The following is a 288,358-nucleotide window of genomic DNA, read 5'->3' as shown; positions in this document are numbered from 1 at the left end:
TTTTTAACTTTAACGTATACAGGATGTCCTAGAACTACCACGTCACAGTGACACCGGAGGTAGGTCAAAACATGAATTTTAACTGAAGGGGAAAATTCTCAAAATTTTTTTTCGGTAATAACTCGAAAACCGTGCAACTTTTACAGAGGTCATGTTAAGCTGGTTAGGTTCCTCTTGAGTTGACCTACCTCCGGTGTCACTGTGACATGGTAATTCTGGGACACCCTGTATATACAAGTAGGTACAAAATCCTCTATTTAAAAATATGGATTTAGCAGCTTTTACACTCTTAGCCCACGATAAAGCCAAATCCAGCTTGGAACTTTAGTGCCTAGCCAGTGATTACGCACATTGCTGAGATTTTGGGAACAACCCCCGATTAGAAAACGATAATAAAAAAGAATCCTAGTTAACAAGATGTTTTCAGAATGTATTTCGTACTAACCTGATAATCGTCGTCCGAACATGTTGGATATACTAGTGCTCAAACTCCGCCGTTTGGTCTCGCCGCGATGTAGAGGCTCATCGGCGCGAGGACTGCTGCTGTTGTTGGGCCCTGTACACAAACATTATTGGCGTTATTCATAAACGGCTGCTAACTTAATCAGTTCATGATCATCGTTTGTCCCTATCTGTCGTTATGCCATAGAGAGGGACAAACGATGATCATCAGCTGATTAACTTAGCGTGTATGTTTATACTTTGGAAGGCTAATCAGTTTTTCATAATATGTAAATAGGGTATTTGACTACTGGTCAAATCAGTTTCTTTTTTCGAACTGTCAAAACGATTTTGCTACTATGGAATTTATATGAAACACTAGCATGTGACGTCACAATCAATATATCTACTCTTTATAGTTTTATTCGGGTTTTAAAATACAAAATTGTGTCTAAAAATAAATGCTGTCTACGTTTCTCTATTAATATTCTGGTGCTTTATTTCATGCATGGTGTAAAATAATTTATTTTAAATACAGTGAAATACCCTATGGCCTATTGTCTTGTTTGTGTATTTCTATTATAACACTGATTTAAACTTTCACGATTGTTACACATTATTAAACAAATTAATTTTAATTATTTTTTTAAACAAGACCAAGTGCGGGTAGTTCGAAAATCTCGCGCGGTTAGAAGATGCTGATGTCAACTTAAGCCAGTCTTCTCCGAGACCACGGGGACAACGCCGTCCTCGAAACGTCGGAGGTAAATCTTAAAACTTAGATACGCGATTAAGTCCCGTTGCACAATTTAATTATATTTCTATTATATTCTGTACCTTCGTTGCTGGTCCTCCTGACTAGTAGCAGTTCTCTCTGCACGAGAAACACTCGCGCCTTGTCCACCAGTTCCGCGGTGTTGTCCAGCCCGCTGGTCAACTCGTCCAGCTCGTCCCGCAGCTTGCTTAGTATCTGAGACAAGGAAATAAAACTTGATGTGTATTGGCGCGGTCGGTAGGATCGTAATCACTTCAGCATTGAATAAAAGACGCTTTGCAGACTCGCTTGGGTATAAAACAACAATTTTACGTAGGATTAAGCTTACGGAGGGGTTCGAATCAACACAAAGAGGGAAAAAAGGCATTGAAACATGTAACAGTTAATCAAGGCCGAAAGGTTGTCTGGAAGAGATCGCTCTTTAGCGATAAGACCGCCTGTTGTCTGCCTCTACATTTAATCAATTGTTCTTTTCTTTTGTTATTTTTTACTGAGGTGTGCCAATAAAGAGTATTCTATCTATCTATCTATCAAGGCAGCGTCACAGTGGGTTTCTCTAGAGGCTCTGTGTACAGTCGCCATCAGATATATCGGAGCAGCCAAGGCGCTCATAAATATCTGAACCCGCCTGTATTGTCAAGGCGTTGAAGTGCGTGTTCAGATATTGTTGAGCAACTCTGCAGCTCCGATATATCTGATGGCTGATGGATTGTGGAACATTTCACAAGAAAATTCTTGCAAATGCAAAGCTTTGCAACCCGTCACAGGCAGCAGCTGAGCACAGACAGCAGGCTACAGTACCTGGTACAGGGAGGGCACGTTGGGCTGCGTGTGCGGCTGCGGCAGCAGCAGGCCGGGCAGCAGCGCGCAGGGCGCCGCGCACAGCTTCCCGAGCAGCCCCGTCACAGGCAGCAGCTGAGCACAGACAGCAGGCTACAGTACCTGGTACAGGGAGGGCACGTTGGGCTGCGTGTGCGGCTGCGGCAGCAGCAGGCCGGGCAGCAGCGCGCAGGGCGCCGCGCACAGCTTCCCGAGCAGCCCCGTCACAGGCAGCAGCTGAGCACAGACAGCAGGCTACAGTACCTGGTACAGGGAGGGCACGTTGGGCTGCGTGTGCGGCTGCGGCAGCAGCAGGCCGGGCAGCAGCGCGCAGGGCGCCGCGCACAGCTTCCCGAGCAGCCCCGTCACAGGCAGCAGCTGAGCACAGACAGCAGGCTACAGTACCTGGTACAGGGAGGGCACGTTGGGCTGCGTGTGCGGCTGCGGCAGCAGCAGGCCGGGCAGCAGCGCGCAGGGCGCCGCGCACAGCTTCCCGAGCAGCCCCGTCACAGGCAGCAGCTGAGCACAGACAGCAGGCTACAGTACCTGGTACAGGGAGGGCACGTTGGGCTGCGTGTGCGGCTGCGGCAGCAGCAGGCCGGGCAGCAGCGCGCAGGGCGCCGCGCACAGCTTCCCGAGCAGCCCCGTCACAGGCAGCAGCTGAGCACAGACAGCAGGCTACAGTACCTGGTACAGGGAGGGCACGTTGGGCTGCGTGTGCGGCTGCGGCAGCAGCAGGCCGGGCAGCAGCGCGCAGGGCGCCGCGCACAGCTTCCCGAGCAGCCCCGTCACAGGCAGCAGCTGAGCACAGACAGCAGGCTACAGTACCTGGTACAGGGAGGGCACGTTGGGCTGCGTGTGCGGCTGCGGCAGCAGCAGGCCGGGCAGCAGCGCGCAGGGCGCCGCGCACAGCTTCCCGAGCAGCCCCGTCACAGGCAGCAGCTGAGCACAGACAGCAGGCTACAGTACCTGGTACAGGGAGGGCACGTTGGGCTGCGTGTGCGGCTGCGGCAGCAGCAGGCCGGGCAGCAGCGCGCAGGGCGCCGCGCACAGCTTCCCGAGCAGCCCCGTCACAGGCAGCAGCTGAGCACAGACAGCAGGCTACAGTACCTGGTACAGGGAGGGCACGTTGGGCTGCGTGTGCGGCTGCGGCAGCAGCAGGCCGGGCAGCAGCGCGCAGGGCGCCGCGCACAGCTTCCCGAGCAGCCCCGTCACAGGCAGCAGCTGAGCACAGACAGCAGGCTACAGTACCTGGTACAGGGAGGGCACGTTGGGCTGCGTGTGCGGCTGCGGCAGCAGCAGGCCGGGCAGCAGCGCGCAGGGCGCCGCGCACAGCTTCCCGAGCAGCCCCGTCACAGGCAGCAGCTGAGCACAGACAGCAGGCTACAGTACCTGGTACAGGGAGGGCACGTTGGGCTGCGTGTGCGGCTGCGGCAGCAGCAGGCCGGGCAGCAGCGCGCAGGGCGCCGCGCACAGCTTCCCGAGCAGCCCCGTCACAGGCAGCAGCTGAGCACAGACAGCAGGCTACAGTACCTGGTACAGGGAGGGCACGTTGGGCTGCGTGTGCGGCTGCGGCAGCAGCAGGCCGGGCAGCAGCGCGCAGGGCGCCGCGCACAGCTTCCCGAGCAGCCCCGTCACAGGCAGCAGCTGAGCACAGACAGCAGGCTACAGTACCTGGTACAGGGAGGGCACGTTGGGCTGCGTGTGCGGCTGCGGCAGCAGCAGGCCGGGCAGCAGCGCGCAGGGCGCCGCGCACAGCTTCCCGAGCAGCCCCGTCACCAGGCAGTTGCTGAGCACGTCTGATTCTAGGAGGGCCGCGGCTTTCTTCAGGAGGCTGCTTAGGAGAGGGCCTGCAATAATCCATATAATTTATTGAGGTTGTTAAGGAACCCTAATCTCACGGACATTCGAGGGGAGTGCACCGCGCGGGAGGGGCAGCCGTATCTAATTTGCATATCACTCTTCGACGTTCGCTGTTGACGAGCGCACATATACTTACGCCCTTTTTAGAACTCAAAATCAGTGTCAAAATGGTGTAGTTAATAAGTTAATACTAAAAACTGCATGTACTGAAGAATTTTCATTTAAAATAATTGAAAAGGTCATCTACTGAGTATTCATTGAAGTTTTACGATCCAAAAAGTAATGGACGCCAAAGTCTACAGAGGTTGTTAAAATAAACCTAACCCAACTATAAAGATTTTACCTATTTAATTATGAATGTCGAAAAGAAATCCGTGACATGAAATATTAATATTCAGTTTTTGTTTATCATAAAAAAGTATGTTATTGATCAGGCGCGGCTCGCCTTAAGGAGCGCTTGTGCGGTGCACTCCCATAAATAATAAAAATGAAATTATGGTACCTATTTAATATATTACTATTTAAGATCTATCGTAAAAAACTCAATACCAATTAAATAATAACCTTTATTCATTATAAGTTTATAGACAGCTCACCACTACCGTCTACACGGCGTACTCCTATAATTTCATAGAAATCAAAGGTAACGCGCGAAGCGGAGCGCTTTGGATTGCGCTCCTATGGAAAAAGAGTTAGTACATTCGATCAATAGGAAATTCAATAAGAGCGAAAGAGAAGTTCCGTCACAGCTCCGCACGTGAAACAAAAGATTTTCTATGAGGGAAGAGGCAAAATCGGTGCGGCGCTCCTAGCCCGGTTGATCTGCGCGCGCATCCCGCGCGCCATGTTGATGTTGTTTCTAAACAGACCTTAGTCAATTTTAAAGTATGTGCGGGAATGCAATTTTGGCTTTTTTTTCATTCTAAATAATTAAACAAGAGTTTAAACAGTTAAAACACATAATTTTTTTGTTGTGAGGTGTTTGAAATTAATGAATTTAACGTGAGAATGTGAAAAAGTTTACAAAATCGACTCGAGTTAAATTATGGACAACCTTGAACTTTCGTACCAAGGTTAGTCAAAAACAAAAACTTATATATTTTTTAAATCAGATCAATATGCAAAAACACCGTGGTTGTGTTGTGTGAATGTGATAAAAGTAAATAGCTTATTTTGTTTTTCGTGTTACCTATATTATGTTTTGTGTCGGACTCGGGCGATGGCTGTGCGGTGAGTTTGTTTGGACCGAAACAGGTGTGTTAACAATTTAGCACATCTTTCCATAAAATTTAAATAAAAACATTATATCCATTTATAAAATGAACTGCACTTGGCGTCTATCGGTCGTCAAGATATTCGTAATACCGAAAATCTATGAAAGAGTTCAATGACCGGGTGGACGGAAACCGACATCTAGGTACTTTGCGACGGTTAATTGAATGTGTAGGTTTAGTTTTTGTTTTTTATTGTGAGTGAACACCCATAATACATAGCTACCAGCCGCCCCTGTTATTGATTTCAGGTTCAAAATCAAATAATAACCTATAACGGCTATAACTAAATCAAAATAATCCGTCCGATAGGGTCATAAAAGATCGCTACCTACTACTTTAAGATGTATAAACTAAGGTAATAAAAGGATTTTGGCGGAGGTATAGCTGAGCTGCTTTAACAATTAACATAGAAAATAGTGTTAACCGACAACCGTGGAATAATGTCAACAAACAACAAATTTGACAGGTACTCACCGATAAGTGACGCCGGACTGACTCTCCCGCCAGCCACCCAGTTCTTTATCACAGGCACTTCTTCATAATCCCTGTCCACCTTCAAGAAGCACATCCTAAACGAGTCTTCGACAAACTCCTCATTCTTATCACTATCACTACCCATCGATATTAGGCTGTCTCTGTCTTTCCCATCGCCGTTTACATCTTGCTGTTCCTCTTCATCCGCTTCGTTCAGCGATGTTAAACTGTGTGGTTCTTTTTCTGAGGTGTCGCTAGTTTTTAAAGTATCGTAGCCGCTGGTGCAGTTGGATATGAGGCTGTCTTGCTCTTTCGTGGGGATGGGCTCGTCTCTCGTCTCTTTCGTGTTGTTGTTCGGTTCCGGCTTGGGTAGGGTAATGGTGTCGTATTTGGAGCTCCAGTGAGCGCAAGCGAGCGCGCGAGAGACGATTTCGAATCGAGCGTCGCATAGGTACGCATGGTAGTTGCCGAATAGGGTGTCGTTTGGGTTCTGAAAGGAAATATTTAGTTTAATTTGATTGAACCTATTCTTGTGACCCTGTGTTTTATAAATAGTGAGTTTTGTCTTCCTTAATGATGCCTTACCCAATAGATAGGTACATCCCGCTATAAATTAGGATCGCGCGGTCTTGGTCGGTGTAGGTCAGAGTAAAGTATATGGTGTAGGTACTTGCCCTTTTGGAGGTATTTTTAGTGGCTAAACTTTTTTGTAAGCAACCCACATCGCGCTAAACAAAAAAATCTAAGGAACTTACCCCATAATTAACCTTGATATCTTGCACCAAACTGTTCATAGCGATCCCATCTTGGACTCCATTAACCCTCTCATCATCTCTCTTCAAATCCAACACTCTCCGACCGCTCATGGCCAGTTCATCCACCCACGCTCTTGTCCTACTCAAAGGCCTAAAGCAGCACTGTGGGCTGAGACTTAGGAAGGACATTGCGGCGTCTCTGTATGAGTCGGGGTCGGGCGGTGTTGGTCGGTGTGTGAGTAAGTGGTGGCCTTTCAGGAGGTACTTGTAGACTAGCTCGATCATCACGTCTTCGCAATTCAGGTCGATGAGGGTCTCCATTAGGGATAAAGAGACTAGGGAGAGCTGAAATAAGAGGTTTATTAATACTTGTGGCTGAGACGAAGAACAGGAAGTAAATTATAGTTCTTTGACATTTAAATGTACACTTTACGAAATGAAAACAAAAAAAAATACCCAAAACATCATGTGGATGGTACACATCAATCAAAGTCACCCTTTTCAAAAATCGTATTTTGTGGTCTTTAAGAGAATTTTATACATAGTTTCAACCAATGTACTGAGCATCAAAGGTAAGCATTGTGTATATGGATTATTAAACCAGGATTATGCACTCAAAATATGCCATCGTTAATACAGAACTTGAGCATCGGTACATCACATCAATAAGCTTAATTCCATCGTACTCGTAGGTAAACAGGAAATGCAGTACGGCTTTCAGCACTCCCCTTTGCATTGAGCATCTGAGCGCGAGCGTTAAGTACACTATCGCTGTTGCCTACTAAATTATGAGCATTTATACACTAACCTGAGTATTCCCGCCCAATCTCCTAAGCATCACATCAATCAGCTTCACCCCATCATACTCGTAAGTGAAGACAAAATGTAGAACCGCCCTCAACAACCCTCGTTGCGTTGAGCACCTGAGCACCAGCTCTAGGTACGCCATCGCCGCCGCTTGCTCGGGAGAGCCACTCTGCAACTTAAACATCTACAGGGCATCGGTTAACTAACCTGAGTATTCCCATCCAATCTTCTAAGCATCACATCGATCAGCTTCACTCCATCGTACTCGTAAGTGAAGAGAAAATGCAGTATTGCCCTCAGCAAGCCCCGTTGCGTTGAACACCTGAGCCCTAGCTCTAGGTACGCCATCGCCGCGGCTTGCTCGGGAGCGCTATTTGGCAACTTAAACTTCTACAGGCCATCGGTTAACTAACCTGAGTATTCCCGTCCAATCTTCTAAGCATCACATCGATCAGCTTCACTCCATCGTACTCGTAAGTGAAGAGAAAATGCAGTATTGCCCTCAGCAAGCCCCGTTGCGTTGAACACCTGAGCCCTAGCTCTAGGTACGCCATCGCCGCCGCTTGCTCAAGTTAAGCATCCGTTCACTAACCTGAGTATTTCCATCCAATCTTCTAAGCATCACATCAATCAGCTTCACTCCATCGTACTCGTAAGTGAAGAGAAAATGCAGTATTGCCCTCAGCAAGCCTCGTTGCGTTGAGCATCTGAGCACTAGTTCTAGGTACGCCATCGCCGCCGCCTGCTCGGGAGCGCCACTCTGCAACGGCCCGGGTTTCGTCTACGATCGTGGTATGTGTTAGTAGGGCTTGGATACTCGAGCATGTTGAGCGGTTGAGTGTTGGTACATGTTTTTTTAAAATAATTTTATTTTCGATAGTAATAAATTAAGGAGTGTGCTTTTGATACAAAGGTAAACGGCAAGGATTAATTTTAGAATAGCAGGCTTGGCTTGACCAAAGGAAATAATTAAAAGATAAGATTTTTTTTTTGATAAAATTCTATACCTACATTTTTATGCTGTTCTTAGTTGCAATCAAGTTGGGATTGACTCTTTTTAATGTCGCTAGAGCATGTTAAAAGAAAGTGGTTACATACATAATTAAGGTGTGTAAAGAATTCGTCGTTCATAAATACACTTTGCAAATGCAATGTGTACCACTTTTCATCAGCTAGCCTACGACCTGGGGCCCATTTCTCGAATGGTATTAGACTAATACTAGTTGTTCGCCCCGAACTGAGAACTCGCGGTTCGCCAAAAATATCAATTGAATGCAGTCGTCAAAGGATCGAAAACCGCGTATGATTTATTGCAAGGTCTGTGGAGCCCTTAACTGATACTGTATCTGTGGTAAGCCGAAATAATTCCTATCAAATGTCAAATACCTATATTATGTTTATTTTATTTTATTTTTATCTTGCTAATTATTTCAAAATGGTAAATTTAAAAACGATATTATACAAGTGTAAGCCGAGCACTTTCATTTGATACCAAACTCGACCATACTTTCTTGCAAATAAAATGACCAGAATAGCAAGACACCTCACAAACGGCTTTTTGGCCTTCTAAGCTCTTCTAGCTCAATAACCCCTTGATCGAGCCTGCTCATAATTTAATGACTAAAATATAATGCCCTCGACTACACGATTACCCAATTTTATTTAAATTAGAACAAATTTACTTAAGTTATTGTGTATCAAACTATCTTCTGACAGTTCAGCTTAAAAACATCGAAATGCCGGGACGTGCCGCTAGCCAGCCGCGTGTTCAAAGTTGAATGTAAGAACGCTTCGCTTCGCTCGCTCGTTCGATTATTAGTCCACGAACTGTCAAGTCGTATGGGCGGTATGGGTTACCATGACAACACACTAATAATATTAGACTAATACCGTTCGAGAAATGGCGCCTGAACATAAAACCCTTGACAAACCACACAAAAAGCAAGCAAAAACGTTCCTTACCACTCGAAGCGTAAGGTTTAGCGTACCGTCACTCAACCGCCTCGTCCGATGACCACACCGTGCTCCCGTGCGAGTAATGAAAGCCGACTCGTGATACCACAACCCAACTTAGAATATATCTTAGTACTTTTGTTTAGTAAACATTTTAACATTGACTAGATTTAGCCAGAGTATGACCCGCCAATCGTGACCATATAAAAGTATCTTAGGAGATACTAACAAAAATGCTCTTAACTAACCACATGTGAACCTTACCTTATGACTTTGAAGTAAGGCTTACAAATTGTCAGTTAACAGTGTGAACTATGGTGAAGTATATTCGGATAAAACTGAAATTTGCCTCTAATTTAATGTATTAAGGGTGATTTTCGGATTTACCCGACATTCTGAAGTATTCGGAATTACTCGAATAAGTACAACTTATATCGATCCCTTTCTGATAACATTTAGTACTTATTACTTTCTACTTCCATGTCTAGCGGGCCAGTCAGATACGCCAAACAGACGGATATCTTTAGGTAAGTAAAGAAAAACATTAACTGTAATTAATTACCTACACAAAAGAACTAAGATATACTTAGATTATTACAGATTAAAATGACAAAGGAAAACCCTAAAATATCGTGGCATTAAATGAGATCAGATTATAAGAGTTCATCATATTACATCAGGGCTCGGCCTGTCTGTCTGTCATCGTTTGTATAATGTCTAAGATCGTTCAAGAAATAGGCCCTAAGATGATCTCTAGAAATCATCTCAGTGGATGCCACGAAAACCAGTTGAAGATAGAAATACTTTTTTTTTAATCAACAACTGTGTGAACAGACACACATGATGATCAAACCAATGGCAACACTATTCAGCGAATGCTGATATAATCCACAAACTTCACCGCGTCATACTGAAAGAAAGACTGCATCGTTAGTACACTGTTAACATTGTGCATATACTGTATAGTTTGAGTGCAGTTTTACTGTTAAATATATTTATTGATTTTATAAATAGGTACATGAATTAATTATGTAATATATGGATTTAACAAACATCCCAAAAACACATCAATAAAAAATACAAATAAATAAATAAACATTTAAAATATCCTCGAATATAACGCTATCAAACCGCCTTTAATAAAGGAGCCAATTAATCAATGATAAATTTTCTTAATATAATATCAGAAATGTCCAAAAACCTCCTTCTCTAAAGACATGTACAAATAAAAAACATAATACATGGAATAAACATTTGCAAAAAAAAAGAACGATTGTTCATTTTCAAGACAATATCAATCTCATATACAAAACATTATGAACAATCATATTCCTTCTTTCTCTCCAGTCTCAGCAATTCCATTATTTTACTCGGTACCATAGACATAAAATACTAAGTAGTCAGTAGATCGAAAGATTGCACTCGTCGTTTTGACAACTGAAGTGCTCAGTGGCATTGTACGGCGCTATACGTTTAATGTTTACTGAAATATAAAACACTAGCTCTATACATCATCATCTAATTCATCTGTGAAAACTGCACGACAATATTTTGCACTTAAGTATTAATTTGTCCATTCTTGTTAATAAATAAGGCACAGAGAACAAAATAAGCGTACTGCTAAGACTCTATGTCCAATAGATCGTTTATAAAGCGATGAAAGTCACTCAACCCAAGCCCCTAGTAGTTGAGCTCACCTGGAGTAAGGCGGGCCCCATGACGGGCACGAGGAACCCTTGGTACAGCAGGTCGAGCAGCTGCTTCTTAATGGACGGATGCGCGACCTAAACAAAAAAAAAATACATAAAAAAAAACTTTAACACTGGATGTATTTATTAAAAAAAATATGACAAACTTATCACTTCATAGTATAAAACAAAGTCGCTTCCCGCTGTCTGTCCCTATGTATGCTTAGATCTTAACTACGCAACGGATTTCGATGCCGTTTTTGTTAATAGATAAGAGTGATTCAAGAGGAAGGTTTATGTATAATTTGTTAACCCGTGCGAAGCCGGGGCGGGTCTCTAGTTAGTAGTTTAAACTAATTTGGTTATATATTGGTGGTTGGTTGGTATTAGATCTCACAAAGGTGACCAAACGCGTTGGCACGTGTTTTTGAATGCAACCATATAATTATATGACCGAATGGTTTTATTCCTGTATCCATTCATCGACTCACTCAATCTCTTCTTTCACAACTGCCACGGTTAACATCGCTCTGTAATTAATTAAGTTTTTTTTTTGTGAAAATACAAAGTTTTCATTCAATAAAAGTGACTTTTAATCATCCACCAACAGCACGTGTATTCAAATACTTAAAACTAGGGCTAGAACAAGGTAAAATCGTTTAAAACGCCAATCTAATAACCCAATAATCTAATAATGGAAATGATCACATGACTTCTTCGGATCTGTCATCTCGATACATTTACTTTGCGACTGACAGGTTTTCGACGAACCTGCACCACAGCGTTGCAGAATTCCACCGAGTCGGTGAACAGCGTCAGCTTCTGGCCCTGGTTCACGTCGTCGGCCGTTAGTCGGTACGCGTTGTCGCCCACCGTCTGCGGGAGAAGTAAACCCTATCGCCCACGGAAGGGCTAAGATCTAATGTTGTCTGACCTGTGCTACAGCGTTGCAGAACAGCGTCAGCTTGTGGCCCTGGCTCACGTCGTCGGCTGTTAGTCGGTACACGTTGTCGCCCACCGTCCGCGGGAGAAGTAAACCCATCGCCCACGGAAGGGCTAAGATGTAATGTTGTCTGACCTGTGCTACAGCGTTGCAGAACTCCACCGAGTCGGTGAACAGCGTCAGCTTGTGGCCCTGGCTCACGTCGTCGGCCGTTAGTCGGTGCACGTTGTCGCCCACCGTCCGCGGAAGAAGTAAACCCTATCGCCCACGGAAGGGCTAGGATGTAATGTTGTCTGACCTGTGCTACAGCGTTGCAGAACTCAACCGAGTCGGTGAACAGCGTCAGCTTGTGGCCCTGGTTCACGTCGTCGGCCGTTAGTCGGTACACGTTGTCGCCCAAAGTCCGCGGGAGGAGCGAGTAAAGCCCGCTTAGGCCTGAGAACAATTCATAGTAAACTCATTTAACGCAAAAACAAACATCCTAAAAGTTATGGAAGTCGTGCCAGCAGGCGTTTTATGATCGCACTCGATGCGCCATCTTAATACGCCTGCTGCTGTAAATAGCTCGCGGATATATGAAAACTTTAGAACAAATTCAAAACTTATTGTTGAAAACTCAACTCTATCCTTATCGACATATAACAAAGGGTCATTGCAAACACAGTCCTACTCCCATATAAATAAGGTCGACTAACCTGTGGCCAGCACAGGACAAGTGTCTCCTTCCAGCATGCACCTCGCCAGCTGCGGGCACCGCGCAGACATGTTCGCGCACAGCAGCAGGGCGTCGCGCGCCGCTGAGCCCTTGGGGCCTTCGCGGTGGACGAACTTTAGGAGGAGGCGGGCTATTATGAACCTGCAAACATGTTTTTTTAATGGAGCTTACATATACATTTTTTATTTATTTCTTCATATTTAACTGTGTTTCGGTTGCATTGGCACCAATGATAAAAAAACCGGCCAAGTGCAAGTCGGGCGTTCCAAGGGTTCCGTAATACATTAAGTTCGACTCACGCTTGACTGCACATTTCTAATAGGTTTTCCTGTCATCTATAGGTGAAGAACTATTTTGTGTATTTTTCAAAATGTTAGACCCAGTAGTTTCGGAGATAAAGGGGGGAATGGTCGGACAGACAGACAGACGCACGAGTGATCCTTAAGGGTTCCGTTTTTTCCTTTTGAGGTACGGAACCCTAAAAATGTAAGATTGTGCACTATGCGGTCATTGATATGATGTCATCTCATTAAGCATAATGGACGTGTTGTGATAATTAATTATAAAGAAAACAGTAAACAAACATTGCATAGTCCAGTCCAGTTCAATATGTCATTGTTATACTACTCGCGGAAATTAAACTGTCATTATCTCTGACCTACAACTCGTGCTTTAGGTTATCAATACAATGTATAGCATTTTGTACTCTATTGTCGAGAATATAAGGTTTAAAACATAAGTAGGTTAAATTAGGAAAATAAACAGCTGTAGGTACATTATGATAGTTATATGGGTAAAGGCTATCGTATGCGCGTTCTTATAACTGAGAGTGAGCAGCTGAAGAAGTGCTCAGACTATCTTTTGTGACACAGTTACCTACTTTACATTTCAATCAAAGAGGCCAACCAGTAGAAAAAAGATTTATAGAAATTATTGAAATTAACACATTCAGTGCCGAAAGCCCGACTATCAGGTATTTTAAGATTTCGTTCCCAGGCCGGACGACCCGATAGTTGGGATCGTGATACTACAGCTTTATAAATATGACGAAATTTTTGTGGCCTGGCGCGGATGTCTTGTTTGGCTGGGTGGCTAAGGTTTTGAACAATGACATCTTATTGTTAGAAATTATGGTTTTTATTTATAGTTATATCATTAGAACAGTTTGAAAAAACGAATAAAACAATGGACATCTGATAATCTATTATTCTCCAGTAAAGTTTATATGAAGAACGGTATTTAAGTGGGACTTTCTGCACGCGATTACACCAGGCGGCCTAGCCAAGGTGACGATCGCTTGCGCTTCGCCATCGAATCGCTTTGTGTTTCTCTATCACTCTTCCATATTAGTGTGACAGTGACAGAGGCCGCGTAGACATGCCAATCGCTTACGGTCCGTAGCGATCGAAACGCAACTGTCACTGTCGCACTAATATTAAAGAGCGATAGAGAGACACAAAGCGTTTCGTTGTCGAAGCGACAGCGAATGTAACCTTGGCTAGGCCGGCAGTTGCATTTCGTTCGCTACGTAGCGATAGCGATTGTCATGTTGTCTACGGGGCCAGGTTTGTTTGTAAAGATTGTCGACAACAACAACAGATGCTCGGGACAGTAAGCTTTAGCAAGTTCGTCGCTTATGTTACAAGGCCCACCATACAATAATTTCCTATTTTTAATTTGAACCTTGTTGCATAGTAAATTGGGATGAATTCGTTTTTGAGAAATCAACGAGACAAAAGTAGGTAATGCTACTATATTTCGTTTATGAAGGGTTTAATTAGATTGAGATGAAGTTTAAATTGTAATGCACATTGGGCCTTACGAGGTTATAGGTGTCGTTCCGTGGGTAAAGGTAGCTTATGACGGTTGGCACTTTTGCTCTTATTAACGACGCTCCAGTACTAATGCCGTGCTACGTGACCTAAGCGCTAACCGCTATTAGGCACCTTTTCCCGTGGAACGCCACATATTAGGGTACCAGTTCTAAAAGTGTAGTTACAGGCAACTTACTCAGGCTTGGCTTCGGTTTGCGTGTGGTTAGTCAAGAAGAACAGGTCTATAAAATCGATGTTCTGCATCAGGGCGACGCTCAGGTGGTTCAAGACCATCACCAATTGAGCTGCAAACAAAGAAAATGCATTAAAATGGTTATTTTCGATAAGGTGCGAAAAAGAGGAAATTCGAAACGAGTGGCGATAAATTAAAACACGACCGAAGGGGGTTTTAAATAGACACGAGTTGCGAATTACCTATTCGCACGTGTATCGAACAACGTTTTACAGTACATATGGCACTTTAAAGTTTCGACATACGCACGAAAAGTGCTATATTACGCACTAGTGCGAAAAAGTAGCCCCATATGTACTGTAATGGGTATTTTCGGTGCACTTACCATATTAACTTAGTTATAAATAAAACGAACGGCTTCGCAGGGGTTAACAAATAATACACCTAAAACTTTCTCAAGAATAACTCAATTAATAGGTGAAAACCGCATGAAAATCCGTTCAGTAGATTTTGAGTTTATCGCGAACATACAGACGCGGCGGGGGACTTTGTTTTATAAGGTAATTAAATATGTAGTTAATAACATGAGTCATGATTATGTTTACGAATATTACGACTACGCAAAATAGATACCTAATTGTAAAAACTTTCATATACCTATGGAAGTGAAATCGTTCCTACATAAATTCAGTATTTTACGACTAATTTTTTATTAGTGATTAAACTGCTTAACTACCATGGCAGACTGAAGCTATTAACTATGCGTTTTTGATAGATACTTGTTTATTTTATTACTTCAGCGCCATTTTAAAATCAAACTAGATTATAAAAATCGAGTTAAGACCTCTTATTGTCTACCGTTCCTTAGTTTTATGTTGTTTTCATTTTATTTTCGATTCGAGCGTCGGCGTCTAGTAAACTCTATGGCTGCTGCTCGACGCAGCGTTGGCGCAACTGCGCAGGGAGACCATTTTCCATAGCGCTGACGCTGACTAGACACCGACGCTCACAAGACGCTAGTGTGGGGTCTCTCTAAATAAAATTGTTAATGTATTTGGCCTTACAGCACAAAATGATTCATACCAAAATTTTCTATAAGATATTAATAAAATATTTTCGTTACTCACTTTCCTGATCGAGCGGGATTAATTCGTTCCTCAACCCGCTGAACAGTTTCAGAAGAGGCCTAAGGAATGGCTCTGCTGCTAACACCTGCAAATGTAACAAAAAAAAACATTATACGTTTGCTCTAACGCTCTGGTTTCCTAGGATAGCGGTGCCGTCATATAGCGGCCGTCTTCCAACAAAATACTACTCCATCCACATATATTGTATGCGCTAAAGGATGGCTCCGCTCGCCGCTTGCGTCCGCGACCTTACGGACATTTGATCATACAAACTAAAATTGATAGTTTATATGGTCCAGCGTCTTCTATTATTTTTAATAGACCGCACGGCACACTTTATACTTAGAAGCGTAAAACTGTGTCAGTCAATTAACGTTGATCACGCTGCCGTATATGGTGAAATCTCTAGCTAGGCGGTTATTAATTGACTACTGCATTTGGATTATTTACCTATATTACCTATAATAAAATGTAAAGTACCTATTAGACCTTATTGTGTAAAGAAAGAAAATTGAGACAAAATGTATAGTATAGTCCTATCGGTTTCCTAACTTTTAGTTTTTATCAAATAGTTTTATTTTGCTTATTTTTTGCTTCATTATCTAAACGGCACTTTTTTCAGTTTACTTTTGTACTGTACCTATATCCAGACGCAAAAATGCATGGCCACTTTATGAATCATTATAATTCATAGTGTCCCTGCGATTTTACGGCCCGTTTGTACACGTGTTAATTATTTAATAAGGCAGACAAAGACATGTAGTACTGATTTAATATAATGAAGACGGTACATGTACCTGTGAGCTGTAATGAACGATGAGATTTCCAAACAGCTTCAGTTGCTCTGAACGCACGGCGTTCTTGTACCTAAAACAAAATATGTAGGGTTAAATTTAATAATTTTTGTCACTGTCAATACCAGGATCGGCAGCTATACAGGTTGGCTAAAAAAACTGGGATTATACTCAGCAACTTTTACAATAGGACCAACCCCGAAATCGCATATGTATGTAAGTACCTATTTGGAAAAGTATTCCCGGGTAGCAGATACTTTTGGTGCTGACTATACTTATCCTAAATAACACAATTAAACGAACACAAGTAAAAGTACTGCGGAAAATCTCATATCGTGGTTTAATTGTGAAGTAAACAATTTTTTATAGCGCGATAAAGGCATGCAAATGCACTAATTGAATTCTTGGCACATTCCGCAGAAACGGTCGATAAAATTTAATAACGTAGGCGCGACAAAGGGGTCTATTGATGCGATAAGATACTTGCAGTATTTAATTGGTATCAACAAACGATAGCGTTCCGTTCATATTACAGATAAAGGTCCTAATTTTTTTAATACTGTAATAATAGTTTTTATTAATACTGTAACATAGGTACCTATTAATTTTAATATTTAATGATAAATTATTATACTGACGATCTTTTTGCGAGTTCATGCAATTTAGAAACATTGTGACATTTGTTAAATATCGTGTAATTTTCGATAATAATAATAAGCTATCTATATTTATTTTTATTTTTATTTATTGTGAAAACCAACAGCGATACAGAGTTTTTTATTTCCTTATGATAATTTATACAATAGTATGGCCAATTACAGGTTTTCCTGTGTAACTTAAAATTGTATACAGAACATCGAACGGACTTATATCTAGAATATATGTTGGGAACATGATGTGATTGGTGAGATTTGGAATAAGAAGTAACAATGTTATATTTATTTTTATTTATTTTCATTTATTCACCATAAAGTAATATGTGCATTACATGGTAAGTCGTTACAGGCAATCGAATACTTAAAATAAGTACAATACATTGTATAATACAAATGATACAAATGATATATAATATTAATACATAGTTATATTGGATATTTATGTTTTAGAGGAGCCGTGTTGCTTACTTTTAATACTATTTATAATTTGTGTCTTAAAAGACCCTTTTGAAAATCTAAAGATGTCTATGTTAGCAAATACGGAGTTATATGGAGTTATAACGGCTATTACTTATAGGAAAACTAGAGACCCGTTGCGGCGTCGAAACGCCGCTAGTTATAGGAAAATGACAAATTAGGTACGTTTAAGTTAGACATAGACAATAAACATGTGATAGTAAATAAAATTAGTAAATATTCTGATTATTATAATTATAACTAATTAATTCTCATTCACACACTTAGTAGGCTATATAGTGTGAGAATATATATTTAATAGAGTATTTAAAGACTAGATAAGAACGGCTTATACGATAATGAATCAACGCCTGATTGCGGGTACGTGAGGCTGATCATATACTACGGACACCTAGGTCGATTAGCAATCAAAAACTTATTTTATGCATCCTCCCGTTGAAATCTGGTCTTTAAACCCTAATATTTTGAGTTAAAATTGGTATAAAATCAATTTCGTTTGAATTAATGAAGCATGTGAATTAATATTTCAGCAGATTGTGTTTTACAATTATAAACCTTAAGGCATACGGCCAGAGTTAATTTTTGCAAGCTAATGTCAGGATCAAATATCAATATCGAACAGACATATATTATGCATGTTATACACGCCGCCTTCGGTGGCGTGTGATTATCAGCTAGTTGCATATCAACATAGACTAGGAATCCTCTAGACGGAGTTTAGAGCAATTATTTCATGAAACCGATGCTGTCAAAAATACTCGAGTGCGGGGGACGAGGTGAGCGAGTCCCGTGCCGTGATTGGTCTGTTCAAAGACACGGGCGTCACACAAAGACACTTTTACTCGAAAATGGAGTAAAACTACCGTATATTTGTGGCAGAGGGGGTACCGCTACTATGCTCAGTCTAGAGGATGTCTTGTCTGTGCATATCAATTACCTACGTCGTAAGTAATAGTACCGGCTGTTTGTAAACAACAAAACATCACTTTGCGGTTTTTGTAACAGTGATTGATATGTGTGGCTCACATAATTATGAGCGTTTAGAGGAAGACAAATTCATATTAAAAATAAATTTGGTCTCTTATGTCTCCTTCAATGTACATATATTTTAAGCATTTTGATTATCTCCTTCAATGTATGTACATATATTTTAAACGTGTAGATTGCAGCGCATTTTACTTGCCTAATAAGATATAAATATATGCCTTAAACAGTTTTTTGACAAGTTTTCACTATGACAAAGTATCAAGGCCGTTTGATTACAGGTGGCATACCGCGAAACGCGAAAATCGAAATCTCGTTATCTGCCTCTCTATCGATGCAAGAGTGATGGAGAGGCAGAACTCGAACTTTCACGGTAGGTCCTGTGTTTATGCTAGTGACGCCCTCTACGCAGAGTTTTGCGTAATATTTCCTATTGTATAAAATCATTTTGGCGTACGCATTTCCGTGTCTTCACATTACCCGATCTTATTTAAAATTCTAACGTACCTACGCACAATCAGGAAAACGTGTCTTTCCGCAACATAGTCGCAAACAGGAAAACGGTAGCACTACACACATTAACATATCTGTAACGTTATATTGTGGTAATGATGGTCTGTCTTACATTTACCTACTTGTTTTGTTCGCTTCCACGCTGAATAGGGAATATTACGCAAAACACTGCGTAGGGGGCGCCACTAGCTCAATCTGAGACCCTACCGCGAAACGAGAACGAAATTTCGATATCTACCTCTTTATCACTCTTGCATATTCGAGCGAGCATGCCTCTATGGCAGAGAACGAAAGTTCGATTTTCGCCTTTTGTGAGCAAATATTCGAATCAAGTTGCATACCGGAAATCCTGAATATCGGAAGTACTCGGCATTCGGAATAGCCCTTAATTATATAATGAAGCAGTCCGTACTAAGAAACGTATTTATTTTAGAAACAAATGAATTTAAACACTATACTGGTAAGACAATTAGGAAATCATTCTTCTATTGTGAATTATATTATTCGTGCAAAACGTGTACTAATAACAGATACCTCTAAACAGATGAAAACACTATAACACGTACAGTCAGCAGCAGAAGTAGCTAAGCGGGTGTGAGTTATATAACATCTCACGCTCTTATTCTCTTGTCAATAAAGTTGTGAATCATTTGGAATTGGAACACACCGCAGCACGTTTAACAACTTCCGCTGCTGACTGTATGCTGGGCGTTATAAAGCTGCCGTTACCAGAGCTCAGATATTTCCGACGGATTCTATAATTAAACACCATTTAAGCTAACTTCAGTACGACGTAGTACTTGATTGGTAAATGCGAATTGAACTCTGAACCGACACCAATAAGTGCGAGCGAGATGTACAGCGAGTCGTGTCAAGTTCATAACAAATAAAGTTAAGATTTTTAGACTTCGAATAGGTGCCAGGTGTGTACGTGCACACGCATGAACATGACATGACTGTGATAATTATGTCATGTTATTGTTAGTGATGAGGCATTTTCAGATTAGGTAAAGGAACATCTTTCTTTATTAGACTTATATCGACCGGGATATGAACCGTGATTTGATTACCTTCGTGAAATATCGGGAGCTCGAAAACAATACAAAAGGTAATCACGGTTCATATCCCGGTCGATATAAGTCTAGTGAAACTAACCGTGAATCATTAAAAACTGTTATCTTTCTTTATACTATTTAGATTTAGGATGGGAGAGTTTTGCCTAACAAGTAACTTTTTAATACAAGAAAAAATACGTATCGTAAATGTGTTTACTAAGTTGCGTATAGTCAGCACCCCTAGCACATAATTGGCGCGACAGTATCTCGCGGCGAAATAGACTACGCGTCTTTTTCTAATTATGTCAATAAAAGAGGGACGGGTCGTCTATCTCCCCGCGAGATACTGTCGCGCCAATCATATGCTAGCCCGGCAGGCAGGAATCAAAAATATGAATATAGGAAAACAAATTGGATGGCAATATAAGCCTTGTCCCCCATGTCTGATGTCATTTTGGGACGATAACATGTATTCGTAACAACACAAGGAAGGTCAAATTCTTCGAAATGTATCTGACCTTATTTCGGAGCCCGGAAAATAATAGCTATGTCCTAATTTTAAGTCACTGGTTCGATAAGTAACGTGTCGTAAAAATAAATTGGGCGTTATGAGCCATGAGGTACCTCATAGTATAATACCTTAACTTATAGTAGAACTAAATTACGAACAATCATAAATATCATAATAAATGTTAAAGCGTGACTCATGATTGAGCGGATATACGTACGTATAGTCATGTAACGATGATATGAACTATGACTCTTATTAACATTACGGACTGGAACGTTGTTGATTACATTTCCAGGAATCGTCACTTGCAAAATAAAAGAAGACACTATTTGCGCTTGGCGTCAGTTAATATGTATCTTTTAGGACTTCGGAAACCTAACGTAAGCACACCGGTTTTTACACCCTACTTTTACGGACTTAAAAAAAAAGGTTTTAACTACAAACAAATTAGGTTGTTACGATGACCCTGTGTGTATACACTACACCTAAAATGCTACAGTTTGAAAGGGTGTCTCTCGGGCGTTTCTAGTACCAGCAGGGTTGCTAGTTGTTCTAGTGACAAGTACTTACATGCCAGTAGAATTGCCCCATTCGTACAGCTTGTCGAGAAGGTTCTCTGACAGCAAGTGTTCGAGGCACGCCCCTGATGTGGCCACGGTGTTGGTCTCTCGGGCCCGCGCTTCTAGTTCCAGCAGGGTTGCTAGTGGTTCTAGTGACAAGTACTTACATGCCAGTAGAATTGCCCCATTCGTACAGCTTGTCGAGAAGGTTCTCTGACAGCAAGTGTTCGAGGCACGCCCCCGACGTGGCCACGGTGTTGGTCTCTCGGGCCCGCGCTTCAAGCTCCAGCAGGGTTGATAGTTGTTCTAGGTGATTGGCGACGGCCAGCACGTCATCATGAAGTTGGCGTGGCTGTGGAAAAATTCGTGTTTAAATAAAAGTTTTGAAATACATATAATTCTGCAATAATATCGGATACGAGTAGACGCTTTAGAACTGGCTGTAGTCTGCTCTGATATCTAAGCCAAGGTTATCCTGGATATTATGACGTTTAGATTTGATTGACCTAACTGTTGCCAGTGCTTACAGGAGCTGTAGCAGGCGTGAGGCGCTTGTTAAAGCAATCCGAACCGTATTCACCTGTGATTTGAGTATGATCTCGTGCGCCTGTTGCCAGTGGTTGCAGAAGGATCTGTAGCAGGCCTGGGGCTTGAGTAATCGCCGGTCGAGAGTTGATGTCAAGGCAATCTGAACCGTATTCACCTGTGATTTGAGTATGATCTCGTGTGCCTGCTTCCAGTGCTAGCCGAAGGAGCTTAAGCAGGCCATCGGCTCGTAGTCGTGCCGCGGGTCGAGGCTGCGCGAGAGTTGTCAAAGCAATCTGAACCTTATTCACCTGTGATTTGAGTATGATCTCGTGTGCCTGCTGCCAGTGCTTGCAGAAGGAGCTGTAGCAGGCCTGTGGCTCGTAGTCGTGCCGCGGGTCGAGGCTGCGCGAGAGTTGTCAAAGCAATCTGAACCTTATTCACCTGTGATTTGAGTATGATCTCGTGTGCCTGCTGCCAGTGCTTGCAGAAGGAGCTGTAGCAGGCCTGCGGCTCGTAGTCGTGCCGCGGGTCGAGGCTGCGCGAGAGTTGTCAAAGCAATCTGAACCTTATTCACCTGTGATTTGAGTATGATCTCGTGTGCCTGCTGCCAGTGCTTGCAGAAGGAGCTGTAGCAGGCCTGCGGCTCGTAGTCGTGCCGCGGGTCGAGGCTGCGCGAGAGTTGTCAAAGCAATCTGAACCTTATTCACCTGTGATTTGAGTATGATCTCGTGTGCCTGCTGCCAGTGCTTGCAGAAGGAGCTGTAGCAGGCCTGCGGCTCGTAGTCGTGCCGCGGGTCGAGGCTGCGCGAGAGTTGTCAAAGCAATCTGAACCTTATTTACCTGTGATTTGAGTATGATCTCGTGTGCCTGCTGCCAGTGCTTGCAGAAGGAGCTGTAGCAGGCCTGCGGCTCGTAGTCGTGCCGCGGGTCGAGGCTGCGCGAGAGTTGCCGCGTGAACACCGGGGTCCGCAGCCAGCTCATTTTGGATCACGTCATTTGGGCTCCTGTCGGATAGTGTTGGGTCAAAGTAGTTACCTATTGTTAGTCTGTCTCTCAAACTGAGAGTTCCTTGGAGTTATTGGGAGCTTATAATTAGAATGACAAAGTTGAAACTTTGGCTACGGAATCCTAAGAAATGGTGCTGACATTACAGCTCAGAGGGTAAACTGGGCTTTATTGAGATAAGTTTGGTTTCCTTCTGTTTTTTTAGCAAAGGGCAAATAATAAGGAGACAACACATGTATTTTTCTACAGTGAACGAAACTAAGAAACTTAGGTAAAAACGTCATCAAATACTAGCCGAAAGCACCTAGCGTTCCCGATCCAATCAATCAACAACCAACCAATCTGACATCAACACATGATGTCATGAAAGTATGACTGTATTGAGATGTTTGTAACTCAAGAAAAATAAAATGGTGATATATTTTTACATCTATAATGTTTATTACATCTATCCTTTTTCAAGTCACTTCCCAAAGCTGGTGTATGTAACAAAAAATTGAATATCCATGGGCGGACTGAGCTTTTCATTTCATAAAATGTCCGAACATTGTTAACAGTATACTTGAAATGTAAAAAAATACTTTGTCTTAAATTGCCAAATATAATAGGTTTGATGTGGAAGTAATTGGTAAAATTGTCCTGCTATTATGTTGAATGCAAAATCCATTGACCAGTTTTCCTACAAAAAAGTTGCCGGCAAACATAGATGTAATAAATAAACTCTTATGTTTAATTCACATTATTTATTACCGTAATATATTGATATCCACAACTAGGGCTTGCAAATATTCGAAACTTTCAGATATTCGAATATTCGACTTTTTCTGGCGACGTATTCGAATATTCGAATAATGATTCGAATATTATAAAAAATAAGAAAAGGAACGGGAAATCGGTTTATTATCGTTTTATTCAAAAGCTTTTTTCACATATTGCTAAAACTAAGGATATTTGGCAGAAATCCACTTAATTGACTAGATTTTATCATCCGGTCAGACTGTACGAAAGGGGGGGCTGGGACTTAGAATTTTTTTTGACAAAGTGGTATCATTATGACACTATTTTTAAATGATTGTAATGTGTAGATCACGTCAAAATAAGCATCTTTTATTGGAAAAACTTTTCTCTAAAATAAAAAATGGCCGAGTTAGACGCGACCAAAGATTGATGTTTTTAAAGGGAGCTGGGACTTGTAAAATTTTATTATTATAAAAACGTCGGTTCTGGCGCTTCGCCGGCCGCTGCCGCGGCACGCTCGCTTCGCTCGCTCGGCTCGCGCGCTGTAAGGTTGCAGTTCTACCTAACACTCCTCCTCGCTTCGCTCGTCGTCGTGCCTACTCAGACCTGCCTTAAAAGCCTGGCCTGCCTTGAGCTCTATCTCCGCCATTTTCAGTTTTAGTAAAAAGTTTTCCAAGTAAAAGTTGCTTATTTCGATGTGTTCTATACATTAAAATCATTTAAAATATATGTCATAATGACACCACTCTCAATGAAAATTTTCCAAGTCCCAGCTCCCTTTAAAAACATCAATCTTTGGAGGCGTCTAACTCGGCCATTTTTTATTTTAGAGAAAAGTTTTTCCAATAAAAGATGCTTATTTTGACGTGATATACACATTACAATCATTTAAAAATAGTGTCATAATGACACCACTTTGTCAAAAAAAAAACTAAGTCCCAGCCCCCCCTTTGCTACAGTCCAACCGAATATACTAAAATGTTTTCAATTGCTAAATTTGTTACTCATGTGAAGTTTAATTGTTAATACAACTATGACTTTAAAACAACTTAGCATACAGTGCACATAATAAATTAAAGTAATTTGCTAAAGTATAATTCGGTACACAGCAGGAAGAAGTTAATAACTCGAGATATTTTATTGAAGAAATTTGAACGTAAAATTAAATTGCATAAGGTTCAAATTTCTTCCATTTTTTCCTGCGAGTTATCAACTTCTTCCCGCCGTGTACGGAATTAGTCAATTAAATATTTAAATTCTAACAACATTACAAATATGCTTATCAATGTAATTTGCACTGTACCCACTGGACAGGAAAAGCATATCACCAACAGCCTAATGAATTGCGAAATAAATTATAATTACACAGTCCACTTTCACTATCTGCCACAATAGAGGGGAAATCAGATCTGTGTGAACACAACAACAATGCCGCCACAAAACCATGTAGAAAAATCATATACACATTCCATAGCTTAAATACTATAACGTTTTGTAATTTAAATTCAAAGCCAATATTCTTAGATATTATACATTTAGAACTTTAAAAGAAAGTTAAAAAGTATTCTGTAGCTACGTCTTAAAAATACTTAAAAAAACATTAACGTTTTTCCTAACTAAAAACATGATGTGATGTTTTACAGAATTTCATGTTATATGTATAAGATTAAATATACATCAAGGGTAAGCATGACTACTTGTGAACCTTGACATTAAAATATAAAGTTGTCTTTACCTAAAACTTTAAACACTATGTTTTTAAATACATTATATGAACACTACGTAACCGCTGAGCGGGGACAGCGTAAATGACATAAATATACAAACCTTAGGGACGATTCTCGAGTCGAAAATAGATGCTGCAAGCCACAAAATAAACCACAATAACTACATGATACGCAATACGAAAATTATGTCACCCGCCACTACAAGGTGGCTCGTTTCGACCACTGTTTAACAACACTGATACGATAGCAAACACTATCCAATTTGTTTAACGTGGAGTTTCATTTAAAAATTTGCAAAACGATTAATATCTACAATTCGTAGAAAAGGGAATGCAGTGCAACAAAATACACATCAGCCCATGACAGCACTTCACAGATTAGATATTTTCGATACAGATGTTGCCATGTATAACGAGACTTGCCACTCGGGAAGTTAGGAATTACCTTGCTGAAATAAAATATTACACTATAATTATAATTATATTATAAGTACACATAAATAATGCATTAACAAAATTAAATACTAATGTAACAAATTTAGCACAAAATCCAAAGGAGAACTTTATTGTGTTTTGCAGTAGGATTGGCAGCGTCATAGTTTTAACATCATTTTCTAGATGGCGCTACCTACATCAATTGCTGTAATTTTAAATTTTCAAACAAAACTATGCGGCATGGACTGAAAAATGCTGTGTAGAGTCTGTTATTACAAATATCGTGTTCGTATAATTTTTTTAAGGCGTAATTCGTAAGCTTCGTAAGTAATGTTTAATTTAATAGAATTGTTGTAGTTACCTATCCTACCCGCATGCATATACCTACCTACCACTGGACTAATTATACCTAATGAATACTTAATTATAAGTTTACGTTTTTTTAGATAATGGATAAAAGTAAGGCAAAATCAAGGTCACCGGCTGCAAGGAGCCCCAGTCCTTACAGGAAAGCGGATCCCACGCCCTTAGAGCTGGACCGCTTCATACCGTGGATGTTCAAGAAATCTCAGTCGGAATACACGGTGGTCATTAAAAGAGTGCTGCAAGGTGAGTATGTTAATGCATGTTACTGAAACTTTTCTCTCAAGAGAATGGGACTCAATACTTTATACATAGGCGCAGCCCCCTCCTACCCTTCTTACGGTGATCGGTGCCAATCCTATTTTTTGCACCACCCTAGAACTCCATGTTAACTAGGTACATGATTAATATTATTTTGGATATATAAGTGCATCTATGAAACAAAATAAAAACCGCCCAAGTGCGAGTCGGACTCGCGTTCCAAGGGTTCCGTACAATAAGTCCGACTCACGCTTGACTGCACATTTCTTATTGGTTTTCCTGTCATCTATAGGTAAAGAACTATTATGTGTATTTTTTTCAAAATTTTAGATGATGTGTGTCTATTTTTAGAGTAGTTTCGGAGATAAAGGGACAGACAGAGAGACAGACGCACAAGAGATCCTATTAAGGGTTCCGTTTTTTTCCTGTTGAGGTGCGGAACCCTAAAATAAGTACTTAAGTACTTAACTAAAAAAAAACTCGTTGGATAAGGGTAGTCTACCAAAATAACCACTAGCAAGACCATATGGCGTGTTTACCATGGGTGCCTTCCCATTTGGTGACAGTGCGTCCTACAAGTAGTACACCTCTTCTTGCGTCAGCAACTTGCTTTTATAAAATTTACGGGGAAATAGCCCTACGGCCAGAACGGCCTCAGAGCCTATTGAAAAAATATGCACTATAATGTAGGTACATATTTAATTTTTCAGAGGAATTCCCTCGAGGTCGCAACAGCAGATTCATGAGTAGTTCACGCGTTTCTCGGGTATCAACCGTGTCTGTTCGGCGAACAGAATCTTATCCTACACTAGCAACAACGGTACCTACCAACACATGCCTTATTGATACAGAAAACGCCATTCAACTAACGATAGTTTACAGCCGAGCCGGCCATGCGGTAGAAATTGCTATTGACGGCTGTCCTTTTCCGATAAATCGAAAGCTAACTGATGTCATCTCACTCTCTCTTCCGTATCACACCCGGCTCAATAAATTGATCTGTAAAGGAAAAGGTCTAGATCACGGAGTCATTGTTGAAATCGTGAAAATGATGCAATTTTCAAATTTAACGGATATATGCCTTGATAATACCTTTGTGCCCCAAGGGACTTACTATGTTTTATTGGACCAAGCTTTGGCACTAAGATGCCTTTCTTTAAGTAAGTGCAAAATCAATGATATTGTGTGCAAGAAAATAGCTGAACGCCTGGAATATAATGGTCCCGCTTCTAGAAACCTTCGTATTCTCAACTTGTCTTGTAATTTAATTACCAATATAGGCGCTCAGGCGTTAGGACATTCACTGAGAACCAATCGTTATGTTATGCATTTGAATCTATGTGGCAATAGCATTACAAGTGTGGGTGCTGGATATCTTTTAGAGCCTTTATCAGAATTCCCTCTCTCTACGGATGAAATTAAGGAAAGGATTCGTAGGAGACGAGACTTTTATAGTAAGAAAACAGCGATACCAAAATTTCCAACAAGTACCTGTACAAATTTGAGCATTGAAAATGGGAAGAATAAAGACGAAAAATCTCCACAGAAAAATTCTTCATTTGATTCAAAGACATTTGTGAATTTAACTGATTCTGACAAAAAAGTAGTGTCGGAAGATTTTTCTGACCCTTCAAATCTCGTTTTTAAGAACGGTCGTAGTTTTTCCATTGGGAACTTAACTTTGTGTTCGTTGAACCTCGGATACAACTGTTTGGATTATACAATTTTGTCAAAGATTATCGATGTGTTAATATATCAAAAAGATCAAGACAGAACTCTAAGACGCACTGGTTTACTGAGGATTGTTATAGAGGGAAACAATTTGCCAGTTAGCTGCGAGGAGTACAGCAAGATAGAGATGTGTTTAGTTACACTTAATAATGAAGCTTGGTCTTTCAAAAAGAAACGAAGATCATCATCAAAAACGCGACGCGAGACAAGTTCTAGAAATGCCTCCTCTAGTGTAGTTCTACTCCCTTAATAATTTACTCTTCCGCCGCTATTTCAAATTCTCTTTGATTGTTTTTCTTACTTTAAGTACCTACTTCATTTTAATAAGTTTGTTATTTCAATACTTACTTTATTGTGTAACTAGCTCAATAATGTTTAACTGTAACTGATTCCCCGCGATACAGGCGTAGCCTATTGCGGATACCCCTGACATATTCTGCTAAGTATGTGTTTTATTGATAATAAAATTGATTATTATTCTTAATTCTTATTGTACCTATTTATGGAATTCTAGAAAAATAAAACATCAACTGACATACCTAGATATGAGTATGATTGACATGGTGACTTGGTTGTAATTTAACGGACTAAAACTGCTTTGATAAGAAAGAGAATGACAGCGAGTGAAGATAACTGCCTATAAGGGAGCGTGCATGAACTAAGTATAGGGGGCAGCATGGGATCCATCAGATTTTTGGCGCGAGTCGTAAATATGAAGTTTATGTTTCCGATGTCGCCAAATGATGTTCAAACCATCAAGAAAAGAGCGCTCCTATCTTAAAAACCGGCAAACGCACTTACAACCCCTCTGGTGTTGCGGGTGTCCTTGGCCGACGGTGATTGCTTACCAATCAAGCGAAGCGATCCGTCTGCTTGCTTGCCTTCTATTAAATTTAGAAGACATGACGTCATCTTCTACACACAATAATATATTATTTTCTTTGATGGATAGTTTCTGCGTCAAGCCAATAACGCGAAATAACGGGTACCATTTGTCTTTATCAAGATGCTTTATTGAGGCTGTCCTCAATGCATGCAAGCTTAGGCATAGTCTCCAAATTATACTAAGGTGCACATGCAAATAACCATATACGTCTGCGACTCTTCGCTTCTTAGTAAAATACATACAAGTGCTGCGAAGGTACTCCCTTTTGATTGTTACGTTATGTATGTACAATTATACCCTTAATTATTGCTCCAGTTTAAGGCAGCCTATTCTGACAAATGGATAACTACTGAACGCTACACAGAGCATGGTCCGCCATGCTCTTTGCCGGTTTTTATTTAACAGCAATTTAGGTAAATATTTAACTTCAACCAAAGGAGCCAAAACTCAATTTCGCTCAACTCAAGCTACCGAAGCTTAGATATATACCTACCTAATACCTACTACACTATTCAGGAAAGAGTCTATAGTCCAGGTGTAAAACTTATGTAACCACGACCGACAACAAGTATATAGGTACCTAACATTCTCAATGATTCGAAATGTATCTTGCAACCACATAATAGACGCCGCGAAGTGAATATTCTGGCTGAGTTAGGAAAACTAAGTAATAGAAATTTGCGGTGTTTAAATTTCGCAGGTAACCACATCACTGCCTTGTGAGCTTTTAAGCTACGGTTTGCTTAGAACGCCAACCGAGACGGCCGGTCACGACAGGTGACTGACACAATGTCCGCCGCGGGTGGTCGGCTTGACCATTTAAGCTGGTCATACACAATTACACACTACAGTATGCCTGCGCAGTTTTGCCAAATGCACAGTAGTCGTCGGCGGCGGACGACTGACACGTGGACGTCGCGTGTGGCGGGTGAACCGGACCCCGCACATACCTACCTACCTACATTTACGAACATAAGTAAGTATATAGGCACTTAGTACGGACATTAAAGGCTTCGTCACACAGGCGCGTTTTCCGGGCGGCGCGTGAGCGAGGCGTGAGCGTTTTATATTGTGAAAGCTGCGCGCCCCGCTTACGCGCCGCCCGGAAAGCGCGCATGTGTGACGAAGCTTTTAGGCATCTGGCAGTTGCTCGCCGCGGGCGGAGCGGCGTCTGGTTAAATCTGGGTTAAACAGACCGCAGCCTTAGTTTCAGTTTATAGAATTTCTCTGTACCTAACCTATATAATAACGCCTAAGAGCCTCAGCATAGTTTAAGGACCTGCCTATAACGGACTCGAACACGCATGAGATAAAACTGTACCCATTTAAATATTTGTTGTTATAAGATTCATATATGATGATAGATTTTAGGTATAAATATTGAATTTGTAAATCCAAATGCAATGATTTAATTGATCAGTGAGGTAAGATCTCACGGTTGATAAGGATGGTATAAGGATGGTACACCAATAAAAAAATCAACGGAAGAGAAATACTTAGGACTTGTTTTAGATAGTGGTCTTACATGGACACCCCACATAAATAAGATAAAATCAAAACTTTCATCACTGCGCGGTTGCCTATATAATATAATGAAATGCCTCCCTAAGCAAATTCGCCCTAACATATATAACTCGCTGGTTAAATCTCATTTGAACTACCTGATAGAAATATGGGGAAGTGCAAGCAAAACGGCTCTTAAACAATTGCAAATAACACAAAATAAACTAATAAAAACACTCTTTAACTATGATCGTTTGACTTCTACTTCCATAATCTATTCGGAAACTAAGATAATGAATATAAACCAGCTTTACTATAATAATACGTGCATACTAATAAGGAAAATAATAGATAAAAATATTCACTCTGAAATAACATTTAAAACTAAATCTGAACAAGGAAACAGGCCGTTACGTAATGCTAACGATCTCTGTATTAAATCAGCACGAACTAAAAGCGGTAAAAAGAATATAAGTTTCGAAGGGGCACAACTCTATAACAAACTGCCAAAATGTATTAAAGAATGCAAAAGCTTTAGTTTATACAAACGGAAATTGCATCAACACGTAATTTCTAATATCTAAGTCCGGCCCTGGGAGTTTGCGACTTGACAACAAGGAATGGGCGATAAGCTCATGCAGTCAACTGCATTTTTTTTAGGATTGTAAATTTTAACGCTTAGTTTATAAGGTTGAAATTAACACACCATAACATTTACACCAACGTGATTAGCAACAGTGGTCATCTAAATATTTTACTTTTACGTTACATCTAAGTTAACTTTTACGTTTTGCAAAATACCCACTTAAACATCATTATAGGAATGATTACCTTAGTTACTATTAGTTAATAGTTAATACATAGTTATAATATGTATTTAATATTAGTTTTTATTTTATAGATAAAATAGTGAGTACCTACTAATGTAAACTGCTCTTTTGATGCTCTTGTAATTTAAGATAAATACTTGTATTTTATGTAATTTTTCTCATTAAGCGAAATGTAAATTTCTTTGAGAAATAAAGTTCTTTAAACCTATATATAAGGTTTGAAAAAAACTGAAAAAAAAAAACATTAATTGCTCTTATAATATTTTATTGTATTTCTGATATGTAATTAGAACAAAATGATATCGGTACAAGATACATTATTTCATACTAAATAGATCTAGTAATAATTAGGTTATGTATGTGATTTTGCTGACCCCGGCGAGGTTTGTTCTAAGTTTGCTTGGTTTTTACTTATATTTAGACACATTTTCATAATTTCCTTTAAAAAAAATAGGTAGTTACCTATTCCGGGGTGTAAAAGCATTGTGATAAAAAAATCAATAAATGCTTAGAAAATTATACCTTATAGACACAAAATTTCAAGTCTGAACAATTTATACTCTTATTAAAAAGAGTGTTCATATTACTTTAAATGTCGGGTATATTTTATAAAGATTACCTAATGATTATCTTATATTTACGAACACTAGATTTGGTAACTTTAGTTAAGGCACCGAAGGTTGCACCGTTTGGTAACTATAATTTTATTTAATAAAAACAAAGAGTCAATAAGAAATATCTAGAAAGTTGTTAGTTTAGTACACAAAGAAAACTAAAAGAGGAAGAATTTTGGTGGAAAACAAACTTATATAATTATAATACTTATTATACCTATAGGTTCTTATACTAATCTTAAGCTAAAACATTAGGCAGCACCAACTTTATCGTTTGTCTAACTTAATGCCCTGACACATTTACCCAATACATGACATCAGAAAAATTATATATATCTAGGAGTAGGTAATAACTAAGTACCTAATACTATTAAGTACTAAGCGTAGTACTTAATAATAACACTTAGTCTTGATGTCCAAAGTAGCTAAAATATTCTTCCTACAAATCACTCTACGTAGGTGTGTGTCAATGACGTTAATCTTCAGAATACTGGCTGGCTACAAAAATACAACATTATGGCAACTACTACTTACGTAGTTTTCACAACGCGACTACAGTTAAAAGTAACTTAACAGCTCCAAGTCTTTCTATCTAGATAGGTACATTGTGTTACCAATAGATCGGGATGGCTCAATTTCTAGGTGGCAGGTACTCTCTGTTGGGTGGTTTTGGGTAGTTGTCGTTGGAGGGACTCTGTGGTCTGCCGGTGTTTCCACCGGTGGGGAAGCTCGGACCGGTAGGTGCCCCCGAGGGATACCCTTGGAAGGTTCCAGTAGAAGAGCCAGGGTAACCCGACGCAGTTTGCGATCCTGGGTAGGATGACGTGGGTCCCTGCGGACTGCTAGAGCCTGGGAAACCAGAAGATGGACCCGCGCTCCCGGGATAAGAGGACGAAGGACCTTGTGGTCCTGAACTACCAGGGTACGTCGGCGAAGGCCCTTGCGGGGTACCGGGAAAGGATGAGGAAGGCCTTTGGGGAGTGTTGCCAGGGTAGGATGGTGTGCCTTGAGGAGCGTTGCCGCCGGGATAAGAAGATGAAGGACCTTGAGGGGTATTGCTACCTGGATAAGATGACGAAGGACCTTGCTGAGCGTTGCCGCCAGGGTAAGAAGAGGAAGGACCTTGAGGACCAATGCTACCAGGGTAGGAAGCTGAGGGACCTTGCAGAGTGTAGTCTTGTTGAGCAGAACCGGGTCTTGGGGATTCTTGGTAGAGATTTGCGTTCAACTCGTATAGACCAGGGGCAGAGTTGCAGTCGAACTGATTCCACCAAACGCAGACGAAGACTTGCTGGGAGAAGATGGTTCCGTTGGGGCAGAGGAAATCATAGGTTCTGTTGTTGGCGCACACGTGGAAGACTTGGCAGCGGGCCTCGACATCGGCGTAGTACCCCGGATAAGCCTGAGCATCGCATCTGAAGGACGTCTGAGGGATCTCGGTAAGGATGGGGTAGTCCCTGTCTGGTTCGCCGGGGATAGCAGAGTAGTCTCCACCCTCATAGACGCCAGTGTCAGAGCCGAAACCGGTTCCAGAGGGTCCCGCGCCGGGCTGCCCCGGAACGTTCTGTGGCCCAGATGGGAAAGTAGGCTGAAATCCGGCTCCACCTTGCGGTCTGGACTGTCCAGGTTGTCCTGGTTGTTGGCTAGAGCCTGGAAAGCCTTGATTAGGGCCAGAAGGGTAGCTAGGAGATCCAGAAGGGAAGCCCGGGGTAGACCCGCCTGCAGTGCTGGGGTACTCGTCACGCTGAGGTCCGCTGGGGGAAGATGGTGCAGTCGGAGAGCTGGGGTAGCCGCCAGAGGTCCCACCGGTTCCAGGGAAACCGGGTCGGTTCGGCGTAGTGCCCGGTCCAAACGGTTGGTTCGGTTTGTTGTATTCGTAGCCGGTTTGGGCCAATGTAACAGCCAGTAACGCTGGAACAAGAAAAAATAGATTTAAGCACAATAGGTTCATTCAATTCACAGTCTAGGTTCAATAGGCCGGTAAAAAGACACGTTTTGTCGGGAGATAAAGCAAATCTTTCCATCTGGCAGGAGACAATGTAATACTTAATGTTATTTAAGAATGTATAGGGTCATGTACAAAGTCACGAGATGGTAATCTTAGAAAATTATACGCGTTAGATATACACATATATAAAAGACTGAATTGGGTATTACTGTGCATAATATATTTATGTACATTATATGATTGTTGAGATTGTATAAACACTTGAAGAATAAATAATTAACACTTGATGTTTTGCAGATAATCATCACATATAAGGTCGAAATATTCTACCTATAAAGGCTTCATTGCAATTATAAAAAAAAACCTACTTCGTTGTAGGTATTTGCAATGAATTGAAATGACTTGTATATTAATTATTTACCAAAGATCTATGTATTCATTAAATTTAGTGTACACATATAAAAATCACTACGTTTTGATAAAGCCCTTGAGCGCGTAAAACATATGTACTTCATTAAGAACACTACAACACTACATTATTATCTCAACATGTAGCTCATTAACATTTTTAAGCAAATCCTTGATCTAAAAATATTAATGTTAAACGGTTTGGTACCCAGTACCCGCACAATTAAAATTAAACTATTGCCATAATCTCCCACGAATTAGTCGTCGCCTTACAATGCATTTCGGGATCGCACGTTTTTGCCAATACCTTAACTTTAATATGGCCATTGTGCTTAATGTAACAATAAGATCGTCTGCATATTTGTCTAATATAGTTGTTTAATTGCTTCCGCTCGTATATTGGCTGTAATAGTATTTAAATGGCCCGTATCTTTTACCATTAAAGCATGAGTAAATTAAAATTATATGATAATACGTTATGTAGGTATTACGGTTAAGATCTTCAGGCCTCTCTTTGGATAATTATCAGTAAGATCATAATCACTCAGTTCTGTATTTTAATCTGACCAACATAGAGTTAATATTAAATTATTAGGTATCATCGAACTTTATTATGAAGTACAAATATTAAAAAGTTGACAATTGGGCAGATTGGGCTTATTACCTGAACTCACTGTTTTATTCTGATTAAGGGTCTTCAGTTACTATTTATTGTTTTACTAAGTACCTTAATTGTAATTTATTCATAATACATGAAGATCAGCCTTGAATAATCTCAAAATGTGTATTTTAGTGACTTTTCACGATCAACGATGGGTCTCATCTCATGTTCTTATAGGCTTAATCGTAATACCTATGTATGTTGATAGGTTTTTGGCAATCGTGATGCTGCACGGATAGGTTGAATTATAGATTTGATGCATGTCATTACTACGCCTTATAAAACAAAGTTACCAGCCGCATCTGTCTGTTTGTATGTTCGCGATAATCTCAAAAACGACTGAACAGTTTTCATGCGGTTTTCACCTATAGGTAGAGTGATTCTTGAGGAAGGTTTGTGTATAATTTGTAAACCCGTGCGAAGCCGGGGCGGGTCGCTAGTAAACACTAATTGTAGGTACTTAGGTACTTTTCGGAAAATAATCTTAGAGAATGAAATTAAGTATTTTAGGAATACAGAGGTACCTAACTAGGTACCTCCGTTAAATACGTCTCTGCCACCTATGTCTAACTCTAATCCAAGCGAGATTGTTTCTCAGACGCATGATTTTTACACCACACCACCGACCTCGACAAGCACGTGTACTTCACCAGCAGACAAACAATATTCAATCAAAACCGCCTTAGTATAAAATTCAAATTCCTTTGCCACCTAATCTTGGACAATAACACCGCAGTGTATCTAAATGTAGAGATTTTATGATAATCAACCATAAAGTATTAAACATAGAGTTGAATATCGCTTTGTTGCTAAGTGTTGTCTGGACAATAGAATGAAGGAGATGGCATCGCGTGAGACTGTTTCGCAAATGTCGGGAAATTGGCGAAGCTGCGGGGAACCAGCTCATCATTAATTGTACTAACGATACAGCCTGATAAGCCCCAAATTGCCGCATTCAATTATCAGTCCAATGCAATATCACTTAAGGACTATTGTCGAAAAAAAATAGTACTTTTGCCGTTTGATTCTTTATGAATTGGTATTTTGATGCACTTAATTATGAAACCTAATTGGAAATAATTAAAGTACTGCTAGTGTGTGACTTTAGTTATTAAGTTTTTGCCCTTGAATACTGTTATGCTAATTCAAAAAGTAACAATAAATTACGAAAAATAAAAGGCGCTATAGTTTTGATTCCCACCAATCCTCTGACCTAGATTTCGTAAAGAGGCGTTTATGAAAATTTGCATTTACCTAGTTGGAGCTGTCCAAATTAAGAAATGCCGATGGCGGGCACTTATTCGGGCATTTACCTACGTTACCAAATAGGTATAGGTACGTATCGTTTATCGTGATGCCCCTTTGAATCTTAAATTAGATCTAAGTTAGATAATTTCTAGGTTCATTCTTTATTGTAAGCAGGTAGATAACTAGCTAATTTACACGTCGTAGGTACCTATTCGTACACAGCCTATTTTGGCCAAAACAAAATTGGGTAAGTTCTTTATCTAGCAAATGACTCTATTAACTGATAGGATCAGACGATGGTAGTTTCGTGTGCGCAAATGAAACAGTTTTCAGTGAAGCAACACTCATTATGGTGCGTGTAAAGAACTTTATTCAGTGGAATTGCGTTCAAGTTGCGATTACTCTTGGCCTTTGTTTGAGGTGCGTGCAAAGTCATATTATTTTTGTCGCGCACTTTGTAATGCAGCGCCTACAACCTACAAGACCTACAACTATTAAATGAAAGTTATAATCAATTAATTAATAAAGTAAACTTAAACGTTTCTTTCAGTGCAACCCATTTTACTCACTTAATGAAAATACATTAAATCTGTAAATACAGATAGAATAAAAAATAATGATTTTCTTATATAAAATAATTCTCAGAATAATAATACCTACTATATTATAGGATATTAACTTATTTAATAATTTTACATGTTAATAAAATATTTCGATTTATATAATTTTAACTACCTATTAAGACATTGCATGATTAGTTTTTAGCAATGACCTGTATTTGACTTGCCAGATGCAGAGACAAGGGAAATTCTCTTTGCCAGATGTAACGTTCTTTTGTTACTTGGCCAAATAAAGAAACTTGAACTTGAAACTAATACTAACTATGGGAATTAGGTGAAGATACACTTACTCGTATTTACTTACATAATTACATAATAGGTATACGCGATATACCCGTACCGTAATTTGAATTCAGGAGCTTTGCAGTTAGGGTCACCTGCCGAATTGTAGTAACATGCAATATTAGACGCAGGCAGATAAACGGTGTTTAGTTTACAATTCGGATCGGCCTCACGTCACGTGACAGCAATTTGCGAGCTCGAAGCTGGGAGCGATCGTTGATTGCCTCGTTCCCAGCTTGGGAAACTTGACATTGGCGGTTGTGCAATGTCGCGATAATGGTAAATTACTACGGTTTATTCAAAACTGACCAAAAATAATAATAGAGTCCGTGCTGAGTGCGGTTAGAGGGGATTTTGGTAGTATGCGAAGCTGGGAGCGATCTGCTCTGCTAATGGCCGCGCTCTTTTATTTAACATTGGTAGTTGTGTAATATTACAATAATGAGAAAACACTACGCGAATTCATTCAAAACCGCTGAAGCCAGCTAAAGTCCGTCCATGAATGAATTGACACAGTTTGGCAACCTCACATTTCTATTCAAAAAAATATTACATCGTTATCATGATGTTTTTTGCAATTTTTATTTTTTATTAACTTTGATGTGTTTGATCATACACTCGCAGCACATTCATGCCGTAATTATTATAATATTTGAGACGAATGAGTCTTGAACGGTTTTGACATGCCCTTGGTGAGGAACAATTTGTCAAATTGACCTCCTCGCGTGTCTTACACAGATCTTCATTACCGCAAGCCACTAAGTGCGTTAGGTACTTATTACAATAATTCTCTAAGGGTCTCTTCCTTCATTGCAGGTATATAATAAAATAATCTGTAACTTGTCATTAAAATGTAAATTATCACGTCAGAAGTTTTATAGATATGAGATTTTGAATAAATAGCAGGTGAAAACTGCACTAATGAAAACAAAGGACGCCATGGGTATAAAGAACGACGAATTAGAATGTCTAAATCCTTCATAAAATCAGAAAACTATCAAGTGGCGATTAAATATTGCACTGTTCTTCAACAATATTTAATTGCTATAAAAATGTTTTGTTGTTCAAGTAAGTATATACTAGGTATTGTTTGCAATTCACGCCTCCGTTGTTTATATCATTTTGAACAATTAAACCACTAACCATGTACTCATTTTTGCGTAAGCGTATCATTAATTATTTTACTATCTCACCATTGTGAAAGGGTCATCATTGGTCGTTTTGCCATTGTTTTTCACTGTTATAGTCCACATAATTCGCACATCGGGTCGAGGTCAAAGCCAGACTGAACATCATTTTGAACACCCATACAACTCATACAACACGGGGATGAGTTGAGGAATATAATGATCGATATCGAGATAGTCAATTATCTAAAGGTACCAATGCAATATTAAGATCATTCGACGAACGTGCTAAGGTAGTGATTTTCACCGATTTCTTACAATCTTACCGGTGACGAAATATAACTTAAGCGTGAATCTTTAACAACTTGTATGGTTTCTATCTGGGAGATTTAAAGGTGGTTTTGGTTTGGCAAAGTGTAATGATTCTAGCTCAGGGCACAGGAGATATGTTATTTAGTTTCTTAACGCCTAGAATGCCGGTTTGTAAAATCATTAAAATTAATAAGATGACTTGAATCATTGGAGTAGATCTTGTGAAGGATGATACCTGTAATAGTAGTACGTTACCTACTTGTAACCTAATAACTATTCATTAGGTTTTAGATAATTTCGCAAGACTTGGCATCGTGACATCGAGAAATATTTGAAAGGTGTGTTAAAGGAAAACTCAGTTTATCTATTTTAGATAGTATGGGGAAACGTTACACGTTAAAAACAAACCAAAAACCGCCACCACGCAAAAACCGCGTATATAATGAAAGGCTTAAGTATATTCGGAATGAAATAAACATACACCATTTTAAATTATCACGCTGAAGGCGTTTCGTGCTGAATCGTCACGAAATAGTACAACGAAACTAGGAAGCTAGACTTCAAACACCGCAAGCTTAATTTTGCAGTTGGCACCTAACCAGACCTGATTTTCTACATCTCTATTCATCAGGATATAAAGATCAGTTTTAATTGGTAGCTGCGGTTGGGAGCAGCAGGGTTCGTTTGTAGTCGTACCTTGATAACGTGCGAAGATGTTCCGCCGCTACACTTTATGTCATTGTTGTGTAAGTTAGATTTTGTAAATGCTGTGCAACGGGAAATGCGATAGGGCTGGGAATATGTGTGATGAGTTTCACGTAATATACCTATGCGTTTTAATTAGGTATAACATGCCTCTATCTCTATGATTATCTACTATATAGGTATATCAGAGATACAATATTTCCTTTCAACCAATAGCTACAGTCCGGCAAAAAAGAGTAGAAATTAAGTGGCAATACTGTCGTGTTGTTCCTTTCAAATCAATCTAAGGAAAACGAACCGACACTACAGTTTTGCCACTTTTTAATTTCTACTCTTTTTTTGTCAGACTATAGGTACATACACCGCGCGTACAGTGTTCTTGGGATACACTACATAAAAAAGAAGGAATTAAAAACATAAATGTATAAAACCGTAACTTTGACTCCTATCCACAATGCGATAAGGTGGCGTTAATACAGACTTTCGAAAATTCTCAACCGTATATTTTATCTTTAAAAATTGGATTAAGTCGAAACATTAAGAATAATACTGCATGCATACGTTCCTTAAACACTTAATTAGGAACTGCAAGGTTCCATTACAATATCCAAACCACAAGTTGGCTGTACGCATGGGGACTGATCATGTGCAGTAGGTCAACTTTGACTCCTATCCACAATGCGATAAGGTGGCGTTAATACAGACTTTCGAAAATTCTCAACCGTATTTTTTATCTTTAAAAATTGGATTAAGTCGAAACATTAAGAATACTGCATGCATACGTTCCTTAAATACTTAATTAGGAACTGCAAGGTTCCATTACAATATCCAAACCACAAGTTGGCTGTACGCATGGGGACTGATCATGTGCAGTAGGTGCAGTACAAATTATGAAACTCGGCAATGCAGAAGTGCAGAACATCATGTTATTTGTTGCTGCTCAAATTGGTCACGAGGATGAAGCCTGCTTGTAAATTGTGCGGAATTGTACATAATTGGGTGATTAAATGTTTAGCTTTATGATTTAGTAGAATAACAACAAACATTATTAGCGAATATTGCAAACGGAACCGATACACACGGGAAAACCTAGCAGATCAATAGGATGGTAAGGTAAACCTAATGATCGATATGCTATTAATGCCTAATAGATAACACCTCTATTGACAATGACTTGGTTTAAAGATGACATATAGGTACTGGGATAGTGTCACGCACTCGGACGTCTGTCTTAGACCGGTGTACTTCCTAGACGGAGTTTAGAGCAATTATTTCATGAAACCGATGCTGCCAAAAATACGGGGGTGCGGGGGGACGAGGTGAGCGAATCCCGTGTCGTGATTGGTCCGTTCAAAGACACGGACCAATCACGACACGGGATTCTGACACTTTGACTCGAAGATGGAGTAAAACTAAACTACCGTATGTAGTGGCAGAGGGTGTAGCGTTACTATGCTCAGTCTAGAGGATGTCTTATCTGTGTTCCTGTCTCTGAAGGTTATAATGACGGAAATGTTGTTAATTATTTTAAATAATAATAGGTATCCCGCCATAATCTATGAATAAGATTTTATAATAAGGCGTTGCTAATTTTAATGAAGGGCTTACTTCCTTTACCAGTACTTAGACTATTGTACAATTCTACACAACCTGTGTAACTAAAAAGACCAATTGTTAAAAATAATTCAATTCAACATAATGTTGTACCTGATGAGGATAAACGCGCAAAGCTTAACCCAGATGTCACTGATGCTATCGTTTACAAAATACACAGAAGTAGGTATTATTTCCCATTGCTGATAATAATCGAATTCACGATCCAAAAGTCTAAATGTATTCTTAATGGTTCTATCCGTTCCTAAACTCCAAATTGGCCCTAATGACAAACTGGACATTGTTCGGTGACCTTTAAAACAATCAAGTTAAAACGAATTATTGGGACTGTTCTGACATTTTGAGATAACTGTCGTACCGTTTATGTTAAAAGTACTAAACTTGAAACCCAAAAGTACCTCATTAAGTATACTTTAAGTAGGTACCTAAATATTAACTAAATGTATTAAGGTACCTGCACCAAAGAAGGTTTAATTGCACTTGCAGTTTTGTCTATGGTACTAGCGAACATGGACTCAAAATTTGAACCCATTCCCTGTTATATAAAAATATAACATTTTAGACAAGCTTAAGAACCGGGTCTTCCTTGGCGCAAGTACCTTATTACGTGTAGGATTTTGCACTTAAGATTGCCAAATAAATAATTGTAATTTTAATTTGCTTACACAACTATCACACTTTAGCTTTATAGCTATCTGCTTGAATAAGATATAAAGAAAGGTAGTTATATGAACCAAAAGTTACACATAGGTCATATAATTTATGCTCTTCCGTAAACCTATATGGACTTCAATTAATCTACGACAGATGAGGTGGAAAACTTTGGATGTCGGAATCTTAATGGAAACTATGTCATGCGATACCCATATGTAACCGAAGTCGGGTTAAATTTGACATCACTCACTGATTAAATTCCTTTAGAGAAAATATATCATCAATCAGAAGGAAAAGTCTTTGGCATTTGTAAATTTTTAGCGGAAAAAAATTGTAAGGGCTCCGTTATATTAACATGATATGGCTTGGAAACAAAAATGGTACTTTGAATCGATTTCATTCAGAATCGCAAATTGCTGATGACAGAGGATAATGAACGTTTGAGAATCAGAATCCATAAAATTACCCCATTTATTGATTAGGTTTGTATGTTTTTATTTGAAAATTCTGGGATTGTGTTCTGCAGTTTGGTAGAAGAAAAAAATATGTATGTTAGGGTTTAGTTCATCTGAATAAACGATTTTTTTTTATTTTTTTTTTCAATGTTTATTTTGTGTTTGATGAATTGGGTGCTAGATTTTCAGAGGGACTGATTTAATTCATCGTTTTTCGCCTTCAGTCAATTAATTTTTCTGAAATCATACATCTTTCGTAATTTTCAGGAAGCGTTGCCAAGATGCGTTGCACGCTTACCAGAGATCGTTGCTTATTGAAGTCGCAAAACTATATTCATTAATCAGCTTCGGATTACCCATCGCACGCCGCTCGTATATAATCAGCAATGAGACGCAGCGGTCGCAACCGTTGCACTACGGGTTAATAATATTGACGTAGTGTTTTGTGGCTATAATTCCCATCGTGCGGAGAAGACTTAGGAAAACTAGTAGGTATGAGTGTGACCCTCCATTATATATATAGGTACACCTAGTAATTCCGGATCTCGAATTCATATTGGTTTACCTAAAACTACTACCTAATATCGGTATTATAACGGGTTACAAGTATGAGAAAAAGTATTTTTTCGTTGTGCCTATAAAATTACTCAGTTCTATTAGCCTAGATCGTATTTATTATGGGAGTCAGGCAAATCCTATTAAACATATAGCGCTTATCTAAAATAGAACATTAAAACGATACCTAATAAGATAAATTACACGCATGCATTGTTCAGCTTTAGTCAAACTAGAAGTGGCTAATTGATTTTAGTTACAGCATTGTTTCTCAATGATATAGTTAACATCACTGACCCCGATAATTTCGCGACATTATCGGGGTCAGTGATGTTAATTATATCATTAGCAGAATTTGACATAATTATAGAAGTAGGAATATTATGTATAATAATTTTGCGATATATTATACTAATGTACTTATATTACATAAATGCTTAGAGTAAATTAAATGTATTGATGTTTAAGATAAGTAAGATAACAGACGGCGCAACCGGCTTTAAGCACATAACTCCAATACCGTAATCTTCTAGTACGAATACTTAACCTAAAATGCTGCATTGTCGAAGCAATGAGCCGTTGATTATATGAAGAATGGTACATATACCTACTTATTTGTTTTAAACTTCTAGCGAGCATCTATAGATTCAAGATAATGTTTAGCGTTGTATTTTAAAGTGCGTAGCTGTAGCTATACGTAGGTAACGGAAGTTTACAAGTGCGTTTATGTTTATAATTTGTGATCTGATTTATGGGTGGAGTTACTAAGCGTGGATCATACATGGTGTCTCAAGGAATTATGCATTTATTGTAAAGATGAAACAAACTCGGTGAATTTTCCACAAATGCCTCTCCTACGACGAACTTCACAAAGTCTTATTCCCATACCACTGTTCATTCGTGAACAATTTGTGAACCTTATAGCAATTACATAAGATCTACCTACAAATGGTAAAATAAGAATGTTTTGTGAGTAGGTACACGTCTTCTAGTGATATAAGCCTTTTTGTGTTTAGGCGGCGGCATTGCGAGTTACAGGAGAATGTTGGTAATCGTAACGATGGTGATGTGCGGCCCGCAGGCTGTAGGCCAGATTCCATACGGTAGGCAAGATGTGTAATATAAAACTACTGTCTTTCTATATGTAGGTACCAATAGAATTGCCTTGCTGAAAAGAAGTTGTCTTTTGAGAAACCGCATAGAACGTTTGACGTCAACGTGTCAATTTAACTTATTCGAAACACAGTCTAGTTTTCATTTTTTTTTACAATAAATTTCAATCAATTTATTTCAGACATAAGCCGCACGCTACCGATCTACGCTACCTATTTTACGCATCCCGCTGTACTTATTGAAAGTTTAACTTCAACCTATTGTTTTCCTGTAACAAAAGTAAACGCTCAAGAACTTACTCGTAGGTACAGAAAAACCAACTCTGCCGCGTTTGCACACTTGCAAGACTTATATTGTATTAATTACTAGCGACCCGCCCCAGCTTCGCACGGGTTAACAAATTATACATAAACCTTCCCCTGGAATCACACTATCTATTTAAAAAAACCGCATCAAAATCCGTTGCGTAGTTTTAAAGATCTAAGCATACAGACAGACAGACAGACGGCGGGAAGCGACTTTGTTTTATACTATGTAGTGATTATGGGAAAGTGGGGATCCTCGTTAGAGGTATCATTCTTGGTCAGAAAATATACAATACATAGTGCAGGGCATAAGTTCTTTCCTGTATAACTTCAGAATATTTATTTAGTTCTGTTCTCCCATAATAATTAATCAAATTACGTGTAAAATTTTCACATTGTAATCAAGATAAATCGTCCCAGCAAATGGTTTTCTAACAAAAAGATGCATTTAATTAAAAAGTATTGCTTAGCACTTTATCGACGTGTCTCATAATTGGTTTGAGAAAGCGACAGTTCTGAGAATACACACCCACGGCATTAAACTGTCAAATTACTTCATTCGGACGGGATTATACGTCATGCATTGCATTACGAATCTATGTTGTTGCTTAGATATATTTAGATTTTTTATGTAACGTGTAACACAAGGTAGGCACTGAATACCTCCTTCACTGAGCTTTATGAAGACGATAGTGGACCGATTCTCCATACAAACTATTTTTTAATTTTTCTTAAAAGTTAGGAATGAAAAATCAATTCCATACTCTTATCAAGTGTTAATTGATCCTAACTCATGTAGGTAATAATAATATAATGTGTTTATATGTATTTTGTATTGTTTTTGTAAGTGTTTTTATATTTTACTTTTATATTCATATTATAAAAACCCTAGCCTAAGAAGGATGATGAATAAAGGATATAATAATAATTAAAAAATCGGAAAAAAACAAACGAAGGGGCATAGCTGTGGTTAATTAACATCAAATTGCGTAAAATTATTTCTATAATGTCCAAAGTGGAAAGTGGGGACCACGTTTGTATAGAGAAGCGGTCACGTGACGTCATCCCCTTTCCGTCTACATAATTTTATTTAAAACAATAATTGAATGTTTAGCTCTTCTTATTTCAAGGTGGAGAATGCAACAGTCACGTGTCATGCGTAAGTCACTGTGCTGTCGCACTTTGACCCTGTCATTACGGGTAATCTAGACAAGATTATTGACATGATTCGTGTGCTCACATAATTGATATTGCTTTCCCATCCTCGCATGTTCGGACCATAAGGAAATCAATTCATTTTATTTACTTTTCTCTAATAAAAGTTGGGCACAGGAACGATAGGAAATAATTTTAAATAAACCTTTCTTAGTAAGTATAGGTACTATTTATAACCAGTTAAAATTGTAACTTATTCAATTTTTTTATTGTGGTGTAGACTGTGGACATTAGGTTCACAACCATTTCGTTTAACCTAGGATATACCTAATTAACCTGCAAGTATAATCAGTTATGATTGTCTTATATTGCTAATTATGTCAAATATTGTGATTAACTAGTGAGCCAGCCAGCAGTATGTTATTAAGAAGAGTAATAAAATGATTACAAATCATACCTATAAAAAATGTCTCACGAGTAATAATGACATTGTAATGTATTGTAACATAGTATTGTAGTATAATGTCGCGATAACATTTGACAAAATGAAATAGTCATAAAAATTAGAGGCCACGCAGAAACATTACTAAGAGTTGCGCTTAGCTTTTATAACTATAAAATTGCGATTAAGTCGGTGAAACAAACAATAAGATAGATAGTATTTAATGTGCTTTTTAGGGTTCCGTACCCAAAGGGTAAAAAATGGGACCCTATTACTAAGACTTCGCTGTCCGTCCGTCCGTCCGTCCGTCCGTCCGTCCGTCCGTCCGTCTGTCACCAGGCTGTATCTCATGAACCGCGATAGCTAGACAGTTGACATTTTCAGAAATGATGTAGGTATCTCTGTTGCCGCTATAACAACAAATACTAAAAATAAAATAAATATTTAAGGGGGGCTCCCATACAACAAACACGATTTTTATGCTCTATTTTTTGTTGATGGTGCGGAACCCTCCGTGCGAGCGTCCGGTTTTATTATATCTAATGCGAAAGTAATAGGCGTGTCTAGGGTTACGGTTATTTTGATCAACGATCTGCGTCGACACTAATTAGTCTCATTAAGTAACATGATTAATTATGCAAAATATATTATGCAAATCTCTCTGTTAAAATTTTAGCCAGGATATGCTCATCTAGCACACAATCATACAATGCAAAAAGTAATATAATAACTATTATTTATGTTAAAAGTGGTAATAAACGCTGTCTATCTAAGTCGGTTAGATGATTCTGATTACTGGTGCAACATTTGACTTTTCGGGTACCTAATGCTAGTGTTTTTGGTGTTAGCTAGCAATAAGTATGTAATATATTATGTATTTTTAACAAGTTAGCTGAAAAATGGGTTAACATAAAGCTTGAGTATGTCATAGGAGTTGCTCTAAGTACCTACATTACTACATACTTGTAGGCCGCGATTAATCTGGTCAAGCGTGAAGCTTGATTGACATGATTGAAACTGATCTTGTAATTAATACCGCTATTTTAACAATACAGTTATTATAAGCAGTACGTTGATCAACTTTGATTATAAACTTACATTGAACGGTGGGACGAATTTGTAGTGGGACTTCATATCGATCCAGTAGTTTTGTGATTAATCACCTGGTATTTATGATTACAATCAACTAAGAGAATTGTCAACTAAGATTTCCTTGGTTCAGATTGATTAAGCAAACTACGTTAAAGAAAATTGTTAAACTTGGTCGTAAATTATTTAGGTTAACTTAGACAAATATCAAGTCTATTAGGTACCTACTCCCGGCCCGGTTCTTTATAAAATAAAACATTTTTTGGTCTGGATGATAGTCTTCCGAGCTCATGCATTAAATTTATAAAAAAATCGAATAATAATAAAATATAATTACTTGTACATTTTTCTTTTTGAAGTTACTTTATACTGCCTACTATTGTTTTATTGTTGATGCCTTTAAACAATAGAATTAGACTCGCAGAACACTTTCATTAGATACTTAAGTAGCTTGGTTTTTAAGAATCTGTCAATGTCAATTGTCAGATTTGTTAAAGATGGCATTGTGGTAAACTTTCGCAACGAGAGTTTAATAGTTTGATTATGCAGATTGGGGTTTGTTAGGTAAGAGTAATTAAGTAGGTAAGTACTTACCAATAAAAGTTGACAAACGTAGCATCATGTTGGTGCTGCTTCACAAAGCTTAAGCTATACCTGAAAGCAAATTCAGAAGGTAAGTAAAATACATTCAATATTGGTTCTAAATAATTGAAGGCATATCTTTTGTTTGCTACGGACTGCTGTGCTACGACAAGAGAAAAAAGTTAGTGTGTAATTGGGGCATTATCTATGAAAAGGGACCTTATTGTCGATGACGCTTACGCCGCACAGCGTCGCGCGGCACTGTATTTATATCGGAGCATCGTCAGTAATGGCGTAAGCGCCGTCGACAATAAGGTCCCTTTTGTATAGATAACGTCAGCACAATTGAGCTTATCACCCCGGGGATAGCGAAGAACACAATCGTTGATAGAAAACGCCAATCGATAGATTTTTTCTTTTTGTTTTGCGTTTATCGATATACGATTGTCAAGATGGCTATTAGGCCCTCAGGTAAACTTTTTCCACTTCACCATCCCAAGCCGAAAAATTCACCCAGTGTTGGGTCTACTTATACTATGCAGGTTATCTCACGATTTTGACATCTTACAATCGTACGAAAAGTAGTGTGAGTGTGCGGTAGCGACACTAGCGCCCTTTTAGGCTTATGAGAACTGTGTTGAAGTTAATTGAGTATTGACATTGTATGTTACCACTAGGACACGTTTGGAAAACAAGGCGATTGTGCACTATGAGACCATTCATTTTATTTCGGTATAACCCTAGGTAATTATAATCGTATACATTAGGCTCTGAGAATCAGTCCGTTCAGATCCTCTCATACACTTTATGTAACTATGTGAACTAGATTAGAGAAAGTCTGGGCAGATGGACGAACGGACAGGCGACGGGTGCTCCGGGCGGTCATGCGAGGACTTCAGTTTAGGGTACCTAGGTATCATTAATTATACCTAATTATATGTTTATAGCTGACACCGACTCTCTGTTAAAAATATGCACCTACTCGTAAAGTGATCATATAAGACACGGGAAAAGAAAGGATTTATTGAATTGCACGGCGGTCTTAGAATCGACAAATACAAATTATTAGGGCAGAAATTTACTAACTAGGCATGTGGATGCGATTAGATTAAAATGGACTTAAACATTGTACATTAAGTACTCTTTTTGATTAACGTTAAGTAACGAAATATGAAGTTTAGAATTTTATTGCCATCTTTAGTAATTTTGAGTAACTTTTAAATACCTACCTTTCTTAAACTGAAACTCATTCAATTCATATTAACCGCGTCCCGATTTGCTTCCAAATACAAGCCAGGTCTATACCGTTTAAATCAAAACGTCAATAAGCCACATAATTCACATAAAGCTCCCAGTCTGACAGTCTGCCGTATTCGAACTTCAAGATATTCACAAGAGACGACATTTACTAGATCCATTCTAGATAGGGCAAACCTTGGCTTATCGGTGATACTTGGTAATTCGGTGATGATGCGTTGTTATCTTACGCTGAGGTTACAATGCTGAAATGTAAGCAATTAAATCGCTGCCAACCCAATTGCAAGCATCAAAACTAACAGCTGCCAACAATTTTATAGCTCGCATTTCCTCATGGTGAGAACTGTGTAAGATTATAACGCAGTATCACCGAATTACCAAGTATCACCGATAAGCCAAGGTTTGCCCTACGTTATAGTTTAGATTTCAACTAATTCTCTTTTGCAGCTCAATTCGGGTAACCAATGTCACTTTTACGTTAGATAGATATCTATTAGATGTGAATTGGATCTCTAAGTCATATCTTGTGGAAATCGTTCAAGAGTATCTCCAGAATCGCGGAAATGTCAAATTTGACAGGTTAGATCCTAAAAATATCCTTATCGTATCTTGGTGATGTCTAAAAGATATCTTATAGATATTTATTTCAAAATCCGAATCGGGCCCATAGTCTTCTTCTTTTAAATGTCTTCATATGGTTCGTTCTCAAGAAAAGGGACTTTTAGTGTCGTAGGCACTTACGTTGCCAAGCGTCGAAGTAGTTCTAAAGTTTTTTTTTTTTCATAACGGTGTAAGCGCCTGCCGCAGCAAGGCCTATTCTGCCCGAGCACGAGACATGCTGGAAGATGGTATGATGGTAGCTGATCTTTGACACGATGAGCGTGCGGGACTAATCGCGAGCAGTCACTCAGTGTGTGGCACGAGTAATGAAACACGACTGCTATTTTCGTAACTTGAGTAATATCGATATGATGGCTGTACCTATACCTATGAATAATAGAAGTCAATAATTTTGGGCCGACTCTTGGAAAAGAAAGATCTATGGAATATCTCAAATAATTACTTATAAATACATAGTAAATGCAGGATGTCGATGGACAATGTTTAAAATGTTAAAATAAAATAATTAGATAAGTAGGTAAGCAATTATTGAGTTCTCGCTTTCAAACGATAACGCTTTAAAAAAAAGATAACCGCAAGGAAATCGCAAGCTAGACATCACATCTAGTATTTTATAATTTTACTATATATACGATTAGGACTTTCCTGATTTGCGAAATATAGATACCTATCAAGGTTGGTCATTTATTGAAGAATTTTAAAAACAAAATGACACAAACTCTTCTAGAGCCACCGCCATTCACCTACCTACTCGACATTAGGGGCACAAAAGTTAAATACTACTAGATTACCTATATGTAATTTGCAGTGATGTACCAACATTATGTTGTATTGAACACTAATCACCTTCCATACAGGCTGATCTAGGCCAAATATTCATGTAAACGATGCGTTTAAGCAGACAGTGCCGCGGGCATTTCCATATCAACAGGGGTCAGTAATGGATGCGTGACTGGGGTATCAGGCGTCATTACGACCTATCAGACTATTTGAAAGGAAATTACACATTAAGAGGGGGTGTAAAACCAGGATGTTATGGAGAAGGAAACAAAAGATACGGCGCGGCGACGGGAATAGGCTACATGACTAATTTTTTTTTATGGTATCAATCGATCGGGTTTGTTTTTAGGATCAAATGTCTATATAGGATGTCCACTAATGTCACTCAGGAATCGCTTAATAAACTAGACCGTCTTCTCAATAACTGCATTAGATTTATATTTGGTCTTCGTAAATACGATCATGTCTCCTTTTACCGCCGGCAGCTCAACTGGCTTTCCATCCGTCGTCGTAGGTCCTTCCGGATCCTTTGTGTCCGTTTCGATCCTGTTTGAGCCTTGTGCTCCAGGATATCTCAAAAGTAAATTCGTGTTCGACACTCCGCGCCCAGGATGTGAGCTGCGTACCTCCCGCATTCTCAAACTGGCCATACCTTCTCACCGTACTGGTTTCATGACTCATTCTTTCGCCGTCCAGGCTAGCCGTCTTTGGAATTCACTCCCTCTAAATATTAGACAAGCTACTAGTAAGTTTTCTTTCAAGCGGATGTTACGTAAGCATTTGCTAAAGCAAGAATTCGAATAATATCCATCATTATTATATTTATAGTATGTATTTTATAAATATGTGGTAGTTTATATATATTTTATTTATTTATGTAATTTATAAGTATAGTTTGCTTTTTTTTTAACTCACTCAATATATTTTCTCTCTCTGCACCAATTGAAGGTATCTCTGTTTGGCCCTATGGTTGACTGGTAGAGAATGCCATTTGGCATTAAGTCCGCCATTTGTACATTGTTGTATATATTTTGTGCAATAAAGTTTAAATAAATAAATAAATAGGACCCATTGCATTAAAGTAACACAAAAGTCAGAAATTGTAGTCAAAGGCCGATGGTCGCACTTCACTCGCGAAACGCCCTATACAAAACGGCCAAGGGCCGTGACGTCATCGCCCATCTTGTAGTATGGACAAAACAAGATAATTGCGTTTTTGTCGGTGAAATATTGCGTTTATGCATATAGTTGCTATACAATATTTTATTGCATGAAATGTAAGGAATCGAATGGTACCCTTACTTTTATCGTTTTTGCAATTTAAAAAAAACTTAAATTTTGAAACTTTCAGGTCCTGTATTTTTGTAATTTTTTAATATTTTATTTTAATATCCACATTATTGTGATAAATTGCTCGTTTGCTATCTATTTTACTAGATTTTGTTATAAAATTCAACATGTGTCATCATCCCTATTATGGCCGTCATGTTTTTTTGCCTTTTATATCTCAAATACTTATAAATACTTCTGTTTAAAATTTTGCTTGTCAAATCCCTCGGCTATATCACTAGCTATTTTTATATTAAAATTATATGACTATGGTATGGAGTGTAACGATATTAAATTAATTGCGCGCTGTTCAAAATCCCATACAAAAATAGACATAACGCAAACGCGAACGCTCGTCACGCTATCAAATAAAATTTACACTAGGGGTTCTGACCGTACGATACATATGTATAAGTCAAGTTCGTTCGTCAGGGCCATTCAATTTTCTTTTGTTTATAAAAACAAAGCAAGCACTTAAGCATTAGCATTATATACTTTGTATTTGCATGCTTTGTTCGTTCTTGGGTACCGTATAGGTATAGGTCTCGTTTTATGGCTTCTTGAAGTGAAACATTTAAAACATAAACCTACGAAATTTAAAAATAAATTTTATTTTACTAAAATCTGATTTTAAAAGAATATGAACTTTAGCTGACATACAAATTTCATAGAATTACGCATTTTTATTGGTCCTGGCTGTGGTAATAGGGTGGTTTTTCCTGTTTTACATGATGGAAATATTTTGTAACGGGATGTGTGTAAGTAGTGTGTATCAACCAAAATTTACCAATATAATACAAAAAATGTGATTCTTTCCAATTTCCAAAAAGCGATTGTGCTTTTTTAATTTAAAGAAAAATAGAAAATGAAAAGACACAGCTTAAACAAAAACGTAGTAAATTTATCTATTTTTCTTTCAATAAAAACATTGTTGTTTCTAAAATACATCTGCTTAATACATTTTATTTATTTATTTTACTTGTAAATTACAATTGCAACTAAAATTAGTGCAAACTAAAATTACCAGCAAAGAGTAGAAAAGAAAAGTTCAGTTTTGAATGATTCACGGTAAGTTTCACTAGAATTATATCGACCGGGATATGAACCGTGATTACCTTTTTGTACGGTTCATATCCCGTTCGATATAAGTCTAAGAAAAGTACAGTCACTATAAAGTTTGGGCAACCCGTGACGTTCCCAGGGAAGTGATATAATGAGGAGAATATATTACCGCGGCGTGTGACGAGCGTTACGGTCGTTTTAATTGAGTGGAGATTATTCGCGAGATATGTTGTGTCGTTGTAGATGAGGCTGCGGAGTGCATGTGGCGTCAATAATATCTGTATGTTGTACTAATTGAGCGTACTTTTTACCTAACATGCAATAATGGGAGCAAAAGCTGATAGTTTTTCAGTGTCGATGCCGGGAAAAACAAATGGTATAAAAAGGAAAACTTGCATAAAAACGTAAAAATCTCTAAAGCCTGGATGTAAACTAGACATAATTTTTATATATGAAGTTTTTTATTCTTGTAAATGGTTGAATTACATTTAAATTGATTACTTTATAAGTTTATCCTGTATGTGGTTGTTCGGTCAATCCATTTACAATTGATAAACATACCTACTTTATGAAAGTTTCTCAAATTTTGAATACTTTTTAAGTCTGAAAATTTCAGTACCTATGTGACAATAGAATAAACAATTGGTTACAGACTTAAATTTTCTATCCATGTGAGCTTCTGATGAGCTTATCATTGGGCTACTGGCTGAAGATTTTTGAAAGTTTTACGAACTACTTTGACAGCACATAAACTCGTCACTTCTTATTTATTGTTTAAAGTTTTCAGCCAGTAAACATTTAAGTAAATTCACTATAACTAAACAAAAGACACAACATTTTAAAATACTTCTACTCCTCTGAAACCTTCACCATCTTTCAGTTTTAGCATCTTTCAGCTTTAACGATTTAAGCGATTATTTAACTAAACAACCAAAATTTGAATAACACTAAAATCCACATAAACCACTCGAACCCCAAAAATCACTTGTAAAAATTCGGTAAACTCACCGTGTGCGTACGGGCTAGCGTCGCGTACTGTGCGGGACGGCGCCGGCGCACGCTTATATGCGCGTCGCCATGGCAACGCAGGGTGCGCGCACAGGGTCGCTAGAAGGCTCGAGGCCTTCCACGAGGGAGGGTTTTAGAAGCCTCTTTTTGCCTGATGAGTCAGGCCGTGTCGGCACGAGGCTTTCCACGGATGGAGGATTTTATAAGCCTTTATTTGAGTTCTTGGGGGTCTTTAGGGGTCCAAAGGGGTTCGAGAATGAAGTACGGATCTCTTGAAGGTTTGGACACGTGTGACACTACTGCATTAAAAGCATTAGCGCTATGATAACCGATTTACTAGTTATCAGGCGAAATACATGTTCTTGCCACCGATGAGGTATAAAACGTAGAAAATTTTTTTTTACGTTCGTACCATAGGCTTGTATTTTATAATAGAGATTTTCTCACTAACAGACCTTCATGAACTTTGAATTGCATAAGTGCAGAAAAACTCTTATTGTTGAGGACATAAACATGCATATCATATTTAATTACGAGATTTAAGAAGATTTAAGAAGTGGTTACGAGGTACAGTCGCTATCAAATATATCGGAGCAGCCAAGGTGCTCAAAAATATCTGAGCATGCACTTTAACGTTCTGAATTCCTGATAATAGAGGATTTGTTCAAATATTTGTGAACACCTTGACCGCACCGATATATCTGTTGGCGACCCTACCTATACACTGAAATCATAAAATAAATTGTAGGTAGGTACCCAATTGCCATCTAATTATGGAACGAAGCTATTAAAATATACCTACTAGGGTAAACGTACTGGTGCTCGACGCGGTCCCAGTACATGTCATCTTTAAAATTAAGTCATTGTCAATAGAGGTGACAGCAGGGCATCTATTGGGCATTATCATGTCCAGCACTAGTCCGTTTACCTTAATGTGTAAGCGGAAGAGGCTAATCCGACACTTCAGATTGCGACAATTGCGATAAAGCTTTTTTTACCTTAAACATTTCAAGTTTCTGAATCCCGTTGATGTCTTTTATAAGGATGAGTAATATTTTTTTTATTTATCATAAAAAAGGGCATAAAAAATAGATAAATCCCCTCTTATGTAGGTATATAGTTGTTCATTATTTTTAAGGCTATAAATGGTACGCTCGAAACGAGCAACTGTTGATACCTTTATATTGAACACCTTTATGTACCTACACAGTTTACAATAAATAAGCGCTAAAAAACTAAGTTTATGTATGTATGTTTAAACATTTTTTTGCGTTCTACCAGTAAATAAAAACTCAATCACCCACATTTAAGGGGGAGCGGCATTTACCACGATTGGAATGATCCATCTGTCTGATAAGTACATCTCGATCAACGCTGACACAATTCAACTCTTTCCTAGTTTTATAATTGATAATTTCACTTCCAAAGCTCGCATACCGCAGCCATCCGACTGTGGAATTATCGGACCGTGGACATCTGCAATCAGCCACATGAATGACATCTCGGGGCTTCGCCTGTCGATGATTATCTGTGGTACTATGGTTATTTGGCTATCTTCTGCCCGATTGGAGATGTGGGTCTGTTGTATTATCTAAAGTTAAATGATTCACATTGTGAGGCACTGATGTGACTTCAGAAAGTTTCTATAATTACGAAATTTCCACATGGAAAATTTAGGAAACTGCTCATATTTTTGTATGATAAGTAATCAAATTTTCCATTTCCGAAAGGAAACTTTTCTTTGTTTTCTGTGAAATTTTCCGGAAATTTCTTCCATCTTTTTCGTAACTTTCCACAACTTACACATCTGTATTGGAGTATACATCTTAGAGGTCATACTCATACCCAGATTATTAAATTATGTACAGTAAGGTCGGGGTACTTTAGCTCCCCAAGGTTACTTTGCACACCCATGAAAAACTATTTTATTGAAATGATAAATTCTTAAAAACCACATTATGGCATTAATCTGTTTGTGTGTCGTTTCTAAGAATTTATTGTTTCAATAAAGGGGTTTTCATGGGTGGGCAAAGTAACCTTGTAAGGACTAAAGTACCCCGACCTTACGGTATTGTCATTCATATGGTTAATAATTACGCTTGTATGCGTATTAGGAAAGATTTTATCGCACAGTTTAATATGTACTTTAAGTACTCGAAAAATATTGCAACAATACAATATCTGGAACTTACAAATCGGCATCTAATATAGCTTTTATGTATCATCCATTGATGGCTTCGGCTGTCATTCTGCCAATCACGCAAGCATCGAACGTGATTGTTTTAAATTCTGATACCTACACTATAGATGAAACCTCAGGCTGATGAGCAAACACGCCATTTGTCAAAGATTCAATAAAGGGTTATGTTGGGTCATGGTTTCAATCACTCCATCGAGTACCTCGGGCGGGTTGGTCGAATTAAAGTATTGGTAATTAGTAACTTAGGCTGGCGTGACTATAGGGTAAATATATTGACGAAAGTGACAACGAGTCACGTTTAAAAATATGCTTAAATTAAGTGACCCGTTTCGATCCATTATTCTCGATATCAACAGAGGCCCGAAATATTTTTGTACAGGTACTATTGTTGTATAATGTAAGTATACACACCCGAAAAATGTTATGGCCACTTTATGAATGAATTCATTCACTATTTGTCCATACAATTTTGCATATATATGATGAACACTGTCACCTGTATCACTTTGAAGTTTAAAATTAGGCTTGCTTGACCGGTGTATAGGCACAATTGGCACAAAACTACAATGAAGTGAAGGCATAATATCAGTTTATCAAAAAGATATCTAGATGTCGGCATTACCTAAATATTATTATTTTATTACGTTTCATTCATTTGGATGAGAACATACTCTAGAGTCTAGAGGCGAAACCCTGACTAAAATTCATGACTCGTAACCCTAAATCAAGACGAATTGAGGAATTTATATGAGAAACTATTTATTAGGTATTATTGTGAGAGTTGGGGCGCATAAACTCGATCACGGCGAGCGCATCACGTCGCCCGGTTAGGTAACCTAACCCGCATTTCTTAAGCACTACAATCAGAGCTGTGGCTGTGCCGACCTGCAACACTTCAAATTAAGCACTTTGATATGCGCGTAGAACATTTAACAATTACTCAATTTGTATACATTTGGAAAAAAATAGTACCTAGTTACCTACATTACATATTAGACTGGTAGTATTTTTTTTATTAATTACTTACACAGTTTGGTCGACATAGTGACCAGCGACTGCTTTTTTTTAATGACTGGTGTCGTGCCCGAAAGGGCCACGTCACCATCATTAGACTGGCAGTGTTCATGAAGAAAATCACCTTTTATGTTATGCTTAATCATCATCCGTCTTCCTGTCCTGATCTGCACTAGCTCTTGATTTAATAAATGGATATATGTAGTTTAATAGTTCGCTCCGTAGCGAACGAAACGCAACTGTCACTGTCGCACTAGTGGGGAAGAGTGGTAGAGAGAGATGACTTTGATACGCTACGGAGCGTTAACGATTGGCACGTTGGCTACGCGCCCAGGCTCCCATGAGCCGTAGCAAAAAACCCAGGACAAACGCGAGGAAGATGATGATGATAAATTATAGTTCAATCGAATATGTGGTCATTAAAGCACCATACGGTTAAACATTATAGAACAGTCAGTTTTGATCCAACTTAAAAATAATAATTAAAAAAGTCACGATGTTATTAAAATAACAGCAATAAGGAAAAAAAAATTGTCGGCATTTAATAGACCACGTAAGTAGGTACTGACACGAGTGATGAAGATACAGCCTACGGCAATTCAAGTTACATTATTAAGAGTAACGTTTATGGGAAATATACACAATTATGTACAATTTGTTCTAATCCGGAGGCTTCTTTGAAAAATGACGTTTATCGATCATTACTTCGTGTCCTTGAAATACGGAGCTTGGTTCTTATTCGTAGTATAAGCCGTCTACGAGTAGAATTGTGGAAAATGAAGATGAGATGATATGTATAGGAATTTTACAATGGCACCAACATTGAAATCTAGAATAAAATTGTCTGGCCAGAAACATCGACATCTGACAAGCCGAAATACATGACATGAAACGGCAATACTCTGTCGCCATGTTGGGGATGATGACTATTATAACTATTATAAGTACTACTTTATGGTAGGTAAACGTAACACACATAAGTTCGTACACAAGTAAGTGGTACACATAAGTTCGTACACTCTGCGAACAAAATTTCGTTCATACTCGTATCCAAATTTTTTATTGAACTTGTATCCTGATTAAGTCATGTCTCAGAATGCTCCTGGTACTTACTGGTTTTGAATGGCGAGGAGCGGGAATTTCGGGTTCCTGGACTTTTTTTTGTATCCAAGTCCAAGAGATGTCTTGCAGATGTCCAAAACACACATCTATCATACTTTGATGAGTGCTAAAAAAGTTGATTATTTACGTAATAGGGGCTTTAGAAGTTCCGCAACGGTGCACGGAAGGTCACGATCATACGCATCACACTGGTTACACGTTGGACAATTGACCTCCATTCTTGACACGAACTTACCAATTTAGAAGTAATTAAGGTATACTCGATAATTACACGTGTGATGTGACCAGTAGGTATACCTATAGGTTTGCAAGGTGATCATAATAGATTGCTGCTACCCTAAACACTATTTTACACAAGTCTTTTTTACAAAACCTTGAAAGCCTGATACATATCTGGTCGGCCAACTGAAGAAAAAATACCAGAAAGAGCTGTTACGTCAAAAAAATGCAGTACAAATTTTTATGCATATATGCCGTTAATACGATTAAGACGTTAATAAAAACGCGAATGTAATTAAGCAATAATTTTAATAATAAGAAACAAATTTGCACTGGAATAATTAATTTAAATATCATCCATTTAAAATCTTACTTTATTCCGAAGGAACAAAAAACACTTTTGAGTGACACAGAAACACTTAAGTAAGTGGATCTCCTAATTCTCCTAGCTTCCCAATTTATATTGGTCGGTAATTTTTTTAAAATAAGGCTGTATTCACGTTGGATGTCGGATGTAGTGTGCGAGTGGGAACGTATGGCTCGCCGATTGTAAGGAATTAAAATTTTTCGCAAGTCTTCATTTGGAAGCCCCCTGGGTTTCTCGAGTTGTTATAACCTCCGACGAAAAACAGGGGTTTTGGTGTAGGTGTTTGTGTGTAGCATCTTAACTCCCAAATTGATAAACCGATTTAAGTGCAGAATACATGATAGTTTCCAAAAAAATCATTGAATTGGATCTCACGCTCGGGCATCAAGGAATCATTAAATACATTTCGCAACAGTTTCGCACGAAAATAATCTCATCTAATTATCAGTGTAGGTACGTTAAAAAGGTCAAATTCCTAGAAAATCACTAAATTATCAATCTAAACTAAACCTTGCCATTGCTCTGATATCAATATGAATATTATTTATAGTACCTAATAACTTCGCAATTATATCATTAAAATCATTTAAACGTAACAACAATGCAATGTAATCTTAATATGGCAATTGAAATATGTAAAAGTGTAACATAAATTAAATGTTATCCGCCGGCTTATACAAAATGTAGTTAAAAGTTATTGAATTGAATTGAAAAACTTTATTACAGACATTATACATATCCATATTATTGGTGAGTACCAAAGAAGACAAAACAATAAAAATAAAAATGATGTTAGTATTTCTTAAGGCTAAAATAAAAAGAAAAAAGAAAAATAATTTAAATAAAATAATTTTAATAATTATATACCTATTTGTAGTTGACTTTTTATTTCGAATATTTGATGAAAATTATTAGAAAGTAAAAAAAATCTTATTTATTGCAACAGTTACGTAAGAATAAAGCAAAATGTAGTAAAGTCAGACCAAGATAACTCTGCAGCGATTGTGATAACATAGACTGTGACAGTTTTTCTAAAAAAGTATAGTTCGTATCCCCGTTATTTGAATAGAAAATATAGAAATGCGGGATTACAGAAAAAATCCTATTGTTGTTCATCGTTCAATACCCTAGCTGGTCCTAGGTGCATCTTCTATTATATAAGGGCTCATTTTGACGGGGCGAGAATTCGCATGCGAGTTTGATTACATTGCATCGTTTGATCGGTCGGCTGAATTGATGTAAACTTCATGGTCCGTAATGTAACTAAAATCGTATACGAGTAAATCAGCCCTAAATCGTTATAGTTTTCAACTATGTTCCATGAAATGTATAGTAAAGTATTTCTTAGAATTGACTATTATTATGCCTTTATTTATTAGCAGTTATACTTTGTATGGCAGTCGGCACAGTCCCGTACGGCGCGTCTCGCCCTCACGCGATGATCTCGTGACCCTCGTTAGGTACCGAGATTGTAATTTAATAAGGACAATATGTAATGCTAATGAGACCACATATTTGCAGATCCAGGTCCTTGCTTAATCAGTCTTCATATATTTCACTTCAGTGACGAAAGGAAACATTGTCACCTCCCACTACCTACTTACTTACTTAACTAACCTTAATATAAACCCCCCTTTTAGATTTACCCTTAGAATATGGCCATGTGATTTAGTCGTGATCGTCTAGTCTAGCGTTAGGACCCCTCGAAGTGAACCGCGGTACCCTAGGTTCTTTAATGAGTATCAGCTAAATTTTGGACTCTGATTTTATTTACAATTACCTGGACTTTAGGAAAAGTATATTACAATATTGGAAGCACATTTATTATGACGCTAACGAGTAACTTACTAGAATAATTTATTAAAATACAGAAATAGTACCAAAAGTTACCAGAATTTATTAGTGTAATGTAAATGGAGTTATATTTTACTTCAAATGATATTATTTAGGTAAATGCAGCATATATGATAATATCAATATAAAAGAAATATGTTTGGTAAAATGAGTTTAAAAATGGGGTTGGTAGAAGCCTGCTACAATCTATTAAGCCTCCGGGATAACATATGAGTAGCACTCCTGGGGTATGCCCATTTACACCCTAGCATTTCATATTATTATCTACCAGCTTCTATACGAAATATGCTACCCATACGCTCGATGCAGGATTGGGGGCTCCTAGTCCAATCAGCAAGATCAATTGGAACTCCTACCCTACTCTTTAGCCAGACGGGCTATGACCAACACTTCGGAACCTATGCGTGCCTAGATGACTATGAAGAGAAGTGTCAAAGTATCCATCAGTCATCAAAATTACTATTCTTTTTTATTTCAAAAACTAGGGATGCGAATCCCATTTCCATTCCCCAGAACTAAAATATAAACTGTATTTCTAGTTTTTTAGAAGTATGAACGAAGTACTAAGTTTATTTGTTAAAAATGTACTATATTTTATGAGACTGAAATATCAAGATGAGCATTATTTCACTCAAATCATCCTTTGGATTACTCTTGCCTGCCAAAGGTTCCCTAAAACAGCTAGTCGTCGATTTTCTATCTCCGAATAGACTGTGTTCCTAATCCCAACTTGATATTTAAGATTTTATTTTGTAAATACCTTAGAAACATGATTGTAATACTCAGTACCTCGTCTTTACACCAGAAAACCAGAATTTCATAAACAAAAATAGAGATAAGATTTTACATTAATTATTTTCCCCAAATAAATTAAAATATTGGAAGATTTAAGCAATTGAAACCCTATACCTATTTACGCACAATTTTAGTATAGCGAGACCGTAGTTGAAGTTCTTTAAAAGGAGAAATATATCAATTTTACAGACCAAGACTAAAATGAACCCTAAATTCCGAATAATTGTGTGTGAATTTACCCTAAACCTACCCTTAGTCCCTACTCTAGTATAACCAAAGCACAGTTCGTACTTACCATCGACCTGGTACTTTGGAATATACGCAAGTGTATCCCTACTAAGAAGCTGTAGGAGTTCGGCGAGCGATTCCGAGAATGCAACCTAACAACTCGTGGGCTTGTCTCCCCCCATGGCGGGTTGCACAGAGGCAGGGTGGCAACATGGGTAAGACAGGTCCCTATTATGTATATAAGTGGTATAAATAAATATATTTAATATACGAAGCCTCCAAATACTGTAGATTTCAAATGGGCCCAGATTACTCCGGATGATGCGCACGTGACATCCCCATTATTCATCTAACAGCTGGACATTGGAGAGCTAAGGAGGGAGACGTTTTTCACCTTCTATGTCGGTAAAGAGAAGGTGCCAAGATAACCCTCATCTTGGAGCAAAAAGACTCCTAGACAGCTCACATTTAACACCGCAAGGGGTGAGCTGCCCAGCCGGACAAATAGTCAGTCCAAACAATGATCTGGTTTTAAAATATATAGCAAAAGACCCCATAGTAAAACACTAAAATAACTAGGTTCAATTTTACGAACCAAACTACTCACAAACCAAACTAACTAAACACAGAAGTGAAATTCCCTTAAACACCGTTATCTAAGTTCAGTTTTATGACGATATTGTCCCCATAAAACCAAACACAGACCCGCTCTCCAAGCCCCTGTTATGCAACGATATTGTCCCTGCATAACGTGACGGCACTTAGAAAACACAGTGTAGAAAACTTCACTATAACAACACACAGTAGCAAAGAATCCCCGCAATAGCCTGAGTTCAGCTTTACGACGATATTGTCCCCGTAAAACCAAACACAGACACGCTTTCCAAGCCCCTGTTATGCAACGATATTGTCCCTGCATAACGTGGCGGCACTTAGAAAACACTGCGTAGGAAACTTCACTATATTTAAATCCCGTACACGGTAACAAAGAATCTCCACAAAAGTCTAAGATCAGCTTTACGACGATATTGTCCCCGTAAAACCAAACACAGACACCATTTCCACGTTTAAATTCACCAGGATAATTCCAAGCGAAAACAAACATAGTAACAGTAGTAGAGGAACTTTGCTCACCGAATATTAAACGCCCGAGAACCAGAGTCACTGCTAGTCCGATGGTTGAAGAATGAATGCCCCGCCGGCGGCGCGCACCGGCCTTTTATACCCTCTACTGGAGACTGGATACATATTGGATACAAGAGACTTATTGGAGACATAGTGGATACATAATGGATACTGGAGACATAATGGATACAGGGGACCTAATGGATACTGGGGACCTAATGGGGACATATTGGATACAAGAGACATATTGGGGACATATTGGATACATAATGGATACATAATGGATACTGGAGACATAATGGATACTGGAGACCTAATGGATACTGGGGACCTAATGGGTACATATTGGAGACAAGCGACTTATTGGAGACATATTGGATACATAATGGAGACTGGGGACCTAATGGATACTGGAGACATAATGGATACTGGAGACCTAATGGGGACATATTGGAGACAAGAGACTTATTGGAGACATATTGGATACATAATGGAGACAGGGGACCTAATGGGGACATATTGGATACAAGAGACATATTGGGGACATATTGGATACTGGAGACATAATGGAGACATATTGGAGACAAGAGACTTATTGGAGACATATTGGATACATAATGGAGACTGGGGACCTAATGGATACTGGAGACATAATGGATACTGGAGACCTAATGGGGACATATTGGAGACAAGAGACTTATTGGAGACATATTGGATACATAATGGAGACAGGGGACCTAATGGGGACATATTGGATACAAGAGACATATTGGGGACATATTGGATACTGGAGACATAATGGAGACATATTGGAGACAAGAGACATATTGGGGACATATTGAATACATAATGGATACAGGATACCTAGTGGATACATAGTGGATACTGGATACATAGTGGAGACATAGCGGATATATAGTGGTTACTGGATACCTAGTGGATACATAGTGGATACTGGATACATAGTAGCGACTGGGGACGAGAAACAAGCGATTTATGCTAACCAAAAGTACCAGGCTACCAGAACTGAGGAAGAGGTCATTTGCCCCGTACATATTAGCGTTATGCAACCTACGACCGGTGACTTATTAAGACAAACGTTTACCAAAAGTACCAGGCTACCATAACCGAGAAAGAGGTCATTTGCCTTGTGGCGGGTGCCGACGCTCGATTCAAGAAGAAAGATCCTAAGTCCTATTTTGTTTACTAAGCCATACGACCGTAATATTAAGGTTCACATTCGTAAAGTTCGATGCTACCAAGATCTATCCCTTTCACGCTTGCGTCTTAGAGAAAGACGGAGATATTCTCAATGATGTCTACGCACACATTCACAGGCAATAGTCGGGTAGTCAGTTTGAGTAGACTAAATTATAATAAAAGGGAACGCTTTATGGCCCCTCTACACGCACGAACCTGCAAGTATTATTTTACTTTGAGATACTTTTAGTTTCTTTCCGAAAAACACTCCTGTGTGGAAGTATTTTACGTTTATTAGTAGCAAACATACTCAATACGTAGCGGGAAGTTTAAAATCTTAGGAGTTTTGGACTGTTTGTATTAACTCTGTACTAGGAGTTCAGACTTCAATACGACCGAACGTCACGCTGTCAATGTCATTGTCAATGCCACAAGCTCACGCATTTAGGTTAGTTTCAACTTGAGATGATTACTTTACGCAATTTATTGATTTAAATAGCGAAAATTTTATAGTGGGTTATATATTTAATGAAACCACAAGTGGTAAAATATGAAAACGTGTGCTTCAAGTTGTAATTGTTACACTATTCATTGGAATCATGTATGAAATACGCGACTGAAGGGGATCTTAGTATTCAAGGTATTTCTTTCTAGTTTTTGTGTTTTGTAATGAACAAATTAGGTTAATACTAGGTATGTAATAGGCATACGACCAGTCACAACATTCTTCGTACAAACCTTTATTTCTAATGTACAACATTGGTGTAGATATGCGAGATACGGTGCGAACAGTGAACGCATATGCGAATGATATTAATTTATCATATTTGCTTTACCGTAATAGGATAATTAAAATTAGATTAATTAAGAAAGTTTAAATAGACCTTCGTAAAGCATTCATGTCGATTTGTTTTCGAATAAAAGTTATATCAATGTGGTATAATAGAGAAGTAGGAGTATGGCAGAGGTAGAGAAGCAACCTTTAAGTATATGTACCTACTCTGATAAGTACACATTAATAAGAAATAAAATATAAACTATAGTATAATATCGTTACAACTACAACGTTCAATATCTTAAAAAATCAGCAACTTGAAACTGTAGCTATTTGCCTCTCTATCGCTATTCCATATTCGTGCGATAGAGAGGCAGATAACGAAATAGGTATCTAATTTCGTTTTTTTTGCGGTAGGCTTTCTGTAAGTATCCGCCAGCAGCGTTTAGGTCTAAACTCTAAAGGTAATTTTTGTGCAACGCCTGGGTGCATGAGCTTTTGAGTGAAAACGTAGATTAAAAATATGAAAATTTAATTAGAGGCAAAATGGTACAAATGTGTCATGTCATGGAAGTATGGCATGGTGCGCGTTACACGGTGTACTACCTAAGATGTACGTCATTGCCACATTTTGTGCACAAGTACCTATACAGGTATAATTTTATTCCACGGGTTCATGTAGTATATCAAAAATTGCCAATCACTTTGCCAAAATTTTACTTTCGAATCCACAGAACTATCTCGTCTAATTACACCTTTGAGCAATATGGTCGTAAGTGATACTGCGGGTCAGAGGTCGGCCGTTATTTACAACCTTTTTAATACGGTCCGATTTGAGCTGCCACGATACACCTGTCATGACAGCATTAGGTGCTTTATGAGAGTTTGACTCAGTACCTAACAATTACGCCTACAGGCATGCATGATCTATGTTTATGTGTGAGTTTGGTTAAAGGTATAATTTATATGCGAATGTAATGTAATAAAAATCATTCCGTCAATAGTCATGCGGACATAATAAATTACTAGTCGAGTTCAAATCTATTTGTGACCCCGATACATTTAAAGTAAAGTTACGTGTATTTTTACTTCCAAAATGTTTGTATACACTTGAATAATTCTTTCATTGTAAGATAGGGAATTAATAATAATATTTTAATGCTGACATACCTACTTCAATTATAGTTAATTATTTTGTATCTATTTTTCTCTCCTTTTTTAATATCTTAAGAAATATGTTCCAAGTTTATAAAATAATAACTTTGGAAACTTTAATTATTATTTATTTACTTTTTGACATTTCTTACGTATTATTAAATTATACAACGGGACTTAATCGCGTATCTAAGTTTTAAGATTTACCTCCGACGTTTCGAGGACGGCGTTGTCCCCGTGGTCTCGGAGAAGACTGGCTTAAGTTGACATCAGCATCGTCTAACCGCGCGAGTTTTTCGAACTACCCGCACTTGGTCTTGTTTATCCGCTTGAACGTTTTGCGCACTAGGGATGTCACTCTGTCGACACACAACACTAACGATATTCGATTTATCGACTGTCGATATTCGTTTACGCTTACATTTACTAATGACTGGATTCCATGTGGATGAGATCTTGAAACCCTCGTCCCGATTGAAATTACTATGTTTTTTGATTTCAATGGCTTCCCGTACTTTCCTGCTGCAGAAATGACGATCCGTGGACAGGATTTTAGGGTTATGCAGCTCAATCCAGTGGTTTGGTGGTTGTCTCCAGACAACCGGCATTTTTGCCGTATGTAAAAGGGGTAACCGATAAAGTTGGCACGGTTTTGATGTTTGGTTTTTGTAATATTTTTTGTATGCATGTGCCTAGATTTAAGATTTCAATGTAATATTGTTACTGAATAAATGATGATGATGATGATGATGATGATGATGATAGGTACCTAGGTCCGTTGTAATGTTAAATACAAATGTCTGGGAGACCGAGCTTTCCTCGGGAAACATAAAAAACTCAAAAACCCGCGTTTTCCCAGAGATAAGACCTAGCTAGATCGACTTTTGGCCTCCGAAACCCCCCATATAAATACCTACATATAAATAAATAAATATACAAGAATTGCTCGTTTAAAGGTATACAAGAATTGCTCGTTTAAAGGTATGAGATAAGATAAGATAGACCTACGTGTATGTTTATAAACTATTAAATATCACACTTCAAACAACACTTAATGACGGTTGCTCAAACTATTTTGAACTTTGCGTGTACATTCAATTCGGCAGCTAATGTAACACCAACGAATGAAATAGATAATTGAAATACGCTCTCACGGCATCGCAAATAACTAGGTACCTAAGCTATCTAACAATCTCTATTACAAGTCGCCAAAAATAAAAATATTACACGTAACTGACCTAGGTATCTACTATTTTAAATGTCTTTAAGAAGCTAATGAGTTTGATTCTAAATTCTAACGGAATAAGTTTAAGAATTCACTGCAAATAATTTATTCTGTTGATTTTTGCGGTTCCGTAGGACTAACAGACCTCGAACATATGTATTGCCATTGCACATTGGAGCATACCTAATGTGCCTATTTGATAAGATAGATATTACATGGACAGTACTAATCACCACTATAAGGATTTTAGCACAGTAATTATTATAGGATTATGGTAAAAACCTTTTGGTTACATAGATCATTTTTCATAGCGCTTTGTAGGTAAGTGCTTCATCAGACCGCCAAATATACCTAAGAACTTTTCAATGAATAAATGATAAGTTAAGTCACAAGCGACCTTAATGTCTTATTGTCGATATTTTGTGCGTATCAGAGCTATAATAAGGCTGTCCTGGGCAGTTTGGGTCACTTTTTTCCACCACTCGATCCTCATCACATCCATATCTTACTCCACGGAAGAGCGACATATAAATTATACACAACCACAACAAGTACATAATTATATAGAAAAAATATTTATTTATTTTATTTATTTAAACTTTATTGCACAATACAAGAAAGTACAAATGGCGGACTTAATGCCATAAGGCATTCTCTACCAGTCAACCATTGGGCATAACAGAAACTTACAATTGGTGCGGAAGAGAAAATCAGTACAGAGATATAAAATATGTGTATACTGATGGCGATTGTAATTTAAAGGGTTACCAACATGGGTATGTTAGTAGTTAACCCTTTAAAATATTACAATCGCCAAACCACATATGATTTATCCGAGCCTACCATTGGCAACGTATAATTGTGATGCGCAAACGCAAATGATACTTTAATATGAGAGTTCCTACGTCTGTCCGTCCGTGTGTCATAGGTGAACTCAAATTTGTAGGTGATGTAATTTCGGTCTGACACGGCTCGGATCGTTTAGAAATAGTTCTATACTGTGCTAATTAGCGTTTAATACTCGTACGTATGCCTCGTTTTTTGTTCGATTGTAGCAATGATAATGTAATGAAAAACTTTGATTGCAATCCATCTTCGACTTGTCTATAATCATCTAAGTATAGGTGGCTACACAGGATATCATTATTAGGTAAAACTTAGAACAGAAAACTAAGTATATGTATACCCCGAAGAGTATAGTAAGGTAAACGCACTAGTGCTCGACATGCTAATAATGCGTAATAGATGAACCCTGCTGTCACCTCTATTGACAATGACTTAAGTTTAAAGATGACATGTACTGGGACCGCGAGTCGTAACGAGCACTAGTAGGTACGTTTACCTTATGTTTTTTGCTTTAGTTGCTTACTTACTTACTTTTTAATTTCCTATAATTTATCTTATCGTTTTCTTAGATATTTCGGATATTAGGACAAATATCCTAAATATTCTATTAAATAATAATCTAGCCAAAAAGTAGATACGGTGTCAATAAAAAGTAGGTATATCATTTTCTGTTATAGGCTGTAGGTACTAATTGAATATCAACAACTTTATTTAATTATCTTACTATTTTGTTGAAGTAAAAAATTAAAGTAAAAAAAAAGGATGGATGTCACATGTGATGGCCGTGATGGGCTCCTTTGCATCTGGAGGGGCGCGGGGCGAATTTTGTGAATAGTTTTTGTGTTAGTTGTTAGTTTAGGTAAGTATTTATTTTTTTGCGATTTTCTAAATTTTCAGTTAGTTATAAATTTAGTTTAGTGTTTGTATTGTTGTACCTCTGTATTCTTATTTTATCTATTAATTAAAAACCTCTTACATCTCTTCCCTCTTCTCTTATCTACCGCGATCTTGACTTCTGGCGGTAGCACATACGTTACGTACGAATTGATAGTTAGACACGCAACGTTAATCCCACATTACTTAAGTTCATTGCCCATTATGCAGCACAATGTGGCACACTAGCATTGACTATTGAGGGGATTGTGCGGCGGCGACAAAAAACCGATGCTACACTCGATATGCATCTATTGTTTAATTGTGGAGAAAATGACGGTAGGATTGACGGTAGGATAAGATCAGCGAATGGTAGTAAATATCACGAAGTGCCAAATAAATCTTTGTTTAAATAGTTGTGCATAACATATAAGCAGGCATTTAATAATTCAAAAAAATACAAAAAAAATCCAAATATATTTATTTCAGGAAATACAGAAGTATCAATAAAAGCAGTACAGTGATCCCTACACTAGGCACAGCCTGTATCGTGGGAATCTTAGAGAAATACCGCAAATAATTAATTATATGTACATTTCGGTAAAGTTTTGAGATTAAATACATTGATAATAAGATTATTTGTAAATATGTGTTGGTATTTAAGATAGGTAGATATTTTTAGTTAATTTAGTAGGTATTATTTCTGTTTTTATATTTTTATGTTTATCAATAAAGAATTTTATATCATAATCATAACATAGTATAAAACAAAGTCGCTTCCCGCTGTCTGTCTGTATGTATGCTTAGATCTTTAAAACTACGCAACGGATTTTGATGCGGTTTTTTTAAATAGATAGAGTGATTCAAGAGGAAGGTTTATGGCGGTTTATTAAGTATATAATAACATCAAATACCTCACTTAAAATGCACGAGGCCATGTACTTGGCGAGGAACAGAACCCTATGGAGGAACCTGGTCTTCAACAGGACATGATGTCACGATCACACCCGATATGATATTGAGGGACCGACTGAAGAAGAAGACCTAAGTTTTTTTTGTTATGTAATTAAATTGCGAGTGATATAAGTCGGCTTTGGAAAGTGCGCCATTATGTTGACACGTGCTTTAATTACATATAATTATGCATAGAAATTAATAACTGTTGAAACAATGAGTCACCGGCGTCATAGTCCTGTAAGCTGTGCTCATAGGTCAGTGCAAATGAGTCGTGCGCAAAATCTAGGCGTAATGAAGTCTAGGTGACGTGAACAATGCGTCATGTTATTACTTAAAATGGGGGTGTTTAAAATAACGGAATCATAATTTAAATCATAACTTGTATGTTCCACGTATATATGTAAATACAGACATGTAATAAACAGCAAACTACGGAACCCTAAATAATATATATTTTGACCTAACAGTTTTGCTTATCTACAAACAAAAATGTTAGTGAAAGTTTAAAACTAACAATATTAATTCATTATTTTCTAAGACTACTTACACGCTACAATTGATGGGTATATTCAGCGCAGGGTAACTTTTTTTACATAAATGTAACCCTTGTTGACCTGAAGGTAAAAGTTACGAGGTACTTATACATTCATACCGCACCAAGCTCATCATCGGTCATTGTAGTCACATTAGTTCCCATAAAAAGCGAAACTAATTTAATTTCACACTCAGACAGCCAGATGTACCTACGACGGCTTAATTATTAGGCATATATTTAACAAAAGAAACATTTAACTGCGAATAAACTTTCGTAAGTACATATCATGATGTTCCAATGGCCTTATTTTCGTGCGAGATAAAAAATACATCCGCTGATAGTAATTGGAAAAGACTTGTTTGAGTAGGTACAGGTTAAGTAATTTTAGGTCGAAAAATCGTAAATGCGTCGGTTTACTAATAAATCGTAAAATATTAGCAATTAATTGTTTATTTTATATAGTATCCCACATATTGCCTCGTGACAGAGCGCAGCGTGACATGAAATTCATTCCGCTCTTGCGTTGCGATTTATTCGTGATTATACAATATATAGGTACCTACGAAATGCTCAGTTGAAATTACGTATTTAGCTAAAATCGGGTATTTCTGAATACTTCTACTACCAGTTTATTTTTGACTGATATTTTAGACCCAAGCCATGATAATTTTTAGTTAAAATTCAGTGGCTACATTTAGCAATAATTGCAAAGATCAGTGTAGGCCTACTGACTTTTACTTCTCATTACATAAATACCGAAGGATATTTGAAGCTCCTAACTTAATTTCAAAGCTTAATTTAAAAGCTTACCGCAATCAAAACCTGTCAAGCATTAATAGGCCTACCGATACCGCTAGGCCTATGGAGCTTATCTATTTCACATTTAGCTTTCTATTCTCTGAGTAGACTCTCTGGTAAAGGTGTAAAGCTCCGTTTCGATAATATTATAAAAACTGGAACCATGACATGAAATAATTTGAAGTAGGTACTTAGAACTGTATCCGGTTTGAATCTTCGATGACATTTACTCGCGGACAATCAATTTTAGGTTCCATTACGGGAAGTTAGGTAAAAGTAAAAAGGAGTTTAATAAGTAGGTAAATATTTTATGACACCTTGAAATTCGTCTCCGGAAACTAGAATTGCTGGGAAAATGATTGAGTCATTTTAAATCAGATGGGATAGCTTAATACTTATATGTAGTTCATATCATATGAATTAAATATTTTACGATCAATAAATGCAATATTTATATTTCAGTGATTAATAAAATGATGTAGGTACTATTATTACTCAAGATTTTAACTTCTTTTTCTTATTTGTTAATGAAAACCATGTCAGCCACCAGCCGTACACGCACAATAGAAGGTTCTGTGCCTGGTGCCTTTACCCGATCCCGATACGAATAAGATAAGTAGTTACAGTTTTTTCAAAGTAAAGTATATTTCTCTTCGTTCTTTAATTAAGGACGGCAGTTTTTTAGCCATGCGTAACTCAAAAAAAGTAACCGATATCAAGACAATATTGCTCAAAATTATTTACGTAAGTGGTACCCTTTAATACTTAGTTGCTCTGACAAATTATATTAATCTCAAATATTCCTGATACTTTTTGATTTATATTTATTGAGATTAAGTGAATCTTTTCCGGAGCACTCGGCGCCAAGGAACCGGAGCGGCTCGTGAAAGGGCTGATCTTGACTTTTACTCACTATCTTTGTGTGAACCATAAATCTGCGACCTGCATCAAGGAAACAATGATTACTTTAACTAAACCCATGCAGACAATTTTAAGGTTTTTCTACGCAAAAGGTGTGATTGCCTTGTATAGGTATAAGTAGGTAATTATCTTAGGTGAGCATTCCAGAAGTGTCGGGTACAGGGCGCTATTTTTTTAACACATAAAGTTAGTAAGCCAATATTTGGCACGTTTGATAACTTAGCTTAAAATTTAAACCTGTGCAGGATTTACGTGAGTGAGGAAACCGAGCACGTAACCAAATGCGTCCTGTGGCTGTGGCAAGCATTGATATTAATCATATTCAGGGCATTAAATTAAGGGCCGCAATTTAAAATTAACTTTCATTAAAATTACCCGATCATCTACTAAAGAGTTACTTAACAAAAACCTTCAAAAGTGGATTAGACTAAGCGCAGGTAGGTCAGCGAGTTACTCCAATCTGGTAAATCAATTTCTTAGCTGCATGTGTATCAAAACTAAAGCTTGCAACACGCGGGACGCATAAACTTTTACCTAAATAATAACGGCGCATAATGCCCATATCATGCCTTGGTACAGTCGACGATAACAGCGCTTCATCGCCGTAGGAAGCGGATTACTCATACTCATACTCATTCTTTATTGGTAATAGGTGATTACATGTCAACTTACATAGCTAGTACAAATAACATAATAAAAACAAAAATTACAATGTATTCTAAATATTAAAGTTACCTAGGTACCTACATATTTTTTAAGCTTACCTAACACTTTCAGTGCCAAGCGCCCCATTTCTAATACAAACTGAACATACTCGTACTCTGCGTATGATCTTGGCAGTGAACGTGCGTAAGTAAATTCGAAAATCGAACTGTCGTTTTAGTTCTGGGATATACAGGGTGTTTCCTGTAACAGGAGCAATAAATTAAACTGTAGGCTGTACTCCTTAAACTGACCAACATTTGATCAGCAACTTTTGAAAATAACTCATGTTTTGATTTTTATTACACATTTAAGTTTATTCTAAGACGCAATGTATTGCAAATTTTGTTATGTTTAAAGCGTGACAATCAACGTCAAACACACTGATGTCAGCGTACATTGAAGGCAATATTTATTTTGTATGAAAAAGAGGAAGTGTAAAGGATTCATAATTTTTAAAAGTAGCTGAACAAATATTGGTCAGTTTGAGGAGTACAGCCTTTAGTTTAATTTATTGCTCCTGTTACAGGAAGCATCCTGTAGACGAGGTTTAAATCTGTGTGAAAATGTTTGATTTTGTCTGCACTGTTGTGCACTCGAGTGTCCGACACGGCGCGGAGATGCGCACGCATTACGGGGTGACTGCGATTGATACCGCGCGTCACTCATCGCCTGACACTGTTTGCGACATTATGCCCGAGCTCTACTCCGGGCCGGTAAGATTCCACTGCGCCCATCTTCGCGTATAGTTACAGAATAAATAATAGTACTAGGTACAGAAGACTCACTCTAACAAAACGCGTCTGTTACGATCAGGACAGATATGGCCGCTAGGTGGCGACAGCGCCACGCGCGGCTTATGGCTAGCCACCCAAATTGGTGTGAACCGGATGTACTTTTAGCTACCTGAAGCAAAGCGACGAAATCGCGGAGTGAGCCACGCCTGCGGGCTCAGCACGGTTCCATTTTTATCGACTATCACTATGCCCGTCACTTTCGCACTTACATACTTGTTAGAACGTGACAGGCATGGTGATAAACGATAAAAATGCGACCGTGCTACTAGGGCTGGTATAGTTAAGAGTGTCAGAGCTAGCACTAGTGCATCGCGTTCTAATCCCTATATGCGTGAATATATTTGTGTACCTAAATAAAAACCCGGAGTAAATATGTTAAATAGATTGCTAGTAATGGTTTGAAAGAATAAATACTTAGGTAGGTACCTGACGTGACCAGCCCTAGTAGCACGGTAGCATTTTTATCGTTTATCACCATGCCTGTCACGTTCTAACAAGTATGTAAGTGCGAAAGTGACGGGCATAGTGATAGTCGATAAAAATGGAACCGTGCTGAGCCCGCAGATTGGGATTGGACAGTTTATTCGGTGTTAATTTTGATAATTCAGCTTTTATCCACCGATATAAACACTTTTAGGAATCCCGGGCTCTGAGGGCCTACTGCGAACCACGTTCGACGTGTTGCCTCCCTGTCACACTTACGTACGAATGTACAAGTGCGACAGAGAGATAACACGTCAAACGTAGAGGTCGCAGTAGACCCTCTGGTTAATACTCTGTTAATAGTTATATTTAGGTGTTTTTCCCAGTAAAATCGGTTGGACCAAGCTCGTTCGGCGTAGTTTTCGTAAGCATTAGATAATACTCAAAATACGCTATAGTAGAGCTATTTTTGCGACTTGAATTATTAACATGTTTTTTTATCAATGTAAAAACACTGAAATGTTTGCGAAAAGCGTCATTTTCTGCACTCGCGCTATTAGCTCAACAAGTGCAGTGTATAATGGGATAAACACGTCCGATTTGCACACAGTGCGAGATAACCATTAGCACACATGAGACTCATTGCACGCATCCGCATAATCGCCGTGCGAACATCGGGATCTTCACACTTGTTGGTGCTTTATTGCATTAATAATACTTATACCTACTTTGGTGTCATTTTTCGAGTTTCGGGAAGGAATCAAATTGAAATTTGACATTATTCGACCTGGGTCCCTAGTGCAAGTTTTGGGAATGTAGGTACATGTGTATTTATGCGATATTATGGGTAAGTATTTCATAAATAAATGCCCTTTCTTCAAGTTGTATTTAACACTTTCAACGCCACGCCTATCGTGTGCACGAAGATGTAAGAAACTTCGTATGGCATATTACGCGTATATGAATTCAATTCTGGCGTATGGTATTGACCTTTGGGGGCTGGCAGTTGAGAGGGACAGAGTGTTAATTCTTGCTACAGAAAAGGGCTGTTAGAATGTTGGCTGGGGTGCCACCATTTACTCCCACTAAACAGTACTTCCGCGAATTAAAAATTCTAACGGTCCCCTCGTTATACATATATCCTTGAGGTGGCAAAGTACATGTATAAACACAAAAGTGAATATGTGATGCGTCGACCTGAACAAAGGAAAACTGATAGGGACATTAAGTCTGTCTTTGTCAGGCTTGCGAAAACATCCAACTCGTTGGGGGTTGTTGGCATTAAAATCTTTAATAGCCTGGCCGCGTAGCCAACGTGCCAATCGCTAACGCTCCGTAGCGATCGAAACGCAACTGTCACTGTTGCACTAATATGGAAGAGTGATAGAGAGACACAAAGCGTTTCGTTATCGAAGCGATAGCGATTGTCAGCTTGGCTAGGCCGGCTGAGCCGTGAGATTAAAGAGGCGGCTTCTTATGACCTGTTTGTGGAAAAGTTGAAAGCCTATTTGTTAGATAAGGCATTTTTTACGATTAGAGAATTTTACTGTAAATTTAATGTTAAATGATTTGCATAATATTGACGCTTGTGATTACTGGTTATCTTATATGATTGTTTATTGTCTTTAATTATTATTATTTTGAACCAGTTATATTTTTAATTTAGTGTTGTTTTATTTTGTATTTTTATTCTGGAAATGTGTCTACAATTTGGTGTTAGTTGTTTATTTTCAGTTTTTATTTTTATTTTATTGTTATTTTTGACATGTGTTGTTGTAACATTAAAGATTTTGAAATTGAAATGCTGAGGTTGTTCTGGGGCTGACGCTGTAGCCGTGCCCGTCTACAACTTGTGGACGTCTTTGACGGTCATAGGGTTTAATATTGGTTTAAATAATACCAAAAAGTAGGCAGAAACAGAACGCAGGAACTGTATACATTTATGCCGTCACAGTTCTTGGTGGACTGAGATTTTTGAAATAGGTACTTTTTAAGTTTGATTTTTAATGGCGTTATTCATAAACGCGTTACTGGCCCTGAATTAGCTATGAATCGTTTGTCTTTACTTATCTGTCATTTTGACTTGTGTATTTGTAAGAAAGGGATAAAACATAATTTAACTAAATCAGGCCCGTAAAGTTTTATGAATCCGGTAAGTCATTTTGTAGGAGAGGAAGTTTCCTTGTATGAGTTCATAAATTATGGTACCTAGTCCATTCCTCCCTTGTATTGGTCATATCATATTCATTGTATTTGAAAGGAATATACCTACCTACTTGGTCAATAATGATAAAGTAAAAGAAAAATCGGTAGATATAAAATTTTATTGTAGAGTCAATGTTAAACTCATCGTTAATAACAAGAAAATATACAATACAGGTATTAAGGCGAATAGGAAATAACATACGAATAGCGCTTAAATCCACAATTAAGATTTCTTTAGCAAGTTGCAACGCAATTGAAAAAGACATCATAGAAAGGAAAATAGTAATAAAAGTTACCATTCAGCCCCGTATTATTAATTTGACACGTTTTGATTACACATTTATTTCATTTTCCTTTCCATGACTGACGTAAAAGCAACAGTCACTTCATTATTTTGAAAAGTCAAAATACGAAAACATTCAATTCCAACATTCCGATACTTATATTTCTAAATACGGATGCATTACATTAAATAATAATATTACAATATCAACATTATTACATCTACAGTAATAGCTCTAAGTTATGGTAAGGCATCTTATTTAATGATAAATTCTTGATCATAATTTTATTAAAATGATTCACAATTCCAATCATTTAATTCATTCATTTAATTATCACCAATATCTAGACATTAATAAACCCTTTTGAAAACTAACGTGAATAACTATTATTAACATTCTAAGAAGTGTTTCCATCTAGTCTTGCCTTGCCAGAATATTGTCGTTGCAGAGTTCACTTCTACATTTCTAAATTTGTGTTTTCAGGGCATATTAATAAAAAAAAATGATTTCATATTAATTATTTTATACATAAAATATTTGCATAGCAAGAGCACCATCAATTATTACCGTGTAAAACCAAGCTCTCAAAGCCTAAAATTACTTAAGAGATTTTCTAAAATTTTTACAAAAAATAGCTCTTGAAAATGCTTTTTATGCGAATAAAAATGCGGTCTTATTGCCTAAAGGTGGGAATTTAGATACAATTTGGAAGAACATTATCTTTGCAACCCCATTTATGTTAGACAACTGGGTCCAATATTAAGGTATAGAATCAATAGCCTATGCAAGCTTTATAGTCATATTTCATAATTTTATTAACCGTCTAATATAATATTTATCATATATTCGATTGGTTGCAAATGAACTCAGAACATTCACGCGCTTAACAACTCTTTATATATCGTGAGCTAAAAATGATCAACTTTGACAGCAACAGTGTTGAGCGTGGTAGTCGCGGGGAGGTGTATCTGGTCCCAGTCGGTGCTGAGGTGCGCCTCGGTGTCGGTGGCCTTGATCGTGAGGCCTAGGGAGGGGACTGCGTTGGCGCAGTGCGGCAGCCGCAGCGTCACCGGCCGCAGGAACACCAGCCCTTGCGGACCGCACATCACTAGTGGGGAGAGCATCGCTTCACCTGTTCAGGAAAACACGTTAAAATGGTTGCGAACATCTTCAAGCTAATCAGGATAATAAAAGAAAGTTAAGAATGAAATAACATCAGTCACATCATTAAGATTCTTTGTCTTTTGACATTTGTTTTAGTTTTTATTTAACAAAAATTGGCAAGAATAGGCGACTGTTTAGGGTGTATTAAATATGATAGTTGTATAAGTGAATTAGATGTGGTAAAAATTCGAGCAGAAGATAATAAAATTGTTGAGTGCTAAAAGGTGGATAAGTTGTTTGGTAATTTGTCAATCGTATTAGATAACATTAAAGACAGTAATAATGTACACTGTAACACACAAACACAAATCGCAACACGTTTTAATGCATAATGTTAAGCATGCCAAGCGGTTAAGATGGACAATGGTCACGAACCAAGAACAAAACTGAAATCATAATAGGAATGAATAAAAAATAAGATAAATAAAAATGATATAGATAAAATGCAGTAGGTAAACAGTGAAAATAAGAATGAGATTTATGTGTTGATATATGGAGTTTTGGTCAAACATACAATCATACGGTTGGTTGAACGTAGCATAGGCGACGTCGTCTCTCCTCAATCTCTAAGTACGAGTGTATTGTGTGGTAGAAGCTGCACAAATAAATGATAATGATATATGACTCACCCGGTTAATAGATGTATGTAAAATGAATAATGATAAATGTACGTATGTTAAAAACAAATATAAAAACGATACAAGCAATACTTTATACAATAAATACTTGGTAATTGCTGTAAATATAGAAAGTGCTATGTATTTATGACTTTATTACATGAAATAAATTAACTACGTAATGATAATAAGTGTCAGAGATTAGAGTGTATTCTATACATAAAGGTCTATCTACAACCCACATGCCTCACAATGTCCATGCAATATACATATAAACATATTTATTGGTTTGTACATAGCTAGCTAAACAGTGGTACAGTCACAAATCAAATTTGTTGCTCCGCTATTTTCACAATCGTTAATGCCCAATTAGTAAGTGCTTTCTAGATTCTAGACTACAGGCGCGTGCTTCATTACAAAAAGCTTTACCGTTGTCCATATCGATTGGTGGCCCCCCCACGCGCTGGCTGAGCCTCGGGTCTGACACCGTAAAGTAGATCTTTTGCTTGATACCAGGAGCTATAGCTTTAGGCGGGATGATCAGGGAAACTCCCCATTGTCTATCTTCTAATACACCGCCTTCACTGTCAAATATTCCCCAAGTAGTATGCGGACCATCAGGTTCTACTTCCTCTTTACTCTCTGAGGCACTTTCTGACATAGACGCCTGAATCATAGTGTTCTGATTGTTAATAACGGTTGTTTCGTTCTGACTTGCAGACATATTTTCAGAATTTTCTTGGCTGCTCTCAGGACTTTTCTCTACTATCTTTTCGCAGAATTTTACGGTTCTGCTAGGTTTTGGAGGTTGATCCTCTAAATCTTGAGAGGTGTAAGGGGTACTTTGAGGCTTATTTTCAAAGTTCATACTGCATTCAGAAGCATAATGAGTTTCCATTGACGTTGTTGATTCATACGGTACGGGAGAGGTAGTAGCTTTTAAAGCACTCGATATGTGTTCTGTCTTTCCGTGCAAACGAGGTGAGTATAAAGGTTCGCCTTTGAGTACGGTGGATTCTATGTTCAGTGACTTTTCCTTTTCTGCGTCAGTTTTTGACTCTGTCAATCTGAGTTTTGAAAAATCTATTTCTTGGAATGTCTCCTTCTCAACGCTGCTTTCTGCTTCTGTCTTTGTTTGATAAATAGGTTCTCGACGGGATAAATGATTAGCATCACTGAGTTCATACGGGCTACTTCTAGCACTTCCTTCTTGGGCTTGTAATACTTCTTTAGTTTCCTGGTGAGATTCGTATATTACACTATCTTTTAGTTCTCTTTTGGAAACATACAAAGGTTCTCTCATTTTAGCTGCATCGCTTTCATTTGCTTCCTTCCTGGTTTGATAAATCATTTCCTTTTTAGCTTGATTTCTTTGTTTTATCATTTCCAGTTTTTCTTCTAGTCGAATACCATAAGTAGACTCTTTACTGGCTAACATAGCGGCTTTCTGAGATAAAATTTCTTGTCTTGACACATATGTGCACTCTGCTGAAGCTGGTCGAATATCTGGTTTAAACTCAAGGCTGTCACTCCTCGTACAATAATTAGATTCTGAGCTGCTAGATTTGATCTCGGATCGAGTTGCATATGGTGATTCTGCTTGCCCTGTTCTCGATAGCATTTCCGTTCTAGACGAATATGGTGGTTCGCTCATACACTTAGCCATTGGTGATATCCTTTCGGGATAATTTACCGGAGTTTGTAATCTTCTGTCAGGCCTCACACTGTAGGGATTCTCTGACCATGAGGTGCTTGCTGGAGGTTCGTACGTCCTTCTACCATACAAGGGCTCTTTAACAGTAAACGACCCATCCATTCTTTGCTTAAGCATTTCTTCCTTGGTATTATAAGGTGATTCTGAAAATCTCTGTCGCAACATGTCTTCTTTCGTAGAATATGGACTTTCAGAAGTCATTCTGTGCCTAAGCATGTGCTCTTTGCTAGAATAAGGAGATTCGCTGTATAAGGAATCTGATTGCTTAACGATATCATGCTTAGTAGCATATGGGTTATCGTTTATTATTTCACTCCTGGTGGCATAAGGGCTTTCCCTAATCGACTCAGATCTGGTACCATAAGGACTTTCTCTAACAGAATCTGTTCTTGTTCCGTATAAACTCTCTCTTACTGAATCTGTTCTTGTTCCATATGGGCTTTCTTTTACAATATCGGTCCTGGTGCCATAAGGACTCTCTCTCACACATTCAGATCGTGTTGCATAGGGATTCTCTCTAATGCATTCGGCTCTAGTAGCATACGGGTCCATAAGGGGCATGCCCATAGACTGTCGGTTTCCATACGGACTTTCAAAACTCTGATTAGTAACTTCAGATCTACTGGCATAGGGGTTTTCGCTTGAGGTATCATACAGAGAAGCATACGTTCTCCTTGGTTTAGGAATAGGATCGTAAACGAGATGTTCTTTGGTTTGGTAAACTGGTTCTGGAGGTAGCGGTTGCGTAGGGTGGAATGGTTCGTGTTTTGTTTGCTGCTGTCTTTGGTAGATGGGATCTATTTTGGTAATCATATTAAAGCTGGGCGACTGGCCGTAAATGCCTCGTCTATTATACTCTATAAGGGAGTTCTGTCTGCGTAACAGTGGGGTAACTTTCGGTTCCGTTTCTATCTCACACATTGAATTTTGTCGTCTTAGATTTTTTATGACGGGTTTGGCATCGTATTCTCTAACTGTGCAGATTACGCCATTTCTGTCGTCACAAAATGAGCTTTGTCGTTTTAGGATTGGTTTTAAAACTGGTTTTTCACATGAGGAAGAGTTGCTACGCTGCAACATTTGGTTTCTTATTTGCGTATTTCTCATATGCGTATTCAAGTCGCTAAGATCAGACTTCTCTCGTCTGAGCATCGGCATTTGATGCATCTGATGCCTAGGCTGCAAGTCTGTCTCGCATAATGACTTTTGCCGAGATACTTTTTGGGAATTTTTCGTTTTTGATCGGAATAGATCGAGCACAGCGTTTTTAATAAACGATGGCTTTTTAGACAATTTCTTTTTTGTTTTTGGTGAAAATGATTCGTCGCGCTCCACGCTCGAGTTCATGGCATCGGATGAACTGCGGAAACCCACAACCAAAAACCCACTTAGTTACGCTATGATAAGTAATCTGGACACTTCAGATACAAAACTAGTGTATTAAATAGAACTTATGAGATCAGATAAAAGCAGTAAAAATCTGAAATGTCCAAAGTTAATGGCAATTGTTTAAGAAGTGAATTTAGAGATTCCTTAAAAAGCATATTGAAATAAATGCCCCTTGAAGGAATGAAAAAGAAAAGAAATACAACGAACGATGATAGAATATAATTAATTTCAACAAGGGAAAGACAGCCAAATGAAAACCAAAGACGTCGATGTACAATGTAATGAGAAAAACGAAGCAAAGAGAAAGACAAATTAATTCAATATGCTTTATAATAGAATTTTCAAGTTGCACTAAAATGCAGACACGCACTGCCAATAATAGTTGTCATAACAAACAACTCTAAATACTCTAATATACAATGTTATTACAATTTACAGACTTACCCCAATATAGAGATATGTATATGTTACAAAATATGTATGTATTACGTATATTTATAACCACATACAAGACCGATACTAATACTGTGGCCCGACAAGACATTGTTAGTCGTTTGTGAAGCGATTGGTGTTTGCATGTTAGAGCAAATTGTACAGGGCTGATGTAAACGGGACCGAAAACGGCTAGAGATTCTCGAAGATATGACTTTTGGCACATGCAAATTAACAGAGAAATGTATTGAGGCATACTTTAATGTATTTATTTTAGAGTTTGAATGTATTTGTAAATTAGGGACTGATTGGTAGTGCAATTACAAGGTTATCGTTTGATTAGGTCTTACCTTATATTGTGCATGTGTTGAGGCTTCCTATATAATTCGAAGGCGGATCCGCGTTGTTCTCGACTGCCTGCTAAATCTGGAAAGAGATAAAAAGAGTTAGAATTTAGATAGTGACAAGAAAAAATATCAGTTATTAGCATTTAAGGCATTTGGTGTAATAACAAATAGGTTACCTATGAGATGGGGGTTGTGCGGCAGGTTGATGGCGCGGTGGTGGGACGGAGGCCCGGAGTACGGCGGGGACTGGGGAGGCATCTGACCGCCGTATGACATGTTTTGTTGATGCTGTAGACAAAAACAATTCGGTTACATGTGCGTATAATTAATATTTTACAAAGTTGACCTTTAAGAAGCTTTCGACACGGTTTAAAAACTGACAAGGGGTCGACTAAACTTTTAGAAATAGAAACGGCAGACTATAATACTTATTTGGATGTGAAATCTTCTATTTAAGAAATAAAATAGGATATTCGATATCGACAGCTGACAGCAGAATAATAAATCTAGCCAAAGCATTCCACAAGGCACCAAATTATGTCCGGTACTAGGTTTTTATGGTTATTTATGATTTCAGAGTAGCTATTGTCATGGAAGATATATATTGCAGTAGATGATTATTTGTAAGGACATACGTATAATAAAAATGCGTTTCCGTTACCCGCATCACGTAAGTGCACAATAGAGTCGGGTAAGGAGTTCCTCAGGGCAGTATTGTAGGTCCAACAGTGTTGAGCATTATAGTTACTTGTGGGTAGCTGTTGTGCTGCACGCGGTGGTGCGGCTGCGACAGCGAGTGCTGGTGCGAGTAGTGCGGGTAGGGCGCGGGCGCGGGCGCGCGGGGGCCGGGGCCGGGCGGCGGCGCTGCTGCCGGGTCCATGCTCTGTTGGAACGATTGATAAATGAGCGTTTTCCAAAAAAAGTGTACATGTCATTCATGTCTTCAAAATATTGACTTCTTGGGCTCATTTTACTCAGAATCATTTGTACATTCACGCCTCATACATGAAAAAATGTGTCCCAAAATTTTGTATGAAAAAATTTTTTTTCAGTGCGTCACGTTCATACAAATAAAAAAAATTCATACAAGAATGTGACGATCAGGAAAGGAAATTTTTGGACACATTTTTTTATGTATGAGGCGTGAATGTACAAATGATTCTGAGTAAAATGAGCCCAAGATGTCAATATTTTGAAGACATGAATGAAATGTACACTTTTTTTGGAAAACGCTCAAATGACAACTTTTTGTCATCCACCTAAGTAAAGACTTACTTAAAAGTTTCTTAGATGAATCTCGATTGGTTTTTATAGATTAAAAGTAAACACACCGAATGTGGGTGGATATTATTCGGTTGCTAGTATAAAATAAGTGTTCCATTGGTGGAGACCAAATACGCAAATTCAAAAATTATGAATTACCACTAAGATATTCATGGTTCGTTTTTATTTGACCAACGGTAGTCCCGTTTTGCACTTGATGTATGTTTATCGGGTGGCTACCTGATAAAAAACTCCATGCAATTGTTTATCTCGTTATGTTTTATATTTCAATAAGGTCTTTATTTTAACGATTTTTCTCATGCAAGTACTGCGTTTACGATAAGCAGGGCATATTTAGCCTCGGGCACAACTGCGTTTCATTCATCAGAATTTCGCTACAAAACCAGCACGAAACTATCCAACTGGATAGTTTCGTGCTGGTTTTGAAACGCTATTACCTTCAGAATAGACTTTGCAAGCCAAAAAGCTCTACCTATGTTATAATGCACCATTTATTTTTTAAAGTTTTCAAACCCAATCTTTAATGTTTAAAAATAAAGCTTAGCTGAACCATGTGTTTCAGGGATGTTACAGAGCTCCGTTTCCGTTTCCGTTAAGTCGGAACTTCCATTTGGTATTACACATCCGTTTCTGTTCCGGTTCCGTTACTTTTGAACCGGAAGTTATATCGGATGTCAATGCTTAGCGCGGCAGCGGGACATGAGCGGTGTACATCAAAAACAAACAGGTTTATACCAGTCATTCGCTCATAGCCCCGCTTGCCACGTGCTGCAGTAATTAGATGTTCTGGTTTATCCGTGTTTTCGAATTTAAAGTACCTACTCGTATGTGTTGTGTTGTGTAATGTATACCTACTGATAGTACTGACTCAGGCTCCGGTTCTGGTTCCGGTTCCGTTTTCGGTTCCGATTCCGATAAACTAAATTTAAAACATCTGGTTCCGCTTTCGGTTCCGATAAAACCACATCCGTTACATCCCTGATGTGTTGTATTGCGTTTTCAAAATGCGACGATTTCCGAGTATAAGAGTAAGTAACACGACACGACACGACGAGTAAGACGACTGGTCTGGCCTAGTGGGTAGTGACCCTGCCTGTTAAGCCGCGGTCCTGGGTTCAAATCCTAGTAAGGGCATTTATTTGTGTGATTAACACAGATATTTGTTCCCGAGTCTTGGGTGTTTTCTATGTATTTATGTATTTGTATATTATATATATCGTTGTCTGAGTACCCACAACACAAGCCTTCTTGAGCTTACCGTGGGACTTAGTCAATCTGTGTAAGAGTGTCCTATAATATTTATATTTATATTTAACATACCCCGTTCCTGGGGTGTCCCGGGTGCGGCTGGTCGGCGGGCGGGCGGTAGTGCTTGGGCTTGGGCGGCGGCACCGGCTTGTAGGGCGGCGCGCCGCGCGCGCTGTAGTCCGCCTGCGACGCAGAGTTCGTGCGGCTGCTGCGCTCAAACAGAACATACCTATTAACTATAATAGGTGACACTACACAGACACTAGTCTACAAATATACAGTGACCAGTACAATGTTGAAGCACCTCGAAAGTTTTTTATAGGGTCATAAATAAATAAATAAATATAAATATTATAGGACATTATTACACAAATTGACTAAGCCCCACGGTAAGCTCAAGAAAGCTTGTGTTGTGGGTACTCAGCCAACGATATATATACAAATACTTAAATACATAGAAAACAACCATGACTCAGGAACAAATATCTGTGCTCATCGCACAAATAAATGCCCTTACTGGGATTCGAACCCAGGACCGCGGCTTCACAGGCAGGGTCACTACCCACTAGGCCAGACCGGTCGTCAAATAGGTATCTATTGTAAAGATGAAGTGGAAAATCAAATATGTGAAGGACATTCATTTGACTAGAAACTAATAAGTATCTACAGTGATTTTTACGAACTACCGTAATCGTATGAGTTAAATGGTACAGTCAGCAGCAGAATTTGCTAAGCGGGCGAGGTGTTCAAAATTACCTTCACGCGCTCTTATTCTCTTAACAATAAAGTTAGTGTCAAGATCATTTTGTACACCTCGCCCGCTTAGCAACTATTGCTGCTGACTGTACCTAATATTATACCAAGGGTAAAATTGTTGCGTTATAAGATACTGACAGACGACATAAGACCATATAGGCCTTAAACTTAGAATAAATTTAAAAGTGGAAAAATTACTGTCTAGGATGAGACTTGAACTCACGGCCTCTGGATCGATACTCCAGCGCTCTGCCATCTGAGCCACCAAGACCTCATCCAAAGCCAGCAAATCTTTCCACCATATGGGTCAACCCCGAGCGACATCTACCGTAAGAGCGTTATACTTCTTAAGAGCCAACAGGAGTGGTCATTTCTCCATACAAACGTACTCGACTGTTTCCTCCGTGGGTTTTGAAGCTAAAGCAATGATTTTTTCAACACAGATTAATATTTTCAATATCAGTGTCGGACCGTTTTGCTTTTTTTTAATATATTTGTTTTTTAAGGCGCTAGAGCCCTTCAAAAATGGCCGAAATGGCCTAATTGACTATGCCGCAATGAGAGGCGTGGTATTCAAAACTGATATTAATTAGCCAAAAAAGCAAAACGGTCCGACACAGATAATTTCATAATCATTTAGATTTTCAAATTTGGTTACGATTGGTTAAGTGTTGGAGGAGGAAACAGTCGAGTACGAAACCTCGATTTTTGAGATTTTTCGCCTTGTCCTTATCGCACTAGTTTTAGGAGCCGCTTCCGTTAGCGAGACGGGTATATTTACCTAAAATATTTAAATCTCAGCTCCTGTTTCGTCTTAAACATATAGGCCTTGATATTTGGAACATTTATTGTTCAAAAGTTAGGTATACCTGTATTTGGCGTGGTCGTTGGTGGGCGCGTTGGGCAGCGAGGGTCCGCGCGCGTGCACGGGCGCGGCGTGCGTCGCGCCGTTCATGGCGGGCCGCTGCGGGCTGCGGAAGTTCTCCTGGGACCTGCTGCGATGGACAACACCCAATTATGATCCTTACTGTAAAGAGCTTAAGCATATTTCTAAGGCACGTGTCTGAAAATTAAACAGAAAATTACACACTGCGCGCTGCCAAAACTTACCTAGGTGGGCGTTTTCTAAAATAAATATCGAAAACCTGATTCTTTCAAATCTGGACATTCTTGGGCTCATTCTACTCCCAAAGATGTCCCAAAATGTCCATTACATTACGTCACGTTTTATTATGAGAAAATTTTTCACTTGTATGGACGTGACGTAGTGGAATGTACAATTTTCATACAAATTTTTGGGACAAGTTTTTTTATCATCAAGATTGAATATGCTAATAGTGATTCTGAGTTGAAAGAACCCAAAAACACTAGGATCTGTGAGAATCGGGTTTTCAATATTTTTTTTGAAAACGCCCAGGTACCAACTTCTTATGAAGGGAAGGATAACAGATGCAATATGATAAATACATAAAACTAAACACTAGAACACGCCCATAGTGCCCAATATAATATTTTGTAATGACAATTTTGATAGAGAATGGACAAATCAGATCTCATTTTTATTAGATATATAAATATGTTATACTGTGTGTAAATGCGCCACCTAACTAGTTAGGAGAATATAATAAATTATATACTACCTGTTTAACTTCTTCTGTTTAATTCGAATCATCATAACTAATCTTATCCTACCTACATTTGGTATTTTAATTTTGTTCTGAGCATTACTCTCTACTATTGGATTGTATCTTTAATCAAAGAGAATTAATTAGAAATAGATATGCTTTTCCCTTGTCTCTGCTTTAATGTAAAGTTTCAGTAAGTTACCTGTAATTGTCAGAGCTTCTGTACTCGAGCGAGTTGTGTTCGTGCGAGTTGGAGTTTCGCTGCGGACTCTGTGACGACATGGCGGTCGGGTTGGGAGGCGGCGGCGGCTCGAGTTTACTGAAACAATAATATTATTAAGTGAGCGTTTTCCAAAAAAAGTGTACATTTCATTCATGTCTTCAAAATATCGACTTCTTGGGCTCATTTTACTCAGAATCATTTGTACATTCACGCCTCATACATAAAAAAATGTGTCCAAAAATGTCCTTTCCCGATCGTCACATTCTTGTATGAAATTTTTTTTTATTTGTATGAACGTGACGCACTGGAAAAAAATTTTTTCATACAAAATTTTTGGACACATTTTTTTATGTATGAGGCGTGAATGTACAAATGATTCTGAGTAAAATGAGCCCAAGAAGTCAATATTTTGAAGACATGAATGACATGTACACTTTTTTTGGAAAACGCTCAAGTAATCGTTCTCTACTGATTACGATCATAAATACAGTCGCCATCAGATGCATCGGAGCGGCCGGGGTGCTCAAAAATATCTGAACGCGCACTCTAACGACCTGGCAATAGAGGCGTGTTTAGATATTTGTGAGCGCCTTGGCTGCTCCGATATATCTGATGGCGACTGTACCTGTAGGACTTACATACCTACTATCAATGAATTTGATGTATGTGTCACTTCGTATCTTTTCACGGTGACTATTAATTAATATCAAATTTAACACATTAACTGCCAGCGACTCGCTAGGGCAGTTCACTGTTCGTAGGCGCTTTTCGCTACATACGGTTTTTCCCGTGTTATCGGCTACGCTCGTAGCACGTGGCTCGCGCTGGCACTGAATGTGTCAATGCACTCACAGAATGCACGCGGCTTGAAGAACCGTAGCACAGTACACTAAGAACAGTAGTGAATATAAGGCCGCTCGGCAAGTTATTTACCTACTCATGCGTTGGCGCTTAGGGTTGTAACTTTTATTTTTAGTTAAATATTATTTGCGTGTTATGAGTAGCACTAGGTTTCTATTTATATAATATAATGAAATGTTCTATCAATTCATAAATGAGGTGTAAATTAAGGCCGGTAAGAGCTGGCAAATGCGAGCGTACTCGAATTCGCGCGATCTCAGTCGCGGTACGGCCCACAGTGCCGCCACCGTATGCCCCCGTATATTATGCGAATGTGTGCGTGGCAGCGCGTGCGTACACGACGCCCGGCGCGCACGCACACATTCAAGCCGGCAGCGGCACATTTCTATGAGGATTTACTACTGTTCTTGTACTGTGACCGTAGGGAGCTCCGTTTCTCTTGCACGTCCTTACTCTTTCTCTTCGCTTTCTCCGCTATAATTTCCTTAGACCTGCACGAACTGCACTAGTATGGAACAGGGATGTTGCGGATGCCGATTTTTTGACATCCGCGGATGCGGATGCGGATTTTTAAAGGCTCACATTCGCGGATGCGGTTACGGATGTCAAGATAGGTACATAAAAAACGTCAAACTTTACGTCAAATTACATTTTAGTAATTTTTATTTCAAAAAACCGGCCAAGTGCGAGTCGGACTCGCGTTCCGAGGGTTCCGTACATTAAGTCCCACTCACGCTTGACTGCTAATTTCTAATAGGTTTTTTTGGCTAATGACTAAATTACCTAGCAGTCTAGCACTTACGTCGATGCTAAGACGTTCCTGTACCGACCTGTTCCACATCCACATCCGCATTAAATCCGCATCGATTTTATGCGGATGCGGATGCAGATGCGGATGTTGAAAATAATGCGGAAGTTCCGCGGTTGCGGATGCGGATGCGGATATTCGCAACATCCCTGGTATGGAAGCTGTAAGGATTTGCAACGTGATAATTTGATAAAGAGTAAAGTTACTTCGGAGGCGGGGCGACTTTGAGGTCATCGGGGGCGTTGGGCGGGAGGCGGCAGGAGCCGAGCGCGGAGCCGTTGTTAGAGCCCCCGTAGTCGTACGATGACGTGCCATCGTACGAGGTCTGCTGTGGGAGTAACAAGCTCAATCAGTTGTGGGTCGAGTTAAATACCTAATGCTTGTACATAGTTTTAAGATGATAACAATTAGTCTCGTACACACACTTGTTTTGATATTTGGTGTTCACCATCAAAAACTGTAGGGGAGATGCGTGTATAATGATCCCTCAAAGTGAAATGATCCCCCCTCTTATCTGAGCAACTACTGATGCCATCTATCTAAATATGCATTAAACGTCTTCCCCGTGACCCCGCCAGTTGCCTCTTAAAGTGTTGCCTATTAAAAAATAATTAAAACATATATGTACGTCTAATCTACGGTAGCCTATTTTCCGAATTCCATTACTTTTAGCATGTTGCGTTTTATTCAAATTATGTTTCACTGTCGGATCTTAATGATGTTTATCTATACTTTAAGGATGTTTATATTCAATCAAGTTGAATTTGAAAGTTATATTTTTGTCGATATTTCAAATTTGGTGTTTGAGGTCAAATGATCCCTTTTCGTAGGCGTAAAATGATCCCTGGAATCATTTTACCCCCTAAGTAATTTACTATGAGCATTTCCTGTACAGCCCATAACATATTATGTCGCGAATTTATGTGCGCAAAGCCACTTACTTCCGAAAAAATGACCTTAGGAAGAAATTCTAAGGGCTCTTAATGCGATTAAATTATGGATTGCCTTTTAAAATACCAAGCAAAATCTGTGCCCCTAACGGCATTAAAAATAAGGCCAAAATAGAAAAAAAAATAGCACTCATCTTCTGAAAATAAAGAAACGCTGGAATCGACTGACTTAAATGATTAAGACGAAGAAATCTTGCTATTACAAAGGAATGATCTGTGATTATTTTAACTCTACCCTAGGGATCGTTTTATACATACCTATGTATAAAATGATCCTTTACTAAACCTTTAGAAAACATAACATAATTATTTAAATATATAAAAAACACGAGAAATAAGTATGCAGTTACGTAGTTAAGTAAATGGACTATTCATAAAGACCTAAATCTTGTGTTTTTGTCTCCAACTGTGAACACAGTAAAGTTTCTGTGTGTGTGTTAATAAAAAGTCAGTCAGTTTTGTATAGACGTGAACCTACCGGGTTCCCAGGATGCCTGTGCCGGTCGAGCGAGTTCTGCGTGGGCTGTATGATCATGCTCGTAGGCCGGGCTGTGTACGTGGCCGTGTCGTCGCCGTTCGCTTCCTTCGGTGGCCCGAACAGACGCTCTTGTGCGCTGGGGCGTGTGTTCTGTTTATCGTAGTGGCTTTATTAAATACCATTGTGTCAACCGAGAATTTGTAAGATAACGGTTAACATAGATTTTGTAAAGCATCCTTAATCTGGCTTAATGGAAAAATAATATGGGTAGATCTTAAGCTTATGCTTTAAACATTAAGTATGCTCCGAGCTCCGAAGCAGGAGTTAGACGCTACTGGATAAACGCTAAAATAAGAGATGACAAATAGGCTAGAGTATGTTCGAAAAGGGAAGAGTCGTGGAATGTATGGGGCTCAATACATTTCACGACTCTTCTCTTTCCGCACAAGCTCTATGAGTTGAGTTGTGACTTCCATGCGGCAGGTAACAAGGACTGATCTCGCCATTGCGAAGGAGGGTTGTTGGTCAAATATTCAATTTTCACCTCAGCAGCTCGAACAAGGGTACTTTACTACTTAAAAACAGTGAGCAAAATCGCATTTTGCTCACTGAGTGAGACAAAATGAGCAAAATCGAATTTTGCTCACTGTTCGAGCTGCTGAGGTGAAAATTTAATTGTTGGTATATCTTAAGAAAACATGAGTGAATAGAGGTAAGTGATGAAGAAGGAATACATTTTTCGGGTTCTCTAATATGTTCTCACTGCTGAGGTGAAAAATGTTGTGTACTACACGAGATCAAAGTTATTTACATCTCGTGCGCTTTGAGTCCCTTACTACGCTCAAGATTCTAAATTAGATTCACTCGCTACGCTCGTGAATCTATTATAGAATCTTTCGCTTGCACGGGACTCACTCGAAGAAATATCAAACTTTGATCTCTTGTTGTACAAATAACTATTTCACTTGTATATACCTAACTAACATTAGTAAGTAACCCGTCAAGTAATTAGTGTTACCTGCTGCGGGTGCCTGTTGAGGGGCGGGCGGCCCGGCGGCGGCGCGGGCAGTAGAACTCCTCCTGCTGGTCGGCCGGGCGTGCGCGGCGGCAGCTCTGGAACTGAACCGTTAACACACTACATGCAGACTTGTTACACACAGATTATACAGCTACGAATAGCGTTACACACAGTCCTTATTACACTTGCGATGTCATTTTGGAAAGTCTTTGTCAGACCTGCTAGCATGAGTTGCGTTCTCGCTCGCGACTCGATACATCTAGCGCGTCTTCAAGTATGGACTCACGCGCGAGAACGCATGCTAGACCGCCAGAGATATGCATGATTTGTGATGTCTCTTTGAGAAGTAAATTCAGCTAGCGACGCATAAAACTCATAGTAGGTATAGTTTAATTTCAGTTCATTCGTTTGTAAACAATATATAAAGGCAAAAGAAACGCGACTTAACAAATTTTGTACACAATTAGAAGGCAGATAATATACTACCCCATCAAATAATTATAGATTTTAATAACAAAACTTCCGTGAGACAAAGACATAATTATTAAATATCTGCGCCGGTCCGTCACCGTAAACGCAAGCTCCTGATGACACTTCTCGGTACAAAGTGAAACATGTCGAGCGTTTTTCGACTTAACATACATGAGTGACCCGTTTTTAATATATTTAATTATAGATTTTATTATGAGCTGAATTAGAACGTAGCATGGTACCTACATAGATACCTACAGTTACTTATTTTAAGACTTTGAATACTTTGATAATTTTGATATAGTGCTTACCGGTCCCATAAAGCGGGGAGTGCGGTGGTGAATGTGCCATAGGATTCATCTGGTACGGCGGAGCCTCTTGCGTCATGTTCTGCTGCCCGTTGTGGTGCGTCATGCCGTTGGTGGGCCCGTTGCCGTTCGTTGAGAACCCGTATTTGCTGTCGCCGTACCCGCCTTGCTGTTGCGTTGAGGAAGTGTTCAGTTGAAGTTAGACTACTGGTTTTTATAACGTTATACCATAGAGAAATATAGTAAGACAAGAGTGCTCACTCCATACATCAGTTAGACTATTAATTTCAGTGTCTACATCTAGCATCGAGTAGCGGAACTATCAGTACTGCTACTTGACAATAGATGTAGCAATACTGATAGTTCCGCTTTTCGATGCTAGATGCTAATAGTCTTTTTGGTACTAAAACTGATGTATGGAGTGACCAATCTATGTATTTCTTTCTCTATGGTTATACTTACCCAATAATTAAATATTAAAAGTATACCTATGACATTTAAATATCTAAGTAGTCCCGAGATGTTCGCGAGCAGATTGTGGTACTTACCTACTAGAAAATAACTGAGAATACACATTCATCTGTTAGCCCTTAAATGCATGATTTTTTCTTTTTGCCCGAAATTAATATATGTATCATATAATTCTTTGCTGGTTCTAGGAAAAATAGTAAAAAAAATATAACATCGATTTTCGCTGCGAAATCAGTGTTAGAAGTTGCATAGGCTAAATCATATTTATGTAAATATATAATTATTAGTAAGATATGTATATAGGAAAAATCTTACTGCCATCAGAAAGGTACACTATTTGTGATATTCCTATGATAAAGTTTTTAAATATAAAATAATTACAAACCCCGAAAAATCGGCCCTAAATCACACACTAAAAATCATCAACTTCCGGTTTTTCCAAGTTTTCCCACATTTCATCTTAAAACAAATATAATTTTTATAAGTTAAAATATTGCGTAAATTTAAGTAAAAATTCAGAAAATTGATTAGATTAACTATTGAAATATTATACAGGAACAAATAGAATTTGTCTAATTATGCATAAAATTTAATGTTTATGTTGTGTACGCTGCATCGTACACCATGCATTTAAGGGTTAGGTAATTCAAGTTAGAACTTGAGTTGAATGTATCTACGAGTATATGCTCTCAGTTCCCCTGCCCTGATTATTAACTACTTAAAAATCTGAAATTACGAAACTAGGGTACCTTTACAGTCAGCAGCAGAAGTTGCTAAGCGGGCCAGGTGTTCAAAATGATCTTGACGCGACTTTATTGTTAAGAGAATAAGAGCTTGTCAAGGTAATTTTGAACACTTCGCCCGCTTAGCAACTTCGGCTGCTGACTGTACTGTAAGTAAAGTACTGTCCTAATAAAATATTAAAAAAAAAACCTATGTGGATACGCATATTTACCTAAGTAACCCAATAGATTATCATGATAGTGTGATGATCTGATGATTTTATGTAACTTGTTGAAACAATACAACGTTAAAGAAGCAATGATATACGCACCGTATAAGGCGGCGGCACAGCATCAGCCATATGATTCAAATCGTCATCTCGGTCCATGTTGTCCTGCGTCGTGGCTATGGACGGGTCCGACGACGATTTAACCAGCCGCGGCGCCGGCGGCGGGCTTACTTCCAAGTCGCTCTCCGGACTCGACGCGTACGACAGCCGGTTCTCCGTACTCGACGACATTGAGAACAAGAAGTCGTCCGACAACGGCTCTGGCCTCTGTTTTGCCTCCGCCATTTTGTGAGTCGGCCATTTTGTTCGGGTCCGGGTGGGTATGGAATGGGGTGACAAGACAAATGAATGATTGCAATAAAACGTTACAACTATGTTTAGCGTCTGTGAATGATTAAATGGGGCACACTGGACAAATTAACATTCAAGTTAACTGGGGTGTCAATGACACGAGTACTCTGAACCATTGTGCAAATATTGTAAAAGTAACGGTTTATCATCGAATGTTCATTTGTTTTAAAAGTGGTGTTGAACACTGATAAATAATGACAATGTTCAACAAAAACATTAACACATTATGTCAACTCTTTGGCAGGTTTATGATAATCAATTAAAATAAAACAAATTAAATCTACAAAAAGCGTAACAATACCACATACACAAGAAGCGATACATAAAACAGTGCAAATTATTTACATGCAGCAAATATACATACAAAGGTAGATAAAAAGCGAAATAAACAAATCAAAGTATTGATTGAGTCATTTTGTGTTTAGCCTATTTTGGTAACTTTAAGTTCTAGTGATTTATTATATTAAAACCTACACATACCCTAAATGTAACTCAGAAATAGGTTTATTAAGCGTTGTTTCGTCCCTTTCTGCCTCGGACTGCTCACATTTCTGGTCAACAGCGTGTTCCTCTAGCTTTAAAGTGGGTAGTGACAAGTTTTTTATTTTATGAAGTGATCTCTCTGTGAATGTAGGAAGTGTTCGAGCCTCACTGAACCTCCCAGGGTCTACGGCAGGTTTAGAGTTGCATTTACAATTCGGAATTCGACATATTTGCCTTGACGGCTTATCAAAACTTTTTAAAACAGTATTTGGCAGTTCTTTTTGCAACTTGGCCTTCCAATCGGGAACTTCATTAGTATTTTCTACCTCATTCTTTTGAAAGAACACCGAGGCTGGCCTAAACTGCTCAGTCATGGGAACAACTGAGGATGGTCTCTGTATATTTGGAGTAGGAGATTTAGCAGAAGTTTCGAGGACGCTGAAAGGTCTAAATCCTTGCTGTGGATACATATTCTTTCCAAAATTTCTCGACATTTCAGGACTGATAAAATTTCTTGAATTTAAATTTCGACCGGAATAGTATTGTCTTTCTGGGTAACTGGCAAAAGTGTGTCTGTTTTTGTTTGTTAAGTAAGTGTTAGGCACGCTATAGTTGTTGTTAGGCATGCAAGGAGTTAATGTTTCAGCGTAATAGTAAGGCACTACGTGATTTCTGTTAGCGTCATACAGTTGATTGTGGCGTTTGGTTTTAGCGTTTAGATTAGGCATGTTCTGTGGTGATTGTATGGGGGTGTGGGGTGACCGGGACTGGGGGTAGTTGTTAATGGGGTAGGAGATGGGGTAAAAGGCGGGGTAAGGGGACGGTGGGATCGGGAAGTATATGTCCGACACCATTTCAACGTGCTACACCGCCGCAAAGACAGAAGAAATGAAATTGGTTAATACATTTAATGCCATTTCAAACCAATCCGCAATTAAAACTTTCCCTTTTTCTATGGGATCGCCAAAATTGGTTTGAAATAAGGCCTTTTATATGATCAAATAAACGACGTCCAGATAGATTTCAGTGATAGGTCCCCAAAACCTTTATTTTACATTTTGCTGTAAGTAGTAATTTATTTGATCACAATAAATATTAACATAGACAGATCTATACGAAGCACATAGTTTACCAAATGCACCTTTGCCTTTACCAAGCAACCATCTTGAAGCATGATGCGACATACTGTTGTAAATAGACAGACATACGAGTAAGACACCTTTCCAATACTAAACATAGAAATGTATTTCGATTAATGTAAATACATGTGTTCTAAAGTCTTCAAACAAGATAACAAGTTTTTATATAACTTACCAATGGCACAAAATAATAATACACACACAATGCTATCTCAATTAAAGACTTTAAGACCTACATATGTAAGACATATCAAGTACCAATTTCAGATTATTTTTATAGATATAGTCTTAAATTTAAACTTGTGGGCGCATCTGGTCACATAATAAATCCTCACCTTGGTCTCGGACACCCAGAGCTGCTGTTGCTGCGTCCGCTGTATGAGGTCAGTGAGCTTGTTGAACCACGTGGTCTGGTTGGCCTCGCTCAGCGTGATGGTGTGCGTGAACACGTGGCCCCACACGCGCTCCATGTGTTGGGACTGCTCGAGCAGCTTCTTTGAGGACTTGTGGGCTGATCTGGAGATTCACGTTAATGTGTCAGGCAAAAGAGAAAGCAAATTTAGAAAATGAACTTGACATACCCGACTTGTGGGCTGATCTGGAGATTCACGTTAATGTGTCAGGCAAAAGAGAAAGCAAATTTAGAAAATGAACTTGACATACCCGACTTGTGGGCTGATCTGGAGATTCACGTTAATGTGTCAGGCAAAAGAGAAAGCAAATTTAGAAAATGAACTTGACATACCCGACTTGTGGGCTGATCTGGAGATTCACGTTAATGTGTCAGGCAAAAGAGAACGCAAGTTTTGAAAATGAACTCGACATACCCAGTTTTTCAAGAATCTTTTTGTTAATAAATGAATTGGTGTTATTCAGAAGTGGGATGATTGTTATCGCTCTCGGAATAGAAAACAGTTTTCAAAAATGTATAGTCTATAGTCCTTACGAATATCAAAATAATCACATGACTTGGTCATTCGGCCGATAAGCTACAACTTTTTGTATCTATGGAATTATATCATTAGTCGAACAACCAAGTCACGTGGTGTCTTTGTTGTAAATTTTAAGAGAAAAATGGTGACTATAGTTCTTATAGACTATAGTTAAGATCACAGGTAGTTACTAATACATATATCTGGCGGCTAGCCTGATTGCAATGTACCTACCAAATATGCAACTCACGCAAGAAAGCTTCTCTAAACGCGTCCTAGTATAAAGAGCTGTGAAGTGTCAGGGGACAGTAAACTTTTCATAAAAGAACTTACTTTGGAAGGCCTGCTCTCAACTGCTTGATGATATGTTTGTTGTCAGCTTTCAGGAAGATGACGATAGGGTAGAACTGCGCGTAGTTCAGTCGGTCGACGGCGTTCGGCGTTATGTCCAGTAGCGCGTGCTTCCCTCGCTCCATGATGGATCGTATGCTGGATAGGCGGATGATGCCAGCTGACTTAGTTTTACTGTCTTCTAGGGTGCTGTCCATTTCTGTAAATAAATTGGTTGAAAGATGGTCATAGATACCCAACGGCTATGTTATATATTGCATGTTCCAAATATTTTTGATATAACCGAAGACATTTGATATTAGATCTGAGATAACGGTAATTACCAAATGCTTCCAGGCAAATCTATGGAACGACTATCCCAAGAGCTCACGAGCTTGAAATAAAGAGAAATCTAGCCCGTTAATGTTGAGCTTTATTTATGATCAAATTGATCCACACATAAAACGAGCCTATGGTGATCATCTTGGCATGTGAACCAACTACGAAATAACATTCGATTATGCCCATGAGCTGGAAACTTGGACCACAATCTTCTAAGGGAAATAGGTCCGGCTTCTTAGGATGAAGCCGTCCTATCCAACTAAGAGGTTTCTGTTCAAGGAGAACAGATTAATTAAAGGTAGAACTTACTAGGACACGCGAAATTGTCTGGCTCCTGCTGTAGTAATCGTTCTCGCGCCAAATCAGCGACACAGCCAAGAACGATGACGGGACGCACGAAGCCGGGCTGTTTTAGCGCCACTCGCTCGTATGCTGGGAACTTGCTGATGCTGTCCGACAGTACTACTTCGTCCCAATGCTCCTGTTGGCAAAAAACACAAGTTACTAAGACAAAAGCTTTCAGAGACTATAATGCAAGGTTCTGGATCTTTTGCCTGTTACGAGCTGTGTGATTATGTAGTTCATTTTAGGTCAAGAATAATTGACCTTGCTCCTCCCATGTCTGGAATACCGTCGCCGGCAGAAGTTTGCCTACGCCTTGGGTCTCGTATCGTTCTGGACCCAGCTATTACAACTAGCCCAAAAGTTACGTAATATGAACTGACCTTGCCCAGAATACCCAGTCCCTTTGTCCTCCAGTGTTTGACACGTCCCTACCTGACGAAGTTGTGCTTGCCTTCGTTGAGTAATATCTGCTTCTTTATGGTCGCATTAAACTACACCTTACCACCGTGTAGGTGATGTGTTTCTGGACCAGCTGACCTACGAAAACTACTGACCTTGCCCAGACCCTTTCTCCTCCGGTTTGTGAAACGTCCCCAGCTGAAGTTGTACTTGCCGTCGTTGAGTAATATCTGCTTCTTGGTCGCATTAAACTACACCTTCTAGAGAGATCCCCTTTTTCTGGACCAGCTGACCTACGTAAGCCACTGACCTTGCCCAGACTCTTGCTCCTCCGATGCGTGGAGCGCCGCCGCCTGAAGAAGTTGTGCTTGCCGTCGTTCCCCGACATCTCTTTCTTGGTGGCGTTGAACTGCGCCGTGGCCAGTTCCTCGGCACGAGCCTTGTTGGGGATCGTGCCCTTCTGGACTTCTTGGTTGTTGCGACCTGTTATGATGATGGATAATAATCTCATTATTGTATTTGTTACAGTATAAAAAAAATGCAGTACGAGGTCATCCCGGGCGGAATTTTTGGATCGGATCAGTTCAGCAAGTCTCCATTGCAGTTGAATTAGGACTTTTGGGCTGGCTCCTAACCTAAGTCTATGTTTCAGTTTCCTATCAATAGCATTGTTGTTTTTTTAGACACACCTAATGTTTATTTTTAGGTACACTTCGCAAATAGTATTAATAAGTTTAAATATCCACTTACCTATCCTGTAGACCTGCCACGCGCCGACAGTGCCGTTGTGCAGCGTGTCCACCACGTGGAACACGTCCCCACATCTAAAGGACATCTCCCCGTCCGTCGGCTCCGTGTAGTGGAAATGCGTCTTTATGTGGAACGAGTCACCAGCTGTCAATGAAATATAAATGTCATGAGGTATTTCTGCCCAAAAATTTTGATGGTGATGATAATTTTTAGGTTTTCATCAGTAGTTCCGCTTCATGAAATTTCGCTTTCCGAGAGAAAATGTACGATACCCGAAAAAAAGTTAAAGATTTTTTTTTAATATTTAAAGACGGTCGATTTCTCCAGGATAATTATACTCACTAACTCACCCTGTCCGGACACACAATGGGGCCGATTTTGTTGTAAGTTTACTCTTTCAAATATAAAAAGAATCATCCAAATCGACCGAGAAGTTTTGAGAAAATCGGGGAACATACATAGAAAAGAAGACAAAGTGAGAACCTCCTTCTTTGCAATATTGAAGTCTGTTAAAATGATGGTTAGTAGAATAGTATTCAGTAGTAGTATGGGTAGTGGAATAGTATTCAGTATCTTACGCATCTGTCCACCAGCAACAGCGCTGTATTCGCTCGGCGAGTGTTGCACGATGAGGTCTATTCTCTCCTGAAGACTAAGTAGGAAGAGAACTGCTTCTTCTCGCGTCACGCCTTTCATCTCCATGTCGTTCACCTGGAACAGTACGTTATAGTTATATTATGAGAGATAAGAGTAGAGTATCATGAGTATCATGACCCGAGAGCATTGATGCATTATTTCTCTCTTTCAGAGTGAAGTAGGTATAGAGGAGCTTAAGAAAAGAGTCTGAAGTCTAAGAAAAAGATGGGTGAGTTCAGCCATAGAGAAATATAGTAAGACAAGAGTGCTCACTCCATACATCAGTTCAGACTATTAATTTCAGTGTCTACATCTAGCATAGAGTAGCGGAACTATCAGTACTGCTACTTGACAATATATGTAGCACCGACCGGAAAGTCCTATCTCAACAGCATAAGACTTTCCGGTCGGTGCTACATCTATTGTCAAGTAGCAGTACTGATAGTTCCGCTACTCGATGCTAGATGCTAATAGTCTTTTTGGTACTAAAACTGATGCATGGAGTGAGCACTATGTATTTTTTTCTCTATGGTTTAGCTGAATCTAGATGTGTGATTAATGCTAGCTTTGCCCTGAAATACTTCCGAAAACGCTATAAAACCTATTTTGGTCTGATGACAGTAACCCAAACTCAGCTTTCATTCTCATAAAAATCAAAAGTAGGTACTTATGTACCTCGCTTATGCGAGGTTGAAAGTTGCATGGGAAGTAAAATGTTTACCTTGAGTATCTTGTCAGCAGGCTGCAGACCCTGCAGGGCGGCGGGGCTGGTGGGCTGCACGCCGGACACGAACACGCCGGAGCGGTTGCCGCCGCACAGCCGCAGCCCCACCGAGCCTTCCTTCTGGAAGCTGATGAGGCGGGGCTCGCTTCTGGAAAACAATAGGGATGTTGACATGAATCGCGAATATATAACATGTTATGTTTTTACCATAGCAGGGAATATTAGAACGCGGAAAATCATATTTTGCAAGTGTAAATATGCGTAATAAATTAATTAAAAATAATCAAAAGTATTTAAAATAATGCCCAGTATCACGTGACTGCAAACGCCAATCGGAGCGCGTGACGTAATCACAGTGGAATCACCAAAGACAAGTATAAAACCTGCCTAAGTGTCTACAGATTATCGTACCGAAACGCGATCTTGGTGCGGTGCGGCGCACGAATCGATAGTGTGTAAGGTGGTGCGTTAAGGACGCAGCTATAAGTTAGAGCGAGAAAGAAGGTCGCTGTCCGATGCGGTAGTGTGTTAAGGCTTTAAAAAAAATTGTCAGTTGCCATATAAAGAATTTAAAAAAATGTCTGACAGCAGTTTGTTTAAAACGCCGTTACGTCATCAAGGTCACGTGACAGTTTGGAGCGTTTAGGCGCGAAATTTAAACACGAAACTTATTATACATGTTTTTTTTATTCAAAATTAATGAATATATTTTTTTTATATTTTTTTCTGTAATTATTACGTGTCTATCTACAAAATAAAACCAGTTCCAAAAAAATGTCAACATCCCTATTGAATAGTTCCAAATTACAAATTATTTATTTGTTGTAAAATTATTTATTGTGAACCTTGTCGATTTTCATCAATGGTGTTGAGTGTTGAACCATTAGTGAGTATACAGAAGGCCGCGTTCAGTACGTATCAAACGAAAGAGAAAACCATTATTTTTTCGCCCTTTAAGTATCTTTCATTTTCGTTGTACACTACATAAGCTTACTCGATCGAATCGAGGATATGAATAATTCAATATGATTTCACGTAGGTGGCCAATTACTAAAATAAAAGTAAATGGAATGGAATACTCATAGGAATGGACAATTTATTGGAATTGCAAAAACATTTAGTCATGAAAGGTGTTTACTTACGGTGGTTTGTTTCGCTGGTTGGTCATCCCGTCTTCTTCGTACAGTTGCCGCCTGCTGCTATAATAGTCTGGAAATGAAAACGCATATTTTAGGTAATTTGTTAATACATAACCAGAGAAGTACCTAACACGTTTGCTAAATTTTGGTAGTTCCTAAATAAACGTGCACTAAAACTAAGTAAACTAAGTTTTTCCTTTGCCTACACTAAAAACTGCCACATACAAGTTTCCGGCGCAAGAATATGCTCAGCACAACTCTTGTACCAAACACATCCTAGAAACATAAACGTAGGTATACCGTCATTCCTCGGAAGTGGTGGTCTCGGCGGCTGCTCCACTTCGTGCGACATCGGGCCCCTCCGGCTGTCTCCAGCAGACCCGCCTCGCACTGGGGCCTCCACGTATAAATTCTGCCCACTGCTGGAGTATACTCATTACCTACACAATCCTTGCACACCGCCTAGTAAACGAACCGTCATTCCTCGGAGGCGGTGGTCTCGGCGGCTGCTCCACTTCGTGCGACATCGGGCCCCTCCGGCTGTCTCCAGCAGACCCGCCTCGCACTGGGGCCTCCACGTATAAATTCTGCCCACTGCTGGAGTATACTCATTACCTACACAATCCTTGCACACCGCCTAGTAAACGAACCGTCATTCCTCGGAGGCGGTGGTCTCGGCGGCTGCTCCACTTCGTGCGACATCGGGCCCCTCCGGCTGTCTCCAGCAGACCCGCCTCGCACTGGGGCCTCCACGTATAAATTCTGCCCACTGCTGGAGTATACTCATTACCTACACAATCCTTGCACACCGCCTAGTAAACGTACCGTCATTCCTCGGAGGCGGTGGTCTCGGCGGCTGCTCCACTTCGTGCGACATCGGGCCCCTCCGGCTGTCTCCAGCAGACCCGCCTCGCACTGGGGCCTCCACGTATAAATTCTGCCCACTGCTGGAGTATACTCATTACCTACACAATCCTTGCACACCGCCTAGTAAACGAACCGTCATTCCTCGGAGGCGGTGGTCTCGGCGGCTGCTCCACTTCGTGCGACATCGGGCCCCTCCGGCTGTCTCCGGCAGGCCCGCCCCGCACCGGCGCCGCCACGTACAGATTCTGTCCGCTGCTGGAGTAGGCTGACTGCATCGGCTCCGCGCCCGCGTACACGTTGTGGGATCCATCTGTAAAAGTGTACACAGTCTTCAGTACTGGAAAAATTACGACAGCACTCAATGCAACCATCGTTGCCTTAGCGCCGAAAAACGGGAGAGAGAATCAGACCCCATTTTAAAAGCTACAGGATTACAGTTTTAAAAGTTTAAATAATGATGGAAAGGCATATTATGTCGCCATTGGAAAAGCGCCAATTCATAGGATCAATCACATCATTGTAGTTAGTCGGTTTACACATAAGTTACTAAAGGGCCACTTGCACCATCCAGGGTTAGCCACTTATAACTCGGAGTCAAGTCAACCACCGGTTAACCTCGAGTTAGTGGCTAACCCTGAATGGCGCAATGGCCCTTACATGTATAAACCATGCAACAATTAGCTTTGTAAAATGGGGCAAAAAGGATGAGAAGAAGTTTAGGTTCCCATATTGGCAATCATGTCAAATTATAATACCAAAAAATCTGCAGCGTTAACTTCTATCTCATTAAATTTAAAGTATCTCACTAATTACCTACACCGTACACGTTTGACAACTCGAATACCAAAAGAGTTAGTAAGATCGGATGCGTCAATTTAATCAGCTGGTTATTCCAAGGTATTTGGCCTAATGAATCTTGTTTGTTGACTGAGCTGTGTGATCGACGTAATTAACGTTGTTTCGTTGTTAATTCTCGTTACGTGATGTCGGTAATTATTATGAAAGTAGATGATTTACTTAACTCTAGCGTTAAAGCAGAGCAACAAGTCTTACTTTTAGTTATTTCATATATGATATGACACATCTCAGCCGTTATTCACATAAATTACAGGTAAATATTAGAAACGCACATAGCTTTTCTAATACCTCTATCTTTAATTTTAAATTACCAAACACGGACATAACCAATTATAGATATTTGTGGAAAAGATCGAGCACTGACACTTATAACTTTAAACGGACTGCGACTTATACCGGATAGTCGGGTCAATAAAACATGTGATACTTAGATACTAAGAGGGATGACATACTTACATTATAGTTTTTAGAATAAGGTTCTAAAGACTCACCTAAACTATTGTAATTATTCTGATAATTCCCGTTAGTGACCGTCTCTTCCCGGATCAGTTCCCTCGTCACCACTAAATTAAGTCTGTCCTTGCAGGACTCTATCAGTTTCCTGGCTTCCTTGAGCGTTATGGCGTCAGTGATGGCTGTGTTGTTGATTCTGGTGACTACGTCTCCTTCGCAGAGGCCCTGGCCGGCTTGGTTTAGCTGCTCTCTGGCTCGGAGGGTCAGCTCTTTGACGTAGAGTTTGCAGCCGAGGACTATGCCGAAGTCTGTAAGGAAGATTAAAATGTATATTGCACATATATTTAAGATACGACACAACATCATTAAAATGACCAATAGCATATTACAAGAAAGGTTTCATCCTTTGTGACATGTCTATAAATCAATAACAGAATAACGAAAGAACGAAAGAAAATTTAGTAACGGGAGGAGATGCATTTGACTCGCAAAAGTAGCAGAGCGTGACGTGTACAAGCGCAATGTATTCTTTTTTCTATTTTACATACTTACACAATCGCCTATGGTCTGTCGTTATATTTTTTTTACATTTCAGACTATGCAGGCATTGACTTTAAATGGAGTGAGACCGACCTTCTTTCTTCCCGTTCCTAGTAAGCGCTAGCTTGATGTTGGTAGGCGCGGTGGGCGGCGGCGCGGGCGCCCGGCGCCGTACCACCAGCGATACGGCGGCGCCCGAGTCCCGCAGCACCGCCACCGCGCGGCCGTACTCCACGTTTTCTAGAGGGACTCCGTTCACGGACACTATACGGTCGTTGACTCTGAAAATAACGAATATCACAATGAGATCTTCCTGTAGTATAAAAAAAATTAGTATCGCACGCAAGCGTTACTGCTTGATAAAAAAAATTGTTCAAAACACTGTAGCCACAAATTTGACCGCCAAAGACGCTATGCAGCCCCGTATGGATGGCAAGATTTTTACGTTTGAAAATCTTAGCACTACCTGTGTGTATTTATTTTATTAAAGGGAACACTCATGTTGGCAGCCTTTTAATACTTAATAGTAGTCAAATCAAGGTCTGATAACAATTTAATTACCTACTTAAACTAGAATATCTGGGCGACCGAGCTTTGCTCGGTAAACATATAAAAACTCGAAAATGAGCGTTTTCCCAGAGATAAGACCTAGCTAGATCGATTTTTTGCCCCCGAAAACCCCCATATACCAAATTTCATCGAAATCGTTAGAGCCGTTTCCGAGATCACCGAAATATATATATAAATAAATAAATAAATAAACAAGAATTGCTCGTTTAAAGGTATTAGATATCTCTGCCGCACGAGGAAACCCATTTTTTACAAAGTTACATTTGCGTGTTATGTTGCTACAAAGACTTTATGTCAGCCATAAACCGCATGACATGATCTGGTTCTCACTGTATTAAATGACAAAGTACTTAATTGCCGTTAATTTTTGTTTAAATAGGCACGGTACCAACTTAAGTATCCATTTTTCTATACAGCTATAGTAGTACCTATGGCGACGTGGATACCACTTAAGTTGGGACTCTTACGGTACGTGTGTAAGTAATTGGTGACTTAAATATCTCGCGTAGCTCATTATTTGACCGTTACTTTTAAACGAGCTATGGTGCTACGTAACGTTTCAACTTTTTTACACCTTAGCAAATACGTGCATTACTATTGTAATTGAATTATTAACCGTAACATCAATGTGAGATGAAATAATTCCGGATTATCAAGTCAAAACGCTTAATCTCAATTCTATTGGAAAGCAGAGTTTGACTGCGTCCAGCCATGCGAGGATCATACATATGAAACTTGTTGAGCAGTTAACAGCAGGCGAAGTGACAGCTTCATTCGAGTGGAGAGAGGAATGAACCTATATTTTACCTGCTGTAGTTTAACCGGGGGGCCTATTTGACTTGGGAAAGTGATAGTAACATGGGAGACATATAATCTGGAATATTTATGAATTGTTTGCAACGTAAAACATATTAAAATGTTAGTAATGTTACTATTAGAATAACCTGTTTAAACAGTTACATACCTAACCATTCTTAATATCTATTACCCAGGAACTTACGCTACCGATGGCCATGATTACATAACCAGGACGCGTGACATTCCTCAGTTGTGCCAGTTCAATGTACCATGTACCGTATACCGCTAAATACACACGCAGAATGCACACACACAGATTTAAGTGCTAATTCGTATTTCCTCTTGATGATACAGGAATTGGGAGCATTAAACAACAATTAGATATTATAGTTACGTCCGTATCTCTATTGCATATAAGTACTTAATACGAGTGTCACTAATTTAAGTTAAATAGTAAGTTTGTAACGTTGAAGATACTTAGGGTCGGTTGCACCAAACCGTCTGTCACCGAATTCTATTGTATGGGAATTTGCATAGTCCTCTGCCGAGTGATGTTGATCAGTCCGTCAATTTTGGTTGGTTCAACCAGACCAGATATTTCGGTAATATATGTAGGTAAATAGAAGAAATATATTTTTCACCTCAGCAGCTCGAACAAGGGTACTTTGCTACTTAAAAACAGTGAGCAAAATCGCATTTTGCTCACTGAGTGAGACAAAACGAGCAAAATGCGATTTTGCTCACTCAGTGAGCAAAATGCGATTTTGCTCACTGTTTCTAAGTAGCAAAGTACCCTTGTTCGAGCTGCTGAGGTGAAAATTGAATTGTTGGTATATCTTAAGAAAACATGAGTGAATGGAGGTAAGTGATGAAGAAGGAATACATTTTTCGGGTTCTCTAATATGTTCTCACTGCTGAGGTGAAAAATGTTGTGTACTACACGAGATCAAAGTTATTTACATCTCGTGCGCTTTTGAGTCCCTTACTACACTCAAGATTCTAAATTAGATTCACGAGCGTAGCGAGTGAATCTATTATAGAATCTTTCGCTTGCACGGGACTCAAAATAAGCACTCGAAGAAATATCAAACTTTGATCTCTTGTTGTACAAATAACTATTGTTCAGACGTTCCAACATGGTTTGTGATAATCATTCGTATCCGATGGGTAACTCTGATCTCATTCGTCTTCCTTATTATTTTCCGAGACCTATTGCGAGTAGATATAGGTATCTATGTCTATGATGATGTCCGAGATGATGTCTTGACGATCAGTTAAAGCGCGATTCCTGCTCATGAAGTGGTAGATATCCCTGTCCCCTTGAGAATGCTGAATCCTGTATACCTATTTAACCCAAATGAACTCACTGTAGTTTCTCCTCCGCCGGTCCTCCGCGCAGTACATCAGACACGGCTATGGAGGGGTCCCCGCTCGCGAAGTGGGGGTTGTCCCTGCCCCCAGACACGGCTATGCCGAACCCGTAGCCGGGGACGCGGTTCAGCCGCACCCTGTGCGTCTCCCAACCGCTGTTGCGTTCTGCCGTCTGCGATAAAAGAGAAGAAGAGTTATTAATGATGATTTGTAACGTTTTCAACCAAAAGGCAACCACATTGTCGGTTGTCGATAAGGTTTATTTCAAATTGAAGCAATATCGAAAGAGCGCCTTATTGACAACCGACAATAAGTAGGGTCAGTTGTCGAACATTGAAACAATCGTACACAGTGAAACTTTGCGATATCTCGGAAACTAGGTGTTATCAGCTAGTGCCGTCTGTCAAGCAAGGGCAGGCTCAAGGACCCCCAGCACCTCCCCAATACGCTAGCGCGCCTCGGAGAAGGAGCACGTTGCTACGAGCGTTACTGTAAATTCGTGTGACAAAAGCAATATTTTTCATTTATGATTCGCAATTTTTTACCAAGATATAGAGTCTAGTTTGGCGTTATTTAATTTTTTGTTGTGTTCTATGTGTATTAAAGTTACTTTGGAGCTAAATATTTTTAAATTTCTTTCACTCTTTGATGCAGTTTTTTTTAATTGTTTCAAAAAACACTCCCTAGTCTCACAATGAAACATATTTATGTAGTAAACAATAAAACATGATTGTCACTGAACACCAGTATTAGTACACAATGAAACAAACTCATTATTTTTTTAATTAATTAAAGACTATGTGCGAAATTTGTGAAACTAAAATACCATGAAAATTGATAATAATTTGTCTATCATATGACAAAATATAAGATACTTAACTTTAGAAATGGCTGAGATAGGATAGTTTATATGTTGAATGTTTCATTGATGGCAAGGTTAAGGTCACATGTCTAACATTGAAACAGTCGTTTATAATTACTATGTTGCAAGAAAGTGTATGATATCAAGCATGGAGATGCTTAAAACCCTCCCGCGTCCACCTAGTTGGCAATCATACTCCGTGGACATAAAAGGCGCCTTTCTCGCAGCATGCCGTAAGTGCCGACCAGATTTTCGATTCACAATGAAACTTAGGTGTGCGTACAATGAAACAAGTCTTTCGCTTTTAGATATTTCAGCAATCTTATAACGATTCCATATTTTGGAAACCTTTTAAATAACAAATTTCAGCCTACCACTATTTTCTCCTTTCCTTTCTCATTAATTGATTGAAAGGATGTATGTATTAATGTAACTTATTTATTACAACGTTTCAATGTTTATTAAGGATGTTTCATGGTAGAATATATATATTACACCTGTTTCACTGTAAAAATTAGAGTGATTCATTGAAAACATGCACAAGTACACAATGAAACAAAACTCATTTTTCAAAAAAAGCTTTATAATACAGAAACTGTTAAAAACAAGTAGAAACCAAGAACGCCATATGATAGCCAAATAAATTGTTTATCTTCATACGAAATATCACACTCATAACTTTAAAAACACCAGAGATAGGAAGGCTTAAACTTTTAGTGTTTCATTGATCAACAACTAACCCTACCCTTTTGGTTGAGAATGGCATATTTTAGGAAAATGAATGTCGTGAACAGTGGGTAATCTAGCTTCGATGAGTAGGTACATTGCCTCTTCAATGCCGAGAAGAGCAAGCGCTTTTATAGGTCAGAAAAGTCAGCTAAGCAATGCAAAGCCACCCTACGACGATAGAAAGCGTAGTCCAGTATTTAGGTAAGTATTACGTACGTAGGTACTTTATCTCTACAACGAGCTAGTTCAAGAAGCAAAGACGGTGAGGTGAATACGCAATAATGTACACAAGTGCGTGCAAGCTCTTTTAGCTCTTCCCCATTCAAACGACCTCGCAAAATCGATACGAACCGTGATAAAATTGACGAGCACGTTTCACAATCGCTTTGTTTCCCGATGGACAATGCAAAACATTGGAACTCGATTATCCACAACCCATTCGCCGTACATTATGATGTTGAAACTTGAGACGACTTGCTTGGATATAATATTACGGCTAAGCATTAGAATTGATTGAACTGTAAACAAATGGAGAATAGATGATACTGACGCTGGTTTCCGTAATCTTATAGTTTGCGACACTTGATAAAGCGCCAGCTGTACAGAGAAGGTACAGTACAAATACTCTTTATAGCACACCTCAATACAGAAAACAATACAAAGAATACAGAAAATCAACAAGAGGTTACAACAGGCGGTCTTATCGCTAAAAAAGATCTCTTCCAGACAACTTTTAGGTAGCGGTTAGCGGCTTAGCGGTAGGTTGATTGAAATAAGGAATCTACTTAAAACCATTGAGGTATATAACAAGAGACGACATCTCGAACAAAATGTTTCTGCACCTCAGAGAAGTGCATGCATGCATGCGAAGCCGAAAATTGTTAATAAAGACGCCACGAGTATTTTTTGACTCAGTTAAACAACGTTGCATACAATACTTTTTCTACGACCAAACATTTACTTTAAAAACTAAATAATAGTAAATCAACAGTTATTCCATTGCTTACCGGTGAAATGTTATTCCATCTCTTTTATTATATTTTCTTGTGCTATTGTTGCAACTTTTTAGCACGCACGAAGGCATTTTTTAATTTTTTTTTTTTTAATTTTCTGTACATGTGTGGCATCTCATCAGTGGTCGGTGACGTACTAAAAGCAAAGATGTGCATGCAGTTCTCTGAAGTGCGGAAACATTTTGTTCGAGATGTCGTCTCTTGTATAGTATATACCTCAATGCTTAAAACAGAGTGTTTTAGGTGACGTATGATATAGGATGCAGTTGTATATATGTGCCTACACGTAGTATAATATGACGTAATTAAAAATAAAACTCGTACTCCTACTGTCTTTCCTTCCGCTGAAACTTTCTTTAAATTTTAAACGGTAAAGCAACTTTTGGTATTACCATCTGGAATAGGTACATGGTTAAAGTATTTCGGTACATTAAGGACCAACCTGTATAGTTAAACAATTCAAGACAGAGTCAAGGCACGAAGCAATTTAATGTGATAGTAAACAAATATTGCAAACGGATTAACTTTAAAGGCTGTTCTCACGGGGTCTCATGCAGGAGTGGCTCGACACTCCTTGCTTAAACTAAAAGATCTAGTAGATCTACGGCTAGATTTGGAATTTATTAGGCTTTTAACATAGACTTTAATGCTCCATGCAATGTTGTGAAAAGCATGGCCGTTAAATTTTGCGTACAACACGCACCTTGCGTAAGGTGGGTTAGCCGGTTTTGTGAAGGTATGTAGGATATTAATAGGTATGATATTAATAGCTGATATATATGTGACGTTATCTATGAAAAGGGACTTTATTGTTGATGGCGCTTACGCCATTATTAACGATGCGCCGATATGGGTAAATACAATGCCTCGCGACACTGCGGCGTAAGCGCCAATGACAACAAGGTCCCTTTTCATAGATAATGCTCCATAATATCTTCATCAAACAGAAGTGACCATGTGGCACTTAAGGCCAACGGCAACGCTCTTACCTGTTGTATTGATTGGGGATTGGGTAATATAAACACCGCACCTCACTAGTTTAGCTACTTACTTCTACTGCTGACTGTATCTGTACCTATGAGTACTTGTGTGGAAAATATAGAAATAACCAAAAATATTTATTTTTAAGTACCGTAAAAAGGGGTGAGTAGGTTTCGCGGGGAGAGGTGGGTTATGAATGGGGAGAGAAGGTTTGAGAGGGGGGTGAGAAGGTATTTTAAGGCTACTGCTACAAAAATAAAGTATTCCAATTTAAAATGGAGCTACAGTAATACGTATATAATAAAAAAAAAATCGATCCAACAATCTTCCAAAATCACCTTTGTATGAAAACCCCTCTCACCCCAAATACGAGGCACTACGGGGTGAGGTGGGTTTTCCTCTTTATCGTCAAAGTTATGAAATGGAACTACCCAAAATAAAATAAAAACTAAAATACAAACGTCCGGAACACTTATTATATACACCATTCAGTTTTCATATGTAAAAATAAAATGTTATCGAGGTTTGAATTTCAGTTTTGACCCTACTCACCCCATTTTACGGTATTTAAGAACAAAAGGCAGTGAAATAAAATCTTATGAAGATTGCATTAAAATGCATAACTTTTCCGCGATTCAGCATTACGGATATTTTTTTTAATTGCATAACACTATTCAACCTACAGTCTGATGCAATTCATACGAGATGACTTCGATAATATTTTATGCCATATTTGGCTTAAGAAATATTGTGGTAAAGTAACCGGTTGTCGCGGCATGTGGGTTACCGCCCACAGTCAGCCTTGACTTCTACTTCTCCTATCTTGGGTTAAAGTTTAAAAAAAAAACTACTTATTTTTCATTATTGCCAAAGGTTATTTCAATACGGTTTCCTCGCGTTGGTGAGGTGAAAATTTTTCGTGTCTTATTCGGTAGCAAAGTTTGCTTAACCCTCGCGCCTTGAAACTCTAGCAAACGCTCAAGATTCCACTATTCGTTGATCGTAACTAGGTACCTATGTAACTTTTTATTTTGGACATAGAAACTATGTTATGTGGTAGGGGGCAAGAGACATGTTGTGACCTTTGCAAAGGGACTAAAGAGCCAAACGGAGTGACGCATCGTTTAATGGTCAGATGGACACCATTACAGAGGCATCTTGTCTGGCGCACATGTCACGACTTGTCTCGTGTTTTACAAATTTGGAATTGCTAATTTAAATTCCAGAAACGGTAGAGCAGCTGAACATTCCACAGTATCACCTAATAGAAATTGATGATTGGATCTTAGTTAGGTAGGTAATGAGCTATTGATATTAAAAGGCCTACTTTAGTTTACCTATCTACGAGGGGCGTTCAAAATATTCTCGGTACCTATTGATATCTTACGACCTCTTCTAAAATTTCTTTCGTTACTGGCCGCTAAGGTTTATTCATTGACATTAAAAAAAAGTATAATTCGAACCGAGATAGTCTTTTGTTTTTCTGCAATTGCTGAACAAACATGAACATCATGTGCGAATTGACAATGTTAACTAAATTAGAACATCGATGCGTGATAAAATTCTTGACAAAACAGGGTAAAAATCAAAAAACCATAAAATAGGAAATGGATTGTGTTTACCGTGAGTCTGCTCCTTCTTTATCTACCATTCAAAAGTGGTCAAGCGAGTTTAAACGCGGAAGGGAGAGTATTGAAGATGACCCTAGACCTGGCCGGCCTGTAGTAGCTACTTCACAAGAAAATATTGATAAAGTGGAAAAACTTATATTGGAAGATGGTCGAGTGAAGGTAAAATCTATAGCACAAGTAACCAATCTCTCTATTGGTACCGTACATGATATTATACATGACCATCTTAATATGTCAAAAGTAAGTGCAAGATGGGTTCCGCGAATGCTGACTCGGCTTCAAAAAGACATGCGTGTAGCTTGTTGTTCCGATTTTATTGACCTGTGCGGTGAAAATCCTGATGAGGTGCTGCAAAGAATAGTTACTGGAGATGAAACCTGGGTTCATCATTATGACCCAGAGAGTAAACAAGAGTCCATGCAGTGGCACATTAAGGGTTCAGCTCATCCCAAGAAGTTCAAGGTCATCCCTTCAGCTGGCAAGGTCATGGCCACGATATTTTGGGATTGTGAAGGAGTATTACTAATCGATTATAAAGAAAAAGGTGTAAATATCACAGGACAGTACTACGCTAACATTCTACGTCAATTAAAGGATGTAATTAAAGAAAAGAGGCGAGGAAAGTTAACCAAAGGTATTCTGCTTCTGCATGACAACGCCCCCGTCCATACTGCTCATATTGCCAAGGCAGCTATTGTTGAATGTGGGTTTAAAACTGTTACTCACCCACCGTATAGTCCGGACTTAGCCCCCAGCGACTTCTTTTTGCTCCCCAATCTTAAAAAGGATCTGCGTGGAAATAAATTTTCTGACGATGAAGCATTGAAGGCGGCAGTGGAGGAGCATTTTTACACGAAAGATAAAAAATATTTTTACGAGGGATTAAAAAAAATAATTGATCGATCTTTTAAGTGTATGAACATAGGGGGGGAGTATATTGAAAAATAAAAATATCAAACTTTTCGTACTTGTTTGTTTTCATTCTCATACCGAGAATATTTTGAACACCCCTCGTACTTTAGGATTAAAGATAAGAAAATGCATAAAAAGAAACTAAATTTCTGGCTATTAAGTTGTTAGTCACAGGTTTGCCTATAGTAGGCGATAGAGAATAATGTTGTCCATCTCACTTACAAGTGGGATTTCACTTGCAATACCAGCATAATTTGGAATCAGATACCTACATAGGTTCAGTTATTGCATACGCCCACATGTTAACCATAACATTTGATAAATACAAACTGTATAATGTTTCATTCATCGTAACTCGTGTGACTAATCCAGCATCCCGCCTGCATGCACTTTATATCCTTTTAGATCAATAGCAACACATTCCTAAAAATACTATATAATTTCGTGAATTCGAATTAAAGTATGTCTTCCTCAAAACCTAATGCCTATTTATTAATTTTCTTTTAACTTTACTTGACATACTTCCTACCACACTGCACGTAATTTATGCTAGAATCTATGACACCATGCTATTTAGGAATAGCTTGTCTCATAAATACAGTAAGTAACCGAAAATTTCTAACTGTTGCGAAAACAAAACAAAAACGATTAGGCACGAGGCAAAACAATTAGACAAACAAGTCATTAGAAACCTACCTACTTAGGCATCGTATTTATATGCAAGTAGGTGTGAGTTCTAGCAGAAAATTAAGCCTCGACCACCCATTCACCTAGAAATCAAAATGCATGCCTAATACTAATGCGCCTAGAGACAGAGGGACATCTCCTGAGAATAAGTACATTTATCAGTTAATTTCTTGTAGGTACTTAAATAATATTTTGAGATTTAGGCCCAGTTGCACCAACCACATTTAGCAGAATGATCATCAATTTCTCCAGCAATGCCTTCCCTTACCTACAAAGTAGCAGCAAACGCTTTAACGGTGACAGACGGTTTGGTGTAACCGAACTTTAATCTCAAAGCACGGTTCTGGTACATGTACCTAAAGCTTTGGATTCCTCCGAAAGCGGTGCCGTCATATAGCGGCCGTCTCCATACTAAATAATACGGCTAAATATGGATGTCGTAGTATTTGTATGGAGACGGCCGCTATATGACGGCACCGCTATCGGAGGAAACCAAAGCTTAACTTAAGAGTTCTTGGTCCTACTCTACTAGTTACTCTTATTAGGGTTCCGTACCAAAAAGGTACAAAAGGAACCCTTATGGTGTTTTTACCTACCATCACTAAAGCTCGTACAGCAAAAATACGGGGCAACGGCAATATAATTGGCCCGATGATCAGCGCAGCTTCTCATTATTTATGGATAGCTGCCGATTATGATCCTGACTAAGTATACGAGCTAACAACGGTTAATGACCACTTTCTCCTGATATGTGGTTTCTTCTATAATTAAATTCATCAGTGTTACGAGTTATACGTTATGGCAGTGGCACATTATTATACAATCGGCCGGGTTATAAAAAACAACGTAAGATTAGAGTTCACGGTATAAAACGCCAATAAAATTTAACGAATCGATATCAAACTCTAAATCACGTTAGGTAAACCATCGTGAAAAATTAATAACCATTAAATTTTTCTAAAGATTTACATTTGATGTCATGTGTGTTTTTTCATGTTTTGTTTCTTTTTGTACAATAAAGTGTTCTACTACTACTACTACATTTTTTGTAGGCACGCGATAGATTTTACGAGGGCATAAAAGAACTCATTTCATCCTATACTTAATAGACAATTTAATCCCATCAAAAACATTACATGTAAAAAGATGCAAGTCTCGCAACGCAATTGTTCTATATACTACTTACAAAAAAGTTTTGAGATAGAAGTACCTACTCGTAATGTGAAACCAAGTCGGTTATTAAAAGTCAGTGCCAGGGGGTGTTAAAACCGTATCAATAAGATACCTTTAGTTTTTGATATTTTATAGGTATCACTGAAAATTCACAGTTATAGCTTTAGCCAGCACAAAATTACAGGACGTTGAAAATGGCCTGAATCGCTTCGAGAAAAGGATAGTAGGTACGGCTGTGCCTCTTTGTTTTGCTCGACTTGGCGGGGCACTGTTGCGGGATGCGCCCGGTAATTTGTGTGGTGGGTCGTGGTTGTAGCTCTATTCCTGAGAATCCTGAGGCAATAGGATATTTAAAAAAAGAAATAAATATTTTTATGCATAGCTATTATTGTATTAGGTATAACCTAATATTAAAGGTACCTACTGTGTGGATTAGTATTGTACCTACCATCATAGAGAAATATCTCTATGCTACCATGTAAGAAATTCCTTCAGATGTAGCGGCAGGCAGAAAACGAATCAAGTAAGATAATACCGCCTACATGTTTATATATTTGATTGTGACATGATTGTGACGAAAGTCGTCAACAAATTCCAGTACCTACATACCTACTTAACTTACTACAAAAAATTAAGTGGCAGACATGTAAAAAATACGGACCTGTAGTTTTTCAAATCCAAAGTTATCCAATTTCATCATGCAATCACCGGATCACGTTACATTCATATCAATCACTTATTCACGCGTTTGTTGTTACACTTTTATCTTACATTCTTACCAAATTCAAATGGCTAATTAGTAGTGGGTAGGTATTTTTAAATTAACTGTTTTTACACTCAAAAACCAATTCACGCAAACTTGTTAAAAATATTTTTTTAAACACTGAAATATGCAACGGTCAATTAAGTTTTACAAACGGCCAGTGTCTTGGTAAATTTTGTTTTGAATATTAGGCCTACTCAAACGCGTCGTTCGGTTTACTTTTAAATTATTATATTTTAATCGTATTCCAAAGGTTTTGTCGTAGGCGTCTGATGATGACGCGGGCCAACGCCGTATGAGATTACAGAACTGCCTTGTTTGAAATCAGAAGGCAGTAACGCGTTATATTGCCAAAGTTGAACGTCCACAGAGCTCTATGACTACTAAATAGTCTTCGGTTATTTTTCGAGTGGTCGGGTTAACATAAGTACCTACTAAACAAGAGCATTCGGTACGCGGTAATACATACTATGCAAATGTACTACTGTTTTGTTTACTCAGAACTTAGCGGTGCTAGGTGTCGTGAGGCGGACAGTATTGACTAAACATCTTGGGAAAGCAGGGGACAACCCTTGAGTATCGATTGGATAAGCCGTTATGATGTAGCAGGTTACCTACTTGTGCGTAGGGTTTCAAACTCACTGTACCTAGCTATAACTGTTACTGGCTTGAACGTAACTGAGAGTAAGCGGAGTATTTGCCGTGACCTGAATTATGTTATGCATCAAAATTACAAGATTTTCAAACTTTGTTAACTACTTAGGTACCCAATAACAATGTTATTAGTACTTACTAATAACATTGTTATTGGGTACGTGTTAACTTTAACACGTTACCTATTACCTACCTTACCTATAAATAGCACGGTCAAAACGCCTAGGTCTAGGTATAATAACTTAGGTATATGCAAGTGTACATTCCAGATGGCATTACGGCGCTCTGGATAGGTAAGTATCTAACCGCATCCGGTGCGTAAATCTGGGTATTTTTTTTTTTATAACAAATATATTCTGCAGAGTAGGTTAAATAAATCTGCAGAATAAATTGGCACCCTTAAAGTATAACTAGGTAATTAAGCCCTGACACAAAATTCCAGTAACTTCATAAAGCCGTCAGGTTCCTAGCAAACGGTATGCGGCCACATCATTATTCAGTCTGCAATATGACCACATGCAAACGTACAAAATTAGTTCAAGAACCATACAGAAGACCTTATCACCAAAGAATAAGGTATTAATTCGATTGCACGCATAGCTCATCATACGCACATCTAATTCGGTATCATTGAACCAGACAATGGTCATTCTATACTTTGTGCCAGAAATTCTATCTATTTCAGAGTGTAGTGAACAGTCCTTGTTGTAATGATGAAAAAGTTGTTATTTGTATAACTGTTTATTTTTAGGTGTATAATAAAATGGTATTCAAATAATCTCATTATGATGCCACACAGGCCTGTGACAGGTATTGAAGACTTTTCAGATACAGAATGTCATAAATAAAAACATCCTTTTTTTTCCCTCATAAAATGTGCTAATTTGAATCCTTTATCATAATCAGTTTATACTGAACAATTACTTATGTTATACATACATATTCAAATTGTCAATGGGGTTCTGTCTAGAGCTCCCGATACACGTGTTACACGCTGACACGGGTACCCGTGTTCTTAAGCCCGGCGGTACTAAGAACCCGAACTACACGAACCCGCCCGGATCCAGAAACGTTTACACGGTTACCCGCGGGTTCAACCGTTCATTTTCGTGTAGCAGAGATTCGTGCTATGAAGAGATACGGTGGAATATAAGAGAGATTAGGAAAGTTCGATTACTTTGCAGTTTAACGTGGTATTGATTGGTAATGCCAATAATAAAGTAGACTTTGTTTCAATAATTCATATGTTTTGTTTTACTCTAATTAAATTAAAATTAACAATAACTTAGGTACCGTTGAGTTGATTTATATAATTTTCTTCATTGATGTAGTTTTTTGATGATGAAAGTAAACCTATTCTTTATTGTATTGTCATCTATAGTCATGCTCATTATACATCAGCTGTTATAATTTGAGGATGGTAGGTACATATATGACACCCTGTTAGGGCACTCCATATTTGTTAAGTCTAGGTAGGTACATGCATTTTATACGTATAGCAATGAAATCTATATTTATAATTTAATATTTAACGACCTAAATGATTATCTAACTAAGGCAAAAGTAGATAGTTATGCTTACTGAAACTACCACGAACGGGGTACTAACAAAATGAGATTAAGTATTTTAAATTGCCATATCGTGTGAAAAACAAAATACATGAAATAGATAATAAACAAAGTGCAGAAGTTTCATTCAATAGAACGTGTTGTTTTTACAACGTGCGTTGGTGCTTTTGGTCTTATCTCTTTGTGATAAGCTAGACACATCTGCAAAAAAATACAACAACTAATCTTTCAGGTAGGATTATTCTATTGTTTTGTTGCCGCGCGGCTCTTAAAAGCATTTTACTAGTGACAGAGACAGCAAACAATGAATAATATCTATGCCTAAGATTTAAAAAGTATCTCATAGAACTTTAGTTAGACTCCAGTTCGCCTATTGGTCAGTTGGATACTAAAGTCTATCTACGTTAATCGTACCGTTTTGTTGTTTTATTAATAGTTTTTGTTTTGTTGTTCACTGTTAATTTTTGTTAAAAAAATGAGAAGAATTTGGGTGTGGAACTTTGCCAGATCCGGTGACAAAGCCTATTGCTCTTTGTGCAATGACCGGGCAAATAACGAGTTTTCGTGCCATGGTGGTTCAACAGGAGCCATAGGAAGACATTTGTTATCAATACATCAAAAATCACCCACCATGACGACCCCTGAGTAAGTACATTTCTTCCTACTTCGTATAGTGAAACCAAAAACTGCGTTAAAATGAATGCGATTTTTTTACATTTATAACAGTTATAATTTATTAGAATGTTTAGTATATTTAAATAAACAGTTCTGTAGTATATTTGTAATTAAGGTATTGAAACAATAAGGGTCAGAATGGGAATGAGGATGGGATTTAAAACTACCGTTCTTATTATTGTATCGTATATGATTTATACTTAATGAAGTTTTTATCAATCAATCAATAAATCAACTAATGAAATCTTCACATTTTACTTGTAGATACTTTCAGTTTAAAGTAATAAATCAAAATATACACCATAAACAGTCACTAGATATTACAAATAATTTTGTGATTAATGGGTCTTTTCTATATGGAAACAAGCACTTTACCATTTGTGACAATTTATAGAAAAACATTTTTTTATATCTTTGAAAATTACTGTTTAATTTAAAATAAGTTTTTGGCAAAAATTTCATTTTTGTTACACGCTTTTATCGCTGACTGTACTTTTCTTACGACAGACAACTAATACTCATCGAGACAATTCTAAAAACCCCTAACACAATTAGGTTGCGTTGTTTCATCACAGAGTTCCTATGGCCACCTCCTGTCTCCATCATCAGATCAGCTCGATGGTACCATAATATTGCATTGTCACCCGACTTACATGTGTATGCAAAGTGATGGGCAGGACATCAATTTAAAATGAGTTTGTATGAGTACCTCTTTTTCAAAAATGAGGTGTTACAATGTCTTACTTCAAATGAGGTGAGGTACTGGCATATTTGCATATTTTCAGCATCGGCATCGGCTATTTTCTCCGATAAGTTCAGAGCTTATCGGAGTTATCGGCAACAAAAACTAGTTAAACCGAATTTTTAGTCAAACACAACTTGTCAGTCAGTAAGAACCAGGAAAGTTATACTCATCCCATTCTTTTGGATGCTAGTACTAGAAAAGATAGAGTTATTGACAGTATGATATATATGATTCTCTCTATTTGGTATGAGACAGTCCTGGGCCAAACCATATAATATAATTATACTCCTATTATCCTTTACACATAAATATTTAATTTGAATGCAATTCTCGAGGTGAAGAAAAAGAAAGACAGATCAATTTAAGAACTAAGAATCAAACCAAGGACCTAGTGACCTACATCCTACATAGAAACTTTGATGCTTTTATGAAACTTGTTCTAATTTAGCTGTTTTATGGACTGTTCAATTCAATTTCAATCCTTGCTACTTGATATTATTTACAGTTTAATAATAATATATTTCAATAAGAATAGTAGCCTTAAAACTGCACGACTGTTTTTTAGCAAAGTAAGGAGAACAAATTCCATATTTTCTTCTAATTAGATATCATTATAGATAAAAATAACTAACTTACCACTTCAGATCATTTAACAGTAATGTGATAGTAAATAAAAGCACATTCGCGCAATATTTTTCACTACATTTTCGTATGCAAAAGACACCAAGGTAAGGTAGAGCCACGAGCCACAGGTATATTTAATCGTGTAAACAATGTCCCTGTTTAGATATTTCGGTATATATATATATATATATATATATATATATATATATATATATATATATATATATATATATATTAGCATTATCACTATAAGACAACATATTGGACTCATAAACTAAACGAAGATCTTGTTGCAAACTTGTTCCGTCACTGTCACTACTGTCAGTGTCAGCTGCCTATAAATTGCGTTTCATTTCGCACTATTTCTTGCGAATTCAGTCTTACTTCATGGTGATTGTTGAGATTGTCAAGAATGTCAAGTGAAGAAATAGAATAGAGTCTGTGCGGAAAGAGAAGAGTCGTTGAATGTATGGGGCTCAATACATTCCACGACTCTTCTCTTTCCGAACAGACTCTAACAGGAAATTTGCATTCCCTAAGCCCCCTCCAGACTATGCGCGTGAATCGCGGCGCGACTTCGCAGAGCGAACATATTGCGACGTTGAATTATGACTCCACACTCGCACACTTCACGGTGAATTCGCAGTTTGGTTCGCGCCAAGATGGCGGAAAAGCATCAGCTGATCGAGTTTAACTGTCATTTATCTTTATCTACGGCATCATACTTGCTGTGGCTATTTTTCCATTTTGTTTTGTTGTAAAACCGTAAATTATAGACGCTTTATATAATATAATTAATATTAATCTTGCAACTGATGAGCCAAAATAGTGAGTAATGTGGAGTCTTGCTAGTTCGCGCTTCGCGCCTCCTTTGACGCGGGCCGAAAAATTGACAAAAAATGGGGAACAATGCGCGAAGGCGTGAACAATCTGCGAAATCGACGCCACACTCGCGTTCGCGGCTTCGCACCGCGATTCGCGCACGAGTGTGGAGGGCCCTTATGAAACAGTCTATGAAAATTGACATTTATGTGTCCGCACCTGCTGATTCGATCGGAGAATTTCATCAGATTGGCGAAAAATTGTCTTGTCTGGATACCACTTATTTCAACGTTGTTTACGAAGAACGGTAACAAAAAGTAATACAAATTCAAATCATTACGTAAAATACATGTTTATTACACTTAGTAAATTATACTTACTATTTAATTACTACACTAACGTAAATTGTCACATTTTGTGTAAACTACCGACCGTATTCACCGTATTATATTGCAAAAATTTAAATAATATTTTGTTCAGTAATCCTTTACTGTTTCTAAGCATGCTTCGTAAATGCTCACGTCACATGCATGCTCAGTCAGAGGCGAACCACGTTCGACGTCTTGCCGCCCTGTCACACTTACGTACGAATTTACAAGTGCGACAGAGAAGCAACATGTCGAACTTCGTTCTGATGACTTAGATTTCCCGCGCCATTCGGCCATTTTGACAAGTGAGTTAGGATTAAAAAGGCGTAAGATGTATGAAAGCGTGCAGCACTTATTAGCACTTACGCTTGTTGTCTTTCGTGTTTAATTTTTAACGTATTTTCGGTAGTGAAGCGGTGATATTGAAGTGTCTGTCTCACTCCCTCTTTTGGTATTTCTAATTCATTGTTTCATTTTGAAATGATTTTTAATAGCCAGTTTAAACTCTCGCGCGAGCCACGAGACGAGCCGCGAGCCCACCGCTTACACTCTCGTCTCGTGGCGCGGCTCGCGGCTCGTCTCGTGGCTCGCGCGAGTTTAAACCGGCTAGAAGAATTTGAAGTGTTCATGTCAATGTCACAGTGACGAGGTGAATGGTACAAACTCAACGCATTTCTCGGTGGACCTTTTGCCATTGCAATAAGGTTTGTAGTTCGGCAGTTGACAGTGTGGACGGTTACTCGTTTCTTAATTTGAGTGTCAGTGAGCCGGCGAGCACCTAGCGGCTCGCGCCTCGCGCGAGAGTTGGTTGTAAGGGGCGTGTAAGCTATCCACTCACATGATTCCAGCAACTAGAGTTTCAAGATTGCGCACCTCTAAAATGATCGTCGCAACTCGAGTTGCAAAAGGAGTGTATGCGGTTTTTTATTTATTATCTGTGAAGGGCTGCACAGATACGGTATAAACAATTTTTAAAACACAGACTACCAACGTGACAATATTTAAAAAATGTTTCAACCATATAGACACAACCACAGTATTTCTTATCTATTTTACTTTGCAAGTTGTTCAGGAAGTGCGATGTGTAAAAAGTTGCTGCGTGTTTTAAAATGCCTCAAGTATTCAAATTTAGATATTTCTATTAGTAATGTATATTAAACTACTCCGCGTTTATTGGTCTATTAGTTTAAAACTATATTTTAGACCTACTTAATATTGATAACTAAATAATATCACTTCAAAACAATAGTTCTGTAGATTCTTGACGTGTTTCTTATTTGAATGCCCTACATTTCTAAGATTACTAAATATATCTTGAGCAACCAATAGACATTAACTAGTTCGATTATTAAGTTACATTAATAAACCATAGAATGTATTAAATCACTGTGTATTACACAGGATTAGCGATCAAAACATGTGACGGTAAATTGTAAGTACAAACCCGGCAACTGTGGTTGCTTAAAGCATTTCTGCATATCGTAAGGCATGTGGTGTACTAGACGCGTTGCATACGCGTTTTGGGATTTTTTTTACTACTTACTTATAATTTGTATTTACTAATATTTCTTTGCTATTTACATTGAATAAACTAAATAATTATACGATTAAATAAATAATTAATTAGGTATTACAATTTTAAAGTTCCTATTTCTGTTGAACATCTGCACCGCGCGCTGTTGTGTCTCCACCCTAAATGGGTAGCCATCTTTATTTTTGAGATGGAAGAAGTCAGTTTACCGGCTTATTTACGTTTGTAATCAGTATAATTTTATGTGTTAATAGTTATTATTGGTTTATTGTGCTTAATATGTTGTGAAGTGTGTGTTATGGTGAATGTATTAAACGTATTAGTGTAGTTATAAGTTAGTTCGGTTGTTGGTGATCGGCAATTATAAAAACACCAAAATTTAGTAGGTACGTAGATACTCTTTTGTTATTTTAAGTTATATAGATACTATCATCGTTATAATTGCATAAGTTATGCATTTTATTTCAAGATTATTAGTGTCTTAAACTGTTTTTTACTATATTTTAGTACTTCAGTGTCTAAATTAGCCACAAAAAAATCATGAACATAATATATAGTTTCACAGCAGATTGAGCAATTCGAAAGTTTCTTATCGGAATTTGAATTAGTTTTACTCGGCAATTTCATAGGTGAGCTATCAAGATGTTTAGTACCAATTAAAAGCTTATTAAGTCTTCTTTAAATTGAATACAAAAAAAAGATACGTTATCGATTTAGATTTTTAATTAAAAATAGTTTTCTACTATAACGCGGACATTATTTCATTGGGTCAACTTTGTGAATTTTTAATAATTATTTTTATTATAACAGCACAATGCTATAGTAGTAAAATAAATTCTTTGTTTCTTTATCATTAAAAAACCAAAAGAATCGTTGCAAATGCTTTAGCAGAAGTAAAGTTATCGATTTTTGAAAATATCATGACACTGTGCCGTCGTATCTGCGAAATGGCAGAGCAGTTCAGGGCACCTTTTGTTAAAATCGGAATCATGTGAGTGGCTATTAAGCCGGCCACACACACTAGGTTATAACCGATGGTTATGCCTGCACAGTTTACTTGTGCAGGCATAACTGAACGTGTGTATGACATGACTCCTCGCCTGCGCAAGCAAACTCCTTGCCTGCGCAAGCAAAATTGAAAATATCAAAATTTATATTTTTTGCCTGTCGGTTGTGCTTGCGCACTTCGCTTGCGCAGGCATAACTGAACGTGTGTGGCTGGCAGGCTTGATAGGCTTCAGTTATCCAGTGATTGCCGAGGGGATAGGTCGCAAGTCACTGTGCAACAATGTCGTCTCGCAAACGAAATGCAATTGTAGAGGATTTTTAGTAGATTTTTAGGGTTCCGTAACCAAAGGGTAAAACGGGACCCTATTACTAAGACTCTACTGTCCGTCCGTCCGTCTGTCACTAGGCTGTATCTCATGAACTATGCTAGTTAGACTGTTGAAATGTTCACAGATGATCTATTTCTGTTGCCTCTAGTACAACAAATACAAAAAACCGGCCAAGTGCGAGTCGGAGTGGTACGGTACCCTTCGTGCGCGAGTCCCACTCGCACTTGGTCAGTTTTATTATTTTTTAAGTGTGGAGTGGATTCATGGTTTGTATGCGTGTATGGCTGACGAAATATAAACCTAACCGACGTCAACGACCGCTACCGGTGCCATGATGGTTTGAACTGAGAGTTTGTGCAGGTTTGTCGTTACGTGTGTGTGCCCTATGGAACTCGGTCGTGCCTGTTGGTTTTGCTTGCACAAGCAAAACCGACACGCAAAACCTAGTGTGTGTGGCCAGCTTTAGGCCCGCGAGTGAATTTGAAAGGATGAGAGTTTTTTGAAATTTGAAGTGTGTGAATGATTTGTGTGGCAAGAGGTGTATGTGATGCGCGCGAGTAAATGAGTAAAATGAATGGAGGAGTGAAGTAAGACATTTTTGCGGTGTGAAGTACTGCGACAATTTAACATAATGAGCGGTACAAAAGAGGTGCCTCGCGAGTGAGCGACTCAACACTATAATAATGCAAAATTTCAGCTCAATCGGAAACCGGGAAGTGGATCAAATTTAACTTGCAAGATTCCATTACAATTTAGTTACATACAGGCCGACTTAATAAAAGCGTGTTTAAAATGAGAACCGTTGTAAAGCATTTCACAGCCTGTGTCGAATAATAATAGCATTTATGTTTCTTTTTATAATACAATTTGATATTTTAACTAGTACACAAAAATAAATATTATCATTTCTGTTCACTTTACCAATAACGGTGTCGTTTTTAGCAATTATTTGAAAGCGATATTAAGCGATTAAAATAAGCGGGTCCTGGAGTATTCAAATAAAGAATAAATAAGTTTTTGGCAAAACTTTCACTTTTGGTACAAGATTTTATCGCTGACTGTACTTTTCTTTCCACGAGTATATTCTAAAAACCCCAAACACAATTTGGTTGTTATATCACAGAGTTCATATGGCCTCCTCCTGTCTCCATCATCAGTTCAGCTCCATTAATATTGCATTGTCACCCGACTTACACACGTATGGAAATTTTCAGCTTCGTCGGAAGTGAGTCAAATATAACTTGTACAGCAAGTCCCAATTTGAAAATCCGATAAAACTGGTAAACAATCGGGGCTCTTGACCCTGAATCTGTGTTTTATTTAAAGCTATACATAACTTTAATCTCCGCTACACGTCAAGAACGGGTTAGACCCGTTAGACCCGCGTGTATTTAAGATCCGTTTCGCCGTGTACACGGGTACACGGATACACGGATCTTAATTACACGTGTACCCGTCTACACGTGTAGAACGGGTCAGAAAACCGTGTACGTGTAGTACGGAAACGGGTACCGAACACGTGTACACGAAACCCGGACACGACCGCGAGCCCTAGTTCTGTCTTCTGCGATTTTTTTCTCGTATAGTAATAATATAGAACAACACTTAAATCGTAAACTAAGTCTTGGCAACATACTTGAAAGACAACTAGTTTAGAGAATTTAACACATTTTGTATTGAAAATGGGGGCCTGGCACTGAAAGTGTTAATAAAGGCATTGGCATTTTTGCTGTAACTAAGCCCTTTCCGAAAATAATGAGAAACTGAAAATCGGGACACTAACGTGGAGTGAAGGACGGGGCACAAACACTTGATGTGTTATTTTCATTTCTACTATTTTTTTGTACAGTCAGCAGCAATAGTTGATAAGCGGGCGAGGTGTTCAAAATTCTTTTGACGCGACTTTATTGTTAAGACAATAAGAGCGCGTCAAGGTAATTTTGAACACCTCGCCCGCTTAGCAACTTCTGCTCCTGACTGTACCAGTATAACTTGCATGCTTATGCATATCAACTTTTATGCTATCTTCCAGATGGGCTTATACTTTTAAAATTAGAAAAAAGGGCTTAGTATTGTGAATTGAAAGGAATAAAAGCACAAAATATAAAATCATTAAGTATAATTATCATTGAAAACAATAACAGCTTATATAACTAGCACTTAAAAAATTATGAATACCCAGGCAAGGAAGCAAAATTAACCCCTAAAAACCCTAACACCTCATTGGGATCTCGTTTGATAGCTTGTATTATAGCTGGCCGGTTAAATCTGAGCTCGTTCAAATGATCTTGTTTTATGCTCTTTATTTTGTCTATAACTTTATTTCGATGATTTAACTCTGGGTCCTGAAGCAACTTTGCTAAGCTCGGCAAATCGTCCGGTAAGGATAAGTTGTAATCTTCGCTATCTGTAGTTACACTACACTCCGCTGGTTTTGCATACTTCTTAGGCATCGGAGGGCATATGTGGTCTTCAATTTCCTGTGTATGTTGTTGGCCGTCATCATCAAATACAATCTTTTTGTTCTTTATGCAGTGGCATTCATTGTATCTCTGACCTCCATCACAATTGTATCCATTTTGCAACCTACTATGGCCTGGTGTATCAATATTCAGTAGATGCCCATACTTGAGCTCAATTTTATTGATAACGGCCAAACAGTTTTGGTAAACAGTTCGAAGTTCTGATAAATCACTTTCACTAATTTCGTTAACTTTTGTGTTATCTTCAGACTCAGTTTTTCTCTTCTTCGATTTCTTTGAGGATGTCCTACCGCGCTTTTTACTGTCTTCATTTCCTTCTTCTTCTAATTGTTGGTCGCTAGAGGAGTCATCTGAAGGGCTGTCCTCTTTGTTGATTAGTTCTCGGATGTGGTTGTTGATCATAAGATATTTTTTCGGCTCCAGGATTTCGGGTTTCCTTATGACCGCAATTTCAACTGGACACTCGCTATCTTCGTGAATTACCATTTCTATTTATTATAGGATTACTCCTCCGCAATTCATTAGATAACTTCAGTTTTTACAAAAACAATACAGAGCGTTGAACATAAACACGTGCGCAAAGTAAACTCGAAAACTGTCAATTTGACATTTACAGTATTTACACTATTTACAGCTGACAGGTGTAGTGATGCACCAATTATTTACAGGGAGTTATTTTTCTGTCGGTAAATACGTTTCGAATATCCGTTTCATCTTGCGCGATAGGTTATTTTCCAATTTCGTAGTATCACATGTGGATATCTATTATCACAAAGTATTTTCTTGAAGTTAAATCATCCAATCGTTTTACTTTTTCTCGTATTCATTTCAGAAATAATGATAAGCTTCGTTATAATCCACTTCGTAACAGGACGCCACTAAACTATGCAATATGGCGTAGGCGGGGTCGAGCGCGCATGCGTTTCAAAATGGCGGCCGTACGTTCCGTTCCACGGCTGTTATTAATTGAACGTCATGACAATATCGAGTGATGCCGCCAGTATAAAACCAGTCTTGCCTTGAAATATGCTCTATAAATATATTTAAGGTGTATTTGGGTAATTCCGAAAGTGGTGAATATTTCCGAAACGGGACTCCTATAACGACGGAATACGAGTGATTTTTAAATGATTTTGGGATGACACAATTTCCGAAATTACCTGAATACACCTTATACCTATTTACCTATATCAAAACAAAAACAAAGTAACTTATTCATGATTTTTATTTTTCTTCTTTTTCTTCTTCTTTGGAACATAATTTTCCTCTTCTTGATTTTCATTTTCCATGACTTTTTCCTCTGACACCTGCCGCTTTTTTGATTTTTTCTTTTTCTTTGTTTCACCTGTCTCATAATTTTCATTTTCCTTCACAACATTTTCTTGTAAGTCCTGTCTCTTTTTTGATTGTTTATCTTTCTTTGTATCACCCTCCTCAAGGTATTCATAGGGATCTTTTTTCTCAGATAAAGAACTTTGTGTTTCTAATACTTCATCAGAATCAACCACTTTCTTATTCTTCTTTTTTTTCTTTTTCTTAATATTTTCTAAACCTTCTGTAGCAACTGGTATTTCCTTTTCTTCACTATTTGTTATAGGTTCATCTTTTACATTATTTTGTACATTAGAACTGTATAATGAAAATCCAAAGCCAGTGAAAGCATTTACGGACTCGGGAGTATCATTTGTTGTACCTGAAAATCCTCTAAAACCACAATCTGCATCATCTTCATACTTGTTCTCATTGAAAGATAAGGACACTTTATTTTTAGAAATTAAAGCTTGTAATTTGTTTTTAAAATAGTCTTCCATACTGCCTTTTTCTGTGAAAACTTGTTCTGTTGTTTTAATATCCTCCGTTTGTGTATCTTCTTTTTTCTCCTCAAGCTTCAGCTCCTTCTTGCCGAAGATATTGGCTAGGTCTTTCTCACTGTAGCGGGACAAGTCCTTAGCTCGTGTAAACTTATGAAAGTGTACTCTCGCTTTGCTTTTCTTTGATTTTACTTCTAAAGAAACTCCACTATGTGTTTTTGATTCTTTGTCGTCACCTTAAAACAAAAAAATATTTGGTTATAAATTATAATATAATCAATAACTATTATATAACTTTACAAAATATTAAAAAGTAATGATCAAACTTACCATTAGATAAATTCGCAAGTAGAGCGTTAAAATCGTCCTCATGTTTGGTCCACTGGTCATTGCGATCCTGAAAGCCTAAGCCTTTGTCATCATTTTTGTATCTAGCCACAACATGTTCAACAATTCCATTTTCTTTAGCACCTAACCCCTTCCCGGCGCTCCAACCCATTTTCTCCAGCATACGTTGACCGAATTTATTGGCATCTTTGCTCCATGCACTGTTTTTGGCACGAAGATTAATCACTTTCTGTTTACGACGAGGTTCCGCTAACATAGCCATGATTATTTAAATAAAATAACTTAGTCTACATTTCTCACAACGTGATAAATGTCAAAATGGACGATCGTAAGCATAGTAAGCATAGCATCATCGCACCAATCACAGCGAAGGCTATTTGAACGTGCGCACTGCGTTCCATTCTACTCACGCGAGTGAGCGCTGGCGATATTAAAATCAAATTATCCATGTTTTTTTATTATAAATAAAATAAAATAAATAAATATTATAGGACTTTATTACACAAATTGACTAAGCCCCACGGTAAGCTCAAGAAAGCTTGTGTTGTGGGTACTCAGACAACGAGGTATGGTTATGGTATAATATAATCATAAAATATTTTGATTTTGTATACGCATAGCATACAATAAAAAATCAATCACTTTTTTTAGCGTGTTTTATCTTATTAGCACAATAAAATTAATAATACTAAAAATAAATTTGAATGTGGCCATACAATGAAACGTTTCGCTACACGACAGTAGAAATAGCCAACGGCTATCCAATGAACGGCACAGTGGCTGCGTTCCATTTGACCCAAGCGACGTGTCAGTTTGTCAATTTTGCGAAACTTTATCTTCAAAAAAGTTATATTTATACTTGGTCAACCAGATGTTGACAGTAGAAAAAGGCGGCAAGTTTGAAAAATGTAGGCGCGAAGCTGGCGCGAAGGGATATCGTCCCATATAAAATTTGAATTTCGCGCCTTTTTTTACTGACAAGATTTGGTTGACCAGCTATAGTAAGTAATATAAAACAAATGTAAAATCTAAAAGTAAATTATGTTTATTGTCTAGTAAATAATATTTTATTACCGAGATTATCAAGCCTTTGGGTAAATCTGTAGTTGTCAATACGCCACGCCGTTAGGGCACGATTCAGATCATGAATTCGTGATGGATCAGATAGTTGTCTTTTTTTTCGTCACGGATTAGAAGCGTGATGAGAATCCGAGGGAGTGCCGGATTAGTTAATAGGCAAACCAAATCCTGGCAACTAGCTATTAAAATAATGAGATATATTGTGTGCAGCAATGCCTTCCTAGTTAATGACGATACCCTTACTTACCCACTTTACCCAGTATTATGGACGTCTCGGATATTTTTTTAATATGTATTATGTAATGTAATACTTCATAATCATAATACGAACGGTAGGAAAGGGAGACGCAACTTCATTTATTAGTAGATTCAATATTATTAAGGTGCTCCTATTTTGATCCTTAAGTTATTTTGTTCGGCGTCTTTTAGAGGTGCCATCGTGCATCGTAGTGTCTAGTCTAGTAGGTAGGTATGTAGTTATTAGATTATCATTAGTTACGTAGTTAATAAAAGTTCAAGAACCGCATCCCGGTAGAACGCCATACTTAAAGACGGAAACTCTTCTATCAATGTGGATATTCTATCAATTAGGTACCTACTCGGTGGAAACCGTTTACATAATTTTATAATCACTAACGAGAGTACTTAATCCTAAACTATGATACGAGCAACATTTGTAGGTATAAAGTAGAGTAAGTATCGTTCCGGCGAAATTTGCCCTATCGAGGCTTATGCAAGCCACCATGGAGGTACGGTACGGAATTTATTAGGCTAATCTAGTAGACCTACCTACTATCTGAATTAAATTCCATTCAATATTACATTTCACCCAATTCAAAGTTCACCGATTAGTGCAAATAAAATAATAATGAAAAAAAAAAACGTGAAAGTTTAAATTAATAGATATCTATAAGTAGGCTTAGGTTGAATAGTCTAGCTTCGACTTAATATGCGAGTAAAATGAATATTATACAGTTAAATATTTATTCATTTTTATCTTCCCGGCACCGCGGCCAGGTGCGCTAGACCGGTTCGGGGAAAAGTAAAAGTTAGTTTTCGAGAGACCACGATCTATTATGTCAAATTATCCAATCTTAAAATTACAGTCTTAATACATTTTTAACAGACCCAATTAAGACCCAACCATTGTTACAATTTTGAAGTTAGGACTCCATGAAAACCGAATGCTCTGCACTTTACTGATAAAACGTTAAAATAAAACGTTTAATTTTATGGTCAGAGAATTGGTCGAAGTGGGTAAATTAGATGCATCAACGTCGTTTATATAAATAGCATGTATAAATGTTTATTAATAAATGTTTTATTAGATATTTTAACAAAAATGTTAACATGCCATGTGATTGAATAAATACAAAATAAGTACAAATAAATAAACATACATACCTACATTTTTACATATACCTAGTGAGCTGTAAATAAGCCAGACTGAACACCTTTGCTATCGTCAGACCAACCGTGGGAATCGTGGGATAGTAACTTTGCCGTTTATATGCATTTATATTTTTATTTTTTATTGCAAATTCTAAATTTTATAGCATTTCGGGGTTCGTTTCCCAATATTTTATAAACTTGGAATCACGATGTAGACATTTATTTATGTGTTCTCTCGTGTCTACATCGATACGCTATCACTTAATAGCCTCTATTTAACTTGGAACCACAACAACGTCCGAACGCTTGAAAGTAGACACTATGCAGTCTATGCAATGCCATTAGGAAGAAAGCTGTCCGACCCGCTGCAAGTAACACAAGCCAGCGACAACTATTCTGAGGTTAAACTAGTAAAGTCGGTACTTTACTTGCATGCCATTATGTAATCCATAAATTACAGACATCTGTGGAAACTGAACATTGCATTTGTTGCCCGTGGTCCTACCGCGTAGTCCTACTGGTAGTACCACGGGCAATTTTTTTTGTCCGTGGTTCTATCAGTAGGACTATAGGCAAGTAAAATGACCTGTAGTTCAACTAGTAGTACCACGGGCTTTTTTTCATGTCCGTAGTTCTATCAGTAGGACTACGACCAAATTGCGTTGCCCTTGGTTCCACTAGAAGTGATAGCAGCTCCCGTGTAAATAAACGAGACGCGACGATATTTCGATGAGCGTTGAACTTAAAAAAAAATAGCTCGCTCTCTTCCTTATGTTTGCCATGCATTTTATATGGTCGTCAAATAATGCATAACAGGTGCATAATTGGTATGTTAAATATAAAAAACAAATAAAAATAACCTATCTCTATACTACTCGCTTTGGAAATATTACCGCAACCGCTATCGAATGCAATGCCGTGCTATGTAAGCACATAGAGGCCTTACCGGGAACGGTTAACGATATTTCCTGTCCCTTTCGCACTGCAAAAAACATCATAAGTGCGAAAAGGACAGGAAACATCGTTCGCGGTAACGCCTCTGGGACCGCAGAACCAGCTACATGTCACCATATTGACATTGACTGTACTATACAATTAGTAGGACCAATGCCCATACATAATTATGATTTTCTTTTTACAGTTCTACCGGTAGATCCACGGACAAAAAAAATTGCCCGTGGTACTACTAGTAGGACTACGCGGTAGGACCACGGGCAACAAATGGAACATTGAGATTCAATTCCACAGGCCGATTACATTTTACTGCGATACTTATATATAATTTACTATTTCCTTTAAATGATTTCTCAGTGCCTACATGTTTGCGTGTAAACGTTTAAACTTAAATTGAATCTAACGGTTATCTATTAAGTAAGCTTTGAAGATCGCGCCATGTAAATAGGTACAGCTACACTTGACTTTTATTAACTGCAATTAGTTCAAGCTAAATTATACAAGCTGCGCTGCGGTAATTTATGAAACTGCGTGTACTAACATTACCAATCATTTCAAATCAAGACCATTTATGACCATGGTGAGAGTTTCTATTCAGCCAGTCCGTTGGCTGAATGCATAGCTTTATGGTCAGTGAAAACGCGCGAAAATGTTGCCTAATCAGAGAAACTGCAACGATGGAAGGAGAGGTTTGAACTTTTGAAGTCAAGTTTACATAAGTATAGGAATAAAATATACCTGACATAATCGTAAATTTGCGAATTAATGTGGCATATTTAATTAAGTAATTTAAATACAAATTGAAAGACACATGTGAATAAGTAATTATTTAAATCCTGTTTTTGTTTTTGCAAAACGTTTATTTTTGTAGGCGCAATAAAATCAAGTGTGAAAGAATTAATAAAAAAATTAGCATTTGCCCGCGGCTTTGTCTGCATGGAATGATGATGATGATGATTGATGAAACTACGCTGTCTTTCCCCGGGATTCATACTAAATTATCTCCGTACCAAATTTCATCTAAATCGGTTCAGTCGTTTAAGCGTGAAGAGTTAACAGACAGACATAGTTACCTTGGTCTCTGAATAAATCGCATTTATTAGATTTAAGTATGGATCGACATAAGACATAACACTACAGATTATAAACAAATTAAAAATGTGAATGATAAATCTTTTAGTGATTTTGTCATCGTTTGCTAAGGGATAAATAAAATTAGGTACTACTTACACCTAAACCACCTAGATACCTGTAGAAAACTCTAACCTACACAACTTATAATTATTTCACGGCTGTGATGAAGAAAATTTATTATTAATTTAGTGTTGCTGCGAGATTTCGCGTCTTGATATCTTTGCTACAGTTGCTACATTTAATGTCTTCATTATCCAAGTGAGGCAAGGCAAGCCGCCGTGCGATATTGCTCGGTTATTTTGAGGTTATTTAAGGAGGCAGGAAGTGCTACAGACGACCTACTAGGCTGCACTAAATTTAACCCAGTGCATTGCTAACTTAACTTGACAAACTTCCGTAAGCGAAAGGACCGTGGTTAAGTCGTTTCAATTATGAAATTGAAACTGTCGCATGGAAGATTTCGTGATATTGTGGTACATTTAGCTATTAGCACTATCTCAGCTCGGATACATTATCCTAAAATACCAACACAAGCAGGAATTGAGGTAACATCTTGCCAATAGATTAATTTATTCGGTGTTTTTGTGCAAAAGAAATGTAAGTAGGTACCTACCTATTGTTTTTTCGTGGTATTTAATCAATCTGTACTTATAATTAATTTGATCGGCTAACTAAGGGGAGTCAGGCGTTGGCAACTGGAATTTATTAGAAATCATATATTAGGAATGTCAACCACCACAAAAGGTATTTTGACTGGTCTAACTAAACCCTCTAATTGTTTCTTGGTGTTTTAATAGGCCCGAAGAGCTGCATGCGGCTCGCGAGCCACGGTTTGTCAACCCCCACGCATAAAAACTTATTTAGGGTAAGAACTAATTTTAAAGATACATCTATTGATCCATAAGTATTGTAAAAGTTTTAAAACTTAGGCATAGACTAGGAATCCTCTAGACGGAGTTTAGAGCAATTATTTCATGAAACTGATGCTGCTAAAAATACAGGGGGTGCGGGGGGACGAGGTGAGCGAATCCCGTGCCGTGATTGGTCCGTGTCTTTGAACGGACGGGATTCTGACACTTTGACTCGAAGATGGAGTAAAACTACCGTATATAGTGGCAGGGGGGGGTAGCGTTACTATGCTCAGTCTAGAGGATGTCTTGTCTGTGAACTTAGGTAAGTGTAAGTAACTAAGTACCTAGGCACTTATCAGGTCAATAAGTTTTGCTTGCTGGCTAGATTATAGAGCATTAAATTCCTCGATGACGTCATAGATTGGCAATGCCACAATTCTATAGGCCACAAGCTGAACACGTTCAAACGCCTTTGAGCGATTTCTTAGAAAACAATCGAATGCCGAAGCCGAACAGATCCTGGTTGTGAAATTGGACTACGAGTAGGTATAAGGGGTTTTATTAAACACATTGTGCATTGGATCTAATGTAATGTGTTGTAGATAGCTGCCAAGCAAGATTTGTTACCGGTAGTAGGTAGACTCAGGTATAAAATAATCAGATATCTAATACCTTTTGTATTAATCACAAATGTTACTGTTACTTAGTAGGGCGATACCTATACCTTAGGTAGATAAATTATTCAATCCTATCCTAATTAATAATACAAAATCAATACTAATATAATATTTATTACGTATAAATGCGAAAGTAACTCAGTAACATAGTTTTTAGTTAGTTTTAGTTAGTAAAAGAGGGGTGAAGTTTGCTAGGTACGGAAGTGGTAGGTGGGCGTTTTCTAAAATAAATATTGAAAACCCGATTCTCACGGATCCTGGTGTTTTTGGGTTCTTTCAACTCAGAATCACTAGCATATTCAATCCTGATGATAAAAAAAATGTCCCAAAAATTTGTATGAAAATTGTCCATTCCACTACTTCACGTCCATACAAGTGAAAAAATTTCTCATAATAAAACGTGACGTAATGGAATGGACATTTTGGGACATCTTTTTTTAATGGAAGTGTGGAGAGTGCTGTCGATTCTGAGTAGAATGAGCCCAAAAATGACCAGATTTGAAAAAATCAGGTTTTCGATATTTATTTTAGAAAAAGCCCAGGGCCCCTATTCGACATGTACAACTGTCAGATTTCGCGTCATTTGAAATTCAACTGTTGAAGTTCATTTGAAGTTCATCAAGTGCTGAAGTTCATTTGGTACAAACAATAATTTAACAAAAAACAACTTTGTTTTATTATTACTTTAAGGTTTATAATGGTTTGGTTTGGTTGTCACCTAACTGTGGATTGCTAATGTCAAATTTTGACAAGTAATGATTCCAAATGTAGACTTTTTTCTCTATGACCTTCGGCTCCATCTTGGAGTTTTTGACGTGCGAAAGGGTAATTTATAGCAAAGAGTAAAACTTTTTTTTTTCAGTACGTAAGTTTACATGAATTAATGACATCTTGTGAGCGATAGACCAACGAATGCGCTGTAGGCGATGCGGCGGCGAGTAGTGGAACTTACGTGACAATTTCCATCAATCAAAAAGGGACTACATTGCTGATGGTCGATAAAGGCTATTAATAATTGAATTTTAACAGCAAGAATGCCTTATTGACAAGCGATCTTTTTGTTGAACCCACACCTACACGTCAAATAATGCTTGCTCCACACATTCTCCTATAAACGCTCAAAATTGTAAAAAAATGAAACAATTTACTCATCACCTCTCTCAACTCAAGCTGCCTATTTCTAAACCACGTTAATAAACCACAAGTTGTACCTTAAGAGCCAACAGGAGCTGAGATTTAAATATTTTAGGTAAATATACCCGTCTCGCTAACGGAAGCGGCACCTAAAACTAATGCGATAAGGACAAGGTGAAAAATCCTGCGTAAAAATCTCAAATATCGAGGTCGAGTACGAAACCTCCTGTTTCCTGTTTACTTTTAACTGTTTCCTCCTCCAAAACTTAACCAATCGTAACCAAATTTGGAAATCTAAATGATTATGAAATTATCTGTGTCGGACCGTTTTGCTTTTTTGGCTAATTGATATCAGTTTTGAATACCACGCCTCTCATTGCGGCATAGTCAATTAGGCCATTTTGGCCATTTTTGAAGGGCTCTAGCGCCTTAAAAAACAAAAATATCAAAAAAAGCAAAACGGTCCGACACAGATATTGACAATATTAATCTGTGTTAAAAAAATCATTGCTCTAGCTTCAAAACCCACGGAGGAAACAGTCGAGTACGTTTGTATGGAGAAATGACCACTTCTGTTGGCTCTTAACACATTTCGTAAACCACATATTCAGAAAAGTCCGTATTTTATTACTAAGTGGAACATGAATAGCTTGTATTACTTTTTTGGCATAAAAGTAATCTAAATTAGTCAAAATATTTTGACTAAATATTGCGCTACTGCTACCTACTATATAGGTACCTACTACCTTAGTAACTTGGTAACTTTGTCAGTCACCAACTATTTTGATGCTACCTACAAAGAGCATCAAAATAGTTGGTGACTGACAGGTCAGGCTTCGGTCTTGGTAAGTAATATAGTCAAATACAGTAGGTCATAAGACCTAACATTACTACCAAGACCTAAAAGTACCTATTGTTTAATATGTATCTACTCAGAGATGATTTTTAATTAAAGGAGATTAAATACATATATGTTATTCAACTACAAATAAAAAAATTAGATCTATTTCAGTTTACACATTTTTTTTCGTTTAATTTTAATAAAACATTAAAGTTTTTAAGCATTCAACTTTATTTAATTTTCTTCACTTTATTATTTTCTGATATTTAAGTAGGTATGGTGTTTCAGTTTGGTAACAGGAAATAAGAAAACCACACCTCTCCAAAAACTCTGCTGGTGATTCACATCTGTAAGTTTAAATATGAAACATGATAAAAACACTTAAATTAAAAACTTAATGTCTGGGAGACCGAGTTTTGCTCGGGAAACATATAATAACCCAAAAATGCGCGTTTTCCCAGAGATAAAACCTAGCTAGATCGATTTTGCGCCCCCGTAAACCTCCATATAGCAAATTTCATCTAAATCCGTTTAGAGCCGTTCCCGAGATCCCCGAAATATATATACATATAAATAAATAAATAAATATACAAGAATTGCTCGTTTAAAGGTATTAAAAACTTATAAATAAATTATTAGCCCTAAATCCTCGTAGTGACTGTAGTGACCTACCAAGTGCGGTAGGGTGCCCTTCTGCAGGCTGGCCGCTTGCCCCGCTGGATAAGAATGCTGATCCGCATCATCAAAAGCATACAGATATAAAGCGCTTTGACAGCTCCTCATAGAGGCAATGCGCGCTAGGCCGCACGCCATAAATCTAAGCTAAAGTCTAAAATTCGAGATCATGAACATGAAATATTGTTCGCTATAATATTAAAATCATAGGTATTAGACCTATGATTTTACTATTATAGCGAAAAGTTAGCAGGAGACGGCCGTGCCGTGGTCGTGATAGGTACAGCATGCGTGGACCAGACAAGCAAACCCTGAATTATGTCCCTACCTATTTTACTATACCTTTGTTCACCATTATGTTCACCTATGTATATTTACTCTTCCTTCCAAGATAATCATCTTTTTCAAGATGTAACCCGTATAATCGGGCTGTATAATTGCCTCAATTTTTTTTACACAAAGTTGTATGTAATCTTAATTCGATAATTAATGATGTTTTACATATTTATCATATACTATTTTGCAAATTTTTCTTGGATATTTTTTTTTTTTTTTTTTTGTTAGAATGGCTTTTGCTGCCAGGGCACTTTGCCAATGTCAAGTTTAGTTATAATATAAGGACAAACTGAGGAGTGCACCTAATATGATTTAGCCCAGAATTTTGAATTTAGAGAATTATACACTTATAAAAATAGTTTTAACAATATAACATTAGCAATAAACACATATAGCTGAACATACATAAGAAATATTTATAGACTTATATTATTTTTATCAATAAAATATGCCAACAGTTTTAATACATTGGGTTCAGAACTAGCCAGAAGAGATTTGACATTACAGGGGAGGCAGACTTTGAATTTTATCAAGAGATCGTATAAGGAAAGACGGTTCAACGGACATTCGAAAAATATATGTTCAATAGTACCTACACCATACCCACATTGGCATTCCGGGCTACCTTTTACATTACCTTTTTTAGAGCCGTTCCCGAGATCCCCGAAATATATTATACATATAAATAAATAAATAAATATACAAGAATTGCTCGTTTAAAGGTATTAAAAACTTATAAATAAATTATTAGCCCTAAATCCTCGTAGTGACTGTAGTGACCTACCAAGTGCGGTAGGGTGCCCTTCTGCAGGCTGGCCGCTTGCCCCGCTGGATAAGAATGCTGATCCGCATCATCAAAAGCATACAGATATAAAGCGCTTTGACAGCTCCTCATAGAGGCAATGCGCGCTAGGCCGCACGCCATAAATCTAAGCTAAAGTCTAAAATTCGAGATCATGAACATGAAATATTGTTCGCTATAATATTAAAATCATAGGTATTAGACCTATGATTTTACTATTATAGCGAAAAGTTAGCAGGAGACGGCCGTGCCGTGGTCGTGATAGGTACAGCATGCGTGGACCAGACAAGCAAACCCTGAATTATGTCCCTACCTATTTTACTATACCTTTGTTCACCATTATGTTCACCTATGTATATTTACTCTTCCTTCCAAGATAATCATCTTTTTCAAGATGTAACCCGTATAATCGGGCTGTATAATTGCCTCAATTTTTTTTACACAAAGTTGTATGTAATCTTAATTCGATAATTAATGATGTTTTACATATTTATCATATACTATTTTGCAAATTTTTCTTGGATATTTGTACGTTATTTCGATTGACGATTACTATGACAGCGTTTTTTTTTTCTTTTTTGGCATTTACTACAGTAGCCAGTGTCATGTCGATATAAAAATGGAAAGGTTGAGTCCTCAATACAGTGACATTATAACTCAAACAAGAACCATCCAAAGGGGGGTGGGGGGAAATTTCGTTATCTGCCTCTCTATCACTCTTGCATATACGAGCGAAATTTAATGGTGGCAGATAACGAAATTGGTATCGCGGCAGGCCCTCTTTAAACAAACCGCCTTGATTCATCAATGTTATATTTATTAGGAACAAACGTTGACTGCCGACTGTTCTATATATTATACTACTCTTTGCTGCCCACTTCTAGCGCTGGCGGTACACCGCGAAAATCAGTAAAATGCTGCAAATGGTGTTAAAGGTTTGAAAATCGGTACGATTGATCTTTAGGACATTTGAAACAATTTGACCCGAAGCGCCAACAAATAAAAAAAACGAGAGGAGTTATGACGTCATGTTTTTTTGTATGAAATAAAAAAAAATGTTTAGAAACCTATCGTGTATGGTATTAAACGAAAGGGCTTTCTGAGCCAATGCTAAAAATATATCACATAGTTACATTTCAGTCATTTTGTTTAAATTATAATAAAAATAGTTTTCAAAACATACCAAGTTTGGGCTTCCCCAGATACAATACCATAATTTTTTTTTTGTAAAATATACCTCAAATTATCCCTAATATCCTCATATCTAACCCTAATAAAGCAATTTTGAAATTATTTACATTTAGGTTTTTTTTTTTAATTTTTCAATTTTACAAAGTGTAATAATAGCCCTGCCGAATTACTCAATACGAGTAATAATGTCATTCGGGTAAAATAAGAGTATTGAAACTTGCTTTTTCTACTCCCGTACTTTTATTTGTCATTTAAAGGGTCGTCGACCTTTAAACCCCTAACTTATAGTTATCAACACAAGTCTTTAGTCTATTCCCCAAAAAAATAATTGTGCATACACGCAGTATCTTTTTGGCACTTTTACGATACTTCGTGTAATCACCACTTAAAAAATATTGTATGGAATACATTGTTTCCAATCTAATTTTAATTGTCATTTCTGACAGATGAGTAAACCATATACATGTTTTGGTTAATGGTACGATTATTTTCATCTTTATAGGGCTGTATCTCCTAAACCGTGCGTCGTAGCACAAAAATAATCAAATTTTCGTTCCCCTTTGAAACTCCTAAGTAATATTTAGAAAACACAAAAAACAAAAAAAATAAAGATTTTTTTTATAGGGTTGTATCTTCTAAACCGTGCGTCGTAGCGCAAAAATATTAAAATGTTCATTCCTCTGTAAGAAACCCTAATTCATATTTAAAAAAAAACACAAAAAAGAGATTAAAAAACACAAAAAAAATACTTTATAATGCTGTATCTCCTAAACCGTGCGTCGTAGCGCAAAAATAATCAAATTTTCGTTCCCCTTTAAGGAACCCCTAAGTAAGATTTAAAAAACACAAAAAAAGAAAAGAAAAAAAAAGAAAAAGAGGTAGAAAAATATTTATAGGGCTGTATCTCCTAAACCGTGCGTCGTAGCGCAAAAATAATAAAATTTTCGTTCCCCTTAAGAATCCCACGCACTGAACAACCTATCACATTAGGACATGAAACAATCATCATCATCCATTTTTATTATTATTTCATTGCATTTCAAAGTAAGTGCTTGGTCGTAGAAAAAGTATTGTATGCAACGTTGTTTAACTGAGTCAAAAAATACTAGTGGCGTCTTTATTAACAATTTTCGGTTGTTGTTTGTTGTTATTGTTACTCACGCCACTCGCCTTTTTTGACCTCTCCCTTTTGGCCGCCGGACCTAGTCTGCAAAGACGCTCACTCACACGCCAGAGTAAATTTTAAGTAAACAACTAATAAAAAGTTTAGGGATTGCAAATAGTGATATCGATATTTACAATTTATGGTAAAAATCTTCTCAAATTGGCTTTGTTCTTAACCAACTTTAATTTATTTCGAAAATGCCAAAAATGTACATATTTTTTACACAAGACAATGTTAAAAATAAAGTTCTTTATCATTAAAAACAACCACTAAACAATATCGATTCATGACGTAATATCACCGCACTAGGCTGTACGAGAAGTCTTGAATACATGACAACGGCGTGCATGGACTGCCCGCAGTGCAGACCGACAAGGACTGTTTCCGCGCGGATTAAATAATAATAGTCTCTAGGTCAATGGCGTAAGCGCTTGTCGGTACGTAAACTTTATAAGCGTAAGGTTAGAGCCGCGCATCGTGTGTCGATAATATAAATGTACCGGAACTGCATTGGGGAAAATTACATGTGGGTTGAATTGTCAATGAGTGAAGAACAATAATATTGAAAAAGGGTGGGGATCGGAAAATGTTCGGGAAGGCATGTGTCACATTCGACATGTTCCTTAGATGAGCTTTTCAGTTCCCGTATTACATCCTCCCTACCATGTAAATGTTTCGTCAATTTCAAATATATTATAACATTCTCATAGTTAGGCGACACTGACCAGTCCGAGCGTCCTGTACCATTCTTGTGCGAAGCGGTCACTGCAGGGTATCATTCCCCACTACACTATCATCTCAAAATGAATCATTTGTTCTGCAAATAGACCACAAGGACAGATTTACTTGTCTGACTCTACTATCGACAGCTGAAGAAGCTCCCTGAACTTCAGCTCTAGTTATGCCTGTCTCTCTCTCGTTTAACGTATTCTAGTTGCGAGTTACCACCAACTGGCATTTAACAGGTGTTCAAATGCTTAAAAAAAACACATTTGCGATTTGATATATATTTTGAATATTCTCATATCGAGTTAACATTCCCATCCCTAGCTGTCTTGTATACAAGACAACGGCGACGAGGAACATGAAAAAAGTTGAAATCTGGAGCAATTTTTGTGATAGCCTTATTATAAAAGAATGGATTTATATATCTGCTTTATATGCAATTATTTTAAAAATCAAAAACCCAAAACATTATCATGACTGTAAAAAAAATACAATTGATGTTTTTTTCACATTTACCGAGCGGTTGAATTTGTGTCTTGTATACAAGACAGCGGCGCCAGAGTATCGTTCAATCGTTGTCTTGTATACATGCCAACGGCGGTCAAAGGGTTAAACAACAGTTGCATAAAATACTATTACATGTTCCTTTGGTAATATCTAAGCTTTAAGTAAGAAAAAGTTCTGATGAGTGGGGGGTGGAGAACTCGGGAAAGGGGGGACGTTAAAGGTGAGTTTTTTCGGTTAATTCTTTCTTAATTATTACATAGACAATTTTTACTACGACTTATAAAGCGACTTTCTGAAAAAAACCGTTATATATTAATTTTATGCTTTCTTTTTAAATATTTAATTGAGAGATTCATAGATCACACTATGTAAAATTGAAAAATAAAAAAAAACCTAAATGTATATAATTTCAAAATTGCTTTATTAGGGTTAGATATGAGGATATTAGGTATAAGATTAGAGGTATATTTTACAAAAAAAAATTTACCGTATTGTAGCTGGAGAAACCCAAACTTAATTGGTATGTTTTGAAAATTATTTATATTATAATTAAAAAAAAGAACTGAAATGTAATGATGTGATATATGTTTGGAATCGGCTCAGAAAGCCCTTTCGTTTAATACCAAACACGATAGGTTTTTAAACAATATTTTTTTATTCCTTACAAAAATAGATGACGTCATAACTCCTCTCGTTTTTTTTTTTATTTGTTGGTGCTTCGGGTCAAATTGTTTCAAATGTTCTACAGATCAATCGTACCGATTTTCATACCTTTAACATCATTTGCAGCATTTTACTGAATTTCTGGGTGTACCGCCAGCGCTATATAGGTATACTTGGTCAACCAGATCTTGACAGTAGAAAAAGGCGGCAATTTTGAAAAATGTAGGCGCGAAGGGATATCGTCCCTGATCGTCCCATGGAAGATTTGAATTTCGTGCCTTTTTTTACTGACAAGATTTGGTTGACCAGCTATATACATATTATACTACTCTTTGCCTACGCCTTTGTTTTAAACTTTTTTTTAACAAGTTTTCACAGACAATTAATAATTTGACATAGACACATCAAGGCGGTTTGTTTACAAAGGGGCCTATCGGGAAGTGCGAAAATCGAAACTCAGCTATTTGCCCAGTGAAAGCATATAACTGGAAACCGCCTTTGGGAACATTACCGTTCAAATTCTCGGGCCAAATTAGCACACATACACAATTACGCCTACATTTAAATAAGACGATACGTTTACAGAGCCTGTCTCTATTACACTAACGTACACAGCTAAGTGTAGATGAAATGCATATAATGTCAATAACTACCAATCAGCGACATTAATCCGCTAATAACCTTCTTGCTGTACGTACTGGCCGCTGAGAATTCGCGGTTCATATTTGATTAGAATATGACTTGGACAGGGATAGGTTTATGCCATACATTGAAGAACCAGTCAAATAATTCACGTATAATAATTTAATGCAGATTAAAAGATAACTACTTAGTTAAAATGTTGTTATGAAATTAAATGACAGACTAACTCAACATAATTAAATATTCATTGTTGTATAAATGTATTCCGCTATAATAAGTATTTTGTATATTTTATTATCAATCTGTATGGCAGTGCGAAGTCACGTTCAGAGCCCGTACCATGAGTCACTGACAGTGTCAAAACTGACACTTGGCGCGTTTTTATTAGAGTCTGTGCGGAAAGACAGGAGTCGTGGAATGTATGAGGCCCAATACATTTCACTACTGTTCTCTTTCCGCACAGACTCTGTTCTATAAGTACTATTTATTACAGTTATTGACGCGGCTACGGACAGAAAAAAAGCGAAAGCTTAATAATACGGTTCTGTTTGTTATACTTCGGAAACAGAACCCGTACCATGAGTCACTGACAGTGTCAAAACTGACATATACGCTATCGAGAACGTATTTTACTTTCTATACATCTCGTTTGCACTAATATGCGAGTACGAGCGAGATGTATAGAAAGTAAATTACGTTCTCGACGGCGTTTGTCAGTGCCAAACTGATGGTAGCCGTACTGGTATAGTCTGTCCGTTTTTCTAAGATCAAGTACGCCATAGTAAATGTATGGCGAACTTGATCTTAGAAATCGGACAGGCTATACAGCCTGCAAAATTTACATGGGTAGATACACGAATCGGGTCAAAAACATTTGAACAGGCGGAGTCACAATAAATCCCCACTTTCAGTTCCAATGGAAATATTTTATATGTATATAGCCGGTCAAGCAAGTTTGTCAGTAGAAAAAGGCGCATAATTACAATTTTGTATGGGACCATAACCGTTCGCGCGCTTACATTTTCTAAATTCGCCGCTCTTTTCTACTGACGGAAATGGCTTGAGAGAGAACCTACATATATGTGACAGTAGAGGGTGGATTAAAATGATCAACATTTTGAGATAATGTGTGTATTTGTTAAATTAATTCAGTGAAAGCATGATAGAAAAAAATGTATCTACATATAGGAGACCGGATATGATTATCTCACGGGTTATCTCATGAATAGAACATTATATATCTTGCCAGGCATCCACTCAATTTCATGTCTCTCTAATTGGACAGCTTTTTTCCATAGTTCTCTGCGAATAGCATATTGTGGGAATTTGAATGGAAAGTAGTGTAAAATGACAATACCAAATTTGATTATTAATTTGAAATAACTAGGTAGTTTTTTTATAGCTCCATCTCATGAAATAAAAAAGGAAAATACAAATCTGTAAGAAGGAATTTATTACTACATTTATAATTACAGTGGAATCCGTTTATTATGACTCCGCTTATACTGACCAATTACTATGACGCAATTACTGTGCGAAGTTTGGTTTTCATATGAAATTCTTTGTGACAAAGTCGGATAAGATAACTTCGACCTATAAATACTATTTTTATGGAATTATGTCCGGTTATACTGACAAATTCGCTGGTTTTCGTGGCCGGCCCCACATCTTTCCCTGCGAGGACGTCTGTGGCGTTTAAATTGTTTTAGTTTTTACTCTCGGTGAAAGTTGATAATTGGTATAAGGTTAATAAAACTCATCTCTCACAAAATTGTTTGAGATTAATTTGGAAAAAATAAAATAAAAAGTTTATCAACTATGCTTTATATGACATCCGCTTAGTATGACATGTTTGTTACTTCCCTTCAATGTCATTATAAGCGGATTCTACTGTATATAGAAAATACCTAAACCAATCATAAGTTAATAAAATAGTCTACTTCATTTGGCATAAAACCATCCCTATTATCCTCGCAATTTAAAAAGTCGTATGTTGTTATGAAAGTCGTATGCAGTTGTTACGTTTTAGCTTAGCACGGTAGTATTGAAAAAATGTCGTCATGTTTATTCCAAATTTTACTGAAGTTATCTGTTTACTACAAGTGAAAAGTGATTCCACTGTCCTTGATATGAACTAAAACAACTTCTGCACCACTTCACGACACATGAAGACATTTTTAATTACAAAAAAACGTAGTTTTTATAAACCAATTTAGCCATCCCTCACTGACTGTCATCTCGGCCGCACTGAAGTTGCCAATCGAACACTCTGTAAGCACCGCCTACAATCGAATACTTTACGTTGGGTCATAATTGAGCGGACAGAATACTTCCATGGTTTATATGCGTTCACTGTATTTGCCTCTTTATCGCTCGAATGTGCAAGAGTGATAGAGAGGTTAGATAACAAAATTTCTAATTTCTGACTGTATTTTTCTTTAAATATTTTCAAATATAATTAAGTTGCGTTGTTTTATCACAAAGTTAAAAAGACTTAAAAGACCACTGTCTGTATCATCACCATCAGATCAGCTCGATGGTAACCATAAAAATATTGTATTGTCACCCATATTACATATTATGTACTTATGTAAATTTTCAGCTTCGTTGAACACCCGAGAAGTGGGTCAAACTAGACACGCGGTAGCGTGTCCAGCCAAGTTCAAAGAAAAAGGAACTGGCGACGCAGCAACCGTGTGTAATATTACACGAACCATTTCGAGCTACTTTTGACCCCTTCACAACTTGAAACCTACTTAACCTACACACATGAAATTTGGCACATGTATTCAAGTCCCTTAGCTTGTTCAAAATACACTATTTCATAAACATAGCTCAAACAGTTATTGATAAATTAACCTTTAAAAACCGGCATTTTTGTGACTGACTGACATATAGATCAAAAACCTAACCCACTTCCAGGTGACCTAGAAACTTGAAATTTGGCATCAAGGTAGACTATTAGGTGTATATAGATGGAAAAATGTGAAAATTGGAAATGATTGATATTTTGATGGAAAAAAATAATAATTAATACTTATAGACCGAAAACCTAACCCACTTCTAGATCACTTAGAAACTTGATATTTGGCATCAAAGTAGACTATTAGGTGCATATAGAAGGAAAAATGTGAAAACTGGAAATTATTGATATTTCGATGGAAAAAAAATAATTAATACTTATAGACCAAAAACCTAACCCACTTCTAGATGACTTAGAAACTTGATATTTGGCATCAAGGTAGACTATTAGGTGCATATAGAGGGAAAAATCTGAAAACTGGAAATTATTGATATATCGATGGAAAAAAAAATACTTATAGACCAAAAACCTAACCCACTTCTAGATTACTTAGAAACTTGATATTTGGAATGAAAGTAGACTATAAGGCGTATACAAAAGAAAAAATGTGAAACTGAAACTTTTTGACAATTAACCGCGCGTTAGCGAGGGTCTCCTTTTCAGCTTAGGCAAACTGCTGCTGCCAAGACAAATCCTTTATAATTTCAGGATTTTCTACACAGCACAGAACTTGGCACCCATATAGATCTCAATTCTTTTGTCGGCGAGTCAACAACGACACGTATTCTCAATATTGAACTTGGCTCTCATTTCACATTTATGTTTTTGTTGGGATTTAATTTGCATGATTTGATTGGAACCACATTGGAACAGACAGACAACCAACGGGACAGATGAAACTAAGTAAAAGCTTGAAAAAATGTGGCTTTTTCAATTTCTATTGCAACTTCAGATGAAAACGGGGTCTCTATTGTTTCCCAAATAGTTTTAAGCCATAATGTATTGTTTGCTCGAATTTTCGTTAGTCATAATTCATTTGGTTCAGAAACGCGTCACTTTTCAGGATTGCCATAAAACAAATCTATTATGACTTAAAACTTTATGGGAAACAACGGGACCCCATGAAAACGTCCTTATTGAAGCATAAGGACCCTTAATTTATGGAAAGCCACATATAACAACCAATTCGAGGCTACTAGGTGGCAAAATACGACTCAATACGAGTAGGTAGGTCAAATACACGAGAGTAAGGATTTATATTTGGCCAAATATTCTTGTGACAAAGTTATTCTTCCTCGCGTTATCTCGATTTTGCCACGGATCATGAGAACCTATTGTTCGCTTGACAATTAATCCCAAGGATTGGCGTAGGCACTAGTTTTTCCGAAAGCAACTGCCATCTGACCTTCCAACCCAGAGGGTAAACTAGGCCTTATTGGGATCTGTTAGGCTGTTAAAGTTTAAAGTTACCTACTCGTAAGTCTCGTAACACAACAAACAAAATCTAGTGCTGCGAAGAAACGGTATTTTTGTTCGGCTTTTTTGTTGCTATTTTGGCATATGGATACATGGTAGAAGAAGTATGGAATCCTCCTCCGTTTTGCGTGGTCCGACGCACCTGGCCGGGTTTTCGCGATTTTCCGTCAATGTCTGTCAATACCTTATTTCTTACGAACACCTAAAATAATAAGTTTAAAATTAATCTCAATGTCTCCAGTTTGCTGTTCATTCAAACTGACAAAATCCAAATTTCTGAGGCAATATACGACCGCTGTCTTATATAAGCCATTAAAATTCATCATGAATAACCCCACGTTGCGTTGTTATAAATTTAATTAAATAAATAATTATTGTATTTAATTTATAACAACTAATTAGGCATAGCGTCCAATTTAGAATATGACACAGGCACTAGTTCTTACGAATTTTACCTTAATTTATTAATCAAAGGACCTGAGGTAAAAGTGAGAAGAGGTTAATAAGCAGATGCACCAGCTAGTCGCCGACGCTCCGCTTCCCCCGGGATTAGCCCTTAAGCCTGCACCTAACAGACTGGCTCATAGGGGGCTATGAGCTTGCTGTTGCGTCAATTTTCATTTTTAGAAAAAAAAAATTAGTCTACTAACTACTAACAACACAATAAATGCTTATTTTGCCGCATTCTTCACTATCTCTCCCTATTTCACTGCCATCTAACCCAGAGGACAAAAATATAGCTTATTGTGGCTACTGGCTACTCCGTCTTCCTCATGACTCATGATATTTTACTTCACCATAAAGTAATTGGTGTAATATCAAATGATATTTTTCACACAAGTTACAAGAAGTTCATTGCTAAGAGCCGGGGTTAGACCCACGACGATTGGTTTAAAATTTAAACTTTATATATAATTTGTTACCTAGTAATTATACTAAATCTGTTTTCTTTTTGACATTTAGTGGTATATGTATTGCTGTATGTTTATTGTCAAGTTTTTTTTAATTCTGGACAATTGTCATAAATTCGTTTTCATGATAGATCTACACCAACGCAACTGCATGTCATGTTCTTGCGGTTTATTTTTATAACGCCAAGATCGAAATTTGACTGTTAACTCCATCTTGCGTCGAGTAGGGGAATCAAAAAACTATAGAAAATAGAAATGCAGTTTACTCTATGCCATAGAATCCCCTTTTAAATGTCATAAATCCAAACATGGCGGCCATACCAATAGACAACCAAGTCTAGCGATGAAATGATTTGTTTACATGAGATTCACTGACAGGTGACACACTTTACCTATTCGACAACCCATGATTGTTCAGATTCAAATGAACTTCAACATGCGACGTCAAAAGTGGCATGTCGAATAAGGCCCCTGGTACATATACATGGAAATACCTACAATCTACATACTAATACTGCGCGTACCTACAAAGTCGCGGGTAATAACTGAAAACGAGAGATACCTTTGTAGTAGGTACTTATGTAGCTAATATTATGCCATGGACTGTCAGTAGCTTGTGAAATAAAAAAATTGCATTCACGGAAGCGGAATTCAATGACAAGTTCCTTTGTTTAAATAGCATCATAATAAAGGAATCCTGCCACTCCTAAAATAGCCGATAATTATATACTCTGAGCGTGAGAGAAATACTTGATATTTTAACTTCTGTAAAAAAGCTACAGGTATCACCGGAAACTGCAGGACATGCGCAGTAGCCGACGTGGGAACATTAACAATTCCCCACTATTAACTATTTCTGAACCTTATTGCATTGGACAAAAGGTCCAAGAACATCAAATGATCAGTGAGTGGTTGCTGTTAGAACATACCCAGACCAGGTAACAATTGCAAACTCGTATAACATATTTGCGTATTTTCGGGATTTGAACTCTGATTCCATTGTGTAAGGTCGCTTATTGTTACTATGTATGTACTTGTATTTTCAGCAAGTGTGGATCTTAGTATGACTCATTTCGGAGTTTAAGACTTGTATTTGCCATAAAACAAAGAAAATACTTACAACCTTTTAAGACGTCCAAACAATAGATGCTTATCAGAGGACAACCTTTTATGATATAAAATTACTAGCGACCCGCCCCGGCTTCGCACGGGTTAACAAATTATACATAAACCTTCCTCTTGAATCACTCTATCTATTAAAAAAACCGCATCAAAATCCGTTGCGTAGTTTTAAAGATCTAAGCATACAGACAGACAGACAGAGAGCGGAAGCGACTTTGTTTTATACTATGTAGTGATAGTGAAGTTTGTTATCGACCCGACAAGTTCGTTGCAAATTTAGGCTTAATTTAGGCTGTTCTGGGTACTGTGATCATGACTCATGCGATGACTAAAAATAACTTTAAAAGAGTAAAAAGTCACCGAACTGGGTGCTTGTCAGAGACCTTTAGTGATTGCACCACTGGCAGCCTTAATGTTAACCCAAAAACGCTTCAATGGACATAGGTATTCAATTTAATGGATTCTACATATATACCTACAAACCTACATATTTATAGCATTTTTTATTAAAGATATCAGAATAACATTCAAGTCGCTCTGCCGCTGTTAAGTAAGACATTTAGACAAATAAATAAAACTGACGCATAAAGTAGTGCAATTATATCGTACAGCGATTTTAGTTAGTTGAGTTGAGTTGAAGTGCTGATGGCGTTGCATGCCCCTGTAAATTATGTCGTAAAGGTATATGGCCGTATTCAAATTTTAATTATTCGATCTGTTTCTGAGGTCTCTCAGTGTCAAAAGTGGCGTTTTTGGTTGAAGAACTGTCACTTTTGACACTGACAGATCAGAATCATATCGGAAACAGATCGAATAACTAAAATTCGAATACGCCTGCACCCCTAGCACATGATTGGCGCGACAGTATCTCGCGGCGAGATAGACTACCCGTCTGTTTCTAACTATGTTAATAAAAGAGGGACGGGTAGTCTATCTCGCCGCGAGATACTGTCGCGCCAATCATGTGCTAGCTCGGCTTTACTGTTAGTCAAGCACTCTCGTTTGACAAGACAATCCAGGTAATATGTATGTAATAAAATAACTTCAGCCTTAGCAACTTACTTCAGAGTCTTCAGACTATCTTTACGGATATAATAGTCTTTTTTTTATTCATATCCAGGCAATCATCATTCGTTTAAAACTTGTTAAGCAACTGAACTTTTAAAAGAGTGTCTTACTGTTGCATGAACATCCACCTGTCAGTATAATAATTTACGTTATATTCTGCCACATGTCACTCAAGGTTTTCGTATGGTTTTCATCAAGGCCCTACTTGAAACATACTTAAGAGTTCAACGTCGCAAAATATAAAAAAGTCGTAAAACAGTGGCAGACCTTTTAACCTGAAATATGTTTCGGAAGTTCATTTTGTCTGGGCAGTGCCTCGTTTATTGTGTTGTTAAATAATGTTAAGTTAACCACCTTTTAGATGATATTGAAAATTCATTAATTGTACTAGCGACCCGCCCCGGCTTTGCACGGGTTAACAAATTATATATAAACCTTCCTCTTGAATCACTCTATCTATTAAAAAAAACCGTATCAAAATCCGTTGCGTAGTTTTAAAGATCTAAGCATACAGACAGACAGACAGACAGCGTGAAGCGACTTTGTTTTATACTATGTAGTGATTATTAAATTGAAGTCTAATTATTGGTACAGTTTGGCAAGAGTCGCTTGTCAGTGGAGCATCGGCATCGGCACAGAATTCTCTCTACTAACTAGGTACTGTCTTTCTTTTATGCTCCGAGTATTTTAATATAACCCCAAAAAGAGGATTGCGTATAGTATCATCACTACATAGTTTAAACAAAGTCGCTTCCCGCTGTCTGTCTGTCTGTATGCTTAGATCTTTAAAACTACGCAACGGATTTTGATGCGTTTTTTTATTAGATAGAGTGATTTAAGAGAATCAAGAGGTAGGTTTATGTATAATTTGTTAACCCATGCGAAGCCGGGGCGGGTTGCTATAGTTACCTATAAACTCACAGTTTCGGTGGTTTTACCTTTACAATTGTTTGCAATTGCATACTCGTGCCAGTCGTGCATTGCATTGCACCACAAAAACTTTATCAATATGTATAACAACTGACATATGCAAGGTTAACGGTGTATCACGGAGGCTGAACGACTCAGCCCTCAGGCCACAGAAAAAGAAAAAAAAATCGCAACCTGGCCGCCAGCTGCGAATTGGCGCGAAACAGGTTTTCGGTGGTAACAATGGTGACGTCACGTGGTGTTCGATTTCGGTTTAAAAAAAAAGGGCCATTTTGATGGTTTATAATGTTAACGTTAGCTTCGTTTGTTTGGTTTACTTTGGCAGGTGGAATATTTAGCAATGGAAAGCGAGATTGGGAGCAGGATCACTTTTTCATTGTGGATAGTAACTTGAGCCAGTAATATCTTACTTAACCTGGGATGAAAAGATGTAGTTCTCTATGAAAAGGATGTGGCTGAGTGCCAGATATTTATAGACGATGCCCAGATGAAAGCTGACCCCATCTTGTGGGTTACATAGCTAGAAAGGAATAGAGGAGAGAGTTTAATTGACCACTTATATGTATTTGTAGGAAAAAACAGTTACTTATAGATTTTATACGTTTCCGATGGGTTACCGCTCATCTGGAAGAATATTATTTGCCAGAAATGCACTTCGCATAACACGTATCGCAGAAAAACTTTTAGTCTATAATGATATTTTGGCATAAATAATTAAATATATACATACTTGCCATAATAGTCATTTTTCATAATATTCATTTGGCAGAATTTTCTAAGTGTGTAGGTTAAGGTTTTCTGCCAATTAATACTTATTATGCGAAAAGAAATTCTGCCAAACGACATTTCTACCAAGTAAATAAATAACATTATGCAATACAAAAATCAAAATACTTGGCAATGTATTTTTGTCCCACCGTAGTATTCTTTGAATCAGTGTGATTTTATCCTGAGTGCAGCTGCAGACTGCAGATTCATTTGATGCGGCTCTTGTCTCTTCACGTTAGCTAATAGGATGGATCATGTAGGTATGTACATGTACAGTCAGCAATACTATCGCGTAGCACCTTTGCGTACAAACTTCTATGCAGGGGGCACCTTTTATCTGTAGGTGACTGCACATTTAAGAGAGGATTTTGATTTTTGAACGATAAATAATGAACAAAATAATGACGAAAGTTTATGCCCCCTACAACTAAAAAAAACATTCTTAAACTAAAATTGTGTCAAAGTGCAATAATAAGTTCATCACAGTTGTACTATCGATACTAAGTAGGGCATATCTAAGCTCAAAGGATTGGCATCTATCATTTGGGGCATTATCTATGAAAAGGGACCTTATTGTCGATGGCGCTTACGCCGCACAGCGTCACGCGACATTGTACATATTACCATCGGGGGATCGTTAATAATGGCGTAAGCGCCATCGACAATAAGGTCCCTTTTCGTAGATAACGTCACATTTAAGTAATTGGCATCTATTTTTGCAAGAAAATCACCACTGCTGCCTTAAAATAAGGTTGAACCGATGGTTTGGTGCCGACAATAGGATAGTTTACCCTATTTCTTGCCATTGCATATAACTTCACGATTTTCACTGGTGTAGTTAGACAAATATAATATTATAAGTATATGTCTATTAAACTATTGTACTTTAAAACAACACAATAAGTACCCAATGTAGGGTACATTGGCTAGGTGATAGGTATCAACAACACAATACAATAAAACATGTTTTAAGTTTTAATTGAATTTTAGACGATTTCATCTTTAATCTATTAGACTTTAACGCGCTAACGAACTTCAATATTAGTTAAGTACTTTATACTTTTATTTAATGTCTAAAGATGGTGTGATTTCTATCGACTATCATCATAGATAACAAAGTACATATATTGTTTACCTACCATGTTAATTTATGTCACCAAATCTTAGTAGTTAGTGGTAAGTGTTGCGTAAGTTAAAAGTATCGTGTAAGACTGTATTTCAAAGGTATAATGTTAAATAGTTATATTATTATACTACTTCAGAGATAACAGGATCCCATAATTATTATTATATAGCTGAACCGTTAGACATATAGCTAATGTATAACTAGATATGTATAGGATCGGTTAATACCTTCTGTAGCACGCTAACGAGATATAAACTCTAAAATGTAGGTATGCAGGGCTCTAGGATAAATACAGGTACCTAGTTAGCTAGGTATCTAATTGAACGAACAAGAAATGTATCAAATGATTGAGAAGTCATTGTACTTATCACGGGTAGGTAGGTATGCTATAGCAAACGTGTTTTGCCTCATCGATACCTACTGAGCCGGCTTACCTGAGAGTCCGTCCGGACGTGGTTCAGATTATTCACCACTAATCCGTTGTCTGCTGCCATAGGATCCATTCTACAAGCATTATACACTCACAGTTTCAAAAACAAAACACATCGCTGTCCTTCGCAAGTTAACCGACCACACTTTCAATTCAATACCACAGTTGCACTCAAAACTTAACTAGGAATAGTGAATACAACAGACCACTGCCTCCACAGAGTAAGGCTTCACTGGCTTACTTTAAACAAACGAGTTACACCGCCGAGCAATCGATATCACACAAGTTAATGACATTATGAACGCATTATTAACAAAAGTAAACTAAAGCTACAGAGCCAGAGACGTCTGGCCGGGCCTAAGGACGCCAGGCGGCGAAAAGTTTCAACCGTGCGTGATTTCTGGCCGCTTTCAAAACCAAATGGTCATATAAGCTATCAATCTTTGCATACCAGTGTGGTGTGGTGAAACAGACGTTCTCGTCTTGATATATTTCGCGGTAGGAGAGAAAGGGACGGCGTGCGCGCAGGTACTCCGTACCGAAGTGGACGAACAGTATCTACAGGTTTTGCTCTCCCACTATAAGGAGGCATGGCGCGGACTCGGAGAGCCTCGGAGCTTGAAAGTTGCTGTTGAAAAAAAAACATAACAAGCGCATAGTCGCTCGGACGGCTCCTAGACACAGGGGATTTTTTACGATTTAACCTGGCCGTTGGGTACAACGAGATAAAAGGTTCAGATGGTCATCTCTATGAATCATATCGATCGAGACCATCGAGACAGCTTATAATGATTTGATATCGGTCGTTATCTACGCCTACTTGATACCTAATACGAAATAATTTGTCTTAATTTTGGCATTATTTTCCAAATTGGCAGTTAAATGTTTGCTTTTGAAACTTTTGACTGGATTATCAATAGGTATGGTATGAGTGAGTTAAACGTTAAACTGAACGTAATAGTTATTAGGACAGCCAAAGAAGGAAGTTTAATAGTTTTTATAACTAGAAAAGTAGAAGCACAATCATAGAAACGATCGATCCGGCCGATAAATCAAACCGGTCCCAATGCATCTCTGGTGAAGGCCGCGAGAATTTTAACCTCTACATGGGACACTCCCGCGCACAGGGATACACACATACAAACGACACACCACGGGCCCTATTATTCCTACTCGTTGTCAACCGGCCAGCGTTCGATTTAACTAACCAGATTAAGCGTGAGCTCTCCAATAACTTAATCGTTACGGGTCCAGAGAACACTGTTACACTGGTTTTTAAAAAGAAATTCTTGGAAAGTGATAGGAATGAGGACAGAACTGTCAGCTACACGCGCACATGGACATTAAGGGTTATTCTTACCTGGACCATGCCCTCATAATTGGCAGTTTTTTTTCTGTGAAGATGCCAATTGCTATAAATATCAGTATGAATAATTAACAAGTTATGGAGAGGACAGGTGTGGACATATATGCTATTTTAATGAGTAAGTTATTGAGGGCGTTATCATTTAAGTGATAAGAGTAAAGCTAATAATTTGATAAACTTATGTTACCAAGCAAGTAGTTACCTACGTATGTTGTATTTTTGAAGATCAGAGTCTGAACAAGATAATTAAAGACCTCAAAATAACAGTTATTTAAAAAGACAGCTAACATAAAGTACATAATATATGTAATAATATAGGTACTTTAGTGACTACACTGGACTACACTAACTAACCCTTGGAGGATATATAGTTGTATCCTCCAAGAACTAACCAGATACAAACCAGATAGTTTGTCAAAGGACTGCCTCATTTCAAACAAAGACAGAGATAATCATACTATCTTTGTCTTACACTAGTACTAGCACCAAAAAGAAAAGGATGAGTATAGTTTTTTTGTTCTTATTTACTGACAATTTGGTTTGACCAACTATACATGAGTGATATTGGCACAAAGCGAGCTCAAAGGTTTCAAAACACAATGTGCAAACTTCTTGCTGTGAACAGTAATAACTGTGACATTTAAAAGTATCAAACAAAAAAAAACAAACCCAAAAACGTCAAACATTACAGAAAATGTCATGAACAGAAACCAATTAATTTTTGTAGTAACTGTTTCAGCAGTAGCCTCATTCGCGGGCACCATGTGGGATAGCTTCGGGAAACGTCCAGGACCATAAACATTGAACATCATTATGGTGAGAATATTCATACAATTATGTCTTTAACACTAACCTTGACATACTCTGCTATATTTAGGGGTAACGCTAAGAACAAGAACACAATATTTCTTCTTGAAGCTAAGGTAAGTGATATCGTTATTGGCGTAAATGTTACCCCGACAGCGTAATTGTATAGCGTTCTCCCGACGTTGGTCTGTTTACTGTGTACTGTCTGTGACATTACCACCATATGTCAGATGACAGTAGGCTACCTGAGTGGCTACCTGCCTCGTGTTTATTAACCTCTTGTTTGTGGGCTTTTTCTAAAATAAATATCGAAAACCCGATTCTTTCAAATCTGGACATTCTTGGGCTCATTCTACTCAGAATCGACAGCACTCCTACCATTAAAAAAAGATGTCCCAAAATGTCCATTCCATTACGTCACGTTTTTAGTATGAGAAAATTAGTGGAATGTACAATTTTCATACAAAATTTTGGGACAATTTTTTTTATCATCAGGATTGAATATGCTAGTGATTCTGAGTTGAAAGAACCCAAAAACACCAGGATCTGGAAGAATCGGGTTTTCAATATTTATTTTAGAAAACGCCCTTGTATGTGATAAGATGATAACGATCCTAACCCATTCCTAACCAAATTGTTAGTCATTTTTTCATTGTTTTCGAGATTTTTTTTTCTCTGTACAGCACAAGCCAGGTTAAAATTAAACCCACGATTTTTGACCAACACACCCGTATGGAAGGTTAATACTTATATCATGAATCAGAGCGACATCGATACGATAGTTTCACAATAATTAGGCTGCGCTGCAGTTAGAGAACCTTATTAAATCAGTCATTAACAGCAACGTGTTGTACTGTAACGTCTGTAACGTTAAACACTCCTTACTCGTGTACGTATTTTGTTAATATGCAAACCTAACCTTAAGAACTGCTAAACCATTATTTTTCAGGCCCAGAATGTCTTCTATCGCTGATATTCAAATCTTCAATAACTACCATAATGAGCCACATAAAATGCAAAATAGAACCATGATCCATCAAAAATAGTAGTGTTTCCAAGTTGCTCCAATTTTCTAAAAATCAACACCATGCATCCCTACAAACTAGACTGCATCAAGCCAACGCGCCTCTGGCATTTGACTGGCAAGAAGCACTTTTGGGGCATTCTCAAGGATCGGTATGGTGCCGTCAAGCATACCCATGAGCCTTTAGAACGCAAAGACGCATTTACCCTACTAAATATCTCCTTGCTTGCAGCTACAGGGTTCTTATATTTATACGGGAGGTTCTCCCCTAAGGCTAAACCCCCGGAGAAAGAGTGCAGCCCAGACAAGCGTCCTGTGGTGCCTTGTCCAAAAAAATATCCGTGCAATAACTAATAGATCCTTCATGACGAATAATTCTAGATAAAATACACAAAAAGAACTATGGTTATAAAACTTATAAATTAAAGTTTTAAAATTATACCCTCTTGTTTAATTTATAAATTTGAGCCCTTTGGACCCACAGAGCGCCTAAAGTCGTTATAAGTAAAAGTAAGTCGTTCCCAGAGCGCCAAGAACGTTTCTAAGTGTTATCATAGAGAAATATAGTAAGACGAATAGACGTTATAGACCAAACGTTATATGCAAAAACAAGATAACTGCTTAGAGCGGTTGACACTTTTTTAAGAACATTGTTAATCGTTTCAGGTGACAACCAGTGTAGTCAGTTATGTGGTTTTTGTAAACATCCCTTCAATTTTTGTACTTTATAAGATCTTAGAAACCCTTTTCCAACCATAGTACGATTTAAATAATTAAATAAATAAACAATTTATTCGTTGCGTACTTATTAAAAAACGCATTATCTATGCAAAAAGCTACGTTGTCTGTGACAATGACAACTGACGCTTTTTTTTGATCTGTCAAAAGGACGTTTAAACCATAAAACTAAATTATTTATCCAAAATATTATACTGTTTGAAGTCAAATGGAAACTAAACACCCAGATAGCCAATTTAACAGATATGGATAGGAAGGATCAGTTAAAACTACTTTGTCTGGCGGTTTCTATGACTACTGGGATCGCATGGTCGTACGGGGCGTTCACAAAGATTACACCTCCAGAGAGAACAGTATCACACAGGAAAACACAGTCACTACCAATTCAGTCACATTTCAAAGATGAAAGAAGGATACTTCATTTGAAAGATTCTGCCGAGCTTCCAAGAAGAGACGAGGAGATCAGTTCAGCGGATGCCAAGTGTTCTATGAATGTTTAGGTATCCTTGAATATATATGTAGATTGTTATAATTATAAAAAAAGAAATCTTTATTGCATTATCATTAAGATAATATAAGTATAATTGCTATGAGCTAAAGAAAATTATTGTTTTGGCTTAGGCAGAGTATCGTTGCATTTCATGTTCCAAAAATATTTACTGAACAGGAGTACCTATGCCTGTGGCTAGGTACTGAAATATATGTCAATATCATGATGGAATATAATTGCAACAATTTTTGTAGAACTTTTATGTAATTTTAAATTTAGATGTTCCCTTTTAGATGTTATCAATGTAAATAAAGTAAAAACGATCCTGCCATAAATAAAACTTAATGAAACTCAAGTTGTATTATATCTTTTCACAATTTTTGAAAGCCTAGTTTAAACCATGCAGTGGTAATATTTTTTCTTAGTCCCGATGTTTAAGGAAATTAAGTTAGTGCACGAGTTCTGCTGGGGGTTTTGGGCAGACAAAGCTGCGCGCCGCGCCTTGCACCGATCATAGGGTATACCTAAAAGTAGTAGCGGATTTGCAGTGTTGGCCGCCCTAGGCCCCAGCCCCAGGCCCAGTAGTAACTACTAGCCGCCCCTTTCTCAACACGCATCATATAGACTGCCGCCTAAGCTTGCTGCCGCCACATATCTAGCCGCCCTAGGCCCGGACCTACTGTGCCTTAGGGCTAATCCGCCATTGCCTAAAAGGCAAACCAGGTTAGCCAGGTTTCCTATTCCTCAAAGCCGGAATGTAGGTAGGATTGCTGCTGCAGATTGTTGCGAAAAGTTTTCAAAATGTTGGAAAACTTCTCGGAACTTTCAGAAAAAAAATACAATAGAGGAAGTTTTCATTTACATCTAATTGCAGCATCAATCATGCCGGTAAAACTAACACGGGCCAAAACTTAGTGGTACCTATGTCAGGAGGCTATTCGAAGCTAGGGCAAGTTTTTTTTTGTCTTCCTGCTGATTTTATGTTATTTTACCATTCACCATCCGCCTCTAATCCGTACGATATCTAAATTCGCGTATTTATCTGCGTACAGCGTTAACATATTGACGCAGGCTGGGATACTGACACTGTACGATAACGATAATACTATAAAAGGGGTGTCTGTTCCAGCTGATAACGGTCAGCTGGCTTAGGCATTTGTTCGGTTAATTATGATTGGTAGGTATTTTGTAGATACATTCCACGACTCTTCTCTTTCCGAACAGACTCTAACAGCCCCTCACCCTAGGCGCATTATGCACATAAATATCTGGGTGACCGAGCTTCGCTCGGAAAACATATAAAAACTCGAAAATGTGCGTTTTCACAGAGATAAGACCTAGCTAGATAGTTTCTTCGCCCCCGAAAACCCCCGTATAGCAAATTTCATCGAAATCGTTAGAGCCGTTTCCGAGATCCCGAAATATATATATATATATATGTATATATGTGTATATATATATATATATGTATATATGTGTATATATATATATATATATGTATATATATATATATATATAAATAAATGAATAAATAAACAAGAATTGCTCGTTTAAAGGGATTAGATTAGATACTGTTTCTGTTATAGTACTTATTAGTTGCTTATTAGTCTCTAATATCGTAACCTTTTGAATATCTATGGAATGAAATATGACACCATATGACACTAAATGGATTAAAAAAAGTATTTGTCACGACTACCACGTTAAATAAATAAAAAAAATTAAAAAAACAATTTAGCCAAATAATGGGGCTAATTAAAATCCCTCAGTGACAAAGTACATAAATTGATAGAAAGTGGGCCTGAAATTACAGTATTTGACTATGCGTAGGGGGTCAAAATTACTGTTTGATGTAGCTGTATTTTCTGCGTCTTTTTACACTTCTTATCATCTTTTCTCTTACTTAATTGAAAAATATCGGCCTAATAATATAATAATAGAGAAATTAAAGAGAGACTCTTGACTTGAAGAGCTCAGTATGTTTAAGGTAAGATCTTTGTATCATTTCTTTAAAAGTTATAGCAACAAACGATTGATATTTAGGTATAGATGGATGCCAAGTACTTACCTTTACTACTAAAACCAGTGCGTAATCTTTAATCATTGCAAATTTGCAATGTTACTTTACTTTCTTATAATCTTACAAGTTGATGAACACCTATTAACTCCCTTGAGGTTGCAAATAATAATGAAGTAACCTACCTAGGTACCTATATTTATAAGTTGGTAACTACAGTATCATAAAGTCGATTTCTCAATTTTTTTATGAAATAAGAGAATAGTTATCCATTTGCTTAACATTCGTAACTTACCTTATCTCTTTTCCGTCTCTTCCTTCCAGGATAGGTGTTAAGCGGCGGCGGTGGAGGAATGTGATAAAAGTAAGGCGGCGTGTAGAGAACATCCTCGAGACCCGCTACAGGCGTGGTCCTAGAAGGAGCCAAGGATCTCACAGTCCCGTACATACTCCGGTTTCGATTATACATCATAGCACAATCACTGGCTCAATAACCATAAATCCAAGCACGGTTTAAAAAGAAAAAAGCGCGCGCGAACTTCCAAAATGGCGCACCATTCCGCGTTGCGACAATGTAGAACTTATTTTTATCCTACTCAAAAATAAGCCACTATTGTATCAATTTTGTGTGACAAGGTTTCTAATAAATATTTACTAATATTTTAAATTAGGACCCTGACAATGCGAGCGGGCGTTCTTGCTAAAAGCCGTACTGAAATGCGTATCCTCTCCGCCAGATACAATCACGCACCACGCACGCTGCACATTTCATTATCATAGTTTATCTGCTTTTTCCAATAGGCTACGTGGAGCGAGACGTATCGACATTGCTGTGTTTGAAAATGGGTAAAAAAACATGCACACGCAGCGCCACACGCCGATACACATGAGCGATTTTAAAAAGTTTGTCATAGCATTTTGTCGCTTGCATCGGAGGATGCAACTGTCATTGTCATTGTAATGGGGGCATTCTACAGGTGATTGAATTGCCGGCTAGCATTTCAACACTGCGTAGCAGCTACAAGCAAATCTCAGACAACCTCGGTACTTGTAGGTACCTACGCAAGCATCAGGTTTGCTAGACGGAAAACGATCCCGATACAGGTGTCACCAGCGATGTCGGGTGATGGCAGCAACAGCTGAAGCGTTTGCAGTGTTAGGTAGGTACGTCCAATTTAGAGCGATGTTGGCTGCTATCAACAAAAAGCTGCTGTAACTAATATAATTTCGCAAAATTTGTTTTAATAAAATATAGGTAGGTAGATAGATAAAACATACAAAAAAAAATTTTTTCGGGATGAATGAGTTTACCAAAATGTATGAAAAATACCGACCTGCATACCTACATATCTGTAACATATCCAAAAGCTTGTGAGACCTGTAGCGCCATCTGACGATAAAATCACGCATCAAAAAGCAAGCAACTAAGCTCATCGCTACCATCTTTGGCTACCATTCGCTCTCGACCTTACTCAAAGCTTTCACATTGCCGCCATAGATGGCGCAACGTGTATATCCATTATACTACTATTATATTATACTACTCTTTGATCCATGGCCCCATGGCCCCAGCTTACTTAGAAACTAATAACAATAAGCTCTATGGATTAGTGTTAAAATGTCAAATGTCAATTTGCAAAATATTGTCAAACATGGGGGTGCAACGGAAAAAGGCTTTAGAGTGTTTAAAATGTAAATAATTCCACAACACCAGTATCCGGTCTGGCCATCCTGTCCAGATTAAAACCACATACATTTCTGAACAGACCCCACAGCACAAAATGCCGACCGGTACTGGTTTAGCTAAAGCTTTCTTCTCGTTGTTATCTAACAAAGTATACTGCAGCACTTCCATAGGTAGGGACAACGGTTTCGGGCACAACTACATTTGGGCGAGTTCTTTAGAATCTGGTATACAGCTAGCATCCCGCCATAAGAAACCCATGATGGTCATCATACACAAGTCTTGGTGTACCGCGTGCAAAAATCTGAAGCCAAAGTTCGCTAATTGCCCTGAAATTCAGTCGTTGAGCAGAAAGTTCGTTATGGTTAATTTAATAGATGATGAGGAACCCGATAACAATGCTTATGCTCCAGATGGTACTTACATACCCAGGTAAGAAGATTTAAAGCTCAATTATGGTTTCAAATATGATCAGAAGTAGGTAATATAGGTTACCTATTTATACAAATCTTGCTGCTCAACTGGCTTATTTTGATTTGATTTTGCCTTTAAATATACAACCCTTTGATGTTTGACAATATCCAGGCCAGTTCACTGTACTTAGGATTAATAGTAGGGTAAAGATAAAAAAATCCTGATGTTTGTTTGGCTATTTCTAGTCTCGTTCACTTTCGATGGGAAAGGTAAAAGCTAATCGTATAGGTTGCGCTGTTCCTCATTTTCTACATAAAAAGAGACAATCGTCGATATCTGTAACTTTTTACGAGTGTGTAAAAAAATTGACAAACGATTATACAATCATATTATTATATTGACAAACGAATAATCGTTTGTATAAACAAACGATTATAATTCATAGTTGTCTTCTCCATTAAATTATCAACTCGCCCGCTGTTTCCACGTTTTAATTACAAATTGTAAAAACTTTTGTGCGCTCACTAATAACACCTTTTTCCTCATAGGATCCTATTTATGTCACCGACAGGCAAAATAGACAAAGAAATCTACAACGAGGACGGCAGTAGTCAGCACAAGTTTTTCTACAGCCGACCGGAGCAAATCGCCAAGTCCATGAGGAAGGTCCTCGAAAAGTATCATCTCGAGAAGTTCGATGTATGAAGCACCTTTATGAAAATACTGGTATTACTGATTTGAATTCCGAATATGGAAATGTGACTCTTTTCAGTGATTGGATGGGCGAGGCACCAGTAACGTCTGCGTCTCCGAATTTGAATCACCTACTTTTTACCACGCTTCGGTAACTGAAACTTGCATACGAAACGAAAATTTGAGACATTGACGTAAATAAAATAAGTCAAACATATGTAACGTGGCTCAATTTTAATGCTCCTCCTATAGGTAATTACTTTAGTACCTACTTAAGTACACATTACAGTGATTATGATATTTATGATCTGAAATACTACGTAAGTACCTACTTGGTATGGTTAGGATCTATGGTTGTAAATCATACAACGCACAGTACCGTATACACTATACATGTATATGGTGACATAATTTATTACCTAATGGTCATTAATTATTCATCAATTCATTATTGATTAATAGATATCATAAGGGTTAGCATAGGTATAGTCAGCTGCAGAGAAAAGGTACCCACCTCAGCATATAAGCTTGAATGCAAAGGTGCTAAGCGAATAGTATTGCTGACTGTACATACTATTGTTAATAAAAACTTGTCGGAAGAGTTATTGTGCGCTAGAGTGATAAAACCAAAAGGGCTAGTGGTCGAAGTACTCAAAGTACAGTCGCCATCAGATATAAAATATATCTGGGAAAGGTATCAAGGTGCTCCCAATTGTCTATTTTAAACACGCTTCTTTTGACAATTGCGTCATTTCATGATTTTTAAGCGGAGAAAAACAGAAAAAGACTTACATCTTCGACAACAGGCTCGACGTACATTTCCATGGTGTTGTTGAGCGGCGGCAGCGGCGCGGGCGCCGGCGACGCGGCCATCGACGAGCGCCTCGACGTGTTGCACGAGCATTGCGACACCGAGCGGCGGGATCGGGGAGATTCTCTGGGAACAAGGGAAGGTAAGCTTTAAAATGTTTTTTTGTTCCTTCTTTTGCTAGTATTGGCTTCCTATTGCGGCGTAATTCGGGAGGATTCTGATTAGTAGTATTATGGATATGATTTTTGGATGATTTTAGAGGGGAGGGGGGGGGGGACAAAAATCGTCAAAAATAGATGACGTAATTTATGAACAGCCCCCAAAGCAGTAGGCCTAGCAAATTATTAGCACACCAATCATGTGCTAGCCCGGCTGTTTACCTTTAGAACACTGATGAGATGACGCCTGACGCCTGAAGCCGTTACGAAATGTCGTGTCGTGGAACTATCTCCGACAACGAGGTACATTATTGAGACACATTGAAACAAAAAGAAGTACCTAAATACATATAGATTTACTTGTTGCTCCCTTCCTTTTGTTTTACACTTACAATTTCTAGGTGCCACGTTATTTAAATTATGATTTGACTGGTGCAAGTGCACGAAAACCAGCCATGAAAACGAAATTCTTAGTGGTTGATTTATTCAGGTGGTCATTGGTTTTATAAGCTATAACTATGTTAGGCACCTACTAAGAAATGTACATACCTACTTACCATATAATACCTACCTCTACCTACCATAGTTAGATAGGTACCTATCTATAGTACATTTCTTATCTAGACCACCAACGCTGTCTCCAGTTGTACCTACTGGCGAGTTGATATTGAAAAGCGCGCGACTATTACCTTTGGTATTTATAGGTTTGTATATTTTTCTTTCATATAATTATTCTATATAAATATGTATCTATATCTATTTACCTTCTTCTTCTCCTACACACGTGGCTGGACGCTCGGTCGCACCTGCATCGCATTGGCACGAAATACCCCAGCTGAGGCAACGGGCCGGGCTCAGAGTCCGTGGAGTCGCTCCACTCTGGCTGGCTGAATGGCTCAACATCCATGACCGCCGGCATTTTAGACGAGACAAAAATGTCTCTGGATTTTCGGCGGGAAGCACTGGCCTCTTATTTTTTTTAAGTTTCTTTTTCGTCAATGTTTATTTCGGTTTTGTCATTTATGTTGGTATAACCGGACACTTTCACTCATTTTGCACATTTAACACCTTCGTACATTACTTTTTATTTTTGTATTTTACAGTCACGTTCGGAGCTAAGCGCTTCTGTAAAAGTATTAACCTCAATTTTGTTTGGGTTGTAAACACGACGAAAAAAGATATGAGTTACAAATCTAGGTGCGTCTAGCGGCAATTAGATTTAAAGGAGATAAGATAAAATATTATTTAATTAGGTGAGCAAGTGCCACCAAGTGAATCAGTTATCGAAATATTTAGGGAAGCAGAAAAAAATATCGACAGAGAGGTTCCCAAAACGGAGCCGAGACCAAAATTATGACATGACACGATACATTCTAATTATTATGATGATATAATACTTACGTTTATTCAAGACAAGTCTCTTTTTATTGCTACGCTTTTTACAGTTGGTAGGTATTTGAATGGCAATAAGAAGCATTAACAGCGTGTGTTGACACTTCGTACGTGTTGTGAGTATTTTGTATTTGTTATCTGTACCTAACAACTATTTCGTTTTGGCCCAGGACCAACTAAAGTTTCCAACTAGATTCATAACATGTTTTTTTACAGTAAAATGGAACGTTAAACTGTAGGAGAATACACAATACAGTACCGTATTTGTATATGAAATACGTACATAATCGCTTAAGTCCTGTTTAGTTGTTTCACCCTTTTCATAAACTAGGCATTTTTTATCGTGAACCTTGCAACCCGCGTCCTTTATCGAATTAAGTTATCGATATCATTATAATAAATGAATTTGTGTTCTGCACTAGTACCTAATACCTATCTCAATTCTTTATGATAGCCTGATAGGTGACAAAATTATTCTTATCGGTCACAAGTTTCGAATTATGCTCGTTTGTAGAATATATAGATACTGTGAGGTACTAGTAACACTTACATAAACGAACAGTCCCATTATACATAAGACGAGACAAAATGCAATTTCAATATCAAATTATCAATGCGCCACACTCACACGCTCGCTACAGCGGCTACAGACTTCATATTGGAATTATATCTTACGTATTTCAGGTTTCAGAATAAGCTCCTTGAATAGGCATTGTCCATACTTATATTGCTATTTTTCAAATTGTATAAATTCGTATTTCAATTCTGTATGTATTTTAGGGGTTTACTGAGACTTATCATTTCTGTTCCTGACAATAATTGAGAACTAATACGAGTAGGTAGGTACAGGTACTAACAAACGCTCTTTTGCATGCCAAATTTGATAATATTCATAGTAGTAAAATATGAGTAGTTTAATGAGATCTTTACTACCAGGTACTAACATCACCCAATCGCTCTAAGTCTAAATTCCCTACCCAACATCAATTTAATCGCAAGAAAGTTATACCCGCTACCTGATCCCGAGGAAAGTCCTCAAGGGTTCGTATTTGTTAAAAAACCGATCGTGAAGGAATGCACATTCCTCGGGCCCACGGGCCCCGTGACGCACAAAGGGACCGACGCTAATGTGATTATGAATGAACTTTTTACTTTTTTACTCGTAAATGATAGTCTATGGCGCTACGACTACAATGTATGGTTGTGAATAAGTATAAAACATAAGTAGCGATGGCGGTGACTTTGTGGCAGAGATTTTTGGCTTAACTAATGTTATGTTAGTAGAGATGAGCTTCTAGAAACATACTTAAGTGCTCAAATAAAGTATTTTGGTGGATTAAGCTATTAAAGGGGCTTGTATTTTGGAAGCTTTTCTTTCTTCCTTTCGTCTTTCTTTTAATAAATAACTGCTAGGATGTAGGGGGGCAGCGTCAGACTTGACTGTACATTTCTCCAGAATTTTATTATTATGTCGTCCACAAGTTTAATAAGCAACATTTTTTCTACCACTACCTAAATCTAATGCAAAGTCTCTTAGTCAAGATAGTCTCTTACTTTAAATTGTAATTAGCCAATGAGTCGATTATGTATCCTGTCGCGTACTTTCTGCGTACGCACTAAACTAACAACTTATTTTAAGTTACAAAATGTGAATTCCTCAAACTATCCAAAGCAATGTAGCTCATACGGCACTTGGTATAATGTCGATTTTTCTCTAGTTTACTACTACTTCTAAGCTTAAACTATTCAGTGTGTCCTATTCGTATTCAGTGGAGTCTACGGCGTCTATTTTGAATAGTTGACACATCGCATTTAAAGCAGTAACCGTCCGTAACTTCCTTTTGTGGCTATGAAAGCTTTGAATGGCTATTTTAGGAGCAGTCTAGACGATGACAACCCTTAACGAGCGGCCAAGGGCTATCCTATTTTACCTGTTTGTTTACAATGCTTTTTATCACTTCGCTCGTTTCAACTGTTTCAAGAGCAAGCATACGGGTGGCCCAAGTATGGTACTGTTTATCATTTATCGATGTAGATAAACAATAGCGAGAAATGTGTGTCAGAAAGTGACAGATAAATAATTTATTCACAATCTTGAAGGATTAAAATGCAACTACATCTTAGATAATATTATGTATGTTTAGTTGAAAAGACTAAAATGTAACTACGCGCTTTAAAAGTAATTCTAATGTTATAATAGGTAGTTAAATAGTAAATATCAAGAAGTAAATAAAACATTACATATAGGTAAGTATATTATATCATATATATCTCACAATGTCATTTCTACTCGACTATGGGCTCGATTAGGATTATGAAATAAACATCTGTTAGACATCGCCAAGATACGATAACGATATGTTTAAGATCTAACCTGTCAAATTTGATATTTGCGCGATTCTGGAGATAGGTACTCTTGAACGTTTCCACAAGATATGGCTTAGAGATCCAATTCACATCTAATATATATCTAACTCTATCCAACGTAAAAGTGACATTGGTTGCTCAAATTGCGCTGCAAAAGAGAACTAGTTGAAATCTAAACTATAACGTATCTAGAATGGATCTAGTACGTGTCGTCTCTTGTGAATATCTTGAAGTTCGAATACGGCAGTATGCCAGTAGTTGGCCAGCAGCATTCCACATATTTTCTGAATTACTACAATTACAATTTCATTTCATTAGATATTACTTCAGTTAATTGGGACTAGGTATTATACTAACTTTCAGTCCCTTTTGTATTTTCTTCATTTTTTAATTGCGAATGTCAAACATCACATCACCGTCCTTTGTTAGTCACTAGCCCACATTCCTATTTTCCGAGAACTACGCCCAAGGGCACATGTCCAGGGCCAGACAATGGGCAGCCTTGTGTGGGGTCCAAAAACGCGTAGGCGGTGCCAAGGGCCCATACTCGTACGCTTTACAAGGATTATGGCGTGTCGTGCGGTGTAGCTGCCAAATGTTATGTTTGCTGGCGCCTGTATGCGTCTGTTTTCACTATAACTACCTAAATAAGTAAAATATGTTACTGAAGGCTAACATTTTCAATCTCACTGAGTGTAAGTGTGAGCGAGATGGATGTGCGTGGATATAATGTTTTTGAATATTAATTTGTTACAACAACAAAAAAATAAAATTGAGCATTTTTACAAGCGATATCCCTTTATTTAAGAGTCCTTAGTCCTACAAGCGAGCGTTTTTTGCAATCTGTTACCTTTTTCATTCAAGATTACGACGTAACTATTAGTATTCATTCAAAAACTGATAACGTACTTAAATAATCATTTCTTAAACTAGCAAGTAAGACCGTTCAAGTTGACATTTTCTCTTTTTAAACCTAAAATAAATGAGTTTTCTTGGGAGGCTTTTTCAAAATTTGCAGTGAGAACTGTCGTTTCGGTTCTCAATTTTGCAGTAAACAAGAATCATTTGATACAGAAATGATTACAATTCAATTCACCATATCTTTTACGAGCGGCTAAGACTATTGAAAATCAAAGATTCATTAAAAAAAATGGATATTTAACCTTCCGAACTTTCTTCATTTTTTGGGTGAAAACAGGGTTACATTATATTTTTTTATCGCAAATTGTACTATTATTTTGCCCTAAAAATAATATTATAGCAAACTATAACTATACGTTAACCCATAAAAAAATAATCATAACTATAGGACCTACCTTGCCGTAAATTTATATTATTTTAAAACACGTATAAATCACGCTGCACCGACGCCGCGCGCTCATTCTCCGCCGAGGCGGCTTAGAGGACGGACCTGTGCTCGATCGTCAGGCGTTCGGTGACTATGGTGCGTTCGTAAACAGCCAGAGAGTTCCGAGAAGTGCTGTATACAGCGACTAGAAAATCTTGATACAAATAAGTACATTTTTTACACCATATTTAATTTCAACAACAGACTCTCGCTAGGTGATAGGTTTTCAGTGTTACTTGAATACTGGTTAGGTTTTGCATTATTATTATACCCGGACGACCTGGATAATGTCCAGGTTCTCATGATGGAGTCAGGAGTTGGTCACCGAACTCCTAATCTACTCATCATAACTCCATCGTGTTTGGGCTCAATAGATTTGCCTCGACGAGCACCTTCGTTCTAGATGAGGTCCAGGTTCTCATGATGGAGTCAGGAGTTGGTCACCAGAACTCCTAATCTACATATTATCACTCCATCGTGTTTGGGCTCATTAGATTTGCCCTGACGAGCACTATATATCTTGAGGAGGTCCAGGGTCTCATGATGGAGTCAGGAGTCGGTCACCAGAACTCCTAATCTACTCATCATAACTCCATCGTATTTAGGATTATTAGATTTGTCCTGACGAGCACCATCTATCTAGATGAGGTCCAGGGTCTCATGATGGAGTCAGGAGTTGGTCACCAGAACTCCTAATCTACTTATCATAACTCCATCGTGTTTGGGCGCATTCGATTTGCCTTGACGAGCACCATCTATCTAGATGAGGTCCAGGTTCTCATAATGGAGTCAGGAGTTGGTCACCAGAACTCCTTATCCACTCATCATAACTATATCGTGTTTGGGCTCAATAGCTTTGCCCTGACGAGTACCATCGATCTAGATGAGGTCCAGGGCACAGGGCTATATTATAGTTCTTACGAACAGATACTTATCTCTCAAAGAAAACTCAAATGCCTACCGTTTTAATACCTACACAAAAATACAATGGAATGACCTTCAACGCACCGCTCCCCGCACCGCGCGCACCGGCACAAAGCTAGGGTTGCCGACGCTTAGAAATTATTTTACAAATAAGTACCTACCTACTTACCTAAACTATAGATTGTATGAAAGATACCTACCTACTTACCTAAGGTACAAATATAAGTTTTATTAATTGTAAAATAACTATGAGCAAGATAAGTTGCAATAAGTAATTAATAATTATAATATTCCTTTTATCATTATTAATTACTTATAAATTTATTTTATTATTCTCTTTATTTATCTTTTGTCTTAAGTTAGGGTTTTTCCTTATTTTATTATTTTATTATGATGAGTGACTGCGAAATATTTTAAAAGGTCATATCTCCCTACAGTAACCGTAGTGTTTACGCCGTTTTATAAACCGCGTAAACACTACGCGGTTTATAAAACGGCGTACTACGTAGCTTGCGACTATCGTAAAAAAAATTGGTATAAGTACTTATATTGAGAACGTCTAATAGTTACTTTTCCTATTAATCGGTAGAGCAAACACGGATTTTTTTATTAGTTTTTTTTTGTTTCTGCATCCATCACTGCATATATTCCACACTACAACATGTGTTATTTGTTCGTGAAGAAGACATTTATTTCGCATACATTTTGGCATATTCGAGCGCCGGCGACCAACTAGCTTGATTTTCTACCGTGAACGGGAATAGATTCGTAGGTATAAATCCGTGCTCGCGCGGAGAGTTCCATAGGCCTGAGCGCCTACCGCGAACCACGTTCGACGTGTTGCCTCTCTGTCGCACTTGTAAATTCGTACGTAAGTGTGACAGGGAGGTAACACGTCGAACGTGGTTCGCGGTAGGCCCTCTGTCCAGGGTATCTTAATGGAGTGGAGCGAAGATGGCATAATATAAATAATCGGATTTCGGTATTGACCCCGACGAGGCCATCAAACAAAAAAAAATGTGGAATGTAGTCAACGGTATCATGGTTTTAAATAAAAACAATGACTGGTTTTAACAGATAGGGCCAGTTGCATATCACAAATAAAGAAACATGTTTATTTGCAGTATGGACGGGCCCCGACTTTCCCCTAAAAACAGAAATAGTACAAAAAGACGACAATTTGTGGGCAGCAAAAATGTAAACAAAACTCATGGTTTGTCATGGTTTGTAAAAAAAAAAACAACGGGTTGCACTCCGGGAGTGCCGGCAGAAGTGAAAACTCAATGACTAGTGCAAAATGTCTGCAGCACTATGTATAATTGATGTTAATGCCATCTAGCGTTATTTCGTCGCATTACTTGAAACCCCTAAGCACATCACTGTTGGTACTCGAGTTATATTAATACCGGTTAGAGGGAAACTCACTAGATGGCATTTAAATCAATAAAGAAAAACTCAATAACATTGTAACAGTTTTTTGATCAGGTCACGTGTCCGTCTTACGGTCACGTGATCTGTCGCGAGTTTAACATTTTTTCCCCACCTCAAAAAGTGCACAGCGCCGCTAAAGAAGTTTGAAAATACAACACTACTACAATGACGAATATTAGTAGTAAGGTTTATTCGGGTAATTCCGAAAATCATTGTAAAATCACTCATATTCCGTTGTAGTAAGAGTCAGCTTTCGGAATTATCCGCCACTATTTGTTCATTCGGAAATACCCGAATACACCTTATTCATAAGAAGAGTGATTGTCACAATAATTCCATGCCAGAGGTAAATATTGTTATTATTTACTCGCCTCTGGTTATATATTATCCCAACACATACACTCTATTGACTACTACCATGCTTATAAAATAAAATAAAGAGTGCCAATATAACGCTAAAAATAATGTTACTTTGCAATTAAATTGAAAAGTATCAATATTATTCTCGCCTGCGTTGAAACGCGCTTAACTTTGCCGGCGCTCGCGTACCGAGCGCCAACGCCATCTATCGAGTGTTATTTCGTGAAATCGGTGAACGCTCTAAGGAATAAGGCCTCTTAAGTTGATGAAGCGAAAAATAAGCAAAATATAACTATATACCTAGATTACCTAGTAATAAAACTGATTTATACATAAATTATATGTAGTTATGTAAGTACTTGGCTTATTAGAAAACACAATTCCCCCAATGAGGGCGCCACTGGACGGATCGAACTTTCAGTTTTGATCATAGTAATGTTATGTCTAGAGATAAAATTGATAACACGCAGAGAACATATTCCTTAATTTTAAATAAGGGGGAGCTTATCTCATCTCTTACCTCTAAAATTACTTAATAATTATTGACGTAGATAATAATTGATCTACATTTTTGATCAATGGCCGTACACTTTGTGTGGTCCATACCGACTATCACGATTTAATCCTGTAGCACCTTATCAAACTTAATTAACCACAGGCACCATAGCCAGTGTAAGGAAGGCCACTTTAAATAAATCTCTCGGCTTACTATGATAAGGGTCTATATTCTATGTAGTATGTAGATTGGTTTAGTATTGTTGTTTGATTTGATGAGAGCGAGTTGATAGATGTTACGGGGGCGTATAATATTAGAGGCCTAAAGGAAAATGCCAAGGATGAAATTTGGTTATTTTCTTATACTGATTGACCTAGTAATACATAGTAGGTACCTATCTAATGTTACGATGTTGTATAGGTAATGTTATTTTTGTAGAGTAGGTATAAAGTTGCTCGTAGTAGGCGTAGTTTCGTGTAAGTACTTACAGATAGATACTCGATTTTGTATCGGTATTGACAGTGAATTATATTATTTATCCCTAATTAGGTATAATAATAATAATTCAGCCTATATACGTCCCACTGCTGGGCACAGGCCTCCTCTCATGCGCGAGAGGGCTTGGGCTATAGTCCCCACGCTAGCCCAATGCGGATTGGGGACTTAACATACACTTTTGAATTTCTTCGCAGATGTATGCAGGTTTCCTCACGATGTTTCCCTTCACCGAAAAGCTAGTGGTAAATATCAAATGATATTTCGTACATAAGTTCCGAAAAACTCATTGGTACGAGCCAGGATTTGAACCCGCGACCTCCGGATTGAAAGTCGGGCGTCATATCCACTCGGCCACCACCGCTTTTAGGTACCGCTAATTAGATATATCTGACTAAATAATAGAGTAAGGAAAGGAGGAGTTGCCTACTCTTGAAATTTCGTCGTAATTATTTTGTTTGTTTGCCAGTAGGTATGAAATGGAGCAGGAACTATGTACCGTACTTAGCATCTTAAAACGTTGTTATTTTTGTTGATAAATCGTAATAACGTGACAAAATTACCTTCGCGCACTTACCGAGGATAGGGTTACCAGATGACAGGAATTTTCCTGACATTGTCAGGAATTTTGGCCTTTTGTCAGGAATGGGGACGGAACACGAAAATGTCAGGAATTTTTTGAATTGATAGACTTTATTATAGAGTACCTTTTTATTTACCTAGGTAAATTAATCAATTAATCAAAAACATTGTAAAAAATAAATAAATGAGATCCACTCAACTTATCAATAACTTCATAATTATTAATTAATAAATCTTTAATCAAGCATACATATAGGTACATGACGCGCGCGGCTCGGCTCAATCGGATGGCCATCGCTAACGGCTAGAGACCTCCCCCCACCGTCGTCATCGTGAAAAATATGAATGTCAGGAAAAATATTCGGAAATCAGGCATTTTGTCAGGAAATTCTAAACTTGTATCTGGTAACCCTAACCGAGGAGCACGCGAGTGTATTTCAGTCTTACATACACCGAGTTGCATTCCAATAGCTTACCGAGCACGGGCGAGTCAAAAGCTCAAGACAACCAGCATAAGTGTACTCTCTTAAATTATTATGGATCTGGAGGTCAAATTAAAGTGGTCGGTCGGAAAACACAAACTGTCCCACGCTCGTGTTAACACTGAGAATACACAACCGGCAACGATGAATCATCGACCATTGACTCTGCGTAAGATTCTCGATTGTTTAGTTATTGCACCTCCTTAATGCATTCACATAAGTCATTATTTTCTAAGAAATAAAGTTGAAAATCCAATAGCCTGATGGTTGTAAAGTGCTCGGTCCAGTTCTGGCCATTCATGTGACGAAATGTAGTTTTCGCTAATTGTTTCGTTAGAAATGCTCCAGTTTCAGCGGCTGGTGAGTGGTGTCGAAATCGTTTGATATTTGCTTTAACAATGTTGAATAGGAACAAGTTGTCCATAACAAGGAACAGTTAAACACGCAAGCTTATATAATGATTAATGCTGGTATGTATTGTGGTACAAGATAGATAATTCCCAAAGTCCTAGGGGGTATATTTTGTTAGTTCCGTGCAGCACACACAACGACACACAGTATACCAAGTACATTCAAAACCTGACTAGGTGTATCTCTGTCTCTGGCTCTTCAATCTTAACTTAATATACTTAATACATCGGGTACCATCCTAACTTACTCAATCTTAACTTAAATATACCTACTTAATAAATGGGTACCTACTTATTACAGTTAATATTAATCATGCCACAACCAACGCATAAACGTTTATCCTCTGTTGCAAGATTCATAAAATTATGTCAACACAAAGATTACTTTTGCACTTGCAGTTTGTATACGTACACTTTTTGCATTTAGGTAGGTACTGTTTTAAGGTCACTGAACTCAAACAGCATTACACTGAAAGGGTGTTTCTCCCAGATTGATCAGGATAAACATTATTCCGTCCGTCTTAACACTTTGCTTTATTGTTCACACGCTTTTAAAGAGATTTGCTTATTCGCAGATGTTCTTTGCTAAGTATATGTTTACACGAAACAATATGTTGATGAAACGCGAAACTAATATATGTATATGTTGTGTATACTATACCTATCTAAAACGTTTGCAAAAATTTCTTGTAACTCTCTCTTGTAAAAAACAAAATTTTTCTTACGAAAGTTTAATATCGAGGTACTAAATGATTTTCTAGATGCATTAATTAAGTAACTGAAACGTCTTTAAGGATAACTAGGTATTATTTGTAATGTCTTTCGTTTATCCTTCACAATTTTTTTTTTATATTAATTGGTATTTTGTTCCATCATTAAATCAGAGATCCAATTTCATCGACATGGTGACTTAGCTACGATTGTGATTATCGTCGCCGTCGTCGTCACGTCGTCATGTCGAATTACAAAATTTAATAGTGCTGCTTGACATCGTCAAATCACAGAAGTAGAAAGTTATGTAGCGATATAGCATCCTTATGGCTACCGTACAAAACCACGGGAGTACGCCCTCAAATCAACCAGCGTGTACTGTGCGAAAGCTCACGAGCACGTTTTTTGTGTTTGTTTTTTATGATGTTTTTTTAATAACACATCCAAGGACAAATGTGATTAACATGGGCTGCGTGTTGTGGTCGTTGCCAATTTGTGTTACGATATTATTATATTCTTATTGAGTAGGCGATGACCGGGAAATTCTAAGAGGTTCGTCTCTTGAGTCCTGACATTTCGGTCCATGAATGATGTTGATGAAATGATGATTCACACTAGACAACTTTGTTGATGCCTATTATCGTATCGTTATCATTAATTTACTACACCAAATAATAGGGCTGTTCATATACTTATGTAGTTATGGGCCATTGTGCATGGCTATGGTCTAGCCAGCCTAACTTCTTTCCGAAGAACAGGGACCCGGTGTCTTCGAAGTACGTTTTAAACTGCCTACAGAGTAGGAGCATTTTATTTTCTACTTATCTAGTACTTCAGCGTTATGCTACTTATACTTTACTATTTAATTTTCTTCTTACGCCACTTATAACAATTCTATTGCGATTGTATGGTATTATACGGAATCTGTTCAGAACCGCGAGTTATTAGTTACACCATGATTACCGGGTTAGTCACAGTGTAACGCTGACTACGTAAGTACAACGAATGACCGATTTTACAAGCCATGATCATGTAGTATTGTAGTCGTGACACTATTGGTGTGGGTTAAAATGCCATTTAATTGATTTAACTTGTGTCTATTATAGACATGCCATATATATATGCCACTGGTAGGATTTGTCATGGTACACTTATTGAAATAAGTTGAACATGTACAGGTGAAGAAACACTATTTAACCGACTTAAAAATAAGATGAAGACAAGTATTCATTTATTTGCATTTAAGTATCTATTGTAGACACGCTGACTTAAAGCGTCCGTATGTCCTACTACGATGCCAAAAAAAAATTGAAAATTTATCTATAATCTGTATATATCCAATTTTATCGTGTAAACTTAACGAAATTAATTATTATCCCTCAGCCTTTTCTGTTGTGATATCTCTAAAGCCAAGCGACCCGTATGAGACCACGGTTCATTACACGTTTTTTGCTGGTCCTCTGATTCAGCTAATAACCAAACAAACAATGATCTTCTCTGTCCATTTTAATACAAACAAAGAGCAAAGCTAGCCTCAAAACGACTTGTCAACTGAAGTCATAATGCTACCTCTTTCACGCTTGTTAAAACCTCGCAAAATGAAAAGAGATGACACTATAAATCTAGGGTTCTTCTTCACTGGTTCGCGTAGGCGTACTTAAGTCTGGTTGTATAGATCTTCATTTTGACGGTACAATAAATCACGTTTTATTTTGTCATTAGGAAGGTGTCGAACGTGGGATTTAATGTCATGTAAAATATTCTATGGAACTTGCTAACTATGTAAACAAAAATTACTAGTAAAATGACATTTAAAGACAATTTCAATATGGCGGTTTGTTTACATAGTTAGCAAGCTCCATAGAATGACACTTTAGTATGAATTGCGCTGATTTGTTTTTGTTTAATACCTTAACATATTGTGCCTCTACATCAAAAAGCTAAGCGTCGTAAAAGTCGTAAAACATTGTAGGTAACATATGAAAACAAACTCCTATATAACAATTTCTGCACCGCCTTGGCAAAAGACAAGTGTTGAAGTTATGTTGAAGTGCCACCACCAACTTAAAATTTCTATGACAAATGACAATTATGACGTTTAATAGTGGCGCTATCACGCTTTGTAGATGCCAGTCAGTGCAGAATTTTCTTAGACAGGCTTTACCTACAAGTATAGGAATAGGAATACTTAAGGCACTTTCTACAACTCAACAATTATAAAAGTTGCAAAGCAAACACAGGAAATATTAAATTACGTTATGCATCTTTAAAAAAAAATCAAGTTTTAATTCTGACTTCCATTACTTGCGGCAATGACAGCTTCTTAGATACAAATTAAACAGTACAAACATCACGGATTAGTCTTAGTGACAGCTCAATCTCCTGTTCATTTAAATTATCCAAAACTATTCTCGTACGAAAATTAAGAACATCCATAAATTTCGTAGTCTGTTCTGTTCATCTTAGTCACCAAAAATGTTCTTTTCAAATGACATCAACATCGTCATTCTGGTATTTTTAGTACATTCCGTTAGCTCTTTCCCCAAACTGTCCCGTTTTATAATTAAGTGTACAACGTGTATCTCGGCAGCTTTCCGGATATCTTAAAATAATTTCGTGTAATGGCAATTGGGATCAGTGCTCATATTAAATGAGTTTATGTAAGTATCTTATGTTATATATAGCTTTAAAAGACTGACCGAAATTGGTACCGTTTATTTAACAAGGCAGTACGATACTACCTAATTAAATAAGTCTGCCTTCGCGATTAATACCTACTACCTAACTACTCGTAGACTTCGTAGAGTTTCTAGTTCATTCCCTACGGTTAATAACCTTAACCATTATTGGTACATCAATCGTACATCGTTACAATCCTGCCAAATAAATAACAATGACAATTATCGCCATTTATTTCCATTGGCAGGTTACCCGCATACCCAATTCCCACAATTGATTCCCTGATTCGGTATCCCATGGTTGTTCGAGTCAATTCATTGAAATCTCAATGAAGATAACTTTTATTGTTACAACTTGGTCAAACAATGTAATGTAATGTTTGTTTTGATACCATCAAGAGTTGGCCATTTATTATGAAGTTTGGTATCAGGAATTGGCCATTATGTGAAGGGATATTGTCACATACATTAGCTTCAGTATGGGCGGTTCGAAGTTATATCGTGATACTTAATTATTATATACCTTTTGTGTAGATAAGAGAATGGGACTATTCTGTGAACCGATAAGTATTTGGAATCTTTTGTTTCTAACAAACACAAAAAAAACTTATCTTACCCGGCAATATTATTCTGTTATTCAAATTGAATGTTTTGTCGAACCTACCTAGAAGATACCTAGTTGCTCAATAAATTGAACGTTTTACCTCCGCGGTGTAGTAGGTATCAGTAGTTTTGGAACACATCACTAAACTTTATTTCGTGATTGTCACACATATCTTCACTCCTAGTCTCCATTTAGGCAACTTGTAAATAAAGGCATTCAACTTATTTATGAGAAAAATGTATACCTATCCTAAATCAATTTTGAAATTTACTGTGATTCTACGTATATAGGAAATGCACTTCAAAATCAACAAGTAACAACATCGTGAGAAAATCTAACACTACAGTATCATTTAGATAACAAACAGTAATCTTTCTAATGACTCAGAACACTTCCGAAGATCCCACTGCCAACTCCTACAGCCATACCTACAGCTATCCCTGTCCTTTACTAACGGTACTAACCAGAGAAGGACGAGAGATCTTGTGTAAGTAATACGTATGTTGACTTTGTGAGTTGAGTCAATAATGTTGTTAAACTAAACGCAGCGGCTGGCTGGTTAGTGTCTTGATCTGTGTAGGAAGAGGCGTGTAACGAAAGTGGAGGTGAAACATTCTTGTTAACAGGGTACTTTATATGTAAATAAGTCATTTAGTTGAATGGCCTAACGTTTTCACAGTAGACTCGAAAGTTAATTTAGAATTATCGAATTCATCCTGTATTTTTAACTTTGCTCATATATACTTATATGTACCTCTACCTACATGTTTGTTGGTGATTCTCATTATTGTCATATGATAAAAGTTCAGTAGAAAAATAGTATTGACTAGCCTAATGCTTCTAATTATTGACTTCTAGGAAAACATAATTATTATGTTATCAACCAAATATCAACTATCATTTCGCACTACTGAAATTTTGCTTCCAAAAATAGTTATCCCCCAATTACTACAAACGTATTAGGTTGCCTTAGATCCGGGCCAATGACATTTCCAATTCCAAAAATATCATAAGTATCATAACGGTCGTAATTTGCACTTGAATCCGTCAATTAGGGCAGACGTCTACGCAACCGTTCTATATCCGGATGTCTCGGTGACAACTCGCGTATGGTCGGTCGAAACTATAACAAGTCTCTGACAAAAAGAAAAGGGCTGGCCGAAAACGAATCGGCCTGTCTGGTAGAATTAAAAGGAAAGACGCGTCAACTAATTTTTTGTGGTTAAATTGATTAACATTTGTGGCTTGCGTAACTTTTTGACATGATTTAATTTTGGTATTTCTTTGCCCATTCCACATTTTTTTCTCTGTTTACTGTCATGGTTAACATAAAAATAATGGTTTTGTAAATATAAACAAAAGATATGTCATGTCATGAAATGTGTCTCTGTCAAGAAAAACATATATATGACTACCGACTGGCTGAATACTGGAAATTTGTCAGGAAAAGGATAAATATATTTACGAAGTTTACGAACTTTTGGACACTTTCTAGAGCGCGTTGTGTTCTGGTCACAATCAAACAGCAAAACAAATGACATTCGTAAAAAAGGTTATCTACAAAAGTGACAATTTTTTATTAGTTTTATTAATGTACAACGTAGAAAATAGTCGGCCAGTTAGTTCAAGTCGTTCGTTCATTGACAGATTTATTGTTATTGGGCCGCTCTGCGCCGACAGCAACTGTTACTTTAACAAATTAATAACCATTGTCCCAACGGGTTACTCACTCCGACTGTTGTAAGAACTTTAAAGGTTAATACAGCTACAGAATGAGATTAGGAACTAAGTAATTCATGTAAAGCCCGACCAGAAATATATGATCATTGTCAAGAGTGCGCTGTTATTATGATGTAAGTATGTGGTGACAGTTCAGTTTAGTATGAAACATTCAGTTCCAATGAAATTCCGCAATAATTATGGCGCGTGATCATATATTACTCCTATTGCTCAATTGTAGCGTTAAAGACAGTCCCGGGTTCACTGCGTTTTGGCACTACATGCGATGCGAAAGATATCGGTTAGATGACAGATAATAGAGTTGATTAAACGGCCAGTATAGGTTCAACTTGATAAATAGGGATAAGTATTTGTACATAGGTACAACAAATAGGTACATGGTAGACCTAGAGAAAGTTACGTCTATCTATTTACCAATTCCTACATGAAATGAAATGAAATGAAATTGGAAGGAAATAAGTTATCACATGATGGTCGGTCTTTGTATGGTGGAATAATAAGAGCTCGCGAGATATCTAGTGAAGTTTAAATAAAAAAATGCTTATACAATCTTTAGTCAAAATATTAATCACAGTGAATACAGAAGTAATCGACCGATCAGATTTTAATTTGATGGCCACAGCCCACAATTCGTTGCAAACTTCAGAGTTCATTGATCTGTCCCGAGACTTTATTTTAACTAACTCATAAATCTTGCGATTCATTTGACTTTTAACTTGATTGATATATTTAATTAGAAGATCTTTAACAGCTCTTACGTTAAGATGATAATGAGTCGGCCATTTGTACATTGTTGTATATATTTTGTGCAATAAAGTTAAAATAAATACCTAAATAATGAAATGAAGGGCCTTGGATATTACGGTAGGTATATTATATTGACAATTAACCGATTCCAAATAATTTCGAGTAGGTGCCTATAACTTAGGTATACTTAGAGTCTGAGCAGCGAGTCGTCTCACAAAAAGCCTTTGGTACAGTACATAGAGCGATAATGATTACCATCATTTTGTACCCTCATTTCATTGTTATCCATGTTTTTACTAATTTTCTTTAAAAACACTTCAAAAGACGCAGACTTTAATTATAACACACGCGAGCAAACTTTCACTGTTACTGCTCAAATATCACACTGACTTACTGAGTAGGTACTAATTGTGTGCTATTACCTCTGAGGTTATTCAGTCAAGAAAGTCACTCAAATAAAAGACTTTTTCACACCACCTATTTGGAAAAGAGCTTTTTCTTCCCTGCTAGGAGGGATAAAGTGGCACTTTTCCTCCCTGCTAGGAGGGATCAAAGTAACACTTTTCTGTTCTAGGTTCTAGCACACTATTTTTAAATTCTATTGTAGAATTGTAGAATCCATCGCTTCATTCAGGATTCAATGTACGCCCTTGACGGAAATATATCATTTTGATCCCTTGTAACACAAACTACTATTCATTTGTTTGGTGCAAAGACACAAAATTTTATACCTTGGCAAGTGCGGGTTCATTCTTTCATCTCAGAAAATAAACTCGGAAATGATGCAAAACTTCGTCTTCCGTCCATCAGCGTTCCCTTATCTTATCTGTAATGTGCAAATACTGGGGAACTTTATTTCATTTATTTGTGTTCGAGCATTCGCGACGCCTCGCCTGTCCTGAACTTTTACTACTTGCAGGCACTTTGGGCGCTGCTAAAAGCTTAGAATGTTTTAAGTTTAGACGCGGTAAAGTTATGAGAAGATGAGGCAAATATAATTAGCTACATGCATGTTTTTTTAGGGTTCCGTACCCAAAGGGTAAAAAATGGGACCCTATTACTAAGACTTCGCTGTCCGTCCGTCCGTCCGTCCGTCTGTCACCAGGCTGTATCTCATGAACCGCGATAGCTTAAACAGTTGAAATTTTCACAAATGATGTATCTCTGTTGCCGCTATAACAACAAATACTAAAAATAAAATACAATAAATATTTAAGGGGGGCTTCCATACAACAAACACGATTTTTGAAGTGAAAACTTCTTTGCCGGCGCTGGGCACTTTTTGAGGTGGGGAAAAAATGATAAACTCGAGACAGCGTAAGGCGATCACGTGACCGTAAGGGGCGTAAGGCGATCACGTGACCGTAAGCCCCGTAAGGTGGCCACTCATAATTTAAATGGCATTTAAATCAATAAAGAAAAACTCAATGTTATTTTGTCATTTATGTTGCGGTCTCCTTTTCAAGACTTTACCTATGTTCAAATAATTTGACGTTGTCATGGCAGTATGTAAATAAACATGTCAATGAAAAAGTGTGATCTTATTTAAGAATGATAATAATATATGTATAATAAATAAATAGAATACCTCCGCTAAACGTATGTATCCTGATTTTACATATAAAAGTGCCACTGCCAAAAACGCATCTAAACACACCCAATCTACATTTCGCAGGTTAGACAATTAGCACAAACATTACCCCAGTTGTGTTATTGGCGGATCCGGCGCGGGTCAACGTATTCCGTTTATTTATACGTTTGTTCCTCTTTATTACACGCGTGCTAATACTTTCGTTTTGTGGTTGAAGATTTATTTGCGGAATGCGGGTTGTAGAGCGCACTTGGAATGCCTAATTTTAAACATACGTATCATAAATATCTTAATTTATCATTTAATTGATTAAGAGTTTAATAGCATAATAGCCCGTGCGTATCAGCGGCTCTACCGTGAAAAAACAATTTTATTTATTTACCTCTATAGCTCGAGTGGGCAAGAGCGATAGGGAGGCAGACAACGAAAATTTCGATTTTCAGTTTTCACGGTAGGACCTCAGGTTCCTAACATCAACATCAAGGTAATTAATGACTTAATGAGGTACATAGAAGCAGTGTGTCAGTATTATCATTATAGAGTTAAGATAGGACCTTTCTCCCTTAGGCCTGTTTCATTGAATTTTATCTCATGTACTTATACCTACCTATCTTTGTATCATTGGTGGATTTCCGTAGTTTTTGTGGTTATCTTGTAAAAGTATAGGACCTCTACCAAAAACGAATGATAGTACGAATGAAATATACTACTAATTCGTCAAAAAAGTGTCAACGAAAATAAGTTTGATGATGTTTATACACTGGAATAGTGACCCTAACAGTGTCGTTTACTTTAATTAGACTCCAGAGCTTTGCGTAATTCATTTGGGGAAAATTAGAACAAATAGCTAAAGTTTACTGTATTCTATTTCAGTTTTTATTCTATTTCAGAAATAAAGAATTTGTATTTGTATTCATAAAGTTCAAAAGTGCAAGTATGGAGGTAATAGGCAGTAGACACAAGAGTTGTGATAAGTTTTTGAGTCAACAGTGATTTTAGGTTGCTGTACCTAATATACGACATTACAAACATACACTTCATACTACTTTACAGGCCTCCGTAACTGTAAGTAGGTAGGTATGTTATGTACAAAAGCAATTGTCGAAAGGTGCTGGAAGTATGTTGATAAACAAATTGTGATTTAGGTAGAGACCGGCTAAGCTAACTTTGCACCAACTTGAACAGAACAAAGTGAGGCTGAGGGAGTGTCATTATAAACGTCATATTTTCATAGAAATTTGACAATAATGATGACATTGCCACACATTGTTATTGCAAATGCCATGCCGAGTTAGCTTAGTCCGACTCTTTATGTACTTCAAACCGCTAGTTTAATCCTTTATCGCACTAAAACATTTTCGCACATGTTCCAGTTTTCACTTCACTGTCACACTACACTAATCGGTATTCGCTTTTTCGTGTCGCATCACTACTCTACATTTGAACTTTTTCAAATTCAAATTTCGAACGTTCGATTTCCGAATGCTTTACTTTTTAATTTCGTCCCTAGTCCGCCCGCGACGCGACGCGTCGGGCCGCCCTCGTCGACTGGGCGCCGTTCGGCCGTCTGCCAGCGACGCTTGGAGAAAAGATTTATTTATATAGATATGACTATTTATTTTAGCATTAGAAAGATAATTTCCAGTTTGATGTTTAGAACTGCAATGTTTACTGTTCATAAATTGTACGGTTTATTAGGCTTATTTTGAGCTAACGACTACGCGTACTCGTACCGAGTGCCCGAGATACGATACAAGTTGTATCGTACCTAGATCTCAAGTACAACTGTTGTAGCTAATACGATAATTGAATAATATAATCAGCTTAACTTGCTCTAGTAATTCTTGAAATACATGAAACAAATCAGAGATGTAGCAAATAAAATGAGATTTGTATCTACTAACCAAATCTTGTCAGTAGAAAAAGGGGCGAAATTCAAATTTTCTATGGGACGATATCCCTTCGCGCCTACATTTTTCAAATTTGCCGCCTTTTTCTACTGTCAAGATCTGGTTGACCAAGTATAGAAGTCCCACCCATTTGTCACAAGCTAACAATTTTTAATTAAAATTTATAGAAAGTGCATGAATATTTGGAACTTATAATACTGTTTCGTATTTGTTTGATAAAAGCCCTACCCCTATTGGAAACGATCGTCTGCACCTCAAAAAAAAAAGAAATACCTTCAACAAAACCCAAGAGTAATTTGGAAGATAAAGAATAGTTGGAAACTCGTAGTTACCCCTAATGGCGGAGCTGAATCAAACCGTAACGGCCCGATAGCTGGTTATTTATATAGAATAGCAATAAAAGTTCAGGCGCATACTGCATTTGAGCGCCATGTGTACAAAATACAGTAGGCCCGCTGAATCATTTTTGACACAGCTTCTCTGTGGCCGTAAAGATGTCTTCACGATGGCATCTGTCACTGGCAAATAGACGGTTTAATTCATCGGGTGAATAAGCATTTTCAAGCGTGGATGACCTAATATTAACGTGCTCTAATTAATAGACACATAACTACGAACATTACCAACCTAGCTCTGTATATATAAAGTCGGCATGATTTGCCGAGTTTTCTTCATAATCAGTGTTAAAGTGGGTAATTTTTAAAATGTTAACATTATATTAGCTTATCATCATTATCTACATTTTTCTACTGTCGTCATCATCATCATCATCCTAATTTTTACCCTTTACCACCCATTGATGAGTACGTCCCCCGTGGCCCTGTTACCGTCCTACTTAATATTTAGCTGAGCGAGCACGGAGCGCGAGGAAAGAGTCTCTTTTCAGCTTGGCCAAAAATGCTTTCATATTGCTGTTTTCCTATAGAGTTTGCATTCCTCATTCGATTTTGGTAAAATTATATGACCATTTTTTTTTGTCGATTCAGTTTTAAGTTTTTGAAAATGGCGGAGCCATGCGATTTATTGGGGTCTACAGCTCACAGTACCACTACTTATAGTATCTAGGAAAAATAACCCCAGATCAATCGAATCCATTTCATTAGGCAAGTTCTATTTCCATACAGAGTTCCATGAAAATAGACAAGTCTGTAGGTAAACAATAAGTAATAACTGAGCCTAAGGCTTCAAGAAGATTTATTCTCACGCAATTTTAATCGGATCGCCGGTCACGATCACGATTGAACTGAATAGAGGCTATTTTGCTCAGTTACTCAAACACTTATTAACTTGATGGCTGCCCTAAATTCAGTAAGGAAGGTACCTACTGTCAATTGAAACAGTCATCAGATTTTATATAATAAACATAATGAAAAAAAAAACAACCACGAAAATTTTAGAAGATTATATTAGTCAAATGAGACATGTTATTTATGAAGATGCTTTTCGAGTAAAAATCCATGATTTATAAAAAAAAATTGTAATTGCTACATGAAGGTAGGTATACCTACAGAATATTGACGCATGCTCTCAAACATTTTGATGACGCCCGTTGATTATATAGGTATATGGAACTCTCAAAAACAGGTGATCCAAGCTAACAAAGGTAAAAATAGTGACGAAATTGGGAGAATCTCCTCAATGCTTAAATTTAAGTGCGTGACCTAGTTTTCAGTCGATAGCTGACCTATTGCACATGTTTCCACTGTACTTCAGGTACGGACTATGCACTTTAATTTCAGTTTACCAAGTAAAAACGTACTTTAGCTCCCGGGAATAACGGCTAAATTGTAGTCAAGTCAGCAGACAGCATCGTGGGTGGGACTCCAAAGAAACAGGGGATAGTCGACCTGGGTGCTACTGCTAATCCAATTACATACAGAGATCCATTCTAACCTAACCAGTATAAAGGATGACTCACGCTAGAACAGTCCGGATTCTCATAGAAATTAGACAAATAAATTGCAATTAGACTAGATCGATATGCAACCAAAAGGATTTTATGTGACACATTTACATAGATAACAAAATTTTGTATTTAAAAACACGACAAGATTGGTGGTGCTCCAAACCAACGATGTCTGCAACACCACCATAATAAAAAAAAACAGCTGCGTGTGTAAATGGCCAGTATTTTTCCATCAACATTTAGAAAAATATACCTAGACAAAATTTCCAGCTCAATCTAGGCATGCACAGTATTTTTGGCGAGTGCACCGCAGCGCTCGACATCTAGGTCAACCCAGTTAGTGCTGAAAGCCGATATCAATCTCAATGGCTCTGTGGAGTATGAGTTACTGCAGTTTTTACCGTTTATGAAAAAAACATTTTTTTTTCGTATTTAATAAGACACATCCTGCAAAAACAACGGGTTGCACTCCGGGAGTGCCGGCAGAAGTGAAAACTCAATTACATTGTAACAGTTTTTCGATCAGGTCACGTGTCCGTCTTACGAATCTGTCGGTCACGTGACCTGTCGCGAGTTTAACATTTTTTCTCCACCTCAAAAAGTGCACAGCGCCGCTAAAGAAATTTTCACTCCAAATAGTCTGCGCACAAATAAATAAAAATAAATAGTGTGCTGGTCTGTGTGTGTGTTGGCTCGACTCTAGAAATATTTAGACATTTACACCTGTCACCTGCTCTTTCTACTGTCAATTATTATATCTGTGGATGCTTGCTAGTACAATATAGGGCCATGGTTTTATAATTCAATTGTTCAATGCACGTCGGACATGGCCGTATTTTGGTTTAGAAGCAAACCCCCGCGGGAAATGTGCCCGAAATGGAATAATTTGATGGGTTGCGACCGGAACTAAAGTGCATTATGACCGTATCTATTTAAATAGAATAGAGCCTCCATGGGATTGCGTGTAAAATAGAGTGAAGGATTTTAATTAAATGCTTATTGACGTAGTGGAAACATTAAAAGAAGGCAAAGTACGGCGTGAGAATAATGAGATGTTTGTGGGCCTAAATTCTCACAATGACTCTGTGTCAGGTGCCAATCGAAAGACAATAAATGTGTCCTTCTGACCCAGAGGAATAAAAAAATTGTGAATGTTTTGCTCCCAAAACACGACAATTGTCACGAATTCCGACACAGAACTCACTTCCTGTCAGAATTACCGAAAATTCTTTTAAATGTTGTGACAATAATTGTCAGAAACTTCGCAAGAGAAATATCAGTTTTTTCCGATATAATAAAGTTTTTTTAAATAATACAATGATGGTGGCAAACAGGAATACGGCCCGCCCGATGGTAAGCGGTAACCGTAGCCCATGGATGCCTGTAACGTCAGCAACAGTTGGGGTCTGTGCGTGAGCGGCGCGTTTTCGCTGTATTAGCCGCACGCGTCAGTTGACGTATTTGGCGGTCAAGGGGTTAATGGAATGGAAACAAAGATTCATTGATCAACGAGCGAGCGAAGCGAAGTTTTCCAATAACACAGGGCTGGCTAGAGAGAGGCACGTCCCAGCATTTCGATGTTTCTTTACTGAACTATCCGAGGATAGTTTGTTACGCTATAACTAATTATAGTAAATTTATTCTAATGAAATTAATTAGGTAAACGTGTTGTTGACGGTAATACATTTTTTAAGTTCTAACATGAGCAGGATCGATTAAGGGGTTAATATGGAGCTAGAAAAACCGGACTCCTGCGGTTAGCTCTGAACACAAGAAGCTCACTTTTTTTTACATTATAGCAAAGCCCGTGGGTTTATATGCATATGACACGCATCCCTAACAACTAGGGCTTCCAATACCGGAATCCCGGGATCCCGAAATACCGGTATCCTGTCTTTTTAAACGCATTTTTCAATACCGGTATTTTTAAAGGCAATACCGGGATCCCGGTATTTTAAAAAACGGGGGAAATGCGCAGTATAAAGCTTTTAAATCCATAATATTCGGCTGTATCAAAAAGCTTACTAAACGTCAAACGCATCTAGAGTTAGACCAAGAAAAGTCTGCAACGATTTTGAAAGCACGCGCCGTGCAAGTGTTATTTTAAACGTCAAACTTCTATGAAATTATGACGTACAAATAACACTTGCACTGCGTACTGCGTATGCTATCAAAATCGTTGCAGACTTTACTTGGTCTAACCCTAACGCAGTATAAACCCTTTAAATCCATTATATTCGGCTGTATCAAAAAGCTTACTAAACGTCAGACGCATCTAGGGGAGCGTTCAAGTATTACGTAACGCAATTTTTGGACATTTTTGACGCCCCCTTCCCCCCATGTAACGCGCCGTAACGTTTTTCTGTACCCCCCCCCCCCTAGTAAAACGTTATGTACCCCAAGTGGCCATTTTTTTACCTAAAGTTTTTTACGCCACAATCATGTGGCGTAAAGTACCTGAAGGGTTAAAAAACGATGTTACGTAACGCGTAGTTCAAACCGCCCCCTCCCGCCCCTGTAACGCATCGTAACGTTTTACATGATTTCTAATTCCCCTTAAAAAAAACTATATATTTTTAAGCGATTCATATCCGATCCCGGGATCCCGGTATTGATGAAGACAGTTTCGGTATTAATACCGGTATTGCGAGAAGTCCAGTATTTGGAAGCCCTACTAACAACTCGTTAACGGCTCAGACCGTGGGTCCCACTAGCAACTAGCAGCATATCAACGGCGTACTTACCTGATATTTGTGACCATTATTTCATTTCCCATATCCTCTTAAATAGACGAATCACGAAATGGACGAACTCCGTAATGATGAATCGCGAAATAGACGAAATGCTGAGTGACAAATCGCGAAATGGACCAACTGCGTATTGACGAATCACGAAATGGACGCATCACTTATGGACGAACTGCGTAGTAGACGAATTGACGAAATGCGATTTGGACGAACTGCGTATTGGACGTCCAGCTAACAAATCTTCTAGTAGGTATCTATACTCTATAAGTTATCTCTTTTTCCGACTGTAATTAAAACTATTTCCAAACAGCCCCATCTAGTGTCATCGCCCTTACTTTTTCTCTGAATCAAATCATTTATAAAATGTACCTATAATAAGTATGTATGTATATACTTTATTGCACATGGAAATCAAAACACGAGAAACACAGTTACAGGGTAAAATAAATACAACAAAGGCGAACTTATCCCGGTATGGGATCTCTTCCAGTTAACCTTAAAAACCTAACCTTTAATAAGTCCATCTCTTAGCGCAGGTATACATATATACCGGCTTACGAATATCTTTGCCTTCACTAAGTACCTATAGTGTGTCAAAGGACTGTCTTATTTCAAACATAGACAGAGAGAGTCATACTATCTTTGTCTTACACTAGTACTAGCACCCAAAAGAAAAGGACGAGTATTGTTTTTTTGTTCCTATTTACTGACAAATTGGTTTGACCATCTATAATTCTATATGTACTAAATATTCCCATATAGTCCCATTCGGTAACGTGGGTCACGTTTACACTTTTTCTCCTAAATCAAATCGTTTAAATTGAACACTCTGAGCATGCCGAGTCCTGTCAATAAGTCCATCCGTTAGTGCAGGAAGTTTACATCGCGGGTGCATTACGTTTGATTCGGAGCTAAACCACTTCAAAGGGCATTTTCCGTCAATGCTTGTGGGCGGGTCTGCTCCGATCGGCTTGCAGTGTGCACTTAGTGCACTTATTTATGACCTTGTTTAGGAGAATAGGTCTTTTTATTGCTCTCACGTATTTATAGACAGCTTAACTCGAACGTTTGGTTAAAATTTACCTACACTTATAAATTATGTACCTAAATAATTCTCCATTCTGTCTCCGGCCCCCAGAACGGTGTTAATAAATCACTATATGTATGAATAGGCTATTTGGAGTGGTTATGGGATATAGCAAATGAACGAAAAAGAAGATTTTTTTTCCGACTTAATTAAATAAAAAATACTTTACAGCAGGGTTCATTTTTTCGAGGGGTTTTAAGATGTTCTGTGTCAGGATTCTGATAATTTAAACTATGCTCGGTTCCAGCATTACAGCCTTTTTTAGTTAAAGTGGTAAAAAGTGGTAGCTCTCACAACGTGAGCACACATGTTTAATTTATACAGTATACAGTCCACCTTTAGTTTGGACACAACAAAGAATATTCGTACCTACTCAACGCGTATTGCGTATACATATGTGCTCACAATGAAAGTTTATCAAATAAACTTAAACAGCTGGTTTCATAAGATCGCTGCACAATCTCCAACACCCTGAGTTCTCAAACAGCCTAGAATCCATAAAGTTCCTGTAGCACGTACGCCCTTCTTCGTAACTCGGAAGTTGCACTCAGCTCAGTTCCAAAATAGCTTAGCATTTAATAGAGTTCTTATTGCACATACGTCCTTCTTGGTAAGTGGGATCTTGCATCTGCGAGCGCACGTGCGCGTAAGCAGCTGAGCCGAGGGGTTCTTCCGATAGGACCTCTAATTTCTGATGTAGTTAGGTAGGTACCTAGTGCACCTAAGGAAGAAAATGAAGAAATGATAACATTAGAATTCTTATTATGTATTACTTTTTGACAAAAAGTACCGAAGATACCCAGGCTGTGATGAATTCGCTAGGAATTAAGGACCTTTACTTTTTACACGAGTGTTTGATTCCATTCAATTCATTCATCGCCTTGATACCTAGTTCATTCTATTAACCTTTATCAAAATTTCGAGACCTATACTTATCTTATAACTAACTTAACTTATCCACTTTTCTAATTAAGTATTAAAAGAATTTATAGACGAAGAGATTGAGTCGGACCAAGCTTGAGCTACCTCTGCATTGACGTGACAATGTCATCATTATTTATTATGAAAATATACTCTTCCTCAATTTGTTCTGTTCTCAAGTCAGTGCAAAGTTAGCTTAGACGGATTTTAAGGAAATTATTAACTGACCGGGCTGAAGAACTCCACCGGAATAAGCCGAGCTGCAAGCGCAGTGCGCACGAGCATGAATACCTACTTTTATTTTGATTACGATTAGGATTTATATATAGGTACATGCAATCAGATGGCTAATTGAAACATATTGGGATGTCAAGATTCATTAATTTATAATATAGATTTTGATCGTTTTAGCTATTCCACGTCTTTGCGGGTTCTTTTATAACATTTTGATGATATATAAATTCACTTTTATCGATACATTCCGTGAAAAACAAGCAAAAACGGAAACTTCTTGAAGAAACTGCAAGTTTGTAAGCAACATTGTTGTCATTTTTTTATGAATTCTGATTCTACCTTACTATGTACTTAACCCATTAAAACTACATACCTACTTATATTTTATTAGGTACAACTTCGTTACTTTATGTCAGTAAATAATTAAAATTACAAGCTTTAAGCTACCGTTTTATTAACAGAGATAACCATTAAGTATAAACGCTACTGCTACTGTTTTACTACTTAACTATTAACTCCAATAACGAACAATAAACCACAGTTGCATTACAAACAGGATTTACATGTAGATCAGATCGGCAACGCCTACAACCAGCCACAAAGCGGGCTATTCGCTATCGGCCTGACAATCGTGTCAACAATGCCTATTCACTACACAGTTATTGTTTCATTATGTTGGCTATTTGTAATTTGCGGTGAGGGTTAAAATGACTCGTTTTATGATGACTTATTTATCTATCCGCTATAATATAGTAGAGTTCTCTGCAAGACCCCTTCTCGATGTTCTGGATGGTTGGGTTAAGGTAAACGTACTAGTGCTCGACATACTAATGCCCAATAGATAACACCCTGCTGTCACCTCTAATGACAATAACTTTAGTTTCAAATGACATGTAAGTACTGGGACCGCGTAGAGCACCAGTACGTTAACCTTATAACATTATAAGTTAAACATCTATCTTTATTTACCTACGTGCATATGGTGCAGGGTATTTTAATACTAACCTGTTTAAATTATGGCTCATAACCATGTTTTCTTTGGCACTGTCAGCTGCACTGTATCCTGCAACAAAACAAATTCCTTTAAAAAAACTTACACAATCGTTAAAAAAAAACACAGATAAAGCTAAAGTCGTTGAAAAAGAGGGTCCGGTAAGAATGGTAGAAAATAAATAGAGTCGGACAAAGCTAACTCTGCATGGCATTTGCAATGACAAAGTGTGGTGATGTCATAATGTCAATTTTCTATAGTGACGATAGATGACGTTTATAATGACACTGCTTCACTTTCGGTGTCACTGCTTAAATCGGTGCAAAGTTGGCTGATACGGAATAGTAGCTTGTAAAGTTATAGGTATAAATCGAAAAATCTAATAAATACCCGGGAACTGTATGTCGGCGGTGCAGTGCAGTTTTCAAATATTTTTTTTGTTCAATCCCAAGGAGGATGAAAATTGTGTATTTTTTTATTTTAACTATAATTTTAACCGCCGACGCAAAAAGAGGGGTGTTAATTATGTTTGCCGCCACAATGGCCGCCTATCTGTCTGTCTGTCTGTGGCCTCGTAGCTCTCAAACGGATGGACGGATTTCGATGAGTTTTTTTTACTGAAAGCGAATTCCCTTGCGGTCGTTCTTAGCTGTGTTTGATAAAAATGGATCCAGCAGTTTGAATAGTATCAGCTCTTTTTCAAAATGATGTAAGTACCTAAGGCTAAGGCATTATTGGCAGATTTTTTTTACCACAATGCGTAGGGGGCTTTTTAAATTATTAATTCAATCATTATTACGCGAACGAAGTTATGGAAGCTATTTAATTAATAAAATCAGGGGTCCGTACCTAATATGCCCCAAGTTTGTCTATTCATTTAGTTTGATTAGACAGTATCGAATTACTCGGATTGATGGATTGTGGTCAAATAAGAACTTGGAGGATACAACTAAACGGAGTAGCCATTAACAGGCTTTCCCCTCTGTCGAAAATAGGCGGCCAACGGTCATACACAATGTATGGACTGACGTTTATCTGACATGGCTATTTTTACGTTACGCATACATTTGACGTTCCCCTCCCCCGCAAAAATCGGCAGACTGTTTTGTACAGAAAATTACAGACATGGCGTCTCCGTTTGATTATATCCTCCAAGAATAAGAACGATTGCCACCCAACGAGTTGGACATTGAAATCAAGTTGTGGATAAAAAATTTAAAATGTAAGTAAACTCCTAAATACCAAACGATCATTTTTAAGGTAAAGGTCCCAATCCCAATGTTTGACGTAATCCCAATACATGAAACCTTTCTTAATCCCTAACAATCAAAAATAGTCAGTATTGGTAAGTTATTAAGCAAATGTTTTAATTTTATGCTAGATAAGTAGAAGGCTTCCCTTTTGAATTAAACAGTCAAAAGAACATTATTGGGTCACTTTTATTATAAAGAAGGTTCTTTGCCAATCGACACAATTCTCTCTTGTCTGCATTCTTATTGGATTACGAGTATCTCCAATATTATCTCCATGCTAGATTGTTTATTTTATATCCGCTCTAAGCACAAAAGCTATCACCCAGTATTGTGATTTGTGTCCATTAAAACTAAAGATAATACTCGTTCAGCAAAAACGATATTAGCATCGCTCTAAAACTGCCACTCATGTTCTTTAATCTGATACAGATTACTTCCATCAGCCATGGTAGGTATCGGCTTGACACGATATATGTCGACAAAAAATGTAATGTAGATGTTGATTCATTTGCCATGCTACCATTGTAAGTCATGTGATCATGATCACATTCCACCTAAAACGACTTAAGACAAAAATAAAACCAAGTCGACTTCAATCGTATCCGAAAACAATTGAGGTTTAAAATAGAAGGATATTTTGGTTTGATTGCGTTGACTTTTAGACTTTTTCTTGGTTTCTGTTTGAAGTTGCGCACGTGTCTTGATCTTGAAGTGACTTTCTGTGATTTAGTTAATATTGTTCCATATTTATCATCCTGTTCGTACGTCGTAAGTTGTTTGACAATTTAATTTCGAGGGCGCAATTTACATACAATATTTCCTGCACCAGTCAGTTCGAACATGTTAGTCAAATACTCTATGGGTACCTATTCCTATGCGGTTTTTTATGATATAGGCGGCATACGAGCAGAAAAACCGGCTGGTATTAAGCGATTACCGCGCCCATGGACAATAAAATTGGACACCCGCAACATCAGAGAGGGGTTGTAAGTGCGTTGCCGGCCTTCTTATGTTACTCGTATGTTACTGTTCTTATGTTTTTGTGTTTGTTTTCTAACTCTTCTACAATTCATAAGTTTTTCCAAAAGATATTTCTGTTAGATATCTAGTTTCAACACATCCATCCATCAGTCAGCGCTATACAAAGTGTCAGACAGGTCTGTCCGTCACTCTATACGCGGCCGGAGACAGGTTCGGTTAAACAATGCAACTGGACTGGGCCGTGTCACTCATTAGCATAGTTCTCACGTGTTCGGGTCACTGGTGCTTATGAGGGTTTAGTTGCTACAGTCAGCTAAGTTACTATACTTACCTGTGTACCTATATACGATTTAGTCAATGTTACTGATGGTATTAGGTATCTGTGTGGCTACCACCAGTTTGGCACTTTCCATGCATCTCGCTCGTACTCGAATATTAGTGTGAGGGAGATAGCAATATTAGTATAGCAAGTAAATTACGTAGACGGTAGCGTATATGTCAGTTTTGATAACTTTAGAACACAATGCGGATTCCGCGTTTTTTATTTATCTAAAGCTGTGAAGCTGAAATATGGTTTGAGCTCTATCTTAACAGGTTCTTAGGTAATTAGGTAAGTGACAATCATATTTTTCAAAAGAGGTCCACTAGGTACTGACAAAAGACCTTCGCCAATGATTCCAATACCATCATTTACTAAATTCAGCTCTGCGGTTAATATAGACTACACAGACTTGAAAAATCGATATATACATATGTATATTCTATAAGAACCCAAACGACTAAATGCATACTCCAATCACAAATGGCCGTGAAAAGTGTATTGTCTTCGCAAACCCTCGTACCTACTCCAATAAACAAAGACAAATATAGTCGGGTAGTGTTAGTCTACCCTAGACGTTAATGGCAGCGGATGTCATCAAGTCGTGGCCACTTTTTCCACAAATGAGGGACAGGACACGCATTCTGTGCTATTTATAGCTTTTTATGTGGTTTTTGAAGGGTATTTGCACTAGGTGCGGCTGGGTTGGGCATAGACTAGACGGTTTTATGGATTTAATGATTTTTAGTTATTGGTTATTACAGGTAGGTACTACCTATAAATGGTGATCATGCAACAGCTTAGGCTGGCGTGTAAATAAATTAAATTTAGAACTCGCGCGGTTTTTGTCAAACTTAGAAATATATATCCGAATGGAGGCGTTAGGAAAAAAGTATAGCAGCGATCAAGTTCAGATAATGTATGATAAGGAAACAAAAATATAGATCGTCAAAATAGGTAGGTCCATAATCTAATACCTTTAAACGAGCAATTCTTGTATATTTATTTATTTAAATATATATTTCCGGGATCTCGGAAACGGCTCTGTCGATGTCGATGAAATTTGGTATGTGGGCGTTTTGGGGAGCGAAAAATGGATCTAGCTAGAGAACTATATCTAGACCCCCAGGGCTTATGTCTGGAAAAACGCGCATTTATGAGTTTTTTTATACATTTTCCAAGCAAAGCTCGGTCTCCCAGATGTTCATTTAAGTAAAAAGCCTTATGGTGGAGGTGCGGGGATGCGCTATTTGATATAATTTTAATCATGAAATAACTTCTAATTTATTTCTTATTATCACTGTTCTGTTCACACAAAAAAATCTCAAATATTAATATCTTTCGATTGGTAAGAATGAAAGCTGCAAGTAATTTTCCACTACATAGATAAAATAAATTATATTGCACAAATGGGCTTATGTCTGGAAAAACGCGCATTTATGAGTTTTTTTATACATTTTCCAAGCAAAGCTCGGTCTCCCAGATGTTCATTTAAGTAAAAAGCCTTATGGTGGAGGTGCGGGGATGCGCTATTTGATATAATTTTAATCATGAAATAACTTCTAATTTATTTCTTATTATCACTGTTCTGTGCACACAAAAAAATCTCAAATATTAATATCTTTCGATTGGTAAGAATGAAAGCTGCAAGTAATTTCCCACTACATAGATAAAATAAATTATATTGCACAAATCATTTATATGACCATAATTTACGTCGCTTGGGAGTTTGCGTGATGAGTCGCTAGTCGCTGCTGTTATAGCCGGCAAATAACCAACTGGCCTAAGGCATTCTTTAACTTTACTCTATTACTAAAGGATGTGCTCAATTACTTAGAGCCTAGTATATTTGCAGAGAATGTAAACGACCAGTCAGGCAGTCCAGTCAAGGAAAATCGCTGTACGAGAGACAGTGCTACTGTTTACGCAACGTAGATGTGCTCCAACCGAGGTAGGGGTTGCACGACGGATCCGAAATGTATGGGAAGATCCGCGGATCCGGATCCAGATCCGGATAATGTCATACATTCCGGATCCGGATTGCAAACCTTAATCCGAGGCTAAGTAAATTAACTTTGCAGCAATCCCCACAATCCGTCGTGAATGTCGTGATCCGTCACATACTTTTGGAGTGAAACTTTAAATTAAAGTAAAATAAGTATTAAAACTGGTAAGAGTAAGAACTGGACGCTTGTGTTGATAAATCTTCACCAATACATCGACGACTGGTCTGGCCTAGTGGGTAGTGACCCTGCCTGTTAAGCCGCGGTCCTGGGTTCGAATTATGAGTAAGAGCATTTATTTGTGTGATTAACACAGATATTTGTTCCTGAGTCTTGGGTGTTTTCTATGTATTTATGTATTTGTATATTATATATATCGTTGTCTGAGTACCCACAACACAAGCCTTCTTGAGCTTACTGCGGGACTTAGTCAATCTGTGTAAGAATGTCCTATAATATTTATTTATTATTATTATTTATTATTTATACATAAAGAGGACGCAAAAGAAACTACATAGTATAAAACAAAGTCGCTTCCCGCTGTCTGTCTGTCCCTATGTATGCTTAGATCTTTAAAACTACGCAACGGATTTTGATGCGGTTTATTTTTAATAGATACAGTGATTCAAGAGGAAGGTTTATGTATAATTTGTTAACCCGTGCGAAGCCGGGGCGGGTCGCTAGTATTGTATAATTGATACGATTGTCACGAGCTTGACCGAAGGCGAGAAACCATTTCACCACTTTGACAGCTTTATAAAATGGGATCCTGAAGTACCTACCTAACCTTAAATTAACGCAATGAGAAAGATTATTAAGGTAAGCGTACTGGTGCTCGACGCGGTCCCAGAGTACATGTCATCTTGTAGCGTCATTGTCAATAGAGGTGACAGCAGGGTGTCATCTATTGGGCATTAGCATGTCGAGCACTAGTACGTTTACCTTACTCGTTTTGCGCCTGAGATTTATGAAACTGTGCAATGTAACACGTAGAGATGTTATCTTATGGTAACATTATTATGCCACACCATCATCAAACCTAACCCAATTTGTAACGTTTAAGAGTGCAATATAATCGTGAGCAATTAGCGGCACATATCTTTGGCCCCTGTCATTTTAAATGCCTGAGTTACAAGAATAAAACACGAGAATTAGTGAACATTCTATTCGTGTCACGATCGCTGTCCGAGGCCATGTGACAAAAACTGCAGTTGCACCCACAATCTAGCAATTTTTTGCAAGTTACGCCATTTTTAGTATACCTAGTATACCTACTGATACTATAGACATTTAGTCATGATTCAAACAACTAAGAGCAGTGGTAATTTAACCGCAACAAATTAATTCCGTGAAGTAAGTATACTCTAATCTAGTGGTTTTGGTTAGACACTAGTAGTTTTGGCAGGTACATAGGTATCATAATTATATATGTGTACAAATCTTTAAAATCATATTCAAGTGCAACACAAATGCACGTAACCATAAGCAAACGAAATATGATAAAGAAAAGTACGATACTTTGCCCTACCTTACATTTCCTACTTAAACATGTTGTACTCACAGAACGTCCTACTTTAATAGAAAAAGCGCGTTACTTGCGACCTTTTATGCAAGTTCTTGTACTTGTTTGGTTATTCATATCGTTTTCGAGCTCGAACGAGTCGCGTGATCAAATGAACAATTTACGTTTACGTTGAATATCCACGACTCTGCTGCTTGCAGACCAGCTAGCGCTGGAGACAGCTATCTTTTAGAATGAGACTATATACATATACCCATGAGTATAGACACTTCAATTCAGCAAAATAGCTGATTTCAGCTCTTGTAGTGCTATAAATGCAAGACTTCTGGCCCTATTTTTCGACTAACCTATGATGTACCTTTTGTTATTTAGTCTGCCGCTTATTAAATAAATACTACACTAATATTCGCTTCCTGTCTGCCTTATTCTCTGCAATCATGAGCCATGAGGCCAGTCGATTGCCGTGTTCTTGGGCCCCATTGGACCCTTTCCCTGCTGGTTCTTATTGTTTATACGCTGCTTGGAGACAGAAGTTCTACCGCGAACTTCGTTCGTTCGTTTGTGTATTTGCCTCTCTATCGTTCTTGCTTGTAAGGATATTTCAATTTTAGATTTTCGCGGTGGGCTATTCAGAAACGGAAATCCCGCTCAATACAGAGGCTGGAGATCACGTTATACTAGTTCACCTAACAACTCTACGGGAGTTGCGCAATGGGAATACCTGGCTGGGCTTGTTTCTGTGTTTGTTTACCCTTCGTGGCTCGTTAGAGCAAAGTTCGTCGAACTTTCAGGTGTTGTACTACATCATTAGAGACCATGCTCTAGCTCTGATTCTACAGTTGTACGACAGTGTTTACTTATACATACAATATATGTATCTAAGTAATATTAGGAACGCCTGTGTATAGTTCAAGTAGTTCAACCAATTTCAAAATATTACATCATCCTTCCGTCAATGTTTTTTTCGAGTAAGTATATAAATGATATCTTAATTATCGGAAAGTAATAGGTATCCAAATCTCCCTTCGATAATCATCCGTAGGTTCGATTCGAAAACGGGTTACAAACCTGTCGAGCGTAGACTGTAGCTTTTTTCTTTATATTTGTTCTCCGAAGTGAAGAAACGCAGTCAGGAACGCGCCGGCCGCTATGTTGCCCAGAAGTCCGCTTTACCTCCAATTTACCACCAATTACCGGGATGTGTTTAAGTGAAATAAAAACACATATTTAACTTTAATAATACTGGAGAGTGTTCAAGCAAAGTGCTTGGGTGGGTGAGTAAAACTCTCTGAATAAGCAACCAAGATCGGGGTTTATATAGGCAGAATATCCCGTCGTAGGTACTTTTCCAGCAACTAGGGAGTATTACATGGAGAGTCAGTTTTATTTATTTCGACCAATCACCTTAATCTAATACATTTTATTAAATACAGTGATACAAGACTTAAAACTAGGCACATAACATTCCACACAATACATTAACATGATATAAACGGTAAAAAACACATAAAAGTAAAATTACACGTAAAATCAAGATTACACTAAAACATGCATGATTAAGAGCTATTCACGACAGTCTCCCCCACGTGTGCCAACACCGTCTTCATGTGAGGAGTGGATGGGTATAAGCCGGGAAACTGGGCGGCGGACGTCACCTGCGCGGGTGCGAACAATGGCCACTCTTACATGACCATCCGGGCCGGAAAAGAGCTGGACGATTACGCCTCTGGGCCACGTTCCTCGTGGCATGGAGCTATCCGCTACGATGACTACGTCGCCTTCATGCAGTTTTTTCAGGTTCTGATGAGCACCAGGCCGGGGGAGGAGGCTGGGTCGGTATTCCCGCTGCCAGCGCCTCCAAAAATGGTCGGCTAGCGTTTGCGCTGTTCTCCACGAAGAGAGTGACATAGTTGCGTCTGTGAAGACGCCCAGTGGCGACATGGAGCTCGATCGACCGATAAGAAAGTGATTCGGCGTCAGGGCTTCGATGTCTAAGTCTGGATTCACTGGTGTCAGCGGTCTAGAATTGACTATGTGCTCTGATTCTAACAATAACGTATGTAGAACTTCTTCGTGGGGTGCTCTTTCTTTCAGAACTACTTTTAGTGCGGTTTTTACGCTGCCCACGAGCCGTTCCCAGGCACCGCCAGCGGAGGGGTTGCCGGGTGGAATTTTCTTCCATTTTATGGCTCGCTCGGTCAAAAAGGGCTTGAGAATGTCGGGCAGCGTCTTTATGGCCTCTGCTAGTTCTCGTTCCGCGCCGCAGAAGTTGGTGGCGTTGTCGGAATAGAGAACTGTAGGCGTGCCGCGTCGCTCTATCATTCGGCGTAGCGACAGTATCATGGAGGATGCCGAAAGTGAGGCGGCAAGCTCCAGATGTACAGCTATTTTGTGTAGCGGAGATTTCTTCGGGAGTGGCCGCCCAGTTTCCAGCAGCTTAAATTCCTCTGGAAATGCGGCATGTTGACTCCGTCGAATTAGCAATATCTCTGCTAAACCTAAATACCCCTTATTGGTCTCTGTTTTCTTAGGTAGCGATAAGGCCTTAAATGCCTCGGCGGCAACCAGAACACTAGCGGTGGCGCGAACTACTTGTGCGTTATCTATGAATGATCGCCACGCGGGTGCAAGCGAGACGGGTATAGGCGAGTCCCAATCGACTCCCGTTCTCCATATCTCTGGCATTAAGGTTTTCCCTAACACCGATATGGGACTTACGTAACCGATCGGATCGAATATCGACATCGCGCTACTCGTGACCTGCCGTTTTGTGGGTAACTTTTGACCGTTAATGACGTCTTCGGGCGTATTTCGAAAGTTTACGTTGAAACCTAAGGTGTCACGCTTGTGATTCCATTTCAAACCTAAGGTACGTTCGCTCTCGTTCGCGCCTAACAGAGACGTTTCCTCTTTGCTATTAACTACGTCAGCAATTACCGCAGGATGGTTCGATGCGAACCCGCGAAGTTCGAATGACGCGCGCATATTAAGCTCGTAAACATCGTTTACTACGCGTCTAGCTTCCTCTTCGGACTTGTCGAGGGCGATCAACATGTCGTCCATGTACGTATTCTTTATCGTTTTTTCAGCTGCGATCGGATATTCTTTACTATGCGTTTTTGCGTTTTCGTTTTTGACGTATAACGCGGTTGTCGGCGACGCTGCCGATCCAAATATAAGCCGCTTCATCCTATATTCTTGCGGTGGAGAGGTGCGGTCCTCCCCCCGCCAAACGAAACGTAACGCATCGCGATCTGGCTCTATTATTTCGATCTGTAAAAACATCTCTTTGACGTCGGCTATCACCGCGATTTTGCCTTCGCGGAAGCGCACTAATACGCCAAAAAGTGACTCTAACAGGTCGGGGCCAGCCAACAGCGCGCTATTCAGCGAGCGTCCGTGAGCTGTGGCGGCCGCGTCCCAAACTAATCGCATTTTGCCGCGTTGCGGGTGAAAAGTTGGGAAATGCGCTAGATACCACGTCCGGGGTGCATCGGGGGGCGGCGGCGAGTCCATTTTCTCCGCGTAACCTTTGTCAAGCAAATTGTTCATATGCTTCGCATAGTCGGCTTTAAGATTCGCATCGTGGTCTAGCTTTCGTTCTAGACTGTGCAGCCGTTTCAATGCTTGCGCTCGGTTATCGGGGAGTTTCTCGTCATCTGATCGCCACAGTAAGCCCGATCGATACCTATTCTCCCCCGGTATCTTTTCGCAGGTGGCTTTTAATAAATCTAGCGCGCGTTGATCGGGATCGGCCCGAGGTAACTTCTGTGAAACGCCTAATGATTCTATGTCAAAATGCCGTTTCATAAGCTGTAAGGCTTCGTCCTCCGCGGTATTAGGCCGTGTGTGCCCTACAAACTGTACCGCGGCGCGACGTGTACGGTCGGGACCGTGTAATACCCATCCTAGCCTGGTTAAACTCGCGACCGGAAGGTTAGGCGGACCGTCTATAATTTGCCGAGTAACGATGAGATGCCAGTTATCTTGACCTATCACGATAGTAGGTACTGCGGGAGGGTAACTTAATTCGTCCGCGATTTTAGATAAATGATCGCACTTATCCACTAAGTCTCGCGGTACGCCCTGCGCTCCTAAACCTACATCGCAAACTGTGTACGTCTCTATCATTTCCATATGTCGGCCACAAAAACCCCGTATTGCGACCCGTAACGCATACGAATCTGGGTCTCGTACTACACCGCCTATGCCTTCTATCTCTAACGTTTCACCGCGCACGCGCGGCGCGATTCTGTCCGCAGTTTCGTGTAGAATCAAAGTCATTGCCGCGCCTTCGTCAAGTAGCGCAAGGGTTTGGACGGTACCTAACGGTCCCGACACCTCTACTGGCATGATTTTGAGATACGTCTGCGGCAGTCTAACATTGAGTACTGCAGGTGCCGCCGGAGCACTATTACCGTTCGCGGACGCGGCCGCGCTTAATCCGTGTAATAGTTTGTTATGTCCGGCTTCGCACTGACTCATGCCACACGCGACATATTTACATTTAAAAGACGTACGGTGATTCGCGCCTAAACATCTATAGCACAATCTGGCACCCTTTGCCAAGTCCCATCGCTCAGATATAGTCGCGGCTAGAAATTTCGAACACGCACTAACTTTGTGTTCTTTGCCGTTCTTACATATGGCGCACGCATCGCGCGAGACAGAGACAGACGATATCTGTCGTTTGGGCTTAGCTCCGGTTGACGCTGGCTTTTTCTTTAAATTACCATCGCGGTGCTTCACTTGAGCTATAGTCGATTTACTAGGACGCGATCTACTTCCCGTATCACGTGTGTATGTTTCGTGGGAATCTGACTCCGAATCCGAACTATATTCACGGTAGAACGCGGGGGCGCGAGACCCAGAGAGAGCTTGGCTCGATCGTCTCGGTTCGTGCACAGAGGAAACCGCATTCACTGCATTCCGTGACTTCGAATCCGACCTATCGTCACGGTAGAACGCGGGGGCACGAGACCCAGAGAGAGCACGGCTCGATCGTCTCGGTTCGCGCACAGAGGAAACCGCATTCACTGCATTCCGTGATGTCGAATCCGACCCATCGTCACGGTAGAACGCGGGGGCACGAGACCCAGAGAGAGCACGGCTCGATCGTCTCGGTTCGCGCACAGAGGAAACCGCATTCACTGCATTCCGTGATTTCGAATCCGACCTATAGTCACGGTAGAACGCGGGGGCACGAGACCCAGAGAGAGCACGGCTCGATCGTCTCGGTTCGCGCACAGAGGATACCGCATTCACTGCATTCCGTGATCTATTGGACGGCTTATGTCGGTTTACGCGCTTGGCCGCAGTGCTAATTTCGTTAAGAAACTCGGATATCGCAACTAACCCGGGTGATTCTATGTTAGACTGCCTGTATTTGGCCCATTCATAGCGCACTATCAGATTCAATTTATCCACGATATTATTTACAAGCTCAGGCGCGTGTAAATATTGTTCTTGACGCAACGATCGAATGGTGGCGACGGCGTTCGCGATATGCGCGGCAAATGAGGCGATATTCGCATTGTCTTCGGACAAACGCGGCATGCGTTTGATGTTATGTATTTCCGTAAGAACAATTTCCTCAGGGTCGCCGAACTGCCGTTCTAGCGCTTCCATTATTTCGTACGGATCCTGAACCGTATACATGATTGATTTTACGGCGGTCCGAGCTTCGCCCTTAAGTACGCGCCTAATCCGACTCACGTTATTGACGGCACTAAACATGGGCGACGTATCCTCGAACTCTGCCCTAAATGATATCCACTCGGTGATATCTCCGCCGAATGCGGGTAATTCTGGCGGTTTATGGTACATTGGCGCGTAGGTACCGTGCGGTACCTCTAAAAAGCGCGGTTGAGGTCTGCTAGCCCGATCGGCGGCTGCACGCGGCGCGGTCTCTTTCGGCGGCGGGATTTTAACGTTTTCACTCGCGATCTCGCGCTGTAACCTAGCTTGTCGTTCTACCCAACTTCTAGTCCGTTCTTCGACGGTCGCGTCACTGCTGCCGACAGACTGCGCCTTCAGTTGCGCAACCTGCAGCCTTAACTTTGCAGTGTCGGACTCTGCCTTAGCAACGGTTAGAGTGGCTTTATGAACCTCGAGCTCGGCCATTAGCACGGCTAATTTTTTATCGCGTTCCCTATTTACCGATTCGCGATTTCTCTTTGACGATTCGCGATCAGACGGCGCCCGCGGCGGCGGCGCGACATCGGTGTCTTTATGCACTAGCGTATTTGACCTACTGCGAACTAATACCGTATTGTCGAACGCTTCCGAGTGTACCGACTCGTTCTCACCGGTAGTGTTCCGGTTGCCACTGGTGCCCTTGCTCCACGTATTGGTCTCGCCGGACGTAGTCTTTCCGGCCGAGGGGGTAGGGGTGTCCATGTTCGGTGCGGGGGCAGGCTGGCCCTTGGTGCGCGAGCGAAGGCTTCGTGCTTCCTTTTCGGACATCTTCTTCTTGGAACCACTTCACTTTACACTTTACACACGCGGGGGGTCCCTAACTATATACCTGCCTACGCCTATGATCTGACGTTACAGTGCGCAACGTCGATGCCCTAAGCGTGGATCCCTCGTAGCACTGAGTCTCCCGCAATGGCAAAGTGCAATGCCTAGAGCGTTTGAAAGCAGTGTGTTGGTATCAACCATGTGACACATGCAACGAAAGTTGCCAGGACACGTGAGTGGAGGTAAACCTACAACACTGCACGGTCCGTCCGGCAAGCCGGTAATTGGGGTATGGAAAGGTTATTGGGGTAGGGTCTGAACCGAAGCGAACTTCTAGGCTCAGCGCGTACTTTATTCTTTCTTGCTGTCTGAGTTAAGCAATAGTTCGCTTGAAACTCAGCGCGTACGTGTTTCTTTCTTGCTGTCTGAGTTAAGCAATAGTTCGCTTGAAACTCAGCGCGTACGTGTTTCTTTCTTCATTCGGCAGCGAAGGACCAAACTGTCGAGCGTAGACTGTAGCTTTTTTCTTTATATTTGTTCTCCGAAGTGAAGAAACGCAGTCAGGAACGCGCCGGCCGCTATGTTGCCCAGAAGTCCGCTTTACCTCCAATTTACCACCAATTACCGGGATGTGTTTAAGTGAAATAAAAACACATATTTAACTTTAATAATACTGGAGAGTGTTCAAGCAAAGTGCTTGGGTGGGTGAGTAAAACTCTCTGAATAAGCAACCAAGATCGGGGTTTATATAGGCAGAATATCCCGTCGTAGGTACTTTTCCAGCAACTAGGGAGTATTACATGGAGAGTCAGTTTTATTTATTTCGACCAATCACCTTAATCTAATACATTTTATTAAATACAGTGATACAAGACTTAAAACTAGGCACATAACATTCCACACAATACATTAACATGATATAAACGGTAAAAAACACATAAAAGTAAAATTACACGTAAAATCAAGATTACACTAAAACATGCATGATTAAGAGCTATTCACGACAAAACCCAAATAAACATTGTATAGGTAGATAGGTACTATGCATTACCCTCTGTGATTTTACAAATTATAACTGTACGTACTGTATACTGTAAACATTTGCTGTTAAATGACCTACACCTTCTAGCAAGAAATAAGAGCATAACGACCTAAGAAAAAATTGTGCTCCTAAGTAGTAAGGTCCTCAGCATAGAAAGAGTTTTAAGTGTGTAGTAAGTGTGCAATAAAGTCTGTACTGCGTTAATAAGTACCTACTTACATCCTAGGACATTAACGTAAAGAGTGAGAGCCTTCGCAATGTTGGCGCCTGGGCGGAAACTGCGGTAAGCGGTGAGGACGAGAAACACATTTTGATGGGTCTCAAGTTAGTTACTACCCGTGGCTACCGGATTTGCGGTCATAAATATTGTGCATATTATATATTTCTTAACAATAAAATACACTATTGTGAATTGTTTTTATATCTTCCTACATATTGAAATTTAGATAAGAATATAGAGGTATGTATATCCTTGCCCCTGAACTCAACTAAGAAGTCTAAATACTCTAAAAACTTAGGTATATATATTTTTTCTTTATATTTCCGTATGTAAATAGGTACTCTCTTGTTTGATCCTATATCGTGTATTAAAGTAAGCACATTTTTATCATTTGCTGCGTTTTTTACGAATTAAAAAACTTTTTACCTGTGAAGCATAGAATAAATTTAAAAGTGGAAAAAATCCAGAAGCCGTGAGTTCAAGTCTCACCCAAGACAGTAATTTTTCCACTTTTAAATTTGTTCTATGCTTAATAGCATCATTCGCAGACGTTTCTGCTTGTTAAAAATTAAAACTTTTTACCTGTGCTTATAAATTGCTAGGTAACTATCTCACCAAAAAATTAAGTAAAATTGCGGCCATGGCTCACTAGCTTTTACTGTAAAAAAGTTATCAGATCTCATCAAAAGTCAAGCCCTGACTTTACAAACCCTACACCTTGGCTTAATTAAACTATGGCTTGGCCGTTGCATATTATCCATATAGGAATATAACACTTCCCGTACCTACTTTTGCAGTGCCAAAATCATTATCTACTCAAACACAGGTTTATTAAAACTACTATTAAAACTTAGATTACCTAAGTAGGTACCTATCTAATACTAGGTACTAGGTACCTTTAAACGAGCAATTCTTGCATATTTATTTATTTATTTATATATTTATTTATTTATATGTAGGTATATATATTTTGGGGATCTCGGGAACGGCTCTTACGATTTCGATGAAATTTGGTATATGGGGGTTTTTGGGGGCGAAAAATCGATCTAGCTAGGTTTTATCTCTGGGAAAACGCGCATTTTCGAGTTTTTATATGTCTCCCAGATATTTATTTGTTGAATAACCTAAACCTATCATCCTCCATGCCACGCACGAGGCCAACTGCATTTAACGTTGCCAAGCGCCAAGTTATGTGTAAGTTACGTTTAACAATGCCATGCAACCACTTATTATGTCATCCTGCATTACTAGTCGTGTTAGTTGATGTTGAGTAAATACATACAATGGATAATTGATAGGTAAGATATCCTCCTAAGGCCCAAGGTCCTACCCATAGTACTTATTAAGAGCCAACAGGAGTGGTCATTTCTCCATACAAACATACTCGACTGTTTCCTCCGTGGGTTTTGAAGCTAGAGCAATGATTTTTTCAACACAGATTAATATTGTCAATATCTGTGTCGGACCGTTTGGGTTTTTTTGATATTTTTGTTTTTTAAGGCGCTAGAGCCCTTCAAAAATGGTCAAAATGGCCTAATTGACTATGCCGCAATGAAAGGCGTGCTATTCAAAACTGACATCAATTAGTCAAAAAAGCAAAACGGTCCGACACAGATAATGTCATTAATCATTTAGATTTCCAAATTTGGTTACGATTGGTTAAGTTTTAGAGGAGGAAACAGTCGAGTACGAAACCTCGATTTTTGATATTTTTACGCAGGATTTTTCGCCTTGTCCTTATCGCACTACATAGTTTTAGGAGCCGCTTCCGTTAGCGAGACGGGTATATTTACCTAAAATAGTTTAATCTTAGCTCCTGTTGGCTCTTAACTTTCTTATTCAGACCCAGCTCCTGCAACAATTGTGTAGTCATAGCGTACCACAGTCCTAGTCCTACCAGTAGGACTTAATAGAAAACCCATTTCAAATTTTGCGCTTATCGAAATTGGCGTGTACGAGGGCATTTCTCAGGAGGGCCATTTTTACGTGTCCGGGGCAAAAAGTTATTAAATTTACTGTTCAATAAATCTGAATTAATTCAGGCATGATTTTCAGCATATATTCTGTCTGGGACACTATTAAACTATTTATTTATTATTTATATAATACATTAAAAAAATATCCAAATGCGAAAAATGATGTTCGGTGGGCGTGTCCCGTACCCAGATTTTTTGAAACAAAAAAATATTACTCAAGATGGGGCATTATATCGGAGTTATTATCGGTGTTCACGCATAAGGTATTAGTTAACTGATCATATTCTTTATATCAAAGTAATGTCTTTGCTCAACACATTGAATAAAACCAAATTTAAGATGTGTCCCGGGCTATTGACTGATTTCGGTGTAATTTACAAACCATGTCGGTACTCTTACAAAGTTGTAGACCAGGAACTCAGTGGCTCAAAAAAAGTATGCTTTAGTTGTGCCTTAACCGTTGAATAAAGTAGAGGTGCAGTCACAGTATACTAAGGTAGTTTTTTAAATGTTTCTCTGTCATTCGGTGGATTTGGTTCTATGTTTTTTTGAGATCGGTGGTGCAATTTTCTCCCACAGTTTTAGTGCATTTATCGTTATGCAAGTGATTAAGAAATCCTCGAAAGTACCTAAACCCATAATTGTTACATCGCCTCTGTATCATTCATACTATTTCTGTAATTGCTAAAAAGCGATTAATTTTGACATCACTGGTGTTGATTTCCTTGGTTTCGGTGGATTTTTTGACCACCGATATCAAGAAAGTGATCACCGAATTCAAATCCTGCTTTGTAAACTAGTTTGTTGTACTTTATTTTCTAACTTATCACACCTAAAAAGTTCAAGATACGCTTTATAAACGTAAAACTATGCTTGTACGTAAATTAAGTCATAGTATAAGTAAACAAAATCACTAGTTTACAATGAGTAGTGTTTTTTTTCACGAGACGTATGTCAAAAATCGTAGACCCAATGTTTCTTTCTCTCTTTTCGCTGTTGTCTTGATTTATCTTCAAACCAATGGAGTATATTATATGAATTTGTCCTCTGTATCACGTGAGACCCTACACCACGATACCTTTAAACGTGTCAGCCACATTAAATAAATGCAGTTAATCCCACTCCGTTAAAAATAACTTGTGTTTTTACATACTATGCAAGGTGCACCCACAAAACAAGGGATTACAAATAAAGTGGCCTTCTATTGTCGAGATCGCTTCAAAGGCACTGAACGTACCTACTGATCGATATTTCTAAAGCATAGCCATGAACACAAATTCAACATAGCCAATGTTTTAACAATCCTCAATGTCTGATGTATTTATGTTTAAATATTGGAGTTACAATTTAGCTCAAGTGTGTGAGGGTGCAGGAGATCATAATTAATAGGTGATTTGATCTTTAAGCATTAGTCAACAACTTCAAATAGTTTTAAATTGAGGGAGTTCACGCTTTAAACCTCTGCCATTCAAAAATACTACATATTTATAAGTCTAGCAAAATACTTGTTTTCCGTATTGTTTACATTGTTTTATAAGTGCACTAGCTTTTGCCCGCAGCTTCGCACGCGCAGGAGTTTTTTTTTTTTGAATTTTGAAAAATCCTTCCTTAGTGGACCCCTAGACCTTATAAGGAACCTACTTGCCAAATTTGGACTTTCTAGTCCCAGCGGTTTGGGCTGTGCGTTGATTTAAGTCAGTCAGTCAGGTCTTTCACGTTTATATATATAGATTAAATATTTTAAAGCATTGAACACCACTCAAAAGTATCTTGTTTATCGGGTGTAGGTAACATAAGTTTATTTTTGATGAGTGTGCCGTTGGATTGTGTGAAACAAACATTTTCTTCTTCATAGCACTTATGTGCGAATTTGTGGTCGATATGTCTGAAACTCGTTTCAGGACCATACATCGCCCTATTATTATGAGGATAGTCAATTAGTGTGGGATATCTTCTAGAGATTTTGTTTTATAAGCCGCAACTTGGTTATTTTAAAATCTTGAGTAAACAAAGGTACTATTTATTACATTTATGTAAGCTATGCTATATCATTAGCCTCGCTACATCGCTTATCAACTTATCATCAAAAAAGAATAAAAAATATTAATAAATTATAATATAATTTAGATATAAAATTGAAGTGTGATTTCTGTGTAAGCATTTTTGAATTCGGTGATGCAAATTGATTTCAGTGCCTGCACTTGATTTCGGTGTTTTTTTAAATCTCAAATGTCAAAGAAACTATAAGGTTCTAATGGAGGCCTCCACTACCAATATTTTTTAGGAAATAAAGTTGTGTATCAAATAAGTAAAAAATAAAATTCGGCACCGAAGTCAGGCACCGAACGTCATCTCTGAGAATCGCCCACGAACTTCTAAAGGACTGTTTTGTTTTGTCTGTGAGCCCTTTAACAAGTTCGTAAAAAAAAATCAAAGTGGTACAAGGTGCTCTAAGTACATAACATTAAAAAAAGGTCTTTTAAGTACTTGGGTCTGAATGAGTATAAAACAATAGTACTACTGGTAGGACTACGGGCCGTATTGACAACATACTCAATTTTTCGTTGGGCCTTAGGAGGATATGATCAGAATTACTGGTTAAAACTAGTAGATCACACCACACGTAACGTAAGCAAACTAAAATATATTTTGGAGCGTATAACGAGCGTGACGATAATATGTTTAATATCGATTTGATAAATCGACTACTTTCTGAGGAATCAAATCGGATGAAAATCGATTAGCAGATAATCGAAAAAGTTTCGATCTATTCCCATCCAGTGAACGGAAATAACTTCCCATCCCTAAACTTAATTCAACAACACAAGGCGTAGGTGCACGGAAGTGCGCTACCAAGATTTGCAAGTTGTAATAATGTAAAAATTGTGACGTTCCACGACAAAAGGTACCTTATGGCACTTGGTGCTTACGTCGCATAGCGCCGCAATAATAATAGCGCGCGGCGGCGGAGCGGCGTTAATAATAGCGTAAGCGCCAACGGCCATAAGGTACCTTTACCCGTGGGACGTCACAATTAGAATTGTAAATTTTATGTCATCATAGCGTGTCATATATTGTTAGTTATATTTTATTTTACCATCCATTCATTCAAATAAATCGACATGGCATAACATAATTACGAACAAAAATTAATTGACAACATTACTAGAAGCTCTATCTTTTTTAAGTCGACGTTTTCTGTAATTTATTGTCATAAAGCTATAAGATTTATGAGTCTAAACATCAAACGGCGATACCCAAGAAAGCTCTAACCATGCCCGTCTGAAATGTGATAACGCTATCTTGGTGGGGATCAGATAGTAAATGCCATATTGGCCCGTTACACTGATGTGTCATAAAACTATAGTGTTTATGTCCGTGAATAAAGTGGAATCAAGCAACGTGCTGTTTATGGGAAACGTTACGAATTAAATAAATACCAATTTCGTATTCTTAATCAATAAAGGATGACTCACATTAGACCGGGCCGTGTCCGGGCCGGAGCTTCCGGAGCTTCGTTTTCTATGGAAAACATCACCTGTCATCTGTCATAGAAAACTAAGCGCCGGAAGCTCCGTCCCGGACACGGCCCGGTCTAACGTGAGTCTTTCTTAAAGAACAGTGCTTTTCGCTCATACTTTGTAACATCAATATTTTTTTAAAGGGGGTATTAAATACATACTGTGTTGAACGCACTCGTATATAATCGTAATTTGGTCAAGTATTCAAATTATGTAACGAATAAAAACGGTAATCACACAGTATCTAAAGATCTTTATTGATACTTTAAATATCGATAAATCGTGTCATAAATCTTGTAATGAAACAAAAAGTAATTATCAACCATACCATAATTCTTCCTATAACCTGTACGTGGGATCAGGCCCATGAGAAATCTTCACACCCGTAGATAACAATATGAGTCTGATGGTTTCTCGAAATTAACAGAACCCGCGTTCCGGATTAATTAAAAGTAAATTAAAGCATGGCTTGCATGACAAGAAAGTGTCATATTTTATAATCTACAGCGTTAAATTAGAAAAGAGGACTAATTAAGGTTAAGCGTAGGTAGATACAGCGTTTTATTGTTAGGTTAATTGTTAAATTAACAACAATTTTCACAGTTGTTGCAATGCAATAAGTATATAGAAATATACGTAAGCGTTACTATTATTTTCACAGTAGGTATGCTATGTTTGAGCTAGTTACTAATTTGCTAACAAAATAGGCAAATCTAAATGAAAAGTATAATAGAAGCCAAGCATTCGGTAGGCAATGATTGATTTGATAAATAAATGATGCATAAGGTGCTAAATGGGAGTTAACAAGGAATGCTCACGATGGTTCGCTAATTCAATCATGAGCGTGACCTAATCACGCGCCTCGTTGGACTAATTTAGGTACAGTTTGCGTTTGTTATTCTTAATCAAAACCCCTGTATGTGATCTCATTAGATTCGGTGTGATATAAGATTTTTATACAATAGCCCTTCCTTCTTTTTTCCCCACTTTCAACAATCAATTAGGTAACAAGGAAAAGCATCATCAAGCATCATCATCATACACGATGGGGATATTTCGTTTAAATAAAAAATCAATTGCTTTAGCTAATAACAAAAAAAAGCACCCAATTCAAGCTTGTTTAAATGAAATGATTCACCAACCATTTAGAACCGGCCCAATATCGGTAAGTAATTGAAAATTATTTTTAATTTTCTCAGGCGGACACCGGGGTATTGAACTTTCGCGCACGTAATGCCATCAGCACCTTGTCAAATAGTGTTTTATGGTATAATGCGAACGTTGTTGTGACGGGATAAGCTTAATGGCGTATTGGCTGCGCATTCGAGCACGTATTGGCTTTGTAACTGAGCTATAATTCAGGAAACAATAAGAAGTGGTAGTAGGATTAAATGCAGGAGCGGTCTCAACTACATATTACGTATTAATAAAATTTATTTTCAATGTAATGTGTAAGTAGCAAATAAGCGTACGACCCGCGAAACGGTAAGCGGTTTCCGTAGAATAGAATCCGTAGGCACTAGGCATACGCATGGATCCGACGATCTAGGTGAGCTAAATTAGTAGGTATAGGTACCTAGGTATACGTAGGTTTGTAGGTACAAACTTTGTAAAATATTGTGAATTATTCTTTGGATTCGAGGTTCTATTATTATAGTAGGTAAAGATTTGCAGTTATTATATAAATAAATAGGCTCTAAATCCAACATAACAATACTTATATCATATGTAGGCTATTACATCGTGTAGTAAGTGGAAGTACGTGAAGTATGTTACGTGAAGTGAAAAGTCCAAGTTCTTGAAAATAATTAGCTATTATGGAACCGGAAAATAGCTAATTCCGCAAACATATTAATTTTATTATACAAGCATTTACGCAATTATAATTTAACAGCGGCTTTAAACATTTAGGCAATTAAACTAACGCAGTCAACCATTTCACTTTCTTATTCCTTGCTAACACTAACTCCTTTCAGATTTGTGGTTTCACTAGTGTTTTCACTGGCATTTTACAACCGCAACTAAATAAGAAGCGTTGACGTTTTCCACTTAGTTAAACATAAAATTGATGTAAGTGAATAAAGTGAGATGTGATTTCTCTTCAAACTGGATGTTTTTGAATTGCCAGCATGTGCAAACTATCATACCTTTCCTGTCATTAAAAATACTCTGACTCACAGAAAAACAAAGTTCTCAAGAATACAATGCGTTGCCTATCGTTTAGTCGAAATGCCATAATGCTCGAAGCTATCTTAACGATAAGAAATTCCAAGTTCAACATTATGACATAAGCATGGAACAAAGAAGCTTGATAAATAACCCGGGTTCATTATCAAAGATGTTCCCATGGTGGATTCACACGCGCCGTCACACCCCGTGAGCAATGGCGTTATAAGAGGCTCTTAAATGGCCCTAGACGGGGTAGGGCGGCCTTTGACCCGTCTTAGAGTTAGTGGACTATGAAATTCTATGGTTTGGATTGATGGCATTAGATGTAAACAACCAGTAATTACAGGTGTATTTAAATATTAAGTATAAAAATAGAAATTTACTTATATTACACACAATATAATATATCATTAAATGCTGCCGATATGAAATAAGTAGAACATACATTTATTAAGAAAAAAATGATTGCCAACAAAAGTAGCTAGAGTTAAATAGGTACTACAATTACCTACTACAAAAGGTATGTTATGTGTAGTAGGTACTTAACAAAAAAGGTGTACTAACATACTAAACTGCAATTGACCTTGTCCTTTATTATTTCAAATTAGGATGACGGTTTGAGATAAGAAATGAGAGGCAAAATGTTAAACGATAACATGTGCTCAGATGCACCTGCACGACATCGACACGTGCGTTAAGGAAACAATTTTGCAAATAGCCAGTAGGTACTTCACAGCTGCCGACGAGATCCTTAGGTACTACTCTTATTGGCTACAACATACAAAATATAGCATTAAAATGTTGTTTTATAGGGGTTAGCTTATTTACTTTTTCCTCTTGACATCGATTATCCATTTCATTAGTTGTTCTCGTTTCCAATTTTCTTGTGGAAATTTGTGATAACTGTTTTTGCCATTGTTCTTGCAGTTAACTACGCAACAGGTTTCGTGAGTGAGTTCGTGACGCATGTTTATTTATGTTTACTTAAAATGCACGGATACGTAAATTTCGCTAGTAAAAAGCAACAGTTGGGCCTCCGAAAGTTTCTTTTTTTGGCCACGATGCGCGCTGCAATCGGTTCGTGGTTCCCAAACCTCCTACTTCGCACCCAGCGAATAATTGTGTTAATAAATAATACTATAAAAATATGCATAGGTATGCTAAAATTATTGAATTATGATAATAATTATGAATTGTGTAGGTAATCGAAGGAACCTTATTTTTGTCAGGTTTATAATAAGCAAGTATAAGTTTAAACAATGTCTCGTTAAACATTCTAGCCAAGTTATCGAGTCACTTAATCTGCTACAGTAACCTTTTCGCAGAAATAAGAGTACAGTCGTATTACAGAAGTTTCCGAGAATTAGAAACATAAACTGTTAGTAAGCAAAACACTCTTGTCGCGAGGACTACTGTGGTTACTGTGGGTTTGCATGCCTTAGTACCTACACATAATTTTAATAAACCATGTTGTATCAACATCAATTGATCATCTTTACTTACTTATGTCTTATGTCTGTTTTAAGGTTTCGTTTCCAACCATTGGAAATGGAAACTATAAGCTTCATTGAGGCACGTTACTTATTGCGTCTTTGACCTTCATGTCATGGCATATGAGTCACAAAGATCATAGCAGATTTTTGTTAAAAAAGGAGTGTAATTGCAAGTTTTTAAAAGGTTTGCAACGGTATGCCACGCCTCTTAAGTCGCATTCGTGTTTAAGCTAGGGTACCCAACCGATAGGCTGTGCAAGTTAACACTTGCACAGCCTATCGGTTGGGTACCGGTTAAATTATAACTAATTTAAACATCATAATTATTCATAGAACTCATAGAAGTGTTTAACTTGGTATGCATGTTTGCCACCGAAGCTACATCAAAAAGGACATTAGGTACTATGGAGTCTGTACACTCTGTATCGTAGATACAGAGTGTACAGTACAGACCAACGATTAGCAACGGGGAATAACTTTTTATTTCGATATTTAATGGTTAACCATTTCCAGGGTGTCCTAAACAATGACAACTGAATAAATAGACAAACGATTGATTCCCACGATGATGGAGGGGTCAACTCCCATACCCGCATAATCGTTTGACGATCCAACAGTGGCAGTATTTGTGAAGATGAGGCCTCGACTTTTTTCTTTTTACTTAATTCTTTAATGACTTGGCTTTATCTCTTCTTTCATGTGACATGCGAATCCACGAAACAAATGTTGTGTTGTGTTTGTCTTTTCTTGCTAGGCTATCACCCACCCATTCCCGTTTCAAAATACAAATTTGTTTGATTATAATTTTAGTTTTAGTGTTCCGTATTTTTTTTAACGAGCAGACGAATCGTCTGATGGTAAGTAATTAAAATGGTTTATGGACACCCGCAACTTATCTGTTATCGAAACGCAGCAAGGTAGTTATGCATATTACAAATAGGTATACCTTAATCATTAATGTTTTAAAGCAATATCAAAACACTAAAGCTCCCCTTCTTTTGGACTGTAGCCATGCAATTTTTCAATCAAATTCATACCGTAGACCTTTCGTGATTCAATACAATTAGTGGCATCAAAAGTGGTTTCATTTTAAAATGATACATTATTTCCGGGTTATAGTAATAACATTTTACCAGTTAATGCTACCTACTAATTATTAGACTAAGGTAAATCTTAGGTTTATCTACCGGTAAGTTAAAACAACAAAAAATCTAAAGCAACGGTAAATTTAGGGACAAACAATTAGAGTAGTTGTCATATTAGTCGGTGTGATAATTAAGATATCTTGGATCTGAGCCTGCAGCAGCAGCAGGAGCAGGCTTTTAAATTTAACTTAGGTGGGTAGGTGTCTAGGTGCAGATATTTATTTACTAGAAAGGACTTCGTTTTGTGTCCATATCCATCATCTTGATTTAAACTACATTGACGTTTCTTTTACAATAAGTTTATTATTAGTAGTTGTTTAAATTTTTAAATATTATTTTAATGTAATGCCGGCCGGCATATGCCAGTAACTTCCCTTAACCCCGTCGCTGTCTCCTTAAAATCAAGATTAAGACAGTTACTTTAACATACTTACCGTTAACTATAAATCTGTGTCTGTCATTCATAAGCTCCTTCGACAACTTCGGGCATTCCCGCTCAAGCACCGAACACAACTCATTTAACTTTGCACCACTTTGTTTACTAACAACTTCCACGAAATAATTACACTTATCGATGTCCGAGGCACCGGTTATCAACTCATGGTCACTCAAACTGAAAATTCCTTTTTTAACAAGTACATCTAAGATATTCGTGTCGCATAACTCTCGCAGTAAAGTTACTTTGTGTCGTATGAGACCGGCACATACGTCGCCGACCGCTGCCATCGTTCAACTAACAAACAGACGGTGAAGAAAAAAAGGTTGCCATTGAGTCGGCCCATTCAAAGTGGGAACAGATGCAAGCGTGCGCGGCTATGTTCACTATAGACGGGTCACGTAGCTATCAAGTATCAACTATCAAGCTCGACCCTTGTTTCGACACAATGTGCTTTGGGCTCCACGCATGCTCTGGGTCTAATGGCACCGGCCTGGCGGCGATAAAGTCGTGTTATAGATGATCTTAAGATCTTTACCCAAGACTAGATGATATGGGTACTGGGTATGTGGGTACCCAGTTTACTTAGAAACTTTGGTTAGGTACGGTACCTATTAGAAATGCCCCGAATAGTGGTTTTGGCCGAATACCGAATACCGAATATTCGGCCACTCTCTCGGCCGAATACCGAATATTCGGCATGAGATGCGAACATTGTGAGTCACAATTATTATGAAAACTGTTCGCCAACAAAGCACAGCGTTTGCTAAGATATATTTTTTGTAAAACATAACATAATTATGTACTTAACTAATGAATGTGGTTAGAGTCAATCAAATCAGACCCATGATAAAAATAAAATATTTCATAATTAACAAATGCTTAAAAAAGGGTCTTCCTATTTAACAACTTTCTAATAATACATTTTAAATATTAAATATAGGTATCTAATTTCTGGTATTTTTCTTTTTAGGTAGACGTAACAGATATTCGGTATTCGGCCGAATAGTAGGCAACATTCGGCCGAATACCGAATATTCGGCAAAGAGGCCGAATAGACCGAATACCGAATAGTTGCCGAATATCCGTGGCATCTCTAGTACCTATACCGCATATATATATATATATAGGGTAATTGTGTCTGTTTGCCGTCCAGTGCCTGTTTCCGTCCACTTGGCGGAGTTGCTACAAAGAATTGCGGAAAATTTGAATATAAACAAGCCTTCTCACACATGTTTGGATTTGTTGCAATCCATAATGTCTAAGCAATATTTTTACCAAAATAAAAGTGTTATTTGACAAATAGCGGCTTTAAAAAAAATTATGTAAGTGGCGGCATTGCATCCAGAGCTTGAAAACGTCATTTTGCAAGAAAAAAAAAAGTGTTGGCGGCAAATGTTCACGGTAAGTTTATTAATTAATTTAACTAGTTTAAGTTACGTTATTGGCACATACTGCAACTTAAAAGTATAGTAAACGCAATTTTAAGTGTTTTTTATAGTTTTTTCATAATAATCTTTGATAAATTTAGTGGACGAGTACTGACATACTAATTTTGAAAAATATTTAGTTTCCGACCAGGGATGTTGCGAATATCCGCATCCGCATCCGCAACCGCGGAACTTCCGCATTATTTTCAACATCCGCATCCGCATCCGCATCCGCATAAAATCGATGCGGATTTAATGCGGATGCGGATGTGGAACAGGTCGGTACAGGAACGTCTTAGCATCGGCGTAAGTGCTAGACTGCTAGGTAATTTAGTCATTAACCAAAAAACCCTATTAGAAATGAGCAGTCAAGCGTGAGTGGGACTTAATGTACGGAACCCTTGGAACGCGAGTCCGACTCGCACTTGGCGGGTTTTTTGAAACACAATTTACTAAAATGTAATATTTGACGTTTTTTATGGTACTATCTTGACATCCGCATCCGCATCCGCATCCGCGGATGTGAGCCTTTAAAAATCCGCATCCGCATCCGCATCCGCGGATGTCAAAAAATCGGCATCCGCAACATCCCTGTTTCCGACCACACGGACGGTAACTGGAACAGCTAGGTGAGTATTTGTTATGATCGTTTTACTTCAAAAGACTTATAAACTACTACATATTTTCTCTTAAAATGATGTTTCTTGCTTATAAGATTATACATTTTAGTTTTCGTCCACGATTTTGTCAGTGTTGCTTGATTAAAATCATGTTTAAAATACGTGGTCGAAAACTAAAAATAGCTTTAAATATTGTTTCAGTTTCCGTCCATGTACTATGAGTGGTGTAGACGAGATTTATTATTACATGATTACTGAGGGCGAAAATAGCAATTCGTGGATGAGTTTCGATTTTGTTCGACGAAATGAAAGAATTGAACTGAGTCCGACAATGAGACGATTCCACGAATTGCTATTCCCACCGGAGCATAGTGGTTTGCCCCAAATATGCGAGGAAATAAGTTAAAATAGGCAATTAATTATTTAAGCATCAAGCATTACTCGAATCTTAATATAAAAAATGTCAAATCTTACGATTTTCCCTCCTTAATATCTCGCGCACGAGTGTGGAGCGGGCTTTAAAATAATTGAAATGTCTATGATTATTAAGCAGTATTTACACGATGTTACAAAATAGTCCTGCAAGAATGAGACATATAATTGTCTCCCTATCTCGCTCTATATCCTACAGCATGAACTGATAGCTGTACCAGGCCGTGTGGATGCTGGTTTAATAAGTATCTGTTTTTCGCTCTCACTTAAGCCTCGCATTCACACTCCTACCTTGTAGGCCGCCTCGTAGTCCGCCTCGTTGGGTAGGATTGTGTATGGGGGTTGTAGACTACGAGCCGTCCTACCGTTTAGCCGTTTGTAGGACGGCTCGTAGTCCACAACCCCCATACACAATCCTACCCAACGAGGCGGACTACGAGGCGGCCTACACGGTAGGAGTGTGAATGTGGGGCTTTATAAAACTGCGTCCTTAAAAGCCATCTCTTTCTCGCTCTCACTCATGGGTGCGGTTGTCTGTTACACGGCTTTAATGGACGTACATACGGCGGATCACCTTACACACGATCGAACGTGCGCCGGACCGCAAAGTCACGGTCCGGGCGTCTGTAAGGCCAAGCGCGCACCACGATTTTAATTTTTGCGAGACGATTTTAGAATCGCGCTGTAATTTATCGCAGAAAATTCACTGCGCGCACTGCGATGAAAAGTCGACGATTTGTTCATTCTCGACATGGATTTCGTACCAGTCGCCAGGCGTGAAACAATATGCAATCGCTGTATGACTGAGTATTTATACCACAAAGGTGATCTCCTTCTATTTCTATAATTAAACGGTCAACATCTAGCGTCTCATCTTGTGACTCCATTGGAGAAGCAGGTTCCGATATGTTGACTCTTGGAGAGCGAAATGCCGACTGAGGTCCGGGGTGCGATTTTATTATCGCAGTGCGCGCGGGGCCATACAACTCCGTATGCTGCAATTCACTTTGTGACAATGGCGTCGCGAGCAGTCGCGGAAAAATGTGACAAATCACAATTTTAAAATCGCTGCGATTTTTTTGTCGCATATGCAAAACAAAACTAAGTCGGTACTAGTAACGTACATAGCTTAAAAATAAATGATTCCTTATTATATTGATATTATATATTATAAATGCGAATGTAACACTGTTTGTCGGTCTGAGTCCTGAGGAAGGAAATATATATAAATATTTATCACGAAAATAACCATTCTACGCGGTCGAAGTCACGGGCAGAAGCTAGTAACTAACTAAGAATTATCTATATAACATAAAAACAAAAAATAAAGATAGGTATAATTGATTTTCAATGCAATAATGCACCCTACAGTTTTTCATACAGTGGACGAAAACTGACTCATACGTGGACGAAAAGTAGCTCACAGGCGGACGGAAACTGAAATAACCCTACTTTTTCAAAATATATTTTTTATAAAATAAACCGTAAATATTATTTAAGGTCACGTAATATTAACCTAAAATAGACAATATGAGCAATACAAACAAATATAGCACATTTAAGTAAGACTACTTAAATATTTTTTTTTAGCATTTCAAAGTAGACATCTCCTATAATTGGACGGTATCTGACACAATTACCCTATACTAGTTATCGCATTTAGTTTACTTTTACCTACTAGTATGTAGTTTAAACTTTTTATACGACAACGGTTTCACTCACTTGAATTTTTAGTCGCTATTAACAATTATAAACAGTTTAAAATATGTCTCACGAAAGTTTAATATCGAGTATGTAGTTTGTTTACATTATTATATTATAGAGGTGGGTAAATTTTCAGATTCTGTCAATTTACCCCATTTCACACACAAGCGCACTTCACGCACACTACCTCACTTTACTGGGACAGGTCACTGCCCCATCAAGTTTTTTTTAAGATAGCGTTTTGAGTTTAGTGGCCTCTTAGGAAAAGCGTTCCATTGAAAGAAGAAAGAGAAACAATACATTAAACAACTGTACCGATATTCGGAACCTAAAGTAATATATTGAGAGTGGCAACACTGTAGTTAGTCGTATTGTCCTTTTCTAGCATATACGTCCATCTCTCTCCCACACCCCCACCACTTCAGGCAGTTGCGTTTGACAATTTTGACAGTTAGAAACAAACGCAAATTACCTCATTGGCTTGCTGTTTTTCCATCTGGAAGGTCGTGAAGCTAAACTGCTGGTGAGTTTTTGAATTTGTACCCCAGTTTAGCTGACTATATTGAAAAACAGTTTCTAACGGCTTTTGCCGTTCGAAATAAATATTTAAATTTAGTTGTCCGTTAAACTATCTAGCAAATAAAAATGATCCGGAATAGTGATGTGCAAGTGTTTTCAAAGGCTGCCTGCGCGCACCGTGGCTATGCCAATGAAAATACTAAAACACATGGTAGAAAACACATCGAGCTGGTAAAGCGTGCACGTGTCACCATAATAATTTAATTTTATTAAGTCTCTTCCGAGTCTTGTTAGTTTAAATCTTTGTGTGTGTATAATAACGGTTGAAATTATATAATACTTAAATGGTGATGTGTGGAGGTATACCCTTTCAAGTGATTTGTGTTTTCGAATACGAATGGATCGGATAGTTAATACGTGTTATGTAGAACCTACGTATTAAGGTAGAAGCTTATAGACGTGTAGGTTTTTTATCTGTCCAAGTATCTATCAGCAATTTATCTTTTTATCCCGTTCCGGGTTAATATAATATTGCAAAATTAATTTTTTGGTAATAAACTTGCTGATAAATAACGTGTACCCGAATAGGAGTCGACGATATTTCCGCTCTAAGGGACACAAGGTAACGAACAAACCTACATCGCAAACATTGCATTTATTTTTGTGGAAAGTGAGTACTTCGGCAGTACATAAACTTAAATCTGACTAGACATAGAGAGAGATTAGCATGGCTCTGCGCAAGAATGACATGCGAATTCGTGAAGTATTTCACTCTGTATCTATCAACTTATATCTCTCCAACTAGATCTTTGATTTATGTAGGTAGGTACCTACTTAAATATATAACTTAGCAGGTACTTACAGCTTTAAAGGTTAAGGAAAAGAACTCTTGCATGTAGGTGCTATATGTGCTTGTGTTATTTTGAATTTGAATAACTTGATTATTAATTCTATACGTAACTACATACAAGAGGGTCAATTCTTAAGCCTACTTACCTACCTACATAAATAGTACACTTAAATTAAACGTTTCAAATAAAATCGGAAGCCTGTGACATGGAAGGGCATTAACGATACGGGAATCTTTAGATTGATTCATTGACGAAGACGCATGGTTTGGTTCATATTGTCAAATTATATTAGTTAACTGTAGAGTTAAAGTTTAGTTTTGGCAAATCTGCGCGTCACCGTGAATGACACTTTCTAAAAGTGCCTGTTAAAGCCGGCGTAAAGCCTTTCACCTTGTCGAGCAAGGAACCCGCAACTTAGGGAATATTACCCATAAACTCAGGGTATTTGATTTGAATGATACTTATTCTTAAACTTACGTTTGTTATGGTTCCACCTGCTAAGGTGCGCCTAAGAGAATCTTTTATTCGTTCACAAACTAACGTCAAGTTATTTGTGATGAAACCAATATATTATGTACCTATCTAAACCTGCGCAAGGCTGCCATGTTTACACCTGCGTAAGGTGTGCCAAAAGAATCTTTGATTCGTTCACAAACTAACGTCAAGTTATTGATGATGATATTATAACCTATGTAAGCCTGCGCAAGGCACGTCAGACATATTCACAGAAATATAAATGATATGGTCATAACACAGGCGTGCGAGTAGACCACAATCACAAAAATATTACAAAGATTAAGTTGTAAATATCTCTTTTTAGAGAATGTAAAAATGGTTTAAAATAATGTTTTGGGTAAAAATCAGTCGAAATAGGCAAGGCTTCGTTATTAGAGTTTTCATTTTTGTTTACCAATCTATTTCAAGGGTCCCGAACACCCTATTGGCTAAACCCGAAATTGGGCTAATTAACTGTGGTAAAAGCGAAAACTGCTTTCCATTTACATAACATTTCTAAAATTATAATAGGTAAAATAAAAACCTAAGATTCCAGGCCTATCTCGACTCATTTTTATTTTAAAGATGGAAAAAATCTTTGCACCCTAATATAAAATTGTGGTCTGGAGACGCTAAGCCTCATAACTTGGGTGGCATAGATAATACTAAGAGATTTAGTCACCTAATTGCGACTATAAGCCCAGGCAGAATATTGATAATTAGAATAAGGAGTGGTCAATCCTCCAAGGTCCATACAATCTGTGGACTCTAATTAAATCAGGCTCGGTAAGCTCACGACACGACAGAGCTTACGATTCCATTCTGAAATAAGCTATGTTTACAATATATATTACCCATGGTGTGAAACAAACAGCCTGCTCAAGGTGTACAAAGGGTCCGTTTAACGGCCCTATAAACATCTACAAACCTTTGAAGTCTAGGCCTGCTACAATATGACAGACTAGAAATAAATACATATGATCCTAATGTAAGAGCAGCTCACAGTTGCATAAATTATATTTGGCTGGAGAGCACTTGTCTTTCAGTTAACATGTTTACGAGTACCTACCTATGTACACGACATGACCAAGGTTACCTACCTTTTTACATAATTATTATATCCCTGACTGCCATGGTATATTAGGAAAATTATCATGTGCTGGCGGTGCTGCACAAGCATGTTTGAAATAAAATATACAAAACTGGCCTAACGGGCGTTTATGAATTATGTATTTTACACCCTTGTGTCTGTATTGTGACCCTGGAAGTTTTAAACCACCTGTATCGTAAGTGCTCCTATGCACGGATTAAGTTTATAATAAACTACCCATGCCCTAACCTCAAGGGCAAGTGCTTCTATGCACGGACCAGATACTGTTGTCACTTATTTCACTTATCATGACTTGTCATAGTTTGATACTACACGTTTAATAAATTTAAGACCGTGGAATGTACCCACTACAAAAGGTTTTTAAAAATAGTGACTGAATGGTTTGTACGAACGGTTCTAGCACAGTTTCTGGGCGGTCACGTCTAGGGCATGACCCTCTAGTTCTCAATTTATACAAAATTATAGCATTGTGATACTGTTCGCTTTGCACAATAAAATAGGGGAACAGGAGCACGCCTTGCGAAAAGGCGAAGCTATTTTGAAACGCAAACCTTTCATCATTGAAATATATAAATAATTATGTTTTTGGTGTGGAACATGTAATTGTACACCCAAACAAATGCAATCATTTATTATATGTTAGCAAAACTCTGCCAAAGTGTTAGTCTGTCTCTACAGTGTAACCTGAAGGCATGAATGCACATGAATCTCTTGAAACATGGTGGATTAACTAATTTACACCCCGTCTGTGTCTTGCTCCTACCAAATCCACAAGTTGAGGACCTCAACCTATCTAGGCACCCTTCTTGCTCGAGACCTGAAAAAATAATCTCATGCAGTCAAGTGTCGGAAAACCAGGTCCACACTCTTAGCACTACCGTGAATATATCTAAGAAGTCTGTATACTGCCTTCCAGGAGGCGGGATGTTAATAGACTAGCCTATATAGTAGGCCAGAGATATAGTATACAAAAGCACACTGGCCCAAATCCAGTAATATTATATGCACTTCAGAATACAAAATAATTGACTATTCTGCGTATATTTGATATCAAAAAGTTACAATTACCTACCCTTAGGTCATAAGGAGGATAAATATACATAAATATCAAATATATTCGACAAAGTGTTGACCCTAGCATTGGATAAAATAGAGGTTCCTCTTAAACGGCATCTGCGCTGTTGGCTTTGGGCCCACGGGTGCCCGGCAAAAGGTCGGGGACCCCATGGTTCCGCACAGTTATTGCAAATAATGTAAAATCACAAAATAAACACAAATTTTCATTTTGGTTAAAAACACATATGCGATGAGCTAAGGTTTCGAATTAAGTACCTTATTCTTAATCTGGAAAGAGAAGACTGAATATTCAGAATTAAGCTATGTCTATGAATGGTTTACATAAATTAAGCCACTTTAGCGTTCAGAAACAATCAAGTTTATGTCTACTAGTAGGCACCAGATAAGGTAAACTACTCATACTGCATATATAGACAATAATGAGTACAATTAAGGTCACTTGATGATAGCTAAACATGAACATAAGCAGAATGAGCTGCACCTATACAAATATCATTGATAAAGCTCTGTGGCAATTCTACATTTACCATTTGAACGTCAAGAGCACCAAAAAGCGTCGTAACTAGTGCCCACATGAGTATTATGATATGGCTTAAGCTCTCAAAGTAACCTTCACAATTTTAAGTAAGGTTTGTTTAGGTCCATTAGCTCGCGTTCGCGTTAGTAAAGCGTACAAACGATTAAATGCATTTTATAGCTATAACCAAATAAATAGCTCACACTGGCTCACAGTCATTAAAAGAATTCAGTAAAATCATTAAAAGTATTCCCTATGATATTTTATTAAGTACCTACCCAATATTAACTTTGTGGGTAGTGATAGTGATATAACGAATATTTAAAATATTCGTCTACTTAATCCTGAGGGATTCTAGAAATAAGAAAGGTCTTGTCCTTGTTATATCCTGCAACTGCTTACCTTACTAGATAATTATTATCAAATTTGTCAATAATTGGGAGTTATAAATAAAAACTACTCGAGTACTTTATGATTTTTATCTTTTCATATTTTAATTACATCACTCCATATCACAGATGTTGTATGCTCCCTGAAGAGTAGACTGACTTATCTTCTTTTACATAGTCTCACATACATATAATTAAGTACTATAGCACCCTTGTGGTGACTCACTTATTTTCGTTGAAAATTTATAAGTACCTACATTAAATACGTATATAAAATGGAAAGTTAGTATCATAATATAATGGTATATAAAATTGTATGCTTTACTAAATACCTCTCTCCTCACATGTATTAAAATAAAGGGTGTACTACATAATTAATTAATTAATTAAACACTCCTAATATAATAATATTACATATACATAATATGTAAGTACATGTATAATCACATTGGCTTGGCGTCTTCCCACCACCAGGCGATAACAAACACGTCTCAATATATTACTTTAGGTTCCGAATATCGGTACAGTTGTTTAATGACAGCGTTTTACACAAAAATAAAACGCTAATTAAATAACTTACCATATTCGGAACCTAAAGTTTTAATCCTGCCTGGTGTAAATATGTATAATTTTGAGACAATGAGGTAATTTGCGTTTGTTTCTAACTGTCAAAATTGTCAAACGCAACTGCCTGAAGTGGTGGGGGTGTGGGAGAGAGATGGACGTATATGCTAGAAAAGGACAATACGACTAACTACAGTGTTGCCACTCTCAATATATTACTTTAGGTTCCGAATATGGTAAGTTATTTAATTAGCGTTTTATTTTTGTGTAAAACGCTGTCATTTAATCTTGCTTTCCTTGTCTGTTCATGTCACACGTGACGTATTTAAATTCTAATAATTCATTTGGTTGTTGACAATTTTCTACATTATGGCTTTGTCGAGATACGCGTTTTCTAAAGTTAAACCGAATAAAACCAGATGTCATTAAGTCAGATGTAAAATTTTATTTACTACTCTATACGACTTTTCATAAGGCTCAAAATCAATTAAATGAGAATTTAAATAAATAAAGTTCCGGCAGGGTGCAAAATTTAATTAAGGCGGACAAAATAAAATTTGAAAATATATGGAAACAGTGTTGGCTAATGTACCCCTAATATCTTTACCGATTTACTTTTATGTGGTATATTCGCCTTTTGTTTCACTATTAAATTAAAACTGTACATAACATAAATAGCAGGTTGATAGGTGGGTACGTTCCATTATCTTTGAAAACCTAAATTCTGTAGGTTTTATAAATACCTATTATACTAACAACAATTATATACACAAATTTAATAACACCTATGTAGACCTTTTATATCAATGTGAAGAAAGCTTAGACTTAGATAATGGTGAAAGAAGTACCTAACTTGCCTAATGCAAAAAAAGTTAAAAAGTAGCGTCGTTTCAGTAAAGGATGACTGGTAGAGAATGCCTTATGGCAGTTATGGCCTTAAGTCCTTTGTACATAAATAAATATGGGCCTATAAATATTCCCAGACTTGACTTAAGCACTACCCAGTTGAACTTCAAAATAAATTTATGTATATAAAAGTAAAGCCGTTATAATTATGTTGCAATAATGACTGTAATCTGTCAAACCTCGAATTAAGACCCAATCATTACGTGTTACATCCGTGTTTCACGTGGAGTAGTCGTCTTTACATTCAAAAAAAGCAGCGTTATTAGCATCTATGTGAACGTGTTTCATACGCGTCAAATAAGCGTCACACTTGACACTTGACGTTTACTTATAACCTCAAAAATATTAATCCGTTTGAGATTGTGTTTATGTACGGTTTCTATTGAATGGTGATTTTCTTATCATCCTTGCTACTAAAATAGTGTTTTATTGAAACACATAACAATGGCACCAATAGCGCAGAACGTTTCGGAGGGTAAGTAGCTACAGCTTTACATAAAATTAACTTTCTATGGCCGATTCAAAAATGTTCAATGTTTAGCCGATTATACGGTATTTTAGTGTTTGTTTTAATATTGAACTGTACACTAAGACATGGTTTACAAAGTTAAAGATTGTATAAAGTCTAAGCCTTGTGTGTGTTTCGTTTCGTTAAACTAAAACAAGAATACAATCTGACAGCTCGTCTCGTCAGTTTATATTTTTATATCCAATATGTCATTAATTTAGGTTTCCAAGTTTTACAAGTAAAGAACCTGACTTGAGCTACCACACCCCCAGGATTTCCCCAGACATGTCAGGATTTTTAGTTTTTTGTCACGATTTTCTAGAAACCTCAGGATACGTAAGTATACAAGAAATAACAATAACAATTTTTAATTCACTCAATATGTTTTCTCTCTCTGCACCTATTGCAGGTGTAGGTATCTCTGTTTGGCCCTATGGTTGACTGGTAGAGAATGCCATTTGGCATTAAGTCTGCCATTTGTACATTGTTGTATATATTTTTTGCAATAAAGTTTAAATAAATAAATAAAACAAGGTAACCTAATAGTGATACAATTTGTTTCAGACACAGATTCTGGGTCTGAGTCAGACAGTGGGTCCAGCGCGAGTAGCAAGAAGAGCCCTAGCCCGGCTCCATCCGGCAAGGAGGGCAGCCGATCTAGGTCACTATGATAGGATTTTTCATTTACTATATTATCTAAGCCAGCAAGAAAGGGGCTTTGACCCCCGCTCCAGGTTTTCCTAATGCAAAGGCTATCCATGATAATCCAAAGCAGAAAGCTTGATAGGCACCTTTGTGTAAAAAAGTTGAGACTAGTTACTTTATAAAATGTGTCACTTATAGAATAAAAAACTTTTATAATAGAAGTAAGATGTCTATTTACATAAGTTAATATTCCATAGGTATACTAAATAATAGTTACTTAGTGTATATGTAATAAGAGTATTGACATTAGTTCTAATTAGTATTTATTTAAAGGGAAATGCTATTTTGCATATATATGCAGGTTACCTCGTGATATTTTCTGGCACCAAAAAACACCCATAACTTGTTTGTACCATTTATTATGGAAGCTATAATAATTAAGTTTGGTGTAGTTTGCAACATTATCTAGTAGGCTTCTAAACTCTTGACTTAAACAGGGTCAAGCAAGGAGTAAAAATCATTAATATGAAAAGACTGAATGTCACAAGTAGTTTTGTTATTTCACATGTGAAAATGGGTTAAATATTATTTTATTATATATTTTCAGATCTGGCTCCCACAGTCCAGCTAAATCAGGAAGTGGCTCCCCACAGTCCCACCACTCTGCTGCCTCCAGAAAATCCTCCAACGCATCCCGAAGCAAATCCAACTCCCCTGCCGCTTCTAACAGATCTCGCTCCGGCTCAGCTCAGAGCAACAAATCAGCTTCATCATCTGGAAGCGCTAAAGGCCGAAGCAAGTCTAAGTCAAGGTCTAGAAGTGGTTCTCATAGGTCAGGCTCAGGCAGCGCCAGATCTCGTTCAGGCAGCGCGAAATCCCGCTCGGCCAGTCCGAAATCTGGCGCACAGTCTCCCAAATCCCGGTCCCAAAGTCCCAAATCAGGATCCGCCAGCCCCAAGTCCCGGTCCCAGAGTCCAAAGTCCAGATCCCAGAGTCCGAAAACCCGGTCGCACTCGTCAAAGTCGCGGTCTCAAAGTCCGAAGGCGAAAAGTCGGTCGCGGTCTAAGTCGGTGAGCGCGAGTCCGAAGAGTAGGAAGTCGAAGTCTAGGTCTGGTAGTGCGTCCTCGAGATCTAAGAGTCCTGTGGAGAGACAGGACGTGCAGGACAGCAGATCTAATTCGCCGAATCTCATGATAGATGATGAACAGGCTAAGGCCAAAAGTAGGTCCAGGTAAAATTCCTTTTGATTTGTTATACAATTTTTATTTTATTTTAAAGTTAAATGGAACAATTCACCGCTTCGGGCAAGACTCGAACTTGCGACTTTTCGGTACACCAGTCCAATCCCATAACTTGCATGTTATGTTTAACTGTCAATGTAAAGTTGGTTAATAAATAATAAATAAATAAATAATAATCGCTCCAACTGAGCTACTGAAGCTTATCAGAAGCGTGCGAATGTCTCCATTCTTTCCTCTTTGTTTACATGCTTTACTACTTACTAAAACAAGTTTGCTATGCATGCATGCTGCATGTCTGCTTCTTTTTATCAAATAATTTTCTTTTCTAGTAAATCATGACAGTATTTTAAATAAATGGTTATGTTACAGGTCAGGTTCAAGACAGTCCAGATCAAAGTCCAGAAGTAAATCCAAGTCGAAAAGCCGTTCTCGGTCGCGTTCTAAAAGTTCTAATGCATCAGAAACTAATGCTGCAGCAGAAAAGAAGAAACGCGCCGTGATATCCGACTCAGACAGCGACGGGGACAAGAGCGTACCGAAACGTAAAGGCTCTGATAGTGGGTCTGATACTAGTGGGAAGCCCAAACGGAAGGCCAAGAAACTGGTGGATTCGGACGATGATGATAACGTGGACAAAGAAAAGACTGACACTGGTAAGGTTCCTTTCCACCGAAGCGATGAAAAAAAAAGAAAAACTTACTACTAAAACAAACTAAAAGCTTGGAGGATGTTTTATGGTTGGCTAATTGTAAGACATTCATTAGTAGGTATGCCCCTGGTAGTTGAGTGAGGTTGCGTGCGCTTATAAAGCATACCGTACGTTACACTTTTTGCAGTTCTAAAACCTCACGAAATTATTCGCAGTGCGTTCTTAGCCTACGGCGGTCTAGTGAAAACCCCAATTCAAAGCAAGACCCTGTAGGTCGGTTGCAATGTGGTTGCAATAAATGCCAGAAAGATTGACTTTTAAAAGCTTTAGTTTACTCACTAATACCTTTCTCAAAACCTGTTACAGTAACTGCTGACGCCTTATTCGGCGACGCCTCCGACATCAGTACAGAAGATGAAGCCGACAAGGCCTCCGGGCGGTCCCGTTCGAGGTCAAGGTCGCGGTCACGGTCAAGGTCGCGCAGCGGTAGCCGCGGCAGGTCGGACGATGAGCGCAGAGATGATGATGCTCGTAGAAGTGGAGATGAGGTTAGTCCTAGTTATGACTTGAAGTATGAGATTACAAAGCCTCCGGGCGGTCCCGGTTAAGGTCAAGGTCGCGCAGTGGTAGCCGCGGCAGGTCTGATGATGACCGCAGAGTTGATGCTCGTAGAAGCGGGGATGAGGTTAGTCCTAGTAATGACTTGAAGTATGAGATTACAAAGCCTCCGGGCGGTCCCGTTCGAGCTCAAGGTCGCGGTCGCGGTCAAGGTCACGCAGTGGTAGCCGCGGCAGGTCGGACGATGAGCGCAGAGATGATGATGCTCGTAGAAGTGGAGATGAGGTTAGTTCTAGTTATGACTTGAAGTGTGAGATGACAAAGCCTCCGGGCGGTCCCGGTCAAGGTCAAGGTCGCGCAGTGGTAGCCGCGGCAGGTCTGATGATGATCGCAGAGTTGATGCTCGTAGAAGCGGGGATGAGGTTAGTCCTTAGTTATGACTTAAAGTATGAGATTACAAAGCCTCCGGGCGGTCCCGTTCGAGGTCAAGGTCGCGGTCACGGTCAAGGTCGCGCAGCGGAAGCCGCGGCAGGTCGGACGATGAGCGCAGAGACGATAATGCCTGTAGAAGCGGGGATGAGGTTAGTCCTAATTATGACTTGAAGTATGAGATTACAAAGCCTCCTGGCGGTCCCGTTCGAGGTCAAGGTCGCGGTCACGGTCAAGGTCGCGCAGCGGAAGCCGCGGCAGGTCCGATGATGAGAGCAGAGACGATGATGCTCGTAGAAGCGGGGATGTTAGTCGAAGATATATGACTAGTGACGTATCAGGTGACAAGATCTCTGGCTAATCAAAGTCGCGATGGAGGTCAAGGTCACGTAGCGGCAGCCGTGGCAAGTAGGATGACGGGCGCAGAGTTATATAATGCTCGTAGACTCGATTAGACGTAAACATTATAATTTTACATATCGTTATTTGATCATTCCAATGTGGAAGCCAAAGATCACAAATATATCCTACTTCAGTTAACATCTTTTAAACCCCCCAATTTCCAACACAGGGCCGCGACAAACCCGAAGAGGAGGAAGAAGTGGAGATCCCCGAGACACGCATAGACGTGGACATGCCCAAGATCTGGACCGAGCTCGGCAAGGAGCTGCACTTCGTGAAACTGCCCAATTTCTTGTCGGTGGAGACCAGGCCTTATGACCCAGCGACTTATGAAGATGAGATTGATGAGGAAGAGACGCTGGATGAGGAAGGTCGATACAGGTAAGACATTATTGACATTATTATTCGGTTTCATCTAGTCAGATCTTTGGTCTGATATGACCTGAAGAAATCTCTAGGCGAAATTGTGGTCCGAGTTCTGAACCGAGCTTGGCAAGGAGCTGCACTTCATACAGTTAACAAATTTCTTATCAGTCAAGACCAGGTCTTATAGTCAGATGTTAGACTCGAGGTCTGATGTGGCCCAAGGAAATCTTTGGTCAAGATTTGATTGCCTGAGCAATGGTCTGGTCACGATTGGTCAAGGTCTGGACCATGACAAGAAATACCCCGAGAATCTGCCCCGTTTCTTATCGATGGCAATACGACCTTACGATCTGGCCCCCTATTGTCCTATGAGGATGAAATTGATGAGACAAACGTATTTTTCATGACACAATTTTTAGCATTTGAATTTGTAACAAATCGAGGTAAGAGTCGATTTCTAGGTTTTCGAGGCTGGCCTTAGAAATTTCGAAGCCATGAAATTAAACGTTTAAGTCTATCATTTCATAAGTTAAATTAAAAACCTATATAAATCATCTACGACTTCTTAAAGCTACATTGTTATATTGCAGACTGAAACTGAAGGTGGAGAACACAATGCGCTGGCGCACCAACTTCGACAAGGAAGGAAATGCCATCAAGGAGTCGAACGCGCGCATGGTCAAATGGTCTGACGGGAGCATGTCCCTGCATCTCGGCGCTGAGATATTTGACGTGTACAAACAACCGTTGCATGTAAGATACTCCTTTTTATAGCTTGTTTTACAAGTACAAATTATTTATTGCCTTGAAGGGAAATTAACGCACTATGTACGACCTGGGGCCCCGTTTCTCAAAAGCTTGTAACTTGTAATACAAGTGGAAGTCCCTTTCTAACAAAAGCTGTCCAAAAGTGACGTCCGCTTGTATTACAAGTTACAAGCTTTTGAGAAACGGGCCCCTGACAGATAAGCTCCTATGGGTATTACTAATTTTACAGCATTTTCTCTCGCGCTACGAGTTTAATTTTTTGAGTAGTGGTCCCCAGATGTAGACCGTACCAAATGTAGTAACACCAAGGCAGAAGTCATCAGTATAAAAGTTGAATGTGTACGCCTCCAACATGTGGAATGAAAATTTGTTGAAAGTTGTCAGAGTGTACAGGGTAAAAGTGGTTAGAGATAGATTAATATTTGTATTGTAGCGATATTTGCCACAACACAAGCCTTCTTGAGCTTATTGTGGGACTTAGGCAATCTGTGTAAGAATGTCCTTTAATATTTATTTATTTATTTGCAGTGTCAGTGACCATTGGTATGACGATGACATGCTGTTTATAGGTGCTTAACATTAGTCGTGACTGATTAAAGATATAGTGTCGTCAAGACAGCTACTCGTGGCCTCCATAAAAAAGTTAGGCTTGGCTACCAAGTGTAATGTTTATTTATTTATTTATTTAAACTTTATTGCACAAGGATATACATTTATACAGGGTGCTTCCGTAACAGGAGCAATAAATTAAACCGTAGGCTGGACTTCTCAAACTGACCAGCATTTGTTCAGCAACTTTTGAAAATAACTCATGTTTTGATTTTTATTACACTTTAAAGTTTATTCTAAGACGCAATGTATTGCAAATTTTGTTAAGTTTAAAGCGTGACAAGCAACGTCAAACACACTGATGTCAGCGTACATTGAAGGCAATATTTATTTTGTATGAAAAAGAGGAAGTCTAAAGAATCCATAATTTTTAAAAGTTGCTGAACAAATGTTGGTCAGTTTGAGGAGTACAGCCTTTAGTTTAATTGATTGCTCCTGTTACAGGAAGCACCCTGTATACAAATGCGGACTTAAAGCCAAAAGGTATTCTCTACCAGTCAACCATAATGTAATGTTTCAATGTATCTTTTGATTTCAGGGCGACCACAACCATCTCTTCGTCCGCCAAGGCACAGGTCTGCAAGGTCAGGCGGTGTTCCGCACGAAGCTGTCCTTCCGTCCGCACTCCACAGAGTCCTTCACACACAGGAAGATGACGCTGTCTTTGGCGGACCGCTCCACCAAGACCAGCTCCATCAAGATCCTGTCGCAGGTCGGCGCCGACCCTGACGCCGATAGGAAGTATCAACTTAAGGTGAGTTTATAACACAGACAATCCAACCTCTAGACATAGCATAGTCGCGCTACCCCCTCTGCCACACATACGGTAGCGTTACTCCATCTTCGAGTCAATCCCGTGCCGTGATTGGTCCGTGTCTTTGAACGGACCAATCACGGCACGGGATTCGCTCACCTCGTCCCCCCGCACCCTCGTATTTTTGGCAGCATCGGTTTCATAAAAGAATTGGCCTAAGCTCAGTCTAGAGATTGGATTGTCAGTGGTTTATAATCTCTCTCTCTCACTCTGTTCCCGTCCTCCGCTGATAGATTCCAAAATTTCCACATTAATAATTTTGAAAAATTCATAATTTTGAAAAAGAAACTGATTTGATTAATCAGTCTAATAAAGCAGAGACGCTTTCCATATATGTAGATTTTCGTAAAAAATAATTATGTGCGTGCAATAGGGAGTATTACTGCAATGTTTTGCCGCCAGAATGCAGCACTAGCGCCTTTAGTTAACCATAGAGTAACTTATACATACTGTACCTTAAACTGTTTTTGACAAGTTTTCACAGACAGTCAAATACCTATGACATTGATACATCAAGGCGGTTTGTTTACAAAGGGCCTACCAGGAAACGAAATCGAAACTCAGCTCTCTGCCTTATATCTGCCTCTTTATCGCTCGAATATGCAAGAGTAATAGAGAGGTTAGATAACAAAATTTCGACTCTCTCGTTCTCGGTAGACCCTTAGATTGTGACTTATTGTGGGAGTGGCGCCCTCTACGCAGAGTTTCGCTATGGAGATCGTAATATTCGTAATATTCCCTATAGAGATAGCAACAGGTGCGTCAGTGTACGAACATCTATCTGGAAACCGTTTCTTCTTTACCCTATGGCAGCCATACTCTAAGTGTGTTCCGCAAAACCCTAGGGTTCCGCGACACCCCTGCAGGGGTTCCGCAAGAATTTAGAACACTATGCTTTAGTCGCCTCGAAAAATTTTACTATGCCGCCACCGTATTGTAGGGTTCCATCAAGTATTTCACTTTCCAAAAGGGTTCCGTCAAAAAAAAACCGGCCAAGTGCGAGTCGGACTCGCGCACGGAGGGTTCCGCAACATCAACAAAAAATAGAGCAAAACAAGCAAAAAAACGGTCACCCATCCAAGTACTGACCCCGCCCGACGTTGCTTAACTTCGGTCAAAAATCACGTTTGTTGTATGGGAGCCCCACTTAAATCTTTATTTTATTCTGTTTTTAGTATTTGTTGTTATAGCGGCAACAGAAATACATCATCTGTGAAAATTTCAACTGTCTAGCTATCACGGTTCATGAGATACAGCCTGGTGACAGACGGACGGACGGACGGACAGCGGAGTCTTAGTAATAGGGTCCCGTTTTTACCCTTTGGGTACGGAACCCTAAAAAGATTGAGAACCGCTGCCCTATGGTAACTTTAACTCGTGAACATTGCGTACAGAAAGAGGAGATGGAGCTGCGCGCGGCCATGCGCTCGCGGCCGTCGGCGCGGCCCAAGCGGCGCGCCGGCGCCGGCGCCGCGGCGGCGCGGCGCGACGACTCCGACGACGAGGGCGGCGTCAGCCTGCAGGCCATCAAGAACAAGTACAAGCAGGGGCAGAAAGGTATGCTACATTATAGAACCTTGAGACACTTGTTGGTATGCTACATTATAGAACCTTCAGAAACTTGTTGAGCTGACAGATGTGATATACCTACTTGCGTCGGTTCTAAGTACTAGCGGTACTCGAGGCGGCGTCAGCCTGCAGGCCATCAAGAACAAGTACAAGCAGGGGCAGAAAGGTATGCTACATTATAGAACCTTGAGAAACTTGTTGAGCTGACAGATGTGATATACCTACCTACTTGCGAAACTTGTTGAGCTAACAGCTGTGATACACTTGCGTCGGATCTAAGTACTAGCGGTACTCGAGGGCGGCGTCAGCCTGCAGGCCATCAAGAACAAGTACAAGCAGGGACAGAAAGGTATGCTACATTATAGAACCTTGAGACACTTGTTCAACTGTCAGATGTGATATACACTTGCGTCGGTTCTAAGTACTAAAGTGTCATTCAATAGAACTTGCTAACTATGTAAACAAACCGCCATACTAAAATTGACACTGAATGTCAAATTACTAGTAACTTTTGTTTACATAGTTAGCAAGTTCTATTGAATGACACTTTAGCAGTAATCGAGGGCGGCGTCAGCCTGCAGGCTATCAAGAACAAGTACAAGCAGCAAGCAGGGACAGAAAGGTATGCTACATTATAGAACCGTGAGAAACTTTTTGAGCTGACAGATGTGATATACCTACTTGCGTCGGTTCTAAGTACTAGCGGTACTCGAGGGCGGCGTCAGCCTGCAGGCTATTAAGAACAAGTACAAGCAGGGACAGAAAGGTATGCTACATTATAGAACCTTGAGACACTTGTTGAGCTGACAGATGTGATATACCTACCTACTTGCGAAACTTGTTGTTGAGCTAACAGCTGTGATACACTTGCGTCGGATCTAAGTACTAGCGGTACTCGAGGCGGCGTCAGCCTGCAGGCTATCAAGAACAAGTACAAGCAGGGGCAGAAAGGTATGCTACATTATAGAACCTTGAGACACTTGTTGTTAAGCTGATAGATGTGATATACTCGTACCTACCTACTTGTGTCGGTTCTAAGTACTAAAGTGTCATTCAATAGAACTTGCTAACTATGTAAACAAACCGCCATACTAAAATTGACACTGAATGTGTCAATTTATCTATCAAGCTATCAAGAACAAGTACAAGCAGGGGCAGAAAGGTATGCTACATTATAGAACCTTGAGAAACTTATTGTTGAGCTAACAGCTGTGATACACTTGCGTCGGATCTAAGTACTAGCGGTACTCGAGGGCGGCGTCAGCCTGCAGGCTATCAAGAACAAGTACATGCAGGGAAAGAAAGGTATGCTACATTATAGAACCTTGAGACACTTGTTGTTAAGCTGATAGATGTGATATACTCGTACCTACCTACTTGCGTCGGTTCTAAGTACTAGCGGTACTCGAGGGCGGCGTCAGCCTGCAGGCCATCAAGAACAAGTACAAGCAGGGGCAGAAAGGTATGCTACATTATAGAACCTTGAGACACTTGTTGAACTGACAGATGTGATATACACTTGCGTCGGTTCTAAGTACTAAAGTGTCATTCAATAGAACTTGCTAACTATGTAAACAAACCGCCATACTAAAATTGACACTGAATGTCAAATACTATTAGTAACTTTTGTTTACATAGTTAGCAAGTTCTATTGAATGAGACTTTAGCAGTAATCGAGGGCGGCGTCAGCCTGCAGGCTATCAAGAACAAGTACAAGCAGCAAGCAGGGACAGAAAGGTATGCTACATTATAGAACCTTGAGACACTTGTTCAACTATCAGATGTGATATACCCACCTACTTGCGTCGGTTCTAAGTACTAGCGCTACTCGAGGGCGCCGTCAGCCTGCAGGCTATTAATAACAAGTACAAGCAGGGACATCTGTCCCTGCAGTTCAACAAGTGTCTGAGCAAGGTTCTATAATGTAGCATACCTATCTAGGTATGCTACATTATAGAACCTTGCTCAGACACTTGTTGAACTGTCAGATGTGATATACCTACTTGCGTCGGTTCTAAGTACTAGCGCTACTCGAGGGCGCCGTCAGCCTGCAGGCCATCAAGAACAAGTACAAGCAGGGGCAGAAAGGTATGCTACGTTATAGAACCTTGAGACACTTGTTGAGCTGACAGATTTGATATACACTTGCGTTGGTTCTAAGTACAATCGCCATCAGATATATCGGAGCGGCCGAGGTGCTCAAAAATATCTGAACACGCACTCTTATGCCTTGACAATAGAGGCGTGTTCAGATATTTGTGAACGTGTTGGCCGCTCCGATATCTGATGGCGATGGCATCCGTCTGGAAGCCATCGAGAATGAGTACAAGACAATATGCTACTTACTTGAGAAAGTATAGCTCCGAGCCCATAATACACTTGCGTCCGTTGTAAATATTAGAGGTACGACGGGACTCTGACAATTTCAGCTCTTCAGCAATTTATTACGGTCATAAAAGTCCGCATCATTTTCCAATGTAAATCCGTGTTGAGCATTTCAAAGATTCTTTTGAACTTTATACTTTTCTTTTAGCATTCATTATTTTTCAATCGAAAATGCATTCGTATGTAAAACTATTGTTGTAAAATGGCTATCCCGACGTATTAAAAAACCGCCTAAAGTGTCATTCAATAGAACTCGCTAACTATGTAAACAAACCGCCATACTAAAATTGACACTGAATGTCAAATTACTAGTAACTTTTGTTTACATAGTTTGCAAGTTCTATTGAATGACACTTCAGATGTGCCCGCAGTTTTGTTTACAACTGCTGGTTTGAATTGATAGCGACGGCGGGAGCAGCGATATACTCGAGCGAGTCTGACGGGTCGGACGTGGAGACGCGGCGCGCGCGGCGCCTGGACCGCGCCAAGGCGCTGCAGGACTCCGAGTCGTCGGGCAGCGACGCCGCGCCCGCCGCCAGCGCGCGCAGCGGCAGCCGCAGCGCCAGCGGGAGCCGCAGCGGCAGCGGGAGTGGGAGCGGGGACGAATAGGGGATCGTTGAGAGGACACGGTTATGATCGTCAAACTTTGTATTATTTTTTACTTAAGTGTAAGGCCTGAGTAGACGCTCGAAGCTGAGCGTTCAGCGGGGCGTGCAGCGTGGCGTCGGGCTCGCAAGTGATTTGAGCAGCGTACACTAAGACCGCTCCTATACGCTTGCATTTGTTTAACATGCACGCCGCACGCTCCGCCCCGCTGCACGCCCAACTCGAGCGTCCACTCAGGCCTTAAGGCTTCGTCACACAGGCGCGTTTTCCGAGCGAGGCGTAAGCTGGGCGCGCCGCTATCACGTATAAAACGTTCACGCCCCGCTCACGCCACGCCTGGAAAACGCGCCTGTGTGACGGAACCTTTAGAATGTTTACGGTGTTCTTATCAGAACATCCAGTTAAGCTTGTTTGAGCTGAAAATTTGATTGGAAGTTTGAAGTCTATGAGACGTTTTGCAAATTGCAATGGTTTCTCTATATTAAATCAGTGTGGTCCTTAAACATATTATAAGTTAATTATGTCCAATTGACAAACAACTTTAAATGTAAACATGTAAATATTTAATTATACATAACTATAGTGACATTCGACTAATATTTTTTAATTACAAACCTTGTCCATGATTAGTGACCCTATCACAGTAAAAAAAGAACAGACAAAACTACATATTTAAGAAAATAGAAAATAATTACTCCAATAGGGATGTTGACAATTTTTGGAACTGGTTTCATTTTGTAGATAGACACGTAATAATTACAAAAAAAATATTAAAAAAAAATATTCATTAATTTTGAATAAAAAAACATGTATAATAAGTTTCGTGTTTAAATTTCGCGCCTAAACGCTCCAAACTGTCACGTGACCTTGATGACGTAACGGCGTTTTAAACAAACTGCTGTCAGTCATTTTTTTAAATTCTTTATATGGCAACTGACAATTTTTTTAAAGCCTTAACATACTACCGCATCGGACAGCGACCTTCTTTCTCGCTCTAACTTATAGCTGCGTCCTTAACGCACCACCTTACACACTATCGATTCGTGCGCCGCACCGCACCAAGATCGCGTTTCGGTACGATAATCTGTAGACACTTAGGCAGGTTTTTAGGGTTCCGTAGCCAAATGGCAAAAAACGGAACCCTTATAGATTCGTCATGTCTGTCTGTCCGTCTGTCTGTCCGTCCGTATGTCACAGCCACTTTTCTCCGAAACTATAAGAACTATACTGTTGAAACTTGGTAAGTAGATGTATTCTGTGAACCGCATTAAGATTTTCACACAAAAATAGAAAAAAAACAATAAATTTTTGGGGTTCCCCATACTTCGAACTGAAACTCAAAAATTTTTTTTTCATCAAACCCATACGTGTGGGGTGTCTATGGATAGGTCTTCAAAAATGATATTGAGGTTTCTAATATCATTTTTTTCTAAACTGAATAGTTTGCGCGAGAGACACTTCCAAAGTGGTAAAATGTGTGTCCCCCCCCCTGTAACTTCTAAAATAAGAGAATGATAAAACTAAAAAAAAAATATGATGTACATTACCATGTAAACTTCCACCGAAAATTGGTTTGAACGAGATCTAGTAAGTAGTTTTTTTTTATACGTCATAAATCGCCTAAATACGGAACCCTTCATGGGCGAGTCCGACTCGCACTTGGCCGCTTTTATAACTTGTCTTTGGTGATTCCACTGTGATTACGTCACGCGCTCCGATTGGCGTTTGCAGTCACGTGATACTGGGCATTATTTTAAATACTTTTGATTATTTTTAATTAATTTATTACGCATATTTACACTTGCAAAATATGATTTTCCGCATTCTAATATTCCCTGCTATGGTAAAAACATAACATGCTATATATTTGCGATTCATGTCAACATCCCTGTATCAAGTATCACAATTCACAGGTAAAACGAAAATAATAAAACCACACAATTTACAAGCAATATATTTTCAAAATCAGTCCAACTGGCAGAATTATGCTAAATATTAAGTATTTGGTTCCATCTTTACTAGCGCTTACAAGAGGCGAGGCCTCTAAAAGAAGGTTATGCCCGTTTTTCCTAACTTCCACGGAGCTGTGGCCTTCGTACACGATGTTCCCGACTGCAACTATCTTCCATACACCTGAGTCCTGGGTGCTCAGGTTACGAATGACGTAAGTACACGTGTGCAGCGATGTCCTCTCGTACTCTCTGTAAACAAGGCACAATCAACATATTGCTTGACACAGTTGGCAGCACAAATAGCTTATAGTTCGTTTTTTTAGCATTCGAATAAGACTACGCTATCTTGATGCGTCTTTTAATTGAAAAACGCTTTTTAAAAATCAGTAACTATTACTTATGAAAGCAAAAGAATGTAAATAATCGTATATAATTCATAATCGTTTACCTTTTTTCTAATTGCTAAAAAAACGAACTATATCGGGCGAGATGTCCGGTACCTATAGTTCGTTTTTTTAGCATTAGAAAGAACTTGCAAGAAGGTAAGCGATCTTGACATGTCTTTTAATTGAAAAACGCTTTTTAAAAATCAAAAACTATTACTTATGAAAGCAGAAGAATATAAATGATCGTATTAGATTCATAATTGTTACATATTCGCCGTAACTTATTTTTAAAATGTGTTTTTCAATTAACAGACACATCAAGATTGTTTACCTTATTTCTAATGCTAAAAAAAACGAACTATAGCGGGTAGGTGAAACCCCATTCCATGTGTTACTGTGGGAACATAGTCTGAATTGTGTTTATATATGTTCCTACCTACCTAAAGTACCTGTCGTAAGGTCTGTCGATAGAGGGCTGCACCACTTCACAGGTTTCGATGTCCGGTAGGGGGTATGCGAAACCTAACACCAATGTTTCTCCCTCAGTTAGTATGGGGGATGCTGGCTGGATCGGGATGTAATCTAAAATAAAAATATTTTTTTAATTGGTCTCTCAACAGCGCTAAATAGGACTTAAAACAAAATTATGAAAGCGTGACGTAAGCTGTACCTATGTTTAATTTAATTTTTATTTTTATGGCTTTGTAATAATATGTTGTATCGCATTAAACATATTATTATTTTTCGGTTTAAATTGGATTTATGTCCATATATGCATAAAACCAATTTGATTCATATAATAAATATTGTTACTTATTTGTTTTCCATTATGTCACGATTAATTTTAGGTTTATACCTACCGCTTCTAAAGCTACAAGTTAAAAGTTCGTTGTTTGCCTCAATTTCTAGCAACTATATTTATTTTTAACCATATATGTATTTGATATTTGCTTTATAAAACGCGTCCCTGGCCGCTTAATTGAACGACATATTTAAATATGTAGTAAGTATTATGATACCTACTACATATGTCGCCATGAAAAGAACAAATAAGTATAAGTATAGGTAATACCTACCTATCTAACATATTACTTACCTCTATAATTATTCCATTACGACTGTGAAGATTATTTTAAGTACCACGATGGGTTATACGGTCGCTAACGACTAATGAGGCAATGCACTAATCATTTAGCAATATCTTTAGTTGCGCATTCCGTATCGAATGCTAGTTAATTGAATTGCCTTGCCAACATGCGTCTTCGTCTATTCGCTCGGTACGGTGCCGCCTGGCGGTTATGACCCATGTTGTACCTTGTCACAGTGACAATCAATATGAAAGTCGCTAGAGACCTCATACTAATTGTCACTGTGACAAGGTACGAAATGGGTCATAAATTAAAACTTTCGACTGTACTTATTGACAGCTGTCGAATATTATGACTTATGAGCACGAAAATTAACATTTTTACCACACCGTACGTTGTAGTCGTTTGACCTTCGCCAATTAATTTCTTTAAGATAAGAAGGAGCTTTTATATTGCCAAGACCTGGCAGATTTCTTTAGGTATAGGTACTTACCAATTATCTGAATTGTGATAACCTGGAACTCTTCCACCCAAGATCCATTCCTCTTGTAATAAATACTGAGCACCCAATTCCCGTGATCCTCTTGCCCCACAGGCCCAATGACAAATTCATTGTTACCTCCGAACGAATCATTCGTTTTGGAGTCGATCTTCTGTCCTAGATTAACGTTTCTTACATTGTATTTATTATTTACTACGGCGTTTTCACCGGTATTCGCATGTGTTTCGTCTATCGCTGTATTTTGTTTAATGTCCAGTTTAGTGACGTCATTACTTGGGTTGTATAAATAGTATAGCGCGTCGTTACTGTATTTTTCTGGAGCAGTGATTGTTACTATGTCGGTGAGGTTACACACTATGAAGAGTGGCGGCAGTTCTTCTTTTGAATGCGTTTCTGGAATTAATAACAAAACTTCAGCATATTATTTTTTATTAGTTTTGAACGGTAGGTAATCAGAGATATTAATCAGAGAAGTAAATTCCTGCGGAGTTTTGTTGATCATACGTACTTACATAGGTCCAAGTGACCAAGTGTATCAAACAGTGAAATAACAGGTGTTATCTACCGTGATTTAAACTTGAAACGTTGGTTGAAATTGTTTGGGCGTAGGTACCTACACAGTTAGTCATGCAGTTTGCCGGACTGACAAGATATGTGGTGATAATATCCACATCGTGTCGGTATTTACTTTCGATAACTTATCTAAAGTACAAGTAATGTAATGGACCCTATAATGGACGTGGAACCGGTAATGGGACATAAAACCACAAATCCTCTAAAATAAGTATCTAAAAGTAGTTTATGAACACTGGCAATATTTTACCATAAATAAGAGTCATAGAGCTGTTTAAGTTTGAATTTTTATTAATTTCGGTTACTTTTTAAGAAATTGGCGTCAACCCAAAAGTTGTCGTGTCACCGAAAAATATAACTAGTAAGAATTCTTAACAACTTCGCTAAGAGAGGTGAGTTCATATATTAAATTGTAATTAATTATAACTTGGTGTAAACTAGAATGTGTTTTGTTAATTGCATTTACCATGAAATAAGGTATACAACACACTATTTTGTGTCTCTAGAGATGTATAAAAAATAATGGTATTTTGCCCAATCCCATTATAGGAGCTCTAAAACTGCATACCTCCTATGATGGGATAACTTACAATTTACATAATGATGCTTGCCATGGCGTAATTTCATGTTTAAATAATACAGAAGTAGGTATAATGTAGTTACGAACTATGTCAGGAAGTCTTCTCGGCCTTCGGATATAGTATTTTATGCAACCGTTGTTTAAGAGGGGTCAAAAAAGGCGAGTGGCGTGAAGCCGAAAATTGTTAATAAAGACGCCACGAGTATTTTTTGACTCAGTTAAACAACGTTGCATACAATACTTTTTCTACGACCAAGCACTTTGAAATGCAATGAAATAATAATAAGAATAGATGATGATGATTGTTTAATGTCCTAATGTGATAGGTTGTTCAGTGCGTGGGATTCTTAAGGGGAACGAAAATTTTATTATTTTTGCGCCACGACGCACGGTTTAGGAGATACAGCCTTATAAATATATATATATATATTTTTTGTTTTTTTAATATTAATTAGGGGTTTCTTACAGAGGAATGAACATTTTATTATTTTTGCGCTACGACGCACGGTTTAGGAGATGTAACCCATAAACATTTTTCTTTCTTTTTTTTTATTTTGTTTTGTTTTTCGTGTTTTTTTAAATATTACTTTGGGGTTTCAAAGGGAAACGAAAATTTGATTATTTTTGCGCTACGACGCACGGTTTAGGAGATACAGTATTATAAAGTTTTGTTTTGTTTTTTTTATTTTTTTTTATTATATTAATTAGGGGTTTCTTACAGAGGAATGAACATTTTATTATTTTTGCGCTACGACGCACGGTTTAGGAGATACAGCATTATAAAGTTTTTTTTTGTTTTTTATTTATTTCTCTTTTGTGTTTTTTTTTTAATATTAATTAGGAGTTTCTTACAGAGGAATGACCATTTTATTATTTTTGCGCTACGACGCACGGTTTAGGAAATACAGCCCTATAAAGATGAAAACTGATGATGATGATGATGATGTGACCAAAACATGTCTATGGTTCACTCATCTGGCAGAAATGACAATTAAAATTAGGTTGGCAACAATGTATTCCATACAATATTTTTTAAGTGGTGATTACACGAAGTATCGTAAAAGTGCCAAAAAGATACTGCGTGTATGCACAAATACTTTTTTGGGGAATAGACTAAAGACTTGTCTTGACAACTATAAGAGAGGGGTTTAAAGGTGTGTGCACGACCCTTTAAATGACAAATAAAAGTACGGGAGTAGAAAAAATTCATATCGTTTTTACAAAATTTTATTTAACATGCCTGTTAGTTAGTGTGGTTCAAATCTTGGAAGTTGAATTTGAGCCACTTTCGGATTTCCGATTGAGTTGAAATTTTGGATACGTAAGCAAATCGGATGACAATGCAATATTATGATAACATGGACCTGATCTCATGATGGAGACAGGAGGTGGCCATGGGAACTCTGTAATAAACGTAACCTTATTGTGTTTGGGTTTGTTAGAATTGTCTTGATGAGTATTAGTTGGCTGTGAAAAGAAAAATACATTCTTACATAAAAGCTTATACCAAATATGACTAATAACTAGTTTTTTGCCAAAAATTTATTCCCTGTTCCAATATCTTATACTGATAGGGTATGTCCATTATAGGGGGCCCATTACTGGATCCACGTCCATTACCGGGGTACCATTACTGGAGCTTTGGTGTCCATGACTGGAGAAAAAAGGCATAGTTTTAATTTGTAAATTACTTATGTGGAAACTAATTGCAGTATCTTTGATATAACACGCCTGAAACATAAAAGATGGATAGGATTTTCATCTTTAAACACGCTAAGCGGTAGAACTTTTGCCGGTATCAGGGAAATATCACAAATACTCCAAATTTCTTCTTAAATGTCCCATGACTGGTGCTGTTACTAGTTGATATTTACCAGTTGCTTTTCGGTGAAGGAAAACATCGTGAGGAAACCGGACTAATCCCAATACGGGCCTAGTTTACCCTCTGGGTTGGAAGGTCAGATGGCAGTCGCTTTCGTAAAAACTAGTGCCCACGCCAATTACTGGGATTAGTTGCCAAGCGGACCCCAGGCTCCCATGAGCCGTGGCAAAATGCCGGGACAACGCGAGGAAGATGATGATGATCTAAAGTACAAGTAGTAAGTATGTTAAACGTTACACTAGAACATTGCATATAAGCAACATCAAGCTGTATTTATTCAGCTGACTTAAAATGAAAAACCGTTCAATGAAGTTTTAGCATAAACAGTTAAATTGGTAGGTACTTAGCTAAATATTTTGTGGAGACAATCTTACCCAGATCGACCGAGCCCTAAACTACGAAAAGCTTGTTATGGGTATAGTAAGCGACGATATACATACATATGTAAGTAACTAATCCATAACTCAGGAACCAATATTCGTGATTAAACATACAATGAAATAAATGCCTTTATCAGGATTCGAACCCAAGACCTTTTGCTTCGTAGCCATGGTCACTACACTACCCAACTGGTGAGGAAATTGTTAAATTCAAGTCTACCCACCTCCATAGGAACCTACTTACCTACTTTATAGGAATTAGCTAACTTCAAACGTCAGCTGACCGTTATTTGAATTCCGCGGGCAAAGAGGCCCGTTTCGGGAGGGCATTGCGCCCGCTCCAAACATATGGCGTTACGGGCGACTAACTCTTAGTCATCGTTATTCGCCGAGCTTACAACTTTTTTGACAAGCAAAAACAACAATTTCTGATAGGGCTTATCAATTCGAAATGAATATATCAAAGTTAGGTTTTTATTTAAAAGAATTGTGTTTTTACTTCACAAAAATCGCTATCGGCGCACGTTTTTTCAATCACTTTTAACCATAAACAAACACACGTTGATAAACCAGTGTCCACTTCAATTAAAAAACCTTATTACCGTTACACATCACGCGTATCTTAGTCGATAAGTAACGTACCTATGTCTGGCTCGTTGTTTTGATGGATCGTCACACAATTTGAAATTGCGACACAGATTGCGATGAACAACGCACGCGCGTGCATAGCGGCGCGCGCGGCCACACTGATACTGTTCCCAGACAAGACAGTTCACAAAAACCACCAAAAACTAACAACGCTACACGAAAACGGACCAGTATAAGTCTGACCTTAATTGTTTTGCATGCAAGGGTCAAATGAGAGTAGATATTAGCTCACAGTTCATTAAGCTGTGTTGTGAATAGATAGATTGTATACAAACATTGTCGGTCGTTCAGTGGGTTGATGTTTGTGAATGAACTCTTTCAGTAGGTAGGTACCTACGGTTACCTAATTATTATACTAGCATGTGATGGCCACTGCATATTATTGCAATATGCATGACGGTAGAACCAGTTTGGCTGTTGACGATAAGTCCTACGCATGCCTATAATGAAATTGTATGATAACTCACATTTTTCCTACCACGACAGTGTCGTTTTGTCGTTTTTACCTACTATCACCGTCGAATTTAATACCAAACATCTAAACACTTAGTAAGTACACCGGTTAACACATCCAACTGCCAACGACCCTGTTAGGTTCTTAGGCACTTTTCGATACAAACGGCAAAAACCGTGTTATCGGCTACACTCGTAGTTAAGAGTTCAATTGAGAACTTCCTTATTTTTGGAAGTGGGAAGAACACGTTCCAGAGAGCTGAAGGACGATTCAGTTAAAAATATTCTCGCTTATTTGGCCTGTTTAACCTATTGGCCTTTTTCTAATTAACGATGTTCGTCCTTAGCGCTTTATACAAGGTGAAATGTTACCAAAGTGCATTAATTGAATTAGGCACTTATTCAAGTGATTTCCAACGAGTTTCCAACCTGCACTGCTAGAACATCCTGCCGCGACAGTAGGGTTTGCACGACGGATCCGAAATGTACGGGAAGATCTGCGGATCCGGATCCAGATCCGGATATTTTCATACATTCCGGATACGGATTGAAAACCCTACGCGACAGGCACGACGAGGTCGAGAAGAGACAGATCGACGCGACTTCAGGGGGCCTACCGCGAAAACCTAAATTCGCAAATTGCGCGGATCTTTCTCTTTTACTCTCATTACGACATAATTGGAGTGACAGAGAAAAATTAAGAAATATTAAGGCCGTGCATCGAAAAATAACAGGATCTTAGAAACGTGGCAGTGGCGAGCCCCGGAAACAAACAGTAGTGATTTTCGGATATATGTTTCTTGACTATATGATAAGTGATTTCGTAGTAGTCGAAACACGAATGCTTAAAATTTTCTCGATAGAAAATAAATCCAAACTTACGTGTTCATTTTTCGGTTTTAGCTTCGTGCAACTAGAAAACACATCCATATCCAGCACAACCCACCTTACAGCAAAGGTTTTCATCTCGTCTTAACTTTCAAAGAACTAAATATTAACTTATTATCCTTTACCGATGGATTTATTATCGATTTTTGATTTTACGAATTCAACAGCAAACGCCCATTTTACGCAGTTCGGTTTCTCTTTCTGTCATGCGTCAAAGTCATAAATGCATCCTTTATGCCAGTAATGTTAGATGGCCGTCGTGCCTCAAAGAGGTAAGACCTATGTCACTTCGCGCAGCGCTCCGAATTACGTAAAATTTTAATATCCAATAAACGTTGAGTCGTAACTCCATTGAGTAGTAACGGAATCGGAGGTAAACCTATGATGGTGCCTTCTTACAGGCCTATACGTTGCGCATGTGTGCGTGTTTGCTAGGCTACGTCATGCTACGTCGAAATCTATACTCTTTGTCAGTTACAACGGGTTAGGAAATTTCGACAGATATTGAAATGTATCGGTAGCTGTACGGTTACCATCAGTTTGTCACTGACATAAACGCCGTCGAGAACGTAATTTACTCTCTATACATCTCGCTCGCACTCGCATATTAGTGCAAACGGGATGTATAGAAAGTAAATTACGTTCTCGACGGCGTTTATGTCAGTGACAAACTGATGGTAACCGTACTGTTTGGTGTTTAGCCATCAGAATCTAACCGTAACTTTTTGCTTTATTTTTGTTTGAAAATAAAATATCTATAAGAATATATTTTTTGCTTTTTTTCTATTGTAATGATAAAAATAAATCTAGTATGTTTCATGCTCAAATAATTTAAAATAATTGAATAAATATTAAAAACTAATTGATATTATTCGTTTTAATTATTATATTATTAAGTTTGTTTGAATAAAATATTTTATTTCAATAATACGAAAAGTTATTATATTTAAATACCACTAAAAAAAGGTCCCTACTTACAAAAACTCACTTGCACGGGCCGGGGTTCGAACCCGTGACCTCCGGTTTGAAAGTCGCACGCCACTACAATTTCACATAAGTAATTTACAATGACATGATACCGTGGAAAAAGTGAATATTACAATGTACTGTGTTACTATCATTTTATAGTTTATTTTGGCTTGACAAGGAGGAATGAGAAAAACGTGCAAAGCGAGAGGATTAAATCTCTCTGTCCCTTTCTTAAAGTAGCCAATCCTAATTATGACATCTGTTTTGATATTAATTCTTTGAACATAATTTGTCGATGTTCTTTTTTATATCATCGAGAAAGATTTTTATTAAAAAAATGTGTTGAATTTATATGTTTTATTTATGTTTTTTTGGCATAAATTTCATTACTTTTGACACATTTTGATTGTGATGACAAACGATTTGATGTGATGTGTGAAACGAACCATGTGATCAACGTTGTGTCTAATAAAACTTCATTTAGTCGAAAAAAATAGTTGTCTACTACCGGGTGGAAAAAAATTATGGGCCCTGGAGGGAAAGTGCCTTAAAACCTTAAGTTTGCTCATTTTACTTAAATGAAACATTATTGTTTTTTAAAGAAACAACTGCATTCAAAGATTTTTGAAGTGAAAACTTCTTTAGCGGCGCTGGGCACTTTTTGAGGTGGGGAAAAAATGATAAACTCGAGACGAGCGTAAGGCGATCATGTGACCGTAAGGTTTAGATGGCCAATCATTTAGATGGCATTTAAATCAATAAAGAAAAACTCAATGACATTACATGAAAAAGGTTATAATCTTGTACGGGCTGAAATACGAGGATCTCACAGTATTATAACTTTATATCACTCAAATATAATTCAATAAAGCTACATCTTGATGAAATCGCTAATAAAAGTGAACTCTAGTACTGGTGAATAAAACTCAAAATATCATGACCAAATATATTTAGATGCGAGGTCTGCAAGGTAACTTTACAATTTCTATTAGAATTTTAAACAATTAACGCTATAAATTTGAATTTCGAATTTTAAACAAGCTCACTGACCAGCAATTTCGGAACCAAAAGTTTTCAATAGAAAGGAGGATGGGTCAATTATACATAGTGCTGCAGACATTTTGGACTAGTCATTGAGTTTTCACTTCTGTCGGCACTCCCGGAATGCAACACGTTGTTTTTTTTAAATTCGCTTAGTCGCGCCCGGGAATCGAACCTACTTTTTCCACACTGTATAAAAGAACACAAATGCTTTTCTTCTGGTAACTTAAATGTTCTATCTATCTTGGTGATATGTCAATGCAATCAAATAATCTGAAAAAATAATAATAACCCAATTTATGAATTCCGTTCCTTCAGAAAAATGCGAAATGTACGTACAATTTTTAGGGATATCGTACTTTTCCCAGAGACAAATTTAGTTGGCTAAGAGACATTTTCACTGATTTGGGGTCTGTACTAATAATCTAACATAATATGATAAGGACTTAATCGTTTTAAGCTCAAGAGTGAGTTTTCCTAAAGCTTTTTCTAAAAATTATGTCTTTATTAACGTTAGGAGTGCACTGCAGCATGTCAAATGTATGCCAAAATGTCAAGGGAGAGAACAATAAATTAAGTTTCAATTCCACTTCCACTCATCAGCAAAGTGATATAAGTATATCAGCAGTTTAAAGTTATTTAAGATTACAAAATTAGCGCATCAAAAAAATCAAAGTGCATAGAAAAAAAGTCTCCTGAGTCATAATAAAATTGATGTCTCTTGGGTCATCAGAAAAGTCACCAGGGAGAACGATGACCCAAATCACATTTAAAAGAAAATGTAAATTTTGTGTACTACCTACGAACATTTTTCAAAAAACTATGTTTTTATAACATATTAGACCCAGGATAGATCTAATATCTCTTTTCGTACCCCGGATAAAATGGTCGGCGACTAAAAAAGTAACTGAAACGTTACGTTATTAGGTTCACGATGCCGCGTTGTACCCTTGCCTTCGTCGCGATATGTTTGGTAAGTCAGGAGACTTAAAAAATGAGCCATGATTTTGGGACATATTAACAAATATTTTTTTGAATATATATTAATTTTAGCGGACTTTAATAATTTACCAGTTAAATTAGATGTAAATACCTTTTTAGTTAATCGTTAATATGATATATTAGTAGCAGTAAAACATTTTATTGTACAAAAAGACACATATAACATGAAAAAACACACATCCTTCGTATAAGGTAGAATATATTTTTCACACTTATAAGTAAAAACCAAAACCGATACGCGATTGGAATACGCTCTTTTTGTATGGGATACAAAAAAAAATTATCCTGGGTCACCAAGAAAAATCGACATATTAAAATAATTCAGTTTGTTTTTAAGTTCTAGTCAGATTGACTTTTTGGTTATTTGAGATAAATTACAATAACGCTTAGATTTGAGAAACATGATTTTCTATTTTGTTGCGATCGACCCGGGTAATAAAAATACGGCGAATTTGAACTTTTGTTTGTTGTCGTTGTAAAATGTATTAAAAAATAATGTAGGCACCCCTGACAATTGAAATTCTAAATTATCCAGAAAAAGCGGCCAAGTGCGAGTTGGACTCGCCCATGAAGGGTTCCGTATTTAGGGGATTTATGACGTATTAAAAAAACTACTTACTAGATCTTGTTCAAACCAATTTTCGGTGGAAGTTTGCATGGTAATGTACATCATATATTTTTTTTTTGTTTTATCATTCTCTTATTTTAGAAGTTACAGGGGGGGGGGGGGACACATTTTACCACTTTGGAAGTGTCTCTCGCGCAAACTATTCAGTTTAGAAAAAAATGATGTTAGAAACCTCAATATCATTTTTGAAGACTTATCCATAGATACCCCACACGTATGGGTTTAATGAAAAAAAATTTTTTGAGTTTCAGTTCTAAGTGAAACCCCCAAAAAAAATTTTTTTTTTCTATTTTTGTGTGAAAATCTTAATGCGGTTCACAGAATACATCTACTTACCAAGTTTCAACAGTTTAGTTCTTATAGTTTCGGAAAAAAGTGGCTGTGACATACGGACGGACAGACGGACAGACAGACAGACAGACATGACGAATCTATAAGGGTTCCGTTTTTTGCCATTTGGCTACAGAACTCTAAAAATGAGTGTTTCAAAAAGGCACCCTGTATTCCTTACATACCTCAATAATCTCTTATTCAATAAAACATATAATTACTAAACACTGTGATTTATTTCAAATAAATGCAAATCGATCGGATAAAAGATATTAATACCTACCTATACAACAATGAATACGAGTACAGTCAGCTGCAATAATATGTTACACACCGAAGGCCGTTTTGCGGTAGATCATGTTAGATCTTATTTGTAGAGCCATAAGAGCGTGTCACATATTTTTGCGGCCGTCGAAGAGTAACATATTATTGCAGGTGACTGTACCTATGAAAAATTCGAGGGTTAAAAAGCATTTCAACCAAAGCATTTATAATAATAACGACTATGGACGCCTGCAACCCCAGGGGTATTGTAACTCCATAACAATAAGGTTGAAATTTGCATTTAGTGACCGCAAAGTCAGGTGAGCGTAATCAAGTAAATCTGTTTTCATCATATTTTATCAAAAATAATCTCTTTTCTGTTCTTGTGCTATTTTCTTATTATCAATACTCTTAACTTATATGCTATATACGCTGCTGCTTCTATGCTGTTAACATCTTCCAAAACAACAATAAATATTCAGGTTTACTAATTAATTATTTTATTGTTTGCTATTATGAACAAGTAACAACGCCATCTGTTTCAATTTTTTCCGAATTTAAGTTTCTGGCCGACCGCAGCGACCGCGTATAATGGTAGTTAACTTCTGTAACGTTAGATGGTGCTAAAAGGTCACACAAACTTCACGTGCGGCGCGAAGCGTTTCCATGTGTGCGTGTTAGCGGGGAGGGAAGAACTAGCGGGCGTGGTTTACGAAGCGCCAGACGCGGCTGCAGTAGGCCCTTAAGATTATTGCCATGCCCTAACAGGGTACCATGTACCGACTTTATAATGTTTTAATACCATCCTATGTAAACATGAACATGGACGCAATAAAGATATTATTATTATTTGTATCTCCTTTTTTGGGATCACGGGCCTATAAATCCCGGTCTTTTGATAGGCTTGCGTGGGGATATAGATCCAACACGTAGAGGCCCCTTGGAGAGCTTTGATGTCATGTAGAACGCCTGCTGGAACCCGTTCACAGGTGCAACAATAGACACTCATGAATCGGTCGCAGCAGGCATTGATCAGTATCATATCGGAAACAGATCGAATAACTAAAACTCGAATTGTCCTGTAAGCCGTGTTTATTTTATAGGTATTTGTAACCCCGAACTTATCTTGAAGGTAAAATAGATTTAGTAGATAAGGGATACGTGCCGACCATTCACTGTGATAAAATGATAGATAACAGATCAATCGGGTATTCATTTATTTAATTACAGCTAATAAACAGTTCTTTATCACGAATGTATGGGTATAAACATGATCTATAGGTATATCTAGTAGATCTTATAGTAAATAAAGTAAAATCATAATTCATAAAAGCCTATTAGCTTATTTATTAATAAATGATACAATACATAAAACTGTATAATATAATTCCTATACCTATAAGTACCTAAGCACCTACTTATTGTATGCCTGTCACTCAGTACATATATCACATATCACAGTTCCTATTAAAATGCCCATTTAGTTTTACAAAAACTAGTAATTCGCGATGGCAATCATATCATAATATTTTATTGTCATCAGTTTGGAAAGCCATTAACTGTAGAGTACTAAGTACCTATATTATGTAAGTAAATAAAAACGTTGTTACAATAACAAACTATAAGTAAATATATATCGAGAAACATGAAGGAAATAAATATTGGATGAATATAAGGTTTATTACATATGTGTATCCATTAGCGCCCATTTCAGCTTGAAAAGTTGAAAAAAACGGGACGTAATTATACAGTCTATGACCAATTTATAACAACCAAATTGAAAAAACCAAATACAACTAGGTCCTCGACCCTAACTCATGATCAACGACGGGACTCCTACTAGAAACACTGCGCATGCTATTCCGAAGTCGGTCCCACCTCTGCGTACTCCAGGATCGCGATTGGTTCCATGTGTTGGAGCTCCAGTCCCTCGCTGGCTTGTAGCTCAAAACCCCCACCACGATGAGGACGAGGCTGAAGACCACCGTCAGGCTGACGATAAGGGCTGTCGCGTTGAAGGTGGCTGGAGGCGCTGCAGAAAAAACTAACATGAGAAATCTGACGCAAAAAGAATATCTTACGAGTGATTCGTATACAGTACCGTACAATGGGGTGAGTAGGGAAGAAACTGACATTCAAACCTCGATAACATTTAATTTTTACATATGTAAACTGAATTATACATATATATAATAAATGTTCCCGACGTTCGTATTTTAGTTTTTTTTTATGATTTTGGGTAGTTCCATTTCATAACTTTACCGATAAACACAAAATCCCTCCTCACCCTCCTGTACCTCGTAATTGGGGTGAGACGGAATTTCATACAAAGGTGATTTTGGAACATTGGATAGATTTTTTTTTCTTATTATAAATATCACTATAACTCCATTTGTAATACGAATACATTATTTAGGTAGCAGTAGCCTTTAAAAAAACCATCTCACCCCTCTGGCATCCCTTCTCTCCCCATTCATAACCCAACTCTCCACGCAATCCCTACTCACCCCATTTTACGGTATTTAGATAAACGTCTGTAGTTAACGAATTGCAGATACATTTGCATAAACTTCCTAATTTTCTTTAGAAATTTGTCAAATTTGCGATTAAGAACTGCTACTAAAAAACAAACAGGTACCTAATCTTAGGTCATTGTTCAAAATAGGATGCAAAGATTCAAAGATCCAGCTTACGGGAATCAAAATTGACAATTAATAAAGTACGAAATCTAGTTTTGAATACCTGCTATACGAATAGATGAAACATAACAGTAGTCCCGTGCGAGCACACAATTGAAACCAACAGAATACAACCAACGGGTGGTACTCACGTCCGATAGCGAGGATGAACGGCTGGCGGTCCTCGTGGCGATCTCCGTTGTCATTAAACCTGGCTGCCAGCACCCAGTTCCCTTCCATGTCGCTGTCTATAGGCCCGAGCTCCACGAAGCAAGCTGTGTTTTGGTTCACTCCTAAGTGCGCGATTCCGGGATACCTGGATCAAATACATCATTGAATGCGGTGAAGGAAACATAGGTTGAAGGGAAATAAACTTGCGCGTCTATGAGTCAAACGAGCGATCACAGATTCAATTAAATTAGGTATAGTTTACGCCAGCCTTGGAGGATACAACTAAACGGAGTAGCCATTAACAGGCTTTCCCCTCTGTCGAAAATAGGCGGCCAACGGTCATACACAATGTATGGACTGACGTTTATCTGACATGGCTATTTTTACGTTACGCATACATTTGACGTTCCCCTCCCCCGCAAAAATCGGCAGACTGTTTTGTACAGAAAATTACAGACATGGCGTCTCTGTTTGATTATATCCTCCAAGACGCCAGCGGTTCTCAATCTTTTTTTTTGACGGAACCCTTTTGGAAAGCGAAATACTTGATGGAACCCTACAATATGGTGGCGGCATAGTAAAATTTTTCGAGTCAACTAAAGCATAGTGTTCTAAATTCTTGCGAAACCCCTGCAGGGGTGTCGCGGAACCCTAGGGTTCCGCGGAACACACTTAGAGTATGGCTGGTTTACGCATAAGTTATTTGTTAATTTAAATATTCAGCAATTGTACCTAATGCTCTATTATGATAATTTTTAAGAAAAAAAAACCGACTTCTATGCGGCCCGGTGAAAGATTATTGTAGATGGTGCGCTATGTAGAAAAGGAAGCATTTCGTGTCTGTAAGGCTCGCAGTTCTAACCTAACCTAACCCACTTTTGTTCGGTTCTGTGAGGATAGCAGTTCAAACCTAACCTAACCCACTTAACGGCGCATGCGGTGCGGTGTACGGGGATTTGAGCGGGAGGGGTTTGGCCTCATCATACTTTATACCTACATTTTATGGTAGGTAATCATAGTGGTTTATTTAGTTTAGGTATCATAGTGGTTTTCCTGGTCAAGGTCCGGGTCTGTGTCCGAGTCCGGGTCCGAGTCCGGGTCTAGTCCAGGTCCGAGTCCGAATCCGAGTCCAGGTCCGGGTCCGGGTCCGAACCGGATCCGGGTACGAGTCCCCAGTCCTCCCAGTCCCAGTCCAAGTCAAAGTCGAAATTCGAAATCACCAAACATGTACTATGCGTCGTTGAAGAGTTCTGTTCTGATCATCATCAGCAGTTCCAGTTCATCAAATGCGACAGTTTTTAATGTTAATGCTTTATTTTATGATGAAAATACAGAAAATTCTATACGTGTGCCTTTAAGATTTGAGGAGTTCCCTCGATTTCTCATGAATCCCATGTTCAGAACTTGAGCTTGACATAAATATGGCTTAAAAACCTAACTTGCTTAACAAACATAACGAAAAGAAAAAATCGCCAAACGCGACCTATGCGTCGTTAAAGAGTTTCGTTCTGATCATCATCAGCAGTACACTTCCTCAAATGTTACTTTTTAAATGTATATGCTTGATTTGTTGATTAAAACACAACAATCACTATATGTATGCCTTTAAGATTTGAGGAGTTCCCTCGATTCCTTATGGACCTCATCATCAGAACTCGAGCTTGACAGAAATGTGGCTTAAAAACTAAACTTGCTTAACAAACATAACGAAGAGGACAAATCGCCAAACGTGAACTATGGGTCGTTGAAGAGTTCTGTTCTGATTATCATCAGCAGTTCCACTTCATCAAATGCGACAGTTTTTAATAAAAATGCTTGATTTTCTGATGAAAATACAAAAATCTCTATACGCACACCTTTAAGATTTGAGGAGTTCCCTCGATTCCTCATGGATCCCATCATCAGAACTCGAGCTTGACAAAAATGTGGCTTAAAAACTTAACTTGCTTAACAAACATAACGAAGAGGACAAATCGCCAAACATGAACTATGCGTCGTTGAAGAGTTCTGTTCTGATCATCATCAGCAGTTCCACTTCATCAAATGTCACGTTTCTGAATGTATATGCTTGATTTGTTGATAAAAACACAAAAATCACTATATGTATGCCTTTAAGATTTGAGGAGTTCCCTCGATTCCTCATGGATCCCATCATCAGAACTGGGTTTTGACAAAAACGGGACCAATCTGTATGCATATACTTACAATCAAAAAAAATTTTTTCAAAATCGGTCCATCAATGACGGAGATATGGAGTAACAAACATAAAAAAAAAATAAAAAAAAATAAAAATAAAAAAAACATACAACCGAATTGATAACCTCCTCCTTTTAGATTTGGAAGTCGGTTAAAAATACATCATAACATATAGCTGGTCAACCAAATCTTGTCAGTAACAAAAGGCGCGAAATTCAAATTTTCTATGGGACGCGATCCCTTCGCGCCTACATTTTTCAAATTTGCCGCCTTTTTCTACTGTCAAGATCTGGTTGACCAAGTATAATCAATTCTTTACATGCACTTTTAGAATTTAAAACTAAACGCAAACTTTTTTTTTAATTCATAAATATTATTTATCACAAACTAAATTATGTGCAACTGAGTAAAACTTACGCATGGTTGGCGAAAATAGGAAGGGTAGTTCCGTCAGGCGTCGTGATGAAGCAGCCTTCGAAGAGATAGTTCAGGTTCTGCCGTGGGATGGAGATTTCGACAGAGGCTCCGTAGTCTCCGTAGATGTCTTTGTCGGGTTCTGTTCTGATATCCCACACTTCCGCCGTGATATCATCGGGATCTGGAAGATATTATTTTGTTACTCATTTGGCAGTTTGATATAAATAATTCAAAAATTAAACACAAAGATTATTTTTGACTTACTAGCCCATGAAATCGTAGCTGGCTGCTCCCTTAAATGGGGATCGGTGAACTGTTGTATCAAAACCCAATCTCCGATTAGCGTCTCAGTAATAGGCCCTATCACCACCCGGCAGGACACGAATTTGCTCTGTTCGTGTGCAGTTATGCCGTCCAGAGTTCCTGCCGTGGCCAAGGTGTACTCGTGACCGGATGGGACCCTGAGGAGGCAGTTCCCTGTCTGGCCAGTTTGATTTAACGCCAGGTCGATAAAGTGGCCTTCATGTGCGACGTGTTGAAGAGTTGGCAATCTTATGACTCCGTCTAAAATGAAATTAAGTAAGAGCGGTTGTTTGTTAGGACAAAACATGCTTATGCGTCATTTCGAGTTACGTCATTTTAATTATTTTCTGCATCAAAATGAGTGTAAAATGAGTACTTGTAAATTTTTACACTTAATCATGTAGATTCAATACAGTTCATTTAAAAATCAAAATTAAGAGCCAGTAAAAACTTACCGCTAACAGTTATATGGCTAGGTGTCTCTGAAATTATTCTCTCCCCAGCTCTATTCACAATCGAAAAGAGTGTCCAAGGCCCCGCCATATCAGCAGTAATAGGACCAACGTCCACAAAACATATGGTGTGACGGTTGGCACCAGCGTTCTGAATGCCAGGGTATCCGTTGTCGCCAAAGATCGGCAGAGTTGTCAAGTCAGGAGTGATGATATAGCAGCCCTCAGCAAAGCTGTCGTTGTAGTTTCTAGGCGCGGCTAATGTGAAAACGTCGTTTTCTTCCACGACGATTTCCTCTACAGCTTGCCTTATTAACGTCGGCGGATCTTGTGGACTAGCTGGATCTGCAAAAGGCAAGACCACGTTTTAAAAGTCATATGAAATATGATCAACTTTAAATACAGTGCAGCTTCAATACTTACGGGCCCAAGATATTTGAACCGCTTGTGTTCTTTCAGTCGTCAAGGAGTCCTGTTGAATAAGAGTCCAAGTGCCGAGCAGCTCTTGGGACATCGGGCCGATTCTAACGTTGCACGACACAAATTGATTGCTTTCACGCACTTGAACTCCCGATACCATCACGGTGTTCTGGAGGAGGAAGGTTTGGCCCGCGGGATTACTCAGGCTGCAGGAGCCAGCCACAGTTCCAGTTTCATTGAGAGCAATGTCTACGAATCCTCCGGTGTGAGTGAAGACTTCACGTCTTGGGAGATTATCCGTGAGAAGGTTCTGGTCAGCTAAAATAATTATATTAAAACATTGAATTAATTAAGATAATCACACTTGATTATTAAATTTTGAATTTAGCAGTCTCTACGACTCGTAATAATATGTGACTACGATTTTAATTTAAATTACAGATTTGACAGTTTGATATTAAAACATTAAAATAAATGTAGGTGTTCCTTACGTATAAGTGTTATTTGGATAGGTATCCTTAATTCCGCGCGGACTCCATAATCGTTAGATTTTGCGGTCAGAATCCAGGTGCCCTCCTCCTCGGGGTCGACCGGTCCTATTTGGACGAAACAGGCAGTAACTCTGTTGGCCCCTGCCCAGATAGTGCCAGGGTAAGCATTGGTCTCCAGAACAGGCAGGACTGTGCCATCCGGAGTAGTAAGGAAACACCCCTCAAACAGGGCATCACCATCACGTGCGATCGAAGTGGATATGATGGTGCCGGGTCGAACGCTGTATATTTGTTGCTCTTGTGTTGTTACTTGCCGTTGTGCCGACGGGTCCGCAGGGTCTGAATTGAAAATAGTGGTAAATACGGATGTATAAAACAAAGCAAACTTTCATTTTCTTAATCACACGAATTTCCTTCCTAAATCTATAAAGAGATTTGATTCATTTTGTGTGATTATTTGCGTGTAATACCTAAGTAGTTCTGGGCGCCTACCCAAGGTGACAATCGCTTGCGCTGCCACAACGAAACGCTTTGTGTCTCTTTATCATTCTTCCATATTAGTACGACAGTGACCGTTGTATTTCGTTCGCTACGGAGCGTAAATGATTGGCATGTTGGCTGCGCAACCAGTTCAGAAACTTACTTTCCCAAGTAATCGTCATATTTTGATGCCTTTCAGTATTATCCGATCCCATATGCGAAATAACCCAATCGCCCAAAAGAGATTCAGTCATTGGTCCAATAACAACTCTACACGCGACGAATTTACTCGCGGCATGTATAGCAACTCCTGGTATATTCGATGTCGTGCCTAAGATGTGCTCTTGGCCGTCAGGAGTAGTCAAGCTGCAACCTCCTGTAGTGCCAGTTTGATTCAAGTTTAGGTCCACGTAACCACCTAAGTACGTCAATTCGTGGATAGGTAGATGTCTATGCGTGCCATCTGAAAGAAATACGAGGTTCGTCAATTAATAACACCATTTTTTACGGGTACCTTTTCATTGAATACTTGAATATGTTGATCGTATGTATTTATTTTGCCCTTTGTATCCAACTGACTTGATATCATAGCTAGTTTTTTTGGTTACCTCTTAGCGCGCATAATTTTGTCCAGTAATTTAAATTAAATATTAATCATCATTTCACTCACCGACTAGAACGATGTTAATAGGCAACTGCGACTCAACTCTGCTTCCGGCATTGTTAAACCTTGCGGCTATGGTCCACGTCCCGACCATATCGGCGTCCATGGGTCCCAAGTCGACGAAGCACGCTGTAAACCTGTTAACACCGGCGTGGGCGATGCCAGGGTACTCCATGTGAGGAAATAGCGGTAAGACAGTGCCATCGGGGGTGGTGATGTAACAACCCTCAAATAACCCATCTTCTCTAGCTACGAACACATTACGAATTTCACCAGTATCTGCTCTTAGATCATGTTGGGATGCAATAATTAATCTTGGCGCAGCATTGGGATTAGAAGGATCTGAAATAAAGGTTATAATTAGTTGTGGTTACTAGTTTGACGTCAATAGCTTCAGTATATCATCAAAATCTTGACGACACTTACTTGCCCATGAAAACAAAGCAGCTTGCCTTCTGTGTCTACCATCCACACTATTCTCGACGAGCGTCCAGGTACCTAACAGTTGCTCAGTCATAGGTCCGATAGTTACTCTGCAAGAGACAAATTTATTCGGGCCGTGAACTGTAACTCCAGGTATATTTGAATCAGCAGCAAGCTCGTGATATTCTCCACCGGGCGTCAACAGAGCGCAGCTTTGGACTGGACTGTTCGTATTATCCAGACTTAGGTCAACTAACGCATCAACATTGGTCAAATACTCAAGCGCTGGTAACTCCAGTTCATTTCCAGCTAAAACATAAATTATAGTGTTTAGCCCTATAGCTTTTAACTCAATAGCAACTATGTATATTGTTCACATTATTAAACGACTTACTGTCGCGTCCTAATGTAATAGACTGTTGTGACTCCAAAAGTGATCCATCATCATCGAATCTCGCCGCCAAGGTCCATCTGCCAAGCATACTGTCATCGAGTGGGCCGAGACGAGCGGTGCAAGAGGCAATACTGGTGGCTCTAAACCATTCGACTCCAGGGTAATTGTGGCCTTCGGAGTGAGGCATAACAGTACCATCGGGAGCTATGATGACGCAGCCTATTTGCAAACCTTGATGCCAAGGTACGGTAACTGTGATGATGTCACCGAATGCCCCGATCGCATTTTGTTCTGGTGCTGTTATAACCTGATACGACCATGATGGATCCATTGGATCTGTAAATAGAATCAGACTTAATAATCTTCGGTGTAAATGACTTTCTTAACAATGTCTTAATGCCTGCAACAATATTATCAAAGATACGCTTATAAGTAGGTATATTTTAAACACCTATGAACACGGTACAAAGATATTGACTCTAAGATATCGATACATGATCAGATTTAGTTTGGCCAAATAGTAAATGCGAATATTTTGTTACTTACTTGCCCAAAATACACTAGCATGGACATGTCTCTCTCTTTCCCCGGCGACTTGGTGCATCAAAGACCAATCGCCCAACAGGTCGTCACTCATTGGCCCGACGGTTACTCTGCAGGCCACAAACTTGCTGCTGCTGTGCACTGTGATTCCAGGGTTGTTAAACGTGGAGTCTAGCACGAAGATCTGTCCGGCTGGGTTCCTGAGCATGCAAGTACCGGCACTGATACCGATACTGCCCGTTTGTTCCAGATTAATATCTACATTGTCTCCTCTATGCGTCTGTATTCGAAGTGGTGGCAGGTTCGTAATTCCATCTGTAATCGACCAAAAATGTTAACCCGGTGTCCGTAGTTATAATGAGCCTTTTGAACTCTCCGACAATGTTTACTTACCATCTTCGATGATAGTAAAACTCTGTTGCGATTCCGTTCTAAATCCGACATGGTAACCCATTCCTGACAATGTATACCGACCAACCATGTCAGCAGTCACTGGACCGATCTCAATGGGACAACTAATAATCCTGTTAGGTTGGCCAAGCCTAATTCCAGGGTAGATGGTGTTGTACATCACCGGGATTACGGTCCCGTCTGGGATGGTCAGGAAACAACCAAAGAAAGTACCCATCTCTCGCCCGACCCCCACTTCTACTATACCGTCAAGGTCCGTAGGTAGTATTAACTCGGGGGCAATAATCAGTTGTCTTGCATCCCTCTCGGGATCTGCTGGGTCTAAAAAAACAAAATCGTTATCATGTTTAGCTGTGTACAGGTAGTGCATTAAATTAAGTTACAATATAGGTACATATGTAAACTTACGGGCCCATTGAATGATGACAGGTTGTCTACGCTGCAGCCCGGTGCTTTGCTCAACTAGTACCCATTGACCTATCAAAGTCTCAGCCATTGGTCCGATGGTGACTCGGCAGGATACGTAACTGGAGCTGCTATGGACGGTGACGCCGGCTAAAGGTGTCGCTCCGGGCGTTATGGCATATTCAATTCCACTTGGTGCTTGGAGTCGGCAAGTCGATGTCACTCCAGTTTGGTTCAAATTAATATCGATTGTCGCCCCTATGTTTGTCCAGTGCCGCATACGTGGAAGTGTTCTAACGCCGGCTGTAGATTAAAAGAGTTTTATTTGCTAAATATATTTCTATCAGACTTATCATTTAGAGTTCACAAATCTCTGTTTTAATACTATAAGTACTTACTGTCCTGGGTAACATGAAAAACTTGCGCCAATTCGATGGCTCTTCCGTCGACATCGTGTCTTGCGTGTAAGGTCCAGTCACCCCACATTTCAGTATTTAAGGGGCCTAGTTCAACAACGCACGATGATACTCTATTGGATAATACGTGCTGTATTCCCGGATAGTTCCTCCCGTACATAGGCAAATGTACTCCGGTAGGAGTGGTGATGTAGCAAAACTCAAAGAAGCCTTCGTTTCTTCCTATATATATTTCTGTAGTGGATCCAGTGGTTGCAAAAATTTCCATTGGCATATCGTGCGCCACAAACCAGGATTCTTCATCCGGGTTGGAAGGGTCTGGAATATAAAAAATGTGTAAATGACACGACACCTATTACAACTACTAAAATATCGTAACTTACTTCCACGGAACTTCAGTTCACTTTCATATTACTATTAGGTTCAGCGAGCAGCGAGCACTTACTTGCCCATTGAAAAATTACATGTTGCCGACGCTGCGTACTGTCAGTGTTCTGCTGAACCAACGTCCATTCCCCTAGCAAACTCTGTTCCATGGGTCCTATACGCACGCGGCAGATGACGTATTGGTCGGCGTTGTAGACCGTGACTCCTGGGATGCTGGAGGCAGTGCTAAGGGTGTATTCAGTGCCAGCAGGATCGATTAAAATGCAAGTGGCGAGGTTGACTGTTCGATTCAAGCTGATGTCGTATGTTTTGCCAGTGTGGGTCAGATATTCCAACACGGGTAAATGCTCGATCCCATCTGAAATAAAATGTTCTCACAGTGGAATGCTTTTATAATGAGCTTTGTCACTACACATTACTAATGTATTTATTTACAAACAAGATATATACCTACAGTGGTATTAATAAAATAAATTAATAACTAGCTATCTACATTATATTATGCCTACCTAACTTTCATTCCTATCAAGTATATTTTTAATGTACCTACAATCTACATACCTTCCTCGTGAACATGTACAGGTTGTTGCGCCTCGATCAAAAGCCCGTCATGGACGAACCAACCCCTCATCATCCATGCCCCGACCATGTCCGCGTCAATAGGCCCCAGCTGCACACTACAAATGTTTAATGAAGTAGGTCTCGAAGTCCACTCAATGCCAGGATAGTCAGTAGTCTCCGACAAGGGCATGGTGGTGCCGTCAGGGGCTGTGATGAAGCAGCCTTCGTAGGTACCGGTTTCACGGCGAAGGTTTGCGACGACTAAACCACCGACGTCTACTTTGTAGTGTTGTTCGCCACTTAGGACTCTTTGTCGTGCTGTCGCTGAAGGATTTGCGGTATCTGAAATTAAATAGTTAATTGTTGTACATGGGGGCAAAGTTGTTGTTTAACCGCTCGAGCTTATATTGATACTTGAGCAAGCGAAAGATTCCAAAATTGAACCACGAGCATAGCGAGTGGTTCGAAAAATGGAATCTTGAGCGTTGCGAGGGTTTCAAAGTACGAGGGTTAAACAACAACTTTGCCCCCGAGTGAAACACAAAATTTTTCACCACACTAACCCGAAGCAAATATTAAATGTAAAATCAAACAAAATCAAATCCAAATGAATGTTATTAAATATTTATCATCCAAAATCATCATTTAAAAGTCAATTCTACCAGCAAACATAAGAAAACAACTCAAAATTTGCATTTGATTACTTTGCCTCACATGTGAATAAAATGCAACTTTGCTATCAGTTTTTGAAGTGCAAAGTAAGCCTGGCTGGTCCGAGCTGGTGTGGTGAAAATGTTATTATTTGTTATCAATTATCAACTACAATATCGGATTGCATGAGCAAGCTTGTCTGCGAAGTGCGCAGCGAATAACTTTCCTGTAATTGTACCTAACTGTGATGATGTCAGAATCTTGTGTAAATACTGTAAACATATTTTTCATAAAATATCCAGAGAGGATAATGGGGACAACGTCTGTAGGTATGGAGAAGAGTGCGGTTTAGACTTAGGTTTAGACATATCTAGAAGTATAGTTTAACTTGCTTCTTAGTTGTGAAATGTGCAACAGCCCATTTGCGTCGCTAAGTGAACTACATACTTGGACTGTTGAGGCGTACCTACTGGTCTTCAGATGTTTAAAGATTAACTGGAGATGAATCTGGAACTTACCAGCCCAAGCGATAGTAGCGGGTTGAATGCGAGAAGTAAGTCCTGAATTCTCAATCAGCTCCCAACTGCCAAGAAGCGCTGCTGTCATCGGCCCAATAGTAACTCGACAGGACACAAATTTGCTGCTTGGCTGAACTGTGACCCCCACCACGTTGAGCGTGGCTAGGTCGACCTCTAGACCGTTGGGCTGTTTTAGCCGACATGTTCCCGCGGTCCCTGTGTTGCTGAGGTTGATGTCAACGGTGGCGTCGATGTTGGTGAGGAAGTTGATGGTCGTCAATGTTTGTTGAGCTGTTGGCAGAAATTTGATAAAAGTGGGTGCAGTATAGCTTTACTCTAATTAATAAATTGATAGATTCTATACCGATCGGATAACAAAACGACCTAAATCTATATTTAAAAGGAAACAGAGCAATTTGACTCGTATTAAATAATAGCGATTTTAATTGTAGGTACGGTTGTTGTTGACCAAATTATTACTTATTACTTAATATAAATGAGCGATAGCCAAGTTAATTTTTTAGTTGTAAGTAAATAGAAATAAATGGAAAATCCATTTCCATCATGAAAATATTAACCAAAAGCGAGGATATATAATATATGCTTAACTAACCATGAGCATGACTTGCAAGATAATAGGCCACTAGACACAGAACTGTCCACCGCATCTTGCTTTAATTCACTACACCAATATTCACTAACTAATACCAAATTCCGCCCCCATTTTTATTATTTAAGCAAGCAATATCTAAAGATAAAGATAAAGATAGTTTGTTTTTCAAGTAGGAATACACTACACTGCGCTTATGAACGTCAAATAAAGCCCGTGGTACACATATAGGCGCTGCTAGCTAGCAGCAGAATAATTATATCGCTTTCTAAAAATGATAATGCTTAATACTAATCAAATATAGAAATATCAATTTATCAAATGCCTACTCGTGTACTGTACTTATTAATATGATATAGCGGTACCTACACACAGTCATACATACTTGTATCACATCAGTTGCATATATTAGATAGGTACATATATTTTTTGAGCCTGAGAGATATCGTGAGATTTCTTTCTCCTCCCTAATTTCACGTGAGATCTATCAAATTTTGTTTTTTTGAGTACCTTGATAGGTACTTCTACAGGTCTTCGTTTGATTAATTTATCAATTTGCATTATTATTTAAATTAAGAGTAGGTACCTACTAAAAACGATGGGGACCGAAATTTTTAATATATCAATACTAAATAATTTTACTCGTACATTCATGAATTTAAATGTAGGTATAGAAGAATTGTGTCGAATTTTGGCATATTTTACCTATTTAGTCTACAAACATGTTTTACTTCAAATTAATCATATTTACTCAAATTTTTACGCTATTTTTTGGTCGAAAGTGAGATTCTGCTTGACCCCTCTCCCCCCACCCCTAAATCCCTCGCGTATTTAATAGACGCCCCCATATCTTAGATATTAAGAATATGCTTTAAGATATGCTGAAAAAACTGAAGAATGGTAGAGTCGAATACGCTAAATTTTACGCCAAGTATGGCTCTTCTATTGGATATCCATGCATTCTGCTAAGTCGTTGCAAAGTTATTGTATTGCATGTATTCTTATAAGACTAAATGGCGATATGGAACATTTTTATTTGAAGAATATTGATGACCCAGCTATAAAAGCAACTACGAAGGAGCATTAAAATGCCATAACAACGCTTAAACTCGTATGCAAATTTGCAAGGGTTTTTTTATGGTACTTGTGGCAATAAAAGATTTTTATTTCTTATTTTTAAGGGTAAAATAGGGATAAAGACAGGAACGATGTACGCTAGAGGTTCTGCTACGAGTAGGTACCTTATGGCCGAAATCGAAAACTTAAATTAACTATTTGAAATTGCCATGCACTTTGCGCCAAAAACAGGGGATTTGCCTAAGCACGCAGGCTTTCTATAAGTTTATTTCTCTGAGAGCTATTGATGTCAATTTAACCATGTAAATAGGTATAATATAAATGTAGTTTTGATTTTACCTTTTGGCTTTAACAAATTTATATCATTTTTAGTGGATGCTTTGCTCAAATATAATTCCTTTAAAAGCCTGCTGATAACGAGTGCAAGATCGATATCTGATGATAAAGCAGTAAAGCTATGTTACTACAATACCCACAGGTAGGTCAAAAAATAAGGCATGTAAGGATCAAACATTTCAGAAAAAGGTCACGTCTGTGTACTAAACATCGAAAATTAACGACCCTGGTACATGAATTCAACGTTATTCTTGTTTGAATATCTATACTGTACTGTACTGAAAAAATGTATCCCGCCTGTAAGAGTGCAGTTCAAAAAAATTGCTTTCACTCACAAGCGCCCCATTTTCAATACAAAATGAACACACTTACGTGTTCTTGGCAGTGAACCGTAAAATGGGGTGAGTAGGGATTGCGTGGGGAGTTGGGTTATGAATGGGGAGAGAAGGGTTGCCAGGGGGGTGAGATGGTTTTTTAAGGCTACTGCTACCTAAATAATGTATTCGTATTACAAATGGAGCTATAGTGATATTCATAAGAAAAAAAATCGATCCAACAATGTTCAAAAATCACCTTTGTATGAATTTCCATCTCACCCCAACTACGAGGTACTACGGGGTGAGGAGGGGTTTTGTGTTTATCGGTAAAGTTATGAAATGGACCTACCCAAAATCTAGTTTATAATTTTTTGCATATATTACTTACTTGTTTACTTATTTAATTATTAGACAATATACAATCCCAAAAAAACTAAAATATAAACGCCCGGAAGATTTATTATATATTACCATTCAGTTTACATATGTAAAAATAAAATGTTACCGAGGTGTGAATGTCAGTTTTCTCCCTACTCACCCCATTTTACGGAATGTGTTAACGTTGCGATGCCAACAGGAAAAACGTGAACGAGTTAAGCATGTAAATAGGTACAATAAAATGTATAGGTATAGGCTGTATTAAGATTTGGTAGACTCCATTCGTACGTCGACAAACGTCGAACGCACTAACTTCTGTAGAGAGTTTTGTTCAAGAAAATTGCTAGTTAATTACTGGTTTGAATACTTATATGTTGGAGAATATGAAAAAATAATGGACAAGTATTTTGTTATTTTGGCTCAAACTTATATTTTACAAAAAAAAACTCTTCTAAGTTTTATACTTCTCATCTTTTCACTCGAACTTCCCGTCGGTTATTTTATTCGTTTTTTTTTATCATGAAAACTAAAAACTTCTCGGTAGTGAAGAATGTTGTCATGGTTGTTAACCGGTTTGGACATTAAGTCCTAGCATATTTTAAAACATCAAAGATCCTAAAAGTATACATTTCAAATATTTTCTGAATACCCTGTTAGGCGCACGGTGTCGTGGTCAACGCGGAGCTGCAGGCGCGCGGCAACGTGTTGGCGGCGCCGGGCGGGCGACGTGAACACACGGTACTGAAGTAAGGCGCGTGAAACGACGACAAGTATGAAATGAAACTTTGAAGTGTGCTTTATTTTTGTGGTAACTTCTTAATTTGATTTGCTCTAAGAAATTACTATGTACCTACATATTTGGTAATAAAGTGGAACTACTGGAACTGCTGATGAAAACCATAAAAATGTCAAAGAACTATATAATGAAGCACTGGAAGTATCCTAGCCGTGATTATGCTAATTGTAATGATATGAGATATATGCACTATGGCCATGTATTCTTTTCTTCTAAGGGGCCCCTTAAAAGTTTTTTGCGAAGTCCTTTTTCTTTTTAAAATATGTAATTGTTATGTAGGTATTCAAATTGACACTAATTTTGTTTAAAATAGTATAAAGGAGCCATAAATAATGTATTTTTTTGTCTTCAATAGGTAGTTGTAGTCAGTAGGAGTTTGTCGACCGACTCCTTATCTCTTGCTGTGCCTAGTCACGTACCGCTAATCGCGCTTGTCTCTGCTATAATCGTCTGAATCTGAGCAGAGAATTTACTCGAACTTCAGACCTTCGCATTTTAAGGTTGTTATTGGAATGTAGGCTCTTAAATGTAATATTTTTTGATACCACGTCAGTGGGAAACAAGCATACGGCCCGCCTGATGGTGAACAGCAACCGTAGCCTATGGACGCATGCAACTTCAAAGTTGTTACATTGCCGACCTTTTTGAAGAACCCTGTAGGCCCTCGGGAAAACCTCGACAGGGAGCTCGTTCCACAGCCGCCTGCGGGAGGAAATTCCTCTTAATTCCTCTTAAAACAATTAAATAAAACCGTAAAGTCGTCTTGATATCATAAGAAGTCGTTAAAAACTATCAAGTCCATATTTATCTACTTATTATGGTATGAATTTACAAAAATGCTTTCTTATTGGAGCTCTACAATATTTCGAGAATAACTTCGACGGGTTCTAGGTTGTCTTTGTATTGTCTGTTAGTAGGCACCGGAAGAAATTATGCATAACAAATTACACACATTAACTTAACACATTATTTTACTACTTACACAAAAAATGGGGCTTGCGGACTATGACTTGTTGCAAAATGGGTTGTTGAGTTATTTTTGCTCAGGAGAGCAAAAATGGATTTATTCGTTAAGTTCAGTTTGCTTACAGTTTTTTCAGCTAATTGTTTCAATGTGTTGTTAGACACTTTGGGCCCGATTCGGATTTTGTAATAGACATCTATTAGACATCTTTTAGACATCGCCAAGATACGATAACGATATGTTTAAAATCTAACCTGTCAAATTTGTCATTTCCGCGATTCTGGAGATACTCTTGAACGATTTCCACAAGATATTACTTAGAGATCTAATTCACATCTAATAGATATCTAACACGATCTATCGTAAAAGTGACATTGGTTGCCGGAATTGCGCTGCAAAAGAGAACTAGTTGAAATCTAAACTATAACGTTAGAATGGATCTAGTACGTGTCGTCTCTTGTGAATATCTTGAAGTTCGAATACGGCAGTTTTATAACTATAACACGGGACTTAATCGCGTAAGACTTACGTTTATTTATGGCCTGTTGTTAGATCTTCAAGTACCTAACCAGCCGCAGTTAGCAGTTTTTTATGGTTGTAAGTCCTTTGTAAAAACCCACCTAACAAAATATAGGTATATAGGTATGTATCAAAAACAGGATATGGTAATTATCTAATTAGTGGTATGTATAAAAGGTGAATAAAATCAAATCAAAACCCAATAAAGCCACATTTTATTTTCAAATCCGTGTAAAATCATTGATCTAAAATTCTATCAAATCACTTGGCCGCATTAACAATCCAGTGAGTATAGGCCGAGACCCTGGTGCTCACGCTGGGGTAGCGCCTCTCCCCGCAGCGGTAGCTGTACGCAGCCACGCCCACCAGCACGTTGTTCGCAGCATGCACGACCGGCCCGCCGTAGTCCGAGCCGCAGAACTCCCCGTTCGCACGTCCCGTGCACAACATGCCTTCAGTCACGTTTAGCCCTTCGTAGCCTAGTAGGGCTTTGCAGTACGAGTGGTTGACGACATTCTGCTGCACGTAGCGGAGAGTGTTTCGGAGTTCTGCGGACACCTGGAATATTAAGAGCGCATTGAAAGCTAGTCTGATCTTGACGTCGCAGATGGCTGTCCTACACAGATATTTATACATCAAGCTTGAAAGCCAAACAGCTATGTAATAGTAAGTAATTCAATGAATGAACAAAATTATCTTTCTTTCAGAAACTGCCTGTTGATCAAATCTATAATTATCATTGATTTTTTAAAGTAACCTAATCATTTAATTTAGTTTAACATATCACGACCGGTTACGACCTATGTAACCTATCGCCAGCCGTACCGTTGTTCCACACGTAATACCTTGGCCTCGGCTACGAGTAGGTACCTATAGCGATATCGGTAAGAGAAACTTACACTCTGATTCTGTCCCCATCCTATCACCAACACAGAATCGTTATCTGTCACGTTATAGTTGGCCCCAGCTACAGCGACTGGCTGCACAGCTGCTGAGTACGTCAGCGTGGCTACCCGCAGCACAGCAATGTCCGCCTGCAGAGTTCGGTAGTTGTAGGTCGGGTGGAGGGTGACCAGGCGTACGGAGACGACGGAACCGCCTGCGTTGGCCTGGGCCGAGCCCACGCGGACACGGTATTGTGATACTGGGTTTGGCCTGAAAATACGTGGACGTCAAGCATTCCTCAAGGTAGACACTTAGCTAACGTTTTAAGGAGGTGTACCTAAGTAAATTTTTGAAAGAGTAACGGAATACTTATACTTCTTGTATCCGAGATAAGTACAAGTACTAAACTTATGCGTCATACTTTGTTTGTACCCACACCGTTACGCGACACATATTATGTAAATTCTATTTTTTTTAAATATTTATAGTATCTACAAATACAAATATACAAATACATATATATAAATATATACGTATTTCATATATACATCGACTGGCGATGCACTAGTCGTTCATTACTGTAGGTTTATTTAAGATTCTGACGGAAGATCAGCGCTGCGGTCTCCGCAGTATCTATGCTGAGTCAGCGCCTATTCTTTACCACAACACATGACCCTCTACTTATGTAAAATAAATATGTAAATTGCTATTACTGCTATTAGTGTCAAATTGTATGTTGCCTTCTTCTTTTTAGGGTTCCGTAGCCAAATGGCAAAAAACGGAACCCTTATAGATTCGTCATGTCTGTCTGTCTGTCTGTCCGTCTGTCTGTCCGTCCGTATGTCACAGCCACTTTTCTCCGAAACTATAAGAACTATACTGTTGAAACTTGGTAAGTAGATGTATTCTATGAACCGCATTAAGATTTTCACACAAAAATAAAAAAAAAACAATAAATTTTTGGGGTTCCCCATACTTTGAACTGAAACTCAAAAATTTTTTTTTCATCAAACCCATACGTGTGGGGTATCTATGGATAGGTCTTCAAAAATGATATTGAGGTTTCTAATATCATTTTTTTCTAAACTGAATAGTTTGCGCGAGAGACACTTCCAAAGTGGTAAAATGTGTGTCCCCCCCCTGTAACTTCTAAAATAAGAGAATGATAAAACTAAAAAAAATATATGATGTACATTACCATGTAAACTTCCACCGAAAATTGGTTTGAACGAGATCTAGTAAGTAGTTTTTTTTTATACGTCATAAATCGCCTAAATACGGAACCCTTCATGGGCGAGTCCGACTCGCACTTGGCCGCTTTTTGTCTCTTGTCAACTTTCTTTTTGTCTCTTGTTATTATTTATTGTGTCACAAAACATGTAAGTTGTGGTTGAATAAAGATTTTATCTATCTATCTATCTACCTAACGAAATGCTATAATGGTATTGGCGCCGCCGACAAGGAGTTGGAGGCTAAGCGTGTTTGGATGATGGCACCTCAGATTAACAGCGTTATTGTTACTTACCTTCCCTGGTTATCCAAACAGCTGGCAGCCGATAGTACGGCAGTGGTGGTGAGCACTGACCCGCCGCACACCTGCCGGAAATACCCGGTCGGACCGTACAAGATGGCGGCGGTGAACGGGAAACGCTGAATCGCCGCCGAGGAGTTTGAAGATACGCGTGGCTGGATGATGGCACCTAAACGCGATCGTGAAACAACGCGTTAGTGACGTCAGTGTAGATTTTAGTAAATGCTCGGTCCAATATTTTAGATTTCTAATTTTTAGGCACTACCTGTATCATAAAATAATTTATTAATACTTCTGAATAGAATCACAATCTAATATCATGAATATTGAAAAGCAAACTTACTTTTACATACTTTACCTACCTACCGTGAAACCGTTCAAATTTGCCCAGGCGGTAAATGTCGCTTATTATCAAACATCAATCAAAAGCACTGTGTAATCGAGTAGTTGAGTAATATTACTAATATTTACTAAAAATGTATTAGCATGTTGAATATCCTGAAATATACTTACACCGTAATCATATTTTATTTATGATTGTTCCGTCGAGGAACAGATTAGTATTAATTAATTTCTATGCATATTTAGATAGGTATTTTTTCTTACATACAAAGCAACACAATTAGGATAGAATATATTTTCATGTATGTTAGCGAGATGTTTTTGAGTTGGCAACTACATTTATCTCAAAGCCCTTACTTCCGGCGCGACCTATGACCGCGCCACCTAGCGAAGATAAAAAAAACTTCTCCTGCCGTTGAATCGAAATGGCTGCGATCGCTCCGCGCTCCGGTTAAAATAATTCATATCTCGAGTTCTGTCGCTGCAATTTACGTGAAAATCAACCAGAAAGTACTCAGTGACCCAGTGCCCCTCATGGATATATGCAGCTGTCGATAAAAGCAGAGGATTTCCAAATCACCATACATAGACCACCACGCGGTCCGCCAAGGCGCTTCTGGATTTATGTAAGTTTGACCTCTCAATATATATCGCCGCTACATAGTTTTTTGATCCGTTCGATCCGGATCTTTCTTTCTCTGGTTGTGTTGCTTTTGTAATTTGCGGTATTTCGTACCCAGTTTTTCATTTAGACACGTTTGTAGTTCAATTTAGTATTGTCATTTCCGCCATCTTTGTCTCGCAAAATGGTCCCAAACCCTACAGACGGCAATGCTGAAGCCGACACATCGTGTATTACACAAGACATATTCGAACGAGATCTAATTCTCGACGAATTAAAGAGAACATTACAGTTCGCAGCGACAAATACAGATCAATTCCGTTCACGAACAACAGATTTAACAGTGCATCAGCGAAAGTTTACTAAGATTCAAACTAAAATCGAAAAAGCGTTAATTAAATTGCAAAGCTTCAACAAAGAAGCCAATATTAAGATTCGTAACGATTTTAACGACTTGTATTACGCGATAGTTACACATCTAAATAATCTAAAGGAGGTAGACGTAGAAAGGCGTCGCGCGAGCCGCGTACTTACCCCCAACGATACGCTTAGCAACGATCGTCGAAATTTACCCAAATTATCGCTTCCCGAATATCACGGTGAACCGACTGGTTGGCCTGCCTTTTTCGATTTATTTCAATCGCTGGTACACAATAACAATGCCTACACGGATGCGGAGAAGTTTAGGTATTTGCTCCTTTCCGTTAAAAACGAGCCACATAATTTAATTAAATCAATTCCCATAACGGAAAGTAATTATGCAATTGCGCTCGATATTCTAAAGTCTCGTTATGACAATAAACGCATTATCGCATCACAACATCTGGATAAGTTGTTCGATATAGATATTTGTTCCGCGCGATCAGCTGTTGCTATGAGAAATTTACTAAATGTTTATCATGAAAACATAAAGGCTCTGGAAGTAATGGACTTTCCGGTTAAGGAATGGGACTTCGTTCTGTTAAATTTATTGTTACGTAAGATTCCCGTTAATACCCGAAAAGAATATGAACGTTCCTTAACCAACCCGGGCGAAATACCTAAAGTTCAAGGCCTAATTGCTTTCCTCGAACGCGAACTTTCCGCGGAACAGATGATTTCAGTTTCCAATACACAGTCCACTCGAAACAATTCCTTAAGTAGTAAAAATAACCCAAATTTAAATTCAAATCAAATAACACCCAAGCGTGTTTTTGCAACAAGTACGGCGTCAGCCCAAAGTCGACCTTACAACGATACAAATAAGGTTCGATCTTGCTTGAAGTGTAAAGGAATGCACTCACTTAATAAATGTTTGGAGTTTCTAGACTTATCAATCCAAGATAGATTTGCATTTGTTCAAACAAATAATGTATGTTACAATTGTTTATGCCCCGGGCACGACTTAAGGAATTGTAAATCAAGTTTTAAGTGTCGTAAGTGCAATAAAAGACACCATACGTTAATTCATTTAGAATCAAACATTCCGCGACCGGCTATCAATGAAGCTGCGGAATCAGTTGCCGTCTCGCTCGCTCTTACGGAGCAGCCCGGCCCTAGCAGCCCGTCTGCAGTTCACGGCGTAAACGAACAGAGTTTAGGTAATGTAGGTAAACGGCCTAGCACGGTTCTATTGTCAACAGCGTTGGTTGACCTTTATTACGAAGGCAATAAAATTGCTACTATTCGCTGTATGATAGATGGGGGTTCACAAGCAGCTCTAATTACAGAATCGTGTATGCAACGACTTAATTTACCGCGACATCACGATAGCGAGCCTTTGGTCGGTGTCGGCGACTTGCCGCTGGAACCTAGGGGTACCTTCGTGTGCTCAATTTCGCCTAAGGGCAAACAAAGTCCGATTATTCCGTTAGAGGCTTCTATTCTGGCGAAGTTAACCCGCCAAATGCCTAGTGTACCACTAGCACCTCTCGCTGATTGGCCTCATTTGCAGGGCCTCGCTTTGGCCGACCCTGAATTTCATAAACCTCAGCCGGTTGATATGATACTAGGCGAGGATATCTTCATGGATATTGTTCGCGATGGCATTGTCAGGGGTAAACCTGGAACGCCCACCGCAATTAATAGTGTGTTTGGTTATTTGCTAGGAGGTAAAGTGAACTTTACTTCCAATGTTTCGACTCCACGCCATACTTGTTTTACGTCGTTCGACAACGACAATCTTCAGAAGTTTTGGGAGCTGGAGTCAGTACCAGAGTTGCGGAGTTACACTCCCGAAGAAAAGCTATGCGAATCCTTTTTTCAAAAGACGCATAAGCGCGACGACACAGGGCGATACGTAGTCGCTCTGCCATTCAAGCCCGACGCACCGCCGCTCGGCGAGTCTCGGCAAATTTCTCTAGCACGATTCCATAAATTGGAATACCGTCTAGAACGTAACCCCCAGTTGAAGGCGGATTATCACGCGTGCCTCCAGGAGTACGTGGATCTCAACCACATGGAGCTCGCGGACGATAACCCCCCCACTGGCGCGAGTTATTACCTACCCCACCATTCTGTGTCAAAAATTTCCGAAACTACACGCACACGCGTAGTATATGATGCTGGGTGTCGCACGACAAGTGGACACTCCTTGAACGACACCTTGTTGACGGGTCCTAAGTTACACTTAGACATCGTTGACGTTCTTCTAAAGTTCAGAGTGCATAACATTGCATTTTGTTCCGACATCAAACAGATGTATCGCAATATTCTTGTGCGTGAAAGTGATAGGGACTTTCAGCGCATCCTTTGGCGTCAATCGCCCGAGGAGCCTCTGCGCGACTATAGGCTTCGTACCGTTACATTCGGTGTAAGTAGTTCCCCCTATCTCGCATTACGCACAATCAAACAGCTAGCTCATGATGAAGCTGAGCGTTTCCCACTCGCCTCACCAGTCTTACTAAATGACGTCTTTGTCGACGATGTGGTGACCGGTGCAGATACCATAGCCGAGGCCCTCGCTCTGCAGCAGGAGCTGATAGGTATTTGTGCCACGGCCGGGTTCGAATTACGTAAATGGCAAAGTAACTCGCCCGCTATTCTCGCTGGTACGCGATCCCCAGATTCTCATGGTGAGCGGCGCGATAATGTTCATTTTGCCGAAATGGAAAATGACAAAGGGGTCAAAGTCCTTGGACTTCAATGGAATCCGGGATCAGACTCATTTAGTTTCAAAGTACAAAGTACTTCTAAGGCCTGTACGAAGCGGGCAATTCTCTCGGAAATTGCAAAAATTTACGACCCACTCGGGTTATTATCTCCGGTAACATTGTTTGCCAAACATCTAATTCAATTGCTATGGTTAGCAAAGGTTCCCTGGGACGCCGAAGCCCCTATCGATATAGTTAACTCATGGACGAGTTTTGTTGGCGAGCTCCCGCTCTTATCTCAAATTTCATTTCCTCGTCATATTTTTAATATTGACGACTTCGATTCAATCGAAATTCACGGATTTGCAGACGCAAGCCAAATTGCATATGCCGCATGTGTTTATATACGTCTTACGGACAATACCGGTAAGGTTCAAACTTATTTAGTCATAGCTCGAACCCGCGTAGCACCTCTTCGGATTTGCCTTACTATCCCGAAAATGGAATTAATGGGATGCGTGATCCTCTCAAAATTGATAGAACGAGTAATGCCTATTTACGGTGATCGCATTCGCCCCGATCAAGTGTACGCGTGGTCAGATAGTTCCGTCGCGCTCGCGTGGCTTAAGTCACCCCCGCACGAATGGAAAACGTTTGTCTCTAACCGCACCAGTGAGATTTTGTCCCGTGTCCCGGCGAGCTGCTGGCGTCACGTCCCGTCAGCTGACAACAGCGCTGACCCGGCGTCGCGCGGTCTGCTGCCCGCCGCGCTCGTACAAAATGACTTGTGGCTCCATGGTCCTACATGGCTCCAACAAAGTCACGACTCCTGGCCTATACAAAAACCGGTAGTAAACACAACTGAGGAAAAACGCAATAAAAATGAATCGACAAATGTTAATTGTGCATGTGTGTCCACACTACCTACTTCCCCGGACGATGATACTCTTATTACGCGATTTTCGTCGCTAGGTAAATTAGTTCGCGTCACGGCATTGATATTTCGTTTCTATAATAAATGTAGAAAACATAAACAAACGCTCCCGGAGTACATCACCGTACCAGAGTACCACTTTGCATTAAAGCGACTCATATTGATTACGCAACAACAAGTGTTCGACGACGACTTTAAAAATATTTCGTCAAGTAAATCCCCTTCCTTACGTTTGCGGCGTCTCGCGCCTATTATAGATAGTGAGGGATTATTACGCGTCGGCGGACGCATTCATAAATCGTTTTTACCTTATGAGTCAAAACATCAATTAATTTTACCTAAACGACATCCTCTTACAAATCTTATCATTGACGATGTTCATATACACGAATTGCATGCCGGTCCGCAGTGCGTGCAAAACTCGCTCTTACAGCGATATTGGATCATTTCGGGTCGCGATATTGTGCGTCTGCGCGTGCATCGGTGTATTCCATGTTTCCGCGCACGACCTACTCGCGTGCAACCTCGCATGGGCATGCTTCCCTCGGTTCGCTTGCGCCCCGCGCGCGTATTTAGTAAAACCTCGTGCGATTTTTGTGGGCCATTCTACGTTCGCGCTAATAAAGTTCGTAATGCAAAAATAATAAAATGTTATGTTGCGGTTTTCGTATGTATGAGTGTTAAAGCTGTACATCTTGAGTTAGTTTCCGAACTTTCTACGGAAGGTTTTTTAGCCGCGTTGCGTCGTTTCACGTCCCGCCGAGGATATTGTACAGACATATATACCGATTGCGGACGTAACTTTGTTGGTTGTAATAATTACCTTAAAGAATTATACGCGTTCTTACGTAACGATTCGGTCATGAGCGCTCTCAACCAACAAACCTTAGAACAAGGATTAACTTGGCATTTTCAGCCACCGTATGCTAGCCATTTCGGTGGACTATTCGAAGCGGCTGTTAAGAGTTTCAAAACCCATTTATACCGCGTAATTGGTACACAAACGCAAACATATGATTCTATGCACACGCTGACCTGTCAAATTGAAGCGGTACTGAACAGTCGGCCGCTGTGCGTGCTAAGTTCGGACTCTTCTGATCTGTTGCCCCTTACGCCGGCTCATTTCTTAATCGGAGAGCCCTTAACGGCCCTACCGGACGTTTCCTTGATTGACGAAAACCCTAGTCGTCTTACGCGTTGGCGCTGGGTACAGCAAGCTGTCCAGCATTTCTGGCGTCGATGGAGTCGCGAATATCTCCATCAACTGCAACAGAGTACAAAGTGGCTTCAAGATCGCGGTCCCGCCATCCGTGAAGGCACTGTTGTTGTAGTTTGCGATGACCACTTGCCGCCGTTACAGTGGAAACTCGCACGCGTTCATGCTGTCCATCCGGGCACTGATCAAGTTATTCGCGTCGTAACTTTAAAAAGTGGGAACACGTTGTTCAAACGACCCGTAGTTAAGGTCTGTCCTTTACCTTTAGAATAATTCCTACTATCGTTACGACTCTTAATGTTAGCATTTAAGTTAGGTATAGGTTTCTTATCTTTCTAAACTTTCGTAACGTTACTTTTAAAAGTCACTACGTGCTTTTAAGGTGAGCGGCATGTTCCGTCGAGGAACAGATTAGTATTAATTAATTTCTATGCATATTTAGATAGGTATTTTTTCTTACATACAAAGCAACACAATTAGGATAGAATATATTTTCATGTATGTTAGCGAGATGTTTTTGAGTTGGCAACTACATTTATCTCAAAGCCCTTACTTCCGGCGCGACCTATGACCGCGCCACCTAGCGAAGATAAAAAAAACTTCTCCTGCCGTTGAATCGAAATGGCTGCGATCGCTCCGCGCTCCGGTTAAAATAATTCATATCTCGAGTTCTGTCGCTGCAATTTACGTGAAAATCAACCAGAAAGTACTCAGTGACCCAGTGCCCCTCATGGATATATGCAGCTGTCGATAAAAGCAGAGGATTTCCAAATCACCATACATAGACCACCACGCGGTCCGCCAAGGCGCTTCTGGATTTATGTAAGTTTGACCTCTCAATATATATCGCCGCTACAATGATTTTTCAGTGAGTAATTAGCAAAAAAGAACGAAGGTTTTTCCGTTAAGTACCTATTGTAACTTATAAAAACAACGGTACAAACCAGAGCTCAACCCCAGGAAAATGATGGTAAAAATAATACGTGGAAACATCTTGTCCGTCAGTCAGTCCCGAGTCAAATGTAACAATGCCTGTACGCTGCTTGTCTTTGACTATTTGTATCATAATATTCAATAACTGGAGTGCTTTATTGAGTGTTCCGCAAAGCAAGTTTAATCTAATATCTAATCAGAAATAATACAAGGAACGTTGTTTGTCGGAACGTTGAATGCGTTTATACAGCCATCTATCATGGAAATTGTAAGAAAGTCGCTTTTCGATACCTACGTAGGTATGTATGCAGTTATCCACAATGTATCAGCGACATACAATCTATATACTTATATATTACTAAGTTGTCGGGAAAAAAATGGTGTTTTAGCGATAAAGCTACCTATTGTATCCTAGCGCTGTGATGGCTGTGAAATAGTTATTTGTTTTACAAGGGGGCAAAGTTGTTGTTTAACCGCTCGTGCTAATATTGATACCCGAACAAGCGAAAGATTCCAAAATAGAACCACGAGCGTAGCGAGTGGTACGAAAAATGGAATCTTGAGCGTTGCGAGGGTTTCAAAGCACGAGGGTTAAACAAAATTTGCCCCCGAGTGAAACACAAAATTTTTCACCACACCAACCATATCCAAATAAATGTTATTAAATATTTATCATCCAAAATCATCATTTAAAAGTCAATTCTACCAGCAAACATAAGAAATCAACTCAACATTTGCATTTGATTACTTTGACTAACATGTGAATAAAATGCAACTTTGCTATCAGTTTTTGAAGTGCAAGCCTTTCCGAGTTGGTGTGGTGAAAACATTTAATTTATCTACATAATATATGATATCTATGCACCATAGCCTATTTATAGCAGATTTGATTGGTTATTAGGTATACTACCCTATTTAGTTTCATTTATCAACTACGCACCAAACAACTACGCACATAGTGAAAGAATGCCCCAGGAGACGTTTTTCGGGAGGCATGAAAGATCTGCATGCAATAACTACGGATGCCAGGGTTTAGCTGTCAAACCTGGATATTAAGCTATAGATAGATGTACGCATATTGTTAACCCTTGTAAATTTGATTTTTATTTTTCAATAAAGCCATACGATAATAATAATAAGTTTCATTTATTTTACTTAGGTACACTTACACTTTAGAACCAAGGATTTGTAGTAAGTACTTATACAAAATAGTTTTCTGGTGAAATAATTTATTTACATATATATTATCACAGTTAAATAAACAAAAACATACATAAAAAGTGGCAGAGAAATTTGAGCCGGCTGTTCGTTGGTTACTCTGTCTTAATGAGGTTATATCTTATTTCGAGTTATGAAAGTTTTGAGCTTTGAAGAGAAATATCCAAAAGTAAGAAGAGTAATCTGACAGCAGTTTGTAAATATTTTTAAGCATCCCTAATACATATTTAGTTATAAACTTTTACTTTAAACATATGATTAAGAAGGCATGGAGTCACTAAGTCTGCTTGAAGTCGAATTAAATATACTAGGTCTGTATTTATATACGGTGACACCGCGTTGCATCATGAAATACTAACGCGCGTAATTTAATGACAAGAATCCATCCTCTAAAACTTGTCATTTAAATGAATGACTTTTCTATTTAACACAAAGTTTGAATACTTTGACAATTTTTTTTTGATTGGATCGTTTTTCCTAAATGACGTCCTAATTATCTTATGAAATCACGCTCACAGCTCTGCTGTCAGTTTACTCTTTCTGATGCCGGGTCTATTCAGATATGATTAAGCTGGTAGGTGCGGCTTCTCCTGCTCAGGGTATTTGTTCTTCCTGAAGCTGTCGCGGACGCCAGCGGCGGTCTCGGCGGCCCAGCGGCGGTTGCGTTTGAATGCGAACGCGGCCACCAGCGCCACCAGCGTCACGGCCAGCACCACGTATATCCACCAAGTCACGGGGCCGTCTGGAACGAGGAAGGTATATTGATCAATGAGTCATGGCTAATACAGTCTATAAGAGACTGCTAAGTGGCTTGGTGTATGTTTTAGGGTCGATTCATCGGTTGCAGTAAACCGTCTGTCCCCGTTAACGTTCCATAAATTGTATGCTAAGTCTGAAAAGTTTAATGGTTAGATAACTGCGGTCGAAGTAATAATCTATCACGTTCTCAGAGTGACACCTATATATCTGGCCTTGAGGAGGCATCTCGATCTTAGGGTAGTCGGTAGACTGCATGGGCTAGCTCATTGTTCTGACCTCGGACCTTGACCACTACGGTCCAGGGGTTGTGCTCTAGGACCGTAGGTGATACCCAGCGCATCTTGCAAGCCTGGCCGAGAGAACTGCGGTTGAAATAGCAATATATCACGTCCTCAGAGTGACATTATTTACCTGGTGGGTGCATCTCGATAGTATGGTCGGTGGACTTAGCCAGCTCCGTGTCCTGGCCTTGGACCTTGGCCACTACGATCCAGGGGTGGTGTTCAAGGATCGTAGGCGCCGCCACGCGGATCCTGCAATGGCCCTGGCTGAGAGAACTGCTGTCGGTGTAGCCGGCTGGTACATTCTCAGAAGTGAATCCTGGAAGTAAGAAGATTATGAGAATGAGTTACAGTTCTGTCGAAGCATAGAGAAAAAAATACAATATTGCTCACGCCATACATCAGTTTTGGTACCAAAAAGACTATTATTTTCATAGTCGACATCTAGCATCGAGTAGCGGAATTATCAGTACTGCTACTTGACAATAGATGTAGCACCGACCGGAAAGTCTTATGTTGTTGAGCTTTCCGGTCGGTGCTACAATCTATTGTCAAGTAGCAGTAGGTACTGATAATTCCGCTACTCGATGCTAGATGTCGACTATGAAAATAATAGTCTTTTTGGTACCAAAACTGATGTAATTATATGGAGTGAGCACTCTCGTCTTACTATATTTCTCTATGGTCGAAGTAGCGATTCAATTGAATATAGCGTTTTAATTAGATCGCCTATATCGTATTTGAGTATCAGGGAAAGCAGACGTCAAGCGAATTAGTTTTCTAAGGAATCCGCAAAACATATGAAGAGGCAAATTCCTTATAAAACAAACAGAGAAGGTTGAATCAAGTCGTGCAATTTTAGTATAGGTAAGTACACTTTCTGTTCACAATTCAATACAACACAACGCCGGCGATGCGACGGCGACGTAAGAATTATATTACTTTTGCTTATCATTAGTCTACCATAACATACCTTGTCCGTCAATGCGGACGAATCTGCAGTAGTCAAGCACAGGATTTCCATTGACTATTCCCTCTACCACCAACTCGTTGCCTTCCACGAACTGGCTAGCGGATATCGGCTCTGAAATGAATAATAACTTTAGCACTTGAATGTTTTGCAGTCACTATAGGTATACCTACAGTTCAAAGTATCTGACAACGTTCCTACCGAACGAGCTAGTGACAATTGTTATAGTAAATTACACTATTATAACGCAAAAATGTACACCCAAATTTTCAACCTGTACGAGTAGTTGTCACATAGAAAACGTTTCTCTGAAAGGAAGGTCACAGGATCATATCAAGTAATTGTTCTCCATCATGGAAAAAGAGCCAGGAGAGAGAACTATACCTTCCACATGAATGGAAAACTGCACGCGCTGTTCATCCTGGCTGCTGTCTGGGAAGCCAACGTGGCAGCTCCAAGTGCCGCTATCGGTAGCTAGCAGCGATGGGAAGCGCACGCCGCACTCTCCCGCCTCCAGACCGGCTCCGACGTACTCCATGGAAGGAGAAGTCATACCTAAAGCAAGAGGTTATAGATGTGACACAATCCCAAATATCTACGGTGATAATGGTGATGTACACTACATAGGTCATTCTGAAATTTTTTCTTAAATTCTGTAGGAGGGCCGCAAAAATACTGTGGCTAAGTTACTTGAAACTACATACGTTGCACCTGATTCTTATTCGCATAGATAACGTAAGTCGTTTATTATCATGCACTAGGTACACGGAATAACGGTACAATACACACGATAATTCTATTTATAAGTAGGTATAAGTATTATTGCTGTTAGTCTAAGTTTCGTGACGCATTGGTTTAGCTGTAAAGTCATGTAAACATGTTTATCAATAAAAAATAAATAAATTTGTGTAAGAGTAGGTACTTAGTAAAATACTTACCAGGCCTTACATTGAAGATCGTTCCGTTTCTCGCTCGGAAATAGCAATAACGTATGGCAGTCTGGATCGAGCAGGACATAGTCACACTGTCTCCCTCACTGATCCCCACCACCTGATCCTTGGTCTGGCTGGTCAGAGTGGGAACTATAAGAAGAAGAAAAAGATTTATCAGCCAAATAATAAATATGTGTATTTCTAGATCTAGACACTTCCTTGTATCACAATTATTAGTCAGTCGTAGTCATCTAGAGTATCTAGATATTCTACGCAATATACAGAAGTAAATAAACTGAAATGTAAATTCCTTAAAGACCGACCTGAGATGACAGACGCCGCTATTTCAGGGTCTTGCATGGCCCAGGGGCACAGCACGGAGAGATGGCCGAAGTAGGTATCAGAAGTGGTTTGGAGGTCACAGCGCCACAGGCCCAGGTCTGAAGTCAGGGGTCCGTTGATCTCTATGCCGCAACTTTGCACGCCGGATGTAGAGCTAAGAAAACATTACAAGTACCTAGTAAATAAGCGATAGTAGGGAATGAATATTATGTAACAAACTAGAACAATTTGAAACGAAAGAAACTAAATTACCTATGGGAACCCTCTAGCTCGACAACAAATAGTTATTACTGCTCGTTTAATTCTGTTTTGTCTTTTTAATGAATCCTTTCCAACATTAGTTAGCAGATCGTAGAAACGCACACCTTTCAATGAAGCTGTATCGGTCCTCAGAGACGCCCTGGCGAGCCTGTAGTAACCGACCAGAACGGACTCTAAATACACAGGCTGTGACCACATCAGCGCTCATCATCGACCAGGTCAGCTTCACTAGAAGCTTCTGCTGGTGCACGCTTGTTTACATCGTCTAGCACTCAAACTTTGTCTGATGAAAGCTTTAATATTAGTAGACTCATTGTAGAAACACATACCTTTCAATAAAGGTGTATCGGTCCTCAGAGACGCCTTGGCGAGCCTGTAGCACGCGACCAGAGGGATCTCTAAACACGCAGGCTGTGATCACCTCAGCGCTCACCATGGAGCACGTCAGCTTTATTAGAGGCTTGTCTTGCTCCACGCTCGTTGATACCGTGGGCTTGGAGTCTGCAGCTTCTGGAAAATTAATTCCAAGTTAAACAACCTTAGTGTAAGGCCTGAGTGGCCGCTCAAGTTGGGCGTGCAGCGGAGCGGGGCGTGCGGCGTGCATGTTAAACAAATGCAAGCGTATAGGAGCGGCCTTAGTGCACGCTGCTCAAATCACTTGTGACCCCGACGCCACGCTGCACGCACCGCCGAACGCTCCGCTTCGAGCGTCCACTCAGGCCTTACACTTAGAGAGCCAACGCCAAGGGACTTCTGTATGCACTCTATGATCATTTTATTGGACTATTTATGCTAAAATATTCGCAGTTTTAAAGAAGACCTATTATTGGGTTTCTTGTGCAGTGCGCGTTGATTCCCATTTATTATTCTAAACATAATTAATACCACGCAATTATCATGATCGTGACCTTCATTTTATGTTGTACCAATTTTGCTAATTTCACATACAAAATGGTATCAGATCGCAATCAGGAATCGAAATTGCTTTAGAAAATGACGGAAGTACCTAATCATGCTGACAATAATATTATTGTCAATATCGTAAAGGTCATTCAGACCATTAGGTGGGATATATACAATAGATAGGTATCCTTTAATTTATAGGTTAGTACTGTTAGTAGGTACCATACTGGACCAGCAGAAGTGACCTAGGCATTGCCTGAATGACATTCAAAGTTCAAACACAACTTTGTGTTTGAACTTTGAATGTCATTCAAGGCTATTTTGGTTAGGTCATGGTCAGTTGTTGACCTTGCAACGGTGAAGATGATATAATACCTAATGCACGAGGACTGGTCAGGTAATACACTAACCTGGAGAAGTAACCTGTACAGTAAAACTTTGCTGTACAGCCAACACATTAGTCTGCTGAATTATGCTCATGGTCCACACCCCACTGTGCCGCTCCGTCACCCGGTCGATGTTGACCCTGCACGGCCCGAAGTCGTCGAAGGCGATGTGGCCAGAGGGGTCGGTGAGCTGGCAGTGGACGGAGTCCGGGCCGACGACCAGGTCGGTTAGGCCGCTGTTTAACTCCCAGATCTGGTTCTGGGCGTTAGCTGAAAATAAATTGTGCAATAAAAGAACAAAGATGGTTTTTTTACACGTGAACATTTTTTTAAAGACGGACTGTGTGTGTGGTATTTATACAACTTTGGACCATAGTAGCTATAAAACCGTTTAAAAACAAATGACTCTATATTAACTTTTTGTTTCTTTACTAACTTCTTATATCAAAAAGTTTGCACAAAAAAATTTCAAGTTGGCAAAATACGATTTTTCCCAACAAGTATGAGCTGTTAAGGTAAAATTTGATAAAAAATAGAATTAAGTAAGTGAACCTCGCTTTGACAAATCTGGACACCACAAAAGATGATAACTTCAACTTTCAGCTATTTAAGTATACGACACGACATGATAGACGTCACAAGAAACTATCTTTGTTTGGTTTGGACTGAATTGAACACCGGCTGTAAACTTACCATTGTTGAAGAACGCAGCCGCGCACAGAAGTATGAAGCACCGCATTTTGTTGTAGTTTGACTACTGACTGGCACGTCGAATTCAAAGCTGACAGTTTTATAACAAACAATTATAGCTTAGCAAACAATCTTAGGCTCTGGGCTCAGTGCTAGCGAAAGCGGAGCGTGGAGCGATTTAGCTTAGGTACGTATTTACTGCAAGTACCTAACACAAATATCCAAAACGGCAAAAAACACATTTACTGATAAATAAGAGGAGAATTAGAGTCAGATAAAATTTTGGACGCACTTAATACTATTACATATTACCAAGTCATGATGATTTTTAATATTTTTATGCATAAGTGGATCCTTCATTACTGTTGGTCTTCTAATAAAATACATTATTTCAATGATTCTCCATAAATAAATACGATCCTTATTATTTTCTAGTTAGAATATCGCAGACCTGTGTGTAAAAAATGTAGAGCTGAAGACCAACACTTAGTTTGGAATTTCAACAATTGTCAAAACAAACGCATTATATGGCCGATTTCCTTAAATTACATATTTAGGGTTTGTTATATCAATGGAAGGTTGTATTTCTTAATAGGTAATAGCAGAGTGTTATTGGTAATATGTATTACACTTAACGCAGCCGGTTGGTAAAGAAGTTATGTGGTGATTTTCTAGTAGAAGATAACCTAGTTTTGGGACTCTATTTTAATTGACATATTTTCTTACTTATTAATATTACATATATATTATTTATGAATACACTAGCTGTTGCCCGCGACTTCGTACGCGTGGATTTGTATATTGGTGGTTACATATTCTACATTAGCTTAGAACATTATGCAGCAAAAGATAGCAGTAGGGACTGTTAATCATTTGTTAATTACATATTATACACAATCTGGCTACGAAGTTTCAAGCCCCTAACTGAATAAAATTGGTCTCGATATAATCCCTCTCAACCTCCAGCATATTTTCAAGTCCACTATTTAGTAAAACCTACTACCTAAGTACCTATTTACGAAGTTTGAAGTTCCTAGCTTTAAATAAAATTTGATTTCTCTACCAACTTTCAACCCCTTCTTAAACCTTTTAGGGGATGAATTTTAAAAAAAGCTGAAATTACTTTTCATGTATTCTAATAACCTTATAAGGAATCTACTTGCCAAATTTGGACTTTCTAGTCCCAGAGGTTTGGGCTGTGCGTTGATTTAAGTCAGTCAGTCAGTCAGGTCTTTCACGTTTATATATACGTATATAGATTAAAAACAAATGCAAATCAGTCACAGGCAGCCAAGGCTAACCAGTCCATGATATTATAAACGCGAAAGTAACTCTTTTTTTTACTCTTCACACTTAAACTGCTGAACCGATTTAGATGAAATTTGGTATGAAAATAGTTTTAGTCCCAGGGAAGAGAAGGTCTATGGCATTAGCCCCATATATACCTTCTCTTCCCATTAGGGCATTATCTATGAAAAGGGACCTTATTTTCGATGGCGCTTACGCCGCTCAGCGTCGCGCAGCATTATATTTATATCGGAGCATCGTTTATAATACCGTAAGCGCCATCGACAATAAGGTCCCTTTTCATAGATAACGTCACATATAAGTATTATATGTATTTAGGGTAGATTTTATCACGAAAATCATCATTTTACGCAGACGTACGCGGACAGAAGCAGAAGCGTACCTATATGTAGGATTCTTGGCGGATACCTATACCATGGGATGACCATGGGCTCTCATTAGTTGAAATATTCCTATGGAAGTCCACATAACCTGTACAAATAATATATTTGCCCGATATGGAAGGACATACCTTTATCATAGGTTAATAAGTATAAAAATACAATTATAATCTACTTCGAATTTAATAAAATCGAATCGAATATAATCTACTTATCGGTCGTTTGAGCGGTCACGTACCGATTATCTCACGATGGCTTTGTGAGATCCATCATGCCCTTCGTTTACCTCTCATTAGTCTACAGTGTCTACACCCCGGTCGTTGACATACACGCTTGACAAACCTGAAGTACTGTACTCGTAGTACTAGTACCGCTAAGCGTCGAGCAGACTCCGTTACTTTAGAGTCATATTGTACTGGTACCGTCCGATCTCTTGAAGTGGTTTATGCCGTAAATATCCTACAAACAATAGACATGCTAATGTAATATGCAGAGAAATCACCCAACGCCTTATGATGCGTCCGGTTACAGAGGGCTGGAAGCTACAAGCCAGCGGATAACCCAGACCAGCTATCATGGTCGCATTTTTATCACCTGTCATGCTATGCGTCACTTTCGCACTTACATATTTGTAAGAACGTGACAGCCATGGTGACAAATGATAAAGAGCCGGCCATCTTAGCCCTACAGGCCATTCAAAA

The 288,358-nt window shown here is 38.5% G+C and overlaps 13 protein-coding genes, 1 long non-coding RNA gene and 1 other non-coding gene across 28 annotated transcripts in view; 5 read left to right on the top strand and 10 right to left on the bottom strand.

Annotated features, from left to right (window-relative positions):
* Positions 1-25,570, bottom strand: part of LOC134662156 (FHIP family protein AGAP011705) — a 26,399-nt gene extending 829 nt beyond the window's left edge. The window contains exons 1-15 of the mRNA XM_063518424.1: positions 25,290-25,570; positions 22,560-22,723; positions 21,359-21,543; positions 16,439-16,508; positions 15,642-15,726; positions 14,518-14,626; positions 12,488-12,648; positions 12,091-12,227; positions 10,859-10,945; positions 7,801-7,989; positions 6,402-6,746; positions 5,647-6,136; positions 3,710-3,885; positions 1,279-1,411; positions 446-556 (exon numbers count right to left, since the gene is read on the bottom strand). Of these exons, the coding sequence (XP_063374494.1) occupies positions 446-556; positions 1,279-1,411; positions 3,710-3,885; positions 5,647-6,136; positions 6,402-6,746; positions 7,801-7,989; positions 10,859-10,945; positions 12,091-12,227; positions 12,488-12,648; positions 14,518-14,626; positions 15,642-15,726; positions 16,439-16,508; positions 21,359-21,543; positions 22,560-22,700 (2,419 nt within the window). The 5' untranslated portion in view covers positions 22,701-22,723; positions 25,290-25,570. The remainder of the gene's footprint in view (positions 1-445; positions 557-1,278; positions 1,412-3,709; positions 3,886-5,646; positions 6,137-6,401; positions 6,747-7,800; positions 7,990-10,858; positions 10,946-12,090; positions 12,228-12,487; positions 12,649-14,517; positions 14,627-15,641; positions 15,727-16,438; positions 16,509-21,358; positions 21,544-22,559; positions 22,724-25,289) is intronic.
* A 331-nt stretch (positions 25,571-25,901) lies between these two features.
* LOC134651737 (uncharacterized) lies at positions 25,902-28,228 on the top strand. Its single transcript, XM_063507198.1, has 3 exons — positions 25,902-25,946; positions 26,070-26,232; positions 26,958-28,228. Exons 2-3 carry the CDS (start codon positions 26,073-26,075, stop codon positions 28,226-28,228), a joined length of 1,431 nt encoding a protein of 476 aa, XP_063363268.1. The 5' UTR covers positions 25,902-25,946; positions 26,070-26,072.
* A 4,039-nt stretch (positions 28,229-32,267) lies between these two features.
* LOC134659244 (collagen alpha-1(X) chain-like) lies at positions 32,268-53,230 on the bottom strand. Its single transcript, XM_063514927.1, has 3 exons — positions 53,144-53,230; positions 47,099-47,158; positions 32,268-33,722 (listed from the first exon to the last, which is right to left on the bottom strand). Exons 2-3 carry the CDS (start codon positions 47,124-47,126, stop codon positions 32,443-32,445), a joined length of 1,308 nt encoding a protein of 435 aa, XP_063370997.1. The 5' UTR covers positions 47,127-47,158; positions 53,144-53,230; the 3' UTR covers positions 32,268-32,442.
* A 23,048-nt stretch (positions 53,231-76,278) lies between these two features.
* On the bottom strand, positions 76,279-216,290 carry LOC134660614 (tight junction protein ZO-3-like). 13 transcript variants are annotated; one of them, XR_010097910.1, is made up of 29 exons: positions 215,984-216,290; positions 191,458-191,515; positions 163,113-163,257; positions 105,963-106,138; positions 103,321-103,508; positions 102,726-102,995; positions 101,510-101,686; positions 100,513-100,579; positions 99,368-99,518; positions 98,589-98,721; positions 98,011-98,154; positions 97,571-97,743; positions 96,826-96,997; positions 96,178-96,394; positions 95,248-95,428; positions 92,982-93,206; positions 91,460-91,625; positions 90,678-90,778; positions 89,660-89,809; positions 88,438-88,559; positions 86,542-86,658; positions 85,584-85,709; positions 84,031-84,166; positions 82,175-82,309; positions 81,603-81,714; positions 81,430-81,505; positions 77,974-80,618; positions 77,442-77,522; positions 76,757-76,895 (listed from the first exon to the last, which is right to left on the bottom strand). XR_010097910.1 is itself a non-coding variant. In XM_063516416.1 (28 exons), the coding sequence occupies exons 1-28, from the start codon at positions 216,273-216,275 to the stop codon at positions 76,672-76,674; spliced, it is 6,879 nt and encodes a 2,292-aa protein (XP_063372486.1). In that variant the 5' UTR covers positions 216,276-216,290; the 3' UTR covers positions 76,279-76,671. The 13 variants fall into 13 exon arrangements, 12 of the variants coding, with proteins under 12 accessions (XP_063372486.1, XP_063372554.1, XP_063372625.1 ...); XM_063516416.1 differs by lacking the exon at positions 77,442-77,522 and having other exon boundaries at positions 76,279-76,895; XM_063516484.1 differs by lacking the exon at positions 77,442-77,522 and having other exon boundaries at positions 76,279-76,895; positions 84,031-84,163.
* LOC134659149 (uncharacterized) lies at positions 125,173-126,112 on the bottom strand. The gene has a single exon (XM_063514815.1). The coding sequence runs from the start codon at positions 126,008-126,010 to the stop codon at positions 125,210-125,212; it is 801 nt and encodes a 266-aa protein (XP_063370885.1). The 5' UTR covers positions 126,011-126,112; the 3' UTR covers positions 125,173-125,209.
* Positions 126,732-128,014, bottom strand: LOC134659056 (PIN2/TERF1-interacting telomerase inhibitor 1). Its single transcript, XM_063514698.1, has 2 exons — positions 127,666-128,014; positions 126,732-127,571 (listed from the first exon to the last, which is right to left on the bottom strand). The coding sequence occupies exons 1-2, from the start codon at positions 127,943-127,945 to the stop codon at positions 126,736-126,738; spliced, it is 1,116 nt and encodes a 371-aa protein (XP_063370768.1). The 5' UTR covers positions 127,946-128,014; the 3' UTR covers positions 126,732-126,735.
* Positions 155,146-156,671, top strand: LOC134652711 (uncharacterized). The gene is made up of 2 exons (XR_010097208.1): positions 155,146-155,269; positions 156,210-156,671. It is a non-coding gene; the product is annotated as an uncharacterized LOC134652711 (long non-coding RNA).
* LOC134652694 (thioredoxin domain-containing protein 12-like) lies at positions 161,096-162,537 on the top strand. Of its 2 annotated transcripts, XM_063507867.1 has the most exons (3): positions 161,096-161,645; positions 162,176-162,326; positions 162,400-162,537. In XM_063507867.1, the coding sequence occupies exons 1-3, from the start codon at positions 161,311-161,313 to the stop codon at positions 162,400-162,402; spliced, it is 489 nt and encodes a 162-aa protein (XP_063363937.1). In that variant the 5' UTR covers positions 161,096-161,310; the 3' UTR covers positions 162,403-162,537. The 2 variants fall into 2 exon arrangements, with proteins under 2 accessions (XP_063363937.1, XP_063363929.1); XM_063507859.1 differs by having other exon boundaries at positions 162,176-162,529.
* Positions 216,291-221,364: 5,074 nt separating the features above from the next.
* LOC134654976 (U6 spliceosomal RNA) lies at positions 221,365-221,468 on the top strand. The gene has a single exon (XR_010097397.1). It is a non-coding gene; the product is annotated as a U6 spliceosomal RNA (small nuclear RNA).
* A 5,461-nt stretch (positions 221,469-226,929) lies between these two features.
* LOC134650820 (another transcription unit protein) lies at positions 226,930-238,152 on the top strand. Its single transcript, XM_063506130.1, has 10 exons — positions 226,930-227,075; positions 227,673-227,769; positions 228,361-228,984; positions 229,364-229,647; positions 230,010-230,199; positions 231,204-231,413; positions 231,989-232,151; positions 233,314-233,529; positions 234,984-235,146; positions 237,947-238,152. The coding sequence occupies exons 1-10, from the start codon at positions 227,045-227,047 to the stop codon at positions 238,150-238,152; spliced, it is 2,184 nt and encodes a 727-aa protein (XP_063362200.1). The 5' UTR covers positions 226,930-227,044.
* Positions 238,153-240,091: 1,939 nt separating this feature from the next.
* On the bottom strand, positions 240,092-246,263 carry LOC134662069 (uncharacterized). Its single transcript, XM_063518348.1, has 4 exons — positions 246,135-246,263; positions 242,069-242,470; positions 240,928-241,069; positions 240,092-240,350 (listed from the first exon to the last, which is right to left on the bottom strand). The coding sequence occupies exons 1-4, from the start codon at positions 246,217-246,219 to the stop codon at positions 240,092-240,094; spliced, it is 888 nt and encodes a 295-aa protein (XP_063374418.1). The 5' UTR covers positions 246,220-246,263.
* A 7,246-nt stretch (positions 246,264-253,509) lies between these two features.
* Positions 253,510-263,692, bottom strand: LOC134661346 (uncharacterized). Its single transcript, XM_063517422.1, has 17 exons — positions 263,528-263,692; positions 263,025-263,324; positions 262,562-262,897; positions 262,167-262,466; positions 261,741-262,079; positions 261,351-261,662; positions 260,805-261,140; positions 260,414-260,719; positions 259,994-260,329; positions 259,487-259,786; positions 258,844-259,182; positions 258,356-258,670; positions 257,936-258,277; positions 257,442-257,741; positions 257,178-257,358; positions 254,546-254,709; positions 253,510-253,747 (listed from the first exon to the last, which is right to left on the bottom strand). Exons 1-17 carry the CDS (start codon positions 263,613-263,615, stop codon positions 253,512-253,514), a joined length of 4,830 nt encoding a protein of 1,609 aa, XP_063373492.1. The 5' UTR covers positions 263,616-263,692; the 3' UTR covers positions 253,510-253,511.
* Positions 263,623-265,369, bottom strand: LOC134649868 (uncharacterized). Its single transcript, XM_063505065.1, has 4 exons — positions 265,310-265,369; positions 264,697-264,987; positions 263,687-263,869; positions 263,623-263,636 (listed from the first exon to the last, which is right to left on the bottom strand). Exons 1-4 carry the CDS (start codon positions 265,362-265,364, stop codon positions 263,623-263,625), a joined length of 543 nt encoding a protein of 180 aa, XP_063361135.1. The 5' UTR covers positions 265,365-265,369.
* A 4,522-nt stretch (positions 265,370-269,891) lies between these two features.
* Positions 269,892-279,356, bottom strand: LOC134652683 (trypsin, alkaline C-like). Its single transcript, XM_063507849.1, has 4 exons — positions 279,239-279,356; positions 272,104-272,278; positions 270,593-270,848; positions 269,892-270,251 (listed from the first exon to the last, which is right to left on the bottom strand). Exons 1-4 carry the CDS (start codon positions 279,285-279,287, stop codon positions 269,955-269,957), a joined length of 777 nt encoding a protein of 258 aa, XP_063363919.1. The 5' UTR covers positions 279,288-279,356; the 3' UTR covers positions 269,892-269,954.
* A 1,617-nt stretch (positions 279,357-280,973) lies between these two features.
* Positions 280,974-286,077, bottom strand: LOC134648959 (uncharacterized). Its single transcript, XM_063503991.1, has 10 exons — positions 285,973-286,077; positions 285,304-285,549; positions 284,320-284,497; positions 284,095-284,241; positions 283,711-283,883; positions 283,394-283,537; positions 282,840-283,010; positions 282,459-282,569; positions 281,616-281,804; positions 280,974-281,187 (listed from the first exon to the last, which is right to left on the bottom strand). The coding sequence occupies exons 1-10, from the start codon at positions 286,016-286,018 to the stop codon at positions 281,012-281,014; spliced, it is 1,581 nt and encodes a 526-aa protein (XP_063360061.1). The 5' UTR covers positions 286,019-286,077; the 3' UTR covers positions 280,974-281,011.
* Between the last annotated feature and the right edge of the window lie 2,281 nt (positions 286,078-288,358).

Source organism: Cydia amplana, chromosome 1, assembly GCF_948474715.1.
Source record: "Cydia amplana chromosome 1, ilCydAmpl1.1, whole genome shotgun sequence".
NCBI classification, from domain to species: domain Eukaryota; kingdom Metazoa; phylum Arthropoda; class Insecta; order Lepidoptera; family Tortricidae; genus Cydia; species Cydia amplana.
Note: the sequence above shows the minus strand (reverse complement) of the source record. Positions and strands in the feature narration are given on the sequence as shown.

What these genes read in the sequence shown, in the direction of transcription:
- LOC134652694 (XM_063507859.1), top strand. Translation starts at nt 161,311, where the DNA reads ATGCCGACCGGTACTGGTTTAGCTAAAGCTTTCTTCTCGTTGTTATCT. An exon ending in GATGGTACTTACATACCCAG is followed by an intron (nt 161,646 to 162,175) that starts GTAAGAAGATTT and finishes TTTTCCTCATAG; the next exon opens with GATCCTATTTATGTCACCGA.
- LOC134659149 (XM_063514815.1), bottom strand. Translation starts at nt 126,010, where the DNA reads ATGGTAATTCACGAAGATAGCGAGTGTCCAGTTGAAATTGCGGTCATA.
- LOC134651737 (XM_063507198.1), top strand. Translation starts at nt 26,073, where the DNA reads ATGGATAAAAGTAAGGCAAAATCAAGGTCACCGGCTGCAAGGAGCCCC. An exon ending in CATTAAAAGAGTGCTGCAAG is followed by an intron (nt 26,233 to 26,957) that starts GTGAGTATGTTA and finishes TTAATTTTTCAG; the next exon opens with AGGAATTCCCTCGAGGTCGC.
- LOC134661346 (XM_063517422.1), bottom strand. Translation starts at nt 263,615, where the DNA reads ATGGTCGGGGCATGGATGATGAGGGGTTGGTTCGTCCATGACGGGCTT. An exon ending in TATGACGATTACTTGGGAAA is followed by an intron (nt 259,183 to 259,486) that starts GTAAGTTTCTGA and finishes TTTTCAATTCAG; the next exon opens with ACCCTGCGGACCCGTCGGCA. An exon ending in TAGCCATATAACTGTTAGCG is followed by an intron (nt 257,742 to 257,935) that starts GTAAGTTTTTAC and finishes ATTTCATTTTAG; the next exon opens with ACGGAGTCATAAGATTGCCA.
- LOC134648959 (XM_063503991.1), bottom strand. Translation starts at nt 286,018, where the DNA reads ATGCGGTGCTTCATACTTCTGTGCGCGGCTGCGTTCTTCAACAATG. An exon ending in GATCTTCAATGTAAGGCCTG is followed by an intron (nt 283,011 to 283,393) that starts GTAAGTATTTTA and finishes CTCTTGCTTTAG; the next exon opens with GTATGACTTCTCCTTCCATG. An exon ending in TATCGAGATGCACCCACCAG is followed by an intron (nt 281,188 to 281,615) that starts GTAAATAATGTC and finishes TCCTCGTTCCAG; the next exon opens with ACGGCCCCGTGACTTGGTGG.
- LOC134650820 (XM_063506130.1), top strand. Translation starts at nt 227,045, where the DNA reads ATGGCACCAATAGCGCAGAACGTTTCGGAGG. An exon ending in CAAAGAAAAGACTGACACTG is followed by an intron (nt 229,648 to 230,009) that starts GTAAGGTTCCTT and finishes AACCTGTTACAG; the next exon opens with TAACTGCTGACGCCTTATTC. An exon ending in GTACAAGCAGGGGCAGAAAG is followed by an intron (nt 235,147 to 237,946) that starts GTATGCTACATT and finishes TTGAATTGATAG; the next exon opens with CGACGGCGGGAGCAGCGATA.
- LOC134660614 (XM_063516416.1), bottom strand. Translation starts at nt 216,275, where the DNA reads ATGGCAGCGGTCGGCGACGTATGTGCCGGTCTCATACGACACAAAGTA. An exon ending in TCTGGGTGTCCGAGACCAAG is followed by an intron (nt 93,207 to 95,247) that starts GTGAGGATTTAT and finishes GAGGCAAAACAG; the next exon opens with AGGCCAGAGCCGTTGTCGGA. An exon ending in AGCACAACAGCTACCCACAA is followed by an intron (nt 81,715 to 82,174) that starts GTAACTATAATG and finishes TTTTGTCTACAG; the next exon opens with CATCAACAAAACATGTCATA.
- LOC134662069 (XM_063518348.1), bottom strand. Translation starts at nt 246,219, where the DNA reads ATGCACGCGCGTGCGTTGTTCATCGCAATCTGTGTCGCAATTTCAAAT. An exon ending in TATCACAATTCAGATAATTG is followed by an intron (nt 241,070 to 242,068) that starts GTAAGTACCTAT and finishes TTTTTATTTTAG; the next exon opens with ATTACATCCCGATCCAGCCA. An exon ending in CCTTACGACAGGTACTTTAG is followed by an intron (nt 240,351 to 240,927) that starts GTAGGTAGGAAC and finishes CCTTGTTTACAG; the next exon opens with AGAGTACGAGAGGACATCGC.
- LOC134652683 (XM_063507849.1), bottom strand. Translation starts at nt 279,287, where the DNA reads ATGTTTCCACGTATTATTTTTACCATCATTTTCCTGGGGTTGAGCTCT. An exon ending in TGTTTGGATAACCAGGGAAG is followed by an intron (nt 270,849 to 272,103) that starts GTAAGTAACAAT and finishes ACGTATTTTCAG; the next exon opens with GCCAAACCCAGTATCACAAT. An exon ending in GATGGGGACAGAATCAGAGT is followed by an intron (nt 270,252 to 270,592) that starts GTAAGTTTCTCT and finishes TTAATATTCCAG; the next exon opens with GTGTCCGCAGAACTCCGAAA.
- LOC134649868 (XM_063505065.1), bottom strand. Translation starts at nt 265,364, where the DNA reads ATGCGGTGGACAGTTCTGTGTCTAGTGGCCTATTATCTTGCAAGTCAT. An exon ending in TCTTGCAAGTCATGCTCATG is followed by an intron (nt 264,988 to 265,309) that starts GTTAGTTAAGCA and finishes TTCTGCCAACAG; the next exon opens with CTCAACAAACATTGACGACC. An exon ending in CGCTACTATCGCTTGGGCTG is followed by an intron (nt 263,870 to 264,696) that starts GTAAGTTCCAGA and finishes ATTTAATTTCAG; the next exon opens with ATACCGCAAATCCTTCAGCG.
- LOC134659244 (XM_063514927.1), bottom strand. Translation starts at nt 47,126, where the DNA reads ATGATGCTACGTTTGTCAACTTTTATTG. An exon ending in ACGTTTGTCAACTTTTATTG is followed by an intron (nt 33,723 to 47,098) that starts GTAAGTACTTAC and finishes TTCTTGTTCCAG; the next exon opens with CGTTACTGGCTGTTACATTG.
- LOC134659056 (XM_063514698.1), bottom strand. Translation starts at nt 127,945, where the DNA reads ATGGCTATGTTAGCGGAACCTCGTCGTAAACAGAAAGTGATTAATCTT. An exon ending in ACTTGCGAATTTATCTAATG is followed by an intron (nt 127,572 to 127,665) that starts GTAAGTTTGATC and finishes TTTTGTTTTAAG; the next exon opens with GTGACGACAAAGAATCAAAA.